The 288358-nt window shown below is 39.7% G+C and overlaps 1 protein-coding gene across 7 annotated transcripts; it reads left to right on the plus strand.

The window, feature by feature from the left end:
• The first annotated feature begins 9750 nt into the window (after positions 1-9750).
• On the plus strand, positions 9751-206894 carry SATB2 (SATB homeobox 2). 7 transcript variants are annotated; one of them, XM_074364213.1, is made up of 12 exons: positions 9751-10096; positions 26304-26385; positions 30757-30984; positions 52115-52291; positions 99853-99979; positions 101090-101213; positions 112798-112900; positions 133284-133756; positions 151874-152086; positions 156172-156327; positions 171221-171418; positions 203912-206894. In XM_074364213.1, exons 3-12 carry the CDS (start codon positions 30816-30818, stop codon positions 204371-204373), a joined length of 2202 nt encoding a protein of 733 aa, XP_074220314.1. In that variant the 5' UTR covers positions 9751-10096; positions 26304-26385; positions 30757-30815; the 3' UTR covers positions 204374-206894. The 7 variants fall into 7 exon arrangements, with proteins under 7 accessions (XP_074220314.1, XP_074220313.1, XP_074220315.1 ...); XM_074364212.1 differs by having other exon boundaries at positions 26307-26385; XM_074364210.1 differs by lacking the exons at positions 9751-10096; positions 26304-26385 and adding exons at positions 27241-29526; positions 30416-30590.
• Positions 206895-288358: the final 81464 nt, after the last annotated feature.

A 288358-nucleotide genomic window follows, 5' to 3' on the forward strand; every position in this document is an offset into this window, starting at 1 on the left:
AGATGTGTCTCTTTTCAGTCCTTTATTACACATACACACACACACACACACACCCCCCCCATATATATACACACACATACATACATACATATATACATATAGAAATAATATATGGCTTTGTATGCTATATTTGGGCTCAGATTATATTGCAAACTTTTTCACTTAAATATGTGTCTTCAAAGGTTTTCACATCAGTAAATATAAATCTGCTTCTTTCTTTTCAAACTACTGAATAGTGTTCCATGGCAGAGATGTATATATTTGTCATTTAATCATTCCCCTTCTCACGGATTCATGGGTTGCTTCCAAGTTTGCAAGATTATAAACAGCGCTACAATGAATATCTTTGTACACTCTATTTTGTGTACATTTGCAAATGTTTCTCTAATGTGGATACCTGGAAGTAGAATTGGTGGGCAGTCCTAAAGGTATTCCATTTTAATTTTGCTGGAGGCTGCCAGTTTTCCTTTTCCATCTTATTAAGTGCTTCCAGAGAAACCTTCCTGAGACTGTAATGTCAGTTATATCCTAACAGGATTCTTGCTGAGGCCGACATCAGTCCGGGGACAAGCCCAACACTCATGCTGCCAGCTGTGCAGGAGCCCAGAAGGCTAGGAACCCTGGGCCCCAGGCACCATTCTTAGGGCTTGATAGCTTTTCTGGGGCTGCCAAAAGGTTTGAGATCTGAGAAAATTGATTGCTTCAAGATATGAAAAGAAAAACAGAATATTGAGTTAAACACAGATTTACTAAATAATTATAAAATGTAGCATGTGTTGACTTCAGTGATAGCGGACTTAGTATTCATAAATGTTTCCTATCGAGCACCCTGCAATTCTCCTGAGTTCTCTCCCTGACCTAGGGGAGGGACCAGAGCCAGCCCTCTTGGCTTGTCCTTCCCACGTTGAGGGAAGAGATTCATTCAGAAATTTCCTTTTTCCCTTCCCTGGCTTTTTGGGGAGGGGGCTTTCCAAGGGGGTTCCTTTCTGCTCCTCTTCAGGAAGGAGGCAAGTTCAACTTGGACAGCACTTTGGAGAGAGAGCTCCCTTCTCCAGGAGGGGGCAGTATTAGGGAAGGGACAGCGTTTGTCAGGTGGCAAACACGGGGGAAAATTCTTCTGCCATCTGGGGGAGGAGACGAAAGGCAGTGAGGGCCTGGAGGGACCCAAGCACTCAGTGGGGCGGGGCCTCCGGGTCACAGACACCCTGCTGTGGAGATGAGGAGGCAGGCGATAGCTGGGCTTTCTCTCTGACCTCAGTTTTATTCTGAATTTCAAGCTTGTCTTCAATTAATTCATTTTCCTCTAGTGTTTGATTTCTAGTTGTGGCAATGACATTGCACCTTACTATTTTTCATCATTAAAGTATCATATTTCAGCAGCACTGTGGGCTAAACAGTCTTTGCAGGGTAGGCTGGGGGCCTAATCAGTTATACTGTTTCTATGAGAAAACACTTTGGGGTTTCCAGCAGTGGATTCACAGATGAACGTCTGGAGTACGATCCATTCTCGACTAAACGCTGTTCACGTGCACCACGTATGAGACGACCAGACGTTTCTGTTTTCCGAGGAAGTTCCAGTTTGTGATTCCCTGGGAAGTGTCCCAGGTCAGAGAGTGTTTTCTTCCAGGTCACTCTGTAGTAAGCTACATCGTTCTGTGGATGTGGGGTGCCTTCTTGATTGGCCTGGCTAAATTATGTTGTTTTGTAAGCTGGTGACTTTGTAGTTTACAAAATGACCCATGAAATTTGGCAGCTTGCAAGGATTGAAAGCTCAACGTGCATTTCTAAGAGTACAGACATTCCCGTTGGCCACTTGGGCTGTAAACCCCCCAGGTTCTCCTGCTGGGCGTTGTTGGTGGTCTTCATTTTCTCCTTTTCTCTTACTCTCCCCTGCAGCCCAGCCTGGAGCTCTGCTTGGGATCTTTAAAGATGTAGTGAACTAAGCTCTGTTGAAATTCTAGCAATTGCCTCACTACTGCCCCCTCCCACCTTCTCCCCAAGAAAATGACCTGATTGTAGAAATCTCTTTATAGGAACATTCCAGATCTGATGACCTCAGTTTGCTCCTTTGTTAGACAATGGAGGTTGAGTTGTGGTCTTCACCCTGGAATTCCCTTCCCCACACACTCAGAAGAGCTCCATATAGGCATGAAGGGTCCACTAATGGATTTCATGTTTCAGAAAGCGTCCCAAATGTTTAGTTATCTGAAATAAAGCTGCGCAGGAAAATGAAAACATCAAACATCTTTTGCTTTTGGCTGAAATTACACAAACTCACCAGTTGAGACGTTGACCATAAGGATATGAGGAAAAGATGGCCCTATTTTCAGAGATTTCACTGTCTAGCAGGATACTTGGTAAATACTTAACACATGCTTGTTGAATTAAACTGAGAGCCAAGAAACACTGGAGGTGATTATATTCCCCAACTCGGCCGTCCTGAAATGCCCAGAACCCTCAGTCCTTGTCGTGGCCACTGCACTCAAAAGAGGTTGGTGGCTGCCCATACCTTTTGTTCTAAGGAGCCCTACAAGGGCTGCCCATACTCCCAGAACATCTCGCCCCAACTTGACCTGAAAGTCTCAGCTAATACTACTTTGAGGGGTTAAGCCACTGTTCCCATTCAAATACATTACTAGGAGGGGTGGGAGGGACATGTGGTTCAAACATGTGGAGGGATGCACGTGTGTGGTGTGTGGTGGTTATTAAGGGAAAGGAAGAGTGGGGAGGCTGGGTGTCTCTAATTCCTTTTATTACCATTGAGCCACAGACTATTTCTGTCAGGTTATCTCATTAGCACTTTGGAAGCCTTGGAAACTTGGCTGTGTGGACATAAAAAAAGCAAATGGCACTGGTGGTGCACTTGAGTCCTGCACTGCCTAACCCGGTAGCCACCAGCCCTTAGAATTCCGGTAGTCCAACTTGAGATGTGCTGTAAATATAAAAAGGATACCAGTTTTCAAAGACTTAGCATGGGGGGGAAAAACATAAAATATCTCATTAGTCATTTTTTATATTGATTACATGCTGAGATGAAAGTACTTTGGCTAGATGGGCTAAATGAAATCTATTATTAAAAGTAATTCTACCTGTTTCTTTTTATTTTCTTAAAGATGGCTACTGGAAATTTTAAAATGATATACGTGGTATTGTATTGCTATGAACAGCACCACTCTAGTGGCTAGAAGGAAAGACCCACTCTAGAGGGCGCTAAAGTCCGGTGCATGGGCAGAGGAGCCAGTGGAATGAGGCCCTGCAAAGGCAGAAATGTCACTAGGGGGAAAGGGTGGCCTCAACGCAGGGGGAGGAACAAAGACTCGCGTGTATCTGGTTGACAGCCTGGCTAAGCACACAGGGACTCTCGCCATCCCTTCCCATCCCAAAGTCGTTAAATCAGTTGGCTGATTTCTCTCCTAAGTCAGGGAATGGAGTAAGGAGGAGGGGCTGATTGCTATGGTTCTAAACAGATTTGGCTTGGGACTAGCCTCTGGGGTGATTACCTTCTGATTCTGGGTTCTACATGTAGGTTACTGAAATGTTAGTTACGAGCTTGATATTTCCATCAGGCTTGGGAAAACCAATAATTCGACTGATTTAAAAATTTCAAATAATATATTTTAATCATAAGGACTTGTTTTTACTGTTTTCCTAAACTGACTTTGCAGATCAGTGCATAGACATTGATATCCAAGCAGGAGTAACTGGATTTTTCATAGTGGTTTACAGTTTTGAATGTCCTTTTCAGCAAATTATCACTTTTTATTGTCACAACATCTTGTGAAGCAGGCAAGTCATGTATAGATTTTTATCCATATGTTATAGCTAAGAAACCAAAAAAAAAAAAAAAAAAAAAAGGTTGCCTTGACCAGCATTTGAAAGCTGTTAAATGACAGAGTTAGGAATGGACTATGGGTGACCTCATTGAAAACCTTGGCTTCTGGACTTAAGTGGCTTCTCCTGGTGTACAGAGGACCACTGAGGTGGGCCAGGGCATGAGTAGTAGACAGCTTCCTGAATTCAAGCAATTCTGCCCCCTTAAAGATCAGGAAAGTAATTTACAGAGCCTGCACGTCAAGATTTGGAAAGATGCCATTTGGAATCCAGGGAAGGAGCCTAATTGGAGCGCAGCCTTCCACTCAGCAGGAATGCCTTTGAAGTCAGTGCCTCTGTTTAATTCCCTCAGGCGACCTCCCTGGTAGCACTCCAGAAGGCCTAGCTGGTTCCTCTGCAGAGAGAGGTTCTGAGCTGCAGGCAGAGCCCAGCAGAGGGTGCTGAGAGCTTACTGCTTCAGGGTGAGACAAGGCGCGAGAACTGCCCGCTTTGCAGAGGTGGATGCTGGAAGAGGAGAGAACTTAAGGAAACAATGGGTATAAGAGCTTTTCTATCCAGTAGAGCGATGGTGATAGTAGTGATGATGATGATGATGTAAGTAGTGGCCAGGATTCACCTGGGTGTGGTGTGATTTGAAAATGTTAGGGGGTCTGGAACAAGTACTCAGTTTCTACCATGTGTTCGAGTTAAAGCACTTGGTCCTAGGATGGCAGCCAACAACACCAGGAAATGTGAGGCAGAGAAGTTATGGAATCAGAAAGCTGAGGGGAATAGTAGAAATGATCCCTGTGTCAATGCCTCAGATTATTTCACTGGTCTTGACTGCACCTTTGTGATATTTTTAGAGATCACGATGAGCACTGACATGCTCCATGGTGGGCAAATAGTTTCAGCCACTTATCCAGATCCTCACAAATCATTGCACAATCAAACTTGGAACCACAGTTATTCAACAGAGTGATGGAATCAAAAGGGACCCAAGTGATGTCCATTGCCTTCATTTTATAATTAAGAAAATGAGATCCAGAGATGGGAAATAACTTGCCGAAAGTCGCATAGCTAGTAGTGACCTTGAATGAGAACTAGACACGGTGAAGTATCAACATTACGGTCAGGAATGCAGGCTGTAGAATCAGATCTGGCTTCAAATCTGGGATCTGACAATTATTTGTTCTGTAATTTGGCAAGTTATATAACTTTTCTGATCTTAGTTTCTTCATCTGAACAATAAGGATTTTAAAAAAAGTATCTACCTCAAAGGTATTAAGTGGTATAATAAACGTGAAGTATTTACATAGTATGTGCTCCTTGCAAACATTCAATAAATGGTTATGGATAATATTAATTTAATAATAATCAGTTTTAATGACTTTCAGGCCAGAATTCACTCTTTATTAGGAAGACTCCCAGAATCTTCCTCAAGTCTTTGGAGTGATTATACATGTCTGCTGTGACATCTTCGTAGAAGATTGTATGAATGATATTAAGGAAGTTATTTGACTTCACAGTTTCCTTATATACAAAATAAGAGAAAACCATACGGGCTCAGGTCAGATGATATAACAAAAAGACCCCCAAACTGAGTAGCTTAAGCAGGATAGGAGCTTGTTTCTCCTTCATGTAACACACCAGAGGTAGGCAATACAGGACTGGTAGGATGGTCTGCCATTCTCAACACTTGAATCTCATCTTTAGGTTTAAAGTGATTTCTCCAGTTCTTACATTTTCTCAGGCAAATGGGACCAGAAGGTATTTGCCTGATCCTTTCAAAATTATGACCAGGAGTAGCACCCACCACTTCTCTCATTTATTTTTTTATTGAAATGTAGTTGATTTACAATATTTTATTAGTTTCAGGTGTGCAACATAGTGATTCAGTGTTTTTAAGTTTTTACTGTGTTAAGAATTATTACAAGATAATGGCTATAATTCCCTGTGCTTATATAATACATCCTTGTTGCTTATCTATTTTATACATAGTAGTTTGTATCTGCTAATCCCCTACCCCTATCTTTCCCCTCCCCTCCCCCCTCTCCCCACTGGTAACCACTAGTTTTTTCTCTGTATCTGTGAGTCTGTTTCTGTTTTGCTATATATATTCATTTGTATTATTTTTTAGATTCCACGTATAAGTGACCTCATACAGCATTTGTATTTCTCTGTCTGATTTCACTAAGCATAATATTCTCCAGGTTCACCCATGTTGCTGCAAATAGCAGAATTTCATTCTTTTTATGGCTGAGTAATATTCCATTGTATGTATATACCACTGTTTTTTAATCTATTTGTCTGTTGATGGACATTTAGGTTGCTTCCACATCTTGGCTATTGTAAACAGTGCTGCTATGAACAGTAGGGTGTGTGTGTCTTTTTGAATTAGGGTTTTCTTTTCTTTTTTTTTTTTTTTTTTTTTTTTGATATATACTCAGGGAGTGGAAATGCTAGGTCATATGGTAGGTAGTTCTATTTTTAGTTTTTTGAGGAACTTCCATACTGTTTTCTATAGTGTTTGCCCCAAATTTCATTCCTACCAACAGTGCACAAGGGTTCCCTTTTCTCCACATCCTCCCCAACATCTCACTTCTGTCATTTAAATGCCCAAAACTCAGTCACGTGATCACACCTAATGGCAAGGGTAGCTGGGAAATAGAGGCTTCTGCTGGGCAATAATGTAATAGAGAAAAAGAACAAAATTAGGCTAAAACCTGAAGTTTGTCCCAAGGTCCTTACTGTTGTAGCCAGGGAAATTGCTGCTGAAATAAGGGCTGATATCTCTGAAGATCTATCCACCCTACTTTTCACAGCAGAGCCTAGGAAAGTCTCTTCTCTCAAAATCGTTTGATTCTTGGTTTGTGATCAAAAGGTAATTTAGAAGCAAGGCACTTGCTGGTGGTTCTAGAAAGAGTGATAAAGGATTACTAATGTAAAGGAGAGCTGGAAAAGGAGTGGAAAAGCCATGAAGCAACCAAGAAATGTGTTTTGCTGTTGGAGCAGGAGAGAACAAACAAGAAAGTGATGTGCTGTGTTATGAAATACGGATGCTGCTTTAACCGTTAGAGGATTACGTTCTATTCTGGGAAGGAGGTGCCCATCCAGTGCATGGCCGACCCAGAGCAATTCCCCTTCTACACCTGCTTAGTCTGGAGAAGGCTTCTGGAGGCCAGTCTAGGAGTCTGGATCCAGGAAAATTTTTCTGAAATGCTAGATAATAGTTTCCAATATCTCTCGCAAGCAGATGATTTCTAGAACGTAAACACCCTTTTGACCTGCTTTGGGGCCACCTAACCAGGAACAGAGCAGTTTGTGAGATGCTTGGTGATTCAGGCTCTGGAAGAAAATGATTGAGATGGGAAAATCCAGGCAAGGATTCCAGAGGCTATGCCCTGGGGCTGGGCCTCTAATAGGCTCGGGGGGACTTGCTGTGCCATTTCAGTTATCAGAAGAATGCCTGATGGTGACCTCCTCTGGAAGGTCTCTCAGATTCAGCCTTTCCTCCCCATTCCCTCTGCTGGTGCTCTAGGCTCGGCCCTCGGGATTCTGTGACAGGCTTGTTATCCTGTCTAACTTGTCTCTTTGCTGCTCAGCCTTCATTCCTCAAAGCCAACCTGCATATTGTTGCCATGATAATTCTGTAAAATCCTTTTCGTTATAAGCCTTCTGTAACTTAGAATTTACCAAGTGGAGGAGTTATTAGGGTTGTTTCATCATTCTCTGTCTCTGTTCTTTTGTTGTTGTTGTTGAGCTGGAGTTTTTTTACATGTACTTTTATAATAAACGTATAATTTTTGTAATAATGAAAAGACAAAGTCAGTTTTAAATGCCTCAAAAGTTGGGAAAAGGGGGTAGTGGGTATAGCCTAGTGGTAGAGTGCATGCTTAGCATGTATGAGGTCCTGGGTTTAATCCCCAGTATCTCCATTAAACAAACAAACAAACAAACAAATAAACCTAATTACTCCCCCCCGAAAAAAGGCCTGGGAAAAAAATTGTTTTTAAAGTTGAGAAGAGGGCAGTTGGAAGCTACTGTGGCATTCGTTTCTTATTTATCAAGTCTATATTCTTTGGGGCACCATTTGGGGCCTCCATAAGTGGTCCTACTCTAGCTACTACACATACTCTCTCCCAGTTCTTCAATATAGGCTGTTATTCTTTCCTCATGTTATACTGTCAAACTCTGTCTTCTCAGCCCACTTAAGCTCAGACCACAGAGCTAGTTAAAATCTCACCTTCCTGGACTATTTTAATTCTAAAACTTATCTATCACTTCTTTGCCATTTTATTTGTTCCTGTCCCACACTCTGTAGAAAATTGGAGATGCCCTTTTAATTGTTGCCAACTATTTTACCTGCATTTGTCTCCCATATGAATTCCAAGTTCTGTGAGGATGAGGGTGAGCTCTTGTAAACTCCTTGCTTTCCTCACACCATCTGGCATAGTTCTAAATACATAATAGGTAATCCATTGATAATTATATTTTGAGAACTTTATTCACATCTTAGCTAAATGATTTAACATGTGTCAGACCACTTCCCACAAAATATTTGAAGGAGGATTTCATAGGGACGGTAACCACAAATACAAAAGAATAAAAAGCTAATGGGGGGATTTGGGGTATCAGTAACAGCGTGACTATGTGGCCTTGGAAAACATCACCTTTGCCCTAACTTGCAATCCAATCACTCTCCACGTGACTCTTGGCTGTTCTGACCACTGCCCTGATGAGACAATCTTATGTCCTCAGCAGATTGTGAACTTCACTGTCTACAACAAGTTCCTGCCCCCACCATATGGACGAGTTGGCTCATTTTTCTCAATTCCATCAGCATCTGAAGTGCCCCTTTCTCCAAGAAGCAGGCTTTAAATGCTATCAGTGATCACACCTCCTGTAAGCCTGAATTTCTAAATAAGGTACTCCTCTGCAGTTGTCACTCAAAAGCAGGAACTTGTGTCACTGTACATTTGGCTGTAAAATCTGTTTGCTTACCCAGTTATTTTGTCCATCATCCTCGGGGTCAAGCAGGATGTGGCTCTATTAATTATTGATCTTAGATTGTCAGTTCTTAGAGAGCTCACGTGATGTATTTTTTAACACGCCTGAGGCATTTCCTGGCCTGAAAATACCCTTCCAAATGATTGTTACGTGGTACCTTTAAACAAGGTCACCTGCGTAAAAACTCATGTCTAAATTCTCACTCCTAGGCTGATGACAGAACCAAATAGAAAGTCTAAGTAGCTCAGAGCTGCAAGGTAAACCCCACTGTTAGCAGCGTGACCTTGTACCATTTATTTCACCCCTTTCTTTTGAAAGTGAAATACGGATGATAATAGTACCCATCTCACGGTATTGTTTTAAGGATTAAATGAGATAATGCACGTAAAGTGCCTAATAACATTCATAGCTACTGTTTTTGTAGTCATTTCCATAATTCCTTGAGAGAGAAGACAGCTGAGCAGTAGAATGTCCAAATCCGTAGCTTCTCAGTATATTTGTTGAATTGAAATGGTTCTGAGTCCTGTGTTTTGAAGTCAGCAGAGGCCTGAGCTTTTCAGCCAATGTAGTTTAGTGACTGTATCAAAAGACTGACAGGACTGACAAGAGAAACAATGAAGAAGCAATAAAAACAAATGGCTGTTATGCAGATGGGGAGGGAAAGAGTGAGAGTTGCTACCTCAGGCTCCATAGTTGGGCTTTGGTTTATCATAACTCAACCACTCCAAATAGCCTGAGGGTTTTCATCTTTGGACGAGGGTTCCCAGTGTGTAAGTGGTGTCTTCCTTTAAGCTGCAGTAGAGAATTGACTGGTAAAAAGCAATCCATTTGTGTTTGGTTTGTGGGAGGGATCAACGTCTGGAAGGTCATTGAAATTTTATTGTATGAATGTTTCAAACTGATGTAAATATCTAGACAGAGCTCACAAAGGACAAAACATTAAATCCAAGAGAGAACCAGCCAGAACAGCGTTATGGGTGTTTCCCTTCTGAAAGCCTCTTCCTGCGCTTCACGGCTCTGTCTCTGCATTTTAACACCTACATGCCAAGTCAGTGGTAGACCAGGTGTCTAACCAACCTGTCCTGCCGAAAGCTGACTTGGCCTAGTGTTTGGACTTCAGGAAATCTTCAAGAAAAGAGACATAAAGCCACAGGAGGAAGGAAGTAGGTCTTTGGCAGTAGCTCCTGCAACCTGCTCGGCTTTTGAGAAAGGCCAGAGAGGCAGCTCCTTTGAGGCTTCAAGCATGGTCCCCACGGTTTTGTGCTTGGTCTTTCAGGTAAGTGAGGAGAATGACTTAGCACTGCTGCTCCTGAGTACTCTGCTTTTTCACTGCCCCCTTCTGTGGCTGTCAGTGGTCTCAGCGTAGCAACCTGGAGAAGAATCTGACCACAGTGAGAACAGTATAGGAATTTATAAACTAGATGGAGAATTCTGCCCAACCCAATATGATATAACCATTTTCTTTTATAAAACAAGATGATTGTAATGGAAAGGAAAATGGCAATATTTTCTTTCTTTCTCAACACCAGACAAAACCGTTTTGGTCCCTGGGCAAATTTAATGCAGAAGGATGAAAGAGATGCTTCTCAAGTCTTCTCACCGTTTTGTATGATACCCTGTGTCCCTGTAGCAAGAATCAAAGACATGGTTTCTTGCGTTTCTTTTTCTGTCCCCTGAACCAATACAAAATGTCACATCTCTGGGGCCGTATGATGAAAAGTCCGACCTGTCAGAGCATAGTCCTCTATGGGACACTTTAAAATGACCTCTCGGCAGATGGTCCTGCTATCTCTGCCCATCTTGCCTAGCTGAGGTGCAGCTGGTGTAGCAGAAGAAAGAGTACAAAAACAGCCGAGGAAAAGGATCTAGACAGATGCTCAATAAAATTCATAAAAAACTGCATTGGTGATGAAGTGGTATAAGGTCTTCTGCATTAGTCTGTCTTTTAAAACAAATCGATCTAAGAGAACAATCTGATTCAACTTTCAACTCCTTGTTCACTCACTTTCAGTGATTTTTCAGTATGAATTGAGAGAAAAAGAGAGGGGATGAATTGGATTAGCAATTTCCATACCATAATAATATAGTGAATATTTTCAGTGTTTACCATGTTTCCAAAACAGTTTTAAACAACTTACATATAATACTTCATTTAATCCTCTCAACTTTATGAGATAGCTATTGATATCATGTCCATTTGATCGATACGAAAATGAGGCTTGGAGCTGAGGTGCAGTGGTAGACTGCATGCTTAGCATGCACTGGGTCCTGGGTTCAAACCCTAGTACCTCCATTAATAAATAAATAAATACACTTAATTACCTCTCCCCCAACAAACAAACAAAAACAAATAAAAAAAAACAAACAGTTTAAAAAGCAAGTTTATACTGTGGAGCACAGGGAACTATATTCAGTATCTTGTAGTAACCCATAATGAAAAGGAATATATGTATTATATGTATGACAGAAACATTAGCTGTACCCCAGAAATTGACACAACATTGTAAACTGACTATACTTCAATTAAAAAAAAAAAAAATTTTAAAAAATGAGGCTTGGAGAGGTAAGTTAACTTCCCCAGGTTTACATTGCTAGTTAGGTGGCAAAGACAGAATTGATGAACACTGTAGATTTAAGATTCTGAAGCATAGTGCTTCACTCCCCACTCCCAATATTTACATTAATATTAAGAATTTATAATAGTTATTAAGGTTACCATTGCAGGAAGATGGGTACTATTATTTAAGTACATTTAATCTTTTTAAAAAGAATTGCTTCTTGCACTAGCTCCTGGCACACACTGGCTTAACCTCCCTAAGAATGATCTCAGTTCTCCTTTCTTTTCCATCATACTCCCTACCCAACATCTTATTCATCTCCAGTCTTCCAGGTGAGGAGAGGAGTGCAGGAAGTGTTCCAGATCCTTCTTTATCCCCATCCAATTTCCCTTGGAGAAGGCCTAAAATCCAGCCTCAGGAAGGGAGAGAGGGGCCTGACTGGCGTGAAATGAACCACCTGTTCTGGAAGCACACCCCTCTACTAGGGGGCGGGAGAGAGAAACTCTCTTCACCATAGCTTTCTGCCCACTCCCACAGATACAGGTGGAGAAAATTGGACTCAGTGTGTAGGGATTTCCTAGATCATGGTGCTAAACCCAGAGAACTGAGCTAAATGAACAGAAAGCTCTGGAAGGCAGAGTTTCAATTCTTCTTTGCATAAAGGGAGGGAGCAGGCAAAACAAAGTAATATGCAGTTGTGATGAGAATGCATCATAGTAAATCTTCCCTGTTACTCAATGCAGCTCACCCATACGGAGTGCCAAGGGAGAGGAAGTCTGAGGTTTGTTTTTATTCATATATTTTCAGCTTTGCTGTAGATACTGTTGTGTGTGGTAATTCCTAGGCAGATGTTACAATGTAGAGTTTCTCCAGGCGGTTTAGTTGGCATTTTTAACAGGACTTGGATTAAAAGTCTTTCTCCTCAAAAACCGGTTCAGTGATTGAGGTTGAAAGAAGTCTGGCTTTGAAATCCTCTTCTACAAAACCAAAGACAATCAGAGCAGCCTTATTTTCTTTACTGCCATGAGTCTGCTGTGAACCATCAGAGGTTTAGGCCACAGGAAGCTCTCAGACCCCCCAGGTGGGAAGTTACTCCAGCCCACGGACCACGGAGACCCCTTGTGAGAGTCACAGCGAGTGTCAGTCTTCAGAGATCCGGTGGAGCTCACAGGGCCCTGGAGCAGGACTAACCAGAGCAGGGGTTGTGTGTTTGAAAGCAAACATGTCAATTCTGCTTCTTTCCTAGAGAATCTCCTGTTTTTCTCTTGCTCCCATTGTTGTATGTAGGCTGCTCGAAAACTTGGTGCTTTTGGACTTCTAAACGGTTGCCTTCGGGAGGGCAAATAAAATGGCCGGGGGGGGGGGCGGTGGGGAGAAGCAGGTTGATGAGCTTGAGTAGCCTCAATGTCATTCCATTATGAATTTCTATAAGCAATACTTCTGAATTGTCAATTTTATCAGCCAAATATAATTTTTGTGTATGTATGTGATAGAATAAGTATTGCACATCTCAGCCAACCTATGCTTTTCCTTCTTCTCCCCAATTCCCAAAGGACATTGAAGAAGGGAAATCAATAAATCAATTAGTACCTTGTCCAATACCCATTTCAATGACATCACAGCGCCATTTGCTAAAGATCCGACATTAGTTACGGAAAGAGACCGAGACATTTCCATTTGATAATGCATCTTTTTGCCTTTGTGAACCAGAGACAAAAAGGAATAGTGGCCTGTCCTTGTAAATAATAATTTTTGTAATGACCTTATCAAAAAATAATAAGAGGGTAATCATGGAAAGTGATAAAGATATCATTTATATCTCAGGGTTTATTATAAAAATAGTTGGGAGTGTTTTCTGTAGGCTTATCTGATAATATTTCATTCAAGAAATTTCCCTACTGTGGCTAAAGCAACTTAGAAATTAGATTTTTATTTTCAAATCTGATTTTAGAAATGTGTATATTCTTTCCTCTTGGTCCTTAAAAATGACACCAGAATGTAACATTTAAAAATCTATAAACAAACACTTAAATGCACTAAATTAGCTCTGATTTTTGGAGAAAAACTATACAACTTGAAAGAATGCCTTTATAATACCAACAATCCCATTTTTTTGTTGTTTTATTCATTTAGACATATATTTGAACATATCAAATATTCTTAAATTGGGATAAAACAATACAACTATTTTTGTTTAGTCTTTCCCCAAACGCTTCAAAGCTATGTGTAACTTCATTTCTAAAATTCAGCCTCCTTTTGAGCCAATTCTCTTTTCACACAGAACTTGTAGATTTTGTTACTATTATAATATTATTAAAGGAGTATGCCTTCCTAAGAACCCTAAAATATGTGGGAACATAATAATTACACGGATAATGACAACAGTAAAATGTGTATCTAGTGACTTGTGGTCAAAAGTGTACTGGACTGAGGGTCAGAAGTCACCACTGGGCATTTGGGCTTCCTCACCTGACTTCTGATCCTTTGCCTGTATTCACCAGTATACTACAGCTGTTAGAATAGACAGTCTTTAAGTTTCCTTATTAGTGTGAAATTCTTTGCTATTGTGATTCTCTGAAGAGACTTTGAGGACCTGACATTAGGAGAGCTCTTATGAGTTGTGGGTTCCTGTGGGAAGGATGGATTTTTGTGAAAGAAGAGCTTGCAGGTTTTTATCTGTGGGAGTATTGACCAGGAAGTCTGGCCCCGTAGCACTGGTGTGCAACCACACTGGGCACAGTAGGGTGGTCTGTGGGTTCACAGTCCAGCTAACTGCTTTCTGCTTGCCCCTAGATTAGGATTGTTCTCTAAATATTGGTCGTGTCTTAAAATGAAAGCTTCCAAACCCTTACTTAAGCATGTGGAGTCAGAATGAAAGAGAATCTCTTGTGATATTACTGCAGCAAAACCAGCTGGTCTCCTCTGAGTTCCTAGTTTGTGCGGGGACAGTCTAAAGCTCCTGGAAAGGACTTGGAAACAATGAGAAGGGATTAGATCACATAAAATTTCTAAAATAAGACTCAAAATTTGTGGAACTAAGGGCAGTTCTTAACCACTGGCAGGGGACAGGGGGGTAGTGGTGGTGGAATAAATATATTGGGTGTATTTCTCACCGGATATGGGCAAAGGAGGTGATCTTCTCGCTTACGAAGTTCCTTAACTCTATTTGGACCTAAAGAATATACTTCCGCCTCGCCTATGTTCTTTGCTGTGCAACAACCGGGGATTAGTGGCTCGGCCCCGTGATCCTTTCTCTGCTGGCAGCGCGCACCTGGAGGGCAGGTGAGAAGGCTGCACGCGCTCCGCGTTAGTTTTGCCACTGGCAGCAGGGCCAAGTTGAGGCCTGGACCCGGGCTGGCCTGGCGCCCGCGGCGGCTCCCTCTACCGGGAATCTGGAGCAGCGCCGGTGGCCGGGCCCAGGGTGGCATAACCGCCTCCCTGAAGCCGGCTCCTTCATGCCTTCGCGGGTGGGATCATCGAGCTGCCGCCAGCTGGGTCCGCCCGCGCAGGGCGGAAGCGTTCGGCCCGGGTAACGAGCATTTTCCTGCATCAGCAATTAGCTGCGAATAAACATCTGAAACGATGGCTCTGTAAACCAAGTGACTGCCCTGCGCCTCTCACTGGTGTGGCCGCGGTGGGCGGACGGAGGCGGGGAGGGCGTAGGCCAGCAGAGTGGAGGGAAAGACGCGAGGCCCGGGAAGGAGGTGCGTGCGTGTGTGGTGTGTGTGTGTGTGTGTGTGTGTGTGTGTGTGTGTGTTTGTGTGTGTGTGTGTACGCGTATGCAGGGAGGTACCCCAACACGCGCTCCCTGAGTTCAGAGGCACTTCTTAAATTACTAAGCCAGGGACATCCCTGGAGAGGTAACCGACTGTTCTCATTACACGGCGCCCTTTTCTCCGGCCTGGGATCCGCGAGCGCTGCAGTTAGTCAGCACCGCCCATCCCGACTCCAGATCCCCTCGGAGACCCGGACCTCGGGATCGAGGGCCTCCGCCGGGGTGCAGACACTTTGCACTCGTCGGCCCTGATACAACCGGTAGTTAACTGGGGCCTTCGAATGTCTCAAGTTCAGGTGAGCAAAGGAGTCCCCGAGCTCCGGCCCTCGCCTTCAGTACTTCTCTTTTGGGTCTTGGGTTCTAGTAGCGCCCAGAAGGCAAAGCCTTTTGGAGTGAAAGACGAGGGGGCGAACTCGTTTCAAAGAGGGAGAATGCTTGCACGTGCTCGGGAAGGCCAGCTGGTTTAGGAGCCGCGCGGTGCGGGAGCTCCGGCGAAGGTGCATTTCGGATGCACAGATTTGAGCGATGCGCCCTCGGCTGGACCAGAACAGCCATCAACTCTGCCAAAATGGGGGCTGCTCTGGGTACCCAAGGGCGAGGTGGGTGGGTAGAGAACAGAATCTAGAAGACTGGTCACCTGGGAAGCCAGATTTGCAAAGCATAGCCCAATCGTTGGGGCATTTTATGTAGGATAATGTGTAAGCCGCTGGAATATAGCAGTCACACACCTATCTAACAAAGATAGGGACATGAAAAAACAACACGAAATACAGTGGTGAAAGTGTCACTCGGCACGGGTCATTTTGCCCTTGTCCCCTCCGCTGGCCTAGCAAGGGTCTCCCTGGAGGCAGCACGAGGTGCAGTGAATGTCCCCAGGACCGCGCCCGGTGGCGCTGAGATTGCGACCCCCCGCCCACCCCACCCCCCCATCCAGGCAGGAACCCGCCAGTCTCAGGGCAGCCAAGGGTTCCTGTACCCCATCTAGGCATCCCCCTGCCGAAGCGAGGCCCTGGGTGGGTGTCGGCTGCCCGACTCAAACGACAGGCCAAGCTCCAAGGAGTCTGGGGAAAGGAAGCTCAAACTCCAGGCACTGCGGGCTGCCGCTGGGGGAATCTCAGACAGGGGCTTCAACGCGTGAGCGGTGAGTGGAGAAGTCGCCTCAACCACCTTATCTGCGTGGGGCTTCCACGGGTCAGAGGCGCCACGGGAGACTGTAAAGACCTTCTCCAGCCCCCCCGCGCTTTCTTGCCCACCTGGGGCCGAGCTGGAGCCGGGAGAGCTGACGGCCTTCCCAGGACACACTCGTTTCTCAGCCCAGGGAACCTAGGCTGAGGGCGCTGGGAGGGAGCCCGCGGGGAGGGGGAAGGGATTCGTTTCCCGCCTGTTTCTCTCTTCTCTCTTCCTTCTCAGAATAAGCCAGCGATTTGGCGGTTGGGCTGTTACTGAAGACAGACTTTCTAAACTCCCCTTCCCCTCCCAGTTTTTCTTGAAGGTGTTGCAATACATCCACCACCTCCCCAGGACACACACACACACACACACACACACACACACACACACACACACACACACACACACTTTTCTCTAACCTGCTCCTCCTCCCACTTTCGCAGAAAATGTGAGTAATACGTGCGAAAGGCAGCTCAGCCCAGTGTGTGTAGCACAGCCACAAACTTAGTGAGTGGGGAGGGGGCTTCAACGAAAGGTTAGATGGTTCTTTCTAAAGTTGCTGATACATGGCTTGCAAAGGAGTTCCGCTTGTTGGCGAGTAAAACTCGAGCCCCGGGGTGGGTGGGGTGAGGTGGCTGTGTGCACCTCTCCAGGGCACGGTCTGGCCGTCCAGTCCCCGGGCTCGAGGCCCCTAGGCTCAGCCAGGGGCCAGGATCAGGTTCCTAAGGCAGCAGATGAATCAGACAAGTAATCTCGCTTCTTTATCCTCCCCCGCCTCCCCCCGCCCCACCACTTTTCTTTTTTTCTTTTTGTAGACGGGCTGTGCAATAGGCAGGTAGCCCGAAGCTGCGACGTAGGAGTGGTGAGCGATCCCGGGGTTGGCATTGCCCTCTGGATTTAGGAATCGTCTAGGGGCGGAGGAGGGTCAAAGGAACATCCGCTTCTTTTGAACGAGGACGCGGTTTACTTCCCCCAGACGGCGCAGGGAAGAGCTCAGAGAAGAGGGCTCTCTGGGATGGCTCTTTGAGCAGGTAATTCTGCGGCGGGGTCGAGAGCAGGTGACTGACACTCTGGGTGATGGCAACCAGGCCGGGCAGCGCCCTTTCCGGTTATCAAGATGTTTAACCGCCGGGCCTTGCCTCTGGTGGGATCTCCGCTCCCCTGTCAGCTTCCCCCTCACACGGATTAGGGGGCGCTCCTTTCAAACGAGGACCCAAGGGTCGCGAACGGGCCCTTCCTTACCTCCGAGCGGCCTGTCCTCTGAGCGGGGCTGGGAGAGGAGGGGGTGGTGCGCAGGGCCGTCCCTTCTCGTCGCCCACCTCGCGAAGCAGGGTTCACCGGGCCGGTCCCCCGCGGTCCCCCGGGTCACCTCCCCCGCAACCACTTGTCTGAAACTTACCAGATTCCAAACTTTAGGCAGGAAAAAAAGTGTTTCATATACAAACCGATCAGGGTATTTGCAGATAATTGCGAATGTCAAATACTCGGGCGTGATGACAAAGTGCAGAGATTGCCAGGGCCCGAGCTCCGCCTGAGGGGCGGGGGCTGCTGGCGGGGCTCCCGGGCCACCTCACGCCTGCTCGAAGGAGAGGAGGGGGCAGACGACCACAGCTGCCCACAGCCCGTTTAATCGAGAAGGCTGTTCCTCCGACCCCTCCGCTGTGGAGCTGATTCATGAATTCATTCACTGCATTCATACTGGAGCCCCCGCGGGAAGGCGGTGAGAGGCTGGGTACCGCACCAGCCCAGCTTCTCCCCAACACCCACACCAACGCACAAACACCCCAGGCAAGATGCACATGGGAGCAGGGCTACTGGGCCTCAGTTGGACGCCGAGGCCCAATGCCCTGCCAGGCTGCGTGCTCAGAGCTACTGCCAGACTGTCACTCTTTGCTGCCTGACACGCGGGGGAGGGGCGAGTCACAGGGCGCTTTGGGGCCAAGTACTGCACCCTTATAGTTCAGGGATTAGTCCTCCACAGAAATAAAGACAGATTAAAAAAAAAGAGAGCTCCCCTAACTCTATTCTCCAACCCAACCCTCCTACCGCGGTTGCCGGAGGCCACGGAGGGGCGGGGGTGAGGTGGGGACTGGAGAGGCCCCGGAAGCCACAACGCGCACAGTCCTCCAGACCCGAAGCTGTCAGGCCAAGGTGGCTGTCCCAGCAGCTTTCAGAACAACTCCTCTGAGACCTCCTGCAGGCATGCTCAGAATTGTTCAAGCGCCTGAAATCTTAAAATAAAAGATAAGGTTACCCTTGTTAAATTTCAAATCTACTAAAAACCGAGAGAATCGACTATAGATGGTATGATGAAATTACTGGCAGATCTGCAGCTTCCGGGGGTCAGATGAGCAGGGGCGGTGGGGATATGGGCGCTGGCCTTGGGGGCTGGAAGTGGAAGTCTGAGAGGAACAGTAGAGGTGCACACACTGCAGGAGGCGTCGTAAGGAACACCTCAGGCAGCATAGCCCTGGCCCTTGAGTTCTGGGTTTCAGGACAAAGTTGGGGTAAAGGAACAGGCTGAGACACCTTGAGGCGATCAGTCTCTTTCCTCTCTGAGGGCCGAAGAAGTAGCAGGGATGCCTCTGAAGGCCCGGTAGAAGGGAAGAAAGGGTGGACAAGTGCGTGCACGGGTGCAGCTGGGCTACAGAGGGAGGAAAGTCCAGCTGAGAAGGCTGGGATGTCTGTCGTGGGCTTCCCTGTCCCAGACCCTCACCCCCACCCCCACCCCCACCCCTTCCACTGAGTGTCTGAAGTCAGCGTATCCCTGGAAGCCCTTGAAGTTTTACACTGCAGTTGTCTGAGGTTTCCCATGATGACAAATTAGAAAAACACTTCGGCTGCAGCTCAGCACTTAAGTCTGAGAGTTGGGGGGAGGGATATTACTAGATGCAGAACTGGGAGAAAAAGGAGATACTTGCCCTCTCTGGCTTCTCTATCCCTAAAACTGCAGGGTTGGGGCAAGGGAGGGCAGAGGACTAAGGCCTGGGGCTGGGGAGGCAATTCTGCAGCTGGAAAGCCAGATCCACAGAAGTCAGGCTCCTGGCTCCTTAGCCAAGGGCCACCAGGAGTGCTCTGGGTATTCAGCTTTTCACATCCTTGCCAGGAAGGCCTCAATCTTGTGGGAAAACCCAACTGGAAGTCACAGGGACAAACAGGGTAACAAGCTGTGGGGGACTCATCCAAGTCCTATGAGGCTAGTGTAGACAGACAACAACGTCTGTCTCCAGCCTGGGTGGGGCCCAACCTGGGCCCCAGGAGTGTAAGATGTGATTCTATTTGACTTTCCAAATCAAAATGCATTGATTGGGGCCCAAAGAGTTCATGGCATATAACTATCTTAATTAAACCTGCTATAAACAGACAAATCACTTCTCCTCTTGGACATAGAGCTCTAGGAGGTGGCACAGGGTCTGGCAGGAGCCAGGATTGGGGGATGCTCTTTAAAAAAAAAGAGTGTGAATGAGTCAAAGAGAAAAGAAAAAAGCAGAGTTTCCACGACCTCAGAAAACAGCATAACTGAAACCAAAACACAGGCTTGTAGGGAAGTAATGGGACTATGGTAGTTAAAAGCCTAGGGATAACCTAGGTTCACAGAGCAGCTCTGTAGGGGTACTGCAGCTCAGGGTGGGACCTGAGTGCAAGGAAAGGGAGGGTAGGGAAGGAGAGGCCCCAGGCTTTTTGGGGAGGTTGAGTTGCCCATTGCCAAGGCTCTGAGTTTTAACTACATTATTTAGCCCTGCAGTTTCCTTCCCAATCATTACATCTTTCTCTGATACTGTTTTTGACTCCCTGTCACTCAGAGGCTAGCACCAAGAGAACATGTCCTTCCCTAACATGACCAGCTTGGGGGACAATGGGCCACCTGGGTGAGTGCCTTGAAAACTTGGCCGCTGTGGCAGGAGCATCAGGAGCTTGGAGTTAGCAACTTTGGGAAGGGTGGGTGGGAACAGGAGCCTAGCCTGGAGCAGATGGTACGGAAAGTTGACTATAACCCTCTGGGAAAGCAGGAACGGGGTGTATACACCCACAGCTCAAGGTACACTCCCTTGGCAGCCAAGCGCACACTGGGGCGTAATTTGGAAAAGGGAAAAGAGGGTCGGACGCTCTGATGCCCTCAACCTATGGGTAGGGAGGAGAAGCTGGGGAAGTGGCAGCACTGAGAAGGGTCGGCAAGACACCATCTCTGCTGGGAACATGCAAAGGGCTCTATCTACAAATAACTCTGGGCCTCCGGAAGTTACCTGGCAGAAGCAATCCTCGGCTGACTTAGAGTCTCACAGACTAAAACAAGCCGAGCTAAGGAAAGTGCATCAATTTTTAAACTAAAAGTGGAAAGGAAAAGTTCTCCTCAATATGTAAACACTGAAGATATGAGTGCACAGGTTTAGGTGTGTTCCTGGGAACTTCAGGAGCTGATCCCCCCTCCCCCACCCTCTTGGTTTGCAAACTTGAATTTTCATCGCTTTTCATTGACCAGCTTCTGACCCCAACAATAATCTGATTCAGAAATACTCTTCATTTCGTTAGGCTGACATTGGCAGACACAAGCTATGTTATATCTGGTAGGGAATATAAGTTCAGGTAAATTTTAGCATAACGCTTTTCTTTAAAGTACTTTAAAATATATATGTTTTTTTACTTCCATACAACTGAGATGAAAAACTATATATCACTGTGATTGTAGAGAAACATGCTTAAATTGCCTTTAAATTTCTGAGATTTTGTATAGGTGCCAACAACTGTGGACACGAACGAATGGGCTATTTGCAATTATTCATGAAGGGTCTTTTATATTTTTTAATTGAGGCATAGTTCCCAGGTGCAAAAATTCTTTATGACTAAGAACATGCTTTCAAAAAGATTAGAAAATCAAAACAAAAAATTAGAAGGCATTATAGTATAGAAGTTTTTTTTACTGAAAACAAAAGCTATCACTACAATCTAGGAGTTGAAGTTAAAATATAGTGAGACTTAATTAAAATGCAAACTATTAAGGAAGCACTGCAAATGTCTTTGTCACATCCAAAGGGAAAAATCTTAAGGACCCCCCTTCCCTTATATTACACTTGTATTATGAGACTTGAATTGTTGTTAACATTTTTCTTCTCTGAAATAACAACAGTTCACCCTTCAAAACTCTTCACCACAGAGCGACAATGATGATTGTTCTCCAGGCGAAGGACTTTTGAAACAACTTTCACACACACACTCCCGGCACAAACGCACCGTGGCACCCGCAGTTGCTGGTTTTTTAAAACGTAGCTTCTGAATGAGAGAGAAGGGGTGGGGGAGAAAGAGAGAGAGAGAGAGAGAGAGAGAGAGAGAGAGAGAGAGAGAGAGAGAGAAAAGAGGGAGCGAGAGAGAGACTGCGAAACTCGAGCTTAGGTAACCAACAAACCCAATTACTAGGCTTTATTGATACTAAAAGGAAAAGTTCCCCTCATAAAATTTCTCTGAGCTTATTAGTTATTTAAATCAGCCCCAGGGCTGGACGAGCGACGCCGCAGGCACCCGCTGTCGGCTCCTGGAGGAGAGCAGACGGCATCCGCGCCCTGACCCGCCGCCCCTCGCTCGGTCCTTGGCACCGGGGGCAAAGGCAGGCGACGCGAGCAGAGGTGAGCCACTTGGCAGGGTTGCCGGGCCTGGCCCGCTCGGAGACAGCTCCGCGTGGCCTACGGGGATTAGAATTAAGAAATTAGAATTTAGAGCCAGGTCGCAGCCCGTGATAAGGCGTGGATGAGCAGGCCAGACTGACGCCGAGGGCCAGAACTCGGCTGCCCAGCCGCGCCGTTCCCCTCGGGAGCCGCTGGGCACCGGCCGGGCGGGAGAGCGCGAGCAGGCGCGGCTGGCCGGGCGCCCTGAGAAAGTGCGGCTGCTGGCCGCCCGCTGTGCGGCTGCTTGGGCGTTCAGGGCTCTCTCCAGTTCTGTATGGGGCTGGGAGCTTCGTAATTGGGTGGGCACCAGGTGAATTTCCACCTTTCTGCCTCATTGTCCCTTTCCATAGCTGACAGTTCCAAAATACGTGTATGTGTGTGTGCGTGTGCGCGCGACGGGGGACAGTTGAATTTGTTTAAAATAAGACCCAACCTACCCACTGAAGTCCTCTAAGCCGACATGGGGGCTCTCGAGTCCTGATGTGGAGCGGGGGCAGCGCCAGGTGATGCCCAGCTCAGCGGGGCTTGGCCGCTGGGCTCGGAGGCAAGGTACCGCGGGTGGGGAAGAACTTAGCCCCAGGACACTGTGTCAACGCCACCTGAGCCTTAGCTGGGGGTCAAGCCTGGGAGAACTGAGAGGGTGTTAGTTGGGCTTCGTGAGATCAAGAGAACAGGCGAGTCGCCAGTCCAGAAAGCCCTCCAGGTTCCACGCCACTCCGGACGGCTTTGGACCGCCGAATAGAACGACACTCGCTTGGTCCTCGGTCCCAGTAAGTGCCTGGGACCTTGGGTCCCATAGTAGGCGTTCTCGCTTTCTTGGGCGCGGTTTGAGACGGGCGCGGGCCCAGAACCTCAAAAGGCTCAGGGAGCCACTAGTACTAGGGCCGCCTCGGACCCGGCTTCCTGGGATTTCGCGCCCTTGCTACTGGTGGGCGCGGACTTCATGACGCCGGTCGGCCTGCCTGGAGTTTGGGGTGCAGGTGGGGCGCAGTGACCTGGGCTTTCCAGGTTTACTTCTCATTATAAGGGGTTGGGGCAAACTGAGAGGGCCGATGATTTGTCTGCGAGGCGCGCTTTAGTGTTGGGTGGTCCGGTTGTGCCCCGAGCCGGAGACCTGCGCCTCCCCGAAGCATCCTGAACCCCAGGACTTGGGACAACGCGGAAGACCGGCTCCCGAACGCGGCGGTTTGAAGCAGCGCCGCAGGTTCGAGCCGCAGCCCACGAGGTGGCGCTGTCGGGAGAGGACGCCTCAGCTCCGGTCTGGGACACGGGCTGTGACCCGGGCTTGAGGGTGACGGGGCCGTGATAACAAGTCGAGGCCGCGGGGTTCTTAGCAGCCACCTTGGGCCCGGGGTTTGCAGATGAAATCGCCCCCTCTCTTCCTGGTTCGATGTTTCCCAACAGAAAAAGCAGCAGGTCCGGGAGCGCGACTCTCGGCTCCAATCCCCGCCCCCCAGGGTGGGGGCTGGGAGGTAGTGGCGGCTCCTTTGGCGTTTCGTTTTCTTCCCCCTTTGCCTTGTTACCCGTGGCTGAAAGTCGATTTCTATTAAAACAAACAAACAAATAAAAATAAATAGCTTAGCAGGGCAGTCAACCTCTAGCTGCGTGGCTGTAGAAGGAGATCCAGCTATTAAGCTCTTGACTCTGAAAAAGAATGGTGGGATCTGGGAGCCCTGGGGGCGTTGTCTTGTGTCCCTAGAGTAGTGCTCAGAGCCCGCAGGCCTTCCGCCCTCCCAGGCCTCCCAGCCCGCGGCCGCGGCAAAAGCACGCCCAAACCTTTCCACCCAAAGACTTTTCTTGGCTTGGAAACCTATCTCCTCGCTTTCCTCGCTCGGGGCAGCCAGCCTCACCCCCGATGCCCTCTCCCATCCCCTACATTTGGGACCCTGGTGACTAAAGCTCCCCGTCTTCGCCTGAGGCAACTCCTGGGCCGACCTTCCTGAGTCCCCTCCCGCCCTCTGGGGCTCTGCATTGTCCGTTCCCCTGACCCCCAGCCCTCTGGCCTGCTAGGTGGGCTAGTCGCCCACCACCTTTCTCCAGTCAGCAGTCTCCCGGGGCGCATCTCTCTGTCCAGGCCGCAGGGACTCGTTCATTAGAGGGTGGGAACAGGACCTCCACTGCCCCTACCTTAGGTGGCCCGACGGCTTCCTCACCGTTCCGCCCCCGCCCAGGCCCCTGGAGCCAGGAGGAATTTATCTTTGCCTGGCGCGGGTTGGGATTTGTCCGGCTCTGATGCCAACAAGGCGGCGTGCGGATAACTAAGTAAGTGTCCCCCGCCCCTGCACTCCGGCCAGTCCCCAAACGCCCCGGGGCAGTCTGGGAAAAAGGCAGGAGCCCACCCTAGTTGATCGGTCCTTCTAGGCGCGTTCCTCAAGGGGCGTTCTGGCCCCAGGCCCTTGTCCCCTCTGCGCATCCAATTTCCAATCCAAGCCCCGGGCATTTATGCGGTCCGCGAAAATGTTTGTCGCCCAACTCTCCTCGGACAGTCAGCTGCGGAAATTGGCTTCAGAGTTGGTGTGGGCTTCATGTGAAAGGAACGATTCCCTCCCGCCTCCTCTCACCCCCAGCAGAGCAAGCCCCGGGCGGGGGGTGGGGGAGAGGCAGGCCCGCGTGGGTTCCTAGGAGCCGTCGAAGGCTTTAGACGCTGGCAATTCCCTTTGAATTTTCCCTGTGATTGCGGGAGTGGAAGGAAAACGCGGCACAACTTTCTCATGTTCTCTACGAGACAGCGCACGGCCAGGAGGGCCTCTTTGCTTGGGTGACCCGACGGACGTGAAATCCTGGGAGCCTGGCGATAGTTGCTGGGCCTTCAGAGGCCACTGAGGTCGGGCCCAGAGCCAGAATCCCACGCCCCGCACCCGACACCCCAATCCCGGGCAGTGGGGCCTAGGACATCCCGCACGGGCATTGGGGGAGGAAGGTTGGCCAGAGTAGAGACCCAGCACAGAGCAAAACTTGGTGTGAGACGCAGAAATCAAGAAATGTTGTCCTTAAAAAGTGCAGGCCATAAAGAAAGGAGAAGAAAGGCCTGACAAAAGAGAGAAAAAGGGAGAACGTGGAAATAAGAGAAAAACATGCATGTTTAAGCCCAGCGTATAAAGACTCGTTGATTTTTAAAATAACAAATCTCAGTGTGATTATGAAAGACAGGCGACCTTTGACTAAATAACATATGAAAAAAAATTGGTTGTAGGGGAGGAAGGGGGGAAAAGTCTGAGAAGATTCCCGACAAAAACGTCAATGAGAAGCAATCTGAAGGATAAAAATGTCCCCCAGTGTGAACTTTATGCTTTGACCACTGGAGCAAACTGTCACGTAATGTGCAAAAATACGTTTTGGATCAAATTATTTTGGAAAAAAGTAATTAAAACCAATTCTTTTCTTGAGTGTGATTTTGTTTTTAAAATGTTTGGAAATAAACCACTTGAGGAATACAAAATAAAACCAAACAAAACTTTCGAATCATAATTTATTTCTTTTAAAGTCGAATATCCTAGCAAAAGGTAAAAATGTTATTTAAAATTTTATTGTCAAAATTAAACATGCTGGAAATAATTGCTCACTTCAGTTGAAATAAGGTCAATACAAAAACTGCACAGTAAAAAGCTTATGTAATTTGAAACAGAAAAGGCCTTTATTAGGGACAAAACGTAAGGAAAAAAACATAACGGGTATATATCACAAAACTTCCTAGAATTCCCTTTTTTTAAATCAAAATAAATGTGTAAAATCTCTAAACACAAATCCACAAGCATTCAAAATACATTTCCGGTAATAACTCACAGATTTGACATTTTCTTCTATGTTAAATGCAATTTAAAATTTCTGCATTCTTTTGCCCAAAATGATATATTTGTTCACTATCAAATATGAACAAGAGTAAACTCCAGTAAAGAGAAAATCAACGAATTTAAAAGTGTGCAAAATCTGAAAACTAGCCATAATGTACATTTAATTGCACTTAATTCTAAACTTTATTTAAATCGCTCTTCTGAGGGGTTTAATAATTTAGAATCAATAGTTCCCTTCAAAACATAATAAAATATTTACACTTTATAAAATATTAACCGATTAACAATACGGCTGTGTTGTTTATAACAGTGTAACTGAAGTCCCGTAATCATGCTGTTGACATAAGCCTGTGAGGTTAGCGAAGTGATCCTTCGCAAAATGTAAATGAAGATCTTCAGACAGTGGTGTTTATAAAATAGCTCATTAATGACTTAAGATTGAATCGCTCCAACCATTCACATCATCAGATATAATAATAGTGACGAATCAGACAGGAAAGATCCTGGCTAAACCATTTGCATTTTTTTCCAGCAGTACTGAAGTCCTAATATCACCAATTCTTCTAAGTTCCTGGACATTGATCCGTAGGAGGATTCTGCAGTTCAACACCAAGGTAAGGAAAGAAACAGCATTATTATCGTTAAGATATTAATAAGAAATGCGCCTTTCCCCATATTGTAAACGGGCTCAAACTTGGACAGTGGTAGTAGTTGGTTTTTTGCAACACTTCCTTCTCATTCCAACTTGATATTACAGATTAAAAAAAAAAGTTTGTCGATCGAACTTACAGTTTGTTTCTTTGCAGCCCCAAACCTTTTAGCTATCACCTCGAGTTGGTTTACTTGAATCACTTTGTTCTCACAGACTTCAAGTTGTGCGTTTTCTCTAACTCTTTCATTTGGGGGAGATGGGAGAGGATGGGGTTTGTAAGGGGAGGAAAAAAAAAAAAAACAGGGAAAAGGAAATGCTACCTAAAACTCCCAGGGTGGCTCCCCGAAGGTTTTCTATCCTTCTCGCTTCCTTTCCTGGCTCCGCTTCGACCGCGTCCCGGGTCGCCTAGGGCTCCTTTGGAACTTGGTGGGCGGCGCCTGGGTGCGGGGTTCTCCGGGATCCGGGTTCTGAGATTTAGGCCGGGGACAGGTTTCGCTTCTGGGACCCTTTCTCTTCCAGAGCCTCCGTCGCCTCCCAGTCCCCTGCTTTGAGGGGATGGCCTCGCGCACGCCGCCCATCGGTTAGGTGCGGCGCGTGGATGGCGGCCTAGCCGGGGTACACTACTAGGCTGACGCGGCTTCCCACCTGGGGTGCACCAGACCAGGATTTCCATAATTGCCCCCCGAGTGCGTTTCCCGAAACTGAATTTAGTTTGGCCTTCTGGCGCCGCCGTAGAGTCAACGCTTCTTAAGGGGGACCGGCGGCTTAGGCGGCGAGTTGATGGGGAGTCTTCAGGGTCCGGAGGCTTAGGGAGGAGAACGAGGTGTGCGAGAGGGACAAGAGGTGCCGCTAGCTGAGGGGGACTTCACTGGACTCAAGAGCGGCGTGGACGCGCCTGCATTTTCCCGCCGCAGGTCAAGACCACGAATGTCAGCCCGCTCCCTAGGCGTCTCGCGGGGGCCGCGGCCCCTGCCCACGTGCTTTCTTTAAGGAGGCCCCGCGTCCCAGAGGGATCTTAGGGACAAAAGCGCGGCTAGAACCTGGCCTGCTCCGCTAGTGCCCGCGCCACCTTAAATGAGCACCGCGGCTGGAGCCGGGCTACGGGCGGCTGCAGCCGCGGCCGCGGGAGTCGGCAAAAGTTTGTGGCTCAGTTACGCCTTCGCGGGATCTGCTGGGGACGCCCCCCGCACGGCCTCCCCCGGGACGGGGAGGCCAGGTCCTCACCGCACATTTCTGCCCACGCTCGCAGTCCAGGGCCAGAGCGGCTTGGGGTCCCAGGAGTCCCAGCCACGCAACCAGAGGACAGACAGCCCTACCGCCCTCGCTGCCACCGCGTCACGGCCTGCCGGCAGCCCGGGCTGCGCTGCTCGAGATGTCGCCGGCGCTGCAAGCGCTCCAGGGACGTCGTCCAGGGATGCCCCCCGCCCCTCGCGCCCCCTGCAGTCCCCTCTCCTGTGCCACCCGCAGCCCGGCGGACAGTGCTGGTGCTCCTGCCATTCGGGACGCCCGGCCTATTGTTCTGGACCCACGGCCGTGCCGGCTCTGAGGGAGAAACGGCCTTCCCCGGACTGCTGCGGCGCGGCGGGCCCGGACGGCAGGCTCCGTGCGGAGGGGGAGCTCGCAGGCACCGGGAAAAGTTGTTCGGAGGGGCGGAGGCGGTGGGTGGTGGGCGGAGGCGGTGGGTGGGGGAGGCGATAGCCCTCCTATCTCCAAAGTCGAAAGTACTCCTCACAGTTAGCAGAACCCGGAGCCGAGGCAACCGTGGTTGCCTCCTGCGTATGGGTCTGCACCTTCGCTGGGAGATCAGGCAACCAGCGCCTGCCGTGTCGCCACCGCCACCGCGCCGAGAAGAGTGCGCCTCGGGGCTGGGCGAGGCGGCCGCGCCCTGGACCCGACACTAGGAGGAGGACGAGACCTCGGGTCCCGGCGCCCGCCTGCTCCCGGGCGCACCCATCTGCCAGCCGCAGCCACCGCCTCGCGCGGCACTCGGTTCTTTGCCATCCGTCCTCCGCCGCCCCGCGCGCGCGGTCCTCGCCACACCGATCTCCCACTGCCGACTGTCCTCTTCCTTTTCCTCCCTCCTCCCTGCTTCCCACCCTCCCCTCGCCAGTCCCTCTGCCTCCTCTGCAGCCCTGCCGCTGTTGGGTCGCCGGGCTCACAGCGATTGATTGATTGATGTTTAATTTCCTGCCAGGCGGGGCCCCCCTCCCCCCGCAACCTCCCCAGTCCTCCTCCCCGCCCCCCACTCTCCCCCTTCAATGCGGTGGACCAGTCTGGCTCGGGTTTAGATCTTTCCCCCCCAACCCCCATCCCGAAATAACCCAGAGACTTCCCCTACCCCCACCCCAAATTATTATTTTGAAGGCGCTAGATCTGGGGACAGAAAGGGGGAGGGGGAGAAATCGGAAACCGAGGACAACCCAAAAGGACTCACTTTGCCTGATGACTCAACGCAACTAATAATCATCTCCCTCTCACTGTGTCTCTCTCTGCGGCTTGTCAGTGAGTCCGGCTCGGCTGCTAGCAGCGGCGGCCGAGAGGGGAGAGGCTGGAGGTGACGGCTTGGGCGGCCGACGCTTTCATCCCGCGTGCGGTCCCAGGTCCCTGCGCCTTCTCGACTCTCGGTGGCACCGGCCCTACGGCTCCGGCCGCGCTTCCTCGCGAGCTAGCAGCCCTGCGAAGCTGCAGCCCCGACCCGCCTCTGCCGCCTCCCAGTTCTCAGCCCTTTCTCTCCAGAACCCGTCTCCTTCCCGAAGGTGTGAAAAGGCTTTTCAGCCTCCTTCTCTCTTCTCCCCTCCTCCGCCGCCTCCTCCCCCGCTCGCTCGGGTGCCCCTTTAGAGGAGCCCTCCTTTTCCTCTCCTCCTCCTCCCCCTACCCCCCCCCCCCATCATCATCATAACAACCATCTCCGCACTAAGAAGACACCCTGACCCAGGACCTTAAACGTTAGGACCTGGGGAAGAGGAAAGGGAAAGGAGTAAAGAGAAAGGAAGACTAGGAGAACACTGCAAGGCAAAGCACCAGAAACTTTCCACCCTGGATTCTCTACTTTTGCTCCATGGACAGAGCCCCAGCCAGCCAAGTTACAGAAAAACCGTGAGCAGTAAGTACGCAGGGCGAAGGCGCCCGCGCCAAGCTCGGGAGTTCGGGGAAGCCCCGGGTCCGGCTAAGTTCCCTCCCTGCAGCTCTCGCCCTCTCGGACAGCGCAGCCGAGGGAGTGCGGGCAGAACCTTCACCCGCAGCCCTCCCGCTCCGTCTTTACATCTCTCTACTCACCTCTTCTCTGCCACCCCCACCTTGTCGCCTTGGGCCGTGGCGACGCGGCTTCTCCCACAGCGAGAGCGCCCACGAGGATTCCCAGCGCACTTTGTTGTGCCGGGTTCCTGCTTCTCAGGGATGTCAGTGACAATGTGAGTGCCGTTTCATCAGGTGTTTCCCCCTCCTCTACCCCCCAAAAATCCAGGGTGCCGAGATCTGCGGGTTCCGTGAGGTGCGCGCTGTCCGCCAAACGACCCAGAGGAAAACTTTTGGAGAGATTTTAAAATTTGGGGTTGACGAAGGCTTCTCCTGCACCTAATAATTTTAAATGCTTTTGCTTTTGTGTTTTGAGATGATGAGCTTTTAAAAAAAATCACTTAAGATTGGATGAAGATAAGAACGTTCCAAAATAATAACGCTTGTAGCCCCCGCCCTTGTGGAAGGTTATTCTGGAGGTTATTCTGATGAATACTTCCAAGTGTTTCTGGATTCTATTTAATGTGGAATTAGGATTGATTTTGTGCAAAGTGTCTGTGTGTCCCAGTGTGTGCTTGGTAAAGGTAAAAAGCGGGGATTCAAGGGGTCTTCTTGCCAGGCCTTTGCCTCCTGCCCCGCGATTCACAGCGCATTTATCACGTGGTTAATTCGATTTCTTACCGAGTTGTGTACATCCCATCTCGAGTGGATGAGATGTCTTCTTACAAAGTTCTCTCTGCCGCAACCCTGACCCCTAGACAGCAAGGCCGTTGTACCCGAGAATGGTTTATGCCAACCCTGTCCCAATGAATGGACTACTTCTGGGCGCCCCGGGCGAGAGGCCGGACGTCGTCACCGAGGGCTCTCTTGGGGAGCAGCGAATGGGCAGAGTCTCAACACCCCAAGTTCTGGGCTTCCTTTGAGCCGCCCAGTGTAAGATTGGGACCGCTTCGCGGTTCGGGCCCCTCGGGCAGCGTGGGAGGAAGTTTGTGTGGCAGTGGTGTAGCGCTCTGCCACTGGCCTGAACGTCTATCACGTGTGTGAGCGGTTTTCCCTCTTTTTTTCCCTCCCCCTTCCCTCCCCCCCGCCCCCTCCCTAGGTCCCTGCGCGTTTTATTGCGACCTGCCGGTGGGAACTTTGTCTCCGAGTCGGAGCAGCATGGAGCGGCGGAGCGAGAGCCCGTGTCTGCGGGACAGCCCCGACCGGCGGAGTGGCAGCCCCGACGTCAAGGGGCCTCCCCCGGTGAAGGTGGCCCGGCTGGAGCAGAACGGCAGCCCCATGGGAGCCCGCGGGAGGCCCAACGGCGCCGTGGCCAAGGCCGTGGGAGGTAACAGCCCGGAGCAGGGAGGCGCGCGCAGCCCGCGGCCGGGTGATAAAGGCCGGGTGTCAGGGTTCAGGTTGATTAGTCGCTGTCGCGGTGTAGGATTACAGGAAGTGAATTCCAGGTTGCCAAATAATGCCCCCGTCGCCTCTCATCTGCAACTGGTAGCTTCATCCCGAGTTAAAACAAGAAAGCGGTTTACCCGGAGGGTGGCATTTTTTGGGCACTTTGCCACTGTGTGCTGAGGTGTTGGCAGGTTTATGTCACAGCCAGCTAACTGTTTTTAGATTTTCCTAGAGAGCTTTTCAGTGATTTAACTATTTTGCCTTGCCTCAGAGTATCTGTTGTAGGGATGAAGTTTAGGTGCGTTCGCTTTTGTGGACTGATGTTTAATGCTTAGCCTAGTACTGGAGCAAAAGAGTGTTGGTGTTACTTTGTAGTTGGGACAGTGCTTCGAGACAAATGATTAACAACTGAGAATATTTCCAGCCACATTTCAAGTGGGAAATTAAGAATCACCACGAATCTGTCAGGGCCTTAGAGGCTTTAAGGCTACCTTTAAAAAAAAAATAAAGCTTAAAGTCATATGCATTCGTAGCTTTGTTTTGGATTATAGCACTACAGGTAAAAGTAGTGTAGTGGTCTTACTGGCTACATGCTGATTCCCTTTCCAGGAATTTAATATTACTTAAAGAAAATCTCTTGTAGTTTTTACTACTTAAAAAATCACTTTCTTTTAAAGTGGCTAGGAAAAGTAATTTTATAAAATAAAGATATGCAAGAAATGTAAACCTTATTAAAATATTTTTGAGGTTTACATGCAATTTGCTTAGTTGTTTTGACATAAAAAATGCACAGTTCTACATGGCATGTAGTTTTTTTGTGTGCTTGAGATAAATTACTAGTTTAATTTTCTTTGACTTCTAAAGGTTTTTTTCCCTAATATTCTCACTAACAGACTATTTAATTTAATTCTTATATTAGCCTGCCTGAGATGAAACAAAGCCCTGGCAAAAGTTAGTGATCAGCTCCAATTCCAGGTTCTAAATAGCCATAGAATGTATTTTGAAGTAAAGTCTTAACTCGAAATATCCACTCCCTTGTAAAAGCATTTTATAAATAGACAGCGGACACTTTACAAAAGAACAGGTTTTTATTTTTACTTACTTTGCTATTACTATTTCTTCATGATAGACACAGAGGATGGTTTGCCTTAGTCCCTTACATTAATCATCTCCCTTGAGAAGCATTCATTCTCGTAGTATTTTAAAGCTTTAACAAAATTATTTAGCTGTAGACTGTGGCTTATATATCTTCCATTTTAGGGACTTGAAGATATACTTTAATAAAGCAAAAGAACTTGGTAGTTCTGTGACCCACTTTTTAGAAATGATGTTTATTAGTATCTTGTCTCAAGACTAAAGCAGTAACCTTGGACTTTTCATATCATTTTTTGGCATATACATATAAGAAAGAAAAATATGTGGTGAATAAGGTGGAACCAAATGTGAGATGATATGATAAGTGCTGGTAATATTGGATTGAAAAACTTTTGGAAATCCTTGGAGAGGACATGTTCTCAAACTGGCCTTATGCATTAAGAACAAAACTGGACTGAAATTTTGGTTTCTTTCTGAGGACCTCATAAAACTCACTAAATTGAAATAAGTCCCTAAATGTTTTAGGATGTAATAGTTAGCAATTGTACTTTCCTAAAACAAGGTTTTTTTCCCCCTATACCGTATAGAATTATGAAAGAAACTGCCTAATTTTCTTGACAAGGGACACTTTCAGTGTAAAACAGTTGCTTTTCATATTTTCTGAGAATATAATTAACACTTGACCACTTACTGTAAATTTGATATAGACAAATATTATTAAGTCTTGGTGAGGAATAATAAATTTGTTTCAACAAGCTGGTTTAGTCATTTTTTCTAAGTTTTAACTTAATTTAGTAATATCAAAGGTCTTATTAGCTGCTTCCCAAACTGGAAATGAAGGTGACATTATTTTGTCTCAGTAAGTACCCTTTATAATGGTTAGTAATAAAGCGGTTAAAATAGTTTACATATGGTGGACTTTTAAAGATTTTTTTTAAAGAAAGGTTTTACTCTATAGAATGTATTAGATTGTTTGGAAAGATTTTAATTTAGAAAGCTTTAAAATATAACAACTAAGAACATAAAATTTCGCTAGTACAAATTTTCATATTGAATGTTAATGATTATTTTGTGGGTTTAAGTTTATATAGTTTCCAAATGTATGTTGAGATGTTAATTTTTTTTTCTTTTAATCATGTGTATAGATTGGAGAAAGGAAAGCCTTTTAAAAATGCACATTCTAAATTTAAAGTATATTTCTATTTAGTGACCCTTTTATAATTGAAAGAAATTTTTTTGTAACATAGAGTAAATATAAAATAGATTATATTTCTATTACCCTAACTCCTTTTGTTTAAATTTTCTTTATGAAGCAATATGATATGCATAGATAACTACAAAAATATTTATAGCTCTGCATCATTTATTACCATTTTCAGATATATCACAGTATTGTCAATGTTGTAAAGATGGCTATTATAATATATATTTTAAAAACAGAGCTCAAAATTTGGGAGGATGTATTTGTCACTCTGTAGTGATTCTCTTTAAGTGCTTTCCCCCTAAAATAGGGGGAATCATTAAGTTAATTGGTTGCCCAATAAAGTGACAATTTATCTTACTGCTTTTGATAAGTAGGTGAATAAATGTTTCTAAATGCATTGGTTGCAGTAGTAATTCTGTTGCTGCCGTTCTGCTTTTTTGGGGAGAGAAAGGTTTTTTTTTTTTCATTAAAAAATATATTATTTTTAGTGTCTGGATTTAACTAGTTGAGGTTGATAGAAACACTATCACAGTCTTCAGGGTTGTGTTTTTAATAGGGGACTTAAAAGTTAGTGTGTTGTTTACAATGTGGTTAGCTTTAGACGATTATTAGAAAGTAGATCAGTTTTGCTTTGTATTTCTAACACTTTCTAGGATATTTTGCTCTTATCTAAGCAGTGTGTTTTAAAGCATGTATGTAATAAAATGTAAGTGCTCAGATGTGTATGACAGTCAGCTTTTATAGAAGGTCGTCAGGAAAAAAAAAAAGGCTAATATCTCTTTAAAAAACATATGAAGGCTGGGAGAGAGTTTAGAGCAAGCAAGAGCACCATGGTGTTGACAGCTTTATATCCCTGCTGGGTAACATTCACTTACTAGAATTGGCATCCCCTCTCAGCTAGTAATTCACTCCATAAGGATTTTGAAAAAGGATGATTAATGGTGGGGAAATTTATATTTGTGAAATTGTTGATTAAAACTTACAGATCTATTTGAAGATTAGAAGAAAAGATTATTAAGGATGATGAAAATAAGAATCAGATGATCCTTTTATCACCATTAGCATAAGTACCTAAAATGTTCTGCTGTATGTAATGCCTCAGCCACGCAACCTACAGCATAAAATGAAAGTGATGCCAATCAAGTTTCCAGAAGAAGCAAGGCGTCCTGCTTTTCTCCTGGACTGCTGAAAGGCGCTGGCCAGTTGTGCTCTAATAGCAATAAATTACTCTGCTTCATTCATTGTTAACATAAGCATTTTCATTTTTTAATGTTTGGCTTAAAGAAGAACTTTTAGACAGCTTTATTTAAACTGAATGAACAGCGCTTGAGTATACCAGATGGTGTATTTGCTGATAGGAAGCATTAAACATCAGAAATCTTTTTGATATTTTTCATTTTCCTATGAATTTTGATTTTTTTTCTTTTTGGTCTTAAATGTTCAAGAGTTCAGGGGAAAACGTTTAAACACTGGGGATGTCTTACTTTTTTTCTGAAAAAAATTTGCCCTTTTTGGAAGAAGAATTAGCCTTTAAAATAACAATTTAATTTTGTTGAAGAATTGTCTGTTGAAGTTTTCTTATAATGAGTTGACCTAAAGTAGACCTAGTCTTCCGGCCACCAGGCAGCCCTTTCAAGAACGTAACTGTCTTATTGCAAGGGGTAAAAAATCATGCAATACACACTGATGTACTCAAATAGGGAAGCAAATGTGATCATAATTGTTCAGGGCCTCATTTAGAGCAGAACATTGTCTACAACAACAGTTAGTTTAATTGTCTGCAAGTAGAACATTTAGATTAAGAGTAAAAGAAATGCAGTTCAGGTCAGGTATTGTCACCGTATTAGCAGTTGTCGAGAGACGTTTTACTTTGTGAAAGAAGTGCAGATAGGAAGGAGTATAAGTGTTGACCTATTGAAATGTATAAAATGTTTAGAAATTTGAAATATATTGTCAACTTGGGCAAAATGGAGAAAACTCATTTATTTCATTTTAGCCAAGGATGAACACCATTATGCTTGTATGGAAGATTCATTATTTCTTTAAAAGAGAAAAGATTGTATTTCCCTCTTCCACTCCACTTTTTTTTTTTTTTTTTAAGGGTTTAAGATCTTTTAAATAGAATGAACTTAGGCTTTAGGGTCATCCAACAATCTAGCGTGTCCTCTGTAGTTTTGCTGAGGTAGAAAAATAGCCCTCTCTAAAGTGTTTTTAGTCCTTGGCCTGTTATTAAAATAAAGATATACTTGGTTAAAAAAAAATATATGCAATGGAACATACACATTAAACAGAACATAGGGTATCCACCCCTCAAAGTCCTGAGCATAATTTGATGTTTTGAGTAATTTTGGAAGCCTTATATTCCATCAGCAGAAACCCACTGACCATTATATATTCAAGATCATCTGCAGTGAAATGTGTGTATGTGTGTGTATTGGAACTACATGGATGTCCCTTAAGGCATCTGTTTTTTAACCCCTGCAGGAAATATCTTTCCCAGTGGGTTGTGACTAACAGTATCTGCCTGTACATCTTCAATATCCTGTGTTAATTCTTCTCTCCTTTTGTGAATATGTGTATGTATTTTGCCCATCTATCTCTGTTGGGAGGGAAACAGACTAATCATCATTTGTTAGATATGTAAGATTATGAATGAGTTATTTTAAGAATATGGGAATCAATTTTATTCCAGGCAAGACACAGTAATTATTTGGTATATCTAGCAAGGTATATCTGATAAGCAGTCAAGTTTGTTGGTTCTACTTTGATAATTTAAAACTCTTATTTTTTTTTAAAGATTCAAATTAGAGACAGTTTATATGGTATATAAAAAAAGACAAATTGATAGGGTTGGACGAATTTCAAATTGTGTTATTTTCTTTGATCTTTTTAGAATTTTTAGCTTTCTGTTGAAATAAAAATGATCTAATTTCTCACCATTAAAAATTTTTTTTATAATTAATAATTTCCCATTAGGTACATAAAATATGCACAGTTTTATTTTAGAAAGCCGAACTTTATCTTGTGTAGCATGTAAGTAAATAAAAAGTTATTGATACTCTTTTTATCTAATAAGTAGCCTTTTTTTTTTAAACCTATATAACTAATGTGTGGCAACACAGTAGTTTTTACTATCTTCCTTACATGAATGCTGAGATACAATGGCATTTTGGAACATATTTAAGGATGGAGCTTTTGACAAAAGTTGTATGTGTAACAGTTTGTCAGTGAAAAGTGACAAGTGGGAAATGACAAATGAAATGTTGGCATCATCACTCTTTATTTTGATAAAAATGTCTCAATTTGCAGTGATATAATACTGTTTCATATTATTTCATGAGTTGTGTGAGATGCATAAGGGGAATTTAGATTTTGTGAACGGAAAATTAGCAGCCCAAACTCTTAAGAAGCTTTGGCAGCAAGTTCCTCTTCCCCACTAACTCCCCAAGAATAAGAACAGCAGTGAAATGTTGGAACTAACCCATACGTTTTAACTCATTATTTTTTTGGAAAAAAAGAAAGAAGAGAAAGAAGAAAGGAAGAAAGAAAGAAAGGGAAAGAACATAAAATGGTTTCAAGTAGGAGACCTTTATGCTTAGCTCAAAAATTGAGAGAGTTTGCCTTTTTGTTTCTATTCTTTTCTTTGTAGCAATTTTAAAATGAGTGATTTCCTTCTACTGACTTTGTATTGGGCCTCGCTCACTTCCAATCACCACTGCTCTCCAGCATTAATTTAGGGTGCCAGTGTGGAGAGACAGAATTCCTTTTCTTTTAAAGTGCAGTAGTGGTTTGGAAATGTCTGTGTGTTAAAAATGGATTTTTATATACAAAGGATTCATCATCCTATTACTTTCGGGTAACGTAATAGATATTTCAAAGTCAAAGTAGACGGTCCTAAGTGGAATTGAGGAATGAGTTAAAGCAAAAGCCAGTTTCGGACTTACAGATTTGAAAAAAAAAAAGTACAGATGAGGCCCTTACAGTGTGTTATTTTCTATATTTCTGAAGTCAGTGACCAACCAAACATTTATTTTCTTCTTTTACATGAAACAACCCCCACAAGCCCTTCATGCTACATAATGTTTATGTAAAAATGTTCTATGGTGGAGTTTTCAAATTCATGGAACTCTTATCTATACATATAATTTTTTTTGTTTTCAATTAACAGAATTGTTTGCTGTTTAATAGCAAGTGATTTAAAAATTGTGGTAGAACCAGTATAATCAAGAGGCAGTGAAAGACTGCATCAGAAATTGTCTTCTACAACTTGTGTCTTTTGCTTCTCATTTGCAAAGTTTTACTTATTCCAGATTTTTTATTAACTAGGTAAAAATAACCTATTATGGAGTAAATGTGCCTTAGATATATATTATTACGGCAGTTGGGCTTATGGTGTATATTTTTCCCATTTTTAAGTGCTGTGTATATATACCTTTAACATTTTAAAAAATAAACCAATTAATATTATAGTTACTAGTTTGACAAACACTTGAAGAAAAAAGCATTATAAGAATTTGAAACTTGCAATAAAGTTATGAGCAAATTATTATAGTAAGAATATTCTTTATTTGTGTTTACGATGCATTAGGATAGTAAAACTCTCTGGGGAATGTATATTTCAATTTTAATTGCTCCCAGTATTATTACTATTTGCTAGTGTGCGAAGCAGATTTGGTTCTAACCTTAACTAGTTGCCTTATCTTTGGAATGGAGTTTTATCTTAGCTCAGTGGACAGTTAAACTGCAGCATAATATAACAAAAAAGATCAAAAAGTTGCGGGGAAACACTGCAAGCTACCATTTATGAAAAGGGGTGCATTTCACACCAGAGTAACTATTCAGTGCCTGCTGATGGTGACATAGTTACTGAATGTGTACAGCAGCTCAGTGACTTTCTTTGTTTTGTTAAAGACTTGCACCGATATGAGCAAAATTAATAAGAGACTCTAGTTAGAGCAAATGTTTTCCAAAGAATAAGATCCGACAGGGATGATTTACATTTTTTTCGTAGTAACAATTTAAACTTCATACATTAAACACAGATATCTCTTAATTCTTTTAAAAAATATTTTTACTGTTTTTTTTCAATTTGTCTAGAAAGCAAATGCATCTGTTCTTTTATAACTGAATAAGATCGACTTTTAAATTTCCTGATTGTTCCCTGTATTTAAATTGTGTTTCTATTGCATTTATTGCAATTATTTATAAGAAAAGGAAAAATTGATAGCTTATTAGTAAAATGCACTCTTATCAAAGCTCTTCAAATAGCAGTGTTTTCAAAACATTATTTTTTTGGTTAACAGAACAAGAACTTTCTTTAGTCATAACCCAAAGATGCTAACAGAGCAGCATGATAAATGTCTGTTTAAGTGTCGTAGTAAAAGAAAATGACTTGCCTTCTGAGGCAGTGGAGAGTTTATGTTGTTTTGGACCCATTTCCCAAGCAGTGATCGAAAACAGATTACAATAACAATTATACAGTCAGAAGATGCAATATCCATTTCTGCTTTAATTGAGTGAAAGAATAATAAAAACATCATTAAGAAAAATGAGGTGGACCTGTCACACAATGTACAAATTTTTAGTCTTGGAGAAGATGCAGAATGACTGAAGTGCTTTTCACTTACTTTGTCATGTTTATTAGCTAAAATCTGTTTTGGGGAGAGACCATTTGGTTCTTGCTCCTCCCTGGGAAGTTCAAAGAGGAGCCCCTGGGAAGTGGTTGCTCAGGAGATACTAAAAGTGCTCAGTGATTTGTCTTCGTGTATACGATTTAAGAAGGGAAATCACATTTTCTTATATTCTACCTTCTCTCTCACTCTGTCTCTTTTTTTCACCTGCGTAAATGGAAGTCAAAAGTAATGAATGTTCCTCTTGTTACAAAACCCTACCCAGCAAGGGTTAGGTCTGGCCCCTGGGCCTGGTGTTCTTTCTCTTCTGGCTGAAGGGGAGGGAGAGAGTTGAGGGTGAATAATGAGCACCCTTATTTTTTCTCAGCACACGTGGGGTATGGGGGACCCTGAGGTTCCACATGGACACATCACCTGACGTTCACTTAGGTGACATAGAATGACAGCTGAGACCATAGGCTCTGGCCTCCATCTGTGATCACTGGAACCAATGAATCGATAATCCTCCACACTGCAGAGACTCCAGCCCTCAGTCCCCAGGGCAGAGCTTTCAGCAACTTGGAGCGAGCCGGTTGGCAGCAGCTGAAATCAGTGGCTAGTGTTCTTTCACTCTAGGCTGTGTTTCTTACTCTATTCACAGCATTGTGTGCCCCTGGAAACTTGGGTGATGACAGTACAGTTAGCCCAGACAGTGGAGTTAACCCCTGTTCATTGTGGGGATAGTCAGACCGTGAGTAATGTTGGCTGTCAGAGCAGCTGGAGTCCAAGGGTGGACTCAGTTGACAGAGTTAGAGAATGTTTCTTTGATCGGTAGCTAAGAGTTTTCTTGGGTTCAGTATTTAAAAACCTTTCTGAGAGTGGCAGAATGAAAAGAACAGGAGAGGCAGTAAACCCTTCCTGGCGGAGGTCTCATAATCCCAGAACTGTCCCATGCAGCATCCCTTTCAGAGTGGAATTTATGTCATACAGCTCAAAAGGCTTTTTTAAAAAGTTCAGTTTAGAGAGTCTAGTTAATGGTGCCTTCATTAAAATACTTTTGTCAGCAAAGGGTTTTTCAGTTTTAATATTTACATAACCTAACATCATTGACGAATGCCACAAGCTTTAAGGGTCTGTTAGTGGTTCCGTTTTTTCTGGGCTTTATAATTTAAATCTAAACATTAATTCTGGGTGGAACTTGGCATAATATCTTTTTGCCTCGGAGGGAATTTTTGTTGTACAATAAAAAAAAAAAAACAACTTATTTTTTTCATACAGTCACCTTCTCCATGTCTCCCCTCCCCTAAGTAAATAGCAGTTAAATGGTCAAGGTTTTAAAAGAGGTTATTTAATTCAAAAAAAGAAGTGATTATTTTAGGTGAATTTAGCAATTTTCCATTAGTTCACATTGCGAACTAGTGCTTCTGATATTGATAAAAAAAAGATCCGTGAGGCTGATAATGCAATGAAAATATTTTTCTCCTTTCTCTCTCTCATACTAAAGTCATGTGGCAACTTTTTTAAAAATAAAATCATACTTGAGGGCCCTTGAAACATATAAATCAGTTACTTTTCTCCTTTATTAGAAACTGAGAGACAAAAAATTCTTTCGTTTATGTCACCTGAAATTTTAACATTGACTAGAAGGAAAGAAGTACAAATCTCACTATTAAAATTAATAAAGGGACTAAATTTCCTGTGTTAGTTACTTTGGAAAATGCACTTAAACTGGAATTCTTAAAATGATCTTTTCTGTATATTAATGCTATGTTAAAGTTGAGCTATTATTGGAATCTGGTTACAAGGCAGCTGTGAAATTAAGAAACAAGTGAGGAAACCCTGTGACGATCAGTTGTCAAGACCTGAAAACCAGAAGGTATTCAGAACGCTAGGGAGAATGCATGCCCAGAGAGACTGCTCGTGGAGGAGATGGGGCTAAGCCAGGGTCATCCTGAGGCTTTGCCGGCTCTCAGCTTCCCAGGCTCTGTGCAGATAAGATTTTGTCCTGTAGATTTGGGCAATACGGTATTAAAGGACCAAAACCCTTCATTATGGAGAGAGTACGAGAGGAGCAAGTTGTTCACTGAAAGGGAAGTTATTATACATTTAGGACCCAAGTAAGGCATTTTACAAGGGTAAACAAGGCGATCCTGATTTTTCCCCTTCTCAAATGAATCTCCAGGTAACGTTCAGCAAAACTCACTCCGTTTACAGGCCCATTCATATAGTAAGTTTGAGCCTTCAGTACATTTTTACAGCTAACTTATAAACCACCCCCAAACTGGAGCTTACCGTGGAAAGCTAGCCAATGCTGTCACAAATGGTCGTTAGTTCCCAAGAGACTTGGAGGAGAAAAAGAACTGGAGGAAAATGCCGTGACTTTAGTAAGAACTATTTTTTTTGCCACCATGGCAAAGCTGTCTGGGGACTGACCTTCCTGTTTCAGGATTGATACCGCACGGTCTCCCGTGGAAATGTATAGAATTCCAATTAGCAAAGGGCCAGGGTATAAATGCACCTCTTTTCACACTGTTCCAAGTGGTTAGTGGAAAACAAGCTGCAAAGTAATTCCCTCAGCCCCCCAATAAAAAGATTTATAGCAAAATAATTCTCAGCCCCATAATGGGACTGTTGTAGGTTTGCGTTTGATATTTATAAGACTGAAATGAAGTCCATGTACCCAAACTAAGCATTTATTGTAAACAAGTTAACTGCCGAGAGCTTATATTCTGTCAAACATAATTATATTGAAGATTGATGTATAGCTTGAAAGCCAGTTTGAGGGAGACAGTTTTTTAACCAAGGAAAGCTTCTGAGATGCAGCTCTTTTCTTCCTCTGATATGACTCAGTGAAGTTGTCTTTCTCACAGCCAGCCTCTCAGCTATATAATAAACACAGGCTTGCTCTCTGAAAACATATCTGCTTGTCGATCCTACTTCTGTTAGCAAAATAAAGAAGTGAACTTATATTCCTGGAAACTGTTAGGTATAGTTTCTTTTATCATCTTCATCTAGATCTGGGCAGTGATGGCGTTTAGATAAAACAGCCGCTGTCAGCGTGGCAGGCAAGTACGGCCTCCTTGGCCACACTGGAGTTCATCCACAAGCCGAAAACTACACCTCTGGGTTAACCCCAAAAGGAGCCCCTTTCTCCTTTAATTCGGGCTTTGACTTGTCTTTCTGTTATCTTGTGTTGAGCTTGTGAGATTAGAACAATTTTGAAGCTGTGGCCTCTTGGGGGACGGGGAGAAACTACACTAATATGCTTCATTTTGTGGCTCAGAAATTATTCTAGAGTTAAAGAACTTAAGAATCTAGGGAGAATGAAATCTTTCTGAGGTGAGATATTTCATATCTGGGATTATCCCAAATTTAAAACGATGTGGTGCTCTTGCAGGGTTTTTGTGCTGTAAGGAAGGTAGAAACATATTTTCTTTAGGATAAAGATGTATCACTTTTTTTTTTTCTCGAGAAACAAATCACTTTGGGCTTTAGTGATACTTCTTAAAGACAGAAGTGGAATAACATTCCTCCTTTGGTTGGATGTATCCTTTGGATAATATTAAGAATGTGAATAAGAGTTTCAGTAGATTTGCAGGTCATGGCTGAAATGATCTCTTAGATTTTTTTAATATCAAATTTAATATTATCTTTTGGAAATAATATAAATTATAAAGAGGGTGTCTTAGAATCATAATGTGAAAAATAATATAGTAGTTTTCTCTGTTCTGTTTTTCTTATTTAAGTAATTGCTATAAATTACACAGGTACATATATGCTTAAAATGTCTTGTCTGGAAAGTATTCTATCAGTGGGGACCCAAGTTTCCCCAGTCTGTGTGCTGGGTTTTATTAACTTCATCTCAGTCACAATAATAATATCCTATGTATTGCAATCCAGAGATCTCAGTGTCCCCTCAGGGAACTGCAGAATGCACGGTATGATTTTGACTTTCTTGCTCTTTCCTCCTGTTCTTTTCTTTTTCTCCTCCCAGTGTTAGCCATTTCAAGGACCTGGTTGCTATTACATCTCCGTGGAGGCATTTGTTGGGTACAAGAATGAGAGTGGCTTTTGGTGGTCGGAAAGGAAATAATGGCTGCATGTCTGTTTAAGCGTGGCTTTGTGGAGTCTGCATTCATTTCACAGTGATAATTTTTACACATCTATTATATATCCATGCGTTTTGCTGTTTGAACCCTAAACATAGACAGTAGGATTTCCTCTTGTGAGGGAGAAGCCTTTTATTTTTCACTATAAAAACTTCACCTTTTCAGGTTTTTATTTGATAAAAATCTCTCCACTCTAGTATGATTTCCTTTGGGGCTTTGCACCAGTGTTTGATCTCAATTTTTAATAATTTTGGTGAGTTAAACTCCCCAAAGAAAACATGCTTGTGCTGTGAAATATTCCCACTAGAAATCTGGGTAGTCTTGTCTTATTGAGAGCCGAGTGCTTGATTCCTTTATTAATTCCTTGCTAGAGAACCTCAGTACAGTTAACCTTTCCTTAACACTACACTGGAGAAATTAATCAAGGGTTTTTATTTTAGTTGTTAAATTAGGTAAAATAACATTTAGGCAGAGCTCAAAACCTGAGATGATGAAGCAAATGTTAGTATAAAGATAATTTTCATTGACTCGTTTTTTGACTCCAGGGGCTCTGAGTTGCAAATCACTTTTCCAGAGAGGATAATGAGAATGAAGGGAATTGCAAATACATCTCTACTTAAATACTACTTTAAAAAGTATCCTCCCAGAAACCTAGAATAAAGTTTTACCTAATGGAGGACAGAAATCCTGATGTTAACGAATTAGGGTGTAGTCATTTTAGCATGCCATTGATTCTCAAGGCTTACCAGCATGTGCATTTCCAACCTACTGTGAAAAGAACCTCAAGAATTCAGTTCTGAGCTGGGGGTTACTTACACAATGTGACATATGTTTGAACTCTTCTGTGATGCACAAACTTGCACATTCTTTTCTTTTTCCTTTAAAAAAAATTTTTTTTGACTCTGGGATCAGTAAACATTTTGTCTCCCTGCAGTTGCTAAATTTGGAAAAGATGCTGCAGTCCTTTAGTGCAGGACGTGGGTAGGACTGCAGATAAGACGCCCAGGGTTCCAGGGTGTGTATAGTCACAGAGCACATCGACTGTGATGCCTTCGTGGAGATAAACCAACAATTTCTGCCAACAGTGATCGTGCAGGGCCCAGTGGTCTGGTGCACTTCCCTCAGAGAACATGGAGTGTGGGCCTGAATCCACTTCTGTGGATCCTTTCCTCGAAAGCTTTCCTTGTCTGCCGACGCTGAATGCCATGCCGTAGGGCCAAAGTGATGCGGACAAGTTAGGCAGCGGGGGAGTCACAGGACTTCCAGAGCTGACACTGCCAATTAATGGTGGTTATTAATGTTTAGGCGTAAAGAGCATTTTATTAAAATAAACGAACATTAGTTTGGGGCCTGCTCTAGGTTAGCCTGGGGGTAGAAAGGGAGTGGGAGAGTGAAAACTTACCTAAGTCCCGTCCCTGTTGGCGAAGGAAAAGACCAGCCTCTCGTTCACTCTAACTGGACATTCCTGACATCTGGGAATTTAGTTCCTTGGGTCAGGCTTGCTATGGCTAAGTTCCCAGGTGTAGCTCTGGCTTTTTTGTTTAGATAAGTAGCCACACTGTGCCTCCTATGTGCCTGTGAAATCCTGTTTTGCAAGCTGCCGGGCCGCCTGGATCCTGCCACTGCATTTCTGTGATTGAAGACTATTGAGAGACCTGGAGTTTATCCTTCAGCCTTCGGATCCAACTTCAGGTTGAATTGTGACCTCTCAGTTTGGGGACAGGCCTGGAATCAGAGGTCTGGAGGACCAGAACCCATCTCCCTTTCCTACCACTTTTAAACCCAGTTTGAGCCTTTGAGGTGATAAGTGAGAGGGGACCAGAGTTTTCCTCGGCCATCTCTACCCCTGGCCCATATTTGTCTTATCTTCCAAAGTTAAGATCTGCCCCAGGGGCTGCAAAGTAGTGTCTGGTTTTAGAATTCTGAAAATAAAACATTTCTTGATAATCTTACCCCCACACACACCCCCTACACCTCCCTAGAGAGGAAGAGGCATCAAGGAGCTATATTGTTGAAACTTTACCTGGAGGTCTCCTTCCGAGTTCTCAACAACTGGGTCATGGATGAACATGAAATCCGATGTCTGCATATGTGACTTAGTTTGTCCTTACAGTAATTATGAAGTGCATTTTGCCTTTCCCATAATTGTAGGGTTGACTGTTTCTCCACCTGTGAATGACCCAGGACTTTTCAGCTGTCCCACCTCTGTCTCAGCTCCTGCTGCCACTTCAGGAAGAGTTAAAAACAAAACCAACAACAACAACAAAAAACAAAACAAACAGATTAATCCTTTTGAGAATCTGTAGTTCACAAGCAAAGGACAGAAAAGAACTTAAGAAAGTAGAGCAGTTTAGGGGAGCCTGGAGAACCCCTGAACCACCTGTGGGCAGCTCCCTTGCCCCCCGAATCCCCAAATGTTTTTGCTCTCCCTCTGCCCCAAGACTGGTGAAAACCTTTTTTATTCTATTAATTTTTTTTTTTAATTGCAGTACCTGAAATTCTTTCCATTAGAAGTTAATGTGGGATGCAGTGTACTTCTTTTACAATGAGAATATAGCTAAGGAGATTAAGGGACTACCAAACCATTCCAACAGCAAAGTGTAGCATCTTTTTATCTATGGATCTCTTTGGAATTTTTGAGCTCAGCCCCTGGGGGCCCGGGAGGCTGGAGTGGTATGTGCAGCCTGGGGCTACCAGTGCTCCTGAGGTTGGTGCCTGGGAGTGGCCTGCAGGGGCGGAAGAGAGGAGAGTAGAAAGACACGATTGATACATTTTGAAATTTTGCCTGGGACCCCAAGAAGGAGGTGGGGGGCACCCCATCTTTTCTTTCTGTTTCTGGTTGCAATTCTTGGCACACAAACTTCCTTTTATTGTTTTAGGATGGGAGGAAGCATCAAGAGGTTAGGATCGTCTAGTTCCTTCTATTCTTGTCTCTGACTTAGGGTGTGTGTGTGACTGTGTGCTTGTGCATGTGTGAGAGATGAACACAGATGGAGAAGGAGAGAGTATGAGCTTGTAGAGCAAGCACATGGTTTTGTTTTTCTACTAAATTTTCAGTAAGAGAATTGCCACCCCTGACTTCTTTCTCTCCCAGTCCTCTGGAAGACAGTGTATTCACTCAGTTTCCACGGTAGAGTTAGTTTCAGTGTTTCCGGGGTTCTGTAATTTATTGATTGTGGTGGTTGCTTTATTCCAGGTTCAGTTTTATACAAAGAACAGATATGAGAGGCTCTGCCCTCAAGCCTTTGCAATCTTCAATTAGCCCAGGGACCTTCCCAGATAATAGAACCAGATCTACAGCCGGCCCCAGGGATGGGAGTGGACCCGTAGTTGCTTCTTCTGGAAACAGAGGCTTTGAAAGAGGGGAGGGGAAAGGCTGGCCTCCTATCATCTCAGACTGGCTCCTGTCATTCAGGGGGCAGGACCAGGAATGAGGGTGGATCCTGGAGGCAAAGGGGCTGGAAAGGAGGTTGGAGCCAGGCTCACCCACTCCAGGGAAGGACCCGTTATCGAGCCTTTCTTTGTCTGAGTGACTGGAGGGCACGACCTGTGTGTGATTCCTCCTCTGTGCCCAGCACAGTGCCTGACATGTGGTAGGCCGTCCCAAGGTGAATTCGCTGACATGCAACGCAGGACGCACATTGGGTATAGCAAGTGAAGGGCTCTTTACCAAAAGACCACGTCTTTAAGCGTTCTGTGCATGTGGGTTTTGGAGTGTTGTTTTCCTCCCCTAAGAAAGCTGCATGCTTGGGATTTCAAGTTCGCTACCGTGACCTGCTGTCTGTTGCCTCTCTTGGTTTCCTTGAACATCTTATTTTCCTATAGTTTCAGTTTCCTCATTTACTAAATGAGAATAATAACCCTCCCACAGGGTCATTGTGGGGAGAAAACAAAGGTACCCATGTGTTAGAGCACGTGCTGAGTTAGGAGGGGCTGTGCAAATGAGAGGGTTGTGTTGTGTCCCGGCTTTAACAGCAGGTGGTAGAACCCTGTCATCTAGACCCCTGCCTCTGGACCCTCCTTCATCTTTGACAGTTAGACATCCACTGCATTAAAGAGTCCTTGTTCCTTGGGTCACATTCATGCCACTGCTTTGGCATCTCCTGAACACTGTAGTTGTTCTTTAAAATGAAGGGAAAGGGAAAAAAGCCTTTCTTTTATTAAAGAAGTCAGGTTAATATAGTTAGGAATAAAACAATAGCCTACCATTTGCTCCATGATGCAGAGAAGATACCATGTTAAATATTAGAGTTTAACCAAGAGTACATCTGTCCTCAGTACATCCAGATCTCAAGATCTGGAACACAGAGGAAAGATAAGTGAGGCGCATCTGAGAAATGCTCAGGACAATCACACTATTGTCCTGGTTATCAGTTTGTGGTGTATCTATCCTGGGCCAGAAGAACCTGTGTGTATGTTGGTCTTTGGCAGATTGCTTAGAGCTGCTTTGTCTGATAGAAATGTAGTAAGAGTCACGTGTATAATTTAAAATTTTCTTATAGCTGTGTTTAAAAAAGTGAAGAAATAGATAAAATTAATTTTAATAATACATTTTGTTTAAATCAATGTATCCAAAATATTATGTCTACATGCAGTTAATTTTTTTTTCATGTTGTATTTATTTTTATTTACTATTTTTTGGTATTGTTGAAATTGAATGTGTGTGTCATACTCACAGCACATCTCAGTTCAGGACTAGTCAGCATTCAAGTGCTCGGTCACCACATGTAGCTAGTGGCTACTGTGTTGGACAGGCAATTTTATTTTTATTTATTTTTATTTTTTAAAATTAAAAAAAAAATTTTGTCATTTTCCTTTAACAGAGACACTGGGGATTGAACCCAGGACCTCATACATGCCAAAGCACGTGCTCTACCATTGAGCTAACCTTCCCCTCCTGGACAGGCAATTTTAGAATATAAAATGTGGTGCTTTTAACACTTTCACCCTTTTCCTGTGGGGCACACTGAACATTTTAAACCTTTATTATTTGCATCTTAAGTAATTAGACCATTCAATGATTATTAGTATAATTTTTATTCTGAAGTAATGCTTCCTAGTAAGTATCATGAGCATTGATTATGGACCTGTAAAAAAATTATTGGTCTCTCTTTTTTTTCCCCTGTGTAAAATGGTATTAATACTGATTTTGTAAAGAAAAAAAAAAAGAAAACCGATACAAATGGGTTTCATGTTTGAGGGCTGTCAGACAATTTAACGATTACATTGTTTAATCCTCACGACCACTCTAGGATGCAGATGTTATTATTTACATTTTAGCTAGGAGGAATTTGAGCCTCATAGAGGTCAAATAAATTATCCAAGGTCACTCGCACATGTTAGTAATGACAGTGCCAGGACTCCATCTAAGAGTTGCCTATCTCCTGACGGAGAGCTAGTCACCACCACATTTAACCATCTCCCTACACGTGTCTGTCTGCATGGCTGTGGTGGTGAAGATCAGGTTAACTCTTTATAATTATGCACACTTACTCAGAAATAATGTCATAATGAAAATGACAATTTGAGCATCGCAACTAATGACAAGTGGGAAAATGCACTTTTCTAGTAGAGAGAGTCCTATTGCTTATTTTACCTCTCTGACAATAGAATTTACCATTTATCCCAATTGTCAGAACAGCTCTTAATTTTTAGCAAATGGCTGGAGCTGTGTGCCTGTCCTCTAGATTAAACCACTTGCTTACCTCCCGCAATTGTAAAAGGCTTAGTGAGGCTTATAATCAAAAGGTTCAAAGTTCTCTACTTGATCATCTGGAGATGGGTCTGTGTGACAATAAAAGAAAAATACTACCATAAGATCTAGATATAGGGCTAAAACGAGAGTGTCTTTCTTTTTTCTTCTTTATCATTTCCAGATTTTGTTGTGAATGCATTTTAGTTTTATCTTGCTATTCGTTTATTGGAACTTATCTTTTAATTCTTCCAATTCTTAATTTACTTTTTGAGTGCTTTTCAAACACTTTCCCTATCCTTCCATCCATTTTCACTTTTTTCTTTTTCTTTTTTTTCCTCTTTTGCTTGGAGAGAATGTGGGGACCAAAAGGGTAAATATCTTTGAGGTATACCTCTATTTACCATTTTGTAGTTTTCTTTCCCAGGGTTTTGCTGTGTTTAAAGGCTTTAAACTCTGTGCTTTAATTTTCTTCCCTAGACTTGACCTCAATTTTACTAGTTTTCATTTCTCTTGTCATTGTCATTAGTAACTGCATCTATTTTTCCTGCCTTCCCCTTCTTTTGTAAAAATTGCATTTCATTGTAAAAATTTCATAATTGTTTAGATTGATCAAATTCTATTGAAAAGGTACAGTTTTCTGGTGGGTAAATGTAATCTATTTATGACAGTCTTTGGTATCTCATATATATGTTCTTCAGAACAAATTTTATTATCACACACTTCTGATTTATTACTGTTTTATTTTATAAATGACATTAAAGTCCTTTTTTCCCTCTTTTTTTTGAAAGTAGGCGATGCCTATGAGGGATGGGTGCTTGCTTTTTGATTATGAGGAGTAATTGCTGTTATATCAGATAACAATTGCTTCCTTTAATCACTGAACTAAAATGTTTAGGAAATATTTCAGCCATTGGCATTTTTCAAAACATAAATTCCTACATGATACAGACCCTTGTGCTTTAATAATGTATTTCATCTTTAATTCATTGAACTTTTAATATTGTTTTTTTAAAAAAATTACAGGGGTCTTAAGTTTTCTCAGTTAATCATAGACTTGAGGAAGATTTATGGCTCCTAAGTAATGAATACATGATAGCCTGTGGAGCAACTGGATTCATTTAAAGGTCTTATCTGTGATTCCCAGATGTGTGACACTCAGATGTTGACATTAGGAACTGCACATGGGTTTTCAGCATTGAAACTTATGTACACACAGGTATTAGTGGCGAAGGAGCTTATGGCACCACTGACTACCTGGCCCTGTGCGTGCGTACGCTGAAATCATTAAAAACAGACATCAACCTGCTTCCTCGGACAGAGATCACACACCAGTATGTAAGAGTTTAAAGGTCTAAACGGGGTCTATTCCCCACTGGTCAGGACTCTTGTGAACGAGTCTTATAAATGCCATTATGCTCGCTGAAGAAGGCTTTACAACACTTGTCAACTGTATTGCGGGCAGGAGCAACTTCAGACTTGTTTTCATCTGTATCACTGGAACCATGGGGAATACCAGGCACACAGTAGGTGTTCAGGGAATAAAAGATGGAGAAATGAATGACTACAGAGATAATTTGGAGGAAATCTAGTTTATATTTTTCATTGCATGTCTCACATGCATTTGGCAGTAAACTGGACATAAATAAATCAGGATTTGATATGCCAGTGCTGGTCATAATTTTTTTTTTTTAAAGTATTTTGTATGGTACCATGTGGCCAGGCTCAATTCTCTTCTTTGTCTAAACCAATCAGTCTGCTCCACCTGCATTTCCTATGTTTCATAAATCTCTACTATGGATAGTGTGTGTGATGGACAGTAATGCTGCTTTGTTGCTCTTAAGCGTGAACCTTGAGTTAATAGTTGTCCCGGGTACGGCACGGTGTGACTTGTTAGTCTGTTGTGCAGACTTAATAATAATTATCATGATCTTTAATGATAACAATTCTTAATGAGTATTATTATTGTTAATAATGATTATATTTAATAATTACACCCAATACTTATTATCTTTAATAATAATAATTAGCACATGGGAACCAGTTGCACCATTGTATTATCTTTAGAACAAAAATATGAATCTGTGACCTGGTAGTTTGTAGGATGTCTGCTCCCACCCTCTGCTTTCCAGATCAGAGTGAGTCAGGAGGCTTCTAGGGTCTGGGCAACAGGGAGGGGCTTGTAGAAAACCTCTGTGCAGCGTGTGTGTCAGAGGCCATACTCCCATATGTCATGTTAAACTGTGAAGTGTCATCATCGCGACCAGCTCATCTTCCACCTCCTCCATCTCTCCACCGGCCCACTCATCCTTTATAACTTTTGATTTTTCTTGCACAAAGAGAAGACCCAGAGCAGATCCTTATTCCATAACATACTAATTTGTGTGAATTACGTAGGGCAGAGTCCATGTTTATTACTTGTATGTTGGTAAAACTTTGATCTTCTTTTGCTGTGGCTATGTTTAGATTTAAATGTCTGTATGACTTTTTTAAAAAATGAAAAACAGTTAGTTTATAAAAAATCTTTGGTGAATTAAACATTTTTTAGCTTTTCACACTTTGAAACAAAGCAGAGAAATATTTCAGTGACAACAGATTTCATCAGATTCTCAACTCAACTAATTTGCTTTGTTTTTTGGGGCAGTTTACTTCTTTTCTTTGAAAACATAAGTAGAGCTACTCCTTTCCAGTGGTAACTGCTGTTAATGCATAAAGTAATAAATTTTTAAAAGACAAAGTTTTGTATTTGTATGTGTATTTTGACATAAACATAAGTTAAGACTTTCATGAGCAGGGCATTTTCAGGTTAATTGATGACCTATTTACCAGGATTTAGAGCAATGAAAGGTATAAGAGGGGCTCCTTTTAAATTCCTACTGATTTTCTTGTACATAGTCACATAATAATCAAATAGGCCTTCCTACTATGTGTCTTACAACATTTCTAGACAAAAGCAGATCTGATCTGAAAATACTAGTCCTGATTAACAGGTAATGATAAAACCATGGACACAAGGATACAAGGGTCTAGAAGGTCACTTTGATCTCACCTCTGTGCTGGCTTTGAACTTGAGGTCTCTCAGTTAGGGCATCCCTGATTGGTGCCCTAACTTTTTGATGACTGGAATCTGAGAGCTTCTGCCACTGCTTGGGGCGATTCTGCTGCAGTCTGATAGTAATCATGGAGGGGAAAAAAAATCCACAGCTTTCCCATTAGGCCCATCCGACTAAGAGGCTTGTTTTATCTAAACCACTGTCGATCACAGATGAATGACTTTTATAACTGTCTCTTCCCTTCTCATCATGGTGACTGAGATTTGCTTTATAATGTTTGTGTTTCGCTCTTGAATTTTGTCCCTCCAGGTTTGATGATTCCTGTCTTTTGTGTGGTGGAGCAGTTGGACGGTTCTCTTGAATATGACAACAGGGAAGAACATGCTGAGTTTGTCCTGGTTCGAAAAGACGTGCTTTTCAGCCAGCTGGTGGAGACCGCGCTTCTGGCCCTGGGGTACTCCCACAGCTCCGCGGCGCAAGCACAAGGTATTCATGCGTCCCCCCCTCTCCTCCCTGTGCCTCGTGAGTGTGTCATGACTTGAGGAAGAATGTGTTCCCCGAAATACTTCTCCAAACAAGGATTGGAGGAGAATGGTCAGATTTAGCATTTTTTCCAAACAGTGAGCAGCAGAATGTTTCGTGGAGAGTCTTGTTTTCTGGTTGCTTTGGGAAGCATTTGACCAGCACCTCTAGAGCCACCAAAATCAACTTACATTTCAAAGTAATCATCACAGGTTTTTTTGCGTTGATAACTCTGTTATTTAAGTCCCCAAATCAGTGTTCTCAGAGTGCTGAGACATTTGACTCCTAACTTACCCAAACTCGAGTGCATGATTCATAAGCTTTCAGTTTTCTAAATTATTTATTGCTTTGGCCCTGTAGCTTCTGCACTTTATGATCAGCTTTTAGTTAAATAGAAAAAAATGTAGACCTCTTAACATACTGTACTTTTGTATCTTTGAAAACTGCTCTGTAGTTTTGATGTAGTCCATTCATTAAAAAAAATGCTCAGTGTCTTTGTGATCAGTTCATTTTACCTGTTTAACTGAATATTAACGTTGCATCATTATTTCAGTCTGTGTGGTACGGCTCTGGGGAACCCACTGTGAGCTTGTGTTGCTTCGCTCTGAAGCACAGCTCATTGTCCTTTCACGCCAAAGAACTGAAAAACAAATAACAAAAATACCCTCAAACCTCAAAGAATGGAAAAATAGATCTTTGACCCAATGGAATGATTACTTTTGTTTTTTAGCTGAAATGACTGGATTGTATATTTTATGATAATGGTTATAACTAAAGGACAGAAAGACGTGGCTTCCAGGTCTTGTGCCATATGTTAATTTCCTATATTAGTCTCCTTGCTTAACATTTGTGTATGTGCCATGGATTTTTGCTACTTTTTTTTAATGAAGTCCTCTTCATATACTTACTAAGAACTATCAGTCAGAGCCTCTATATATTCAGATAAGGAAACTATGAGAGGTTAAGCAGTTTATACAAAGTTACAAATATGCTGATGAAGAACATGGGTATTAAATTCCCAAGCTCTTAATTCTGATCTTATAAGCGGATTATTACTTTTTAAAAGATGTTTTAATTAAGTATTTAAATTATATCTTAGCTCTACCAAGATAGCAACCCATCTGGAACCAGGGGGTCAAGAATGTTTACCCAGAGCCATGGATTATTATGAGCTGTAGTGCAGTCTGAATCAGAGCGCCCAGCCTGCCGGGTGCAGTAATACATACAGCTAAATCGCGTAGAGTCCGCTGCTTTCAAAGCAGCATGATAAAGGATGATTCATTTCCTTTCTCCTACCACTTCCCTTCTGTGCGAGGGATTCAAGATTTGGTCTCTAGCAAATTGCATACTGGGCACCATTGCTTTTATTTCATGCTATGTGCCTAAATGAAATAAAAGAATTCCTCCCCATTCCCCTCCATAAACTTTTCATGCCATTTTAGGGATATTTTCCTCTGAATGTAAAGGTCATTGTATCCCACTGCTTGCATCCTGGTGTGCCAGCTTCCTGTTTGACAGGGCTATCCATCTCAGTTAGCACTGCTGCTCAACGCGCCGTGAGCTCACATGTGGAGCCCAGAGCACTAAGTGGCCAAGATTTGATTCTTGGCACATGCTCAGAGAAGGGGCTCTCAGGAAATGTGCCCGAGGGAGCCACACTTTTCCATTCAGTTGTGTGGACTGAGAGTTCTCACCAAGGTGAGATCCACTAGCAAGAAATGTAGTCTACAGTGGTGGATTGGACAGGAGAAAAGTTGAAAGCGAATATTTTCTTCCCCTAGGTTTTCGAAGACTGTGGTTAAAAATGACTAAGCATTACACTTTTAAAAAGTTGAATCAACATTCTGAAGGTGCTCTAGATCACAGATATATTTTATTTTGTAGATAAACAAAGGTTTTATCACTAGATCCTGTACTGTAATTTCATAGAGGGAGGAAAAAATCAGTTTGTTTGTTTTGTTTTAAATTAGATTGCAGACCTGTTTTGGGTAAGTGGAAAACTTAGAATTGTTTATTTTGAAATGAATGTATTAGATCTTTGTTGTCATTCGGATCATCACACGTGTGCAATTTGCTGCATGTTTATTATAGACCAAACAGAACGCGTGATAAGACAGGTCATTCACGTGTTGGACAGACAGCAGAGCGGGAGAAAGCTAGGAAAGGAAACAGAACACAGTGTGACTGCATATTCGAGGCCTGAGGTTTTATGTGTTTAGTTTTCTTTTTAGTTTTGGTTTTGTTTGTTTGTTTAGATAATTCCCCCAAATGGGGAAATCATTGGGTGACCTCCTAGCAAATGCATTTGCAACAGAGAAACTGAGTGTTTTGGAATCTCTTCTTCCTGTGTTGGAAAAGTTGGGCCAAACTAAACTGAAAGGATAGCTGGTTTCTTGAGCCTATTTTGAAAATCGAGGCTCTTGAAATGTGATTTTTCATTTTGACATGACCAGAAAAGAGCTTCAATAATTGAATTGGAATAGCGTTCAGATTGCCTTTAAAAGAGAAAATACATGAGCAATGTCGTTATTTTGGAGTGGTACTCACGTTCCAATGACAAGGCAGCATACCCATGCTCTCGTGAGCATAGGATAGTCAATTTCCTTTTCTGAGAGGGCATTCCTTCCAGGTGAGCTGAAGAGATTTCATTAAGAAAGATGATAGAAATTCCACTAAATTGGAATTTAGGGATTTCCAATCCCCCTCTACCCCCTCCCCTGACATTTTACAGTAACCTTCTTTATTTGAAGCCAGATATTGGGAACCAAGAGAGGATAAAGTGTATAAGATAATGTCATAAATCACGAGCATTATGCTTTTAACTGACCCAAACCCTCCATTTCCCAGAACACATACCATTAACTCTCTGTGATTCTCTCAGATATGAGATGCAGCATTCATCTGACCTGCTGTTTTGCATATGCAAAAAGCCTAAAGATTACAGGCTCTTTGCTTTTCCCAGAATAGTTAGCCTAAGTCTAATGAACAACAAGCATGTTTTACTTTATGTGTTGAACTATGAGTCAGTCTCTCTGGATCACAAGTCTTCTAGTCTTTTTGGAAGAGGAGTGTTAACCTAGGGAACTGCTGTGCAGTAACAGTCCCCACCCCACCTTTACACTCATTTATTCATCTTTCTTCCTTCCTTTTCATCCTTTCAGTTTTGCCCTAGAAAACTTTTGGTAATAGCCATTGGCCCCTCCACACTGTCGAGAGCTCTTTATCCCACTGATTAGGTAGCTGGTTGTACTGGCCAAGGTTGGGGTGGACTTTGGGAGGTGGCAGTGACGGCAATGTGATTCCTCCCTGTGTACATTGGACTTAATTTGGAGGTGGACATCCTGTCTCTCTTCAGCCTCCTATAAAAAATTTATTCTATGGGGGGAGGGTATAGTTCAAGTGGTAGAGTACATGCTTAGCATGCATGAGGTCCTGGGTTCAATCCCCAGTACTTCCTCTAAGAATAAATAAATAAACCTAATTACCTCTCCCACCAAAAAAAAAAATTTTTTTTTAATTTATATTAAAATTTATTTTTGACCAGAAAATTTTATTTAAAAACAAACATGCTGAACAATAAATAAGCCAAAAGTCATTTCTGGCTGGTTATTTTGGGGGTCATGAGTATGTAGAAATTATGGGTTCAAAACGAGGTGTATTAGTCACCACTTTTTCTTATTTGTATTAGAATAATTAAATTTATGCAGTCATTTAAGATGATATTTTTAAAAGTGACACAAAATGCATTTAATAATACAGTGTTATGTGAATCAAGCAGAGTGCCAAATACAGTCTCAATTATCTAAGAATCTACACATATGCACTGAAAAAAAGACAAAAGAAATATATTAAAATGCCAACAGCCTGGGTGGTGGGATTATGTGGAATTTTCTTCTTTTTCTAATCGAAAAAAAATGTATAAGCATGAAATTCTGCCTCCCCCATGAATTCTCTGAATGAGTGGGAAGTTGTTATTTCTACCTTATTACCCAATTTTGATAAGCAGTTCACTTTGTCCCTAAGTTTATCCGTAAATATGAAATCTTGTACATGATACAGATGCATTTCTGTTGTTTTTTCAGTTTAAGATTTAAAAAAAGTTATTAGTGAGCCTCTGTGATGTATAAACCAAGGGATTTCTTAGAGTTTTAAAAAATTGAAGTATAGTTGATGTATAAGAGTTTTAATAGTGCTAGGTAGTATTAATTGAACAATTACTATCTGCCAGAAACTATTCTAAGAGATTTACATGTACTGACTCATTTAATTCTCGTAACAGCTCTCGTAACAACATGATGTTACATGTTTCCCCTTTCATAGATGAGGAAACTGAGGCAAAAAAAGAGGAGGAAGGAATCTTCCCAGGTGCACAGGGCTGGTGGGTGGAGGAGCTGGGATCTGAAGCCTTGTTTTCTGCCTCCAGATTCAGGGTCATTAAGCACAGGGCTCTTCTGTGACAGACCTCATCACCGGGAGTTTAGAGTTGGGGTAGGAGTCAATTCTTATTTAATGCTTGCTCTCTTATTTTTTGACTGAAGCTCTAAAAGGCAGGACTCTTTTGGATTTGGTGCTTACTAAATACATAATGATTTTATTTATTTGATAATGATTATATATATTCAATTCAATAATGATAAATTAGACATATTTCATTTCCATGATGAAATATATAGAGATTTTTTTTAAGTACCTGAGACAGAATTCATTAAAAACAAAAGACAAGCCTCACAGAATTGTTAATTGAAGCCAACTCCCAAAACTAAAAAGAGGGCCTATAGTAGGTTGAATAATTCAAATATACAGTTCTTGCTTATGAAGCCAAAATGATTCCTGATATGCAAATAAGGCATATTCCTTAGCAATTCTCATCTTCAAATTAATTAATTCAGTAGTATTAAATGCCTACTGTGTGTCAGTAACCGTTCTAGGTCCTGGGATGAAGAACTGGGAAAAAAAATCTTGCTTTCATGGAGTTTAAACAGAAAAGTTTAGAATGTGGATTATTAGTTGATTTTTGCACTCAGAGCTCAGAAACATCAAATATTGAGTCTCAGAGAGTAGAAATGCATACAAAATTTGTTGACAAGTTTGGTGCTGATTTATGACTAACTGTTCATTTTATTCCTGAAAAGCGCTTGAAAATTTCTCTTCCTCTTATTAGCTTTAAGCAGGAGATGACAAGATGGGAAATATGGGTTTAAATTTCTAGGATATCCTTGCTTTGCCTCATTAAAGGAAAGCTATTTATTTGCCACTTCTGTCCACTGTTGCCTCCATTTTAAAACTGGCCCTGACATTGGCTCTGATTTTTATTAGTGAAACTCCTCTGCTGTCAGAGGCCCATTTCTTCAGAACACAAGGGTGGCACTTGTGGGCGTTTAGTCAATGTTAGCAGGATGAACAAATGAACCTGAAGATATTTATTACCCTGGAGAAATATGGATAAATATTCCTAAAAATTGCCAGTTTACTGTCTTTAATGATTAGATTTAGAATCATGAGCAGGAAACTATTTGCTCCCTATAACTAAGTGGTACAACAGCGCAATGTGAATTCTACAGGAATTCAATAAATGTTGACTAAATGAAAATAGTTTTTAAGGTACATTTTTGCTAAACTTTATCCATGAAGAATTGTTTTTTCTTTGTGGAGCACTGTGACATTGGCTCCCATTCATTAATTAGCTATTTTTACCAGAAGTGAAATATAATGTGACTCCTTGTTGATCAGATATCACCATTTCCAGATTATCCCATGTCATCATTCCACAGTCAGTGATGTTTTGGCTAAGCCCATGGTGGCAAACCACTCCAATAATAACTTCTAGACTCAAAGAGGTAGTTATTCAAAGGGAACTTAGGGGATTGCTGGGATCCAAATTCTTCTGATCAAACCTTAGAGATATTGTGTCAGTGCTCATCTGTTCGAAGGCATTGTATGTAGGGAGAATAATTTCGGTCTGTGAACTAGCTACAATGATAAGGATAAATAGAGTAAGATTTAAAACTAAAGTAGTGATAATATTTATATACAAAGGAATGCAATGGCTTTATTATTTATTTATCATTGTTTTATATTCTATTCATTTATTTATTATCACATAATTTCCAGTGGACTAGCTCTATACCATACCACATATTGGGACGAATTTTACCTAGGAGCTACTTTTAAGATAAATTTCACCATTAGAAATAAATACACTTTCTTTTTAAGTAATTCAGTGCTTGAAATTCTCTGTTCTTAAATTAGTTCTCTAAAATATTTTATTATGGGAACATGTAATATATACAGAGTAGAGGGATTAGCATATTAAATACTCATGAACTCATCATGTAGGATCAGCAGTGAGCAATTCACAGTCGATCTTGTTTCAACTCTGCCTCTACCCACTTCTCACTTCTCACTCACTGGATCATTTAAAAGCATATCCTAGACCTCATATTTTATTCACAAATATTTTACTAAGTGTCTCTTAAGACTATTTTAGAAACATAACCACAATATCAGCAGGGCTCCTACAAAATATAATTCCTTAATATCATAAAATATCCAGTCAAGTTTCAAATTTTCCTAATTATTTCATATATATATATATGTGTGTGTTCATTGATTCAGATCAGGAGCCATACAAATCTATATATGGCACTTCAGTTGATATGTCTCTTATCTTTGAATTTATGGGTTTGCCACCCTCTTAAATTTAAAACAATTCTAAAACTTACATTTGTTGCTTTAATTCAGAATTATTTTTGTTTTGCTAAACTTAATGAAAATCCTCATCCTATAAAAGCCTGCAGATACTATGATTTAAAATAAACAATTAACAAGCTCAATCATAACCTTGGAAAGAAATTCAGAAAAATCACACTTTTTTTTCTTTGAGAGAGGATGATTGAACGACATATGTTGTCTGGAGCTGAAAGGTTTTTCATGCTCTGAAAGTTTGGCATTGTCCCTGTTGAAAATGTTTAAAATGATCTCTTGCCTTGTCTTGCTTTCTTAGTTTCTTTCTTTGGTTCTTTCTCTTTTTTTCCCCCACTTTTTATTCTTTAATTAAACTCTCATGTTTGAGAGACTCTCAGAAGTTTTTTCTTTATAAGGGCAATGTAAAAAAAAGGTGCATATTTAGAAATTTTAGGCCTTGGAGCAAACTTTTAACAAACAAGCTACTTTTAACGAAATTCTGTGGCTCTCAAAAGAGAGCTAAAAAAGCTACCCCAAATTGCTGTTAACCATGTTTCAACCCTCATTAGAGCTGGATGGGCCAAAATGTAAAACACTGGCTGGGCTGACACAAGTCTCTAACAAGCCCCCCATACTCTTCTCTCCTCTGCTATATAAAATTAAATGTTCATATGTGTATGTGTGCACATATATTTGTTCACTCACACACAGCAAAATCTGAAACACTGCTTTTTAACTGAATGCCAGGGGAAAAATACTGCTCATCTTATTTCTTTGTCTAATATATACTTAAAAATGAATAGCTAATAGAAATGTTTATAGTTCTGTATTCCTTATTTTTGTTTATATTGTCATAAATATGTGTTATTTAAAATATATTGGTATGTAATTATAGCTCACATGAAGGCCAACTGATGGAATTATTGTCTGTATGTAGAGGATGAAGACCCTATCCAGTTTGTTAGCAGGATGCCTAGCAGTTAAGTAGGAAGTACTTGATAAAAAGTGTTCAGGGCAGTGAATTAAAAAAAGAAAAAAATTTGATCTCACTTTGCACTTAACCTTACAATTTCTACCTGAACATCCAGTTGAAAAAAATCCTATCAGTGGAAATAATTCATTACAAAAAAACTAGCTCATTATTTTTTCTATAATGAGGGGAGTCTTTAGCGACATTTACAGTTATCTATTTTGTTTGGGGCAATTGGCTGTGGTGGCCATTAGCTTTGGTGTAGTTTTTAAACTGCTTAAAATCCTTCTTTTTGGAGTTTAGGCATTAATGCCCATGACCTGGAGGGGACTAATGAGCTGAGTTCTGCTTTTTGGCATTCGTGTAAAATGATCCAGGTTAAACAGATTGACCCACAGTGATATACAACTTTTATTTAATAATTAAAATATGTCCCATTAAAAATATATAGCTTTTGAGGAGTTATGACTAGGAAACCTACCATCTAAAATTGGTGATACTCTGATACAATTTATATTGTGATTAATTTTTTATTCTATTCCCTGCAAAAGTATAACTGTCTTTTACTAATGTATAGATTTTAAATGCAGAATAGAGTCATTTGCTGAAGACCCAGGTCTTTTTGTGCTTTAAGAAGATGCAGTAGAGATTCCATTAAAGGAACACATTGGGTAAAAAGCATCTTCATAAATGCTGCCGTGGACAGTGCTGTTACCTTTTAGGTAGATATTTTTATGCTTAAAGCTCCCCATTGATACAACTCTAAGTCTTGGTGCTGTACCAGTCATATTCCAACTCTGAATAGAGTCTATTTTGACACTCATGATAGACAGTAAATCATTCCTGGCCATAGAGCACGTTGTAATGTTAAAATGCTTTTTAAAAACTCCCTGCTTCTTCTTCTTCTTCTTTTTTTTTTTTTTCCTTTTTTTAAATGGATAAGAGCTCTGTCACTTAAATCTTATAATTTCAGTTAATTCTTTGCCAAGTTATAAAATTTCAGAATTGTAGATCTTTAACTTCTGATCTTAGTAGACGTTTTACATTTATACTTTGTCCAAATTTTCTCAGATACAATGTTACTATATTTTAAATATTTTATGAGATATCAACTCCATAATAATTCCTTCACCTGCAGAGTGTCGGTTAGTGGGCAGTTTATTTATGACTTATTGAGGTAGCTTGGCACATGAAGGGGAGCCCTGCAGTGTCAGGGACCTCTCTGTCTGTGGTGTGTCAGGGCTTAGCGTTGGTTGTGGGAGGTGGAGACTGCATGCTTGCACAGTGAGCATTCAGCTGGCTGGTCACTCGCAGGCACCTTGGTTTGGTTTCCGAGATGCCAGATAGATTTCACAGGATTGTGATGAGCAGTGCTTTGAAAAGCCATTTTTTTTTCTTGGACTGTAGCTTTGAGAGCTCCGAAGGGTCTTACGTCAAGGTTCTGCTGCTCAGAAGCAGTAACTGGCAAAATTTTTTTTATGTCAATGAGAGAAAACACAAAGGCTTTTCCCTATCTGTCTGCCCCTTTTTGGTTTGAAGAAATATCACCCAGGACAGAACAGCAAATCTGCGCTCCTGTTTTACAAGCTCATTACTCAGGTTGGAAAAGACCGCTGCAGGCTATATGCAAATAGGCAGTGCCCGAGGTTTCTCTCAGCTTCCAGCGAGCTCGGCAGAGAAATACAGCCAACATATTTTATCTGTCAGTTTTGTAAATCAAAGAATGAGATGCTGGGAACTCATAGCACAGTCAAACCTCTGTCCTCTATGATTTGGTTGTATGAGGCCTGATAATCTCCCAGGTCAAAACTGGGCCCACCATCCTGGGAGCCAAGATAAGAGCACAATCCATCTGTTCTTTATCAAAAGCTCTGACCAGGTTTACCAACTTAAGATGGTGGTTCTGGAGTCATAAATAACAATTCTAAGTGTCATGCTTTATTATTGTTATGAATACAGTGGTTCCTCACGGGAGGAGGAGGCTTCTTTGAATGGGGGTCTGCTTTAGATATGCTACAATGAAGAAGTATGAGCATTATTTGGAAAGAAAGTACTCTATTAAGATCTTTAGTCTTTTGGAGCATCAGTGGAGGAAATGTGGTTTAGTTTTACTGTCCCCTTTTTATGGAGAGGAACACTACAGAGACACTTTTAAAGATCATACCATAATTCTCTAGTTCTCTCCCACACTATGACATCATTCACTCACTTAACAACTATTTTTTGAGTGCCTGTTATGTCCCAGGCTTTGTTCTAGGTGTTGGGGACAAAGCAAAGAACCCAGCATATAATAACCCTGCCCTCCAGATACATTGCTGCAGGGGAGATGGAAAATAAATTATAATTATGTAACAGAATGTCAGGTAGGACCTGGCAATAAACTATGCTTATGTTGACCCTGTTCTCTCCAACTTGTCTAGAAGGAGGTTTTGGCAAATTTAGGGTTCTGGAAAGGAGCCATTTAACCTGAACAAAATGGAAGGTTTTGAATGGGGTTTGAGGATTAAAAATGAAATGATGTAGGTACTTTACAGGGTAAGCCTCAGTTTTCTGAAAAATTTACCTATTTGGACTATTTCATGTTTAGAATAGAATAAATGTAACGTTGTCAGAATTAGCTTAGATTAAACCAAGGTTTGGTTTTAGTGAGGGAAAAAATTTTTCATAATAAACATGTTGTGAATAAATTTAATAAAGATAATATTAATAATTAACAATATTAAGCACTAATATTTATTTTGTGCTTCTTATACACCAGGTACTGTTCTAGGTGCTTCACATGTAGTCACTCATTCACTCCTCATAGTACATGATGTAATTGTCCACATTTTACCAGTGAGGAAACAGATTCAAAGAGATAAATAGCTTGGCCGACACCAAAAACTGGCTCCAAAGAATGCAAATTTAACCAATATCCCATTCAGTCGCTTTATATATGTCTGTCAATTTAGCCTGAAATTCGAATTAATAGTAACTATATTTTACAGGCATAAACCAAAGATTGACATTTTGGAATTGGCAACTGAACATATATATATGTTTAAATTGAGTGGGGAGCTTATTTTGAGTTTAAATAACAAAATTGAACTTGCTGTCTTGGGATGGCATTTTATGAGAACTTATTTTATGAGACCCCACATTTTTGTATATCTAAGTTCCTTGTAAACTTATACATTAAAAAACAACTTTTTCCAGTAATAAGCCAATGTTTGTTAATGATAGAAAACTAAAAAACAGAGAAAAAGTAGAAAGAAGACAACCTCCCCCTCCATGGACCAACCTGCCTGGGAAGACGTGTAGAGGTGGCATTTTAAGGCATTCATTTCTCTTTAGTTACAGTGCTAGGCATTCTGTTACATAATTGAGGTTATGTATACAGTATTTTCATCTGTGGTTTTTTACTTAACATTATAATGTATAATTTACATATTCTTTATTATTATTTCTAATATTACATAATACTCAAGTTTTTGGCTTTCAAATCAAATGTGAAGGATTAGTTTTCTTTTGATGATCTAGAAGGACTTAGGAGTGGTCAGTAAATTAGGACGTGTTAAGTACAGATGCTGTGCTGACAGCCCATGACAGACAATCGGAGTGACTGACTCATGTGAGAATGTAGTTATCCTTAGAAAATAAGTTCCTTCTCATTTAGTTCATTGATGGTGAAAGGCCAGTTATTTAAAAAATAATTTTGGCATTGACCTGCTTTCTTTCTTACCTCTGCTAAAGAGTTAACTTTCTTAATGTGAGAGAAGAGTTAAAAGACATTGTGTCATTCAGGAAACTTTAATTGATTGCATATTTTGTTTTTACAATAGTCTTGTTCTTACTGCATTTTGGTCTTTCTCCTCTTTAAAAAACACACACGTAGCATTGTGTGGGTTAGTTACTGAGTGCTTACTAGTTTCACAATGACAGTTCTATGTTAAAGATGTCCCTTGGCCCAGGGATTAATAACTGATGACAGTTTGTCTGTTTTTTAGCCTCTGGTTTTTGCTGTGTGCAGTCGGATGGAGATTTTCTGAAAGAGCCATTGGAGGAAACTCTTAGGGAAGGTTTTTCCTGTGTTTGAATTGACTGATCACAGCCCACTATTAGAGGTAGGGAATTTGTCAGGCAAATTATGAAAGCTCCCAGGCTTGCAGGCGCAGTGAGTTGTAATCCCTTTTTGGTGGTTTGTTTCTCGGGGACCTCGGATCCTGCTGGGCGTGGGAAAGGGATGAACGTCTCTCCGTCTCCCTTCTGTAGTTTAAAGTAGTAAGATTGACCCAACTTCTTTTCGTAGTCCTCACTGGAGCTTAGCAAGTATGGGACGGTCCTAGTTAGAAGTCGGATGTACTTGGCCACCTACACTGCGCACAGCGCCATTGGTGCCATTCTGATCATCTCCCTTCTGTGTGCTTTTCTGGAGTCATTCAGCGCACACTGAGGTCTGTCCCCAGAGGGATCACGCTCTTTCTGTGTGATTGCGTTGGTGATCCGTGGATAGAAATATTTGCTTTTGATAAATAGTTAGGTGGGTTTTCATAATGGGTGTAGCAAGGATTGGTCAGGATTTATGTAACTCAAATTATCTGTTAAAATGTACTCACGTGACCAAAAATATCAATTCATATGAACAAAGAGTTTTAATGATAAAAACCAGTGTTTTATCATGAGATATCTTATATAACACATTAAGTTGTAATTTGCTACTATGTTCTTTTTTTACTTATAACCTGTAGTGGATATTAAAATGTGCCATTTGCAGTTTAAACTAACACAATTAATACCAATAACGGCTCTTTTGTCTCACCTATTAAAGGGACATTTCCTGTTGTGACTAATACTAACATCACAAATTTGAGTCTCTCAGCAGATACTAATTCATCCAGGTAAATCAAAAAGAATAGCCCAACTCTGTTTTAAATCAGGGGGATTAAAACAGCTGTGGGTGTGGTGCGTTCTCAAGAAATTGAGGTGTCCTTCAGTACTCGATAGGGATCTAGGCTGCATTGTCTAGAAGTTTACTAAAATAACCAATTCATCACCCCAACAAGGACACACCAGTAGGATATTTTTCTCGTGTCTTTCATTGGAATACCTCAGTATTAGTCAATAAGACATAGTCTTGTTATGTTTTCATGTATGTTTAGTCCTTAAAAAAAGTCATGTGCATATTGTTGCTCATTACAGTGCTAGCGAACACAGAGCTTACTCTGTGCCAGGCATATGGTGACTTATTTAATGCTCACAAACCATGTGTGGCCTAGGTATGATTATCTACATTTTACTGCTGAGGAAACTAAGGCACAGAAAGGTTAAGTGAGTTAACCCCAGGACACCCAGCAAGTAACTGATGGAGCCAAGATTTGAATGTTCAAACCCAGGCCTTCTGCTTCTTGAGGCAGTGGCTTCGTCCCTACACCCTGCCTCTCTATGCATGATTAGACACTGTTGTGACAGTGAATGTAAATAAAAGCCTCTCTGAGGCCTGAGCTAAGACAACTAGACTAGCTCACTAAAAATGCTGCCCACCGCCCCCCTCTTTTCCTTTATTTATTTATCTTTTCTTCTTGTAGTAGATGGGGGGAGAAGAACCTCAAAGACATTACGACTGTGTTCTACTTAATCTGAAATATTTTGATGCTTCTGGAAAAGTGAGATGATTTAATTTCATATATAATTGCATGAGGAATTATAAATTATGTTTTCTAAAATACCTATGACACTAAACCACAAAATGAACAGATAAAACTGATTTGTTCTCTGACAAATCAAGATATATAGCAGTGTTTTCATGACAAGTGCCGTTCGCGGGGCTGGAGCAGCCGGGGGTGCTGCAATGAGACAGGAGCCGTTCCCAGGCGGCACTGCTTTCACACGGGCATCCCGGTGTAATTTACAACCCATGCTAAACATTTTTTTAAAAACACATTGCCAGACAAAGCACAGGTGGAACTTCTAAAGTCATGGAATGCGGATATATCTTTCTAATTGACCTTCTTTAACATTAATTTACTCTTCAGAAATAAGTTGTTTTATCCTGTGAAGAGAAGGGACCATTTTCAGGGCACTGGGAGGGGGGTGGCATTTAGAAAATTCTCCCTTAAGTGCATTTAATAGTTTCCTGGAAGGTATGTGTTGACTTCTTCTGGAGGGTAATTTATTCATAGTAAGACTGAGTAAGAATTTTTTTTCTTCCCACTGGACTAAAAACAGAGTGTGTTGTAGGTCTCTGTGGTGGTGAAAGGCTAAAAACTCAAAATATGGATGTTATGAATTTAAGCGCTTCTCAAAGGACCTGTGTCCCCAAGCTGCCACAGTCATTTGTTTGTCCAGAATTTAAAAAAGGCTTTGAAATGTGTGGAGCCAAAATAGTTCTGTCTGTAGTACTAGGGATTCTGGGAAAATAAGAATGTTGTCTTCTGTGTGGGAGGGATCGATACGGGTTGATTGCCAGGAGCATTGGATCCTCGCATTGGTTTTGTGAGGCGGTGTTGGATTTTTCACTGAGTCTGCCAGAATCACTCACCTGGTCCCTTTTGTGATCCATGACAGCTGATTTGTGATGGGTGGGCAGGAACAGGAGGGGAGATCAGATCTTTGGGTCAAAGACAAAAATCAGAACTCTGTAAGGCAGATCTTGGTCTATTTTGTATCAGATTCCAGGTTATGGATGAATTCAGATGGACAGGAGATGTTATTCTGTATCCCTGGGATTTTATTAGATGCTTTATTTAATGTTTTCTTTTTAGATACATTTTCTATTATGTGTAACAAAAAGTTGGTTGAAAATGGTTATTCAATTTAGATGTTAGAGTTTATTAAACAAACCAAACTGAACAACAAATAGTATTGTAAAACATTGTGAGGATTTACAAGTAAACCAGGCTGTCTTGAAAGTCAAAGTCATTGATGATATTTCGCAGTTGTAATTGAGTTTAAAAAAATATTTAATTTCCAACATAAGGAACGTCAATGGTTAAAAGCATGTGGATTTGCTGGTTTCTTTTCTCTAGGACGTTGTTAGGAATGGCTCGTGGTGAGCAGTTGATCATGCTGGCTTAGCCCATCTCCTGTCAGACCAGCTGAACTCTACTTAACATGGTGGGGCAGGGCCTTGGGTCCCTTGTTCTGTCTTCCACAGCCCTGTTTTTGTTGAGGACGGGGTAATAGAGTGTGGTGGTTAGGTGTGGTGGACTCGGAAATATGACTGCTGGGCTTTTAATCTTGGTGCTACCACATCCCAGCTCTGTGACTCTGCCTCAGTGTCCCCATCTGTGGCAATAATCTCCTCCTTAATGGGGCAGGGTAGGAAGATTAAATGAAACAATCCAGATCAGGTGCTTTATGCAGTGTAAGGGCTGTACATGTTTGTTGTTGTTACAATTACAGTTGCTGCTATTATTACTTTACAAAGCAGAAGCTAGATATAATAGCATTAATTTCTTTTGTTTTCTGTGGTCTCCATTCACAAATAGTCCCTCATGCTGAGATACTGGATGTGAACTACCAATATTATTTCCTTAATCGTTTTGATTTTCTTACAGTATAGGAAGAATAAATCCTCTGATATTCATTGTATTTTGATCAACAAAATCATATTTCATGGCTCTGCAACAATTTGGAAAGAGTTGATTCCTTTTTTTGTAGACAAAGTGTTCTATACTACATTGACTCTACTTTTTTTCAAAGCATTTAATATATATTTTATATACACTGACAATGTAATAAAATCTGCTTCCCCATATCTGGTTGAAACTGTGTATTAAAAAATGAAATAGTCTTTATTAATAACAGATGAAAATTAAAAATTTCACTAACAGCTTTGTAATCAAATGAGCTAGTTTTTTAGTCAGGTGACAAACACTTTGCATCTGTTCAGTCTTCTCCTTCTATGGAGTTCTAAATAACAAGTTACCTAAATATAAGTGCAACTTGACTACAGTGAAGCCGTTTAGTTTAACACAACTTTTCCACAATTGTTTTGAGAAACAGGCTATTTTCCCTCTCATTCCTCTTCCAAAATGATTGTTCACATCTTTTCTCTTCTCCTGATGTGGTTCCACTTCTGGAACTGCCTCAAAGCAAATCTGGGGCCGTGTGGAGCGGAAGGAACGTAAATGTCTTCCCTGGGGACACATTGTCAATAGGTATTTGTGTCCCAGAAAATTTGAATGTCATGTCACCTTTGAATCACAGCTCCTTCTTCTTTTTATTCTCCTTCCTGGAGCAGCTCACAGGAGAGAGCTTCACTTTGGTACACTTTTACCTGGACTAAATGATCACAGATTAAGGGGGAAAAAAAAGTAAATAGTGATATTATGTGACTAAAGAGGAGAAATCCAACTAGATGAAGACATTAGGTCACGTTGTGTTATATTCAGTTACATTGTAGCATAATGCAGTTAGCTTGTAAACAAGGGCAATGAGAAATGATACAGCAGTGAACTCTAAAGTAGCAGTTTTAATTTATTTTAATTTATTAATTTCTTTCCTCTCACCTTTGTCGTCTTCCATTCTCACTATGTCTCTCCCTTTTCTTAGTATTTAAAATATTCCTGTCTCCCCAGTGCCCTTTTTTGAGCAATATTCTATTATTGAAAGAAAAAAATTAAGCATAAATTACCTGTGGGGAAACACAGCATTTGAAGACCTTTTTCCTGCCAGCTAGTAGATGTGTGGTCCCACTGTGTTTTGGTTTGTGTTTATTTTAATATTAGAATTACCAACTGAAAGCTAATAATACTCTAAGAAAAGTATAATTATGAAGGTAAATCTGTATCAAAAATTGCATGGTGTACCTCAAAGTCAAATATAATTATTAGGGGATAGTCTCCTATTTGATAATTATCCATTCATAGATTTATACATAAGGTAGTGTTTTTAAAATGGCATATTTTAAAAATTCATTCAATTTCCCACAAAGTATAATCCACTAGATTTGAGGCAAAATAACCCATTTTGGTATAATAGAACCACACCTATATCGAAATAACTGAAACACACTAAAATAGAAATATAATGTTTCTTCTGCCAAATATTATGATGTGACTCCTGCCAAGTCCTGGTGCCCACTCCCTTCTGGATCCAGTTGTTCTATTTTAAACTTTCCCGAGGGCTCACCCCTGCTGAGGCCTGTGTATATGACAGCTACCTCTTTACCCCGTGGCCATTTGCAGGGCAGTGGGAGAATGGTGATGCTACCAGGGGGCAGGCAGACAGGCTTGGTGACACTGGGAGCAGCCCTGCAGAGAAGGACAGCTCACAGGGAGTGGTGCTGGGCCTGGAGGCTGCCCTCAGAGGCCGTGGAGAGTAGGATGGAGCATCACGTTGGGAAGGAGACAGGCTAGACCAGGAGGGGCACAGTGCAGGTGCCATGGGACCAGCTTCTAACCATGAAGGTTTACACCTGTGTGGGGAGGCTTTAAAGAAGTAATGGGTCACTGAGCACCTAACAAGCTCAATTTCATTTGGGGAGTGAGGGATGAATTCATTTAATCAAATTTCTCAACAATGCAGGAGTCACCTTCCCCTCAAGTCAAATAACTTATGTACAGCATTTTAATGCAGTTTCAATATCAATGTTTGTTACTAATGTTCACTCAGTTATTTTTTTAACCAGCCTGCATCATTAGTATTAAATGCTTGTTAAAGCACTATCACATTTAATTATAGTGTACAGAGTCTCTATTAAGTTAAAACAATACTGTACAGCACTGTCAGTGATTCATATGGCTAATGATTAGCATCTTTTCTCAGGGATTTACAGTAATATTGACTTCGTCTCCATTCCAATTAACTGTGTATGTAGCAGTCGTTTTGTTTTAGGTTATCTTGAACGCTTCTTTATTTGCGACCTTGGCCATTGGGCGGATGGCAGACGGAAGTAGTCTGTTACTGAAGATGACAGTTTCTTTCGGGACTTGTGGTCCGGGAGCTGGTAGGAGTTATAACCCTGTACTGGGAGGGTGGACCGTGTGTTTCCCACTTCAGGCCCTGTATTTTAATATGTAAATGCTATGGCTCTCATTCTTATTTGAGCTATTTTGTTTTTTAGATTGTATTCAAACTGCACAGACTCTCATCCTGTAGATTTTTCCTCCTTTCATTGTTCCCGACAGTTTGCCACCTGAACTGAGCGCTTCCTCGGCACTGCCGCGCGGTAGCCGTGCCTGAGTCAGGACGCGCTGCTCTGCTGCTGTGGCTGGGTGCCTGCCACCGCGTCCTGCTCTTCGCCCCTCCCTTGCTGCCAGGGCTTGCTTCTGGAGGGACAGGTGTGTGCTGACGGAGCCCACCGAGTCCCGGCTCCTGCAGGAATCATCCTGTTTTATTTGTGATCCACGGGGAAAGGAGTGACCAGCCAGAGGCTTTTCTTCAGCAGAAGCCACATGGTGTTTCGAGTGGAAAGGCTTTTGCAGGCTGCGGTTTGTGACAGGCAGGAGAGGCTGGCGCAGGAGTCTTGAGTGAGCGCTTTGACACACCGAGTAACAGCCCATTATCACTTGCTCTGGTGTCAAAACAATACCGCAGTTTGAAGTGCAGCTCAGGCTCACTCCTGCTGTCACACATGCTCCCTCAGAAGTCATTAGAGTGTTGGCGTGGACCCTTTCCGGGAGCAGTCAGAGCTGCATTAGGAGAGGCAGAAGTGTTTATTAATTCAATTTAAGAGGAGCTATTAATCATCTGCTGTGTGTCAGGCTCTGGGCCGGGGTGGGGAGTCAGGGCTTCCGCACTGGAGTGACAAGGTCCTGCCCTCAAGGTGCCTCTTGCCTCGGAGAGCAAACGAGTGTGGTGGCTGTCGCAGAGTAACCTCAGCGCAGGGAAACAGAAGTACTTCCAGAGTTCAGGAGAGGGAGAATCTCTCCATGTTGGAGGGATGGAGGGATCCCGTTAGACTAATGAGGGGAGTGAAGTGTGAGAGGGGCCTTGAACAGACTGCAGGATTTTGATGGGCAGAGATGAGGTGAGAGAGACAGTTGGCAGGGAGTTCTGTTTAGCTGGTAGGCAGGATGTGTTTAGGGGAGGTATCAGGACTCAAGAATCTATCGTAAAGAGCTTTGGATGCCAGGTTAAAGAGTTAATGTTTTCCTCAGTGGTGTCCTGCTTGAGACCTCCACGGAAAGGTTTTTGAGTATGGGCAGTAATATGTTAGGATTATGTCAGTGCATGGTAAGGTTCAGGTATTAGTCAATTAGGATTGCAAGTGACTGCATGTAGCAGAAACTCTACAGTGATGGTTTAACCAGATAAGGGCTTTATTTGTCTTACACAGTAACTAAGCCAGGATAATGCAGTATTTCCCCATGCTGCCAGGGACACAGGCTCTGGTCTCTTCCTGGTTTCTCTTCTTATGGCTACAAAATGGCTGCTGTACCTCCAGACATCCAGTGCAGATTCCAGGCAGGAAGAGGGGGGAGGAAAGAAGGGCAAAAGGCCAAATGCCTCTCCTCATGAAGGTCTGTCTTTATTATTCTGGAAGGGATTTCATCCCCTAGGACTTTGTCATTTAACTCCATTTCAGGTCTAGAGAGCCTGGGAAATCAAGTTTTTTATTTGCCACAATGCTTCTCAGAAGAAAAAAAAAGGGGGATTCTTTAGGAAGAAAGAAAGGGAGAGTGGATATTGGGTAGATAAGTAGCAGTGTTGGCCGCAGCTTGTCTGTGAATCTATCGTGGGAAATCAGGGAAGACAGAGAGCAGAGGAGCAGAAAGCTAATCGTGCCAGCAAAGATTTCTGATTAGATTCAGAAAGAATAACTTCAGAGTTCAGTTTCAATTTTAGGTTTGTTTAATGACAGACTATGGGGCAATGCGTTAGGAAAACTAGGCTTTAAATCCAGCATCATTATTAATCATGTACGTGTTTAAAGAAGTCACTTTTCTGAACCTCAGTTTTTTTAATCTATAAGATTGAGGACTTCAAAACCTGTGAGCCAAAACCTATGATGCTAAGAAACGATTGCATATGTGCTTTTGAATATTATTTTCTGAGTAAACACTGAGTAAGTTATAAAAATAAACATACAGATTATAAGAAGATATAAATTTTGTTTAGAAATGTTTTCTCCTAATTTGAGGAACCAAAGAGCTAGCAAAAGTATTTCATGTATTAATTTAAAATACATTTTTTAAAACAACACTCTGTAATATTCCTTGGCACTGGTGTTTTCTGTTATCAACTATACTTGCATTTAGTTACTGTAAGGGAAGTAGGAGATAACAGATTCTCTCTCAAGCCCCTGCTCTAACAGGATTATTTATAATGTGACAATTTATTACACGGTCTTTTCCTGATAAATAGCTCAATTACATTCTCCATGTATTTTACAGTTCCATCTGGGGCAGCTCATACCATACAAAGCGGAGATGCACAGTTTCTATTTTTCATCTGTGACTTGTTCCCCTTGTTGTCTCTTTGGCTCCATCCCTGATTTCCTCCTCGACCCACCATGACAAGGCACATATGCCTGGCTCAGATGTGTCCACATTGTTTTGAGGATGGAGGGAGATACAAAGAAATAGAAAGTCTGACCCCTACCCTTGGGGAATTTATTACTTAGTTGGCAAGAGAGGACAAAGACTCACAGAGCAAACAGAACAGCACAAAAGACAAACAGATGAGGTGCTGGGGCAGGTGCTGTGGTCTCTGGAGTGTCAGTGGGGGCTGCAGCTAGAGGAGGGGTCCTCTCCTGGCTCCCTCACTTGCTGACTCTCACCTTTTTGGGGACATTGCTTCATCAATTGTCCTCAGAGTTCTTGAAGCTTCAGTTTCTCCCTTCACATCAGCTCATTCTGTTTGGTCTACAGAAATGCTCAGCCAACACCGCCCCAAACTGAAACGGAGATTCTCAGTGTTTGTTCCCTGACTCAGACCGCTACCATATTTTATCTTTTCCTTGTTAAATATATTCAAAGTGTACATCACTCCATTCTTATGTCTAGCTCCCATCCATCTCAAGTTGCTTTTTCACTCTCAGATCAACAGTGCTTTTCTAATCACCAAACTGAGGGGTCCTACAGTCTGATTTAAGCCTTCTTTTACAGACCCCTCCAATCACAGGACTACTTGCATTTTCTGCCCTCATTTGGAGCTGAATTTCTCATTGTTCCTCAGATGCACCATGTTCTTTCCTAAATCTTTGTCTTTATGCGTTGTCTGAAATGCCTGCCCTCTGTCCAGTTTACCCGCTACACTTAAGACTCATTACAAGTGTAGTTATCATCCTGGGAGGATCATCCAGATGGCACCAGTGGCTTTCTTCTCCATGTTCCTGTAGCACCAACAGCAGTTAATACAATGGATTATAGTTTATCTGTTTACTTATCTTTTCTTCCCTGATCTGTGAGAGATTCTAGTCTAGAGACCATGTCCTGTCCACACCCACTGCTTTCCGTACAGTCCATACTACACGAGAACCACTTTCATTGCTAAAACACTGGCTTTGCAGTCACACTGCCAGATTTCGTGTGTCAACTGCCGTTTGCTTGCTTTGGGACATTGAAAAATGAGAAAACCTTCGTGAACTTCAACTCGTTTATCTGTCAATAAAAATAGTATCTACTCTCGTTGTGAGGATAAGACATCCAAGTAATGTTCTTAGCATGATAGGTATTCATATTTAAAGAATATTTGTTAAAAAATATATCAATAAATAGGACGATACTGATTTGGTGGTAATACGGTCTACCTTCTCTTTCACTTTTTTGTTTGAATGTGAATATAAGCAAGGAAAAGGGGGGTTGTCACACATACATATTCCTTCGTGAGCTTCTGGGTGACCCTCTGCTCAGTAAGGATGAGATCTTTATCATAAGAAGAAAGAAACTGCACATGACTGGTAAATGCCATTTACTATCAATTACCATTTGGGCTTCTTTAATTAGAAAAAGCCTCCAGGCATGTAAGATCACTCAGAGAGCTTTAGAAGTAAGGGGCACAAAGGACTTTTATGACTTTTTAAAAAACTTTTTATTTTTGTATTTACAAAGGTGAATGTAAATGTTTTACCAGGCCCTGAGTGTTTGTTTTGATCTACTTTTACACTTATTAACTGCTTAGTTATAGTAGGAAAATTCATCATAGGTTTTAACACTTGCTTTTATGATAGCCCTATGATGTCATTCTTGTGTAGTACATTGCATTAAAAAAGTAAGTGACCACCCTGAGCAGTCGGTTAAAATAATGGAGCATTCATTCTTCTTGAACTGCAGCCTGAAATACTCCGTAGTTAAAGCCGTAGCAATGTGCGCTAGGAGGTCAGTTTTTCAGAGTTGTAATCTCCCTTCCAGATTGGAAATGGGTAAAGATTATAATTCCCAGCATCTTTTGTACAATTTTGGGGGGAAGATGATAATACTGCAAAATACTGAATTCCAATTGTTGAGGCATGAATATGGTCCTGTTCCAATTGTCAAGTTATTTGCACTGAGGAATGGGTGACCAGTGATAGCAGTTTAACTCAAATACCAAGTGGGATGGGGGTACTCTGCCCGAGGAACAATGGCTCATGTTACAAAGTGGCCACAAAATTCAGCGTGGTTGGTCCTCGCTGTCTCAAACATCATTAAACTAATCTCAGAGCCTGGGATTAGGTCTGGCTGACCAAGTGTCTTTTCAGGTCAGAGTTCAAGGAGTCCTGGTTAAGTTTCAGGGAGCAGGGAAGACAACCTGCTCTTGATACTTTTTCAAACAAAGGTTTTGTTCTACAGGGCTTTTAAAATCCCTCAAATACCCTTAACTGCTAAACTAACACGCACAGAAAGAGGCAGTTCATAATCTCTATAATAGTCTGTTTGCACAGGTTATTAATGACTCTGGCCTATAGAGTGTGTACAAACCAAAAAGAAAAGAGTCAGTGAAGGAGGGTGGCAGTGATGGAGAGGGGGAGCCGTGCTGACAAACTTCCTCTCTCCCTCATTCTTTGCACTCCTGCGCTCCCGTGATTAAATCCAGACTTAGCAGCAGTATCATTACATTGTGAAGATGAGCTGGAGACTCTTTCGAAGCTGAATTTCCTAACATTACCACCTGCAGTAGAAAGAACATTTGCACTGCAGTGGCCAGACTTTTAAAAACAAAACAATGCTGAACAGCATGCATATTCTAAGCAGAGATTCCTCCTTTATAAAACTTGACATTTGTTGCAGGTGGTGTTATGACACCATGGTATAGAAAAATCTAGTCTTGATTTTTAAAGTAAGGTATTGAAAATATAAAGTAGGCAGAGTTGTAGGGCACCGATTAATTTAGCCATAATAAATGTGTTAATTCACCATCTTGTCCATGGAAAAATCTATTCTTCAGGGAAGTGATAATAACTATGCAATGTCTTACAGCCAAATATTGCTCTGTAAAATGTTGAAAGTTTACACATGATATAAATTCCGCCTACTACCTATTATTTTATTCAATTCCTTTTGTACATCAATAAATCTACTATAAATTCTCTCCCTTCCAGTGCAGTGTAGATCCTATTAAATAACGTTGCTGAGTATTGTATAGGGCTGGCTATGGAAAGAAACAAACTGGAACGGACTATTAGGAGTGCAGCTGAGTCATAAAGCATGACTAGAGATCATCTCTTCCCACCCCTACCCCCCCGCCACATTCAGGAATCTCCTCCAGGACTTCTCTGGGGCAGCATTATCTAGCCTGTGCTTGGCTGCTTCCAGGGACCGGGAACTCACTTCTTTTCGAGGCTATCGATGTCTGTCACCAGTTCCTCTAGTTTTATCATTCTGAAGATTGTAAAAGAAAGAAGGAAATAGTCTTCAGACAGTGTACACTAATACTACTTCCTTTGTTTGTGGGAGAGCTCAGATACTTGAAAAGTAACGATCGTCCCGTCTCTAAGCCTTCTCTTTTGTAGGTTAAGCAACCACAGAAGTCTGCGCACACGTTTGGTCCCTTTTCTGTCCTTTCTCTGTATTTTCTCGTGTCTGGTTGCTCTCTAGTTGTCCATATCCCTTTGAAATGAACTCACTTCATTACTTCACGTGTGATCTTGACTTTCTATAGATGCCTTATTTTTGGCAGGTGTTCACAGTCGTGGCTCATTAAATCACCTTAACATAATCAAGGGCCAATTATTTTATATATTTTATATATATAAAGACAATAAAGACATTAATGTACTCCTTCTTGGTAAATTTCATTTTGCTTTATCTATTCAAGTGTTAATGGCCCATTGAGATAACTTTTTGTCTAAATTATGTTATCCATTGTATTGGCTTTGTGAAATCTAAACATTTGATAAGCATCTTCATCCACATCATTGGCAAAATGTTGAGTGGGCAGGGCCAGACACATAGTGCTGGGTCATAGCCCTGAAGAACACCTTCAAAGATGGCTATTTACTTGGAGACTAATTACTATTCAGCAAGGCACAGACTACCTAACTGCACTGTCTGTCAGGTCCTCTAAGGTATCATGAAAGATTTTCTCAAATATTTCTGCCATTCCTGTATGCCTGGTCAAAGGACATGATTTTAGTTTGGCTTTATACTTTCTTTGTGGGCTGAATTTTTTTTTTTTTTTAATTTTTGAACTGAACTTTTTTTTAATGTAATTTTGAATTTTGAGTTAACAATTTGACTTGTTCTGGATTTTTTATTTAATTGATGTATAGTTGATTTACAATGCTGTTAATTTTTGGTGTATAGCATAGTGATTCAGTTATACATATGTGTGTGTGTGTGCATATATATATATATATATATACACACACATATTCCTTTTCATAGTCTTTGTAATTCCTCTATTTCTTCATGATTTATGTATGTATGTATTTATTTATTTTTATGATTGGATATCACTTCTACGAATTCCTGCTATACCCTGGGATGTGAATTCTCTGGGCCAGGAAACTTACACTCATTTACAGCTGCCTGGTATTCTTTATGACTTTGTTTCCTGTATTCGCTTTCAGGGCCTTCTCAGCCATTGTTCTAGCATTTCCAGTTTGAAGCTTCCTTTGCTTTAGCAGGTGAAATGGAGTAATTGTAATTACTCCATTGGGTAATTGGGTAGTATTGCCCCCAATCTTTATATGACGTCATCTCCTTTAAACAGTTGTCCTGCCTTTTCTTAGATCATTATTTGGCCCCTGACTTCACTTAACACCTTCGTGAAAGTTAGCAGGTTTCACTTGTGTCAAGTCTTTCTGGACTGTGAGTTCCTGGTTAAGATTCTTCTAGAGATTCCCACTGATTTCTTCACTTTACTTTCCACACTTTTTTGGTAGTCTTAGAATTTTAAGCTCGTTGGAGGAGGGAAGGGTATGGCTTAAGTGGTAGAGTGCATGCTTAGTGCATGAGGTCCTGGGTTCAATCCCCAGTCCCTCCTCTAAAAATAAATAAACCTAATTACCTCCCCTGCCCCTGCCAAAATAAAATAATTAAATGATAAACATTTTAGGCTCATTGGAGAACTTCCTAAGCAGTCACACAGAAGGCTTTTTAGTATAGTGTTCAGATCCTGGTCTCATTTCTTACTAGACCTTAGGAGAGTTCTTTAAATTCTCTACATTTCATCTCTAAAATGGGTTAAAAGCCCTCCTTACTTTAGGACAGTTTTAAGAATTAAGTGAGATACTATTTTAATGACCAGTAAGTAGCATCATACTCAATGTTACTCTTATTTCTCATGCTGATTATCCACTCATATTCTTTACCATTTTTTTACAGCCTCGCATTTTTACAGCCTCACATCTTTTTTAAACCATCTCCCTCAAAACAGTGCTATGTGCAGAATCACACCCATATTTTCTTTCAACTTTTTGATGTCTGCTTTTCTAAGTATCTCTTCTAAGAATGCCATTGCTTTCTTAGTTGTAGGAGATGTGGACTTTTGTACCTGTAGACTTCTATGATGTTATATCTCTCAAGTTCATTCTTTTGATTTCAGCTCAGCATAGTTCAGCTTCATAAAGATGTTCCATATACTTTCTGTGGTGGGTACCATGAGCCACTTACTTACGGGAGCAGCCCACGGCTCTTAAGATAACTAAGCACTATGAAGACTGTGGAAACCTCTGTTCTTCAAGGGGGGCAGGTTGTTAGCCAAAGATGTTATTTCCCTGAGTTTTCTCACAAAGGACTGCACATGCTGAAAACTAAACATACTATTAGCATATAGGGCTTGGAATTTAATGGGCTTAGGGAAAAATAAGTGAGAATTGTGGAGACATAATTACGAAAATACAGGGTTTCACCGTGTTTACGTTTTAGCTTCCTACCTTGTTAGGTGTGTTAATTGTATAGACTTCTGCCTACTTTTTATCTGTAGTATGCAGAGAATAAATAATAATAGTACTTACCACAGACCATGCGATATTCATATAATTAAGCATTCCTAAATTTCTGGAATTCCTAAGTAAGAATGGATTTGAGTGTTTGGCCCTGAGAGCTTTTTTCTTCTTTTTTCCTTTTTAAGAATATATATTTATATATAGAAATAAGCATGTGGAGTTTAATTTCTTTACCATGAATAATTGTACTGAAATATTTCTAGGACATGTTCTAAGTTTGCAGTTATATGTGCGAAGGTTCAGAGAATACTTTTGAGGAAACTCCTTTCATTTTCCCTGAAAAAATGATAGTGATGGAATACTTTAAAAAAATGTGGCCCCCCTCTCCCACCTGCCATTTGCATTTTCCCTCCGCTTTTCCCTGGGGAGACACACTCTCAGCTAGTATTTCCCTGAGAGGCCTGCGTGGCTGCGAGCCACTTCTTCAAGTACAGATTCCTGGGTATCTCCCAACCTGGTGCATCCTATCCTGTGGTGGCAGACCCCAGAATCTTCCTCAATTCTTTGTTTTTGATTGGGGGGGGTCTCATGTCCTTAAGTTTTGAGAACCACCTCTCCAGTCCAATTGTCGCTGGCTTCTATTATGTCGGATGAAACCCACATTATGCAGTGTTCCTTCTGAAGTGCTTTGTTGTTGAAGAACAGGCTGCTGGTGGGCCAGAACAGATTGTCACCATGTAAATGGGGTGTCAAGGGACATAATTTTATGGGCTCACACCTATCTCTCAGCCAAAGACATTTCAGGTTAGTCGTGTGCCTGCACTGGTAAAGGAATATAGTCTCATTTGAACTGGGACAACCCTAGTTCTGGGTACATTCTGTGGTATTATATTTGCCAACTCACATTCAGCCCATGCATTTATAATCACTCAACTGTTTCCATGCATTGAGTCATTGCAGAAAAGCCGCTTCTTTGTAGAACCTCATTAAGATTTCAGCTGCTAACAGATTTTATTTTACAGTTCCAGCTTTCATGATATTAAGATATGGAGATTTGGGCTTCTGGGAGGGGTTATTTACAAGTTTAAAGCTCTGAACTATGCGAGCATCACAGTTATTTTAAGGGCATAACCAAAAAGGTGGGAAAAAAAAAAGGATAGTCCGATATTCTAGTAGATGAAATATAATACTTCAAAGGCAAAAATAAACAATGCCGGATTACTTTTTAAAAAAATACATGTTTGGGATTTGCATGATTTTATTTAAAATGTCTTTTAGCTTAAAGGAGTGTTTTTATAAATGTTATTTATTTTGGGAGGCCTAGAAAGACTCACATAGCATTAAAGCACTATTCACAGTGTTTGTATTTCTTAAATGAATATACTTTCTTTATGCTAAGTATACATGGTAAATTAATAATCTCTGGCTTAAATGACATATTTTTCTTTTGTGGTTTCACCTCAAATTATACTGAGCCACTTTATATCCTGTATTGCTGTTTGCCATGGTATTTTAAAACTTTCTTCTAAATAATGTGCACTATTTTAATTAAGGTAAGTAACCATCAACTGAGAATTATTGGTTATGTCTGTTAGAGCTGCCACTTACATTTTGTCTGCTATCTTTAACATAATAATCATTTTTTAGGCGGCGCACAAAGGGAAGTGAGCTATATCAGAGCGAGCAGGTCCACATCGGGAGTCAGGAGTTCTAGCCTTTAAGATGGTTGTTTTTGTATGAAAGTTCTGATCTCCTTCCTTGTCATGGTCTTACCATGGCCTCCACTGAGTAGGCCTTGGCTGCTTGTCCTGTTTGGCAATCCTGTTTAGTATGTCAGAAGGGAAGGTCTTACTCATCCAGCACAGCTTCTCAGCCCAGCACTCAGGGGCCGGTCTTTCCCTCACTTTGCCGTCCCTCGGCGTCTGCAGAGGGCTCATTTACTTGCTCATTTGTTCCTGGTGTCCTTGCCTTACCTGCTCTTTCTCTAGCCAGGTGATAAGAAGCCCCTTGTTGACAGAGGTGGTCTTCTGACTCCCTGTGCCCCGCTGTGGTTTGGTATCCTGCCATCCTAGAAGGCACTGCGTACATGCTGGCTGGATAGATGATGAAGGATTGGAGAGGACTTAATTCCTGCTAACTGACCAGACTGGTTTAACTTGTTGGTGTTCCTACACAGCCACTTTGACTATCAGGGCTTTCTTGCTTAGTATCTTTTTAGGCAACATCAGAGCTGTTCATGTTTCTTTCTAAAGGTTTCTAAATTGAAGGGTTTCTCATCTGAAAATAGTCAAGAATTTGTAATAGAACAGAGATTTCTGAATGCAAATAGCTTCCTTTTGTGTGTAGGTTGTTTTGCTTAATAATTTGCAAGGAAAGCACAGCATTTTTACAGTAATAAATTCACCCATTGTTAGAAAGTTTGAAAAATGTAAAACAGAATGAAAGATAAAAGTCCAATTCCCCTTTGGTGTCACCTGTGATCCAATATCCTTCTTACCTTAAAAATTTTGCTGATAAAGACTTTTCTACATCCCTCCTAGTTTGTTTTTCTTTCCCTCCTCATAGACCCTGTGCTTTATCTATATAACACTGTTTTCACTTAATATAGCGAACATTTTCCATGGCATTCATTTTTAATGACTTCCTAATGGTTGGTGGTGTTGGGTATTCCATAATTTACTTTACCATCTCATTTGTTTTAGGCATTTAGGTTGTTCAGAGTTTTTATATTTTTACAGATAACTCTTTAATAGATTCTTTTGTATTTGCTGTCATTCTATGTTTATGACTAATTGGGTTCATGGACAACAATTTTTTAAAAACCTCGACTATATTCCCAGGTGACAAATTCATGATTAATTTTCACTGATATTTAAGATGCTAAATTATCAAACTTTAGACTTTAAATTTAACAAGTTTTGTTGTTATTACAGATAACCTGGAGTTAGAAAATACTTTCAGTAGAATTTGAGCTGATGTAGTGCTTTACTGTCCTAATTTAAGGGTCAAACTGAAGAGTTTATAAAGCATGCCTGAAATGACAAGACAGCTATATCTGAGTGTCCTAAGATATGTCATTTAAAATGTGTAGCATTCGTAATCTTTAAATGTTTTCTTATGAAATATTCCATGCTTACACAAGAATATGTCATGTATATGCTCAACACCAAAGAGTAAATGATAAAACAAGCACCCTTGTACTCACCATTCTGCTTTGGAAATAGGACATTCCCGGTATGTCTGAAACTTCTTCATGTCCTCCTCAGTATAACTGGTGTTTGTGTTTATTTGTGGTAGTGGCTTTTCCCCCGTGATACTGGGTTGAGATTTCTAAACGTCTGATTTTTTTTCTATTTCCACTGCTTCCACCTGGTCCAGGCTACCCTCCCTTTTCACCTAACCTGTTGCAACAGCCGCCAAACTGGCTTCTCTGCCTTTCGTTTCTTATGCATTTCAGTTCAAGGCCTCAACACTCCCCCTAGTCGCCACCCCCTCCCCCAAGCCAGAGTGATGGCTTAAATACAAAAACTGAATAATGCCATTCATCTGCCTAAAGCCTTTCCCCTGTTTTCTGTTTAAATTAGAGTAAAATTCAAATACTTACTGTGACCTGCAAAGCTCTTTCTAATCTGTCCTGGCCTCCATCCTTAACCACTTGCTCTCCACATTTCTGCTCTCAGCCACGCGGGCCTTCTTTACGGAAGGCCACGCTAAACCTTTCCTGCTCCATGACCATCAAATATTCTTTCCCTGTCTTTTGCTCAGTACCCAGTTTTCACCACTCTTTGGTGAAAATTTTCCTTTTCATCCCTCAGCCGTTTTCCCTATCTGATAATTCTTTCTCGTAGCATCCTTTTATTTTGTGCTTGGCACTTGTAAAATTTTTGATTATGTCTTTGCTTGTTGGTTAGACCCAGTGAACTTCAAGTTTCCTGAGTATAGGCACCATGCCTATCTTGGTTACCACTCTATACTTCTACTCCATAAATGTTAAATTGAATGAAAAACTTTAATGCATTTGGAAAGAATATTAATATTAAAGAGCTTTTCATGTTCAAAAGTAGTATGTGTTATTTTGGGTTCAACAAAATACAACTAATTCAGTTCATTGAATCAGACCTACATTCCTAGACCTCCTTTTGCTTGCATAAATATATTATTTTTAATTCTGACTCACCCATTTATTAAATGTGACCAATTTAGATTTAAATATCCCATTAGAGATTTATTTTATCTCAAGTGCTTATCACAGTTATTTAAAATAGAAAGATTCAGGCAACATAATATAGCAGAAGTGATCTAGATATAATGGAAAGAATGTGGGCTTTGGAGTCATAAAAACTTGCATTTAAATAGTACTTATGCTGTTTGTTAGCTGTGTAATCTTGGGAAACTACTTAACCTTTTTGTCCCCTGGTGTTCTCATCTACAAAATGTGGTGATAACATCTACCTTATTGGTTTGTTGTGAAGATCAAAGAAGGTAATATATGTTAAATCTCCCCACTGTGCTTCCCACAAAATAGGCACTTAATTTGTGATATTATTATTATCACTATTATTATTAGAAGCCATGTGCCCCTAGCAAGTTCCTTAATCTTTTTCTGCTACTATTTCTTAATCTGTAAAATGGGAATCATTCTTACTTTGTAGGAATAATTCAAGGATTAAATTATATAATGTACGAGTGAATTGATGTAGGACACCTAGAACAATCCCACCTGGCTCATAGTTGACTCTCAATAAATGGATAAGGGTAGTTAGTAAAAATAATAGCATAAAAGAGTTGGGATCAAGTTATTAGTGGCAGTTTAGAGTCTTTAAATTCTGTTGATCCATTCAGTATAAATTTATTGGATGTCTGTTTTATGCCTGGTGCTCACTCAGCTCAGTGCTGGAGCTACAAAGGTGACTAAGATGAAGCTTCATTAAGTAGCCTATAGTCAGATGGGGAAAGGGAATTTCACATAAACTGTTTAGTAATTTACCTCATCAATAAATACAGTGCAGTCAAATTATCTTAGAGGAGGTAGAAGAAGTGCTATTCTCTCTGGAGGTATTTCAGTTGGATCTCAAAGGCTAAGCAAGAGTTCTCCAAAAGGTAAGAGGTGCCACAATTGGGGAAAAATACGGGCTTTTGAGTCAGGTACTTCCTGGCCTCCAGTCTTTGCTATTGAACATCTTTGTGATGTTAGGCAAGTTAAATAGCCTAATCTAAAAATGGAACCACTCAGGAGGAGGGTATAGCTCAAGTGGTAGAGTACATGCTTAGCATGCATGAGGTCCTGGGTTCAATCCCCAGTACTTCCTCTAAAAATACATGAATAAGTAAACCTAATTACCCCCCTCCAAAAAAAATTAATTTAGACAAACAAAAATGGAGCCACTCATATTTATGTCACAGGATTTTCATGAAAATTCATATAATGAGAAAATGTCCAGCTCATAGGGAGGACTTGTAAATATGGATTCTTGCAGTTGCTTGGAATTTTGTCCTCTTTTCTATATACAGGAAGTTGCAAAATGATCTTCACTCCCAAGAGCCCATAGTTATATGTCTTTACCTGATCAAACATGAATTTCTTTCATTTGGTTAAATCTTTTTTATATCTTTGTCTTTAAAAGTTCAAAGATTGGCTGTTCATCACCACTTCCAACTCAGTTTGTTGGCTCTTTAGGGGTTTCACTCTTACCCACTGTCAGAGAAAATACTTCCTCCTTCCTCTAGGAGTCTAAATAAGAATCAGTAATTTTAAACTCTTTGTCATTGTGTTTACTCTTTATAACACCAACAACAATGGCCGCTTACTTTGGTTAGCAGTTTAGACTTTACAGAGAACCTGAATTCATATTACCTGGTTTAGTGCTCTCAACAACCCTTGAGATGGAGGCCATTATAATCTCATTTACAGGGGGGCAGATGGAGAGGCTCCGAGAGGTAAGTGCCTTGGTCTTCTGATTCTAATCCAGTACTTTTAACTTGACACCATATCTGCTTTTCTGTTTTGCCTGTCTACAGATTCCAGTATTCCTTCTAAGGTTGCCAGCATTCATCCTCCTTTTTCCTTAGACTGCAGCCATCTTGTTTAGTTCTGTATGACCTGGGTTTTGCAGCAATTTCCTATGACCTAGATTCTGTAGCTCTAGGAAGACTTTTGCCTGCCTTTTGTTGATATTGATAGATTGGTATTTCTCCATCATTTCTTAATGCTCTACAGTGGCTTCGAATTGCCCTGTGAAGCATCTTCAAGATCCTCTTATCTTCTCCCTTGAAACCACCCATCATTCTCCATTTCTTGACCTTAATTCCACCATCTTGTTGAGATATGGAGTGTACTTAAGATGTGGCTTTTCTGCAGTGGAGCCATTTTTCTTGTAACATCTGTGGGCTCCTCAGCACCCTGCTGAGCACCTTCCATATGTCTTTCTAAAACCACAGAAATCAAATTCTTCTATGATGGCTCTCTTTTGGGGCTTCCATGTCAACATTGACTCTAGTAAAAAAAAAAAAAAATCTGATACACTTACCTTTGTGGGTTTATTCTTCTTTTCTGGATCTTGTTTGGTTTACATTACTCACCATTCATTATTGCTAGAGTCATTTTTCAGATTCACTCAGACTTGAACTGATTGACTTAGATTTTAAGTTCTTAGGCTATAAAGAACACTGTCACTTTAAATTATTCTACAAGCAGCAGAAACCAGTGTTGAGATGATAATGGTGACACTTAATATAATGTTTTTCTCTATTAGGCAGATCATAGGTTTACAAATTATTATTAGTCTTAGAATCTCTGCTAGCTGCAACTTGTTTCCCACATTCAGGGTATATTTCCATTTAGCATGTCTTTACAAAATATAAAAATGCTATATTCAAATTGAAACTGATTTAAAATTATACTATAAGGGTTGTGAAGATCTATTATAAGATATAAGACTTTTTTTTAGTGTTTGTGATCCCTACCCACTCCTTTTCCTAGCACCTTTTATTTTGTTATCTCTGTTTCAGTAAATAACCATTCAGGAAGATGGTTTGTACAAAAAGAATGAAAATACAGGCATGAAGGAAAATGTATGCAGTACCATCTCCTTGTCTCTCCCTCTGAGATTTTATGTATGCTCGGCTTCAAAAACCAGTTTAAAAATAAAAAAGATGAGGGCGGTTGCAATCTGCTCCATTTTATGCAGATTAGGTATGGCCCTCAGGCACCTGCCAAATTGCTAATATGGCCTTCCAGTTGGGTCTGATTAGTGTGAACCCAGATCTTCCTTTCCATTGAAATAGAAATGTATTTGCTGGGAATAAGTTAACAACAGAGGTGATGCTTTTACTGACAACCATGGGTCAGATTACAGTTGGACAGTTTCTCAGTGGAGATGAAGCAAACTAGCCTGGGCGTTTATAATTTCCTCCACTCTCACTTGGCTTCTACTCCTGGAGGACTTGGAGGTTTCCAGAGACTAGTGGGACCGTGACTTCCCTTAGTGCCATAGTGACTTTGTTTTTCTGTTTAATACTGTTTTTTTTTTCCAAATACTTTTGTTTTGGGGGGAGAGGGAGGTAATTAGGTAATTTATTCAACTATTTATTTTTAACAGAGGTAGTGGGGTTTGAGCCCAGGACCTCGTGCATCCTAGACACACACTGTACCATTGAGCTATACCCTCTCACCATGCTATGGTGGCTTTGAAAGGTCATTTTCTTTTGCATTCTAAATGCAAAATGTTTTTTGGTTTTTGTTTTGTTTTGTTTTGTTTTGTTTGGTAAAACACATCTGTAGGCCTTATATTTGCAAAAGCAAAATACCTTAAATTGTCCAGAATGACTGCTGAAGTATACCCACTCTGGGCAATCGAGTTTTTGGATTATTGCAACAGTTATTTCCAGTGCCTCAGGGTGAAGCATTAATTATCTTCCAAAAAGATAAGAGACAGCAAATATGGAAATCTCAAGCATCTTATGATTTTATTAGAGCAGATTTAAAAAAAACATTTTGCTATTAATGATTGCATTTTATGGAGAAAAAAAATAAAAAATTTATATGAGCCAAACAGGGGCTGGAAAGTTCAAGGATAAAAATATTGGAGCCATATCTCCAGGTCTGGGTGCATAAAGAGTCACAGAAAATAGAGTCAGCTTTGTCAGTTGTCTAAATCAAGCTCATATTAAAAATTGCTGGATATTTAATGTGAGCAATATCTCCTGTGAAGTCATTTTGCAACCCAAATTATTTTTTACCAGTGGAGGAGCAAGAAATATATTAAACAGTTGGCATATTCATCACCATGAGTAGAGCAAAGAGAGAAGTAGCTGTGGCCCAAATACCATAATAAGTTCTTTACATGGGGTTGCTTCGCATGGAATGGTTTATGGATGAATAAAAAATGTGTTTTTTAGGGCTCTTACTCTGGTTTATTATAAGCATTATTACATGTACCACCCCAACGCAATATTTTGAGTAATTAAATAATTGCCATCCAGTAATTGAGCAGCAGGGACAAGAATTACGAAGCCCTTGCTTCTGCTTTCTTTATTTTACTTGGCAAAATGCAAATTAAATGCTAAAATTAATAGTCATATAGATGTGATTGGGGAAGAAATTTGCCATCATTTTTGGCTCATAGTTTTTAGAATGTAATCATGTTTGAATATTATTGTGCCAGCATTTTTTTTTTTTTTGAGCTACTATTAAATGTCAGTCATCAGGTGAAGGCACTCAGATGAATGTGGTCATCTCTGATTACGACTGGTTCAGAGATGTTTCCAAGTGTGTAAAAACTATAAGTTAATAATTAAATGTCCATGGGCATTTTAATTTAAGTACATTTAACTAACTGTGAATCATGTGGAAAAGTGCTGTATCATAACTTAAAATATAGTCACTTATTCTTTGTTTCTGGTACTAATTAATTGTAATGTGATACTGGATAACTTGGTTAACTGCTTTCTTCTAGTATAACAACACAGCAGTACCAGGATAAACATAAAATAGACGCATTTTTTCTTGATGGGTCATTATAAACTGAATGTGATAACACACTGTTGAACAACTAAAAATGAGTATCAGGAAAATTTGGGCCCATGAAGGTACATGCTGCTCATCAGTACATAAAAGATTAGACGTGAAGAAAATCTTCATGTAATGAATACTTTCTATGCCCCACTCATATTGTAGAATATATATGTTAAAACAGCAAAATAAAATAACAAAAAGTGAAATAAACTGATTTTTTTTTAAATGTTTGACTTAGTGACCTGAGTGACTGAGTATGTTTTTAAGATTTGTGATTCTTCTTCCTTTTAGAGGTGGGAAGCTGATGGTAGCTTGATATTCAAATCAAAACCACTTAAGTTGTTTCAAGAATGATTGAATTTGAAAAAAATCCGCCTGATCTAGCCCCTGGAGGCTTCTTTCCAGACTTTTTTCTAATGGAACACAACAGAAATGTATAGTATTAGCTCTCCTCTAGTCCCAGTCTTCTTGTCTTTCTGACCAGTTTTTAATTCTTTAATACCCTGAATAAAAATAAGTCTTGTCTGCATTTTGAGGGTCTTGTATATCAATAATTCCTAGGGAATTTTTCATATTTATAATTAGATAATTTTGAGGCTTCAGTACATTACTCTTCTTAATTTTCAGAATCATACTTCCTGAATGAATTAGACTTATTTACTGATGTGGGTTATGCTAGGGGCTTAGTTCAATACAAATACATCTTTAAGGAGAGGAAATTACTTATTTGTGGGGGCATATGAACACTTTGTTTCTTCTATTTTGTGCTATGGAAATGCAAAATTGATCTGAGAGTATCTTACTTTTCTAATAATTGTGTTATTGTCTTTCATTCACATAAAAGGATCCCTGGGGAAAGCCATTCTTAGCTAATAATTTTAATGTAAAGCGGTAATGAGCACAGTTATATTTATGCAGGTAGTAAGCCATTAGTAGTCTGTAGGCAGCAGCTTTTGTTATTTTAGTAAGAAGTACCGTTGGCAGAATGATACTCAGTTAAAAAAAAAATCCTGATTGAGCCACGTTCACTTTTTTGGTTGATATGAAAGCCATTGTTGTTTTGCTCACCAACTGGCAGACCTTCAATTATCCTGAATTTAGAAGTTGTTTACTATACTTTGAAAGTTTAAAAATGAGCCCTCCTTGAGAAACAAAAAGCTGGGTGCTTGCCATTTTTTTAAATAGAAAAGTCGAATTTTAATGAAAGAAAAATCAATCCACCAATTCAATGTTGAGTTTATTTTCACAGTTTTGAAGGCTTAATGTGTTTTCTAAATGACAGGAATCAAAGCCGCCATTACTGGGCCCAGAAGTATTCGGGCAGTGTTTTGATTCAGAATATCAGAGCTGCAAGTCTCTGGAGGTGGCCAGATTCCTTGAGCAGATTTGATCTGAGGGTTTCAGCCTCTCAGGCCTTTCTCTGTGCCTTCACAGCTGTCTAGACTCTTTCTTGTGCTGGTCTTCCTGGATGTCCAGAGTGTGGGAGCTCAATTTGCTGCTTGTTGGGGGCTAACAGGATGCTGGGGATGGAGTCTGGGTAGAAAACATCAGCTGAACCTGCCAAGTGAGCTAGTGTTGCCCTCAGGCCCTGGCAGAGTGGCAGGTCCCCTCCTTCCTCCCTTCCCTTCTCTCCTTCCTCCTTTCCCCTCCTCCATTCAGCTTCCTCCCTGCCTGCTTCCTCCCCTCCTTCCTTCTTCCCTCCTGCCTCACCCATCTTCCTACCTTCCTCCGCTCTCCTTTCTTCCTTCATTCCTTCCATTCTTTCTTCCTCCTTCCTTCCTCCCTCCTTCTTTATTCCCTTCTTCCCTCCCTTTCTCCATCTCACAGCTATGTGCCTCTGCCATCTGCCAGGAACTATGCTATTGTGGGGCATTTACAGTCTAGTGAGGAATAGAGACAGTAGTAAGTATTTACAAGTGCAGAGACTCTCTGGGATGCTTTGCAGCAGAGGGTGATTGTTGAGGTGCTGTTCCTGACATTTCCTCTCAGACGTCTAAAAATGGTAAAACGGAGTCTCAAAGAAATTCAGTGACTTGCCCCAGTCACTGAGAGAACAGTTTCCAAGCCCAGGTGCTTTAAAGACTACATCAGGTGACTTGCCATGTTGGTCAGTGACATTTCAGAAGATTCAGGTTTTTGTTTAAGTAAAAACATTTCTAAAAATGTAATGCTTACCTCTTTTATGTTAACTTGCAATTCATGAATGCCAGTATATGTTTATACAGCATTTATAATTTTCAGTGCTGTTTAGCTCATATTATTTTATTATAATTACCGTTTTGTGAGTCAGGCAGGGGAGTTTTTGTTATTAGTGGTTGTATTCTGGTTTTGCTTTTAAATCCCCATTTTATGGAAGAGAAAATAGGGGCCCAGAGAGGTTAAGTGAGTTGCCCATAGGTGCAGAGCTTCAGCCAACAGGGGACAGCTCCAAGCCCAGACCTGGATATCCTGATTCCCAGTCTGCTGCACTTTCAGACAAAGTGGCTTTCTTGTTTCCTGACTGTCAGACACACACTGTATTGTAGGTGTCCTCATGTGTGTGGAGCTGTAGCTAGGGTTGCATGAAACAGTTAAACTGACATGGCCTATAATCTAAGTAACGTAAAGTTCGTGCCTATGCAGGAAACCATTTTCTTCTGCTCTATTGCCTGTTCAGCCCATGCCAAATCCCACAAACCTAAGAAGGACTGAAACTGTTACAGTGACTCCTAACCCTGTTTTCTTTCTCTCGTGCTGTAACCTTTTCCTTTCTCTTTGCTTATCTTCCTTGGCCATAGTAAGCATATCTGCTGGTGGGTTGGAAAAAAGAAATCTGAGAATCTCTTGGTTTCCTGTACCTCTTTTGAGGAGAGCCAGTGAGTTGATCTTGTCTATGCTCCACGTTCTTTTTCACTGGACACCCGGGCAGTGCGTCCCAAACCTGGCTCAGCCTCAGCGTCTCCGAGGATCCACCCCTGGAGCTTTTGTTCCACAAGCCCCGGTGGGGCTCACAGCTGCTCTAGGGATGAATTTGGTTTTGATGGATGCTCTGCCCACTGACTTAGTATGACCACTCTCAACAGCACAGTCTCTATAAACTGCAAATTCCTGGGAATGGGGAGAAAGAGAATCCATTTCTGACCATCTCCTACCCTCCAGATCATCTCTAACTGTTCATCCCAGTGACCATGGGAAAACTAGACATCCTGTAAGGAATAATTGCTAAGTCTCTACCACAGTTCAGTTGCCCTTTGATTTATATGGCATTTTTCTGACATGGCTGAATATTTTAAGGTACTCAAAGAAACCATTGTCATTATTCATCACCATGTATGTTGTAACTATAGATCTAGCTTCTATTCAATTCAAGAAACATTTATGTAATGAGAGTGCATCTCCTGTGTATTGGGCCTTTGGCTTCTTTATTATAATCATTAATATGGTAGTGCCAAATTTTAAAGTTTGGTTTGCTGACTTTAAATAAGACATTTCCAAAAAAAAAGAAATCAAGAAACCGTCAGAACTTCTTTGAATATAAAACATCTGAAACCTGCAAGCCATGTACATAATTAGGTTTAGTAGTAGAGTATATATGAAGATGTACCGAAAGTAAAAATTACTGAAACGTTCTTAAAGGAATCAAAAAAAAAAAAAAAAATTAAACAAAACAAAAAACTTCAAACTAACAGCAGTTGCCATTTTGTAATAGTCACAGTTGCTTCCATGTCTTCTAGTTTCTTAACAAATTACTGCAAAATCAGGTTAGTTGAGACATGAATAAATGTACAACATAAATAACTATACTTTGGCCTTTGTATTATATGGCAACATTTTCTTTGATAATCAACATGCCCTCATAATATTGCCCTTATGATCAGATATTATGTAACCTTAAATTATAGGAAACAGAATACGCCTGAAGGACAATTCTGTTATATGTAATTGGGGACATGCAGCTGATAAGAGTTTCCAAGGATGCTGAGCCCAGTGATGGGGTACCTGGAAAACTAGGTCCTGGGGAAACTTGTTGCAACATTTGAACTTCCATCTGAAAGGAATACATGTAATTAATTAGGATGGGAAATATGTAACTGTATTTTTAGATCTTCAGTGGATACTTCTTACCCCAGAAGATGCAGAAACACTGGCTAAACATGTTATGAAGAGCATCTGCTAGAACACAGCAAAGTGTGCTTAAAAAAGTACTTTTATCTTTAATAGTATGTTTACAAAATACTGTTTCCCTTGTGTCTTTGATTGTTGAAGATACTTTGAGGGTGGTGGTGGCAAATGTTAGCGGGAAATCTCTTCGTGCAAATGTATTTTTGAATAGAAAGAAGTTTGTTTGTGTTACCTGCCAAAAATTAATCATTTAATTTGAAACGCTTTTCAGATAATGATTAAACTGAGAACAATAATAAGAAAATATATACCAGATGAAATAGCTTTTAACCAGTGGCAGAAGCTTAGAACTGATCCCAAATAATTTCTCATAACGCTTTTCTTTCTCATTTGTCTTATTCCCGCATGTAATAGTTTTAAATGGCACTCTTATGAAATGAATAACTAAACGCCAACCATGTTTTTTTCATATCCTGACCAATATTTTGGCTGTTTTTCAGAAGAATTGGAATTTTGAAAATTAAATAAAGGTTTCTAAAATACCAGCTTCAGAAAGTTTTATTTAATTTGTGGAATAATTTTGTTCTCTCTGTCTGTTTTTTTTTTTTTTTTTTTCAATAGGGTCTTTATTAATTTAGTCTAGTTACTTAGTACTTATATTAAATAATCTAATAAAAGTCAGAGTTATAACATAACGTTTCCCAAATGTGAAGCAGCATCTATTACATGAGACAAAATCTTTATGCTGCAAAATGTAAAAACCATGTATAGAATTACAAGGCACCAAATGGTACTGTATGTGTGTGTGTGTGTATATATATATATATATATATATATATATTTAAGTAGAAAATTTTTGTAGTGTAAGGGGGGTAGTCAGCTCAAGAAAAGATTGGGAGACAGCTGTATATCACTGTAGTTTATTCAGAGAGGGCTCTAAAATTCATAGTTCAGTTTTTCAGTACTGGTAGTGTTCTTGATGACAATATCTCCTGATACAGATATGATTTAAGACAGTTAGTATTCGAAAAACCTACCTCGTTTGTGTTTGTTGATAACACTTGAATTATGAAAGCAAGTGGAGCTTTCCTTCTTTCTCTCTCTCTCTCTGTGCATGCCCGTGTGTGTGTGTGTGTGTGTGTGTATTTTTAGATAAATTCATTTAACAGTATAGCCTCAACACTTATTCCCAATTGTTGAGTTATTTATTTTTGTCTGATATTTTCTTTTGTATTGTTATAAATACAGGATGAAGTGTCTTATAAGGTTCCCAGACAAGTATGTTTTGAGGTTTCATTCATTTGTGTAAGTTACAATGGCGTTTGAATAATGTAAAATGCTGTAAGAATGCTACTGCGTTTACCATTTACTTTTACTTCAACGTAAGACAGTTGAAATACAGGCAGTGTGTAAAATCAAAGCAGAAGGTGTAGGAGAGTTTCAGTGAGCTGCACTGGGGTGCTGCTAAGTGCTGCATTGAAAAGGAAAATATGTACACTTCCAAAATTGTCTTTGTTTTGTCTTTTTTCTCTTTCCTCATTGAAAAGTCGTTCCTACCACTGGTTTAACAATAATAACTACGATTTATGCCTTTATGCTGCTACAATTTGATGATATACCACAGTCAGGCCACAGGTTAGAAACACAGGCTGAGTTATTACAGACTGCTGGGTAGTGATTTCCTGTGAACTGATTTATGGATAAATAATTCTATGTGCTTATTATATAGGACAGACAGTTTTTAATTTCTTTAACAAAGCATAAGCTGAACAACAGAAAATTATATGCTATACGGTAGGGACACGGCCACTCTGAGGAGGATAAACAGATGCGATCAGTGTCATGAGTTCTATTTTTGAAAGGGGCCTCATGGGCGGTTGGTGCATTGGAGGAATAATACCGCTAACCAGAAGCCCCAAGGCTTACTTACTCTGAGGCTGGAGTTTCCTACTGATACTCTTTTGCTGAGATCTTTTCCAGGGAGTTATGAAGTGTACAAATCCTAGCCTTTTGAAATTGAAGCTAATGTCTCATTTTTTCCCAGGCTGAGTTTTCATTTTGCTTTGAAAATTGATTGTTAAAATGTAGTTGGAATAAAAGAAAATTATTCGTTGAGCTGTGCTGCAGGAATACTGCTGATATCTGGCTGGGTTCCTCTCTGCCTCACAGCATGATTTGTGGGCTTTAGTGGACAATGCACCCAGTAGGTGCCTATTGTATCAGCATCTGTCTCTATGCCGTCACAAACGGGGAGAACTGTTCCCTTGTACTTCACAGGTGATCAGTTGCAGGCCTTTACGAAGTAATTAGTTCTCATCTGTGTGGTACAGGGGGCATTTTAAGGATGGTTTCACTTAGCTATGTGTTTAGCAGTAATAAGCTTCTCTACTCCGTTGTGAGCTCCATAATTGCAGGGATAGTGTGTACTGGATTATCTTTGCATCTTAGTGACTTATGCTGGAGATGCAAAAGTAACATTTGTTGAATGAATGAATGATTGATGCTTAATACAGACCCTTTTGATATTTTATTGATTTTATTGTATGATCAGCACATTTTATTTTATTCTCAGAAGTGATCAACCATCTAAACTTGGCTCAAATATTGATGAACTATAATGTGTATTATCACCACTCTTGTTTTCACATAGTTAGAGGGTAAATAATACTAATGATATGAACTATGCAGAGTATAGTTCATATGAAGAGTTCTGTGAAGAGTAGTTGGTTTCTTTGAGATAGGTCATAAACTGATAAAAATAACAAATACATATGAACACAAACAGCTGTTGCTGTTTCTTTTTGTGATATGTCCACTCTTTGACTCTGGCAGAATCCTGCATGGAGAGAGTAAAAAATTGGTTTCCATTATTGCATCTTTTTAATTTTAGACAAAAATTGCCTCTCTTCCCAACCTAATTTTATGTCACTAATGGGAAATTTACCTACAATTGCATTTTGTTATTTGGTCTAAAGGCATTACACAGTGTAACAGAGAGTGGATTGACTTTCTGTATTTTAGTGAACAGAGTTGTCTGGATATGAACAATTTTATTTATATTATGCTCAATTCAATCATGTTACATTTGTATGAATTTCAGCCTCCAAATAAAGGCCCATAATTTGCGACTCAGAGAGCTTGAAACTGCATCTCTAACAGTCCTCAGCACCAGGCATTTTGTAAATGTTTGCAGGTGATAAATTCTTTGGAAATAGGAAAGATGATTTGGGAAACAATGTGTATGTCCGAAGGGCCCTGTTGTAGGAGACGGTTCTTTCCAGAGAAGTCTCAAGTGCAGCGGGCTCTTCAGGACCCTCTGTTTGCTCGTTGGCCTCAGAAACTCCTTTGTTTGGTGTTCGATATCAAGCCTCTGTGCGACATGTGCCCGTGTGTTTGGGCGTTGGTACGTGGGCAGAGCTGGGTGGGAAGGGTGTGGGTCCAGTACTTAGAAAACTTGTCAGATGAAGCCCAGGGCCTCGTCCTGGCTGTCACCCACTGGTATCCTTGAAAACTCACTCTTCTCTGACCTTCAGCCTGCTTCCGGCTATAAAACTCTTTCCCTGCTTCCCTCATGAGGATGAACTGATCGGTGGGAAAAAACACTTCGTAAACTGTAAAGGAACATAAAGGGATATCGTGACAAAGTAAGTTTCTTATAAGAAATCAACCAAGAGTATTTATTGTGCAGCTGTATAAAGAAAGAAATTACTTCAGGCTGGGTTGATCAGAGTTGGAATTATTCTTGGGGCAGAATTTGAAGAATGTGTATGATTTCTCGAAGTGAATGCATGGAATCAACACTTCAGACAGAGAGAGAGTGTGATATGTATTCAGAGAGGAATTGGGAATTGCCGTTTATTGAGCATGTACTATGTGCCTGGTGGGTCTTGGGGTGTCTGTGTGGGGGTTCTATCTACTTTAATGACCATTAGTTTTTCTCATTTTTCAGATTGGGGCTATAAAACCTACTCAAAGAATGTAAGCATTAGAAATAACCTGTGTACTTATAGTTATGCTGTTTTTATTGAGATTTCTCCAACACTGAGAGACAGATGTCCCCAGTGGGCACATGGCCTGTTCTTTCTTCTTTGTCCTTCACTGCACTGCAGTGTGTGTGTGTCCCGCCATAGAGGGAACCAGAAAGAGACTCCGATGCTTGTAATTATACTCCTATATGGATTATTTCAGCTCTTTTTTTCTCCCCTCAAAATGCTTCCCTGTTTTAATCCATCTGAATTCCAGTGTAGGTTAATCATCCTGAAACCTTGCTTTGATGGTGTTACATCTGCATTCAAGAACTTTCAAGGACCTATTTTCCCCTAACATTTACTGAACACTTACATCTTGTGCCTATCCCAGTGCTGTATTCTCATTCTTATTTTAAGCTTCATGGCAACCTTGAAGGATAGGCATTGTTATGATCCCCATTTTACAAATAATGAAAACCAAGACTTGGAGAGACTAGGAAATCACCCCACGTCTCACAGCTGACAAGCAGAGGAGGCTGGATATACACTCCCTTTCGATCTGGGCCTCGTGTCTGACCTCTGACCCAACAGTGTGCTACTGAGTTGGGCATTCAAGGCTTTCCAAATGTGGAGCCAAGCTTTTTCCAGTCTTCTCTTCTGATGTGCTTCACACTTGAACCAGTGTGACTTAAGGCTATTCCAAAGGGCGAAAGCAAGGCATTTGCAGTGAATCTGGGCTCTGTTATTTCTTTTTTTTTTTTTTTTTGCAATTTTTTTAACATTTTTTAAATTGAGTTATAGTCATTTTATGGGCTTTCTTATTTCTTAGTGGAATTATGATAGCCAAAGTCTTCTGAACCCTATTTCCTCATGAAAAGAGTTGAAAATAGATATCTAGGGGTGAAGTTCTGATGGAGAAATTAGAAGTGCACTTCCAGTACATTTTGTGGTACAAAAAAATGAGACATGGAGGTGAAAAGGATTGTTGTAATGTTTTTGTTAGTTTTAAAGTAGGGAAGCTCTGAACCTGCTTACAGGTAAGAGGACAGGAGGTACTGAGGAGCAAGGATGTAAGAAATGAATGGAACAGGGGAAGAGAGTGGGGAGGGGGTGGAACAGAAGGAGGGACGTAATTAATGCCTGGTTCTCCTTTGTGATTTAATTAATGAGAGCCTTTTACAGGCACTTGCCTGAATTAAAGATCGAATGATAACGAAGTCATCCTTCAGTGAATATTTTTTGAAAAAAATTGACTTGTCTTCCTTTTTTTTTTTAACTTTTTTTATTGAGTTGTAGTCATTTTACAATGTTGTGTCAAATTCCAGCGTAGAGCACAATTTTTCAGTTATACATGAACATACATATATTCATTGTCACATTTTTTTCTCTGTGAGCTACTGACTTATTTTCCTTTTAAGAAGCATTGCAAATGTCTAAATAATTACTGTAAATGATTAATCTTTGAGATTAATTATATCCAGACTCTGTCCTAAGAGCTTTACATTTAATCTACACAATATTCCTAAGCAGTCAGTACCTTTATCGTTCCATTTTACAGGTGAGAGGATTGAGGTATGGAGAAATGAAGTCACTTGCTAGGGTTACATGCTTAGTAAGTGGAGGAGCCAGGATATGAACAGAGGCAATTTGACTTGGAAGCTGGCATTTTTAATCACTATGATAAACTGCGTCCCAATCTGATTTCCTCAAGTAACACTTGATACTAGCCCAAGGCATATTTTTGTCTGTTTTATGTCAGGGGAGGAAGACCGTATCTCAGGAAGGTATTTCCAAAGAGACAGAGACCATGTTTGGAGGAAGGCCTTGTTGAGGAGAGTTACTCTCCTCCTCCCGGCAAGAGGAGAGCAGCTTTCTGGACAGCGCTGCCCCAGCAGACCTTGCACCTGCAGACCCTGCTAGATAGCTGAGCAAAGAACATGACTTCTAGGACCATGCAGGTTAATCAATATGGTGTGGAAAAGAAAAGCACACGTGGCTTCCCATTGCCTGAAAATAGCACGTGTCAACAGCTCTCTTCCAAGATGCAGAAACCAACCTAGAGCAGCTGCTCTCTGTGGCGGCATTAAGTGTTGTGAAGACACCTGTGTGTGTCTAATTCCAGCCCAAACAAGTCTCCTTCCGGCTCATCAAAATGGGGACAGAATTTACCTAAATGGAGATAATCATTTCCAGTAGAGTGATTTGTCTATCATTCCCTGTAGAGATTCCTCCCCCACCACCCTTTTTTTAAAAATGGAGGCATAATTTACATACAGTAAAATGTATGCACATTAAGTGTTCAGTTTCACGAATTTTGACAATTTTTATACCCATGCAACCACCAGCCAAAACTAGAAAATCCCCTGTATGTCCCTTTCCAGTCATGACCCTGCCGTCTGGAGGGGACCACATTCTGACCTCTATTCCGATGCATTAGCCTTGCCTGTTCTTGTGTTTTATATCAGTGAAAGCACTCAGAGATACTCTGCTGTGTCTGCATCGTGATATATTCTTACACTCCTCGACAATAAACAAGAACGAGCAATGACACGCAACGGCACCAATGAGTCGTCTTTAGAGTTGCGCGTTGGAAGTTTGCAGGGCTCGTGTGCTTCGTGCTACCTTCGTATTCCTGGTAACCAAAGTGACCCACACAATGGGCTTCTGGCCTATCTCAGTGTGCGCTTGCTGCCTTCCTGTTTTCTCCCTCTAATCTCTTATAATAAAATCTCATCTTGAGAAGATTGTCAATTTATATTCAACTTATAGGCTATCACAATAATGATTTCTTTAAAGGAATTTAAAATTGTGGAATTAAAAAAAATTTTTTTAAGGAATTAAAAAAATTTTAATGGAATTTATAATCTCTTTTTAAAAAAAGAAATATGTTAGACATGTTACATGGTGTCTTTTTAGTACTTTCAAATGTCAGAGGAGTAAAGGGGTAATAGAAGGAAGGAAGCCGACCCAGTCTCTCCTGGTTGGCCGTCCAGTGGGCCCGGGATGTTCATTTCGTGACTATGACATGCTGTGTGCTGTGCACTTTTCATTGTCATGAGAGAACGTTAGGAAAACTATCCCCACAAGAAAACAGCTTTTCTTGGCAAGTGAAATATGACTTAAGGAGCCAGAACTGGAGACATACGGTACTATGAATGAGAGCTGTGTTACTTTATTGGATCCGAGTCCAGGCACTATTTATACTGCAGCATATTCAGCACCAGATTGTTAAATCTTAATACTGAAACAGTGCATCATTTTAATATTTTTGTTCTGTTTATTCCCTGTTTTCAAGCATTATGTCAAGCATTGCGCATTCATTTATTTCATCTTGGACAGGACGTGCCCTGACCAGAAAGTTCATTTCCTATTATTGGAATTTCGCCCCATAACTATCAAGGCAGCGTTCTGTGAAGCTTTTAAAAGTTCACTTGGGTATACAGGTGATCTCTCTCTTTGATGATAAAATATATTTTTTGAAAGAATGGCATGATTGGACTCACCTGTTATTGTCAAAAATTAAAATAAAAATACTGTTTCTCTTCTATCAGTAAAACATAGCTGTTTTTGATGTGTGACAATTTCTGACATCCTAGGGACCACTGGATTTTTCATAGCATACAAATATAATTTTTGTTAGTCTGTGTTGTTTGTAAAATTGGTTTCTCTTTGTTTTTCTTCATCAATGTTATGTGTGCCCTATGCACCAAGTAAGATGGGTCCATCTTACGAATAGCTTAGCATTTTCACCATGTGTTCCTGACGCTGTCCCACAAATCTGCCCAGGTTTGACTGGGATTTTTAATTCTCTCTTCATTGTCATCCGTGTTTACCATATGTAGCAGGAAACCCACAGGGAAAGGGGTAGCTGCTACCGTAAACTGTAAAAAGAGCTGAGGAATTAAAAAAGAAAAATAAAAGGAAGTCGAAGGCATCTCTGCTATTCTGATCTGTGGTCAATGATTGTGCCGTTGGAAAACAAACCCCTCTGCAGGCTGAAACGTGAATCTGGAAGTGAATTCTAACTGCATCATCAGCTCCAAATGCTATTCTCACTGGGGATCGCACCACAGTCAGGATGAGTCCACACACAGGAATTTTCTTGTACAATTCGAACTCCAATCTTGTATTTACTTAAGGCTTGCTTCTTCTTCTTCTTCTTCTTCTTTTTCTTTCTTTCTTTCTTTTTTTTTTTTTTTTTTTTTGTCTATGAAATCAGCAGTTTGGTATACTTAGCATCAGTCTTAAGTTAGAATGTGAAACAAGACTTTGGGGGAAGGAAGTATCCGTATGGTTTTCTAGGTAATTTAAGAAACAGGAAAACATAAAAAACTCTGATTGTCTGTGATTAAACCTCATCCTTTCATTCTCATCTTCCTGTATAGTTAACTCAGTTGTCAGCCAGAAAGAAATAGGTTATTGCACTGGGTTGTAAAATATCTCTGAGTGGGCCTTGAGTGTCGACTATTGGATGACCTTCTTAACATTGAACAAACATGGGAAGGTTTAATAAATAGCAGATATGTGTTTATTATGTTTTTCTTCCCTGTGCAGGAATAATCAAGCTGGGGCGGTGGAACCCTCTCCCCCTCAGTTATGTGACAGATGCACCCGACGCGACAGTGGCCGACATGCTGCAAGATGTCTATCACGTTGTGACGTTGAAAATCCAATTACAAAGGTGGGTGTCTCTGAACATCTGCCCTTCCTCACTCTCGGAGCTGCAGAGATCAGCTCATCCTGTCTTTGTTAATTTCTAGACATTGGATGAAATGAGGGGAAAAAAGAAGAAAAAGAGGGAAGGAGGGGCACCAGGCATCTTTATAGTCCACATTCCAACTGTTTTATGTTTTGTTTTCAGAAGCAGTGAAGTGGTAACCTAGAGGAAGCTTGATAAATCATTAAAAATCTGCAGCCCTTAAAGGGGAACTTTCCACAGCCCCTGATTTAATGAGTCCCCTGGTTGAAAGCTTAGCACATAGTATTTGAAGAATAAACACCCCTGCTGTTTCAGGCTTGTGTTGTGAGGGGCGAGTTTGGTGCCCCTGGAGCAGGCTTACCAAGAAGGCGCTGGTGCTGGACGTCTTCCGCTTTCCTCTCTGGTGGCCTGCAGAAGTTCTGGGAATGATTTCTTTTTTTCAGATACAGCATCCAGAACAAGTTGTGCCTCTAAAGAATCTAAAGTTTCTCTGCAGAGTCTTGTATTGCAAAGTGCCTGCAAGTCATGTGTTTTAAGGAAAATTGTCCTTTACTGTAAAGGTTTTGAAATTGCCCCTTTTGGAGAATTTACACTTTAAATAGGAACCCAACATTCTCGTCTTTGTCTGGGATGCTTTAATGTCTCCTCTTTAGTTATGTTTTGGTTAAGAAAGTCACATCTTTGGATTGTTCTATGAGGGTGAAAGCTAGTATGCCTTCAAATCTGATGAAGCATTTGTTTACATTTAACCGTAGGAATATTCAGTGATTTAATTTGTATTGTGGAAGTTTATAATCATACTGCCATACCATTTCCATCAGTGGATTAGAGAAATCGTATTTTTAAAAATCAGCTCTTCTTCATACCTGAAGTGACTGTTTCTCTTAGTCTAGCGTGATAACTACCTTAAAGAGACTGGAAGGGGCTCTGTCAAGGACCTAGAGAAGCAGTGTTGCTCTCCTTCCCTCATTTTGGGCCCACGTGTGACCCATTCCTTGGCAGTTCTCCTGATGCTGGCACAGGACTGGGGGAGACTGCTGCACGTGGCATTATTAAAGTTTGCACGTCGTTCATTCTTGCTTTGTTTTCCAGTTGTTCGAAGTTGGAAGACTTGCCTGCGGAGCAGTGGAACCATGCCACGGTCCGCAATGCCTTAAAGGAACTGCTCAAAGAGATGAACCAGAGCACATTAGCCAAAGAATGCCCTCTCTCCCAGGTCAGTGTCTTCCGGAGAAACGGAGAAGCCACGGGTGTGCTGTCTGGCAGGAGGGGCAGTCCTGCTCAGACAACTCTCTTATTTACAGTCACACTACATTTTAGGTGGAAAAAAATATGGAGATTGTGGTGCTTTTTGTTGTAGAGTAGAACTCATCACTTAGTGAGAGGTTGGATGTAGTAGGAGTCATATTAAAATGTTTTACACTCACAGTCTTCAGCTTCTCACATACGTCATAGGAAGTCGGTATCCGTGTCTCCATTTTATGGATCAGGAAAACAAGGTTGAGAGAAACACTCTACCTGCCTAAGCTTACTCAGCTGGTCACGTGATGGGTTGAGACCCTAATCCAGACTTCCTCTGCTAAAGCTCAGGCTCCAGTTATTACATGACTTGGCCGATGAAACGAGTCAGCCATGCCAAACCCATCTTAATTTATTTTATTTATTTACTGAGCCTTTTCTGGGTCTAGTAGAGAGGTGATCTTTGCATCATACACATTCGGAGAGATTGTGTAGTGTATTTACCATGTGAAAATGCATCATGAGAAAAGTGGTTGTCCGTTTTTACTGAGCTGATCATCAACTAAACAAGCCACAACAAGAGACTGACAGGATCAAAGGGAGGAGCGGCAGAAGAAGAAAGAGCTTCCGCTTCCGTTTGTGTTCCCGAGTGAGGGCCTCACTTTTTCAAATGGTAAGACAATATTTTGGTGGCTATAGGCAGTGGCTTAGAAGTGCAGTGAAATGAACTCAGGTTGACATTATTTAAAGCCATGGGTGAAAATTCATTTTCTGGTGTGAGTTGCTACACTTGATTTAAGATAATAGACTAATTACATGTCTATCAAGTTCAAAGGAAGGTGACAAGAACCATAGAAACTTGATGTGTTCTGAGCTATGTTCTTTGGGGGAAGCAGGGAGCTTTGTGATTGTGGAATCAGCTAGATCTGGGTTCACGTCCTGGCTCCTAAGCCTCTAGGACCTCATCTTTATATGTAAAACCAGGAGAATGATAGTTCTAAGTAATCTAATGAGGAGTAATGAGATAAATCACATAGACCCTTGGTCTGGCACCTGGCATACAGTGTTGCTCCATATGGTACCAGCCGTTGTTATCAAGACATGGTATTGTTGGTGTGAATTGGATGTTTCTTATGTGTGTCTTCGAGAGTGTTTGGAATGTAGATCCTCTGAGGGGAGGCAGAGCCTACTGTTAATATTTTTGCTTCCAAGAAATCAAGAAGTCATGCACCTGAGTGGTAGGGAGTAGACAGCAAGACACACTAGTATTTCTTGCCTATCAGTTATAACTCTGCTCTTGTGCTTACCACTTTCACACAGGCCATTTCAGTGCCTACCTGTAGGTGTGTACCTGGGGGCTAAAACTTGTTGCTAGAATTTTGATTTGCTTATGAAGTTCTAAAAATAAGTATTTTGAGTTATTTTGATGATATATGGGGACTGGATAAAGAACAATTTAGGAAAAATTCAATTTGTCTTAAATGTTACAATTAGTCACAATTAATTTTCTCTTGGATTCACATGAAAGTCAAAATGAGCTTTGCCTGGAAGTGGACGAGTCCTAACTTCACGTCACCAAATCAGAATTTTGTCCAGGGCTTTTGAGGTCTGTGGGAACTTGGTCAGAATTGATCTATCACGATTACTAGGGTTGGTTATGACTATCAGACGTGACCTAGAGAGACATCCTAGCAGAAAGAACCCACATTAGGAGCTGAGAGCCCTGAGCTCTGCTCTCAGTCCCTTCATGTGGGATGTGTGGCCCTGGGCAAGCCCATCCCCTCTCAGAGCCTCTTTAAACTTGTCTGTCAGCCCAGCGCCATTGTATCTACATATTTCACAGAATTTGCAAAGTTGCCTTGAGGTTCAAATGAGAGCATCTTTACCCTTCTGTAAAAGTCCTCTTTGCTTCCCCATTTTCTGTTCTCGTTGCTTGTCCACCTAGTTGCCCGATCTAAAAAGTTTCTTCTCTGTCACTCTCATATTTGGTCCTGTGGACTCTACCACCTCCGTATCTAAAATCTTCCTCTTTTGTGCTGTTGCCTTGTTTAGACTTTCATCACCTCTCTCATGAAATATTTTAAGTCACCCTGCATCATAATCTTTCCCCTGCCACCTGCTTCTCCATCGCTAACATCGTGCCATTTCCTCGTCTCCAAGCCTCCAGTGACTCCTTCTGCTCAGCCTGTAGGAAGTACAGACTGCCTATGGGAACCAGCAAGATGACCCTGTCCATCCTGATTTTCTATCAGTCACCTTCCTCCCTCAAGCTACAACCACTGTGTACTCCAGACACATGGAATTAATTATTTTGAAACATTTGCTGTTGCTTAAACTTCACCACAATATTCCTAATTACAACCTAACTAGTACCCTTTGCATTGCAAGCCTAACAAAGCAACTTCTTGTGTAATTTTTAAAAATCATGTGAAGTACGTATTCTATTCCATATACTTGTGTTTTGGGTACTTTTAAAAATCTGTACAAATCACTGTACCTGTTCAATTATTAACCTTCCCTGTCCATGTGAGACTGGCCCTCAAGGGAGGTGTACCATGTTAATCTCTGGCTTTGGTGGCCCCTGCACACAATGCTGCCGACCTCGGAGCCCTCCAGTTGGACACTAGTCTGCTTTTGCTGTGTGGTTTCTCCTGGCCAGCATGCATTGCTCTCTTCTACTGGATGAAATCTTCCTGCAAATTTCAGCTGGAAAGTTACTGCTGGTGACGAACCCTGACATTCTGGCAAAAGTAGTTGCTTCCCCTGCTCTTAGTAGCCTTTGTTACACATCCCTGTCACAGCACTTATCACAGCCTGTTGTGAGTGTTATCTGCCCGTTCTCATCACTTAAGGGACTGCTCACAATAGCAGAGGCCATCTCTTATCTCTTATCCTCTTGTCCTCAGCATTCAGCACGATGCATATCCTGCATGTAGTTGTTACTCTAATGCAACAGTTCTAAACTTTGGCCCTATTGCCCTTTTGGGCAAGATGTTCTTTGTGGATGGGGGTCTGTCCTCTGTGGGGTGTTTAGCAGCATCCCTGGCCTCTACCCTCTAGATGCTGGTAGCATGCCATCTCCCCATCCTCCCCATGACAACCAGAATGTCTCCAGACATTGCCAAGTGTCCTGTGAGGGGAAGAAAATCATTATTGGTTGACAAACACTGCTTTAATGTATTTAGTCAATTAAATGTAAAAAAATTTTAGAAAGTGCTATAAAATGTAAAGTTTTATTATTTTTACAGTATTCTTGGCAGCTCTAAAATGTTTTAAACTAGAAACAGTGAGTACAGTTTTGATGGTTGATGCCCAATACATTTTCAGTCAAACCGGGGTTCAGTTCTATTGCTTAGATTTGAGGAGGATTTGATTCAGGCTTTTGGTATGCTGGGTGATTATGGAAAAATCTCACTGGGTTAGTCTTTCTCAGCCAGCATGGACATGTAGTGGGGCAGCGGCCTTAATCATGTGGCTACTACCTTAAACATTCCAGATTATTCATTTACACTGCACGGCTGGATTGCATTTCAGTGTGGAGATCAGCTCACTCATCTTGGTGGTGCTTGTCATAGAACAGGTGCATACATTTTTTTTGAAGATCAACCTATGTAGTGTCAAAAAGAATGAATTTTTGTTCTAACAAGGAGAAGCTGTAACTAAAAAATGTATTTCACCAGCATTACAGAGTCCCAGTTAAGAGGCAGGTACCTTACAATGGGCTGGGGCACAGTGGTGAGGATGAGAGAGAGAGTTAAGCTTTTGGTCCAGGAAGTAGAGAATGGAGCACCCAATGCTACTCACCTCAAAGGAGAATGGTAGATTGTTGAGCTATTTAAAATAGGTTCAGTTCATGAGTAAAAGATGCCTGTTTTTAAAATAATTCTCCCTTATTACCCTGAAGCCAAACCATATTAGCTATTTCCTCACTCAAGTTTGGCAGTTGCATAAAGGAATGATTCAGTGGCTAGTGTATATTTTCTTGACCAGCCCAGTGGTCTACATTTCAAAAGAGCAGCCTTGAAGGCAGAAGAAAAGAGTGGAAAAGTCCATAAAAGGGCAACAATTGTAGGCTGAGGCGTATGTATTTAAAAGGAGGGAAGTCATGATTTAGCTGTTCTCTGTCTGGCCAGATGCTTGGAAAGTGTAGGTTGTGTTTGTGTGTCTGTGTATTTATTTTTGATTTCACCTTTCAAAATGTGTTTAAGTGCTGACAGCCTCTTCCTTTTCCTCCGATGTCCCCCTGAGTCACCACTCCCTCCTCTTCCCTTAGCCGCATAGTCTGTCCCAAGTGTCCTAATTTACCATACCTTAGGCACAGGTCTCTCTTAGTAAATGGTCTTCTCTAACTGTTCTAATTTGAAAACGTTATGAATACATCTTTCTGTGGCTTCCTTACTTTTTACTTTTTACTCGAGGAAGAGTTAAAAGACAAAACCCCAGGTCCTCATGGTTTCACTCTATTAACATAAGAGGAGCTAACAATACCAACCTTGACCACCTCCTTGGTTATTATGATGATCAAATGGAGTGATCATTTGCAAATGCAGGAATTTTCCAATGATCCCGTTTCCCCCTTCCAACATTATCTCTGTGAATGGAGACATGCTAAAAAATTTTTTTGTGTGGTAAAAATACATAACATGAAATTTATCATTTTAACAATTTTTAAGTTTACAGTTTCTGAGTTTACAATTTAGTGGCACTAATTACATTCACAATGTTGTGCAGCCATCACCTCTATCTATTTCCAAAAGTTTTTATCACCCCAAACAGAAAATCTCTAACCATTAAGCAATAATTACCCATTATTCTCTCCCCTAACAGTCCCTGGTAACCTCTATTCTGTTCCCCGTCTCTATGAATTTGCTTATTCTAGATGTCTCATAAGAGAAGAATCAGAATATTTGTCCTTTTGTGCTGGCTTAATTCACTTAGCATTTAGATATGTTTTCAAAGCAGCTCAGTCCCATACCTCTAGTCTAATATTTGAGGGATAACATGACTGATGGAAGTTATTGAACTGTGAAAATGTTACTAGATTTCCAGTATGATGGTGATGTAGAGTTCATACAGTATTTTAAAGACATTACTGTAGGATAGTGATAACTGTCACTCTAAGCAAGTCTTGCCCATTGGGGGATCATTAAAGGACCAACTTAAATGTACAGTATACTAAAATAATCAGACAGTGAAATGAAGCAGCCAGTTGGGTCAATAGGAAAAAAACAAATCAATCATGTGCTCATCTGTAGACAAGTGGCCGATCAGCTACATGGACCAGTTTTGTCTTAACCAGTTGCCAACCATCCATTTCATTTAATCTTAAATTCACATACGTATTGGGGATGTATCGTGTCTTGTGTTAACCAGGTGCCAGCTGTCTGTTTCAGTTGTTTTCATGCAAGGGTATTTTAGTTCATGGCCCAGCCTCAGGGACTCTTGTTGAAGGGGGCTCACAAGCGACAACTTCAAAATAATTCCCGACACAATGACTGTGACAACCATATGAACTGACTGCACGGAGGGGAGAGAGCTGGCATTCGCTGACTCTGCATCTTGTGTCCCAGGCGTTTTACACAGATCATCTCTCTGAATCCTGACAGCCTCTGAGGTGATGTCAATATTCCCCTTTCACAGATGAGGGTGCCCCTGTCTGACCAGCAAGTCGTGTGGCAGCCCCCTAGGGAAGGAGCTCTTGAATTGAGTCTCCCCAGACTCCACAGCCCAGAGGAAATGTTTCTTTCAACCAGAATGGCAAAAGCTTTCAATCCTGGTAGTGTAACTCTGAAATGGGGATGGAAAGGGATAGTAGAAGGCTACCAAGTAAGATTAAATAAATTTTTCATGATAAAGTAATTCCTCCAAATCATTTGTTTTTTCTTTACTGTATTCTTAATTGGAGTATCATAATCTCATGTTCAATATGTTATTTAGCATATCACAGAGCAGAATGAAAAGGCTGAAAACAAGCGAAGAATGCACATATCCTTCATTGCCTGCGTCATGCTCTGGCCTCTGTGTTACAGTGGAAGGGGCAGCCGTGAGATGTCGGCTTCCTTCCCTACTTCTTGCTCAGACAGAGCCTGCTCACTGACAGGCCGGGTAACTGTTCACTTTGGTTTTAAAATGTTCTTTCTACAGCGAGTGTATTGTGTATCTGCAACTTAGCCACTCAGTATAATGTTCCTATTCAAACAAATAAATCTCACTAAGCCAAAGAGAATGTGGTAAAAGATATTCAGTTATTTTATCACTCTTTTTTGGGAGAGGAAAGGGGATGCTCAGATCACTGTCTTTCTAAATATTTTGTACAAATCATCTTAGCCTGTGTGTTTTGCTCTTCCTAAAAAGTTTTAAATAGCTTTTGGGTTCCTTAGCCTTTTCAGACTCTAAACTCCGTAATTAACTCATATAAGATGCCACAACTTTTTGTTTTATATTTTTGTCACCTTGTTTCTTGCTCTTTCTAAAGAATTGGTTGCAGCACCCACTTTGAACTTGTACTAGCTGATGGCGGTAGTGGTGAATATTTCCTTACTTTCGTTAATTAGTTTCCCTTCTTAACAGACCCATAAATAGTGTGGCCCCATGGTAGTGTCTCTTTGTGGTGCTTCCTGCTGCAGTTAGACAAGATGCTTCTTTGTTCTGAGCTTCTGGGCCCTCAGTTTGAAAAACTGTACCACACTTATAATCACAGGTGATATCTCTCCTTTGAGCTAGTAAAAAACAAACATGTGAGTTTAACATTTGTCTCAGGAAGCTAAAAGAAAACTTACTTTTCTTAGCTGTAATTTCTATTTAGCTAAAATAAGTGTTAATAACAATACCATGATACTCTCTTACAGTTGGCTTAGAGCAAATTCAAATCAGCTAGTAAACCTCGGAGTAACTAATTCTGATATATTTTGAGTCCTCAAATACCTTATTTTAATAAAAAAAATACATTCCAATATAAATGGCAAATGTGTCAGAGTGACTGCAGATGAGGAAACTTAGATTTTTATCCCCCACCTGCAATCTTCATATTTAAAATTTCATGATTAATTACAAAGGAGTCTGAAACTGGCAAAAAGTTTTTGGTAGTTAGGAAGACATGTTAAACCTTCCTGTTTATCTTAGTACATAATATTTTTCATAAAATCGCTTTGTCTACAGTCACTGTCCAGGTGGTGTTTACGGCTGTGACTTAGCGTCTGAGGGGGCTGCCTTGGTTGCCCATCGCACACATGTCTTCCCCCTTTCATTCTCACAACCCACCACCATGTGAAATGGAGCATGCTCGGTAAATGCAGTCACTTAAATTATATTAGTCTGTTTAATTATAATATTAGTATATTAGTGTTTAATAAAACATACTTTAAGTGTTAAAAATAACAATACACATCTCTTTTGGGTTATTTGTATCAGTATTGCTTTATATTAACATGGCTACATGGAAGTTGGTTGTATTCTGAATAGAAAAAGTGACTCAGATCTCGTTCATTTATCAAAAAGATGTGGGCATTCTAAAAAGTCCAGTTGTACAGCTGCTCTAGAATGACTGGAAAACATGAAAGAGCAATGAGACTACAAAATTATACACATAGTTTTAAAAGCAGCAAATGGAAATTAGGTATTTTTTTGGCAAGGTCATAGGTGGGAGAGATTTTTAATCATTACTCATCCCATTTTGTAGCAACTGTGTCTCATCGGATCTAAGGTTCTCTTGATTGTAAGGTGCATCTCAATTTCAGTGACATTAAAATATGGTCATCCCTTGGTATCCAAAGGAGACTGATTCCAGGACCCCCGTAGATACCAAAATCGTCAGATGCTCAAGTCCTTTGTATAAAATGATGGAGTATTTGCATATAACCTATACATATGCTTTAAGTTCTCTCTAGATAAGAACTATGTAAATAGATGCTGGAGTCTCTGCAGCAAATTCAAGTTTTCCTTTGGAGCGCTCCAGAATTTTTTTTTTTCTGAGTATTTTCAATTCACAGTTTGAATCTATGGATGTGGAACAAGTGGATACAGGGGGTAGGGGGTAGGGTTTGGGTGGGGGAGGTGGTGGGAACAATTGTATTTAAAAAATGTGGCCTCAAATGGGTGAAATGTAAATATAAATTCTCTGTGCCCCAGGGCCTCTGGAGAACATTATTCCTTGTAGAGTAAAAGTCAGCATCTGCTGGCACTGTGTTAGCCCCTTTCAGTTTTGTTTGGCATGAATTAAGCTTTGATATTTTAAAAATAAATTGATACTAACATTAAGATGATCTTGTAGAATGTGTCCAGAGTAGTCCAGTGAGGTCTAGTGATTTAGACTCAGTCTGTGGGAATAAAGCAGTCTAATTTAGAGATAGAGAGAATTCGTATTTGAAACTGGAATAATAAGACATAACATGACCTTTCATCTAAAGTATTCCCAAGATGTACCTCTTCTGTTTTTAAAGCTCTCAAGTTAAATTATAAAAATTTGTATCAGTAAAGCTATTTTGAGGGTCAACTAAGTATAAAGACTTGCAGGGAATTAACATGAATAAAAGGTGTCACAGATTCAAAGAGACCTTTCTGGTGACTAAAGATGCTCATTTTTAAAGAAACTATCTTATTCGCTACCCAGTTTCTTTGCTCAGTTTATAGCTTAAACCTGTTTAGTTTTTGTTCTGTGGTTAGTGAGGTAAAAAGTCATTTATAATAATATGCGGAAGAGAACAAATCTGATTGAGTCTCTGCGTAGCCAACTCCTCCTTTTTCCCCCTATCTTTTTTATTATTTTTATTTTATGTAAGTTTCAGATGAACAACATTACTATTCAACATCTGTGTACCCTACAAAGTGACCACCATGACGAGTATAGTTACCATCCAACACCATACAGTTGACTCCCTTCACTCATTTCATCTGACCCACAACCCTCTTCCCCTCTGGCAACCACTAATCTGATCTCTGTATCTGTGAGTTTGTTTTCATTTTCTTTTGTTTGTTTTGGGTATTTTTTTTTAGATTCCACATATGAGTGAAATCATATAGCATTTGTCCTTCTCTGATTCATTTCACTTAGCATAATAGCCTCAAAATCCATCCCAGTTGTGGCAAATGGCTGCATTTAATTATTTTTATGGCTGAGTAGTATTCCACTGTGTATATTTACCACATCTACCAACTCCTATTTTTCAAATCAGTATGAACCTGACTCTAGTATAAGATCATCTGGTGATGGAGCCAATAGAAGCCCAGATATTCATTTCCTTGCCACATAGATGGACACTGGCCACTAACACAATGTTAGTGTTAATGAAGATGTATCTGGAACAAAGACAGAATAGGGAGTCCACCGAGTGAGGGAAATGTGGATTATCTGGGGCTAGAGTGATATGGGTTTGTTCCTTGTCTTATGGATCAGGAAGAGTTGAGGGACAGCTCCAGGCAGTACTTGAAACACTTCCCATTTTAATCTGCTTTCTAGACCACTTTGCAATAGAAGGTGTAGCTCTGACTCCTGCCATGGCTATATATTCTGTGTCTTTCCAGAGGCTAACATTCATACAAACAGCAGAGAGAGATGACAAGTACATTTGTAATTATTCACGTACACCAGAGTGGCGGATGCATCTGTTATTAGGCTGCTTTCATGTTAAATTTTTCATTATTATGACATTTCAGTTTGGCATTTTAAATTTTCATCTTTGTCCCTTTTCATCTGTTACATTTTAGTGACTCAGATATCCCACATCAGAACTGTGTTAGATATGAGGGAGATAAAAAAAAAAAAACCAAACAGACATAATCACTGTCCTCAAGGGTCTCACAGACTGGGACAGAGAGAAAAGCTCAGCCCTGAGACAGAAGGAACTAGCCCAGCGAGCCAAGAGCCTTCTTTACTCCTCTGTTAAGAGATAAAGCAGAACCTGCCTCAGGAAGCTTAGGGTTCCATGGATCCTCCCAGGCAGCAGGCAAGACTCTGAAAGTTCTGTGATACACTCAGGTGATACAGGTTCTTTGTGTTTCCGGGCTATGTTCAGATCCTCAGATTAAAATAGCTCTCCTTACTGTCTCCCCTTAGAGAACAGAATTGTCATTTAGAGAGCAGCAACTGGAGGGAGGAGAGCCACCTGCTATGCAGAAAGGGCCAAAGAGGTTTCTGTGAATTGAATTAGTACCCCCTCCCCCAACAGTACTGCGTAGTGACTTAAAAAGAGAGTCTGTGGGCTCACAGAGGGACCTGTCTTAAATGCGAGTCTACGCAGGACTGTCTGACTGCGTTTGAACCTCCTGGTAAATAACTTGCCAATACCTTTGATTTATTGTTATCCTTTTTATCTTGACTACTTTGTCGAAATGCCATTAGAAGTTCTAAGATTTCGCTCAACTGTTCCATATCTGGGGATTCCTTTTTTAAGAAAGATGAGATTTCCAGGCAGGATAAAAAAACCTTATGTTGGTCATCTGGAGCCTTTGACTTGTTTATGTCCATTTGTTTTTAGACAGAATTTGCAGAAAGACAACCTATGTATAAAACATACACATGTCCTAGCCCAGTCATTCAGGTGTAAGTCAACATCTGCCACGAATGTTGGTCCACACGTGCCGTATTGACTGAAAACATATCTCTGTATGAAATTTAATTTAAGTTGTGCAGTTATAATTGTTAATCTTTCTGTGTTAAGTCAGGCTATGCTCCCCTTCTCTTTCCTTTTAACTGCAATTATAAACAAATCAGCTAAGGGAGTTGAGCTCAGGCAAGAGAGGAGGATGGAGAGCAGGAAGTAGTCAGGTACATAAGCACTCATGAAGTTTTAGCATTGATTCATTTTTGGTTGAAACCCAGTACAAGTGTTATGTTTAGTTTCCCCTGCTCTAAAATAGCACTGTTAATTTTTTTTTCATTTGGTGAATTTTCACACAAGTGCTAATCACACGTTTCTATAAATTATATTAATTTAACTTATTTCCCTAAATGTTGTTCTGCAGTGTGTAGCACGGATGTTCTCAGATTCTTGGCTGTGTAAGCTTGTTGCAGTTGGAAGCGGAACAGAAACATCTGAAAGGCATTATTTGGATAACAGATGCATGAGCATCTGATCTCACCTTTTGCTCTGGTTCCTAAATCACAATTGTTCTTTCCCTTCGCATTCAGTCTGTATGCCCGGCTCCCTCCATTCTTTTTTTTTTTTTTTAATCTTTTTTTTTTTTAATTTTTTTTTTATTTATGAGGAGAGGTAATTAGGTTTATTTATTTATTTATTTAATGGAGGTACTTACTGGGAATTGAACCCAGGACCTCATGCATGCTAGGCATGCACGCTACCACCGAGCTATACCCTCCCCACCCGGCTCCCTCCATTCTTGACATTGCCCGAGGGTTGTTTTTTTTTGGAGAAAGCATTGTCATCACACAAGTATCAGTTAAAAGACTAGTAAACTTCGGTAATTGTTATTTAATAGTTTGCAGGAGGGTGACTACTTCAAATTTAAAAGACAAAGGAGATTGGTGTGGATTATAATGTGCCTTTTCTTGCCCCTAAAAAGGAATACTCATATTTATGAAAAATAACTTTTTTTTTCTTTTACAGAGTATGATTTCATCCATTGTAAATAGCACATATTATGCCAACGTGTCAGCAACCAAGTGCCAGGAGTTTGGGAGATGGTATAAGAAGTACAAGAAGATTAAAGGTAAAGCGACTTTTAATTTTGAAGCCTATTTTCAGTTCCTTAGGCCAATGAGTTGTTGATTCTTGGAAATGTATACTAATTTAGATATAATTTTTCATAAAGTTTTTGTATAATTTTTTATAAAGATAGGATTCTTTTTTAATTGGAGTTTAGCTGATTTATGTATTAGTTTCAGGTGTACATCAAAGTGACTCAGTTATACACATATACTTTTTTTAGATTATTTACCATTGCAGGCTGTTATAAGATATTGAATATAGTTCCCTGTGCTATAGAGTAAATTCTTGTTGCTTATCTATTTTATATATAGTGGTGTGTGTCTGTTAATTCCAGACTCCTAATTTATCTCCTCCCCTCTTTCTCCTTTGGTAACCATGTTTGTTTTCTGTCTGTGAGTTCTGTTTTGCAAAGAAATTCATTTATTTTATTTTTTTAGATTCCACATATAAATGATATCATATAGTATTTGTCTTTCTTTGTTCAACTTATTTCACTCAGTATGATAATCTCTAGGTTTATTCATGTTGCTGCAAATGGCAGTATTTCATTCGTTTTATGGCTGAGTAATATTCATATATATATATATATATATATATATATATATATATATATATATATATATATATATATATACAGGCCCCCTTAAAACTAAGACATTAGAACCAAAGTAAAATTCTTAGCATAATGTGTGAAGTTTATAGTTTTCACAAGAGTTGTTTGTGAAGGCTAGGATCTTTAAAGATATTTTAAAGTGGTATATTTCAGAGAGGCATATCTATTTAAAAAGCTCAATCAATAAATCATTGTCCTTAATTTATTAATGAATATTTAAAGGCAGTCATTCTAGGTTAAATCAGCACTTTACGTGCCAATTAACAAATTGAAATGACTATGTGGTATCGGGACATCTCTGGTCAGAAATGGATTCTTGTGTTTATTTGGAGACAGTTCCAGAGCAGTGGTTAAAGCAGAGGGACTCTGCAGTCAGGCCGCCTTGCATTCAAATCTTGGTCTTCCATTTGCTAGCTGTGTGAGCTTGAACAAATTATTTAACTTCATTAAGACTCAGTCTTCTCATCTGAAAATTGGAAGCAATAAGAGTAAGTCACTGGTAGCTGTGAGGACTAAATGCATTAATACTGGCACGAAGTAGTCTCTTAGTTAACAATGGCTATACTACTGTAGCAATAATTAACAGTAGTAGTTCTGCTAGCAGTGCTACATTATATACGAAATTATATTGGTCCTAAATGTATAATTCTCTTCCGTAATAAATGGCATACTATGTAGGCCATCCAGCCCTTTAAATATATCAGTGATATTTTGCCTTTGCAAATTTGCCAGTGTTGGAGAAATTCTGCTGTTGCCACCCCAATTCAAATGCTATTCAATTCAGATGCTACCAGCCCCTGAGGGGATTTGGGGAATTTTTTGTAACGTAACAGGATGTTTGAGGATCCTCCGAAGTCCATATTTTGCATGATTATGACATCATCCATCATGTTTTATTATAGGTATTTAGAGCCTTGCCAATAGTTCACTGCCCCGTCTGAGAGGGTTAAATGACAATTTATGGTGGGCAGGTAAAAGTAAAGGATGAATTTATTTGTTTTGCTGCCTGCCGGTTTCCTCTAGGGAGACAGAGTGTCTAAGTAATGCCTCTTGGCTGTTGAATATTTGAGAGTTGGTTTACGAGGTTACCTATTGAGGAAATGAGCTTTATATGCATTGGTGGCACATTTCTGGTTACAAAGGAATGAAGACATTTTATGCTAAATAGATAATTTATAAGGAAAGTCAAGGTGTTGAACTACCCAAAAGAAATTAAGTTTACTGAAAACTGAATTAAGATCCATTTCTTTTCAGCATATTCTAAAATTCTTAGGACCTCCAGTTTCTGGTTTGGATATTTGCTTTAGGATGTTACTAATATTAACTCTTGTACAGGATAAGATGGATAACTCCTTCTCACTATAAGATATGATCGTGTGATTCAGAAGTGTTTCTTTTCTGTGAGTGTTGTCTCCAAGTTTTTCTTTTAAGATTAGATTGTTAAAGTGCTTGACTAGTATCCTCTTCGGCTAAAATCAAAAGAATTTCACAGCTTCAAGGTCATCTGTTAGATCCTATTTACTTGGTGTTGTAAGAGTAAGGAAGAGAGAGTCCTTTTATAATAGGCTGGAGTATAATTCCAGATTCAGAAAAACTGGAAACCCTTCACTATTGTGTTTTCAGAATTGCCACTACAGGATGTGTGTGTGTGTGTGTGTGTGTGTGTGTGTGTGTGTATCTGTTCACACACACATTAGCACTTATGTCTTCTACTTTTCTCCTTTCTTTCTTAGAGATTCAGTTCTCCAAGCTCTATTTTTTTCTTCAAGATAGTAAATGCACAGTTAAATCTTTAAGTGCCGTAAAAGCAGACTGAGACCTTGATTTCAATCAAGGAGGTCAAGGATCCCCACCTGAAGAGGCTGCCAGACACTGTGCACACATACTGTTCAAAGAGATGGAGCTAGTCATTGCTGCTGGAAAGTGTGTGTGTGCATGTGTGTGTGTGTGTCAGTAGGAGGAGAAAAGGGAAGGTTAAGGTATGTGTGAAGTAAACACAAGCTGCCATAAAACAGTTCAAATGGTGTTGATTCATCAGCCAAGGGAGTGGGAGGAAAAACAAAGAATTCTTGACAGGTATAGTGGTGTACAGAAAATAAACACCCCAGAGAAGTGCGTTTTATTAACTTTCGACCTCAGAGAAAAGGAAATGTTGGACCGATACAGGCACGTTTCATATGATAGAAACTTTATGCTATGAATAGATGTCGCTGTGGGAGTGCGTATCTAGTAGAATCCATTTCTCATGAGAAAGCAGTGATTTTTGTTTGCAGAATTTCTATTTGTGTCCATCCATTTTCAAAATGAAAAAAAGAAGTAATGGATTTCAAATCTGGAAATGAGGAGTAGCAAAGCAGGAATCCTACCTAAGGGCTCTTCCTGAGAGCTGGGGAGCCAGTTCTGTGTCCTTTCCTGCCTCCTCACTCCCCACCTTGTTTCCATTCTGAAGTTACCAATTTATACGTATCATTGCTGATACTCAGTGTAGAAGAAATCTCAAGCTGACTTAGTGATGTTCCAAACTAAATTCGGGCTACATTGTTAAATATGTTTCTTATTATCTCCTAATGTCTGTTTTAATAAAACAGTGGGAACTAAATGGTTGCTTCTTAATCAAAACCATGATTTCCTAAACATAAGCTATGTGATTCTGTTACAAATTGCCACATATAGATCTCCTAGGTCAATTTTTTTTCTCTTTTCATAGAAATAAATAAACAGTAAAATAATTATATACTCTGAAAGATCAAAGTAAATATGACTAAAACCTGGCAAAAATAAAAGTCTACTGGAAGGATTAAAAAAAAAAGATCAGATTGCAAATTCTATAGTTAATGCTTAAACAAATATGAGAAAAATGAATAATCAATAATTTGATATCATTAGAAACAGATGGAAAAACTATATACAAATGGAATTGTCTAAGTTTTGAAGTAAACATTTTAATGTGCATTTTTTGAATTTGTTGCTATTATAGCTAAACTATTTATACTTTATTCTTTAAAAGTCCTACGTTGGTTTGGCTTAGCATGTTAACTTTATTTTCCCCAATGATCACAGCAAAGCACATTCTGTTTACCTTTTTTCTTTAATTTCAAAGACAATCATAGTTGACATAGACATATTTAAGTTAACATTAGTGTTAATTCAGGATAGATGGGGAGACAGCTTGTATACTCTGGTTTTAAAGTCCAGAACCATGAACCTGCTTCCCAGCAGTTTTTGATATTGAAGAAAATGAAGTGGTTGGATGGGGTAGTTGGCTGGTTTAGATGGCATTTTTTTAATCGCTGTTTCTCTCATACTATAATTGTGTCTGGCCTAAATTTTACAATGTAGAGCTCATAAACTCCCAGATTTAAGAAGAAAATGTACATTTTGTGGAAAAGCAAAAAACCCAAAAAAGACCAATACTAATAGTTGTTTAATATGTAGGAGTTTTTGTGTTAGACAAAAGGATAATCCACAGGAACCTAGAAATGTACAAGTTATTACAGAATTACTTGCAAGAATTTGGAGGATTATGTGGGATATTTACCCATCAATTTTTCTTTCATAAGTTCTACACATTTTAATGAAACACTTATTTTTTTAACCTAACTCTTCTTTTGTGTTAAGTCTATTTAGACATAAACTTGCCCCATTATTTTTATGAAACTAAGTGCAATTATGTGCAACACTATTAGAAATTGTACTATTACACAATCTACTTTTGTAGGAGATCTTATAAGAATAAGAAAGTACCATAACAAAGAAGGGCTTGTATATTTTAAATGTTTCTTAATTAAAAACTAATAAGTTAAAAGCAAATAATTTTACATTTAAACTGTTTTTCATTTGGCACCAAAAGCAAAATGAACTGTCGCCTTTGGTCAGGTCAGTCTCAAGCATTTAATATGTCACAAGAATTAAGGGGTCAGTGAAAGTTCACAAAAATCTAGTGGATGTCACAAAATTATTTGTGTCGTAAAATAATACCACTAGGGTGAATCGACCTAACCAAACCCCATATTTTGGCCAGAAAGCAAAATTATCTTCATCACTTTCCTTTTCTCAATCATTGCTCGAGCCCCCTGATTGCTAGTTGTCTTAATTTTATTTGTTTATTTGAGCTTATTTTGCAAAATATTAAAAAGCTGGGAGAAATGAGGATTTTAAAAACCAGTGTTACTTCCCCAAGCCTGGTTTGTTCTAGTAATCAGTACTTTATCTGACCCTGTCTGATCTAGTCTTGCAAGATCAAACGTCCAGGCCAGCAAGCAGACAGTAAACAAAGCCTGTGAAAGGGTTTCAGTAAACACAAAGATTAGATGTTGAATGAAAATTAAACTCCTTGAACTAGTCCTCTGTACTAAAGTGGTTAAGTGGGTTGTGATTAAAAGAAATAAGTAATTATGATCATTATAGCTGAAATGATATAATGTTACCACATTTAAAGCACCTCTTGTACCCAAAAATGATTGTGTCATTTACAAAGTGGTGCCTCGAAGTTGAATAGAGAAATCAGTGTCCCCTGACCTGGTTCCATAAGGCGGCCCTTGCTTAGCCTTGGTGGTCAGGACAATGCCTTTAATCAACTGCCCTTACTCTGCCCCTGCTGTTGTTTAGCTCTGATGAGGTAAAAGTAACTTAACTTATGTCTCCTGAATTCTTCCAAGTCACGAAAGAAATTTGCTTTCAGCTTTGGATCAAAATGAAGGTGTTTGGCAAGGAAGTTTGTCTGCCCTCTGCCTGTATTGTACCTTGCTTTGACAACATCAAATCCTTGAATTTTATGTAAATATTAGATTCATGGAAATAGAAACATCATTTCCACAACCAAGCACTTTCCATCTTACTGGTTTTCCAACATTTGAAAGAGCCTTGTACATTTACAGTGATGTACATTTATCAATCGATCCCCTTACGCTACCTGGCCTTCTGATCAGAAGCTTATTGGTAGTGTCAGCAAGTGAAGACTGGTGAGTGAGGAATGCCTTGGACCCTAAGCTCAGGTGTGGACTCAGTCCTTACTCGGATCTTGAGAAGCTCATTCTAGCTGTTCTGGTAGCTGCTTCATTAGCTTGAATGTGTTTATTCCTAAATGTTTACAGAATTAAAAACAATCATTTGTCAACAATGTGGTTTGTAGATTAAAAGAAACAAACTTGCAGTCTTCTCATTTATACTCTTTATAAGCCGTTTTAAATATATGTTTTTTAAAAAAGGATGGAAAAGAAAAAAGGATCTGCTCTTCGGACTCCTTCCTTTCTTTCCCCACCCATCCACCCATCCATCCATCCATCCATCCATCCGTCCACCCACCCACCCATCCGTCCATCCGTCCACCCATCCATCCATCCGTCCACCCACCCACCCACCCATCCATCCATCCATCCATCCATCCATCCATCCATCCATCTATCCATCCATTATATGTAACTACTATTTGAAAGAAGTATAAGACACAGCTTCTGGTTTCAAAAAGCCTATATTCTCTATGAAATAACTAATAATATAACATAATTTTATTATCATTCAAAAATTAAGTTGAACATCTACTGTGTATATCTGGCAAGATTTTAAGTAGGGATCATTACACAGTCCCTCCTTGTAAGAAGGTTACAGGCACAATTAAGTGAATAATTTTAATTAAATGAATGTTTAGTGAGTGTCTCTACTACAGGATAGTCAGTGCTAGAAGCAGTGAGAGACATTCAGAAACATGTAAGATCTGGTTCCCACCTCTGGTTGTGTGGCCCTCGACCTGGTAGGGAGGTGGCCCTATGAGTATATCTGGCAAATACATAGCAGTGGTATAAACTGTTGCAGTGGAAAGGTCCATAAATTCTACCTGCTGGGTGTCAGGTTTGGTGTAGATGGGGGTTAATTTGAATAGAAGTAGCACATGAGTTATATCTTAAGGACAAATAGAGTTTTCTAAATAGCAAAAGGAAAAGAAAGAATGTTTCAAGCAACTTGCAAGTTCATGAGTATAGATGCAGAGGTTCAGAAGCAGGATGTGTTTAGGAAATTTTGGGTGGTTGTTCAGTATGTCTAGAATGACTGTGTGTTTACTACGATACTATAATATAACATGCCCAGAAGGGCCAAGATTTTTCATTGGTAAAAAGGAAAAGATAGAGCATGGCTGGGTGTGGGGTTGATGGTTACATCAAATATTGGTGAATGAGCAGGAACGTTTGGGACCCGACCGTGGAGATCATTTGTGTTATAATGACAAAAAATAAGGTTGGGAAGGTAGGGATCACACCTTAGGGAACTCTGAAAGCCAGTTGAGACATTTTGAAAATCATTGAAGGCTTTTCAGCAAGGGAGTGAAATAATGAAAATGGTGTTTGGTTTTTTTTAAACATCCCCTAGAAGCCATGTAAAACTACAGATGGATGTGAGTGTGTTTATGACAGGAGAGGAGACAAGTGGGAGGGAGAAGGGGGATGTGTGTACACCCTGGAGGATGCAGGTAAGATCGAGTCTATTGCAGTGATATGTGGAAGTGAAGATGGTGAGGGAGGTGAGGCCTCGGCTTTGGTGGCAGGAATGAGAAAGAGAGAAATGATTAATGCGATATGTGTGTGGGAGGAGAAAGGAAAATCAAAGCAGAATCCAAGATTCTGAGCTTAAGTGACTCTTGATGGTTTTGACAGAAATAGGACAATATAAACTGAGAGGAATTTGCAGATGCTTCAGTGAGAGTTGGTGAACTGGGTAGAGATATCCACCAGGCCATTCAAGATGCGGAGCCAGCTGACCAAAAGACGGGACTGAAGAATAGATTGTGGAGCCAATTTTTTGGACGAAATAGTTAAAATGCTACTAAAGGAGGAGTCTCTGAAGGAGAGAGTGAGAACAGGAGGGGGCTGAAAGCTTTGAGAGGTAAGAGGGATATAGGTAAGACGACATGATTAGGTAGAAAGTGAGGTTTCATGGAAGCCAAAGGAACATGGGTTATCAGTGGAGAAATGTTATCAGGGGTGACAGGAGGAGAAGAGGTGACTGGAGGCTCTTAGCTTTGGCTAAAAGGGACCATAATGACTTGGAGGAATGAATGGAGGAATGATTGGAGGAAGCTATTTCCCTGTAGCGTGACAACTATGTCCATCTGAGATGGAAAGTGGCAAGGAAATGGGGGTAGCAGATACTGACTTAGGAGGAAAGGCTAGAAAAACCGCTGGCTGCAGCATTAAGTTAAAGTCTAACACATACATCCATCCCACCTGAAGTCTCTGCAGAGGAAGAGGGGTGATGAACAAGAGTTCACAAACTAGGAAGGGGTGGAACCTGAGGCACAGATGATGCTTTGCCCGTGAAAGAAAGAGAAATAGCTGTGTCTTCTTCAGAACCTGGAGGAAAGGAAGGGAGATGGAAAAGGAGATGGGTTTTGGAGGTGGAGTGAGTGGCAAAGAACGAGGCAACTCATGCCCCATGGTAGGGGTGGGCTGGGATGTCGTGATTATCTAGCAGTGAAGGAGAGAGTGGTTGGGATGGGGCTTGGTGAGGAAACCCCCTAAAGTGGGTTCTGGACCAACTATGTTTGGGAACCAGTGAGAGAAGCGGGGAGTTGAGCTCAGGTGACATAGTTAAGGGTTGTGGTTCAGGTCCGTAGTTCTTAGCTGTTTCTAACCATGTGCTTTAGATTTCTCTTAGTTTCAGATTTCCCTTTGTCTTGCCGAAAAACAAAATTAAGAACTCAAAACCAAAGATAGACCCCCGTGGTGCCTGATGAAGAATCTAGAGTTTCAAAATGAGAGCTTTTGTCGGTGGACCAGGGAATTTATTTAAAATCTGGTATGACTGTGGTGACACCCTCTTATTTGAGGGAAATCAGTAGGTTAAAATCAGAGAATTCTCTCGTTCCTTAATCAATTAAATAAAAGCTATTACTGGTTTTTCCTCAGAGGATTTACAAAGTTAAAAGCTGAACAGCCCTTATGTTTGTAAGGTGCTTGAAGCTCTTAAATACCAGTACTATGTAAGTTGCTAGGACTAACATGGTAATTGTCTCTGGTAGACAGTGTTTAACTAGCTGTTTGCCTGACTGGTGTGAGGCTTTCATTTCACCCTTTGCAAGAATTTGAGATTATCTGACCTTGGACTCCTAAACTCCCAAGGAAATAAACATAAATCTAGAATCAGCCGGAGCACAAGTCAAACTAGTTCCACCTTTCAGGCTGTCACCTTTTAAATTGCATATTCCATAGTAATTTTGACTCTTGAATAATCTCCCTACTAGATCAACAATTCCTTGAAAGAGCTTCTGTGGGACTCGTCTATTTTGTGCCCTCCTTCATCCACTTTAGGGCCCTATGAACAAAGGACTTCAAATATTGTAGATACTTAGTAAATGTTAATAAAATTGAATTTAATATACATGAACTTATTTGAACATATGTACTTAGAACAGTTTTATTTTTGCTCATATTATATTGTGACTAATCTTATCTTCTTATCTGCTATTGGATGTCTCAACTGAGAGAAAAAAGAAAATCTTTGCTTGTTTAATTCATATTACAAATGTCCTTAGCAAATTTAGTAATCGGTTAAAATTATTCTGTTAATTAGTTATTGAACTAAAGATTTAGCAATTGTTAGTCAATTCCACTAAAAGAGACAGTAACAGCTTCCTTAAGTAAAAATTAGAGACCATTTATGTAGCCTAAGAAAAACATCTCTTTGAAGTTTTTCCAGCTAGTTTATTGAGTATTTTCCTTGAAATAATGACCCCAAATATTTAAGTCCTATGAAATCAGAAAGAATGGCCAACGAAAAAGAATGATTTATGAGTGGTTTCCTTGATTCACTTTTCTTTAATAGGTTGAATTAAAGAACTAATACACATAGCATGCTCTTGAACAATAATATTAAGTTTCTGAAATGTGATTTTTTTAATCATGTCTGAATTCACCCCTGAAATTATAGTTTTAGATTAAAACACAGAATAAAAAGTAAGATATTATTAGATATAAGTAGTTTTAACCTATATAGAAAATTATAGGAATATTTGAAATGATCAGTGTTATCAAAATTATGATAAGGCATTGTTTGAAACCAAAAGAGACAATAATGTTCAGATGCAGTAAAGGTGGATAACGCTCACGTTTTCTGTGGAAAATAATGGGTCCTATGAGCTTTCATTGTCAAAAAACAAAGGTGTCCAGATTCAAGTTGCTTTATGATAGATATATATGCTTTTGTGGATCTTGATATGATGGAAAAAGGAAGTTGATAATAAGGGAAAATATACCTAAAAAAAAAAAACAAACATCGTATGGTATTATCACAGTGCCTGCTGCTATACTTCGCTTATGGGGCTGGAAGCATTTTCCTTCCAAGCCTTGTTTTATTAGGAGTTAACAAGTTGGCTCTGAATATCTTGCTCTAGGCAGAGGCTTTGCAAGCAAGTTCTCAACCCAGAGACAGATTCTCTTTAACAAATTTAGAGGAAAAAAAAAATCTTTAGGTTTCATAGTCCTAAAAGACTTCGCTTAGCTTTTTTTCCCCCTTTTGCCCTTCAGCCCTTTCAGACTCCTAATATTTTCTTTAATTATACTTAGTGAACTCTTCTGGTTATAGTTTTGTTTTTAATTTCCAATGGTGTGGGATTTATATCTGGTATATATGGAATATTGGCTTTAGCTCTTAAAATCATGTCTGTCTATATTTGTGTTAACAGAAAAATGATTTTTATATAACAAACTGACTTTGGAAAACTACAGTTATTGACCAGGAGAGAATAAATCAGAAGTATTTTCAGTGATTGGGCATGCTCAGTATTGGCAGACAGGATGCTGTTCTGGTTTGTCAGGAAAATTAGTGTTATGTTTACATTGTAAAAAGAAGTTAGCTCAGTGAAAGACTTTGGGTGAACAGTAGGGTGTTTAGTGTTAATATGTAGCCCAGTTCAGAGAGAGGAGTCAAAATAAATATCAGGTTGAATCATATGAAATTGCCACTTTGGTGGGTCAAAATTGTGTGTTGCCAATATCATATGGTAGTTCAGTCTTATATGATTTACCGTGATTGCCTGAGAGTTTCAGGTTATTAGTGTTATGTGAGTGTGCACACACCATTTTATTTTTTGTTGGTTACCTGTTTCAAAGAAACACTTCATATTTTAAAGCGTTTATAAAGGGTACTTACAAAAGCTCTCAGTTGTGTGATTCGTGTCTTCCATCAGTTGGGTGGGAATCCACGCTGATGACACTCATTTGGGGACAAAGCTTTTTGGCTGCAAGAAAAATAAAAGAATGGGAGGATTCATAAAAATATAGTGAGTGTGAATTTGTGTTCCAGATGACTGGAATGAACTGCTAATACACAACAAAATAGGGATTAAAGGGAGCTACGTTTTATCATCAAGTAGAAATGCATTGAAAATCATAGGTGGATGTTACAGGCCCATCTGTGTATATCAAACAGTTAAATTGTCTGAAGCAAAACTATAGGTGGAGTTCTTTCAAGCTAGTATTATTCAGTACAGTCTCTGTAGGGCTGGCCTCATTCCTGGTACGTGATAGGTGATTAATAAATATTTAGCATACAAATTAAAACAATAAAAACAGCCAAAGTGAATAATCTGTTTCAGAGATTAACTCGTTCAATTGTTGAGGAATCAGTCATTTCTTCACTTTTAAGAACTGACCAGCTTCTGCAGTCTGTCACATCAGGAAGGTTGACAGGGCCTTGACTGGAGGAACCAGGTTGAGCTGTCACTGCTCAGATAACTCCTCCACACAGCACATCACCTGTGCACGTCCGTACCACATGTGCACACATGTGCACACAGCACATCACCTGTGCACATCCGTACCACATGTGCACACACACATAAAATAGAAACCAGGACTCACCTGTGGGAAAGCTGATTCGTTCTGGCTCTAAACACTAAAATCATTAACAACCACATTCCCCAAGCTGCGCAGTTCAGCATAAGCAGTGGAACAAAGGTTTTAAGGCCCTAAAGACAGGTTTGAATTCTGTTACTTCCATTAATAGGTTTGTGACATTGATTTTTTGGGTTTTTTTCCTGAGCTTCAGCTTCTTCAATAAAGTGAGCATGCTAATACCTATGCCACACAATCGTTGTGTGAGAATTGAATGGCAGTGATATATACACGGTTTGGCCCAGTGCCTCAGCTACTACATAAATGGTAGAAGGCTTGTTGTTACCTGCAACGCTAACACATTTTAAGAGATGTATTAGCAAGAAAAGTATGAAAATTTCTACGCTTAAAATAAAAACACTTTTCTCTAAAGTAAATATAGTAGAAGTTCTTGTGAAACATTTAAGTCCTGAGAACTTAGCTTTGAGTTACACAGAAGAGAAAAAAATGCTCATTTTCACTGGCCCTGTGATTTGTTTATTATGCTTATGAGGCTAGAGCCAGTAGCCCTAATCAGTTTGAATTTTCCTAAATATTTGTCTACCTTTGGACTGCTATTCCACCTCGATCAAGTCATCTGACTTCTCTGGTATTAGAAAGGGTCATTATCCTTAAAATTGGGACCCAAGATTTTGGGGTTAGGGTTGGAGGAGCAAGGACCTTGGGGTGGAGCTTTGGAAGTTCAAAGCAATTAAATGCTCAAGAATATCTTCTTCCTATGCTCAAAGGTTTGGGTACCCATTCAAAATGATCTGTTTCATTGGGAACTTTTCTACCAAGAGTGCCAAATGGACAGCCTACGTCTTACCTTTGTAGAATGAATCACTTCCAGAGTATTTTCTGAGGCTGAAGGAGTCACAGAGAAATGCACTATCTTTTTATTTTATTTTATTTTTTATTTGGCTTATATTCTACTATCCAGGGTTTCCGGGATTAGTTCTGGGGAATACTAGAGTGGTATCTTATTAAAGAATCCATTAACACTCATTCATGCTAATCTGTTTACATTTGCATAAGCATCTTAATGGTTTAAGGAAAAAATCCATAGGCCAAAAATTCCAGAAATTTTTAAGCACAATGCCTTTTACCTAGTTCATTGCTTTCCACTCATTATAACTATGGGTAAACCTCAGGGCTTATTTCACAAGGGCAGTTGTGTTAAGGTTTACATTGAAACGCTAAGTTCATAATTCTGGAAAAAATGATCAGTCTTTTAAGCAGTATTGACAGACCAACGTGCAAGAACCACACTACAACTGCTGCCATTGCCACTGTATAAACTACCATTATTCTTGTTGCAATAGGGGTTCCACAAGGAGAGATGTCTTAGGAAAGTCTTAAATTTTTGCCAAAGAGTCAAAAAGCAGAAGCAGGTATTCTGAGAAAGGGAATTGTTTTTAAAATCCTAGCAACACAACTCTTTAAAATGCGATTAGGTAAGTAACTTGGAAGGTTGCTTTAAAACCAGTTGACAGGTGATTGTCCTCATTTTACAGATAATCTCAAGATCTCCCAGGTAGTTAGTTGGCACTCAGGCTTTAAAAGTCCCAGTTTGCTCTTCTTTCCACCTATCCTTTACCATCTTGCTTTGATTGGCAGACATCTCTACCAATCAGATGCTTCACCTCTTGCTCATAAATTCTCTTTAGAAAGTATACTTTGGGGCACTTAGTCACTGGAGTATATTAGTTGGAATATTGAAATTTTACTGGGTTTAATTTACGCAGCATATATAGCAAATAGATGTAATAAAAATAATGAAATCTAACAGAGAAGCACTAAGCTAAAGAAGAAAAACGTGTGTTTCTTTTAGTTAGAACGTTTTTGATGCCTACTCACTCCCTGGGAAATAAAAACAGCCATTAAACATTTGCTTTTTAAAAATACTGTGGGATAAACAACAAGGATTTACTATATAGCTCAGGGAACTATATCAATATCTTATAAAAACTATAATGAAAAAGAATCAGAAAAAAAAAGAATGTAGATATATACATATATATGTGTAACTGAATCAATTTGCTGTACACCTGAAACTAACACAATATTGTAAATCAACTATTTTAATTAAAAAAATACTATAGGAGGACACTTTTCTTCTTTCTTTTGGTTAATGTAAATGTAACATGTATACATTTAAAGCATATTTTATTCCTTAAGTTTTCTTTCTATATTTTAAATTCATAATAATTTTTGAAACTTAAAGCTATATTTGTGTAGCATTCCTATAAATTTAAAGAGTTGTGAGATTATGTCATTTTATTTCTCATCTGTTCTCTGTCTCCTGATTCGAGGGTCAAAATATTGAGAAGCTGAATACAACATATGCCTGCGTATACCATGAAGCATGTGATTTTAAATTAACAATGAATTCTTTTAAACTGTAGGGATTTATTTTAAGAAGTAATATGTTGCAATATGGCATAGTTACTTGAACCAAAGGAAGGGTTGCAATTCTTTAGATGACCTTTGGAAAATAGCAGACACTGGTCAGAATGTCCCAATCAGGAAATTTTGAAATGGCAAGCTTAATCTGTTAATCATAATTACACAGTCATTTTCTGAAATTTCCAGTAGCACTTTAACAAAGATCTTTCACGTAACTACTGATCATTTTATTTACTCTTGCAATTCTAAGATAATAATATTTTCCCTATGGCAAGACTGAGACCCAGAGAATTTACAGCTTGCTCAAGGAGGCCCTGCAGCTAGTTGGAGTTAGAATATGGATTTAAATACAGTTTTCTAATACCAAGTCCAATCGATGCTTCTTCAATATAACATAATCAACAACAGAAACTAAAGATATATCATAGAGAAAAAAATTTATAAATGCTTAGATATATTTATAACATAGTGAACATTCAGTAAGATTGATTCCTTAATGTCATTAGGGATTAGAAAAAAAAAGGAATAAGACAGTTATAAATGTCTGGTATAATCTCAAAAGACAAGAATATAAAAGTGAAGACAATATAGAACAGTGATTCTCCAACTTTAACATGCATAAAAAATCACCTGGCAGCCGTAAGTATCTGGTATAGTCTCAAAAGACAATAAATAAAAGCAAAAAGGATACAGGCATTCATTCTCAAACTTGTGTACATGAGAATCTTTGAAACTTCAGTATACATTAGAACTTGAAGAGATCCCAAATTTGTATTTCTAACAGCCTTCTAGGCAATACGGATATTGATGGTTCAAGGGACCATACTTTGAGTATCTCTGACACAGCACAGACCTGTGTACATCCATCCCTCCATGTCAGCACACACACACACACACACGAGGTGCATATACTAGTAATGTTAAACGTTGCATAGTGCCAAGTACTGTTTTAAGTGTTAACATAGATTAACTCATTTAATCCGCACAATAATCCTTCAGAGTAGGCATAATTATTAACCCACATTAAATATACGAGGAAAGTTAAGGAACCTTAAAGGTCACACATCTACCAAGTGGTGGAGCTGGGATTTAAACTCTGGCAGTCTGGCTTAGAAGTCTCTGCTTTTTAACTATTACACCATACATCTTTCCCAACAGCTGAAAAGATACTTACCCAAAATTGCAATAAAGAAATTACAATAAAAAATTACGTGCCAGATAGGAACATAAGACAAGATTTTTATGTATATATACACACATATATATTTTATACATATATATTACATACATATAATATTTTGAGTATTGAAAATGTTCTTGCAACCACCTTAAATAATATATGTCTATATCAGGGATTTGTGATTATTAAAATAAATACTTACTGGATGTACTATACAGTTGCATGAAATAAAATGAGATTTTTGAACCAAATATCTTTTCACTGTAATGCAGATAAATCCCTGGAGAGGAGTGTAACTCTCTTGTCTGTGAACACCCTGCCAGCAGTTTGGGGCATTGAATAACTGAAGTCACAGGGTGCTGTTGGTTAGAACATCAACTCTGGGAACTTGGGAAGGCTTCAGGAGCCCCTAGGATTTAATACAGGGCTCCAAAGTCCTCTTCTACTTTGGAGTTACTTAGAACCCCAGAAGCTCAGTGGTGGGGGGTGTAGTTAGAGAATGGTTTTCCATTCTTTGCAATTTTCACTCAATCTCAGAAAGCTCAGAAGAATTGGCAAGATCCTTCTGAATCTGTGAGTTTCTCAGAAACCTGAGCAGACTCCAGATGTGAACTGTTCACCCACAAGGCCCCAGGACTGGGACCCTTCTCCAGAGGCTGAAATAGCAAAGAAAGCTGCTCAGCTACTAGACGTAGAAATGCTTCAGTCTCGTTTGCCTCAGCCACCTTCTGTTAGGGGCCTTGTACTTGAAGCTGGGGACAGCATTCTTTCTCAGGCACTTCCCACTCCCCAGATTACCGGTAGGACTTTGGCAGCAGTAGAATCAAATCCATTGTGAGTTAAATTGCAGCTTTGATATAAAGCCCTGGAAGCTGTTTTGTTGTTGTTGTTGTTGTTGTTGTTGTTGTTGTTGAGGTTAATTTTTGCTTTTATTTGCCAGTGTAACTTAACTACAGTGGCTAACAAATTTTTTTTACCTAAAAAAGTACATTTTACATCATCACAATCCAACAAACACACACATATATGTATATAACCGAAACCAAAGTTTTGCCAAAAATGTCTACCCTGAGTTTTCCTGTTTTTAAGACTTTTTTTTTTTGAGCAGTTTCAGATTTACAAAATAAAAATGACAGGAAGGTACAGAATTTTCCCATATACCCCCTCTCCACACATATGCATAGTCATTATTTTTATTTACCAGAGTGGTACTTTTTTTTTTTAGCTGAGGATGAACATACACAAGCAGATGTATTTTTAATGTCTCTTTACTAAGTAAGCACTTTGGCTTTATTGAGCATATTTTCTGTTGTGAATGTGAACCTTGCTTTCATCAGAGGCCTACTGCCTTTTATCCTTCAGGTTTCTTAGGATTTCTGATCTGTGGCTGAGTATTGCAGAGATAAGATGGGCCCTCAGAGCCAGGGTGTTACCTTTGGTTTTGGTTTAGTTTAGGATAGACTTAACGTGATATTTTCTATTAGAGTGAAGAAGCAAAACACAAAATCACACACTACTGTTAGCTCTGCATTTCAGTCCCTGTGATTGTTTTCAAGTAATTTAAAAAGAAAGAAAAAGGGAGGAAGGGGGAGGGGAGGAAGAAGGAAGGCAAGCCGGAAAGAAAAGGAAAAAGAAAGAATGAACGCCCAAGCTCAGTTTTCATATTGAGTCTGGTACATTGTGGTGCCCCTCTGAGTTTTGTTTTTGTTTGTTTGTTTGTTTTGAGCATGTGTATTTCACCTGCTGTGACAAAAGAGGCTAAAATATTATTCTGATATTTTTTGTATATGAATGGCAGCAGAAAAAAATTGAAGAAGTTTTTCACATTTGGCAAAATCTGTGCAAACCATTCCTGAAACCATGCATTGCCTTGGTCAGTAGAGATTCATTCTGTTGATAAGCATTTGATTTTTAGGCACTCTTGAAGTTGGGATGATGATTTTTTTTTTCTATATTACTGGAAGTAAAAAACTTGGCTTCTATTGATGGAGCTGTCCAGGACTGGAAAACATTGACAAAGATTCTTTGCTTGACCAAACTTTAGGCAGGCTCCTGAACCTTCTCCTAAGCCCATCTGTGCACGTCTTTGTAAAGTCCAGTTTTACAAGGGCCCTGCTAAGTCAGTTTAACCAGAACCCCTCAGCCTTGATATCTGATCACCCTCGCTATCTCATTCTCATCAATTCCTCATTCTCCACCGTCCCCCAGGTGATGTCTGATCACCCTGGCCTGTATTCAGCAAAGAATCCTGCTGGGTCGGTTTCGCTAGAATCCCCCTTACTGCTGAAGTTTCCTCTTAGTAATTTTCCACCCCCTGACCTCCACCCTGCTCCTTGACTATAAATTCCCGCTTGCCCATGCTGTCTTTGGAGTTGGGTCCATTTTCTCTCCCTCACTGTGAAATCCTTGTATCTATTGCAATGGTCCTGAATAAGATCTGCCTTACCATCTTTAACAAAGATCATTGATTTTTTTTTTTCTTTAACAACATAGGAGGTGTCTTTAGTCTTATAGGCAAAATTTTAACATCGGTAGCCCATGAATGGGCAGGATCTAGTTTTCATAAATGTTTCGTTTGGCTTTAGTTGTGTTTTGAAAATGGAATTAGGTTAAAAATTAGGGGCTATATTGTAAAAATCCAGATTTTTCATTTTTTTGGAAAAAAAATCTAAAGAAATGACAATGTGAGAAAGACAGCTGGCAGAGTCATGGGAGTGGCTGCTTTCTTTGGACTGGGCAGGCCTTCTCTGCCTTCCCCTGGTATCTCTGTGGCTGGCCTCTCTGGCTGTTGTTCTCTGCCTGGGTGTGTAGACATTTGTGTTTGCAATTCCCTCATCACGGCTGACTGATGAGTGAGCACTGTGGTGTTACTATACGTCTCTAAGGATGCTTCCTCACTCACTGTTCTGTATGGAATTATAAGGATATGGAAACTCATAAGAAAAGGGAGAATTATTATGTATAATCTTAAAGGAATATAGATTGACTTTATTCCAGTTCTTATTGCAACAATTTCATGTAGGTTTCATGGAGCTCTGACATTTGTTTGCTTGTGTTTTTTTTTTAATTAATGATGTGATTTAGATATATCTTAAGAAAGTAACTCACTCAAATGTAATTAAATCACTGAAAAATGAAAATAATGACCTTTGGGAAAATTAACTTTTGGTCAAAGAATGCAAGCTTTCAGAGGATGTTTCTCTGTTTTTTGAGTAGAAGAAGAAATGAATAAAACATCTGCTTCTTAAGTACCTGAAAACATAATTTGATATTTGAATGTGCCTTTATTTTGGCTGGAAAAAAGCAAACAAACAAACAAACAAAAGTGAGTCAAATGTATACCTGAGTGCAAATATTTCTTCCTATAAAGTACACCTTTACTCTGGAAGGAGTCTGTGGTCTCTACCTCTTTTTTCAGTAAGGAAATTATCATAGTAACATCTGTTCTGTGGAAACTGTGTTAGATTGCCTTGTTCGAAGACTCTTAACCATTTACTTGGTTTGGTTTTAAGATTGTGTACTGTGAAGTTTAATTATTACAATGACTGAAAAATGTTTGCCTTTAGAGGATAAGGTGAAAATAATTTGTTCACCTTGACCCTTATGAAGGAAAGGTGAATATAAACTGTATGAATTACACTGAAAGGATTAAGTTAGAAACTGAGCTCTTAAAAAGTTTGAGGTAAACTTTTGACTTAGTTAAGGGTTCATAGGAAAGTTAAGCAATCATTTAGTTTTTTTAAAAATCAATAAAAAAATACTGTCTATGTCTGAATATATGGTGATTCCAAGATATGGATGTTGATCTATTTTTACAATGAGAAGTTTTAAATATATAAAACCTTCAGACATACAGATAAAACAATTAGATATCTATTTACATTGTTAATATATTCATTTCCTTCACATGTGTATTAATCACATATTACATAAACTATTTAGAAATATCACTTCCCCATCTTTACAGTTCATTGACTGATTTTATTAAAATTCTTCATGTGTGATTTGGTACTAAGGACTTTGTCATCACTAAATCCCCTGTTTTGAATTATCTTACCCAGTTTTTCAGAACACATCATTTCTGCCTAAATTTTTTTGAGACTCAGTACTTTTTTGATCAAATATGATTCTGTTACTGTAAACCATATGCCAATTTACAAGCATTATTAGTGTATGGTGGGGGAGGGGAGCGGTTATTTTACAAAATTGTCTTATAGGTGGATACTTTTTTGTTCCCCATCATGTAATCACCCAGAGAAGTGTTCTTTAAAGTTATATTAATAGGCTTTTGCATAATCATATTCAACATTTGCAACTGTTAGAAAAAAATGACTAAATCTGTCTGAAGTTTTTGCTTTAAAAAATGATTTTTATATCTACAAGCATTTAAAGCTAGTAAGAGTCGAGGTTGTTTCAGCCTAATGTGTTTTCCCCAGACAAACTTGTTTTACATAATAAAGTAATACAGGAATTAGGTAAGGATTTGACTGTGACGTGACTCATTCCTGAGAAATAATCTTGAAGAAAGAAAAAAATCTGCTTCATATTTGAACATAAATGATACTTTTTTCCCCCTCCCTTTCAATTATTTCTTAAATTTTTACTAAAGTGCAGCAAAGCATAATAAGGTAGACACTGGAGAAGGGGAGAATCTTATTTAATGGCAAATCAAGGTGAGGTTGTTCATTTTGTGAGACTTTTTTCTTACCCTAATCCGTGTCACAATCATTAAAATATCCATTTCTTAAAGAAATATTTCTATAAAAAAGATAGCGAATGAGAAGATAAAAGAATATACTCTGTGGTAGTCGTTTTCCATAAATGTTTCCATAGTCGAGTAATAGTATTTATGTGGAATTTTTATTAGGAGGTAGCTGGTACTTTGGCAGGAGATATTGTCCTTGTCATTTCCTGATAACCATGAACTACACCATTAACCACAAACTGTAGAAGATGAAAACAGCTGGTGTTTTTATCACAGAGGGTGATGAGGGAGATGATTGAGCTTGGGAATATGAGAAGATTTGGAATTTGTAATGGTTAGTGGTTTCTGTCTTGGCTATTCAATAAAATGCCTAATCTTAGAAATTTAAGAAGATTGAAGTGGTAAATATTTTTACATTTGTATTACCTATGGAAAAATCTATTATTGTAACATTTTACAGAGTAAAGTAACTCACGCTTGCTCTGGGACTTCCAGCTTTGTATGAAAAAAGTCTATGTCGTTAAAATACCAAAAATATAATTTGGTGCTACATATATCGGCAATAAATTATACAGGTGATAATAATGATGAATTCTTGTTTTCATCTCTTAACAGTGGAAAGAGTGGAACGAGAAAACCTTTCAGACTATTGTGTTCTGGGCCAGCGTCCAATGCATTTACCAAATATGAACCAGCTGGCATCCCTGGGGAAATCCAACGAACAATCTCCTCATAGCCAAATCCACCACAGTACTCCAATCCGAAACCAAGTGCCCGCGTTACAGCCCATCATGAGCCCTGGTCTTCTTTCTCCCCAACTCAGTCCGCAGCTTGTCAGGCAACAAATAGCCATGGCCCATCTGATAAACCAACAGATTGCCGTTAGCCGGCTCCTGGCCCACCAGCATCCTCAAGCCATCAACCAGCAGTTCCTGAACCATCCACCCATTCCCAGAGCAGTCAAGCCGGAGCCCACCAACTCCTCTGTGGAAGTGTCTCCAGATATCTACCAGCAAGTCAGAGATGAGCTGAAGAGGGCTAGTGTGTCCCAAGCTGTCTTTGCAAGAGTGGCTTTCAACCGCACACAGGTACAGTTAACGTTGAACATCCTAACTAGTGGTTAAGAATAATACTAGGGACAGATTTGTGACAGATCTTAGTTCTTTTTTATCTCTTTAAACACATTTTATGGATCTCAGAACACATTTTATTAGATTAATTAATAACCCTTAGTTCATGAAATACTGTCACCATTGATCATGCTTGGCTGTAATTAATCAGTTTCAGTACTGTAATGAACGTCTGTGAACCCACCACCCAACACAGGACCCAAAATGTTACCAATAACTTGGGTCTGTTTATATGTTCTTCCTCTCAGCATCTTCTCCATCTGCTTTCCCCCAGATGTAACCCTGATCTTGAATTTTGTGGTTATCATTCTTGTTTTCCTTTTTAAGTAGCACTAAAACTATTCATGCCCAATTTATCATTTACCTTGTTTTTTAACTTTATGAAAAGAGTAGCACTATACATCATTTCTGTAATTTTTAATAAACCCTTCAAAATATACAAGTTAGATTTAAGATATTGATAGTGGTAATACATAGTTTACTCATTGTTACACTCAAGAGAATTATATGTCAGTATAATATTAAATGATAAAAAGGTAAACAGTTTATTTATGTATGTCTTAATCTATTGAAGGCTGCTTATAAATAAGAAGTTCTTTGCTACCAGTGCTTAAACATCAGTGTGCATCAGAATTACCTGGAAGGCTGTTAAAACACAGATTGCTGGGCCTAGTCCCAGAGCTTCTGATTCACTAGGTCTAGAATGGGACACAGAAACTTGCATGTCTGACCAGATCCCAGGTGATTTGGTGCTGCTGGTCTAGGGCCAGACTCTGAGAACCACTAATCTAGCTCTTACACAGTCATCCCTTGGTATCCACGAGAGATTGGTTCCAGGACCCCGCTAATACCAAAATCCACAGGTGCAAATACCAAAATCCACGTGCAGGTGTCCAAATCCCTTACACAAAATGGCACAGTACAGTGAATCCTCTCTATCTGTGGATGCAGAATCCACAGATACAGAGGGCCGACTGTATGAGTGATAAACAAGTAAAAGTACCTAAACTTAAGGAGCTAACAATGTAGTAGTGAGAAAAAATGTGTACCCAGATAACTAAGTAAAATGTGAAGTAAGGTGAATAACGTAGGATGAAGTAAGCAATGATTGTAGTGGGCATTCATGAGGATTTGGGGGTCAGGAATACCTACAGAAGAATGAGTATGGTAAGTCTTCAGAGGACAGTGGGTTTAAGTTTAGCCATCCTACTAAATGTAAGGCAAGAAGCCAAGCTCTGTGCAGATGCAAAGATGAGAAGGATCATGGGTGAGTCCATATGTAAACCACTGACTTGAATATGAGGTTACTGGGCAGTTATACTTTGAAGGATAAATAAAACTAAACAGGCAGAGATGGAGAAGAAGGGAATTTTAGGTTGAAAAAATCATAAGAAAAGTTGAGTCAGAAAAATACAGAAATAGTTGGTAGTTGAGAGCAAAGCTAGTGATAAAACTTGAAGGTGGAGTGGGAACAGATCAGAATAGGTCTTAGGGCCATGCCAAGAACTTAAGAACTCTATTTAATAGGCACTGGAATCCACTGAAGTTTTTTTGCAGGGATATGCTATGATCCAATAATCAGAATTGGATCTTAGGAAGATTTTCCTCCCCTTGATGATAGCAAGAGGGTAGGAATAACATTTAGGAGGCTGCCTTAAGTGTCCAGCTGAAATGTGTAGAGGTTTTGAACAAGACTGGTGGCAATGGAGTGGAGATTACGGTCAAAAAGCCTCATGAGAGTACAGTCGACAGAAAGTGCAACCACCTCGAGTAAAGATAACTCGATGGTTGGAGGAAGCTTAAAGTGATTATTTTGGATCGGGCTATTTTGACTTTGAAGAACTAGCAGACTTCTTAAGTGAAGATGTGCAGCAGTCATTGAAAGTAAGAGTTAATGCTAAGAAGAGTTGTCACGGTTGGGGAAGAGATCAGGCATTTATTCACAGAGCCTGGGATTTAAAGAGACAGGGGAATGAGGGGCGAAACCACCACGACTACTCTCACCGGGAAAAGAGACAGAGGAGTCCCAGGAGAGATGGGGGCAGGTGGAGGTAGAAGAAGAGGGCGATGCTGGCCAGAGGATAGAGGACAGGGTGGAGAGTTTCCGGAGGAGACTTGTCCATGTGTGGGAGGCTAAGACATCTGGGAAGGGGAAGCATAGAACCATGTTATGAAATTTGGCGATTGTTGGGAGAGACCTTTGGCAAACTTCAGGGTATAATTTCATTAGAGTGGTGAAGGCAGGAGCCCGAATTTAGGAGTTAAGGAGTGATTAACTGATGAGAATACAGGAACAGTGGCTGCAAATTACTCTTTCTAAAACTTGGTGTTGAAAGGAGGGTCAGAAGTGGGTTGACAGTTTGAAAGTGATAGGGAGTCAGTTTGAGACAGAAGAATTTGTGAGGCAGTTTGGGGCCTCAGCTAAAGTCAAATAGCATGAACTAGTGATGGAACCAACCACTGTGGTTTGGTAACTGTCTTCGGCCACACTGGAGCTGCCGGAGTAGGAGCAGGGAAGAAACACAGCGGGGTTGTCTGAGGTTTGGTGCTGACAGATCAGGTATGGCAGGAGACCAAGAGGGATGGAATCTCTTGCTCCCTTGACTCTTAACTAATTTATGCATTCTATTATTGACAGGGTCTATTTACATCATTTGGAAATGAGTTTGGAGGTTCGCAGAGGTCTGCACATGTTCCAAACATCACTCCACCACTTTTTCTTGTGACTCAGAGTCCTCAGGCAGCCTTTTTGTGTCCACAGTTATCTGGACTAGGGTTATGAAAAGCTCCGGTCCTTTGGAGCAAGTCTGTTACATACTATCGTAAAACAAAGTGGAAGGATGCATCTTTTAGTCTGTTTTGCAGTTGTGTGTGTGTGTGTGTGTGTGTGTGTGTGTGTTCTTTCATCTCTCATTCATGTGCATGAACAGGCATTTCAAGGCTGGCCAACATTTTATTGCTGGTTATTTATACAGCTCCTTTGGATAAGGATAAAATTGAAAGTATGGTTGTATTACTTCGGATTTTAGACTCAAGTAAAGCATACATTTTATCCAAGTAGCATGAAGCATGAGATAAGACTCACAATGAGGCTGGACAAGAGGCAGGCCGTGTTGGTGTGAGGAAATGCTCTGCCAGGGCCTTAGACTCCTGGAGGTCTGTCTTCTTCTGCACAATCCTTTTTGTCTATTTTTTTGGATTAATGATTTTTCTTTGGCATTGCCATCTTTCAAGTGCCAAGTTATAAAAGGTCTAATTGAAACATGGAACACATTTTACTATTTTCCTCTTGCCATTAAATTTGTAAGATGGCTACACCCAGAAAGAAACATTCACTTTCAATCAACATGAACTTGAGTTCATGGGCCAGCCTTGAGGATATCAAATGGAAACTGCGTAGGAATGTATGAGTATTTCCTTTTAAATTTCTGCTTTTAATTTGGGAAAGCTTTTCATCCCTCTGGGATCATAACCTGTTGTGTATAAAGCCCAACCTAATCAAGGTAGATGGTATTGACGGAATGACATAGTTTGAACTTAAGCTGGAGGTCAACAGTCAGATTGTTTCTGCTGTGTATACTGTAGTCACTGATGGTAAGGTTGGACAGCTGGGTTTCACCAGCAGCATTAAGTGGAAAATATGGAGTACTCTGCCCCATGAAACCAACCATGTCTATTCCAAATGTTAGGCTTTTTTTGAGTGGAATCAGAAATGTATGGGTGATACAATAATTTGCCAGCCATAGCAAACAAATAAAAATTAACCTTACAGATAATATGTAAATGAGTTGTTAATCTTTAGATAGAAAAGAATCTCAACATTTGTCTTTCCTTAAAGCAAACAGAATCAGAACCATTTATTTAGATGGACACCTAAGTCTTGTTCCCAGTTGCTTTACGGATACATAGCATATCCTCAGTCCACTGAATATTTTCCAGAAATAGTTCATGATCTGTGTTATTCACTTACTGTCAAATTCAATACTAAGCAGTTTGATTTGTCACGCTGTAGTATGTATTCCTGGATTTGTGCTTGATGATTGGACAAGGAACAAACCTAACAGTTAGTTACTGTGTGTGTCTGTGTGTGCTGCAGAACCAAAATCGCATGTACAACAGTCATAAACAAATCTAGAACTGTAAAAAAAAAAAAGCCTCATTTTTCATGTTTAAGACTTCCAGATGAAAAACTCAAATTCATAATAAATAGCATTTGAAAATAACAGTTCTTCAAAAAGAAAATTACTTTCTATGTCTTATCCATTGCCACTGTAAGTATATAGGAGTTCAGGATTTGCAGGTACAAACTACTATACATAAAATAGAGAAACAACAAGATCCTACTGTACAGCACAGGGAATTATACTTAATATCTTGTAATACCTATTTTGCGAAAAGAATATAAAAAATAATATATATCTATATGTATAATTGAATCACTATGCTGTACACCAGAAACTAACACAACATCGTAAATCAACTATACTTCGATTAAAAAAAAAAAGTTACACTTGGGGAAAAAAAGTGTATAAGTTGGTGATGTAAAATAACATAATTGAGGGAATAGAGCTGTATTTCCAAGAACTTACTTTTTAATGAATTTTTATTTTGATTAATATGTCTTTTAAAGACATAAAATACATTTGTTTGATACAGTGATCACCCACCCACACTTCACGACAAAGTCATAACTTCCACCGGAGTCAGAGATAGACAGCCTTTGGCCTATCTGATTTATTAATTTTTCCTTTTACATTTTTCTGTTGGTTTGCCAATACAAACACATACTGTCCAAGCTAAGAACAGAAGTGAAGTCATTTGTTGGACAAGGGAAACAGCGCATCTGAGATCATGCCATGTCGGAATACTGAATCTTCAGCAGGGGCCTGAGGCCGATGTAGTTCCAGATGCAGGGAGGGCTGCAGAGCGTCACATCCTGCCGGCGCCCTCAGCAGGGGAGGAGCCTATTATTGTCATTATGACCTTATATAAAATATTCTCTGAGCACCATCACTTTCTTCCTTGCTATTCTTCGGAAAGAAATGGTTAGCCCTACTTTTCATGTCTCTGAAGACTTTTATGACAAAGGGGACCTTATCAGAATAAAAAGATAAAAGTGGTATTTTCTGACCTGGTCATTAGTATTCAGGCAATCCTATGATACATTTCTAAGCATTGCCATTACCTAGGGTCACAAAGAGTTTTGGAATGGTCAATACACCAGAGGGGGCTGAGGCAGTTAGGAAGTATGCTCTGTTTTCCAAGCCCCGCTCCTCCCCCAGGACCCTCCCCTCCCCTCCCCACCCACTGCCTCATGACTTCTAAAAGCCGGCGGGTCTGCTGGTTGGCTCTCCGTTCGCCTCAGGCTACTGGGTTTTGCTTGGCTCGCACTGGCAGAGAGCTGGAAATGCTCAGTTGATGTCCGATAGGTGCAGGCGGGTGGAAGCCCAGCCTCCTGCCTTCTGTAGCAGGGCCAGCGCTGAAGTGTGACTTCCACTCCAGAGCTCCCTGCAGGATCATGCTGAGGCTGGGACTTTGCTTGGATTTCTTCCCTCCTCTGGCCTGCTTCTCCCACTCCCTCATGGTTCCCTCAGAAGCACTTCCTGGATAAATCACTTGCACGGGAATCTTTATCTCAGGATGTGCTTTTTATGACAGATCACAGACCAAGGTCATTGCTAGTCTAACTGGCATTTGATTATGTCACAGGACAGTAGCTTGGATAAAACGTGTCTTCAGTTTTTGCCTACTACCTTCACAAATCTAAAGCAAGATGTTATTATGGGAATAGTGTAGAAGTTTTTATTGTACTACTTTGTTTTGAAAATATTATCAGTATTGTTCATAAATCATTAGCAAGATATTATTAGGGAAACAGTATAGAATTTTTTACTGTAGTACTTTCTCTTGAAAATATTGTCACTACTGTTACTTTAAACTGAGTCCCCTGAGTTCAACGGGCTGAGACTGGTATTAGCCAGATTTAGTTATGGACATTGAATATGGGGTCAGAGGGTTTAAAGGGATGAGGGAGAGAGACAGAGAGACAGAGAGATGGAAACAGACATCGGATATGAGGCCCTATGAGATCTTTCAGACTTGATTCAAGTGAAAGCCATCCTTACTGAGTCCCAAAGGTGAATTATGTGATTTATGTGAATTTCAGGGTAGCTCTGCTTCTAGGCTCTGCCCCATCTCCAGTGCTCTGTCAGTGCTGCACGTGGGTCTGTTAGACTGATAATTTCTGGAAGTAATAGGACCAGTGCTCTGTCAGGATTTTTTTTTTTTTTGCATAGTTATTTTCCCTTGCTTCTATCGTGAATTTATTTTCGTGTTAGCACACTTTCACTTATCAGTCCTATAGACATGAAATAAGTTGCTTGGCTGTTTACTGTGTTTACATCTTTGCATTTTGACAGCTTGGTTATAAATCCTGACCCTAAGCATTCTTTTACCCCTTGTCACTTTATGGACTTAAAAAATTAATCGGAGGCTTATGACAGTATGAAAAGGTTTATGACAGTATTTTACAAGACTTAATATTACCAAGGGAGGGTTGTGGGATGTCCACTGACCTATAATAAGAATGGTTTCATGAAATATGTACAGTGAATCTTCCTTAATAGATAAACTATTCTCTAATTTATTTAAAAATCCAATGACCTACATATTCATATGTTCAGAAATCCCCCACTTACTAACATTGTTTCTCCTTTGAGACCTTCCATCTGAGCAAATCTGTTAAATGAAGTAGAGGAAGCTTTGATCCAAACTAGGCTAAATCCCTGCCGCATGTGAACGGGAGCATTAGAATGCCAGAAAAGGGAATTCAGGTGTGATTCTTGCCCCGTCTCTGCACCGCTAGCCCCCTTACCTTGAAGGTGGGGTTCAGGAAGCATCCTTACACAAGGAATTGGCAATAAGAAGTGTGTATCATTTGAAAACGAGACCTTTGCCACATTCATTATTTACATAGTATAGTTGTTTTTCTTTTCCCTCTGGCAGGTTATGCCATAACTCAGGAAGTTCAGCCTCATTTTGTCTCTCAGGTAGCTCTCCTGAGCCAATTCTTCAAATCGTGTTTTCAGCAGAAGCCGTATGTATTTTTCAAAATGTGCTTTTCTTCTGTAACAGTAAGATCTCTAATTTGGTATCTTGCTCCTTCTTCAGTTCGGTGAAAAAATCAGAGGTACACAATTTGCAACCTTTTGTCAAAGACCTTTTTTGAGCAAGCTGTTTATCCTGGTCGTATCTGATAGAGGAGAGGGTTTTTTTTAATCCTTGGGAAACTCATTTGGGTGACCTGTCCTTATTTGACTACTTTTTATTTCTTAAGCGACTTTGCTGTTTACTTATCAAAGTTACATCATTTGAAGAAACTTTAAAGCCAGGGTCATAAATACAATTTATGAAGCCACTCAGCAACTGGAGAATGTTTTCAACAGATTGGAAAATTAAATTGAATGATGTATCAGAAAAATTGGCAGTAAGGTCAACAGCTAGTAATGTAAATGTCTTTGTGTGAAATGAACATGGATTTTGCTTTTATGCTTTATTGGCATTGTGTTTATAGTATATGCCCACCCATGTTATTAAGGTTAAAAATGTCTAAGGACTTGCTAAACATTGTATTTCGAAGTGGCACAGTTAGGAAGAGATGTGTAACGATAAAATGAAAATTTTAGCAACCAAAATATTTGGAAGTCTGGCTTTAGTGTGTTACCAGTTATTTGGGGGGGGGGGCTGGGGAGGAGAAACTTTTAACTTAGTGTTTGATTTATACATATTGTTAGCCAAAGGTAGGCATGATTTAATTACATGTACAGTTTACATTTGTAGAAATCTTGACCTCCAAGATACTCAGAATTCTTTCTCAGCTGACCTCTGGTCTCAGTCATTATTTCTAGGCACTCAGCAGTTCTTGCAGGAATAGGAGACAATGTAAATCCAGGGGGCTTGACTCCATGGTCCAGTGAACTGGTTATAAAATGACAAGGAAACCTGTGAGAAAAAGGAAGTCCACCCACCGAAAGATGGGCTGTAAATATGAAATGCTGCAGATCAGGCATGAACATGTTATTGGGTTTTGAAGCAAATAATATACCCTCTTTTGATTTCAACATTAAATTAATAAAGTAGGAAAAGATGGCCCAGCTTGCTTCATAAAATAGGCACTCTTTCATTTCAGAATCACTGGCTTGAATTCATAGATTTAAAGATTATAATAATATTAATATGTCCCAGGATGGCAGTGTCTCAAAGTTACTCAATGACTTCAGGAGGGCCCTCTAGATAGTGGTCTCAATTTAGTCCCTCCTGTGCGTGTAAAGACTATTGTTAATTAGCACCTTTTAGGCAATTTCAGCCAAAAGGTGTGGGGGAGATGCTGGCTCTGTTTGTGTTCTGGGTAAAGAGTAGGTTGACTCGGTAGCTGTCGAGCGTGTATAACCCTATTCCCGTTCCTAAATCTAACAGAAACAGAAAATTTTATGTAAAAAATACAAAGACTCCCTTTGTCCCCTTCACGGTACTTGTACCAAAGAATCAGAGGAAGCAAACATCATTCTGTCTGTTCCTTTCATCCCTGGCCCGTGTGCAAAAGTCCTTAAATATTAGTTATTGGACTATCATAGAAAATTCAAGTTTTTCCATTTTTACTGAAAAAGACTGCCTTTTGATGAAGGTTTTTCCAAGCTTTTGTCACTGCTCTAACAACAGTGGTTGACTCATTTCACACAGACAAGAAGTCTCTGTCTTAAATAAGGTATTTCACCTCCAGTGAGCGTCTCAGCAGAGACCTCCACTTTTAGTGGGGAAACCTACTGTTTCACGACTTAACTAGTTTCTCCAAGTCCTGAGTGTTATTTATACTTAAGGTAGAATTTTTATGGAAGAAATATAAGGAAACACTAGCTTTAGATCCCGTTATTTACATACATTTCACCGTTGCTTATGCAAAATAATAATAAAAAAATACATAGAGGAGTCCCTTCACGGCCATTGATTGAAGTGATGACCATTTGGCGTGGGATTAAGTGCATGTTTGTTCCAATAAAGTGAATTAAGTTTAAAGGCCATATATTCTGTGAGAAAAATAAAACTGAATCAGTTTGAAGCCAAATGGAAATGACAAGGTTGTTTAAATTCTACCTGCAAGTTTTGTGCCTAAAATTATTCCTGTAGACATCAGTAGTGACTTTTAAACTTCTCTAACTGCAACACTCAGTAAGAAATAATTTTTACATCATGACTGGTACACACTCACACATTTGTGCATATATGTATGTATTTTGTCTTGAGCTCTATCTCATTTCCAACTATAGCTTTATCTATCTGTGTATTTCTTTCTTTTTTTTTTTTTTAATTGAAGTACCGTCAGTTACAGTGTATCGATTTCTGGTGTACAGCACAATGTCCCAGTCATGCATTATCTGTATATTCTTCATGAAAGAAAAAAAAACCTTCATGAAGCAATACAAGTATGAAGCACTGTGGTAATTTCTAATCTATTTAATTGCATTGTGTTATAAAAAACTAGTTATAATGTGCTAAATTGATTTTATCATCCAGTAATAATTATGACCCATGTTTAAACAATGATACAGATTAAGGCTGATTCTTAAAGTTATTTATGGAAGGAAAATGGTTTTACTTTCATGAAGTGTAAATGAATATCTTAGTTTACTGCTATCCTGAATATCCATATGGTCATTTCACTTTATATAAGTTATTAAATTTTTCTTTGCCGTCTCCGCTATCTCAAATAACTTTAATTATTCTACTTCCTACAATTTATTTATTCGTTTTTTTTTTTTTTTGCCTTCTGTAGGGGAAGACATTTAGCAAAATACAAGCAGAAGACCTTGAGTATTTGAAGTTGCAAATTTAAAATAAGAATTATACTTTGATGTTAGTTCTGTATTTATCTGTTCACTTAACAAATATTTATTAAGAATTCAGAGACTATGCTAGGCTTATAATGAGGGCTAACATTTATTGAACAATTAACATATATCAGGTACAGTGACGAGCTCTCTAGGGAACCCTCTGCGGGAAGTGCAATTAATTATCTTAATTTTATAGGTGAGGAAACTGTGCCATAGGGAGATTAATTAATCCTTGTCCTACTGAAGCCCAAGTTTGAACCCAGCAATTCTGACTTCAGAACTCTTACTCATAAACACTTGATTCTCAATCATTTCTGCCATCACTGAGCAGAAGATGAAAGACATAACCCCTCCTTCAAGGAGGTACAAGGAGTGAACAGACTTTTAAACTGGTAATCCCACTGTGGTATAATAAGTACTGTGATGTATCACATGTGCTGTGTGAGAACAGATGCTTTTGACCTTGGACGTGATTGACGTTAATGCAGAAAATGTTCAGCAAGAAAAAATAATGTTTTATAATTGTTTTAAGACAGAGTCAACTCATATGTTAATAGATTACTTTTCTTATATCTGAATACATTTGATACATTTGTAATATAAATAGGCAATAAATGTATGTTTTTGTTTTGTTTTGTTTTTTGAAAGCACTATTTTTGCCAATGTTTTGACAAAGTAGCCAAAGCTAGTAAATTTTTGGGGAAGTTTGCCAACAGTTGTTTCACAGAATACTCATGGAAACTAGGAGTAGCCAGGGCCCAGCACTTTGCGAATGCAGCAATCATGGTGCCAGGTTCCTGAGGTGTTAGTAGAAACCATCTATGTGCCCAGAGCTGAGAACACCACTGGTAAATGCTTCCAAAAGGAACCTGTTCGATTATGTATTTGCTTTTGCTTTTCGTTGCTAGTGTGTTTAGAAAACTTTGACTTAAATTGTGCACAGCATCCCCATTCCAGTACCTGAGACTTCCTAAAGACAAGGAAGGAGGGATAAGAAGGAAAATGAGATGGGACTGTTCATCTCATTGCATCTCTCATTGCATAGATTAGGTAGGTGAAAAAAGTAACGTTGCCAGGAATCTGGTTTGGGCTGAGTGCCCCCACTGTGCATGCTCACATGTGGTTTGGACAGGGGGACTGCAGTTACGAAAGCACAGACTGCTTTGGTTTCAGGAATGTTCTGTTGCACCTACTCACTTTGTGCTGCATGCTTGCTGTGTTCTGATGTGTCAGGTGGCACACGGGAAGTTTTATTATATATACTAGAAAGAAAGTAGTCTGTGAGGGAGGTGTTTCATTTAATAAATTGCAAATTTGGGGTATGTAGAATATTTGTTCTAAAGTAGAGTTTACATGGCCCCAGATTTCAGTATTGTAACCTATTGTTTTCAATAGGTTGAATGAGAAGATGTTGAGTATAATGTGAGTCAGGCTTTTAATATGTGGTCTGTCAGGGCCTGCTCATGGCTGTTGAGCAAAGATAGGGCTCCCACTTCCCAGAAAAATGAAACATATGCCTTTGGTGCTTTTTTAGAGTCCTGTGTTCCTGTATATCCACAACTAACCACTTAGCACCAAATGTGCAGATTCTGCTCCCAAGGAGTTTGCTACATGATGGGAGGAAGGGGTTTTATAGTCACACAAAGTAAAAGATGGTAAGCGTCATAGATATGAGCTAGAACTAGTGTCATCTCTGTTCAAAGGAGGGAGAAACTATTGCCGGCTGCAGTGTGTATATATGTACACATATATACACAGTCTCATAGTGCATTGCAGAATACATCTCTACAGCAACAGCATTTGTCTGCAAATGTTACTTTTGTATATGCGTTTATATTTGCAGAGGACATTAATTCCCTTAAGATGCTCAGTTCCATCCACCCCCATTCTACAAAGGTGCTATATAGATAGGCTGTCTTTCCTAATAAAGAAATATTGTAATAAAAGAGAGGTTTTTATTAAACTAATGCAATAACGACATTTTCTTTGAGGATTTAACACATCATTTTTAATAATAAAAATCAAATTGTCATTGTTGTGCCCTGTATACCTTTTATTCAAATCAGACTAAGTACTCTGGCTTCGTGGCTAAGCAGTGCTGTGGGGGGTGACGGGGGGAAAGGGTATTTTTAGCATAGCACAAATGAATTTCAGCAGTCAGCTTCATAGTGGGGTTGTACATTATGAATAGGGGACCCAGGGAAACCTCTTTATATTCGTGAGCAGGGGGGAAAATGCCTCTCAGGAGTGCCTAGAAGGAAATGAGATTGGAGATTAGAAGAGAACCGATTCTGTTAGGACAGCTTTCAGTGGTAGGATGTCAATAGTCTGTTCAGCCAAGCAGCTGAATTCACAGCTTCAACTTACTGTGCATTCACCACTGAAATCAGAGAGTTCACTTTGTATGATTAGTTTAAGAATTTGGCATCACCTGGTTTTCTTAAGAGGATACCAATTTTTGGCTCTCAGGTCAGCAGGAACCAGACATTTCAGAATTGTGTAGAAGTTTAGGTTGACCGATAAGCCTGCAAAAGGGATGCTGAAACGTGGAGAGTGCTTTTAGAGGGAACTGTGTGATAGACAGGTCATGCTCTGTGGCCCATATGGATGCCAAAGTCCCTTCCACCTCTGACCCCCTGTGATTTTAATCTGTAAAATGAGGGTATATGTGCCTTTTAACCTTGCTGATTGATTATGACATCACTTGCTTAAAGCAGTATATAATTATGAACTAAAGTATATTTTCAGACTACTACAAAGTAAGTATGTTTCAACTCACACATCCTTAAAGAGATGTAACTTTATTTCTAATATCCACTTTTGTTCAGATTGGAACCTAACACTTTCAAACTATAATATGCTATGAGATATATATCTATATCTATATATATATATATATATATACATATAAATGATAAATGAGTATTTTAGGGGTAAGTTACTTCAGAGATATATGTTACAATAAATATGTGAACAGACATTACAAAATGAAAACAGTCTCTGGCTAGTTTGAGGCTTTTTCCAAAAAGAAACACTGGGTTTGCTGGGCCATTTTTTTCCATACACACCTGGTGTATATCACTTTAAAAAATAAATTATGCCTCATTAAATTACAATTAAATGGAATCATGATCATTTGTTTTTCTGGAAGGAAGATGTTTTGCATATTGAAAGCCTAATTTGTTGCAGGTGACAAAAAGGCTGAACAGATTATCTAGTATCACTTCATTTGGGAGGTAATGTTTGTTGGTTAGTTTGTGTATACTCCAGTAGTTCAGAATTATATTAATGTGGACTGTATTATTTTCACTTCAAAAAGTCTTCTACCACTTTATCGGTTTTTACACTCTTTTTCTTTTTTTTTTTTTAAGCTCTTAAGGAAGCAGAAGCTTCTCTTGGTATTCTGGATTAGTCATGCTCTTTCTTTTTGTTCCAGTGTTCCAGTACTGTCCGATCACTCGTTCGCCCTTCCCCTTTGCCTGGTCGCACCACTATCCCTATATCCATGTACTATGTATATTTTGAATCTCAGCCAGGTTAAGTCCCACTTCTTCCAAAACGTTTTCCCTGAGTCCTATAGTTAGCAATAATTTCACCCTCTCTTAAACTGAGATGGCACTGGTTTTATCTGAAATTTATGACACTTGTCATCTTTTACATTGTGCTTCTATGAACCATCATATAGTAAACTCCTTGGCAGCAGAATCTATGTCTTAGTAATCTTCCTATTCCTTTCTGAGCTTTGTACCAAGTTGTAAATAAGAAATGAATTAATAGACTGATCTGTCATTCTTTGGTAATAGGTATATTGCATTTGGGGGCCCTCTAGATAATCAGTGGGAGATATAGCCTAATCTTAGAGAATTACAAATATCTGAGAGCTGTGAAGAGCAGATACCTGTTAAATCTAGACAGTAATCACTTTATGAGTTGTTCTCAGCCCCAAAGAGGCCTGGGAGGTCTGATGGGCTCAGGCTCAGTGTTCCTAAAACCTGGCCAAGGCTTTGGTTCTCTTCTTGCTCTCTTAAAGGATTAAGAGCCCATCAAAAGCAGTTTCTCACCCATCTCAGATGAGGCCTCAAGGGCTAGTGCAGAAACTTGGAAGTCAGTTTTATAGAGCCAGTCACATTGTTTCCCAAACTTGTCTGAGAGTATCAGTGTGTATTTTGCACATTAACAATTTGGAACAAACGATATGAATTGTTGTCTACAGCCATACCACCCTGAACGCGCCCGATCTTATCTGATCTTGGAAGCTAAGCAAGGTCAGGCCTGGTTAGTACTTAGATGGGAGAATGATGTGAATTATTAAAAAAAATGTGGGAATGATAATAACGTAAATAAGAAAGCTCATCAACAGAAATTGCAGGTTCAGAAACTCTAAGGTCATTTAAGTTGTTGCAAATAAATATTATGAAAGTATTAGAAATAATAAGCATGTGAATTTTTTATTTAAAAAATTAGCCCAAATTCTTAATTTTGTCTATAGAGGTAGCCTGTATTAGCAACCAAGCTAGATGGCTTTATATTCTCTCTTGTGCTTTGAATTATTTTGCTTTTATTGAATTTTCAGCCAACCTTGTATGTCCTTTGCTGATGTTGGAAATAACATGGAGCTTACAAAATCTTCCATTAAGAGGCTAGGGAGAAGGCCAGTTCGAGGCTCATTTTGCCCGAGCCTCTTCTCTTTTCAGTAACCTGTAAGCCAAGAGCTATTGCGGAAGGTGTCTTTCTGTCCTGTGCAGAGGTTCCGTCTACTCCTTTCCAGTCAACACGTTTCCTGGTCGTATATAACCCCAGCTAACGCCACGAGGGAAACTGGTGTGAGCTCTCCCTTGGGAAGGCTCTGTTGCCTATGATGAGGAAAATGCTTAATGACCACTTTACTCTATACTTGCAATATGTTTTAATAAGATTACTGATATGAAATTTTAATAAGCCGTCTCCTAGTTAATTTATTAATTTCCCTCAGTTTTCACACTCTCAATATTCATGACCTTTCTATTCATAAAAGTACATCTTTTCTCGGTGCCCAGGTGCCATGCCACGTTCTCTCTATCTCAGGCTGCATAATGGGAGTGTCCAAGTGACACCTCCTGCCTGGCTGGTTGATATTTAAAATGCCAGACAAGAGTGGCAAGGGCTTTAGAAATATTTATGTAAGATAAATGATTAATTTATGTTCTATTCAAGACAGCTTCAATATGATAAACATTTCCTTATCTTGATAATTAGATGGGGTGATTTGTGGCATATTAAAGTTATGCCATACATTTTCGTCTGTTTTTCTGTTCCCCTAGAGTGATTTTAAACTAACTAAATAAACTTGCTTTACATTTATGAGCCTGCAGAATTTTGACTATATTTTTCAAAATCCCAGTTTAAACAGTTAAAAGGACATAAATAACCGAAATGAAAAAAAGACTCAACAAAACAACTAAAACTCTTCTTGGGCCCACCAGTTAGCCACTTGTTATTGAAAATGTCTGAGGTAGAAAGAATCTGCTTTGGGACCATGGCTACACAGATGAGACTTTAAGTAAATAATTTAGAACAGTGTTCTCATTCTCTGGGGCAATACATGGAGGCGGCACTGGCCACCTTGTTGGTTTGAGACTTTATCTTCAATTAGGCGAATGAAACAGAGGCAACAGTATGTTCCACCGGCCCCTTAAAATACAAATATTGTGTGTCATTCACTTCAGAAATGATGCTGATGAGCAGCCGTTTACAAGGATGTTTTGTCTTGATTTTTCTTAGCAATGGATTCATTTCCCTGTAAGGTTGTCCAACACGTAAAAAATGCAGGAGAAGGAACTCCACAATTTCAATGTAGGGGAAAAAAAGGTAAACCAAGCCAAACAAAAAACAGAAATACTCTATCCTTCGAAGTGATTTTTAAAAATTGATTAGAAATAAACAGACTTACAATTTTGAGCCTGGTCCATTAGAACAATACTTTTTGTGGTTTCACTATTTTGTATGCAAGAGCTTTGCTATGATGTACTCCACAATTAGTGAAAATAATTTCAGGGAAGGGGAAGTTTACAGACTTTACCTTTGAGGGATCTTATGTATAATTGTAATGACCAGGATAAGAATATATCCATGTAGACTCTAAAACTTCTCCAAACTTGGTAATTTGAGATTTATTAAAATGCTAAAGTTACTTATGAAAGAGAGAGAGAGAGAGGAGGGCAGGTACCAACTCATCCTTTCTGTGCAGAGTTCATCATCAAAGAAGGCTCAGAAAATATCAATCTTAGATGTGCCTTATGAGAATTGGAAATTGGTATTGATTTTAAATCCACATCCCTCTTCCTTCTCCACATATTATTTTTGGAGATTTTTATCTTAGAAACAAATTCACAATTAATCTGTCAGTTTGCTTAATGCAAGTGGAAAGTAGGGTAACTTAAGGCAGAAATGACTTTTAATTTCAGAAAAAGAATCAGTACCTAGATTGTATAACATTTTCTGGAAGACAAGTATCTCATTTGTTGCTTATAAAGCGTGACAGGAAAGCAGGATTTTCTTAGAATCATTTTACAAGTAGGATATTTTTACATACACGTCCTACCTTGGCCGTTCTTTGGGCACGCACGCACGCACACACAGACACGCTTGTGAACAGTTTTTCGTAGCTTCATTTCCTGGCCTATTTTATTCTCATTTGTAAAGACGTCTCTAATCAAAGTAACGACACCCAAACTGGCTGAACTATCAGATGGCTTACCTCTTGCAGGTTACTTGTAAGATTGTCTTACATGATGTTTCGAGTTGTGATTACTCCTGGAGTGCTGACAACTGTGTGATGCACAGTCCTGGGGGTGACATATGCTTCACTGTATTATAATGCGTTGCTTTATTTTTAAAAATTGCCTACCTTACCTGGAAGATGTTTGGCCAACTAGAGATGGTGTATTTCTCTTGTATCCAACACCCTTTTGGCCTATTTATGCCATATATTACAAATCTGATAGTGTTTCTTTGCATTAATATTCCCCTAAGTGGAAATGTCTTTGGCATCTACTTTTCACGATTCAGGGTTACCCTCATCTGTTCTAAAATACACGGTTAACAGCTTTTTCTGGGGGATAACCCTAGGCCCTGATCTCATACCGCCGTGGGGAGGGGTGTTCGCTGGGAGTGTAAGGTGATGCCTCTGTGTGATGCTCTAACAAGCCTGCAGCATGGAAGTGCACCTGCTTTTGCCTCAAGTTCTGCAGTGTCCCAGCTCAGGTCTCCAGCCTTTTTCTTGAGTCCATACTACTTTTCTCTAGACTCGTCAGCATTTTTCTTACCTTTGTGAATTCTCTGTCTGCAGAGCAAATGAAAACACTAATGTCCTATTTAAAGCATTCTATTTGGATGAATCACACATTTAAGGAAATATCTGAGCCTACTGTGACATTCTCTGAGGTGTGCTGTGATCCCTCACCAGATGTGACTATACTTCCATTCCTTGACTGGGGGGATTGGAGCAGCCCCAGTGAAGGCATCTCATAAAAAGATTTGGGTGCCCCCTGGTACATAGGCAAGGAAATCTATTATGTGTATGGTTGGGAAGCTATCAGAGGGTTAACACAAGTTACAGCCACTCACTTTGTGTGTCCCCCCACTTTTTTTTTTTTTGCCATAAGAAACATCTATATTGAAAACAGTGGCCGGTCACACAGAAATGCAGCCAAACTTTTTTTTTTTAAGTCGATGTAAATCTCCCATGCTGTTTAAATGTCGGAACTAAATTTACCAAACTTGGCAGATTTGTAAGGCTGAGCAGGACTGCCAAGTGTTCCCAGTTTCAAGCAGAGAGAGTTCTAACAGTTCCTGAAATACTTGTAGGAGGCACCTGGTGGTAATTGCAGCTTCACAATTCTTCTCGAGCGCCTACCTTGCTAGTTGGCATCTCTGTACACTGATGATTATTGCAGTGATGATAAAGTGTCAGAATAGAATGGTCCAAAATAAGGCACAGCCCTCCCTGTCTCCCCACCCCTCTTCGAAGGCAAGCACATTCCCACAAAATCTTCCTGCTGGAGAACCCTCAGGAATTTGACTGAGGCTTTTGACATCGCAGCCAGCTGGTTACACCAAACAAATAAAGGGGGAGAGGGGTGCAAGACGGAAACCACACACCCATACCTGGAGATATAACTTGACCTAGTTTTTTTTTCCATTTAATCAGGGATTGTTGTCTGAGATTCTGCGTAAGGAAGAAGACCCTCGGACAGCGTCTCAGTCTCTTTTAGTAAACCTGCGGGCCATGCAGAATTTCCTCAATCTGCCCGAAGTGGAGCGGGATCGCATATACCAGGACGAGCGAGAGCGGAGCATGAACCCCAATGTGAGCATGGTCTCGTCGGCCTCCAGCAGCCCCAGCTCCTCCCGAACCCCTCAGGTGAGGTGTTCGCTCCACTGACTGCACTCTGCCTTGGAGATATCTTGCCTCACTGATACTGGGTTTTCCCTCAAAAATTAAGAGAAAACACAATGCAAGAATTTCTTAATCCACTGAACATGTCGGTCAGAGGACAGGAGCCTCTGGAGCGGGCTCATATGCCATTCCTGTCCCTTTGGGAAAGAACTGTTCTTCCACTTGGGGCAGGAGGGCAGGAGAGGGTGGACAGTGAGCTCTGAAGGTCTCCATACAGCTAGGGGCCTTGTGTTGAAGCTGAATTTCCATGGCAAGCACACTGCTTTCCTTCAAGTGTGTATTTATTTAGATAGGGGTAAGGTGGTTGGGGGCAGGGGACAGATAGAGTAGTCCAAGTCCTGCTTGATGCAGTATGAATAAGACATAACCCGGGAGAAACCTGTGTGTGACGGAAGTGTGCATCTGCAGCGGCTAGGTCAGAACAACTGGGAGAGCATTCCCTGACCCCTTAGAACATGGTAGTAGGAAGGGCGGCCTCAATTACTTTCCTTCCCAGGGTGGTGTCCCCACAGCACGCGGTGACTCAGCTTTCAATCCCTCCTTTCTCCACACTTTAAAAGCACTCTGTTCTCAGATCCTCCTGCAGATGCACACATCTATTAATGTCGTGTGCTTCAGAGATCCTAACCGAAGGGAATTTCCAATTCAGATCTGAGCCCATTCATTTTCATCCTACTCCCTACTTCCCCTAAACTTTTACTGATCAGCAGATTTATGATAAAGCCATCTCATTCACTGTTGCTAGCGTGTCTGCAAGTTCCATCTTGAGTGATAGTTTTCAAAACAAATATTTAATGGGTGCACATCCATACAAATCAGAAAAATGGGTGCTTTGAAACCAGAGAGGTGTTTTGTTTTTTGTTTGTTTGTTTTGTTTTGTTTTGTTTTTGCTTAGATATTATAGTTTTGGGTTTAGGAATTTGTTTTCTGGTAAGTTCTAAGGAACTGATTAAGCATAGAAGCAGAATTTTATTCTAGTAGAAATATTTGAGCTTTTTCAAATACATCCATTTTTTCCACATATCTTAACTCTTTATATTTTTGCACTCTGCAATAGACTTTTAATTGAAGACCATTTTCTGTCGTGCACGTCCAAATTCTGATACTTAGACTTTAGACTTCAGTGAATTATGAGTTTTAGTACTGTTAAGCCAAAAATAAGTCTCTTGACTGCTTACTTTGGACAAGTGTAACCAAGCTTTTTTATTTTTATTTTTAATTTTGGGGAATACCCATTGAGCTATTGAGTTGTGCGAGTTGTTAATTTGCACTAATATTTACTTCTTTTAAAATCACCAACATTTTTCCCACTTTTGAAGCCCATTAAACTATTACAGGAGAGTCCAACCACACTGCATCGCTGTTTAACCAGGTGACTCTTCTCCAAAAGTCACTCCTACTTGTTAGAAAAATCACACAGGTGTGTTTTATTTTCTGCTCCTTCTTCCTATTTTTCTAACAAGATTGTATCTGAGGCATCTTTTCCAAGACTTGGTAGCTTTCAGAGCCTGACCAGCTTACAAGGCCACATAAGTTAAGGTCAATATTTTGCTGTTTGAACAGCAGAAAATCCCATCTAGAGAATTCCTAGATAAACGTGTCATGTAAGGACAAGTATGACAGGGAGATTGGTCATTTAATTTCACACTTTTGAGATTTCTGATAATAAAATATTTTTCTCTTTTGAGAATACAATCATAGCACTGATACTTGTAAATGTCTGGAACATTTTCCTTTTTCTGTTGGTTACACACTGAGAAAGTTATTGAAGTCTTTTAAAATTTTCATGATTACCTACTTACTCAGAATTCCTTGCAGAACTGTCTCAATAGTGAAGATCTACAGGCAGTAAGGCTTTCAGTGTGAGAACAAATGTCAGAGGGTCCACACTCACTCAGCCTTCAAGCTGGAGCCAGCACTGCAGGGCGTGCACGCAGCCTTGCGTAGGTGCATGGAGATGATTTGCCAGACCCCATCAGAACTTTATTATTGGTTTGAAACAAATTGAAGACATTTAAAATTTCAAATTAAACCCCCAGAGTCTCATCCCAGTCCTTCACTTGTCCAGTATTCCTGGATATACTTAATAATAACAGGATGATACAAGGATAAGAAGGATCATTTATTGAGCACTTACTGTATCAGGTACTGTGGGCATTTTGCATTTTTTGCATTGTTGTTCCCATTTTGTAGATGAGGAAACTGAGGTTTAGTTGGGTTAAATACCTTGTGTAAGGTTACATGGCTGACTGGTAGCTAGAATTTGAACTCTGGCCATTCTGATTCCAAAGCGTGGGCTCCCAACCATATATCTCAGTGCCTTGAGAATTTTCACTTTAGCCATCAGGGTTCTGGAGAAGATTTGGCCAGCCAAGTAAGATGGGTAGTCAGTGAGGTTAGGAAGAAACCTGAGTTGAGAAAGGCAGAAATGGTATGCTAAAACATACTTAAAAGGAAAAGCACTGTGGCTTAACTAAAATTTTTGAGAAGAGAAAGAGGTTTCTAGAAAAAGGTGACAGAGGATTGGATTATTATGGGAAGACCCCAGACTGGAGGGCAAGAAGAAGCATGTGAAACAGCGCCGGTATCGGCTGGAGGTTTTGGAGGCAGAATCACACAGTGGTTCCTGAGTCTGTGCTTTGGAGTCTCAGAGACTTGAGTTTAAATCATGGTTGTTTCACTTGCTGCTGCGTGTCCTCCCCACAACTTAAGTATCCTCTTTTATTTTCAGTTGTCCTCATCTGTAAAGTGAAAAGAATAATGTCTGACTCGTGTTCTTAGAAGAATTAAATGAGATAAAGGAAGTAAAACATTTCTGGAGTGCCTGGCACATCAAAAGTACAGCATCAATTCTCCTTTTTGTTACTTGGTAGTAGTTAGAAAATAGTATGGGACAAGGAGGTCAGAGGAGAGTGGCAGAAGTCACTGAGTGCTCGCAGAACTCAAAGTCCTCTTGGAAACTTAGGACATTAGCTCTGGCTTCAAGAATGATCCCACGATGTCCACACTGCGTGCCCTTCTTTCTCCAAACCTGCATACGGCTCAGTCCAGTGGGAGAACAGCTCAGGGCATCCATAGAGGGAAAGTAGTGATTTAGGATTCTAGGGGGGGTGGGGACAAAAAGAAAAAAAAAAAAAACCAAGTCAGCTGGCCGTGCTCGGGAATCCAAGGGTTGGAGCAGAGTTTTCGCGGAGTCCTGTGGCCCCGGGTTCCTAGAAGCCTGCCCAGCGCCTTAATTCCACAGCAGAGCAAATACGTTGACAGTCTTTCGATCAAGTAGATTCAAATGTTTTAGGGTTATCTTAACCCCAAGATGTACAGACACCTTCCATGTTGTCCTTCATTTGTCTCTGAAGCTGAAGGGAAATCATTCAATTAAAACGAGCACGGCAGAATACATAAAACCACAATATGAGTTTAAGAAAATGAAAACGGTGCATCAAAGGCATTCTGAAGCCTAGTTTTATGAAATGAAATTTTGTTTCATTTCCACTGATTTCCTAGGTGAAATTAGGTGACTGTCTGGGTAGCATAATGATGATAATGATGGGAAACCATACATACTCGAATGACACACATAAAGCTTTAATAAAGAATGAGAGCGACTCAGGGGAGCGCATTAAATTGAGTAATAATTTATTATTTAGAGACCTCTACCCATTTACTCATTTTTTCTGGAAGAATTGGCTCTTCCTCCAAGGTGTGCCATTTTCAGAAAGAAAAAGGTAACTGTGTGTGTGTTCTGCATGTTCGTTTTGCAGCTAGGTGATGGCTTACAGTTTGGTGCCCAGAGAAGCTATCCTACCTGTGAACTGTCTCGGCTACTGTGAGGGAAAGAACAGGGCTGACAGGACTCTGCATGTCCTATAGGAATGCACTGCAATTATTTCCAATCACAATTAACCTGATTAGAATAATGGACAGGAAGTGTCCCTCTGTAGCTAATGCAGTTTGGCATCAGCTGACTGAAATCCTTTGATAATTTCTGCACAGATGGCTGGGCTGAATGCAGCACTTTTTAAATTATTATTTTCATGGTCTCTTGGTAGGCCAAAACCTCGACACCGACAACAGACCTCCCCATTAAGGTGGACGGCGCCAACGTCAACATCACAGCTGCCATTTATGACGAGATCCAACAGGAGATGAAAAGGGCCAAGGTGTCTCAAGCCCTGTTTGCCAAAGTGGCTGCAAATAAAAGTCAGGTGAGTGGTTTTTAAAAGAGCAAGAACGAGGGCTGGAATTAGACCCTTCTCCTCCTCCCACCAATAAAAATACATCTGTTCCTATAACAATAATAACAATAGTCCCTAGGGAACCTGTCACGTTCTGCCATTGGCTCTGCGGTGTGCTTTTACTCCCCTCAGAGTTCAAAATAGAGACTAAGTCAAAACCCAGATTTTTTTCTTGTAAAGAAAAATTTTTTTTTCAGAAAGAATCAGCCTTGAATGCTTTCTCTCCTAATTCTGAATCCTGCTATGTACCTTTTTTTTTTTTTTTTTTTTTTTTTGATATTTGGGCACAACTTAGCGTGTACAAAACAGCATCTTCCTGAGACCAGGTTTTCACCAGGTCTCATCGCCTCTCCTTCCCACCAGGGGAGCGGGTGACTTTGTTATGATAACTGCTTTTCCCCGGCCCCAGAGACACCTTGCCATGTCAGGTGTTTCTTTCACATACAGAATACAGTTGTTTTTCCAGGAGAAAACACACATCGGGGAGGGCAGAATGAGTGCTAAAATCTTTCACAGGAAAACATAGACGCTTACCCAGTGCAGTTTTTCAGAGTGCTGGGATTGTGGGGAATGGAATGCTCCGGGGAAAAGGGTAGACAGATGCTGGGGTTTTTTATTTCTGAAAGCAGCAACAGTTGATGGGATCTACTATCTGTTTCAGTTCATTTAAAGGGACAACTACCTCCCTGGCCTAGAATGAGTTAGGATGAGGTGCTCACTTACTCATCCCTGGGTTGAACAATTACCCAATGCAGAGTAGAGGAAACAAAAGTTAGTTGAAGCTTAATTCTGAGAGTCCTTTGATTCTGAGCTTGATTTCCTCTGTGGCCTGGCATGACAAATGTTTTCATCCCTACATATGTAAATGGTAAAATGGTCCATCATCTCCCTGACAGATCTTCTGTTGTGTGCGATAGAGGAAGTTCCTGAATACTGTATTAAGCAAGATGGTTTTTAAGAAAAATTAAGGTTTTTAAATAGTATAGTTAAATGCTGTATTTAAACTGATCATACGGTTTGGGGAATAGCCTTTCTTACCTGTAGTTTTGCAGTAACCTGCCTTAAGTTATTTTTCAGATGTTAATAAAGGGAGAGGAGTAGAATATCAAGCAGCTTCGAAGAGGATTGAAATATTTCTCTTTTCAATTTCCGTGTAGTTGTTTTTCCAGATTATTCTCTCTCTCATCAATGAAATCATTGAAGTACAGTTTGCTAAGATATGATGTCCAACCATAGTATGAAATACATGAAAAGAAAATGCCATAGAGCCTTCTTAAACTGTTAAATGCATAAAATCCCATGTACCACATGGCAAAATATAATGAGAGTTGGAACTGTTAAACGAATAAAGCTGTTAAATGCATAATGCCACTTGGCAAAACTACTGTGCATTTAATGGTTTTCCACTGTGTAATAAAGGACATATGTGGTAAATGTGCAGTAAGTATAAAGCTACACAATTGATTTTGCAAACCTGCCCCTGAGTCGTGACTTGATGTAAATATCAAAGTTTCACTCAGTCCCCCTTTTATAAGCAGCTTTCAAGAAAAACTAAAGACCACAGTCTGAGAACTTGATTCAAAACGCTTGTAATCTTCCTGTTGACTTGGCACTATGGCTGCTGGAAATAGTGATGCCTCTAGCCTCCCCAAATAATTCAGGTGGCTGATTGAAAACTGTGTTTGCCAGTCGGCCCAAACTTAGCTCTCTGAATTTGTGTTGCCTCCTGAAGAACTCAGTAGCCCTGTCTTTGTAGAATCCGGAGGAAAACCTAGTTCTGGGAATCAATGTGCTAAAGGGTAAGATTGAGCCTAAATGAGGATCAGATACTTTGCACTTTTTCTTTTTTCCTTTGGGACAATGATTTCATCCTCGTTTATGAATAGGGGACCTTATTTGTAAATAGCTGACTAGATTCGCAAATCGGGTGTTAAGTTTTTTTAAAATGGTGCCGCCAAACAAAGTGAACTTAGCTGATAGTTTCAAGGGCAATTTAACATAAGATATTCACTGTATTTTGTAAGTACTACCAGAGTTTGCTTGATAAAAAGCATATTTAGTGAAATCAATTGCATGAAGTGGTACCTCGCACATGCATTTGGTGCGTATCTGTAAGGGGTGTGTGTGTATAGAATGGGACATTGGCCGAAGTACCTCTCCAAGCTGCAGTGGGATGTGGCCACACCCTCTCCGCTGGATTGGGAGGCTAGAAGAACAAAAGTTTTCTTCTCTCCTGCATTCCCTTTCCTCTTCCCTCTGTTATGTTCCTTTGGAGAGATCAGAAGTTCTTGGAGTGACTGAGGAGGCCAATAAATAGCAAGAGTGCTTCATTGTCTTGGAGGTGAAATTAGGAGAACCTTGAGTAGAAACTCTTGTGAACCGGAGTGGGTTTGGAGTCTGGAAGGCCCAGTTCAGCCATGCAGGGTAACCTCTCCCTTTCCATTTTAAATATCTTTTAAAATGGAAAGGAACCCTCCATTAAGTCTCATTCACTCCTTCGTGTGAGTTGCTGTCACCGTATTGAGAATAATGTTTAACACTGCCTGAGTATTAAGCAAGCTTTGAATGAGGAGTAGGAGAACTTTGGAGATTAAGGGCAGTGGGCCAGAGTGGTCCTTGCGGGCTGTTTAAGTGTTTAGGGAACAGGCACAATTGGAGGAGGGTTCAGAAAAGGAACTGAAAGAGTGACAGACCTTTGCAGTTGTACCTATGGTCCTATTGGTGAAAATACGTGGCTGAAAAGTGTGTGTTTCCTTGGTGTGTGGGTTACATCAGGGTGCATTTGTCGGGTGCTGGAACATCTGTTCCTTTAGTTCGGCTCCAGCTCCTTTGTCATGGCCAGCCCAGTCCATCACCTGATTTCACTGAGTGCCTCCTATCTGACTTTTGCCCCTTTCTTCATGGGAGAGGAGTCAAAGACGGAAAAGTAGGCAGGTGGTAGGGTAGGGGTAGAGGAAAAGGTATGCTTCTATACATTTCATCTTTTACTTTCCATTCATTTTGAGTTTGGGATATGATGTACTATGGTCAGTGATTGTTCTCTGTGAAATAGGAGTGTGGGGTGCTTAGTAGGAGCCATAGTGCAAAGGTATGTGGGACATTTTCTGCACACCTTCAGGGTGGTCCTTACATACAAAGGACCACCAGGGAATGAGTGCCCCAGCATGCCATCTGAATGGCCACAGGAACTCCTTGTTCCTTGATAGCTTCTTGTAATCTCCCTTACCCCTCTTACTCAAATTCTGTAGGGTTACTGTCCCCTTTCCTCCTCAACTGCAGCTTATGATGTGTGACCTGGGAAATGGAAATCTAGGGGGGAAAGGAGCAAACACAGTGACCTGTGGGCACCCCTCTGCAGTCCTCCAGGGCTGGCCACGTGCTTTGTCACAGCATCATCAGCCACGTTTCTTACCCTTGACATCAGTTGCCCCTTTCCCCAAGCGTTAATGCGCCATTTCTCTCGTATCCTGCCCTCTTCTCTTTTTTTGTTGCTTATTCAGCTCATGGAATACTGAGAATGATCTGAGGTTGGTTTTCCTTTGCAAGGAGAGTGAATCTTTATTATTTGTATGCCCAAAGACCCAACTCTACACGTGACTGTCTTTTCCTACTAGGTTTGGGTGAAAATAGAGTAGGTGGAGGGATGGGAAGGGGCTGTTCTATCTTGCCCCTATTAAAAAAAAGTAAAAACAGATGAATGAACAAAAATGTTAGAAGGTCACTGGGTTTGCTTTCTTTTTTCTTTTCGTTTTTTGGGTGGGTGAGGGGGGTGGAGGGGAATCTTGCTTTCTATATTAGGAAGGTAGAGAAAAGCTGAGACACTGCCAAAAGGAGAAACAGACAACGTGGTTGTAAGCCTCAGATGCTGGTAATGAAAGGGCCAACCCCAGAGCCTGCTGGGGTAAAAGAGAAGGAGTGATCTGGGAATGATTGGACCCAGAAGGGTCTCTGATGAGACCCTCATCTCACCAAGATTTAAAGACCCCTGCCAACCCTTGAGTGCCCCTCCCCAACACACACACCTTCCCAGGCCCACAAGCCGCAGGAGCTCCCACTTGGATCAGGAGTGGGAGAGCCCTTACTGCCACTGCACAAGAAAGAGGGAGGTATATTCGTGATCCCACTGCACCTGCGGAAGATGAGTTTTTGGTCTCCAGCACACACTTCTGAAATCATTTCCTCCATAGGAGCTGGCTTCTTCGTGGGATTGGGTTTCAGTATGTTCTGTGCTTTATGCACATTAGGATGAAGCAGAGCTTGCATACTGACTGGCCCTTATTCCTTATCACTGTTTCACCAAAAAAATGTATTCCATGTCCGCACCTACTGACTTAAATTGTATTGCTAAATAGAAGGTGACTTAAGCTTTAGATGTAGGTTACAAGCTCAGATTATATGGACATTCTCCTTTATTGTCAAATATCCCCTTATAGATGATCTAATTTGCTTAACAGGCTAAATGATTTAAGACATCCACAGCAGATTCTTTTAAAAGCAAAAATAAAGACAGTCAACTTTATGTAAAATAATCGGTATATTGTTTGGTTTGCTTCCTTCCTTTTATTGCTTTTTGCTGTCGAAGTTTATATCATATTCAGTATATATGCTAACATATTTTCTTCATTCCGTCATGAGTTACCATATTGCTTTTGTGTCTCCTCTGAAAAATGTCCCAGGTACAAGTTAATTGTACATATTTCTTTTTTAAAGAAATAACTTCTATTTTTGATGACTTTAAGTAATAGCATCCTCATTTTAGAAAATTCAGAAAATGAAGAAAAGTATAAAGGCAAAACCATGAATCACACATAACTCCACAATCCAAAGACAGTTACTAATAACATTTTAGAGTTTGTCCTTCTAATGTGTATGTGTGTATATGAGTTTCACATGTGTGTTTGCATCCTAATTGGGATCATACTGTATAACACAGAACTATAAGACAAGTTAAAACTACAGTTATTTCAAGGCCAACTTTGCATGTAGGAGAGTACATTTAAAAATCATGAAGTGTCTTTAGTCTTCTTATCTAGTTTCTTAGCCTTTGGAAAATATTGTGCAAGGATCAAAGTTTTGCCACTTTGCCCAAAAAGTGGTTTGACACTTGCCTTATTTATTAAGTTCCCTTTATGAGGATGGCCTTATTGGGACTGGGATAGCTCAGGCTACTGGAAGTAAATGTTTGGCTACCCTGATCTCTCTGGTAACAAGTGTGATGGGAAAAACTGGTCATGTGATGGATGCCCCATGTAAAATGAGTTGGTGGTCTCAGTCTCACTCCAAATGCTTTTGCTTTTACCATCTTGAATCCAGTGTGGAAGCCAGGCTGAAATGAGGCATGTGGCCTCGCCCGAGAGGCTGCTGCTTCGTGATGGGCAGGTTTCTTTGGAACACAATCATTTTGACAGCCTATCAAAAAGCAGTTTCTATTCATGTCAACTGTCCACCCAATTCAAATGAAAAAAAAAATCAATGCATTTCTACTACAATTACCATTTGAAAAAAAAAGTTACTGTGCTAAGTAGTGAGAAAATTAGATTTCTCAATATTCGCACATGCCAAACTAAGAGGGCGGTCAACACAAGGATGCCAAAGGGTCAAGTTAAGCCCTTCATCTTCTCTTTTCTCTCAGCATAACTCAAGGGATTGAATTCTGTTGAGGGATTATCAACAGAAATTCCCTCAAGATCTCGGTTTTTACATCAATCTTATAGTGAGGAATTGGGTTCTTTTTACCACTCCCATAATTAATTATGTTAAACTTTTGTGCCCTCAAACTAGCCTTTATGGAAACCCTTAATTAGATACCAGTGAAATTCAGAGTCCATTTGCACTTCTTAAATGTTAGATACCTTCATCCATCGCTGAGGTTTCTGTACTGGTTGTGAGCACACCTTTATCTACTGCAGAAACCTTTGAGTTGCATTATTTTGCCTGTTTGTGACCTGGCACCTGTAGACACTTGCTTATGACTTTGAAGCAAATCAGGTTGACATATTAAAGCCATCTGTCTGAACTCTCCCAGACCTCTTGCGAAGAGGATACGGAGTTAAACCATGGTTCTTACTGATGGAGAATGTTGGTGCCTATGAATGCTTCCTACCTCTTTGCTTTAAAGGCTGTTGAATCTCTTCCTTTCATAAGCCAAGACAAAGGTGAGGCAAGCTAGGACTTAGGGTACAAAATTTAAGGAGGCACACACTTTCAGAGCTGCACTCCTTAAATTGTGCACATTGGTTGCCTGCTTGCCTCACTCTGGCCCCAGCCCTGGTCTTCCAAACAAGTCTCATTTCTGGTTTTCTGCTGTACTTTTAAGTTCTTGAGGCAGTGTGCATATTATAATCTCTTATGTCATAGGTGTACTGGAGCTTGGACCTGAAGTCAGGGACTAGAAATATTTTGGTTGTTTTCTCTTTGATATTTTAGCCTAGTACATTTTGTTGTCAATATCTTTCTGGTGTTTAAGTGGAGAAGATTGCAGATTCATTCTTCTTTTTGACAAACATGGATAGCTTTTTCAGGTGCATGTTTCCATATATGACTATATGTATATGTGTGCATATTTATATAAAGTCACACCAAATCTCTGTACTATCATATAGCTCTGGTGTAGCCCTTATTTCTGTGTAAGGAAGGCAAAAAGATTTTATGAAATCCCCTCTTGACTTGAGCCTTTTATGACAGAGCTTAAGGAGTTGTTCTGAAATAAAATTTTCATTACTCTCAATTACAGATTCAATCTTTACAAACACATCCATAGAAATGTGAGACACAAGCCCAGAGACAGCTGAAAATTGGTCCCCATGAAAATACAGTTTGGAATTTAGAGTAAAATTTTGAAAAATAAAAAAAGAAGCAGATCATTTTTACTTACCACATTCAAGGTATAAAATAATTAACCTTGAACTGTAACCAAATGCTCAGCACAGATCTTTTTTCAGGTTTAGATGACCTCCTCATCAGGGGCTCATTGAAGCCCTTGACAAGTCTCCCTTGCAGTTTAGCCTTTTATCCATTTCAGCTTTCTTGATTAGGTTATCTTGAATCATTAGGGGGTTTATTTATTTTAATAGACACTTATTGGATTCATGAAAAGAGAATTCGGTGACTAAGAAACAAGAGCTGAATATTATCTGGCTCATTTCACACTTCAGAAGAGTCTCAACCAGCTGAAGAGAAATTCTTTCACAGTTACAAAAGTTTGTTTGGGGACTTCATGTGCTTCCATTTAGAAAGTGAACTGTCTGTGGTTAATAATATGAATTTTCTTTGGAGACACTCAGAAAACATTTCCTTTTGGTTACATATGCTGACATTTCTGTATTGAAGATGTGGGTGAGTAAATGGCCTTTTACATTTCTGTTGCAAGAAGCCTTGAGTCATTCTCCTGAAGAACTGTTCATTTGCTGATTTATTCATTCACTGGAGTTCCTAGATGGGCAAAGAGGGTGGGGCTTCTCACTATTTGTAGATTGAATTCACTCTTCAGCTCTGTGTTAGGCACATCGAGGGAACAGTAAAGACTGTGTCAAGGCCTTGCCTTCAAGGCGAGTACAACCTTACTTAACAGAAACAAAGTTTTTACTCTTTTGCTCTTGTTGATCAGACCAGGCTGTGAACTTGCATTTGTTTCTTAGAGAGTGCTGGTTTGTATTTGTTCTAAAATATTATAAAAATGAGGAAATTTGTCACCAACAAAGAACATTTTATTTTGTTTAATTTAATTTTATTTAATTTTATTTAATTTAATTTTATTTTATTTCATTTTTATTTTATTTTATTTTATTTTATTTTATTTTATTTTATTTTATTTTATTTTATTTTATTTTATTTTATTTTATTTTATTTTTAGGAAAAAATATGGGAGCTGAGAGAAGTTGGAGTATATTACCAGTGTCCCTCGGCAGGAAAAGAAGTAACTTAATACACAATGATGTTTCAGTACCACGGACAGGAACCCCACTCTTCCCATCTCCTTCCCCTCCCCCATCACTTAAACAGGATTCAAACTCATAGCCAATGGGCTGCAAACTCAAACACTGGGCTGTATTGTTGGTTTCTGAAAGCCCTCCCTGGTCATTTGAATAGTCTCAAGAGCTTTTAGTGTGTAGTTTGGAGAATATGACACTCATCTATTGTCTACTTGAAATTTTTAAACCTTTAAAATTTTTTATAAGTGAAATAGATACGGCCCTTCCTCATTCGTTTTCAACCTGGGAAAGCTTTAAATCTCCTCGTCTGAGCAACAACAATGACACATGTGCACACAAACACATGCAAGAAAAGAAAATGGTTAAAATGACAAGAAAGGATTTTTTGAATGATTGATACAGTTTGGTGCTTATGACAAAAGTCATTGTTTTAAGAATTAAAACTCTTGGATGATGAAGGTTATGACGTATGGATTTTACCACTGCAGGCCATTGTGGGCCCTGATTAATACCCAGCAACATGATTTTATTATGGAAAAAAAAAAGATGTCAAGGCTAGGTTAAGTGGTGTTCTTGACTTTATCATAGTCTTTTCTTCAAGAATTGCTCATTAAAAAGGAGGAAAGAAAGGAAGGGAAAGGAGAGAAGAAAGAAAAGAATTCTTTGTCATAGCAATTAGGAAGCCTTCAATGACTCCTGTGGACCATAGGATCAGGATGAAAATCCTTTATAACATGACTCCCACCTCCATTTCTAGCCTGTGCTTTGCCTCCATAAAGTTGCTTCTGATTCCTTGAATGTGATAATTTTATAAATCCATGCATTTGCTGATAATGTTACCTATGCTTGGAATGTGAATCTAATCACTTCCTCTTCCCATCTGGTGCAATCCATCTTTATCTTTCAAGGTCCACCTTATAAGTCCTGTTCTCTGTGAGGACACTTCCCCTGAGCTTCATGATCAGAATTGCTTACTTCCTTGTTCTCAATCAATCAGCCTTTTAAGTAATAAGTAATAATGAAAATTAATACCTTGTAATAGCCTACAATGAAAAAGACTATGAAAAGAAATATATACATAATATGTTTTCTCTTATTTCATTTATTTTTAAGGAAAAATATAAATGAATCACTATGCTGTGCACCAGAAATTAACACAATATTGTAAATCAATTATCCTCCAACTTTTAAAAATTGGGGGAAAAAAAAGAAAGCTAAATGATATATGCAATGTGCCAGCACATTGCATGGCACATAGTAGGTGAATGTTCAGTACAAGATTAGAAACTAAATTAATGTTCTGAGAGACCTCTGTCACTATTTGTACTTATATAATGGGGTACCTTGGATCACTCCATGTTCTTTATCATATTCATGTGTTGGAGATGGGGGAAAAACCCTCAGAACATTGACAGTGTTGTTTCTAAAAATTTGTGCTCCTCTCCAACTGTGACTCTGAATTTGAGGTGGTAAAACATTCTTCTGGGCTCATTTCTGTGCACTCTAATAATTCCAATTCAATTGAGCATTTATTGATCATCTGTTATGTGCAAGGAACTATACCTTGCTCTGAAAAGGCTAACATGAGTAAGAAATCCACCTTTTCCCTCCACCCCAATCAAGAAGCCGACTGTTCTGACAGGGGTGCAGGCATGCCCACCAGTAGCAGTAATAATCATCAAATTGTGAAAGGGTTATAAGCACAGTGCTGTGGAATCATGCAGAAGTGAGCGACTAGTTCTTACAAGAGATCAGGTGAGACCATGTCAGCTGAGCCTTGAAGTAACAGCTTGCATGGAGGGGGCAGAGGGTTGAGTATGAGATTTTCCAGCAAAGGGAGTAACATGAGCAAAAGCATGAAGATACACCAAACCTATTCGGGACTGAGTAATTCACAGTGGCCGGAGCACAAGGTCTTTGGGGGAACTGATGGGAGATGAAACCATGAAGGAAAAACGGGGGCAAATTGTGGTTCTTACTGTTGCCTTTTCTAATGCTCTTGAATTTTGAACTTAAAGGTGTCTCATTTAAGTAAATTCTCAACAAAACCATCAATTTACTGAGAGATAAACTATGGGGTTATTATTCATCTTTCAAAAAGAAATAAAAGTACATTTTTTCAAGTAGTAAGGATTCCTAATACATTTAAAACATTATTTGCTTTGTAAATTTAGATTGACGTGCAACTTTTCAGGAACCCGTGGATTGTAAACAAACTATATATTTACTGGTGTGAGTGTCACCTCACCTGCATAGTTGGGAAAGGGAGGCCAGAGGTGTTTTTTCTACTGAGGGAAATATATTTGTTTAAGAGGCTGATGAGATGGCTAAAATGAGATGTTAATAGATCTTATTTGCTTATGTGCTGAGTGCTTGGGAACTCTTTAACTACTGATTGCAAGGATGCAGGCTTTGAACTTATATTCCTTCTCTGGGTTCAGAATTTGAAGGTAAAAGAGTTTTAATTACAAATTCCTTGGCATCATTACACTTTGGCTCCATGTACATTTTCCTATGTAAGTTCCAGGTATTCTCTGTATTTTTTTAACTTTTAATTTTGAACACATTTTAGACTCGCAGATATGTTGCAAAACAGTACAGTTTCCATGTATTTCTCACCTCGCTTCCCCTAATACTAACGCCTGCATCAGCATAGTGTGGTCAAAGCCAGGAAATTAGCATTGTTTTCATACTATTAACTAAACTAAAAACTTTATTCTAATTTTACTAATATTTATTTATTAATATATACTAAATATTAGTAGTATTTCCACTAATGTCCATTTTTTGTGCCAGAATCCCAGCCAGGAACCACACTGCATTTAGTTATTGATCATTAGTTTCTGGCACTCTTTGACCATTCCTCTGTCTTTTCTCTTTCTTGTCTGCTTTTTTTTTTTTTTTTTTTTTTTTGTCTTTGTAATGACCTTACCACTTTTGAAGAGGACTGATTGGTTATGTTGTTGAACATCTCTCATTTAGAGTTCGTCATGATTGGACCTGAGGTTATGCATTTTTGGCAAGACTACCTCACATACTATCTCGTGTCCTTTGCTGGAAATCATATCACACGGTTTATGGTTGTGAACATGTCATCGCTGGTGATGTTGACCTTGATCACTTGGCCAAGGTGGTTTTTCCTTTGTACTTTGACCCCAATAGCTAATCATTATCTCTCGTTTCTGACAAATAACAAGGTAACAGAGCATGAAATGGGGAGCTGGAAGGTAACTTAGAGACCATCTTTTGTGAACCCCTCCTTTTATAGTTAAGCTTCCAGAAGATCCAAGAGGGTAACCACTTATCCACAGGTCACCAGATTACTTAATATCAGAGCAGTAGCATAGCAGTTCAGTTTCAGGCCCCCAAAATGACTATTCTGTGCTCCCTAACTGTGCACAGCACATGAAATTCACTTAGCCTCAGTTTTACTGTATAAAAAAGCTAAACTGACTATATGAATATTCAGCGAACTTTTGGTCAAAACTTAGAACCAGACTAAAAGCAACCACAGCTAGGTACGTACTCCACAGTTCCTGGTGCCCGCTCACAAGGCTGGCCGCAGCTGGAAATCAGATGTACCTCTGTATCAACACCTCTGAAATGAAAATAATTCTCCTGGAATGCTCCACATAACACATAGGGAGCAACAACAAAAAACCTACTTGAGATTTTTAACAGAAAAAGGAGATTTGTTTATTAATAATTCATGAGTTCCCATTGAACATGCACGACAGAAACAGTGCTATTCAATAGAGAATACTGTCATCTGTCACTGTTTTATTTGACATTTACACTTTTTTTTTTTGCCTGATACTGCAAAACTTTCTTGGATGGCATGCAAAAATTATATAAATGAAAAAAATCCCAGTGTGGGGACTCTATCTCTTCTGTGATGGGTTCACTCCCAATTCCTTGCATGTGTGTTCATGCAACAGCGTGGCACTTTTTCACACAATCATTAGCCACCAAACAAGCTAGTAAGAGACCCTATTGAGAAAACAGAGATAAGCATCCCAAATGGGCTGGGGGAAGGATCATGTGAAGAAAAAGATGGAGGGCGAGATGGCAAGTGAGGTGGAAGAATAGATTTCCGCAAGATAAGCACACAAATGTGCGGAGTGAGCAAGTGAGTCTGAGAGAATGGAAAGCAAATCATGGCTGCCGTGAAGCAAACTGACAAAAATACATTGCCGTTTCAGATGCAAAATAAATATTTATAAATGACATCATGGGAGCTCCACTAGTAGGGAATATCGGCATTTAGTAGAAGAGCAAGTCAGAGTCAGGAGCACCTCGCAGCTTTGTGCTACTGTAAGGCTCTCGACAATATTTCTGCTCTGTAGGTTAGTTATTATTTATAAAAATCACAGAACCAGCTGATACATTCATAAGCTAATTATTGAAGCAGCTGGGTACACATGGTGCAATATGTCCAAGGCTGTGAAGTATCACAGATTTCTTGGGGCCTGCTGTGGTGGGGGTGCACTGTTGAAGGCTCCATCCCTTAATCTGATCAGCCAAGCAAACACTTTGTGGGGAAACTAGATTAATAACCCTCTAAATACCATGAATGTGCTTCAGCTTCAAAACTGGGTTCCCTTAAACATGCTATTAGCTCAGCTCCATCAGGGATTTGAGGAAGTTCTCTGGTGCCCTAAGAACAGGGTCTTGTTGGCTACCTCCCTGTGCCAGAAATTAATTTGGTTTGCTTATGTCTGCACACATGATCACACTTGTGTCTAATCCGCTCCCTAATAGCTTCAAGGTCAGGACCCTGCATGTCAGTGGGCAAATTGAGCACTAGACTGCTTAAAGACTGATGGCAGACAGCACACAGTCCATAACGAGGCCTGTAGTTTGTTCTAAGTGATTGTAATGAGTGCAGATTATAACAGCGCATATAAATCAAATGCGGCAATGCATGTTGTGCGAGACATTCCGAGTTTCATACGTGGAGATCCTACTCAGCTGTCACCTGTCTCCTTTCAAGCTGCGGCTTCCCACAATGCAGTTCACTCCTCATGCGGAACAGCAGGTGCTGTCCTCCTTAAGGTCTGAGTAGCTCAGAACGTCATCTTTTAACAGATGTAGGTTTTTGTTTTTATTTTCTGTTAAATGATTGGCCGCCGTGCTGTAGCCTCCCCTGGGAGATGTTAAACATACCTGTTTGAAACATCTGAAAGAGTTCAGTTGGAGACTTATTCAGATCTGCGAAAAGACAGAGAAATAGGAGCTTATTTTTTCCACAGATGGTTTATTTTCCATTTCAAGAATTCTTTGCTCTGTACAAAGAAACCCTTGAGGGAACACTTGGGGACTAGGAGTTTTTTGTTTTGTTTTGTTTTTAATATTATTTGCTATCTGATAGGGATAAAAAAAATCAATCATCTTCAGTTTTCATATAGCTTGCACCTTGAAAAATCAACCATTACCTGTCTCTCAGTTGAACTGGAAAAAAAAAGCTATGAAAATACTTAGAAAAACATTTCCAAGCAAATGATGAGATATCTTGTTTTCATTCTTCCTAACCCTCTAACTCTCCCCAGCTCCCAGTTTATTGCAAGAAAAGATCAGGTCTGCGCAAATGTGGCCTCTCACTTGTAAAAACAAGGCAGTGTTGTGTTACAGATTAGTTTATAAATCCCCAGTGGCTTCACAGTTCAGTGCCTACAGCTGCTGCAGATGGGCCTGGGTTTTTGTCTCTTCGCGGTGCTGCAGCCGGCAGTTGAAGGAGAAAATGGAATGATCAGGTTATTAACATGGAGGCCGCGAGGAAGAGGCTGCACAATGAGAACAGCTGGTGTTGCTGTCTTGGCTGATGCAGCGGAGATAATCAAATCTTGCCTTTTTTGGGGGAAAGGCAGAAGACACAGTGGAGAGTTAGACAAACAACAGCTTCTGATATTATAAGGGGATTTTATAATGCATGTCAGGAACTTCCGTTGGCTTACAAGTTATGATACGGAATTTGTTGAGGTTCGGGATTTATTTTTTACAAAGTCATTTGTGTTTACTTATGCACCTTTTCTAGAAAAATTCTTACTCGTTTTTGCAGGAGGCGTGATGTGGGACAGTTCTTGTTTTTAAAATTAACGTAGCTTGGAAATGATGGGTTAGAAAGCTACTGGGTAAAATATTTTGACATGAGTCAGTGAGCGATGTTGACAGCATCCTCTGTATTATTTTCATATAATCCATCATTATTTGCATTACATTTTCTTTCTCGTGCAGTCGCGAGCGAGAGAACATCCGGATGCCAGAGTTGGGAGGCACACATTTGCAGGTGTGACCCGTCCAAGTGCCTACCTTCCTGCAGGTGTGGCTGTGGCGGGAAGGTGATGGTTTAGGAGGGCCCAGAGCCCGAGGCATTCAGAGATTGAGCAGATCGACACTTATCCTCATTCTAGCTAAGGTTGTTCTGGAGGGGTTATTGATAACTGTGAGGCTGTTTCCTCCCTGGAGAATTCAGTGCTGTTTATACATAGGCATTTTTCTTCTTCTTTAGAATTGACCACTTTGTAATACCTGTTTGTCCATCTTCACCTCTGTCTTGGAATAGACTGCTATCCAATTGGGTAATTTTTAAAAATTGTAGCTGACCAACATGAATTAATTTTTCTGAGGATTGGACAGCTACCATCTTCCTTGAGTATCTTTTACAAAGGAACTGTAAATTAATTGAGAGTATGTTCAATAGGAAGGGTGACAAGATAACCACTAGACTGACGACTCTCAGGCGTTGGTGTACCTACCTGCATGGCCATTGGTTTGTTTTCACAGTTGTCAGGCTGCCTCAGTATCTCCCCAGTTTGGTGGGAATAATTTTGACATAAAAATATGATAAACTGGGATGGTACCTGACTGCACTGAAGCCCCTGCTGCTGCTCTGCACTCAGCAGTTTGACTCAAGTGACCGTGTCTGTTTCCAGGGCTGGTTGTGTGAACTGCTCCGCTGGAAGGAGAACCCCAGCCCAGAAAACCGCACCCTCTGGGAGAACCTCTGTACCATCCGTCGCTTCCTGAACCTTCCCCAGCACGAGAGGGATGTGATTTACGAGGAGGAATCAAGGCATCATCACAGCGAGCGCATGCAACATGTGGTCCAGCTTCCCCCTGAGCCGGTGCAGGTAAGCATCCCCTTGTCCTCCGAAACTGAGCAGGGCTGTTGGTGCCAGCAACTGTTGAGGGTCAGAGGGGCACACCACACCGTCTCCCCTCAGAAGATATCTCATGCCATGTCCCCAGGGACAGAGGGCCCCGTTTTCACAGTGGGCATATTGTGTGTGTGTGTGTGTGTTTATGTGTGTATATGTATGCATGTGTGCACGTGCACACACACACACATACACACACAAATGACTGAGGCATCGATTCTGAAGGCAGCTGCTTTCCTGAGAGCATTTTACTTGTGGGGCTGTGAAGCCAGAGACTTCATGGAGAATTAAATCTACCAATTAGAAAATCTAGTTCATAGTTCCCATCAGTTCATTTTCTGAAGGAAAAACTCTGAAGTAGCCAATGAATTGATACAATATTCCTCAAGGAATATTTCACTAGGCTGAGGAAAAAGAAATATCCACATGAACTAGGGAATACCATTGAATCTCAGTTGAACCTTTGAGAGAAAGTGTGATGGAGTCTTAGAATTTTAAGATGAGCTCTTGCTGTTTTGGATTCTCTCTCTTTTAGAAATCTGTCTTCATTTGGGTTGTGTAGATTCTGCTTAGATTTGATATCATTGAGAGAAATAATATTTCTTTCTAAGAGTGACTGAGCCTAACTACTGACTCTTGCTGTAAAATCAGTTACTTTAGGGAAGAAGTATTAAGGAGGGTTTCTAAGGTTATGCCCCTTTGAGCTGTGCTGCAAATTGTTTCGGTAGGCCACGAAATTTGTCCTACTGCCCAACATCACCAATCCCAACTGCCACCGAGGGCGATCCTTTAGGGCCCTGTCTGAATCTCCTTTTGTGTAGCAAGAAGAGGAAAGGTGAGGCAGGAGTGCAGGTCTGTGTGCGTGTGAGGGTGAAGAAGGGAGATGAGAATGAGGGAAGGATGGGGCCGTGGTTTCTTGATCAGATATCAGGAGAGGTGGTGAAGGACGGGTGAAATCCTCTCTTTGAGCTGTCCTGTCTCCTGGCCCCTTGCTCTACCCTCACATGCCTTGGTGGAAAAGTCAGAAGTCAGTGGGTCCATTATATCACTTTTTATCCAGATATTGACATCTCAGTCAATGCTCTCGTTGGGTACTTTCCAAAGTCACAGAGTGAATCACCCAGATCAGACTCATGAGTTGGTAGAGCTATAAGCACCTCCAGGAGTCTCTTATAATATACACAGTGAACTCAGAGTGTGGGGGTGACAAAGAGTACTTGGTTAATAAGTGGCAGAGCCCGCTCTCCTGGCTCTGGGCTAGTGCTTGGGTGACTCATTTCCCAGAGGTGAGCCCAAGTCTTACGCTTTAGGATCAGCCTCTCTCTTCCGTCTCTTGTCCTTTCCTGGCTAGGGCCACATCCAAACACCAGGGCACCTCTCTACAGACAATTAGGTCAGCATATGCTGAGTCATATGGATTTTGAGATTTAGTAAAAATTAAAATTACAAAGGGGGCCCATTATAGGTTCACCAACCTTTTATTTTAGAAAATAAATTTATTCAAAAAATTCAAGGGAGGCTCCCATTTATTATTCATGTTTCATATGATAAAATATTCTTTAATAACAAACAGATTAATGAAAAGGAAAACCTAGACAAAAAAACGTCTTGCAAACATATACATTCAGTCCTATGAAAAAACTCACTATCACCCCTGTTTTTCTCATTTTGATGTGAATTGGTCAGAACTTCTGTGTTGAACCAACACAGGGCCAACAACTAGCTTCAGGGAACCACTGACTCTGTGTGGACTTTTCATTCAGGGTCCATCTTAGTCAATCCAGGCAAGGTAGAAACAGAGCAGAAGTGAAACGCTGATTTATTATAGACATTAATAGCATTTCTTTTTCATTATAGGATGATGACAGAGTTGACAATTTAGAGAAGTTTGAGATAAGAATACTAATACCTAATTCTTCATTAAAATGAGGACCTCCCTTCATCTGGATGATGACTCCTGTATATTTGTGTCTCCACTCTTTGTCCAGAAATTCTCATCTCTGTGAGGTCCCTGCGTTTAGGGAGCTAGAAGGATGTTCAACATAGTATTTTGAGTATTTTGCCTTTCAACTGACCAGTCTGAGTAAAGTAAATCTTAGAAGCAGACAGCCAGTTTATTTATGATTTTTATTATCTTTTATGTTAGTATGTCAGAACTAGAGTGTGCTAACAATATTTAATGGCTAAGAAAGAGTCAGTCTGTAATTTTCCTTTTCAGTTTTAAGCACTTTGTGGCTATTAACATTAACTTCTGACATCACTAAGAGAATTCACTTGTTTTATAAAAGGTTACTTCTATCACTCAGCTCTTAGCTAAAGAGTTTACAAATAAGGTAATTTTCTCTTCATTGACTTTGTCTTAGCCATTGACCTTGATCCCACAACTACTGTGAAACTCTTCAGTACATTCCCTTTTTTTTTTCTTTTTATAAACATTGTGCCTATCTCTCAGTGATACCCCTTTGAATGCTGCATTTATGTTTCTTGGTAAAATACAAAGCTTTGGGTTAATTCTTTATTACAATTGTGATACGAAAAATGAAGAGAACTTGAACTAGCCATCAGACTGGAGTAGAGCTGTCACGGCCTCTGTGACTTGGGAAGGACTGTATTTAGAAAAATCCCAGACTACTAAAATACGTCTGCAGCTGTCCAAAAGTTAAGGCTCTGGACTCAGGGTTGGGATTCACTGTGCACTCACATCCACTAAAATTTTAGGAAGATGTAATTGCTTATGTGTTTTAAGAATTTAAAAATTTGCATGTTGGTAATGTTAGTTTGGTGATGTTACATTTTGTCTAATTAGGCAGAAAATGCGGCATTATTAAACTGTTAAGTATAGGTGAAATCAGTGGTTATTAAGAATCTCTGGTATATGCACAGAAGTCCATCCCATTTGTGGTCATAGAAGAGTGCCACTTAAATTTCTTTAAGTAGTTAGGGTACACTATTCCCCAATGTTTCTTAAAGTATAAAGATATGAAGCAGTGACCTTTGCACATAATTACCCACCACGTCGGTCTGTCAAATTACAGCTCCACTGGACAAAAGGAGCTTGGAATCACCCCCTCACCATTTGGTGCTTTCTGTGATGTCAAGATGCCGCTTAGAGTCAGAACCTCTTTCCTCACCCAAGGAAGGAAATTATTCTTGCCTTCTCTTTGCAAATAGTTTATTAATTGGTAGTCTTATATTGCATGCAGATGTTTCTTTTTTTAAGTCCATGAAAGTTTTGAAAAATTTAAGCCCACATTTAGAAATTAGAAGATTTTGCTTAAAATCCAGATTTCAGGTAACAATCCAGAAAATCAGAAGATGTGACCCGCTGGGCCACACGGCGGGGCTGACACTCTCTGTGCAAGGCACACACTCGCCATCCTCTGCAAGAGCCCCACGTGCTGTTTCTGCACCCATCCACTTAGTTCACTTAGGCCACTCCTGTCACATCATTCTGTCCTGGTGAGGCCAGCTGGCCCCGAGACTCCTGCATCCGAAGCTCTATACACCAAAAGCCATACATGCCTTTGCCCTGTGGTTCTGATTTCTTCCATGGTAGCCACTGTGTGCCATCTATTTTTATAATTCTAACACCTGACAGAATCCTTCCCATGCTTACCAAGAAGTGCACACGTGAAGGCATTTCCCTTCAGAGGTGAAGCTAGGTTATAGTTGGGTTTGGGGCCCCTAAGAGGTATTGTCAGCCGCAGAGACTTGGGGGTCCTGGAAGAAAGACACATTTTTTTCCTTATGAATTCAAATCTCTCCAGCTGATATAGATTTGATGCCATATTGAATTATCCGGTTTCTCCAGTTTTCTTTCTGGTATTCTCAGCTTCTTCAGAAACCCCCATTTAAGTCCCTGCTGTCTGGGAGGTGACTTTGCAGGCTCTGAACGCACCTTGTAAACTAGATCCGCCTACACTGTGGATTCTCAGTGGGGCCATACTGCCCCAGGGAGTAAAAACTGATTCTTGGGGAGCATAATAATCATCAGTTTCCAGTTGTTTATGGGCTTCCAAAGGGACATAGTACATAAAGGGATATTCTGTATATCCGATATTAAAATTGCATGACGTGGGGGAAATGAATAAGAAAAAATGCCTAAAAAGGCTCCTTTGGGGAATAATAATGAAAAAAATGTTGCAAAATGCTAATATACATAGTTTCCAGTGCATGTCTACATAATACAAAGAAGACCATCATAAGTGAGATGAGATGGTATGATAGACTAAAACATTCCATGAAAAAGATGAAATGAATTCCAGTTTTCACACCAAAAGGTTGGAGACAAAATTGTTTCTTGTGGTTGCAGCGATTTTCCCCCTAGTGGTTATTACGACCCGAGGCCCTGAAGTGAGTGGATAGCCTCAACTTAGAATCAAAAACTAGTTAGGTTAGGGTATTCATTATTACCAGCTCCATTTTACAATTGGAAAAACTGGAGCAGAAGTGTAGAGCTTTGCCTGAAGCCAGGATTGCCAGCTGAATGAAAACACAGGCGTTTTTGGCATCCAGTCTTTCCTCTGACCACACTTCTCTCTTAATGCAGCAAAGGAGAAAGGACATTGCTCATGCTATGACTAGGTCACTGAGAGGGGCTGATTGGGGAGCATTTGCCAAATTGTTCATGTCTGTGTAGTTTGTGCTTTATTGCTTTATTATATTTCCACCACAGTGTTTCCATGGGTTATTTTGTAAGTTCAGGAATTCTGAGCTTGCTGCTATGTGGTTTCCTGACAAGTACTTGTTTTAAAATTCCATGCCGTATGCTGAGTAAGAATGTGAGACCCGGTGGATGACAGCCGACACCAGCATTAGACCTTGGCTCGTTTGGGTTGATGCCCACTCAGGGGATTCTCAGCATTTTCTAAGCTACTGAATCCTTGTCATTGATATCAACCAGTGGTCCTCAACCAAGGGTGACTTTGCCCCCCCATGGGATCTTTGGCTGTGTCTGGAGACGTTTTTGCTTGTAACTTGAAGGTGCTGCTGGTATCTGCTCGGTGGAGGCCAGGGATGCTGTCAAATATCCCATAACATGTGTACATGGCAGGATCCCAACAAACACTTACCTGTTCTACAATGTCAGTAGTGCTGGGGCTGAGAAAGCTGCCACAGACACACTACTGGTTGCCTAACAGTATAAGATACAGAATCTTCAGTATCTCTGAGACTGACTCGGAGTTTTTCCTGTTCAAAATCCAGTGATGATAACAGCAGTAACAATGGTGATGGTTCTTCTTCTTCCCTGGAAGCAGCTGGCCTTTTGGGGAGCCAGGGTTTCAAACTGTGAGATTTTTCCATCTCTTGTCTTCCTCAAACCTTATGAAAAACCAAGGTGGGGCGGTGATTTTTATCCACTTTCACATATGAGAAACTGAAGCTTAGACAAGTTAAGTAACCTGTTCAGAATGAGCCTATAACTCCATGTTTGTCTACCTTCAGTGTCTGACTTTTTTCTCTGTGCTAGAAAGAACCACTAAACATGCAGAGCCAGCCTTCCCTGGATACTTGCTGTTAGCTGTCTGATACTATGTGAAGCTGTTTATGTATGTTATTTAATTTTTACTCATTCTACTGAATAGATCTAGTTTTGTGAGTTCTGGGCTTTTTTTTACAAGATTTTCAGTACAGTGAACCTGTAACTCACTGGTGTGATGTCAAAGAACTGATATGACTGAATTTTTCACTTTTTGTTGAGCTGCTTTGGCATTTTGAGATAGCCTTGGACTGTGACTCTCACTGCTGATGTTTAAGGGTATTTGAAATCTATGAGTAAGCACTGAGAATTCAAGCATGGCTTTCTGCTCCGGCTGTGGGTATATTTTGATTTGTGAATTTGCTTCCATAAGGACAACGTCTAGGATAAATAAGCTAATTAATTAATCAATTAAGGATGTTTGCAAATTCTCTTACCAGGTGACTAGAATTTCTTCCACTTTGGATTCATTCCAAGTTCCCATTCAAAGATGGCTGTCTGAATGTGGCTCCAGAGTTCTGAAAGCCTACCCTAGTCGTGAGGGCGTGTGCAGATGGACATTTGCCATTTTGAATGAAATACTATAGCAGTTGCGTATAAAGAGGTCCTCACTCGGGAAACCTTTGGGAGTCCCTGCCCGTCAATGAGGAGCCACACTAGCTTTTTTTCATATTAATATTATGTTATCCCACATGTATTTATTCAATTTGAAGAGCATTCCTCATTTCTTTGTTAGCAGTTAGCTTTTCAGCACGTCCAAACTTTTTAATTTATCATTGGGAATATAGAAAGATGTGGAGGTCATTTACAATTAATTCCTTTTACTCTAAGAAATGGACATTTCCACTTTGGGTTCCCCTTTTTCCAAAGTGCAGTGAACAGATTTCTCTTGGTGGTGATGTCAGAAAGCTGAAGAAATTCCTTAGAATTGGTAGTGATAGATTAACTATGGCTTTGTTTTCTCCGGAGATTTAGGCAAGTTGCTTGCCTACTTTTTAAATTTAAAGTTTCTTAAGGTTTTTTTTTTTTTCTTTTGCAAGGCATGGAAACTCTGGCTTAATTATTGGAGATATGTTAAAAGAAGTTGAGGGTGATAGAACTTCATGAAAATCCAAGTGTAGGCCTGTGAATATAGTTCGGTTTCTCTGAACCTGGAACTGGGAATTCAGCAGGTGCAGTTCATGGATTCACCCGCTCATAACTTTTCTGTATGCCTGTATCAAATCCAGCTTCTGCTTCCCACCCCTTACTCACTGCTTTAAATTTGTAGAAGAGAGAGATTGGTCCACCTTATCCCCAAGAAGGCAAACTTTCTTGACACAATTTCCAACCAATAATGTGAATGCTTAATTTGGAAGGCACTGCATTTTAGAGGAAGAGCTTTCTTGGGCACCAGGTTAGAATAATCTCAAGGAGAATGGGAAATAGAAATCTAACTGACTGCAGACATGTATGAAGGTAACCTGTGAATAGCCTGTCCTTGGGCTGGAAAGTTAGGGCCATTTAGTAGAACATGGCTCCTAGGACCCTGCATTTATCAGGGCAGATGGTAGCAGGTGTGATTAACAAGTCTGATATAAAGTTTTCATATCAAGGGAGATTTACATGGCTTTTCAATATAAAGTGCTGTGGACAGGTAAGCAATAGGAAATGAATGCCTAAGAGTGATTTTAAGTTTGTGTGTATCCAAAGTATTATGCCTTTTTATTTTATTGTAACTTTTCTAACATTTATCTTGAATGTCCATGTGTTCTGGCACTGTGCTCTAGATCCTGACAGAAATTAAACTCAAAATTTTACAGGAATCTGTTCTAGGTCTGCCTATTTATTGCTTTAAAGTGGGTTCGACATTTTACTAGGCTTATCATTTTAATAATTGGAGTTAGCTTTCTATGTCTCGTCCTTCATGGGGTTGTTCCAGTGTTTTTGCCAAGCAGAGCTTGCCTGTGAGTAACTAAACCTGCACAACACACCATCTTCCAAATTAAACATCCAGGATTAGCTATTGGTTGGAAGTGAAATGTCAAGCAGCTGGGTCCCACCTCTCCCAGTCTTTCCTGTCCTGGGCAACAGAGAGAGCTTTGGTTTCTTGAGTAGCTTGCTCTTCCATAATTGCTATGCTCTTTAAGTAATGGTCTGATTTTGATATTTTGCATTTTTTGAGAAGCAGCACGATCCCTTCAGCTCATGCTGTGGGTTACTGATAACACTCTATGTTTTTTAGATCCTGAAACTTCATGGAAGGCACTTTGCCCAACACCACTTTATAGGTAAAGGGAAGACACAGAGTTAGCTATCATTTACATCGGTACAAATACTCCTCACTGGTACAAGTTTCTGTACTGCTTAGTGCTCGGGAACCACTAAAGTCATTAACGTAAATTATGTTCCTTTATGTCTACTTTTACAAGTTTTGGGACAGCAGGGTACTCCTCATTGTCATATTCTTTTCCTTCTGGTGATATTAAATGAAAGTAGGTATGTTATAAAACCTTTAGTACCTTGGACTTTTCTTGCTGTTATGATAGGAAAATGAGATTAAACATAATACTTCTGAACATAAAGCTGGGTTGTCTTTAAAATATATATATATATATATATATATATGGCTATGGAATTGTTAGGGAATATTCTTGCTTCTTGTTCTATTGGCCAACTCAGTGTGGCTGTTTTCTATGTACCTGCTTCCTTCCTTCCACTCTCCTTTCTTTCTTTTCAATAATTTGAAACACTCTTTTAAGCTGAAAGAACAGAGGGCAGTGGCTAATAAGTTTTGTGGAGAGGCAAACTGATTAAATCTGAGCATTATGGAGCAAACAGAGAGAGGCAAAATAGACTAAGAATGCGTCCAATGCACCTGCCTTCTCCTCCACCCACAAAAACAACAACAATACATTTAAACTTAAATTAAGGCCCTTGTAGACACTGATGTATGATTGTTCTAAAGAAGGGTCTCATCACACTTCATCTGTGAGAAGGAAAATACATTCCTTTATAGTTTCATAGATACCTAGCAAAGTCTGGCTTTTGGGAAAGATGATTAAAATTGATTGATAAAAATGTTTTCAAGCCCCAAGTTACAAACAAGATTGAGAGAGTTGACCGTTTTTATTCTCACATTTTTGCTTGCTTGTTCAACAAATGTTGGTTGAGCTCCTTTAGTGGGCTAGGTACTACTCTAGGCACCACGTATATATAGTAAATAAAACAGAACTTCACACATATATTGAGCAGTTTTCCCCTTTACTCACGTAGAATGGCAATTTTAAGCAGACTTCATTCTCCCTCTGGCTGCCTTGCCTTCACCTAGAATTCAGGCTAAGATTTAGTGGGATCCATAGGTGGCATTTGGTTCTCCGATCCTGGCCTTGGGTGCCATCTCTTTGCTTCAGTCTTTCTAGCTATTTCCAGAATGTACTGGATAGTATCTTTAAAACATGTTGAGCCTCTCAGAGATGATATTACCTTACCAAAATGGCTATTTGAAGGTTCCAAAGTGATTTACATAGTTCTACAAAGAGTTGCATATGTAGATTAGTGACCTGAGTGACACTTTTAAAGACAGTTTTGATGGAAAACAGATGGATAATAAGGATGCCCACTCCACACCTAATTTCACCCTCACCACACAGACAGACACTTCTTTTTCTGTCCTGGTCGTGTTCTTTCTCTCCACCCAAGGTGATTTCTCTAAGCACCAGCCTTATTACCTGGCACTGGGGTTTGGGCTAATTCATTGTTAGTACTTGAATGGACCACCTGGCTCATTGGGCATGTGTTGATAAGCTGGGGCCTTTGGAGGGTCAGTTGTGTGAACTAGTCCTTCTTAATAATGAGCTGTTGTGGCAGAAAAACACGTGTTGTTCTAGGACCATGGGAGACTGCTTCTCATTTTCTCCTTACATTTCCTACTGGAATGCTTCTCATTCGTAGGTAATTGTTGATTTGAAAGGTATTCATTGTCTTTGCAGAAAAAACAGAAATGCACCTCTGCAGAGAAGGGCTCCCCCACATAGGTGACATTCTCATTGTTCAACTGGTCGATCAGAGCAGGGATACTGATTTCACATACTTTGATATAGGCCTTATCACTCAACCAAGTTCATAAATCTGGGAGATGATTGCAGCTGAAAAAGAGTATGAGGGTAGCTTGGGAAGCCAGGTCCTGGCTGCCTTTCTGAGACTTAATGAGATTACATGTTGGGAACCTGATTGAACTGACAATCCACAAATACTTATTAATACAGCTATTTTTATAAAATTTTGGACTGCCTGATTGAAAAATATTTCAATAGAAAGTAAAATATTTAAATGAAAATTAGATTTCTTTTAACCTTGCATCTTTCCTTTTTAAATGTAAGTGATATAAATTGTCAAAGAGCTATTCTAGGAGATGGAGACAGTAGCTCTGCCAGAAGCAGGAGGAAGAGCAGGACTAGAGAAGAACAAGAACTGGACCTTCAGGAGACTTGGGTTGGAATTCCAGGGCCACCCCTGCAATCAAAGCTCTCTGGTCTTGCAGAGGCCACTTAAATTTTCTGGAAATAATGATAATCTCAAATCTATACAGAAGCTTACATAAGAAGGTGATTGCATGGAAGGCACCTGAAAAATTATAAGTAGTATCTGAATATTTTTAGTATTAATGTTAGAGATAAAGTGAATAATTCTCAGAGTCAAACCAAGGGTGGTATCAGCGTATAATTGTATAACTGGCAAGTTATGAGCATGTGTCTTGCCTCTTTGTGTATGTGTTGTACAATTTTTTTGAGATTGAGAAACTCAGAGCTATCTGGTTTCATCTGATCTTTCTACATTTCCAAGCTCTCTGAAAAGTCATTACAAGTTACTGTAAGTTATTTAAAAGTCAGTGAGAACTTCTCAGCTCTGAATAAAATCCCTGTGGGGCATAATAAAATGCCATTGGATATGACAAAAGTGGGTTACTATTTTTTTTTTTTTGATGGTTTTAGCTTCAAAAAGGCAAAAAGACCACTCAGCTTCTGGATAATCTCTGGGACTTCTGCTGTCTTCACAACTCATTAGAGTCCAAAGTTGTCAAGATGCCATGCAGTGATGATGTTTGAGTCTCTCTGGTCCAGAGTTAGATAAGCATCTACAGTATCAGCAGTACTGACCTCTTGATGGACTCAAACAAGAGGAATGAAATTTTCTCTGGTCTTAAGTTGCTTGGAGGCTATCAGGGAAATAAATTCAGATTTTTGCAGAATAGGCAATGTATTTGTAGGTTGAGCAAAGATGCAGAATTTGCTAAGATTTTAGTCTTTAATGGGTCCTGAAAACGATGATGGGTGAGTTTCATGTAAGCGACTCAATTCTGGGTGTCACCACCTGGAATTCTACCTCTTTCCCTCCTAGCTATGCAGGTAAGGGGAGTGAAATAGTGTCATCGTGGAAGGAATAGAATCAGTTCTAATTTAGCAAAAACAGGAGGAAAAAAGTAAAACATTTGCAAATTTTGCTATTGATGGTACCAAATTATTTAAAATGCAGTTCACAATAAATGTTTAAGTCGTGGCTCCATGATTGAATGACACAAAGCTAAGAACTTGGTAAATGTAACTATTTGATTTTAATTTTGAAAAATTGTGATGTCTCATTTACATGATAGTAGAAGCAAACATAAATGCTTCTTTAGAAGGCAAGGCCATCAGATTATGTTTTTTTAAATCACATTTAAAGTAGATGGCTAGAATTTGCCTAAATCTGAGTATAGTTAAAAAGTTGAAAAGTTCTCAAATATTAACAATTTTTCTGTATGTGTTTGTTAACCCCTATGCCTTTCTAGTCAGTGTTTCAGGAACTAGCGCATCTTGTAAAGAAAGAAAGAAACTACTTTCTGTTTCTATTTTCAATGAACCTTTGACCAAATGGGAGAAAAGATGATGGGGTTAAGAAAAGGGACCTGTTGGTGACACTGACTCTGGTCACCGGGCGTGTGACCGTGGACAAGGGGTTTTATCCCTTAGAGTTTCCCTCTGCTGTTTTGTAACTGTTATAACATGGGTTAGGTGATCTCAGAGACTCTTTTTATCTGAAACACTCATTCTATGAGTTGATTTATCTATTTCTGATCCCCATTTGAGATTTTAATGAAAATGTAAAAAACAAAAAAATAAATAAATAAATAAATAAATAAAACACATTGCCCCTGGGAGGTTTAAGTGCATTTTGGAAAAACAAATTGGCAATAGAATATCAGATTATGAACACCTTAGATGGGCTCAGAGAGATCCAGTTGATTTTCTTATGATTGATAGTTATGACAATTACAAGAGAAAGCCAGCCACTGAGTTTTAGACTATTGCAGCCAAACCTACCTACTGTGGCTTCTCAGCTGTTTCTGTTTAGTGTGGAAATCTAATGTAGCTGAAAACTACTGCTGATTTTTATTAAGTTGAAGTCTGGAACTTCCCCTTGTAATGATAGAAAAGCACACTTTCAATTAAAGGAAAACTGCCAAAGTTCTGAAATTCATTTATTTTATTATTACTCGGTTTAACCCTAGAAATGGGAGATCAAGCAAACTAGATAGATTTGACAGTTCTAAGGTCACAAGTTCAATTTCCTCACAAGTTGTTTCTAGATCTAATTCACTGCGAATCATATAACCCTTCACCTTTAGATATGGAATCTCTTATGGAATTGTATATCACATCAGGGTCATCCTTCATCCCTTTGGGGCTAGGAAAATGACAGGTAAGTTGCGCCAGGCAAAGGAATTCCAGTGGCCAAGTCTGGAAAGCTTAGGAGGGATGTATCACTTTCTGTAGCAGATCAGGGTATGCTGGAGTAAGCTTACGCCAGCTAGCAGGAACTGATGGTTAAGGTTTCAGGAATTTTGGAAGCCAGTTAACACCGTTAGTAGAATGGAACTGGCCATGGTGGAATTACCCACACTACAAGAATTGGCAAATGATTCAATTGGGGCTTTTTTCTCTAGAGAGCCGGTTGTTAAACATTTACCAGCACAACACTGAATAGACTCCAATTAGCTTTTTTTTTTAAAGCTCTGTGGATATCCATGAATTTATTTTTCATAATCAAGACGTGCCAAAAACCAATGTATGAAAGAAAGGTTAGTTGCTTCCAGAACTGAATGGCTAATAGGTATTGCTTGATCACCCCAGTATCAAAATTAGTTATATGTTTAAACAGTAGTTGTTTCCACTCTTTCCCCTTCATACTTTACTTTAGTTTAAATTTATTTCTTCATGTTCGTGACATTTGTTTTTGTATTTCGTTCTGTATGTAATATACAAGGCTAACTTAAATGTATCTGGTTAAATTTATTTTGCAGAATCAGAACCGTGTAGCATAATGAGTCCATAGTCTGTGATTTCCCAGTGCCAATGACCCAACAGATTCGTGTAGAAAACAGGGGAAGTTATTTTAACAGAGTTTTTTCTTAGATAAGATAAAATGAACCCAGACAGTGCACTTCAAAATGAGGAGTCTATTGTTTTTTAAGAAGTACTCTAAACTTAGGGAGCTAAAATCTATGATGATGTGAATGCTTAAAGATAAGTATATGTGGATATGGAAAGGTCTTCCTATTTCTATTATGATCTGAATGAACAGAATGTGCTAAAGTGAACATATACTGTTTAAGTGCAGTATATGCATGCAAATGATTTCTTAAATATAGTTTTTCTCATTTCAGTTTTTTGACAATCCATGTCAACAGTGAACTCAAAAGTGTGGTACTCAAAGAGCAAAAAGGGAATTGTGGTCGACAAATGTCAAATATTTCCACGTAGATGTAATTTAGGAGTATACTTTTGAGAGAAATCCTTATTTGAGTCTGTGCTTCATGTGAAATGAAAGCCTCCCAGAGAGACAGAGCTAAAATAGTCAAAAGGTGTGTGTAGTGAGTTAATACAGTCATGTCCTTAGTAATGAAAGGAGAGAAGCAAATGGACTGATTCTTTCCTTGTAAAACATAATCTGGATCAAGTACATCAGTATGTTCTATCAGTTGATGATTCTTTGATATATCTTCATTTTAGAACTACTGTTGTACCAGGGGAGTTTTCTTGTCACATTATTTGTAAGAAATCAACCAATTTATTTTGAGCTCCTAGAACAGACATGCTAGAGATGGCATGCTGTCCTTCGATGATTGCTTCATATTTGCATAGGTGAAGCAGAGTTGTACAGTACACTCTGTGAACGTCATGTCGTCTGTGTTCTGTGTTGCCATTACTCACATATAGAATGTGTACGTAATCAGTTCCTATTTTATGTCACAGTCATCTGCATTTACAGCATTTCAAAGACTAGTCTGAAACATCTTGGCACAGATGGGGAGAGCAGAGTTGCTTGTAAGTTCCAGAACTACAAAGACACAGATCAAACATATGATATTAATAAATAGCTCGGATGGGAAGAGGGGGAGAATTAAAAATTAGGTTATTTATTTGGAAGGTTGAATGTCTCCATTTGTGATTGCTGTCTCTGTTCTTGCTAGGAAATAGGTGCTGGATTTTCTGTTTTGTTTTTTTTTTCTCCCATCCTCACATTTCTCTCCTCCCCCTTTCTCATGTTTTGAATTAAAATCTAAAGACAGACGCAAAGAGTGTATATATAACTGCAAAAAGCATGTGGTAAATCATGGTGGAGGTTTGTGATCTCACAGGCATGGTGGTGTCAGGGACTGAAGACCAAAGGCGAATCCTTAGCTTCCAGTGGATTTACTTGAAATCCCTCACCCTTGTAGCGTATCATGGATAATAGCATATCATGGATAATTACATTTTTACAAACGGTAGAGAAAATCATTTTGACACACACATAGTAGTTTCCAGCCAGACCAGCTTTTCAATCTTTTACAGCTTTCATGCATTAAGGCTCATATTTTCTTTGTTTATTTTTAAAATATTATCACTAATAATAGGTTTGTTCTGTGGCCAGCCTCTGAGTAGAAGATAGTGAGGAAGACCCCCTTTTCCCCTATTTGCCCCAAGTCAGACATTTGATACCTTTTCCTTTGTAGAAGTCAGTGCTACTCATGTTTTTCATTAAAAAAGTTATGGCAAGCAAATTTTCATGGAGATTTTTAGAAGCTTTGGTCATTTTTCAGCTTATTGCTATGTGTAATAGAATGAATTATGTCTAGTGGCAAATCACTGGGGGAAAAAAAAAGAGAAGAAAAAGTCATAGAAGAAATACTGTTATCGATCTCTTTGCCACTGCTATGTGATGATGTGAATTCTGACTGGGTGGACCTAGGAAAGGTCGTCCCCGTTAACCACTCAGCTGCATCAGAATTCCAGGGCCCAGAAAGCATTGGGGGACAATATTCTCTGTCCTTAACCCTTTCTGATCAGATGTGGTATTTCATTTTGAAAATGAAATTAACTCCCCTGAGGCCTTTGAAACTTGAATAATACACAATAAATAAAATCATATCTAATAACTCAGCTGTTCCATTTGGCACCATCATCGTCTTCTGGATGGACTGCGGCTGCGGAAACATAAATACTCACAGGCTTCGAAAGCCCCGTTTCTATTTGCTAAATAAACTTGGCTGGCTTTAAATTCCTCTGTGTACAGTCATTAATACAATCCACTTTGACAGCATTTAATTAAAGTGCTTTTCTCTATTAAATTCATTAAAAGTACCCCCCACTCCACCCCACAACTTGTATAACTGCTTTCCAGATACTGAGTGGCAGCGACCTATGAGGCTCACTTTAAGTAACTTCTCATTTTTCTTTGTAAAATGTTTATTACATTCAATTTAGAAACTGTTAAATATGACTTAGAAAGAAAGTCAAATTCCAGGACATGTTCCCCATCCCTTTAGAAATTTCTTAAAAAAACACAAATGTTAGTTTAATTCATCTGAATAAGCATTTATTATCTGCATGTTTTTCTTATACTATGTCAACACTCCTAGGCACTTAAGCCGGGAGTTGATAAAGATGTGATTTCCATATCAGGGTTGGGGAATTTGCATTAGTTCCAAGCAAGTACTTGGCTTGAATACCTTTGCCTCCAGATTCAAGGAGAGTGAGTGGACCCATCCAGTATTAATAGATTATTGACAGTTTAATGTCTTGGCACCTACTTAGCCCGTGAAGTATAATAACCAGGAAGCTGTCTGATATGAAAGCAGTCAATAACATTTTCAATCAAAACCTTTCAGTTAATTACTGGTTGACCTTAGAGATTTCCTTTAGGAAATGCCATCTTTCGTTTAGACCAAAAGGATCATATTGATTTGTAGAGTTTATTCAGAGATGATTATTTAATACCCATTGCTCCAGTATATATGGTAAAATTTCCCTTTTCTGTGTCTACTAAATGCATTGTCTTTTTGGCAGTGCTTTTCACAAATATTCCCTTTACTAGCTCTACTCTGAAAATATCTCATTAAATCTGTTCTCTTCTCAGAAACAGAAAGTTAGGAATCTTGAGGGAACACACGATCAAGTGTTTTAATATGATAGTAGAGTTTGGAAAGAATTCTTTGCTCAGTCTGGAATGATATATCCAACAGAGAACCTGACAAAGCTAAAAACTATACTCTCAGTAAGGGTAACTATGTAATACCTTAAAAGTACTGCACCTTTGAACAAAAATGTTCTTTAGTGCCGAAATGCTTTTTGGTCTCCATAAGGATAAATGAGTTGGCTTATATTTGGTTTCTAGATTTTTTTCATGGACTTTTTCCCCCATGATTTATTTAATTTTAGTTAAATATTTTTTTAAAAGATTAATAAAATCTAAATAAGCTACCAAGGCATGCAGGAAGCAGCAAAGGCAGTTTCTGGCTTGAACTTTAAACCATTAGCTTTACCCTCTTTGGACTGGGTGGTGTTGGAACTACAGTGATTGAATCAAAGTGGGGGCAAAAATACATATTCTGAATTAATTTTGTAACTTTCTTTCTTTGTTGATTCCTCACACGTGAGTTAATGTCATTTATTCTACTTGAAGGATGATCACTTAGCATTTAATATTTGTTTTGGAAAAGACCTCCAGTGCTTTCCATATTCGTTCACATTTTACTCCGATGAGAGACATACCTGTCTCAGGCTTTTACTGTGTTACCTGTGATCCATTTTTAAGCAAGTACGTCTAGTGTTTATAATTTTTTAAAGATTCCCTTCCTTTGTGTTACATGGATTCTCTCACTGTTATTTGTTTTGCTTTTTTGCCTCCAGCAGCTTTTCGTGTCATAGAAACTGTCTGCTGCAGACCTTTTGAATTCTGTTGATAGGAGAAATACTTCTGCAGATCGGGGAGGGGGAGAGTGAAACAAACTGATGAACATGTCGGTTTCTATCCCTGAGAACAGGGACACCCTAAACCTATGTCTCTGGATGTCAGTAACTTTTGGTCAGATAATTTAGGGGAGAATTAAAGAACTGCATGAGGTGCTGTGTGGTGTTGTTAGCCTATGTAGAGTGTGTGTGTGTGTGTGTGTGTGTGTGTGTGTGTATGTGTGTGTGTGAATCTAATAAGTCAGTGTAATTTAGCTCTTTTCGGTACGAGGTATCCTTTTTAAAGAGTGCCTAAGTGAACTTGCTTTTTCCCTCTTACAGCTATTATTAGACATGTTTTAATTTTTAAGAAGACTGTTGGTCTATATAATATGGTTATTACCAATACAGAAGTACTCTGGAAATTTTTGGATAAATTTAAATTTCAACTACTCACTCGAAATGCAGTGCTGGACCCTGTGCTAAGTGCTGAGTGTGTGGAGAAGAAGGTAGCAAAGAATCTATCCCTGAGGAGCTCACAGATTCATGGAGAGACAGGTGTGCAGACAGATGACTATAATACGGCATGTAAGTTAAGTACAGAGAAAGAAAAGCACAAAAGAAGGGCGCATGTGCCCAAAAGCTAGTGGGATGGAGGGCCCAGAAGCCTTCCAGGAAATTGTGCTGCTCAGGGTCCCTCACAGAATTCCTTAGGAGGGGAGCTTTCTGGGTAGAGGGGACAGAGTGGGCAGAGGCACTGAGATCAGGGGACAAAATGGCATGAGGGTAGGGATCACAACTTTAGAGTGCTGGAGCACAGTCTGAAAGGCAGAGTTGAGGAGCAGCAACCAGGACAGGGGCACACGCTGCAGTCAGGTCGCAGAGCTCCCTCGGACATGCGAGAGGCCTTGACCCATCTCAAGACCGCTGAAGGCCTTTGCAAAATGCTCTGCTGGCCGTGGAAGAGAGGCCTGCTGGGAAGTATACTAATTCAGGCAAGAGATTATACAGGTCTGAGTATCAGCAGTGGAAGTACAGTGGAGAGGGGAAAATTAATCCAAGAACTATTTAAGAGGAATAATCAGCAGCACATGGGACTGGCTAGCTGGTGAGGTTCAGATGAGGGGAGGGAGTCAGTGAGAGCTCTCAGATCCTAGCAGGGGCGATCTGGGGGTCCTGGAACAGCAATTGAGAGCATTAATGATTAATCCCATGCTAATGTCATTTGTAAGTATATTTGTTTTGTACTGAGTTTTCAGCTATTAAATTAAATCCACCCCTAAGCAAATGCACATTTGGAAGGATAATGACTTGACAGTTCTAGTTTCTGAAGACGACCTACACAGGATAAGCAAATGTGCTTAGAAAAGCCAAGGCAGCGTGGCGCAGAGACAAAATTGGACTTGCTCTGTGAATCTGAGTAGATAAGGATGCTGCCTGACTGGCCTCATGAGAATATAATGGTTCATCTGCAGCTGGGAGACTGAAATCTTTCTTGTGGGAAAAGGAATCGTCAGTACAGTTACTTCGCCTCGGGGAATAAGGAACTGAGATTTCTCTTCCCAGTGACCACCGTTGGTACCCTGGGAGAAAAAGATTTCTTTTCTTAAGGAAACCACTGTCTGAATAAGAGTGCCTGGCCCTGTCTGCTTTCCGTCCCTCGCCTGGTGTACTTACTACAAAGTTTAGAAGCAAAAGTTTCTCCATGCCTGGTTTCAGTTAGTAACATCATTAATGTGGAGAATGTAAAAACCAGTACTCTCCTAATGAATTAAAAGTAGTTTTAAATGGAAAAGAATACTCTAGAATTAACCTTTGAGAAGTTTTACTTCATAAGATTAATTTCTTTTCTCTTGAAAGAAAATAATACCAAGGAAGCCAGTCTCTGATAAAATTAAATGAAGTTGAAAACTAACGTCTATGTTTGATAAGCTCTCATGTGACACCTTTTCATTGCTAGACCACAAGGAACCTTTGCTGGCACTTCCTAGAGATGGAGGACTTCTGCCTCACAGTCTGGGGGGAGACCCTTCTTTGATCATTTGACTTTGTTTACCCAGTTTGGACTCTCGGGTATAATAAACCATCATATGTCCGTGATGTGGTAATGCTAGATATTTTGTCATTTACCAGAATGGTTGATTATAATGTCCTGCCTACAACTTGCTTTCTATAAAAGGAATATTTCTACTTTTATGTGTTTGATTCACACAGTGCCGTTTTCTCAAGTCCTGTTATTAAGTGGTTACATCCAGAAAGCGAAAAATATGCTGAAGTAGTATTTTATTGGTGAACATCTAATATTTTCACTAACCATAACTGTCAGATTGTTCTGACTTCTGAGGGCCCCAGCTGTAAAAATTATACAGAAAATGTGGCCTATCATGGGATTCTAAACAGCCCCATGTGAGACCTCAAACACATGGGCTACCTTCTTTCTTCTTTCTCCCCCCTAGCAAAGACTCAAATCCAAACGCCCTTTCTCCTCAAATAATTTAAACCCTCTTCCTGAAGACGCTGGACTGCAGCATAACTACCGTGTCACTAGTGCCATCACAACGAGGGGGTGTTTCCTCTTAAACTGAGTCCTGGCTGAGTCTTTGTCAGAAAGCATCTCTTTTTTGTGTGGGCAAATTTTTGATTAAATTGGACATATTATCTTTTTAATGGTATCCAAAGATAGAAAAAGTTAAAATCCCTTTATAACCCACTCCAAATTAACATTTGAGAGAGGAACTTGCTCCATAATGTATTATAATTTTTCCTAACATGTTTGTCTTCACTTTTAACCATAAATTTGAAATACTGAATAGTATCCTCTGTCATTTTTAGTGTTATTTTTATGTTTTAATTGGAAGATGTTTATTCCCACTAAAATGGATTTTTTTTTTTGCCCAAGACTTTTAAACAGAACAATTTTTGTATTTTTCTCAATAAACAGCAGTAAGGGGATGTTTGTTACATGTTAGACTCAGCGGTTTGTGATTTGGGGATCAGAGCTTGATGTCATGTATTCATTTCCCCATCTGCAGAATAAATACACAGGACCCATGGCCATTATGAGGTTAGTTTGTTATTATTTTTAAGAAAGAAATCCAAAGGATGAATGACAAAGCTCTTCAAATATATGCTAGTTAATAAGATTTGAATAATTAAATTTCACATATGACCCCCAAGTCACATCCTATAATCGTTGTGTAAATCACGAAGAATGGTGCTTTAGTTCAATGAAACTTGCATAATTTATTGAGAACCTATGACTTAAATTGTACATATTCTTTTTCTGCATATCACCTTTGTTTCTAAGTCATTTTTTTTTTTTTCACTTAAGAGGTCTTTTCAAAATACTATTTTTGTCACTGGATTTCTAAATAGTAAGAGACTTGGAAGTGGTTTGAATTTTGACTCTAGTGCTTTACCTTAGGGATTATCATTTAAGTCTTCACTGACACAGTTCTTGGCTGGCTACGTCTATTCTTGTAAAATGTATCTATATTCCCTACCTCTATTTAACTTAACATGTTTTCACTTAAAAGGAATTGAAACTCTGCTCCGGTTAAACTTGTTGGATGAAATTTATCTGAAGCAGTCTCTGTACAAGCATAACTTGGGGACGTTGCAGGTTCAGTTGCAAACCACCACAATAAAGCGAATATAGCAATAAAGCAAGTCACACAACTTTTTCTGGTTTTTCAGTGCATAGGAAAGTTATGTTTTTACACTATACTGTAGTCTATTTAAAGTGTGCAATAGCATTATGTCTAAAAATACAGTGTACATACCTTAATTAAAAAATACTTCTAAAAATGCTGCCATAATCTGGCAATGCAGTTGCCACAAAACTTCAATTTGTTAAAAAAAAAAAAAGGTAATATCTGAGAAGCGCAGTAAAGTGAAGCTCAATAAAGCAAGGTGTGCCCATATTCTGTTCTTTTAAATTTACCTTGGATCTGTTTTGAAAAATCAAATTTCAGAACTTACTGGGTCATGTATCACTGGCATTTGAAGTTGTTTTCGCTTGGTTCACAGTTTACTTGAGAGTTAGTCAACTGGATTAACTGTTTAAGAATTCTAATGGAGCATTCTTATCCTGAATCCTTTGCACATCTTTCTTACCCTTTTGCCATTGATGACATAATTTACTGATTGGTTCTTTTAATACCATCATGAATTCCTGGTACTCAAATCATCCTACCCTTTTGTGCTCTTCTTTATCTTTAACTTTACTTGACTTAAAAGCTCTTCTTTCACCCATGCTTGTGCAAAAGCCACGCTTTTCTCAACTACATCAGTGAAACAAGTCATGCAGTCACTTAGAAATCAGAATCCCAGAGGTAACTGTCAGCTCCAGTCATGTCCATGTTACTCTTTACTCATTTTAACTCAAATATAAGGTCTTTAAAGACTTTAATATTATCTGTACCTTGAATCTGATCTTCAAAAGATAGGCCTTCTCTGTGAATTTTTAGGCAGTTTTGTGTTTTGAGATGACACCTTGTCGAGAGGTGGAGGTTTATGGGAACAGGGAGGCAGTGAACGCTCATGGGTGTCAGGCAAGTGGGATTGGGGCGGATGGGCTGGGAGATGGTTTCTTCTAGGCAGAAGGACGCACAGGCATGGCCTGGACCATCCTGAAGGGTCTCCTCTTCCTGAATCTTCTCCTGGATTCTGTCTGTTCTGTTTGTGGAATGATTTTGGTCATGTTAGGTCCTAAATGATCAAATAAACCTGATAAAGAGAAAGATATAATTGCCACTAGATTCACTATATGACCATGTTTTACCCCCTGACATTCTAACAGGAGAGACGATTTTTTCTTAAGTGTCATGGAGTCTGTTTGGTTGAAATACAGTTACTCGTCTTGACACAGCTTAATTTACTATTGGCTCCTCTCCTTACATTGGAAAAGCAGCTCACCCAGCTTATGTCTTCAGAGTTTGCAGATTCTGGCCCCTCCTCATCGTCAAATTAATGACTACAACATTTTTTTTTTTTTACCCAAACCATACCAAAGTTGTTGGTATAGTTGTTCTCAATTTGTTACCAAAGAGGAAATGATATAAGCCAAAGGCTGTTTTAAGAACTATGCTTCCTCCAAACCCCCAAGTTTATTTTAACAGATTATTGTGTCACAGTGTTTTTATGCTTTTATCTTTGACCAAAGTGTTTATTTTGAGAAACAATTATTAAACTGCATTAAAAACATACACGATGTTCCAATACCATCTTGGTTACAGTATTAGAGGAAACTCAGACTAAGGCTGGATGAAATTGAACACATATTTCCATGTCAGACTTCCTACCATTTTGCTTGTTTGTATTGATTTCTTCTGACATGGTCTTCTTTTATTGAACACTACTCTTTTTTGTTCTTATTCTCTCTCTCTTTTCCCCTTTTAAATCCCCTTCCCATAGCTGTATGTGCTAAGAGCAATTGTAAAAGGAAACCAACTTATATTAAACCTGCCTGGAGTCAAAATGTAATCTAACACCTGTAGTCTGCAATTTGTCATCACTTCATGGATACTTTTTTTTATTTTTAATAACAGATTTCCTGAGTTTTGACCTTAGGATACTGTGTAATCCAAAAACAGCTACAAAACTAAACCATGGTTTTTAATAAGTCTTATAATGTTAGGATGTGAAATTACAACCATAAGAGCCAACTCAAGTAACATCATTTGAAGTTAGAAATAGTGCTGAGTTGTCTGTCTAGGCGAATATGTTGTGCCTGTGAAAATGTCTACAAGAGATAAAGTCAAGAGGTGAATCATGACACATGTGAGGTTTCTCCTGCCCTTCTTTGAGACCTTCCTAGGTGACGTGATCAAGTGAAGATGTCTCTAATTGTAAGGTCCATTTTGAATTTTATAGTAAAGCTCTTGGTTTTCATCAGGGGAAAGGCAGGGCTGTATACTGAATGTGACTCAGGTGGTATAGACTTTTCAAACTTTTTTGTGTCGGGATCCCCCTTCACTTTTACTATTAAAGACTCCAAGGAAGTGTATATCTGTCAGTATCTACCTTATTGGGAACTAATCCTGAGAAATTTTTAAAACGTTTATTAGTTGGAAAATAATTATGAATAATATATGTACATATGTGTAAATGACATACTTTGGTGAAAATAACTATGTCTTCAAAATAAAAAAATGAGGAGAGTACCCTTTTTTTCATGTATTTTTGCAAATATTTTAAATGGCTTACTGGAAGACAACTGGATTCTCATAATTGCTTCTGCATTCATTCTGATACTCTATGTGGTTTTGGTTGAAATAAAGGAAGAAAATCGAATTAGAAAAGGAAGAATATTTTAATTGTCTTTACAGGTAATTGTGATACTCTTCTTTGATACTAGAGCAAAGCTCTCCAAGTGGTAGTTTCTTAAAGGTTAGTTGCAAAGTGGAATCTAAAATCATATCAATGAACTTTTCGTACTTTCATACATTATAATTCATTGGTCTGCCTGGCACTTTGAATGGATCTTTTACCTACTCATAATTTTTTAATACTGTACATTGGTCATTTGGAAAATATTGCTATATTAAGTTATACAGATCTTCCAAATCTTGACACATTTCATTGTATGTCATATTTTTTTAAAATTTCTTAAATCACCACCAATATCATCAGGAAAGTCTTTGAGTACTGGGGAGCTATTAAGCATTTAGTGGAAACTACAAGTTTTCCAAAATTCCAGTTTTCCCTGAAAGGTAAAATTTAATCATTTGCAACAAATACTATCAGATTTTTTTTTTTTCAGTGACAGGTTTACTTCATTTTTAAGAAAATGCCTGCCACATACCCAAGTCTGAATAACCATAGTTTGCCTATTGGTTGTTCTTAGAAGTAAAAATGATATTTATCCCATGACAAAGGTGCTAGCTCCCCCCGGCTCTCAACTCAAACAGCGGCACAAGGGCTCTTTCCCACGACACCCGTCTTACGTGTATGCCGCAGGAGTGCAATGTGTGTATTTCCTCACACAGAATGTTAGAAGGAGGTATACCCCGTGGGCTGAGATTTCATGTCATTAACACTGCGTGACTGCTTCTGCAAGGACATTCTTAAGTGAAAGTGGCGTTTTTACTGTGTGTATGTGGCAGTGAAGAACACAACAGCTAGTGAACTTTGGTGCCCCTGACTTAATTTATATTAACAGGCCAGCAGGTCCCCCCCACCACTGCTTCTGTACCATCAGTACAAATTTTAGCACAGTTGAAAAGGCAGCTCATGCCTTAGTTTTGCTGTGAAAATAGTTTTGATTCATGGACCTCTTTACAGGGCAACAGGATTCCCCCGAGGGTCCCTGATCCACATTTCTAGAACCATTGATAAAGGGTGTCCCCATAAGAGGCTCCCAGGCTGTGCATTTAGAAGGTGTCACCTGGAACGGGGTTATGAATGACTATAAGGCATCATTCCACGTGACAGATGCTTTAGAGGCGACTTCCATGTGCTCGGTGCCATGTGAAAGAACAAAGATGTGTGCAGTATACAAGTCAAAGAAACAGGACACCTTACTGGTGGGCGTGCTCTTTGTAGACCTGCAGATCTTTAGAGTGAAAAGGACAGACAGATCTCTGAATTTGTTGCTGATTTTTATAGTAAGTATAGTTGATAGAAAACTACATGAGGCATTATACTACTGATTTTTAAATCCTCTCATTTTTTAATGATAGAAACTACTTATGGAAACTTTACTTATGACAAGAACTCTGCTGAGTACTTAGCATGCATTATCTCACTTAATCCTCATAAAACTGCAAGGAAGATTTTACAGATTAACAAACACTTTGGCTCTGAGAAAGTAACTTGCCCAGAGTTGCAAGGCTAGGAAGCAGAGCTGCTTTGGCGGATAAGGACTAGATTCAAAATCAGAACTTTGTGACCCCAAAACTCCTGCTAACAACTTCTATGTAAAATCAAACTTAAGGATTAGGCAATGCCCCGGAATTGTTTTTAACACAAGAAACAGTCATAAAAAAATTCTGTTTACTCTCAGATACCTACTAGATGTAAGTTCCTATAACGAGTGACAGCTTTTTTACTTTTAAAACCTAGTTTTGCTAAAAATGAGTAGCAGCAAGAATAAACAAGTTGCACAGAACAAGAATAGTTACTGATCTGAAATTAAAGGCAGAGAGAATATGAAATTAATCCAGTGCAGCAGAACAAAGATGTACTGAGTACTTGCTGTGTGCCAATATGTAGCTCACAGTCCAATAGGTGAGATAGAGATATAATAGTTACATTGGTATTTACATTACTTATTAACCACTAATGCCAAGTTCTCCCCCGCTGAGGTTTTGAGCTGAAATTAGCAGTCTTAAATGCTGATTTTGAAAAAAACAGGTGGGATTTACCATTAGAGGGGAGAGCTAGGTTTATTGAAACTTAAGACAAATATCTCAGTTACATGATATTTTATACATAGTATATGTTTAAAATAGTGGCACTTATGCATTCATGTAACAAATTCTAATTGAGTTATGCACAGGGGCTTTCCCATTGTTCTAACCAATTGTGCTTATTGACGGTTACGTATATTTGGTCAGAATTCTTAGTGGAAGAATGCTTTCCTTCTTCGGATCAACTATTTTACATTCTGTTGTCATAGATGAGGCAAAATTAAATAAGTCAAAATAATTCTGACATTAACTCAAAATAAATGCAGACAAACGTCATCTCCTATCGCTGTGCAGCACCACGTAGGACCTGAAGCTCTGGTGGGGCTTGCTCCTCGGGTGAGGCTCGTCAGAGAGAGGGGGTGCGGCCACCGGGGAGATGCTTTTAACCTATTACCTATGCCCACGCTGGATCAGCCACCGTCTACAGTCACCTCCTTAATAATTTCTCATTTTCTCTATATAAAAAAGACCACAAAGTCTTGGCATATTATAAGTAATCCAGTTCACCCCATAATGATACAGTGAATTATATACTTTCCTAAACGTAATCATTCAAGATCTCACTTCCTTCCCTGCAGGCAAAAGCCATTATATTTTACACATGGCTCCCAGCTGGTTTTCATTGAAGCCTTCAAAATCTATCTGAACACTGAGCAGTTTAAGAAGAGTTGCTTTATCTTTCTGGCTCAACTTTTGTCATGGTACCATTTTGTCCTTGTGTTTTCAAAATGTTCAGTTTTGAAGGCAGAGAAAGAACATGTATCCATATTATGACTGTGCTTTGTCACTGAGCACAGAGGTGTTGGGTTTTATTTGGAAGTTGATGTCTCTTTTGAATATATTTACTTTTGTTTTCTGTATCTCCATCTTCGTGTTCATTTATACACATGTATGTCATAGTTCAGCCCAAAGAGATTTCAGCAAATAAAGAAGACACTTAACAAACTTCTAAGTTTCTATTTAATTATGTCCTACGCATAACTTATTCATCAACACCTAACTGTTGGAAACAGGACTCCTTTTTAGAAAGCTTTGTAAATTAATGGGTCCGATTACTATAAACACTCTATAAATCTTTGATAAATGGAATTTGTCTTCTCTTTACTCTTTTAACCCAAGGTCAACTGTTTTAAACATAATTTCTTTTAGACATGATAAGCACTTCTGAGAAAGAGGGCAGACATCAGTTAAATGTACATTAACCATTCTCTTGAGGACGGGAGTGTGGATGCATCCTTCTGGATGCTTTTATGATAGTGTTGCTGTTTGTGATGCTACCTTGAAAGTCCAGTAATACATTACAAGCTGAGTTTTCCTTACTTGGTATGTGGATACATGAATGTTTCTCTTCTCTCTAGTGATTGTAGCGGTTTCAAGCCCTGCAGGGTTTGGGCTAGATCAGATTATATGGTTGCAGGTCCTTGTGCAGGTTGCCCCCACCCTGAGAGTAGAATGCCAAGGCCCTGCTGCTCTGGCCTGGTCACCCCTCAGTTGTCATCTCTGTCTGGCGGAGGGCTGTCCCACACTACTTGCTGTGATGATGATGGTGGTGGAAACGTGCTGTATCTGTGCCGTCTGACATGGTCTTGCACAGTGAGGTTATCCCACGTTGCAGATGTGGCTCATGTGATGGAGGGAACTGAGTTTTTTCTTTTTTCAGCTTTAATTAATTTAAATGTGAATAGCCATATGTGGCTAGTAGCTGCAATATTGGGTGGCTTGGCCCTTACCGTGCTGCCTTCCTTGATGGTCTTCAGAAACACGGCGTGTTCTCCTGCTTCCTGGCCTTTGTGCTTGCTCTTTTCCCTTTTCTGGAATGCTCTCCCCCATGGCTTGGTCCTCCCTTCCTTCAGGCCTCTGCTTGAGTGCTGCCTCCTTAGGGTCATCAAGTCTGAAACAACTTCCTCTGCCCCCACTTCTCCTCCTTGCGCTTTGCTCCATTTTTCCTTATAGGATTTATTACTACCTGATACTTATGGTCCGTTTCCTCTGCTCTAGCTAGAGCCTTTGCCCCATTTTCCTATGTGGTCTTCTCCTAGAAGATGGGAGAACATAATGTTTAAGGGCATGGGATTTAAAATCAGACAGATATGTTTTAGATTCCCAGTCTTGCTATTTAGAAGCTATGTGGCTTCAAACAAATTACCTACACTCTCTGAACCCCAGTTTTCTCATAAAAAATTGGATAAAAATGCCTACTCTAGGATTACTGTGAAAATAAAATAAAATAAAATATATAGCATTTAGGTCAATGTTAGGCTTATAATAAACTTTACACAAATACCACCACCTATTATTAATATTAATACCATTATTATTATTATTATTGAAGCTACTTAGATATTTCGCGGCTGTGAACCCTAATTGTCATACTGAAAAATCAACAATAGAAGCTACAAAAAGAAAGAGGCTCTTAAATAAACCTTTTAAAACTCTCTTTGTAGAAATTATCAGAAATGAATTGCTGACCAGATTAATTTCAGCTCAGTTGTGATGGAGGAAAATCCAAACCAAGACAGAGCTAGGATGAATTGTCAGGCTTCAGTTTACAAAGGTCAAGAGGAAATGGATGGATGGCTGTCTTTGCAGAATGATACATCCTGTTATTTGGGAAAATCATGTGAAGAGAGATGATGGACCTTCTGAACAGAAAGGTCAACTGCTGGGCCTGTTTAGAAAAAGAGGGGAAAGGATGAGGCTGAAAATCTGAGGACCTGGGCAGATTTACATAAATATCTGGGTAGTTGCTCCATTACACTTTTAAAAAATATCAGAAAACAGTCATCTGGGTGTGGGAAGAACTTGGTAGGAAAGCACGTATCTCTGTTCAGTTGGCAGGACGTTCTCTGTGTTGGTTGAAGTCATTGTAAATTTCGCGGTTTAAAAAAAATCAATCAGCCAGAAATCTATGCCGGAACTGTCAGATGGTCTGAGGAACAGGAGGGCGTGTTGTCCATCCAGCAGAAATCAGTGACTTGGCCTCATACTGGAGTTACTAGGGGCACTTGCTTGGAATAGGGACCATACTTGAGTCATTCTAGTTAAGTAACAAGGAACTTCAAGAAAAACTAAAATTCAGTTCAGTGGGACTTCAGAAACCTATGCTGTGAAGAAGAGGCTAAGAGAGTTGACATTATGCAGTCAAGATGTGCGGAAGTGAGAAAAGACGGCTTGATCCTGCCGTTAGGCGGAGGATTTTAGGAGAGGGTTTGGATGGGTCTCTCTGCCTCCGAAATAGTGTCTTAGAAGCAGCAGAATCTGCTCTGCCTCTGTTCAGAGTACTCACACTGCCAGGAGAAGCGCTGCACTGCAGAGGAGTTCCTTGATTGTCATAATAGTAAGCTAGTACAGTAGGCTAGTGAGGAAATGTATGCAGTTCTTTTTGCTAAAAATTACCTAGAAACAATAAACTCTCTGCTGGGAGTAATCAGAACATTTCAGGGGATTGAAGATAGTTGGGACAGATAACCTGGGGACTCTTTTCATCTCAGATATTATGCATATTGTGATTGAAAGGTTGTGATTGAAAGGGCATTATAGCCAAAGAAAAGCGGTAGGGTAGCCGAAAAACCTCGAGCAGACCTTGTAGGTAACTTGTGAGACAGTTTTACTTACGAGCTGTTGGTTTTTAATGGAGGTACTGGGGATTGAACCCAGGACCTCGTGCATGCTAAGCATGCGCTCTACCCTCCCCCTGGAGCGGCCCCTTTTGTTATTCTCTGTTTGCACTGCTCTTTCTTCACCTGCTCAAGATGCAAGCAATAGTGTTTAACCTTCCTCATGCAAATATCGTCATGCCTCCCAACTCACTATAGAACTTTGACCTGAAACAAGATGTTTCACTTTGTTGATCATTTCTATTGCTGTTACTTCTCTGAGAAACATTTTCCTCTCCTATGATGGCAGCGACATTGTTGTTGATCCTTGGAAACTACTCTCTCAGACTGACAGCTCCCTCTGTTTATGATTTCTGATTTTGAGAGTTCTCCTGAGATGCTCTATGTTTCCAGGCTGTTCTTAGTCCAGATAGCACCTTCCCGAGGAACTGTGAGAATTAAATGAGTTAATGTATGTAAAGGTCCTAGGCCGGCCTGGCACAGAGTGAGTGTTCTGTTGTCTCTTTTCCACGTGTGGCTCCTCTGTATGCATGAGTTGCTAGTGCTGCGTTCTAAGTAAGAAGGGGAGGTGAAGTAGGCCCATTGGTGGGACCTCAGGAAAAGAACAGACCTGATCAAGCAGAAAGATTGTAGTAACTTCAAAGTATAGTTTTGGAAAATCTCTTTAAATCTAACCAACGCACAATGGAAAACCCCTTAAGAACCAATCTAATTATTTAATTAAATGGAACCGTTCTGCTGACTTTTACTACAGAAGGCAAGCATAATTTAGAAAATGGGGCATTTTAATTCTCTTTTGTTTTCCAATTAACACAATTGCTCTAAAAGGGGGTCCTGGAGCTTAAAGATACATGTTCTGTGAGTACATATTCCATACATAATTTCTCTCTCTCTCATCAAAAAAAAAAAAAAAAAAAAAAAAAAAAACCACCTCACCTGTTGACGTAGAGTTTCATTTATTACAGTGCTCAGGCTGCCCAGATTACAAACTCAGAGCAAATGTCCTCCTGCCATCAAAGCTGCCCTGGGCAGGGCAGACCCATGTGCAGCCTCCTTTCCCCGCCGGCTATAATTAGGACGTTGAAGTAATGGAGCTCTCACTGTTTTGCTGATGCCAGCTTACCGTGGCAGACCACATGAGTTTACTCGTAGTCGAAAGTGGTAAAGAAAATGCCAGGAACATTCATTTTAATTGGTCAACATGATATGGACCTCAGTGCCACTGTTTTACCATCCTCTGTTTCAGATTTCTTTCTGCCACCAGCCGTCAGCGTATTATGGTGGATTTTCTTATCAGCATTTGATTATCCTTTTATTGTTATTTTGATTGTTACTCCATTATGAATTATTATTTAGAAAGTTTCATCCTCTTCTGTTTCCTTACCTAAGTAACAGTTTCATCTGCCCTAATGTTTATTAAATTCTACAGGAAAGACTGACACTTCCACATCGATGAGAAATTAGTTTTTCATTAGAGAGTCCCTGAGACTAAGATAGATGGCAAAGAGATTTTTTCCTTAAATGCCTGCTTTGATGCTGATGTTTTGTAGTTAAAAAGAAAAAAAAAGGGGTCATATGGGTAGTGTGTGGGGGTAGTAGTGGTGGTACCAGTGATTCTTTAGTGTAACTGGACATGTTTTCTTCTGCATTGATGGACTGATTGCCCCCTGAACTCTGGAAAACGTTTAATTTGTTACTCTAACATGGAAAAAGCCACATAAAATAGGAGAGAATGGTTAAAGAGAAATGTGTGATCTTTAAAAAGTGAACTCACTATTCTTAAACGTCTTGGTAGGATCCAGGAAGTTAGACACTGGTCTGAATGTAGGAAATGTGGGCTTTGCCTTCAGAGTTGACGTAACACTTGTAAATGGGACCCTTCAGAGTAGTCTTTTAGTTACACAGAACTGCCGCCGAGGGTGTAAGGCATGAGCAGTGGCTGAGTTCCTCTCTGGGGTCCCTGCTCCCTCTCCCTCTCCCCCTCCAGAAGCCCTTCGCACAGAGGCCTCAGAGGAGGACAGGGGCAAGTTGTTCTGACAATCTCCTCTGCATTGCTTTCTTCCTTTAGTCAGATTGAGGATGTTCATAAATAAATATTAAAATGGGAAACTATTTCATGCAGAGATGATGTGGAAGAGACAGTTAGGAAGATCAAGAATAAGCATGCCTAACTCGTGTCAGATGACAAAACTGAAAGAGGGCAGCAATGAGTCTAATGTCCTTTATTCAAAGGAAACAATCCATGGATTGAGAGGGTGCTCGCCACTAGGGTTTTGGGCAGGTTTTCTAGAGCATTAGAAGTGGCAGCATGGAAACAGCATGATTGGTTGTGACTGCATATCTGCCCTTATTTAGAAAAATCAAAGAACGAGGAAATGAGTATAGAGCCCAGAGCTGGCTTTGCATTTGGGGACTGGCTGACTGGATGCTGTGTTTCTGGTCAAGCTAGAGCATTTACAGCAACACGAAAGTTCAGTCTGCTGATGGGGCTCTCCAGGCAGGGGTGGCTCCATCGTGGGTCCAGAAATTTATTTAAATACTGGAGGGTTTTTTTTTTAATGAGTGAGAAATAGATAAAATGAGAGAGAAATTTAAATTAATTGCAACAACCAGAAGACTTTGACATGAAGGATAACAAAAAAAAAATAGGAAGTGTTTTACAAAACAAAGGATTTATAGTTTGTAGTGATATTGAGGAACTCCATTTATTTACATATAAACTGGTCATTTAAAGTTCATAATTTAAGAAGAAGGTGTATCTTTAAATTAACTTGAAGTTTTTGTATTTTTTTAAAAAATAGTTTTTAAGGATCAAGAACGAGGCTTGAAAGAAAATAAAAGTTGCTCCGATTTTTATGGAGAATTGATTTTCTGACCAAATATACTCTGAGTAATTATGAGGCTGACATAATAATGACTCTCATTTATTGGATGTTCACCCTAAGCCAGAGGTGAATCAACTATAAACCATGGGCCAAAGCCAGTTGGTCACAGTTTTTGTAAATAAAGTTTATTGGAACATGGCCGTGCCTTTTTGTTTATATTCACACTACAAAGGCAGAGTTGAGGCATTGTAACAGAGATGGTATGGCCCTGCTAAGGCTGAAATATTTCCTATCTGGACCTTTGCTGAAAAGTTTTGTCAACCTCTGATTTAAGGTAAGCACTGTTTTCTACATGCATTATGTCATTTCATCCTTAGAGCATCTCTGAGAAATCAGTGTCCTACCCTTCTTTCACAGGTGATGACACTGAGGCTTAAAGACGTTTCGTGTCCTGCCCAAGGACACCCAGCTAAGTGGAAGAGTCTGGACTTGAATCCATGAGATCTCTTTTGTAGGGCCTGCACACTCCCTCTGGGTCCAGTTTCTTTGTCACTGGGCTTCAGAGACGTGGCGCATCATGCTGGTTAACTGCAAGGGAGACTCTGGAGCCAGATCCTTTGAATTCGAATGACTTTGGGCAACAAATGACTTAATTTCTTCACCTTTCAGAATGGAAACATTAGCAAACATTACTATTATTAACCTCTTGTTTTGTAGATGGGATTCTGAGCCTCCAGAAATTCTTTTAAGTTTTCTGAAGACCTGAGTTTGCAATGAGTACAGCGTTACTCCAGTGCTAGACAGATACCACGTGTTTCAGGGGGATGATGGCTTTTGAAAGGTGAACTAATGAATCAACTGTTAATGTGTGTGTGTGTTGTTTTTTTTAATTTTAATTCTCAGGTCCTTCATCGGCAGCAGTCTCAGCCAGCCAAGGAGAGCTCCCCTCCCAGAGAAGAAGCGCCTCCCCCGCCTCCGCCGACTGAAGACAGCTGTGCCAAAAAGCCCCGGTCTCGCACAAAGATCTCTTTGGAAGCTCTCGGGATCCTCCAAAGCTTCATTCATGATGTGGGCCTGTACCCCGACCAGGAAGCGATCCACACGCTTTCTGCTCAGCTGGATCTCCCCAAACACACCATCATCAAGTTCTTCCAGAACCAGCGGTACCACGTGAAGCACCATGGGAAGCTCAAGGAGCACCTGGGCTCGGCGGTGGACGTGGCCGAGTATAAGGACGAGGAGCTGCTGACGGAGTCTGAGGAGAATGACAGTGAGGAAGGCTCGGAGGAGATGTACAAAGTGGAGGCTGAGGAGGAAAATGCTGAGAAGAGCAAGGCCGCGCCTGCCGAGATCGACCAGAGATAATGTGAACTCCTACCAGGCAAAGCAATACATCGGTCCAAGGATTTTCTGTTTTAGTTTCTTTAAAAACTTTTTTTTTTGCTTTATTTTATTTTTGTCTTTTTTTTTTTTTTTTTTTTGGTCTGTTTTGTTTTTCTTACCTTTTTTGATATTTCTTTGTTGCACAGGATACACCTGTAGACTGAATGAGTTCAGTATTTCCGAATCAGACATCGCCTTGGCAAAGACACTAAAGTGTTACGCTTTTACAACTGACTGGATCATAGTAATTAAAATCACGGGAGACTCTGCCTTCATTTTCCTCGCACTCATGGAAGAGACACCGGGCAAGTTCCAGGATGAGAAGACCTACAAAGTAAATGAAGGAAGCTACAAGTGTGTGTGTATATGTATATGTATATATCTATATATTTACATATATATATTAAATTGCATGGGACAGAGAACTTTACAATCCGAAAGAATAGACTGTGAAATGAGTTCTTAAAGAAGAGACTTGTTTATGTATTAAAAAAAAAAACCACTTCACAGTGAGTCGCTTTGGCTTTTTGATAAACTGCGGCCTGCTCTCAGGGTGGGGTGACTATTTTTGAATTCCTATTTATTTTCTGTATTTGTCCCTGATTTTTTTTTAATTCTATGGCTTCCTATCTGGCAGCTTGATGGGTAATTTTTGAGGTATGTATTTAACAAAATAAATCAACACTGCCAAAAAAAAATGAATGAAAGAAAGAAGAAAGTAAAGTGAAAAAAAAATCAGGGCACCTTAAAATGATACAAGTCAAATTAATCTTAAAGACACAATGCACACTTAAAATGATTCAATGTGTCCGTTATTCAACTTGTCATTACTGTAGTGAACAGATGAATTTCTGTGGAATTCCAAATGAGTCAAACTGAAATTCAGTACAGAGAAAACTTGTCCATTAGTGCAGTCTCGCTAAAATGACATTTTGACATTGGACGTATGGAATTCATAGTGTGAGCCACATTTTATTGTGAAATTTATTTACCTGCTCGTGGCTTCAAATCTTGAAATTAATAAGCCTGCTCATTTTAAAGTTGTTTATTGTTGCTGTTTTCTTTTTCTTTTTTTTTTTAATAGAAAATAGTTCAATGTAATGTTAAGTTAGAGAAGAAGTTGCTGCCCAGTTAATGGGGCTCCCTCTCAAATCAATCTCATTCCCTCCGTCTCCCGAAAGACGTTTCTCATGTCTGTTTCACTCTGGGCTTCCTCTTCTCCGCACACCTCCCATCCACCTAACCAGACATTTTTGGTCCCTGCTCTCATGAGCCTCACCCCTTCCCTGGTCTAGGGGCAGCCCTAACAGGAACCTGGTTTTGAATCATTGTGCAGCTCTGGGCAATAGAGTAAGCGAAGCAGTTTCAGTGGAATCACCTACTCATCATAAACGGAAACATTTTCCCAGTTACCTACATAGCAATTACCTTACGTAAAGCAGAACTAATGCCGTCTGGCTGTTGAGTGGAATGAGCATTAAAGCTGCACATCTACTATAGTCCTCCCAGCCACCCCTGGCTTCCCAGCAGGAGCACCAGTAGCCTCCCTTCCCACGTCCACTCCTAGTCATTGCAAGAGGAGACCTCACCTCCAGGACTGGCCGAGAGAACCGAATCCATGCTTCAAGGTGGCTGCCAAACACTCCACGCAGTTGGATCTTTGTTTTGTTTTGTTTTGTTTTGAGTTGTGCTCTCATGCAACCTTGTCAAAGACCTCATGCAATATCACTTTGAAAGTTATTTTCTGTTTACTACACAAACATTGTAATATAACTGTTAATACTATTTATATATTTGAAAGGTATAAAAGGTCGGAGTTAAAAAAAAAACCTCTATGTGTAGATAATAACTCAGAACTTACCATTTACAGGGAGAAGACATGTTGCAATACAAGCTAATTCTAGCTGCTCAGTAACCTCTGGAGTTTTTAAAGGGACATTTTCCTGTACTTTTTCAAATAACGATGTTTAAAAAATTATCTTGACATGAGCGTCATATACCTTTGCAAAAGGATGGTGGTTTGCAGTGAAGCCCTGGGCCCATCCTTCCTATTTCTGTAGTATGCTGCAGCTTTAATCAGAAAGTCCATGGTTGCTGCTTCCTGATCTCCGAGTTACTCTTTCCAAATTGTCTTCTTACACTGTTGCTGAAGGTCACTCTGTACACGTAATGGAAACTGATTTTGCCAAGCTCTTACAAGGTGGTTCATCGATCGATGGCATCCGCATTTGGTATCTTTTACACTTCAACCAAAAATTTATTAGGTATTTTTCAATGCTAAGTCTTGCCTTTTATTTTTTAATTTCACTGCCGAGTTTGCAGTGGTTCTAAGTGAATCTGTGGGCATTTTAGCCTGTGGTCTTGCCAGATCTTTGCGAATTACAATGCATATATGTCTATTTATTCAATATCTGTCATATAATATCTATTTGGAAGAAGAAACTTTCTCTTGTAGTGCCTCTTGACAAAGCACAATTTCCCGCCTTTTTTTTTTTTTTTTGTGTGTGAAATGAAAAAACAAATTGTGTTTTATTGCGGTATCAACAATGTGAATAAGGATTAACATATTGTAAATGTTCTTTTTTCCATGTAAATCAACTATCTTTGTTATCACTAAGTGATAATTAATTTTTAACTTATGTGCATTGTTAGGCTGTTAGAATTTTTTGGTTGTTAAAATAAAAAGCATTCAAAAAAAGTGACTGTGTTTGTCAGGTGTTTTACTGGGCATTGCCATCTTTCCCATTTAATTTTTCACGTGGAGTGAGACCTGGTGAGTGTAAGGAAAGTCCATTCCCTGATTTACAAAGTAAGACAGCAGTAGCTGCAGTTACAGACGTTTGAGTCCTGTCCAGTGCAAGAATTTCACTGGACATGTGAATGCATGTGCATCTCTGTGTGTCTGTAAACATATGCAAGCTCACATCCTGGAGCTTGGAACTGGGGGAGTCATTTATCTAAATGTTTTGTTGTATACAAACAAAACTCAATGTATTAAGATATGTTTATGGGCTTGCTTATTTTTCTAGTGAGTATTTTCTGTTTATAATTAAAAAACCACAAATGACTGCGTGTCAGGAAACTTTTGGAGCACATATGTCCATGGTTAATGGACATAATAAAAGTCTTTTATATTTAGAGCTGGGTACCATAATGTGTGCATAGAGGAATGCCGGAAGGATTGATGTATCTGAGAAATGTGTGAAAATGAGTTTTTAGAAAATGCTTACAATGGAAAAAATTGCTCAAAAGACTGAAGTTAATAAGGAAAATACAAGTGCTTAGTTTCAGAACCAGCAAAGAGAAAGTCAATTAAAAAGTGATTTAATTTTCTTTTGATATTATAAATTGTCTTTCCTGGTTTTGTTTTTTGTTTTTTGGTTTTTTTGCATTTGGTAGACATATAAATGTAACTTTTCTTTTCTTTCTTCCTCAGTTTCACTTGCTTTTTTTTTCCCCTCATGATAGTTAACAGCCCACGGACTGTATAGATATGTTTTAAGGGCAGTCTGTGGAAACTGGGTGTTTGCAGAAAGACAGTCCCAAAACACAGAGTGCTGAAGGTTTTTAAAGAAAAATTAGAGATTCAATAGAGGGTTATGCAAATGTAAAGGAATTCTGCATTGGGATAAAGACATGGAAGTAAAGTGTGTGTGAGGTAATCTGACTTTTAGCACAAGTGCTTTCCACCTGCATGAGGTTGTGTTTTGGGGAGGTCATATGTTACCGGAGGTGACAAACTCACGGAGGCTCTGCCCACGGATGGATTGGAGGCCTAGAAGGTGGTCTCTGTGCTAGCAACTTTTATTTCTAAGAAAGCAAAGCCAGAGATGTCTTGACCATACATTAAGTCATGACATCTCAGAACCATCATTGTCTTTTTCTTCCTTAGAGGAGATATTTTTCTTTGTACTGTTATTTCCCTTTCTGAAAGCTTTTTGAAAAAGATTTGAAAGTCCCCACATTTTTTTCTAAAGGGCAATCATTGCATAATCAGACAGTAAACATTTAGTAAACATGTACTATATGCCAGATAATTTGCTAAGAACTGAGGTGACAAGGAAAAAGCGTGACCTGATACTCTGCCCTCAAGAGCTAATAACTTGTTGAAAAGTTATAATGTAAATCTAGAAAAAGTGAAATTGTCACACAATGGTTGTTTCCAGGCAGATATTTATTTGTTTAGTGAGTGGTAAAAATACGTGCTATAATTTAGAGAAGGAAATTATCATTATTTGTGAGCTAGAATGGTCTTTAAAAGTGTATCACTTAGGACTGGCTGCATATAATTTAAAAAAATAATACAAAGTAGTAATGACCCAGACAAGGGAAGAGTTTACCTTTTTCTTACATAGTAGAAATTGTAGAGATAATCTGACTTCACATGGTTGTCAGGGACTCAAACTCCTTCTATTTCCCAGCTCCAATTCTTCCTGTGTGCCTGTGTTCTCTCTTCCTCGTGGTCTAAAATGATTGCCAGATTTCTCATCATCACACCCACCTTTCAGACACCAGGATGGAAAAAGAGTAAAGAATGGCATACTCCATCTCTTTTATGGAAATGTACTCAAGTCCTACACCTGAATGCAAGTGGATATTTGGTAGGCAACTCACAGCCTCTGCAAGAGAAGGTATCAAGAAGGATGTTGAGGATAGTAGACAGAAGATAAGTGAAACGGCACATTTGCCCTGCTGTTACTCCCTGTGTCTTGCAACTCTTCCTCCTCCACCCTGAGTCCTTTTTCTGGCTAACTTTAAGAATCAGGCCAAACATCATTTCTTCTGGGAAACCCCACTGATCTGCCCCGCCAGTGTGGGTACAAATCCTTCTCTGCTCACATAGCAACCAGAGTATTCTACCATCACAGGGCTGTCCCAATGTTCAAGGCAGGCATATTGTGGTTGCTGTGTTTGCTCAGTGGGAAAGTGTGAAATCTATCTTTGCATCTATCCATGCAGAGAATAACAGGGTAGGCAGGTGGGAGTGGCACAGGCCTGGTAGAGGTAGGTGTGACGATGTTTCCCCTGAAGGAGCATGTCCAGGACTGGCATATTGAGTCAGAGACAGAAATGAAGAACGAGAAATGCCACAAGGTCCAGGTGACTTAGAATCCTGCCAACTCTATTGCAGGGAGATAGTAGAGCCAGCCTCTAAAGCCAAGTCTGCATGACTCCAAAGCTTACATTTTCCCCCAGTATCACACCACCTCTTTTTTTTATGTCCTAGAATGTCCTAGAAAGACTGTATGAACTGAACATCAATTTATTGGCCAATATATTTTATATGAAACGACCTTTTGACTTCTCTTAATCTTTTCCATAATCTTGTCTGAGTATGACATTTCTAGTGGAGTTTTGTTCTGAAGGAAAAACCTATTTTAAAAAACACCATGGTCTGCTAGCAAAACCATCCCAGAAGAATGAATCTAGAAGTAGCTTCTTTGGTGACATTTTAAGAGGTTTAAAGTGTTACCTTCACATATGGAGAAATAATTACAAAAATATTCCATTAGCACTGGATAGTGCAGAGAAATGATTAATTAAAGAGAGATCTATAATTTATTCACTACCCATTAGCAGGCATAATCCCATTTTAACACAAAACAGCACACACTAAGGGGGTCCTGGGAGGCTCAGTAGCAATTTTGCACCGTACAGTCCTAGGAACCCTTGCCCACCTTAATTAAAAGCTAAGGAGAAAGTTCTTTCTAGCTTGAATCTCTCTCAAGTTGACTGTGAGAAGGCAGTGAGCTATCCTACTATCTATTTTGTATCAGTTTTGCAGCTTAAGTTATTTTCAGATCCTCAGTTTCTTTATTCATAAAATGGGGTGAATAATTCATATATCTCAGAACTGTTGCTATGATTAAATCAACTAGGTAGAAGCGCCTAGAACAAATCCTTTCTTCCTTCCTTTCAAGAGAGAAAGAGAAGCAGGATATAATAAAATGTTATAAAGGACTTCAAATGCTTCAATAAATTTTAGAGCAGGATTATGTCTGATGTTTTTGAAAGTTGTTTTACATGATTGAAAGCACTTGAGTCTGAAGGGCTGCTGTGCTGTTGTTTCCTGCCTTTGTCCCTCTTTGTCCCTCTTTGTCCCTCTCTTTCTTCCACTCTTCTTACAATCTCTTTCTGTCCCTCCCTCCCTTCCTCTCTTTCCTTCTTCCTGTCTAGAGGTATAATATGGTTTTCCTTCTAAATTAGAAAGAAAGGAAAAAAAGAGATGATTTACTAAAACAGCCTTCTGAAGTCTGCAATATTAGACATTTCAACACGAATGCCCTCCACTCTCTGCTTTTCCTCCTTTTTCATTCCTGCTCATTTCTGGTGTGTTTTGGATCCCCTCTTTTCTCTCCTGCAGGCTGAATGCTCAGCGCTGCGGGGACTTCTCTGGTCCTCCTCTTGCCCGACCAACACTCCTTCCTCATCCACTATCGTGATACTAAGTGGACCTGTGTGCTAACGACAACACTCCAGTTTCTACCTGCAGCCCAGACCTTTTCCAGATCTCCAAACCTTTTCCAGATCTCCAAACCGTTCAGCTCTACTGCCTACTCACCACCTCCACTGAACGTGTCGCTAGATGATCTTTTTTTTCTTCCCCAGATTTGGTCCACCCAGCTGATGGCAACTCTAAACTTCCAGGGGCTTGGACCTAAAACCTTGAATTTATCCTTTATTCTTTTTCTGTCAGCAAAGTTCTTTTGTCTCAACCTTCAAAATACATTCTAAGGAAAAAAAAATACATTCGCTATCTTACAGCCTCTCCCTTTCAATCCTGCTGCCAGCTTGGTCAGAGCCGCCCGTGTCTCTTACTTGACCTGACCCCTCTGACCTCCTTCCCTTCCGCTGTCGCCCGCCTGCTGGGCTCCGCCACACCGGCCTCCTTGCTGTCCCCGGAAGTGCACAGGCTCCCTCTTGCCCGAGGGCCTTCCCTCGCCTCCCGCCTCACCCCGCCGGGAGGGCGCTGCCCGCGGGGAGCCGCACGCTCACCCCCGTTCCCTCCTGTCTGCTCGGACGGTGCCTCCTCAGGGACAACTACTCTGACCTTCAGATTCCTTTTCTCCTCCCCTACTTCAATATAATTTTTTCCCGTAGCTTCTAACATCTGTAATTTACTTATTTTTCATGTTTTTATTTGTCAGCTCTCTCACACCAGGAGGTCACAAAGGCTAATTTTTTTTAATCAATAAATATTTAAGAGGCCTTCATTTCATAGCAGTTTTCATCTCATTGGATTTTCCAGTTTTCCCACCTTCAGCCAGGATTAGGGATTTACCTTACTTTATAGAGATGAACTTCATCTGAATATTTCTTTAGTGCAGGACCAAGGTACCTGAGGCCTCACCAAGGCACCTGAGGCCTCACCAAGGCTGGCATCTGTAAGCCCACACTGGGGTAATTTGTAGTCTGGGATTCTGTGCCGTCTTGGGAGACAGAAGCCCTGAACCACGGATTTGGTTGTCTAGCACATCCTCTTATTCAATGCAGAAATCCCTTTTCAGGTCGGAGGCCTCCTTGGCTGGAGGCCATGCAGCTTTTGTCATGCAGCTTATGACTTTGGAACTCTGCCCGATCCACCTTGGGTCGGCTCTGCTGTCCCTAAGCTGGCACTGATGCCATCCAGGACTGCGCTGGCTCGTCTGGTAACTCACACATTTGAATTGGTATTGGATTTTGACCACTAAACCCCTGAAGTTCTTAGGTTGCTTTTATTAATTACAGGATGTAGTTACAAAGAGGGCTTATGCCGTTCAGGCTGCGTGCAGAGAGACAGCCTAGGTCAAGGGAAGCCATCATCCTACCCGCTTCAAACTAATCAGGCTGCATTGCGGCATTGTTGTCAGTTCCGATGACGCGTTGTGAAAATGCACTGAGGTATATTCAGAAGACGGAGGGTGATCAGGATGGTGAAAGGCCTTGAAACTTTATTTTCTATTAACTAATTCTTTTCAATCGTTTTCTTACTCATCAGCCAACAAACCAAATTCATGAAATGTCTATTGTATAGACGTCACTGTGAGGGAAACAAAGTGAAGATCTTTAGTTGACAACAACAGAACTAACTCTGGCCAGTTAAGCAGAAAAAGGGATTTTCTGGGAGGGTCAGAAAATCACGTTTACGGTTTGGATCAAGGCCTAAGACTCCTCTAGTGGAGGCCACACTGTGCCCACGAGCCACAGGCATCAGGACTCGGCCCCCTGACCCCGCCACGGATAACACAGGAGAACCTCCACCCACGCTGCCCCTGAAGGCCGGTGGCTCTGCTGCTGCCCTTGACAGGCTGGGATCCATCCACACGGCACATTTCCCTACATCCCACCTCCTTCCCAGTCAACGTCCCGTGTAGCTGCGACTGATAGAAGTAGCCTAAGTCATACACAAGGAGGGCTGGGAAAGGGAACTTCTGTCTCTGGCTTGGGGGAATACGGATTCATAGGGAGGAAATTCTCTAAACATAGGAGAAATAGTCAGAGGTACTCAGGGCCCAAAAACATGCCAGATGCCAACAGCAACGGGATTGCTAGACTGTGAGCCCTTTGAGGAAAGACACTGTCTTATTCAGACAACACGGTGTTTGGTTTGAAATCAGAAAGATCTAGTGCGAAGCTTGACTCTTCCACTGTTTAGCTTTCTGTGACTTTGGGCTATTGTTTAACCTGGATCTCAGTTTTCACTTTTATAAAAAGAGGAAAATAATACCTACCTCTCACTGTTTTCATGTTTAAGGATCAGGGTTAAAACACCTAAAGCACAGAGCCTGTCTATAAATGATAGTTTTCCCTCAGTATCTTTATATCCCCATTACCAAGGATGGAGCCTGGTACACAGTGGTCAATTTTTTAAAATGTGGGAATGTTTGTGGAAGGCATGGTATTTGGCTTCACGAAAAATATGTCAGTGGGTAGGTAACATGTAAACCCCAAAAATACTAAAACCCAAGGTGGAACAACTTAGATCTACTGTGGATGGAAAGGTCAGTGTCCTCCAGGGTACTGATGCCTGCTTTAATTAGCAGAATCTCGGAGTGGCCTGAAATCATGCTCAGTCCTGCTATCTTACTCCTATAAGTGTGACTCCGTGTGAATTTGGTCAGAGGTGCAATTACCTCCATTAATCATTCTTCACTTTTCTGTATTTAGTAGGATCTAGTAAATATTTCCTGATGGCAGGCCAACTCATTAGATTATCTGGGAACACATTTTGTAACTAATTCCAAGGTGGGCAAACATCACGTTGGGGTGCTTGTCATCAGAAGGAGGGTCAAAACATAAGAGAAGCTTCTCTACATCCAAGACAGGCCACAGATAACGCAGCACTGAAAGCCTCCAGACTCCGATTGGAACAACGCGGTTTCAATCATTTTGTGCCAATATGCTTGCACACAGCTAACGTAGCTTCCTGCAGGTAGTCTTGAGGCCCTGATGGCAGGGAGGAGGCCTAGCACTGGGAACAGCAGGGAGACTTTGCAAGGGGAGCAGTGAAAACTGTCACAGCCCAGACGTTAACTGCTGGTGGACATTTGAGAACCACTGGTCTGAGAATCAGGCTGGGTATTTACTTCCTCAGATATCATAAGCCCTATCTTTTGATTAAGTCATACATCAAAAAGCACCACACTTAAGCCAAATTTAGCTCAGCCTTCTCAGAACTGACTCCACCACACTCCGCTGGTGTCAAGGTTTGTTACAGGAACACTCATATGGACCTTGCTATTGTATTTGCTCCTAAGTTTTTGATGTAGCTGTTGCCTTTCATGTCTTTCAGGGGCTCCCAAGCAAAACTCCACTTGAGAAAGTTCTTTTCGAGTTGCAAGTAAAAAAGATCGTTGTCTCTCCAAGACAACGGGTATGCTATTTACTTTTTCTGATGAGAACAATTGGCCTTCTTGAGTTGCCTTTTTTTTTTTTTTTTTGCCCTGGCCACTAGGAAGCTCAGTTGACTCTAATGTGTATTCATAGCTGCTGAATTAACCCTGTACTCCTAAACAGGAAAAAGGTGGCACTTCAAATTACCCATAAAGCTGAGTTTAGAAAGTACAGGGTGTTTAGTAGCAAGTCATTAAAAATTAAACGTAATAAAATGTCTTCACACAGACAAATCCATCCTTCTGAAGAAACTAAAGGCCTATCCCAAGTTCATCTTTGAGGCCACCTCATATGACTGTGCCATTCTTCACAGCACAGGTGTGCAGGGAATGGGTCAAGTGGAGGCTACCAAATCATGTGCTCTGGTGTGAGGTCTGCTTCTGACCTGAACAGGGTCCTTCTTTCTAATTAACACCAAGGTGCAGAATGGGCCAGGAGTGTCTCTGCCCACACTCATGCACAATTCATCTGCATACATGTAGTCCATGTCAGTATTTGCTCCTCTGATGTCAGAACGCCTCACGTAAAGATCTCACGATCTGTGAACACGGAGCTCTCCTAGGCTGCCTTGGGCTTTGCGCAGTGTGAGGCCAAGCTACATCTCTGTTTCAGTGGACTCTGGGCAAACAACAGTTTTGCCTAAGTGAAATCTCCAACTTTTTTCCCCCCATCTAGGCCTTAGTAAAGAGGCCAAGACAAGAAACAAGAGAGCTACCGAAAGCAATGAAAAATTGTTAGTCAGAACTTTTGACTGATTGGTGCCTCCAATTTCCCCCAGCATGCCAGCTGTACAGCTTCTTACTGTATGCAGTTACATATGTGTCCTTTGCATAAAGCCTCGCTGGCTAAACCTCAATCCCTGACTGTTATATATTCTGAATAAAAGCGAAACATCTCAGCATTTGCAAAAACTCAAGATTTATCAACATATTGAGCTTTTACTAAGTCATGAATTCTTGATTTGTATTCACAGTGCTTTTGCATATTCATAGCCCTCTTTAGCCAAAGATCTTCAATATTCATTTACTATGGAGTGGTAAGTATATATTATTCAACTCCACTTACCAGTGGGTAAACTGATGCCCAATGAAAGGCCTGATCAGAGACGCTGCATAAAGAGCAAGATGCTCTTAGCCCCTCAGAGAGAGCTTGCTCCAGCTGTCTCCCTCCAGAAATAAAGGCCCACGGCCTGCTTGAGATTCTCACTTCTGAAGCATCAGGGCAATCGGGACTTTTCCTTCTGGATCTGTTGGAATGTCTTGGATAGAGTTTTCTCTTAAAGTGTGTGGGACAAAAGGAGAGCCCAGGCAAATGAAAAATAGCTTTCCTCCAAATTGCTTCAAATCCGTGATGCCAAAGGGTAATTGCCCAGATTATTTCCCCCTAAACCGGCAGGAGGACAGGTAAAGAGACTCATTCATTTGCTCCAATAACCAATTAATGGCATTGATTGGGCTGTAAGGATCCTGTCTCTCCCACTTTTATTAGAGAAACAGAGGTCAATTTTCTTAATACCTTCCTTTAATGTCATCTAGTCCTTTATTTTCTAAGTATTTATTGAGGATTATAACTACAAATTTACCAGGTGCTGATTGAAGAGGCATTTACAACATTAAAAAAAAATATTTCTGGCCAAATTCAGAAGATTAGAAGGGAAGAAATTGAAATGATCTCGTGAAAGTTACCCACTTCTAACATACAACAAAGGGATGTCAAGACTTACGGTTGTTTTTGAAACAGTACACATGTGTATTAAACATTTCTGTATGGAGATCGCATTTGGCATTAAATTTTTTTTTAAAACAATGCTTTGTACGATATTGAAAAGGAGTTCAATCTCAAAGGGTTCATTATCTGCAAAAATGACCATCCAGCTCCCTGAAATGTTAACTTGAGAGCTCATGTCAGGAGGCTCAGTCTGTCACCTCGGAAACAAATAAATGTAACGGTTCAGGATTTCAACTACACAAACGTCTGTTTTTATCAAAATGTGTTGCCCTTCAGGTAGCAAGAGCATGCTGAGTTGCGTTATTGTTGGTTTTCATTACTAATCAGCACATACTGTAAACTGAGCTCGTAATAACCTAAAAAAAACGCCATTAGAATTTTCTGCAGTGATCGAAATGTTCTACATCTGTGTCCTCTAATCGCCCCTCACACGTGTAGCTGCCAGATTTAGCAGAAACAAACCCCCCCAAAATTTAAAAATCAAGATACAGTTAAATTGGAATTTCAGATAAACAGCTGACAATTTTAGTATACATATGCCCCGTGCAACCTTTGGCTCAATTACATGTTAGCTAGTACTATTGTTATTAAAATTGTTATTAATTCATTTCATTTGTGTTTGACTGGAAAAGACTCTATAGTATGAATTACAGAAGGTAACAAAATTAAGATTTTGGAGGTGATAAAAGAAACTGAAATCAAAGCCCAGCAACTTGGAATAGAACGGATCTTATTTTCTTCTGGACTTTGTTGGATTTCACTATTTAGTAGCCAAAAATCACGGCTAGACACGCAAGGGTATCCTCAAACGTTTCTTTCCTTCTGCATCAAACGACAATTGCCAGGATACCTCGATTTCTACAACAGATGTATCTCCTGAAAAGTTGCTTTAAGTCACTTTTACCTGAATCAAATAGTTCAGGACTTACTCTGTTTGAAAGAACATTGAGGGGGGAAATATATACATATGTATGTATGTCAAGTTATCATATGTAACAAACAGTCAGCCTCATCATCTAAAACATATCCATATTTAATTTCTTTTAAGTGTGGTGTTTCCATGAATGTCTGAGCAGGAAACAGGTGGCAGGTGGAAAGTGTTTACCAAAACGAGGCTGATGAAGGGCCTGTCTGTGGAGGCGTGGCTAGTGGTAAAGGACCCAAGAAGAGATGCCGGGCACCGAAAGATTTAGCAACGGTGGAAGCTGTTACCACACGTAGGATGGAAGGCACCAGGAGGCGGAAAGGTAAGGGGGGCTGCTTGACACGATCTGTGGCCTCAGAATACCAAAGTCCTTCAGAACCACAGCGGGATAGGGGCATAAAACCATCTCTTCTCTCCACATTGTAATCTCCTGCCAGCTCTGTTCCTCCCATTAGCCCTAAACAACCTGAAGCCAGAGGGCAAAGGGGGATGGGTGATGAAAACAAAAGAGATCAGCCTCCTGGACACAGAGCAGAGAATGGAGGGAGAGATTCCAGGGCCACCCAGACAATAACCAGCACACTCAGTACACGTTATCTTCTTGAAAACTCAGATCACATGTTCGTGGGAAAAGACAAACTAACTCCCTATTCTTTTTGTGTATGACTTTTTGTCACTGAGTTAGTTTGGAAAATTTTATGCAAAATTCAATCAGTCTTAGAATGTCTGGTCAGTTTTGCACATATAAGGAGAGTTGAATGTGGGAGTCAAATTATTTATATGGAACACAGACAAGAATTTTGCCCTAATGTTGTACTGTACGTTGTGTGTGATATGAGTATTAACCACACTGAAAGCAATTATTTTCACATGTTGCAATACACCAAGATAACAGCAGTTCTCTATCTTGATCTCAGGCTCATGTGCATACACTCTCTCTATTCAGAAGAACCAGATGGTTAAAATGAAGATAATTCTCACAGTAATTGGTGGTTTCTTATAAGATTTTATTGGGGGGTAAGGGAGTATCTAATTTGTTTATGGAAGTTTGTGTTACTGAATGCTGCCATCTTTCTCATTACACGGGGAGCGACTATTTTTAAAAGTTAATGAAGAACTCTTTCCTTTGTCAGGAACTATTATCACTATTAGATTTAAAAAGGAAGGGGCCATGCATCATTGTAATAAACTTTTCAAAATTTGAGCCATTAAAAAATTTTACCCTGGAAAAATTTCTTTTGCATATCTGCTTCCAAAGACACACTTCTCATTTTATCAGGTTTTCCTTCAGAAACCATAATTCCAAATAGTCCTAAAAATGGCCCCTCTATAATGGAAATGTATGGTTTCTATACTCAGAGTGCAATGATTAAATGCAAAGGGACCAAAGTGTGAGACTGTCAGCAACTATTTAACCTTTCTGTGCACTCACTCACACACCTTTGAAATGGCAATGATCAGAGTATCAATTTCATTGAGTTGTGAGAATTTAATAAGTTAATATATTCCAGGCAGGTGGTATGTGCTCAATAAGTGTTAGCTGTTATTATTGGAAAATTATCCACTTATTTCACTTGTGTTTGGGTAGAAAGGAATCTACAAGTGTAAATTGCAAGGGGCAACAGAGTAGAATTCTTGGAGGTGGCAATGGAAATAATAATAAATCAGAGCCCTGCAGCTCGAATAGGGTGTATCTTAAGGATGACCTACTCTAGCGTCTGAAGCCGGAAAAGTGCAATAGGTCACCTACAGTCTCAACGAAAATCCCTCTATCTTGGGTGCAGTGCTCGTTCCATTTCCCCACCAGGCTGCCTTTCCACAGCCTACTGGAGCCCGCCCCAGCCAGCTTGCTGATTGTTACATTTCCGGGAATGTTGTGAGCTAATTTTTAAACATTAAATCATATAAACTTAGAATTAAGTGAATTATATTAAAATAAAGATTGTAAATACTCAAAACTTATCACTACGTAATTATTTTCCAACAACTTACTATCGTTTATGCTCTTGAAGCAATTCGCACCCGTGTGTGATGCAAATACTGCATAATGACGTGCTACCCTGCATCTCTGCCCAGCTCTGCGTTTGGTGATGCCAAGCCGGTGGCTCAAAACTGGCCATGGTGGCAGTACACGTAGCCTACGAACTGGCAAATGCTATAAATCAGCACCCTCGCCTTTATGTATGTATGTATGTATGTATGTATGTATGTATGTATTTAAGAGCTGGTTGTCAAACACTTACCAGTACACCACTGATTGGATGCTGATCCTTTTTGTTAGTGCAAAAGTGGGATAGTAGCTATTAAATTGAACCAAACATGTTAAAAATCTATGCTGGACAGATGATTTCAGGGCAGTAAAATGCACAGAATGGGAAATTGATTTTAGCTGTTAATGAATTCTAATGAACAGCAATGGTAGAATACTGATCTTCTGATGTAAATTGATCCCTCAACAGGGCTGTTTAGATCAATGGGTGAGGTACTAATGGGAAATCAAGATTTGTGTTTGTTTTTGTGTTTGTGTTTCCCAGGGTTCTTCCTAAAAACAGCATGTACCAGGGAGAGGTGACAGGGAAGGTTTGGAGTGACCACAAACAGAGTTCCTCCACACCATTCACTGCCTTAGTTCCCAGGAAAGAAACATTCAGAGAAATCACGTGCTTTCCACCCAGACAGAAGCAAGAAAATGGCTGAAACCATTAGATCTGTGCAGCTGGTCTCAGGGGGCAGCTTGTGGTCTCTCACCCTCACCTGGGGCCTCTCCCTGAACCAGAGTGTCTTCCCTCTCACTGCGGAAAGGAGAGCTGGCTTTTACTAGCCAGGAACACTAAGACTCTTAATTTAACGCTCTGTCAAATTAATTACCTTTTTGTCTTTATTCCCATTCTATCATTTCTGGTCCCAGGAAAGCTGTGATTGAACAGTGTTTTCAAATCTCTGATCATCTCCCTTCATTAGGATGGGATCTCTGAGAACCATTCACAGACTTTGTTAAGTGAGTGTGCGTGGGCGTGTATCCTTTTGTTAAACAATTTGTTGTTGTTGTTAATCCACAACTCATCGTTTTTTTAATTCTTTTTTTCATTGAAGTATAGTTGATTTACAATGTTAATCATGAAGCGATTCCACAATTCATCTTTTCAATATCTTTCTTCAAATTTTCTGTCTGTAACTTGAGTGAGGTCGGGATGGGAACTCTAAAACATCACTCAGGGGTGTGAGACAGACTAGGCGGCGACAGATGTGCCTGATGGGCAGATCCAGAAAGACTAGCGAATTAAAATAGCTGAATGGCTCCAAATCCATCAGCTGAGAAGCTGCCCAGAGTTGAGGAGATCTGGCTTCAGTGGCAGGACTTCAGCCATGAGAGGGTGCAGAGGCCTGAGTCCAGTCCCTGGGACAGCAGGTCAGGACAAGGCGGGGTCTGGTGAAGGTGGGACGGGATTGGGGGCTTGATAGGCACAAGCCAGCCTGTGTCCTGGAGCTTGACTTTTCAGGTTCAAATCCTCAGTGGGGTATAAAAGCTCTATGTACCTCAGTTTCCACAAGTGTAAAATGGGAATAATAATTTTGCTTACATTATAGGATTGTTGTGAGAATTAATACATGTAAAGTACTTCTGCAAATGATTAGCTACTATCATAATTATTATTATTTGCTACTTGATAGGCATCATGGTAGGCATTTTATATACACATGCCATCTAGTTTTCTCAATAAACTTATGAATTAAATGTCAAGTTCAGCTCCAATATGTAAAGAACTTGGAAGTCATCAGGCTAATCTTCACAATAATAAAAAAAAAAGCCAAACAAACTAAAAATCAATGACTTTTCTGATTCCTCAGGAAATTGAGGTCACAGGAGAAACTGCCACACTAAAAAACTAGAAAGAGAGGAAAAACCAGAAAATCACAGATCAGAAGAGCTTACTAGGAACAGAAGCAACTAGAGCCAGTAACTGATGGGAACACTTTAATGGTTCTTGATGAACTGCTGGACACTGCGTGTGGACCAGCTTATTATTTCAAAACTCCTGGAGACCCAGACTTGGGAGAGAGAGCACACACTTTTATGAATTTTACATCCAAGAGCTCCACCAGGTTCTCATGGTAAAGATAGTGGAAAAATCCCCTTAAACACTCATCAGAAGGGGGGGACAAGTAGTCATATCGAAATATGCCCAGAGCAGTCTCCGTAACAGAGACCGGCCCCTCAAGAGAAACTACATTTCTAGAGTCTTACCTGACCGGGAGGAAGAGTAATTAGACAACATAAGGTCCTCTCTCACATGATGGGAGAAAAATAAGCCAAGAAATGCTTCTGAATGTTACAGCCTCAGGGACTCGCAGATTTAATCATAAAATCATAGAATGTATTCCCTCTCTCACACCTGACCACCATATCTTTATCTCAAAAATACATCTTTTCTATGCTCATTGTGGCATTATTTACAACAGCCAAGATGTGGAAGCAGCCTAAATGTCCATCAGTGAATGAGTGAATGAAGGAAATATAAACATACAATGGAATATTATTCAGCCTTAAAAATGAAAGAAATCCTGCCATTTGCAGCAACATGAATGAACCCAGAGGGCATAATGCTGAGCGAAATAAACCAGACACAGAAGGACAAATACTATAAATATTTATATGATGAACCTAAAATAGTCAAAGAATGGAATGATTGTTGCCAGGAGGTGGGAAAGGGGAAAGCAGGAGGTAATAGCCAAAGGGCACAAAAATCTCAATTACACAACATGAATAAGCCCTAGACGTCTACCGTACAGCACAGTGCCTATGGTTAACAATACTGTATTGTATACCTAAAATTTTGTTGAGGGTTCATCTTATGCTAGGTGTTCTTATCATAAATAATATGAAAAACTTTTGGAGAAAACTTTTGGAAGTGATGGATAGATTTTTGCCATAGATTGTGGTGATGGTTTCACAGGTGTATACACATCTCTAAACTCACCCTGTTGTACACATTAAATAGGTACAGTTTCCCGGATGTCAGTCATATCTCAATAAAGCATTTTTAATAAAGACAAAAGATCTCAATAAATGGAAAAATGGTCCATGTTCATGGCAAGGAAGGTTCAATATTGTCAAGACGTCAGTTCTTCTCAACCTGATCTATAGATTCAACGCAGTCCCAGTCAAAATTCTAGAAAGTTATTTTGTAGATGTTGACAAACTGATTTTGAAGTCTTTATGGAAAGGAGAAAGACCCAGAATAGCAAAAACAATGCTGAAGGAGGAGAACAAAGCGGGAGCAACTGCAGTGGAAGTAGGCTATCCTGACAAGAACTCAGGACCACAGGCTCAAAACCAGGACCCAGTTTTCCTAATGCAAGTGCAAATTCAGGGCTTAGTTAAAGAAACTAAGCAGAGGCACTTTCATTACACAGGTATATTCTGTTGTGGATGTGGAGTCCCAGAAACTGTAATTTAACAAGACTTCCAGGTGATGCTCGATTTGCACTAATGCTCAAGCGACTGTCTGGGGCTACTGATGGGGAGTGAAGGAATAGAGCCAGAGTTGGAGCCAGGCTCGCCCTGACAGTGTGAGTGAGGAACAAGCCGGAGCTCTTCATGGGTGCCTGTCTGCTCCGAGACCCCTCTGAGACGTTAGAGTGGTTGAGCTTGCCTGGCCTGGGGAGGATGCCTGCAGAAGGTATTCAGAGGATAGAATGTGTGCCCTTACAGATGCAAAAACTTGTCTATGGAGTTTAAAAGTAAAACACTCATTTTAATCCCATTTCTTTGCATTGAGACTAAGAAGGAAATACATTATACTTTTCTTCACCTTCATGATTTGGTGTTTGAAGGAAGAATCTTTCATTCATTTAACAGGTGTTTATTGAGTGTCTACTATACGCCAGGCATTATTTAGGCTCAGGAATACAATGTGAATGGGCTATACTGTCTCATGGAGACTTCATTCTCAAGGGGGCAGACAAGCAAATAATAAACAGATTTTCTTTTTTCATAAATAAGGTATTTCTAGGTTCCTTGCCTCTCATAAAGCTTATATTTTTGCATCTCTCTTGAGGTGTACGTGAAGAGCCTCAAAGGAGACTTCCTCCCTCAGTGACTCCATGTGAATGCACCACATTGTTCTGTAGGTCTGGGGTGAGCAGATGTCCGGCATCTTCCATGCAGAGAAGAATTATGTGCTTGAGTTGTTGCTGAATTCATTCTCTATGTGATGAAGAATGTACATTTCACATCATTTTGAATATTACATGACAAAAAGGGAAAGAAAATGGACTCTACAAAAATAAACTGCATGATATTAGGCTAAGGATTTAAATTCACTAAAACAAGGAAATTCCAAATTAAGGCCAAATATTTAGGACCACACTGCCTTTTTAGCCACACTGACGTGTTACCAACCAGGATTCTTTCTTCACCTGGTGTTTTCTTGGCTTGTCACTTTGACACTCAGCAACTTAGTCTCTGCTCAGGGAGAAATGATCTCCACTCCCTCAGGTTGTCCTCTCTGTTTACTTTGCTGGGATTGGTATTTAGAATTTTGACTAAGCAACTTCAAACAGAAAGGTTTGTTTGTTTCAACTCTGTCTGAAAGTTGATCTCCTTTATTAAAAGTTGTGGCATTGCAAAAGAAAGATCATAATCGATTTCAGTCATGTTTTAAAAAATACCTCTACTCTAAATAAAAATCAAAGAAAGCTAAGGAGTAAACTCCAAAAGAAAGAGGTTACTAAGGAAATTCTAGAGGGAGTGTAAACCCTTGAGCTTTGTACTAGTGTGTACTGGAGTGTATCAGGGATCGCCAGTTGCAAGTCTGCTTCACCAAAGAGAAATCAAGATATCTTTATCCCTATTATTATAATTTTCTCCCCCTGACTGGCTAAATCTATTCAAACTAGCCTTCCCAAAGCTCTAAATCAGTAGCTTTCAAACTTGACTGCATTTAGAACCCCACAGGGAGCTTTAAAAAATCCCAGCGTTCAGGCCACACTCCAGATGAATTATATCAGAATTTCTGAGGATGGGATCTGGGCATTAGCATTTTTAAAGCTCTCCAAGTGATGCCAATGGGCAGCCAAGCTTGAGAACTGGTGTTCTAAGGAACTGGTTAATAAGCCTCATATTTGGCAGCCAGTTGCCAATACCAAAATAATTGCTTGGGGTAAAGAAGGATGAGTGAAAGGGTGAAACTGATCTAGCTTTTCTTACTTTTCCATCTGAGAGACAGGGGAAAAAAGTAAAAGTAGGCTCAAAAGGGATTTGACCCTATCAGTGAAAAAAACCCTGTAATGCATTTAATACATGTTGAGCAGAAAGTGAGCCAACTGGTTTTCCTTCTCACTAATAATGTCCATCAGTCGTGTTAAATGGAAGAAATAGGGAGGCTGTGAAGAGCAATTAAAATTCAGCCATATAACATTGTTTAGCAAGCCCCAAATGGCCCTGTGTGAACACATCCTGTGTCCATGGCAGGTAGGACGTATTACCAGGTAGACCAGCTAGAGAGAGGAGTAAGGCTAGAACATTGCTAATGGATGATGCTGTGCTGGCTGCTAACAAGTTCAGGGTGAGGGTCCAGGACAATAAATCGATCCCTGAGTTTTTCTAATTGAGGTACTACTCATGGAAGTAAATGAGAGAATATCCGGGTAGATGGTAACTGTCCTAGTCTTTGGTGGTGGACGACCGGGGACATGTTGCTATTGACTCTAATAAAAGGAGAAGGAAGTGCTGGTGGTCTTAGCGCGTCATCGTGTGCACTGCTTGGTGCTCCTGACAGGCAGATACTCTTCTCACTGTATCACCCTTTGGTAGACTGGGTACGGAGACACTCAGGTCTTTTCCAGAGTAACAGCTGACAGGAGAATAACTGAGTCTGACTCTGAGTTCAGTGGTGCGCACAACATGACTGGTGAGCACGCAGTATGTGATTACAGCACCAAAGACCACCTTGGAGCAAGTATGTTTGCTTTTGACTCATCAAAGTACTACTTCTGTTACCCCCTTCTAAGGGATGGGCTCCCGGACTCCCTCAAAGTCCATCTCCACTATGTGTTTACAGCAGATGATGAAGGAGAAGTAAGTGACATTCTGGTCTTTTGGGTAATCTGGATTTAAAACTCACAAGTTCTCTGGAGGCAGGGTTACTTAATCAGAATAGCTAAATTTGATAGTAACTCTTCTCTTCATTTTGTCTCTAGAAAAAAAAAAAATGTCTCCAGGCAAAAAAAGCGATTTAAATGGAATCAGAGGCAGGACTCCAGACTCTGCCCAAGTCACTAGACTGTTCTTCTTTTGTGCCTTCCAGGTCAACACCCTGACAAAGTGCCTAGAGAATCAGGGTAGTGAAACAGTTAAGAGTTAGACTGTTCTCTGCTGGAATCCTGGTGCTTCTTTTTCCTGGCTGTGGGGCCACCAGCAAGTACTGACATCACCTCAGGATCGAGTTCTTCATCCATTCAATGAGGAACTCGTGATCAGCTTTGTATACAGAGCGTCCAGTACTGGGTCTGGCACACTGGCCGAGTGTCTGTTCAACCAATGTCAGGTGTCCCTGCTGTTTTGTTGAATTGTTTCTTCCTATTTAAAGAATCTTTTATCAAGCTGTACTGCCAACAGACGTAGTATTTGTGTGACAGAGTTAAACAGACCCAGATTTGACCTGATGTCTTGAATCACCAGGGACCTGGAACCGTAAGATATTTGTTGTGCAAATGTGCTTTTGTTCTAAGTTTCATTTTGAGCCCTTTATCGTAAGGAGAATAGTAGTCTGACTAGTAACTATAGCTGGCCTGAAGTCAAAATCTGGGTCCTTTTAAGAATATATAAATTATCAAATGATGTTGAAAATAACTTCTGACTGGCTCACTAAGAGTTTAAAAATGAAGTACTTCAAATCAAGGCAGAGAATATGAACACCACCAAATGACGACCAAGATTTTTATTGGTATTTGTGTGTGTGGACTGACTAGTCACCCCACAGAGCTCAAGGCTGACTTGAGAACGAGAGCTGTCAGTCTAATCAGGAGGTATCCAGGCATCTTTGTCACAGCATTCAGCCTTATCCAAAATTAAACCAGAGGTGGAAACATCTAGCAGAGAGGGAATGGTGCAGTGCTGAAGAACATGGGGCCTTGGGGTCTGCAAACCAGGGCCCAAGCTCTGTTCCTCTTTCTCACCCTCTTATCTTGAGCAACTTATTTATATCTTTTGATTTTGTTTATTCCTCTCCCAAAATAAGAGTACCTGCTTTAACAGACCCGGATGAGGCTTAAATGAAGTGAAGTACATTAAAGGTCTGGCACGATGGGTGGCAGAGGATACATGTTAGCTATTATCATTGTTGTTACAATCATTATTATGATTAGATCCAGGGACTCTTTCTAGAGCAGAGGACGTTCAGGGAAAAGGAAACGTAAACATTATTCAAAAAGAAGAAAACTGAGCTGAACATATACTAAAATATACTCCAACCCGCTTAGCATATTAGTTTGGTACAGGTTGTGACGTGGATGTGTGCCTTTGTACTTTTGACCACACTCTCCATTTGCCATTTTTTTCCCCAGCAACTACTGTCACCTTAGAAAACTATGTTAAGTTTCATCATCACAGAAAGCTGGAAGACTTATAACCCTGTAACTAAAATGACCATGCAACAGATTGTTGCCTTTCCTTGCTTTCCTTTTGGAACTTTACCTTGTGACGTGCAAAAATGCGCTCATGAGAGTCTTTCTACTTAGGTGCACAGCACATCTGAAGAAACCATTATAACACTGCAGACAAATTCCAGTCTAGTTGCTGAAGTCAGGCTGGCTATTGCCTGGAATTCTTACATGCTACTTCACGTGTCTAAGGGGCGGAATCCTGAGGTCAGTAATGAAGCAGGGGCGGGAGACCATGCCAGCCGCCAGGAACACCTCCTACTCCTTATTGTATTCGTTTTCAAGGGCTGCGTAACAAGTACCACAAACTGAGTGGCTTAAGACAGCAGAGTGTGTTGTCTTACAGTTCTGGAGGTCAGGGCTCTGAACCCAAGGGGTCAGCAGGGCCATTCTCCCTCTGAAACTTGCCTCCGCCTAGGCTTTGGTGGTTTGCCAGCAATCTTTGGTGTCCCTTGTCTTGTAGATATATCGTCTAACTCTCTGTCTTCACAGAACGTTCTCCCTGTGTCTTTTCATATTGTCTCCCTTCTGTGTGTATCTAGGTCCAAATTTGCCCCTTTTACAAGGACACCGTCATACTGGGTTGGGGCCCACAAATGAGACTTCGTTTTAACCTGATTATCTCTGGAAAGGCCCTGTTTCTAAATAAGGCCACATTCTGAGGGCTTCAACATCTCTCACTGTCTCTCTCTCTCTTTTTTTTTTAAGTTCATGAATCTTTTTAATTTCTTTTTTTTAAGTGCAGTATAGTCAGTTTACAATGTTATGCCAGTTTCTGGTGTGCATGTTGGAGAGGGTGTGGAGAAAAGGAAACTTGCCTACACTGTTGATGGGAATGTAGTTTGGTGCAGCCATTATTGAAAGCAGTAGGAGATTCCTTAAAAAAGTAAAAATAGACTTCGCATATGATCCAGCAATCCCACTCCTGGGCATATAAGCAGAGGGAACTCTAGTCCAAAAAGATACATGCCCCCAGTGTTCATAGCAGCATTATTTACAATAGACAAGACATGGAAACATCTCTTTGGTAAAATAATTTTTATGAGGGGACATCATTTACCCCATAACACCAGGGATCCTCTTTATTTAGACTAGATGGGTCTCTGAGGAACACATCAAATTATGGCAAGTGAGGGAGGACAACAGTTATCAGGCAAATTTAAATCTCTCTCCAACCATAGGGCCATACATTTCAATTTTTTAAAAGTAAATCTTGTCATTATGTTCTGAATGGCACACTGCATTGTTTGTGTGTGTGTGTGTGTGTGTGTGTATTAAAAATGTAAATTTGCAGAAGGTAAATACTTAGAATTCACTGTAAGTTTTGTAATCTGGTTGTAGCATTTCTATTTCATTGGTAACCTCAACAAATAAAAGTAGAGAAGGCCTTTGAGCATGAGTCAACTGTATCTTGATGATGTCACATGATTTGAATCTCTTTTTCTAGGATTTAGCCCAAGGAGGCAACTATCTTCCTTTAATATTTGCTTTCCACTGAAGAGACATTCAGAACAGGAAGATCTGGGACCTACTCTATTGTTAAGATCAATTTCAGGAAAAGGGAAGAATAGTTAATAATAATTACAAGTTCTTACGTGTGCCAGGCACTGTGCTAAGTGTTCTTAAAAAGCTCTCTACTGAGAGTTGTTAAATTTAATGGAATCTAATAACATTTAGTGGTGGAAAACGTGTAACTCATAACTTTATTGACTGTGTAACTCTGAGAATAAATATGGAGAGATCTCCCTTTTTAAATTCTTGTTTACTTAAAAACTTATTTTGATTTCCCCCCCCCCTTTGCTGCTTTCTTCAAAATTCCTTTGTCTGATGTATTTTTTGTATAGTTTCTTTACTTCTTGTTTTAAGAATCCAAAAACAGCATTGAAAAGGAAGTCAGTTTCTGCCCTCATGACACCTGACATGCATTGAATAATGGCCAATTGGCTGTCTTTAAACAATGAACACATTATTTGTGCACTTGATTGAAACATATACATATTTAAACACTGTGTGAAAATGTCCTCGTGTATCTTATTTTTACATTTACTTTGAAACTTCCTAGTCCTTGAGGTATTTTTATGGTCAGGCACATATGCATGCAATGATTGTATGACCACCCTTAGATTATGTATTGCGTCTAATGAAATTAGCTTTTTTGCTCACCCCTGGGCAACCTTTGGAAATAAGACAATAGTCTCAGTTGTTTGTTTCCTGGAGAAATGTTAATGATTAACTTGAAAAAGGAAGAATTTCTTTTCCTCCACTGCCTAATTTTTCATAATTCCATACAATTGCTATATACCTTATCTTTGTTTAATATAACCCATGCAAGATATTAACTTCTACAACACTGGTGACATGTATTTTTGGCTAAGAAGGAAGCACTGCCATACCTAAAGACTTCAGTTCTTGCCAGTTGGGGTAATTATTTTTTTATATTAAGCCTTGTCCGCAGCCAGAACATGTTGCACTCAGGCTTTGCTTTAATGGTGGTTAGATAAAACATCAATCTGATTTATTTGGATACTAACTACCTTTTGCCTGAATCCACATAATAACTAATGTTTTCCACATGTGCCCAGCAAATCTTTATTGGTGTACTCTAACACAATGTGAAATATAAAGAAATAATGTGAATTACTGCAACTGGGCTAAGAGTTTGCAGCATCTGAGGACTGTTCTTCGGGCTATGCTGAGGTGGACAACCCAACATAAATTGTGGGAGGTGACTTATTACCCTGTGGTGGATGAAGCATCAGCAGGGTGTTTAGTGGGGGGGGGGGGTCCTCTGTTAGGCTCAGGAGAGTGGTGTCTGGGCTAACTCAGAAGTCCCGCCTAACAGGCTGGGCTGAAGACAGAAGCCAGTTTGCTTGCCTGCTGGCTCGATGTTTGAGAGTCTGGATTGGGCATGATGGTCAAGGCACAGTCCTGAGCCTTCTATGGTGCCACCTCTTTTCATTTGCCTCATAGCGCTACTAGGTGGATACTAGTATTTGCTCCCATTTTATTCTGAGGAAAGTGAGGTTAAATGCCTTCTCCTTCTTGGTCACAGAGATAGCAAGTGATGGAGCAGAGATCTGAACCCTGGCATTTTGATTCCAGGTACCCCTTTGTTTGGAGTTAGCTCTTTATGATTCACTAAGCAGGCTGTAAGATAGAACGCAAAGGCATGGGCCTTGTGTGTCCTGGGTTCAAATCCCAATTCTGCTCTTAATAGGCAGGTGTCTTTGGGACCATCATTTAACCTTTCTGGGATTTAGTTTCATCATCTGTAAAATGGGGTTGCTGTGATGACTGAATGAGATCATCTATATTAATACCCAGCCTGACAGTTATTAAGTGTTCAGAAATGCCAGCTCATTTCCTTTCAAGCTACTGGCTCTACTGGCTCCAGCACCTTAAATGGGTCTCACAATGTGGTCCTTACTTGTTGTGCTGGGAATGACACCATAGTCACGCTGCTAACCGGCCATCACTCCAATAGATGTTTCTCAGATTTAGGGCCTTGGCCAAAGTTCCAGGAGTTTTGTTTCCCTTCAAGCAGAGGTAAATCCATCCAGACATCCTCCTTTTAAGTACCAAGGGCTGCATCTATTTTAGACCAAAAATAATACCTTGTGATTGGAAACGTTTCAGTAACATTATTTGTGTGTTTTATTGAAGCAGAGGTTACAATTATTAGCGACACCAGGAATTTCAGACATTTAAACACAGTCTTGACTTCTCCAGAGCAAACCACATCCCTGTGCAATTATTAGTTTATCTAAATACCTTCCATTCAAACTCTAAACTGGAGCCGGCCTCTGTGGGAGGTGGTCCCTCTGAGGGCAGACTCTCCACCATGCATCCATGGCAGGCAGACAAACTTGGAGCTCAGCTGGGGGTCGCAATAAAGGTGACTTGGTTCTATTAGCCAGTAATTTGCTACCTGGCTTGGGTCACTTCCTAGTCACTGCCAATTTGGCTAGGTTATCCCGAATCCCTATTTGAAGCTGACCTTAAGGATTTAAAAGAATTGAAAACAGGGTTTCCTTCCCTTGGAGTCCACTCCTTCTGTCACGTGATCTCTTTCTAGCATCCATTTCAGCCAATCTCTCACAACCCAACATCTGTACAAGAGAGGGAAACACAAACAAATTAAAAAAAAAAAAAAAACTCAGCCTATCCTTCAAAGACTCAGAATCTTCCCTCCAGTTGTGGGCTGAACATTTTTGTTGTTATTTTTGCTTATTTGTTTCATTTTAACAATAGTTTTTAATAGAAAGAAACTAGAATTCCTTTTAAATTTGCAGTAAGCAAGCAGAACATGTGGGCATATTGAATTACTAAATAAGATGAGGTAGGTCTCTTTTGAAAAGGGAATACCTAACACTCATCCTCACAATTACCATGATACGGGAATTATGATCTCCACCTACAGACGAGCAGCCACGACTCACAAAGAGGAAGGCACTTGTACGTGATCTCACGTAGGTGGGGCCAGGATTTGAACCAAGGTCCATACCATTGAAAGCCTATAGTTTTCTAGCTGTCTCCTGCTGTTCACAGTTGGGAGAGGCAAAGAAGCAAGGCTTGCGACCTTAACCACAGGTTCCAAACACCCAGCAGCAGAGTGATGGCCTCTGACAGGCTGATGTTTGCTGATGTTCACTGTTTGTTTCAAGCCTGTCTGTTCTTCCTTGAACATTAAACATTTGGTTGGACCAGTCTGAAAATGGCTGGTATACTTACTTACATTCAACAGGAGGTTGTAGAGTGTGCCATGTATCACCCTGGGAAAGGATGTGGAAGACATTCTCAGGAACCAGCTAGAAGCTTAGGAGCTGCTAATATCCCATTAAGCAGGGGTGTGATGTGAACTTATCTGAGGTTTGGGAAGATGGTTGACAGCAGTATGGAGAGTGGATTAGGAGAAGGAGTGAAGGGAAGACATTTCAAAGGCATTTTGCTGGTCCAAACAAGAAGTCATGAGGGTCTGACAGATACTTTCTCACAGAAAAATTTTAGGAGAATAACTTAGACCTTCTGTGAATTAGTGTACCAGACGGGGTTTCTTAGTAAGTGGTCCCAATTCTGGCCAAGTTTCTCTTTTAGGACCTCTCCTATCCCAACACCTTAGGGGAGGAGATGATTTAGTTCTGGGGTGCCACCTTCCCTTTACAAAGCCTAACTCGTTTGGTGTTGGGGGCAGAGGTGGAATTTTGGATTACAGTGAGATGCATCCGGGAGCACCGAGGCCCCATGGATGAAACAGCTCCACCCACTGAGAAACTCTGTCGCTCAAATGGCTGAAGGGGAGGGAGCAATGTTCTCGCTGAGAAGTAGGACCATGTCTAGATCATGAAAGCTCCATACTACAGAGGCTCAGTCATATCTCCTGAGACAATGGGGAGGTTAGAAGCCAAGCTGTGTGGAGAGGCGGAGTAATGTGCATATTGTCATTTTTTAAAGCGCACCCAGGCAAAACGGGAGGCAGGGAAACGAGTGAGAGAGTATTGCAGTAATCCTAGTGAAGATAATGAAAGCATGAAGTGAGTGAGTGGTTGTAGCAAAGGAGAGGAGAGAATGGAAGTGGGAGAGGTTAAGGGTTTAGAATCTACTGGGCTTGGTGGCTGACTGGATATGGTGTGGGAGGTGGAGTCTGAGAGCGATCCTGGATACCTCTGGATTTCTGGAGTGGCTGATGTTGGTGCTTCTTCATTGAGACAGAAGACAGGGGAGGAAGAGCTTGTGTGGGAGGGCGGTCAGGAGTTCAGTTTGGGATAGTTGCATCTGAGGGTCTGTGGGACCCCCATATGGAGCTAGTGGTCCAGGAAGCAGTTAGCTAGAAGAGCCCTCTCTCACAAGACAGCCCCAGGATGGAGATCCTCTGAGCACAGGTGTCAGGTGAAGAAAGAGGAATAGATGGTGAGACTGGCAGGAAGAGAGTGAGGAAAAAGAACCTGGTGATTAATGGCTGGTTTTAGAAAAAAGGGTATAAATTCTTACCTACCTGCCTTCTTCAAACTGCTCCTTTGTTGGATGGGGCATGCACAACCAGACTTATGTTCAACAGCAGAGAATTTCACCTAACCCTCAGGTGATTGGTTCATTTATTCCTTATTACGGCAATTTTTATAAAAAATTGGGGGGGTAGTTAGGTTTTATTTATTTATTTATTTTAATAGAGGTACTAGGTGTTGAACTCAAGACCTTGTACACACTAAGCATGGACTCTACCACTGAACTATACCCTCCCCCAGCAATTTTTTAAAAAAAATTTAAATCTTCAACCAAAATGTACCAAACTAATTAAAAATTTTCAAAAAATCTTAATTACTCTCATCACTCAACTCGATCTCTTCTATCACAACCCCTCACAACCCCTGCAAAACATTTGGGAAGCCATGTTATAAGACATTTGGTGCTTTCTCCAGATGCCATTCATTCATTCACTCATTCATTCTGTTTTGCATTTATTTGTCCATTTTTCCAGTAAATATAATTGAGCATCTCCCGTGTGTGAAGTGCTGTTCAGGCCCTGGAGTTTTAGTGGTATATAAGACTGGCAAGGTCCTCTAATCTCGTGGAGTGTACATGTTAGTGAAGGGAGATCATCAGAAAACACAGAAACAAATAAGGAAGAAAATTTTAGCATGCCCATTGAAACATTGCCATTATTATCTCATGAATCTAATTTAAAAGAGAAAAAATATTGGTAGAATTTTGACATGTAAGTAGTAATGGATTTCTGAGTCCCTTAATGGTGTATTTCTATGGTTATATTTTCTAGAATCTGTTGATTCCCTAAGATGAACACTCAGGTACATTTCATTTTCTGTTATTGTTTCTGAACAGATTCCCCCCACCCCCCAATCTCTCCTCCACTATGAACTGTCTGCCTCTGGATCTGGAGAGTGAGGAAACCAGGTATGACATTATAAGACTTCTCAGACCCTCCTTCTGTGAGCGGGGAGGGGGGCTCCTGGGCTGTCTTTGGAATCCCAGGGTGTGAAAGCACTCTTGCTCTCCAGGAATGCCCTCCTCGGAGCACTGGGAATAGACTTGACTTGCTCACCCAGGTGTATTTAAACAATCCCTTCCTTAGAGGATTTAAATAATTCTCTTCCTTCACCCAAATGAAGTTCCATGAAAATAGTTTTTCAAGTCACACAATTAGGTGATCATACAGTGAAGCAGTTGGGCCAGTCAAAACTGTACTTGATGAAAAAAAAAAAACAAAAAAAAACTGTACTTGATGAATGAATAATTCGAGAGCTTCTTTATAAAAGTGACGGGTTTTTAAATGGCCACCATATGGGGGCAGGCAGGTGGCTGGCAAAGGTTTCTGTCCTGCTTTTGCTAGACAGGCTGCCCTCCAGCGTGCTGTCAATGAAGGGCACTGATACAAAATGATTCCTGAAGCCTCTTGCCAGGCAGTGTCTTGACAGAGGACACTCCTGCCTGAGCAGGCGGCAGGTGCTGGACCGGGCTGAGCCCCGAGCTCGCCCGCAGTTATGCTGTCATCCTCTTTCAGCTCTAATGCTTCATGACAACTGCCTACCTGGACTATGATAATGGCAGAAAACCTCTGCAAAATTGATGGGGGATTTCACACAGAAGAGTGGCTTCTCATGTTACATGAGGCAGAACACTCTGGGTTTTGCCAGTGGGAGACAGAAGGTTAGGGTCAAGACCTGGGCAATGGTGTAGATTTGAAAATCCAAATTTGCGGTTGACTCGACCTCCTCCCTGGCTCTGCGTGTCACATACATTTGTTTTCTCTCGAATGCATAAGCCTCAGCTGTTCTTAGAAAAATGTTACCAAAAGACTATCTTTGAACTGGGTTCCATATGACATTAAGTAACATAGAAGGCTGACAATAAATGTCGTGAGTCAGTGCTTCCACCCTGGCTCAAGGAGAATAAATCCCACATTGTCCTTGGTTGTCTGGAGCAAGCTGAATATTTTGCGTGAATTACACAGCTGATTGAAGCTTATTCAGTGGTTCATAGTCGATCATTTATGCCGTGCCATTTAACATCCCATCTCTGCACAGATCAAAATCACATTTTTATCCCAAAACTTTGTTGTTATTTAGGTCATCAAAATTATTAAAACTAAATTAATTTGATTTAGTTGTTTTGTTTCCTGGCTTTTAGGAATGGAAAAGATACAGATACCCTGAGACAATAAAGAGCCGAGCAATAATCAGAGAAGTAAAATGTTAAACCCCAACTAATAGAAAATCAAGGGAAATAACACATGTAACATGCTTAATCAAGATGCCTTGACAAATCTAAGCTTTTATTATTTATTATTAGATGAAGACTTAATCACCAGGACCTTTGGTGTTTTGGTCAGTGTTCTGACATTTTCCTCTAATCCTGGTGGCTATATAAGCAGGAAGGGGACAGCGGATGGTTCATTTGCATACACATTTCTGTTAGAATTTAACAGGCAACTGAATGGATGTGTGGAGCGTGCTTAAAAATGGGTACCCTGAGAGATACACCGCGTCTCAAGAGTGATCTTTAAAACTGTGAAACTTAAGGCCATTTCTAATGTTACCTAAATAATAGAGATACTGTTATTCTACCATAAAGCTGAAAATGGACAGTAATCAGAACATACGCCTTGAGGAAACACTGTAAAATAAAAATTTCCACTTCTTTCCTCTCACTGGAGACTCGGCATTTCAGGACTGTCTGTGCCATAGTCCTTACTGTATCTATCAGAGGATCATTTTTGAATAGGCAGCAGCGAACCCAGTTTGGTGGCAAAGATATTTTTAAAAGACCAAAAAAAATTAATGACATCCTGGGTACCAAACATTTCCTACAGTGTTCACAGCTTTAAATACTAATCTTGTACTTATTATATTTTATCTTATTTTGCTTTATTTTATGTAACAGACACTTTGGGAGCATTTATTATATGCCAGTACTATTCTAAGCACTTTTCAAATAGTGACCTCACATTACTATATGGGGCAATTACTATCTTAAGCCCCTTACAGATCATGAAACTGAGGCGATGAGGATAAGGAACATACCCTGAGTTTATGTTCTTAATCACCACGCTGCCACTCTATCAGTGCTTCGGGGACAGCCATGCTGTATTTCAAAGGGTACATCAAGCTTTGAGGTTAATTTTTCCCATATGAACAGGGGTGTCCTACAGGATATCTTACTAAACTTCAGAGAAGTTTTAATTTTGTAGTTTTCTCTCAAAAATTGGAAATTGCTACTAATTGGTTGTTTTATCTTTGAGCATTTCAACTTTTTTGAGTGTAAATTTTTTTCTTTACTATAAAATGCTTTGTCATAGCCTTCCACTACCCTCATCCCCTGAGATAATTTTAAAATGAAAACTGGGAAATGGTTGCCTGATCACATGCCCATGACTGCCTTCTACCTCTGGGGACCCTGCAGGATATACTCAAGTTGAAAGAAACTCCATCTCCCCAGATTTGGGATCTCTAAGAAGGTCAGGACCTCAGGGAGGGCAGAGAGAGGCTGCAGGTGCAGAGCGCTGATGTCTCCCGTGCCACTGGCGCGTAGGGGGTGAGGGGCACGTTGCTGCTGGAGGCTGGGGAGAGGAGAAAGGGTCCTGCAGCTGCTGGGCTGGGTCCCTGCTCTGGGTGCAGAGGCCCTAGCTGGCTGCTGGCACTTCATGACCAATCCCTGAACCCCTACCTTTTCACTCACAGCCGGCCAGTCAAGCACTGCCCCAGACTCGAGAAGTCTGAGCTGCGCGGTACTCATGGACCCACTCCATGACATTAGCATGACAGGAGAAAGCAAAGGGATCTCAATTACTTGAAGAAGAGATTTCTCTATGGAGGAAGAGATAAAGAAAGAAGTGGAAGAGAACTTGAAAAACAAACAAAGAATTGAGAATGCTTTAGCAATGCTTTAGGAAATGATGAGAACAGTAAAATCATACTTTTAAAAAAAATAATTCATTAGTGGAAGAAAAAAGAGAATCCATACCACTGAAAATAAAATTAGTGACCGATAAGATCAAATGGAAGAACGATTTCAAACACATAGCAAAGAAATGAAGTGAAAGAAATGAAAATCTCAAGTGAAAAGACGGGATAAGAAACAAGGAAGACAATTCCAGGAGATCTAATAAACAAATAATAACCATTCACAAAGTAGAGAAAGGAAGAAACAGAAGTGAAGCAGAAACGGTAGTGTGTGCATGTACATGACCATACATGTGTGTATGTGTATGAATGAATCCCTGAGCCGAAGAACACTTGAATTTTCAGATTGAAAGGGCTCAGCAAATCTCAAGATAGGTTAAAATTTAAAAATGCTGTCAAGTAAGCATATCATTCTCCCCTACCTGCTCTGCATTATTATCTATTTTACACGAGAACACTGAAGGAAGATTTTTTTGTTTGTTTTGCGAAGAAAAAAATCCAGTTAATTCCAGGGCAAAGTATTTTTTTCACAAGGTGAGATTGCAACAATGAACAAGACAGATTCAGTCCCTGCCTCAGACCTTAGAGTCCAGTCGGGGTAGACCAGTGAATATGAAAATGGTATGTTATTCACCCTGTAACAGGAAACCCAGGGAGCTGTGGGCAAACAGGTGAGGACCCTGTGACTCAGACTGGAGGGAGTGCTGTCTGCACTAGACCTGGAGGAAGAGCATTAGTGAGCTAGAAGAGGAGGAAATGTTCCCAGAGTGGTAAAGGAGCTCATGTTGGAAGAATTGGAAGAAATCTTGCTGGCAAGATTCAGGGAAAAGAGTTGGGGCTGGGAAGGCAGAGAGGGAGATGAAGCAGAGAGTTAAGCTGGGGCCAGATCAATTATCAAGCACTTTCTATGTTTTGGGTACCATTCTGGATGTTTTTATTTTCATGATGGCCATATGATGTAGGCACATCCCCACTTCTCAGATGAGGAAACTGAGGCAAGGAGAGGTTAACTAACTTGCCCAATATCATCTAGCTAGTTAAATGGTGGAGCCAGGCAGTCTGGCTCCAGAGCCCACATCCTAAGAATGCTGACAAAGAAAGGATTTTATTTTTTAGCACTGGTTGACCTTAGGAACCGTATCTAGTGGTTTCAGACATAAGAGGATAGTCTTGGGTAAGCCACCCTCATGTAGCCCCACTGCAGTAGCTGACATACATGCCCGCCTGTCGCATCTGTGGACTTATCTGAGTGCTCTTAAACCGTGGGTAAATGATCCCCAGGCTGTCTTTAAGATAATTAGAAACAAATGGAAAATAGTTCTCCTATATTATCAACAGCATATCAGCAAAACTTGTGTCTTAAAATGTGCATTCAATTTCTAATATTAAAAAAAACGTAGTTAAAGCCATATGTTGGATATTATCACGCATCTTTGTGAAATTAGTCGGAGACCCATTTGAATAACCATTTTGTTTAGATCAAACTTACTGGCAGTTTTCTTTTTTTTTTTCCAAGGCTTTCCTCCCCTTTGCCTTGGACCCTTCTGCAAATCCAAATATGAAAGAAAAAGTCTGTGTGTGTGTGTGTGTGTGTGTGTGTGTGTGTGTGTGTGTGTGTGAGAGAGAGAGAGAGAGAGAGAGAGAGAGAGAGAGAGAGAGAGAGAGAGAGAATGTGTGTCCATATGTGAGTGCCTACAATGGAGATGAATTATCAAACCCCAGAGTCTTAGGTTTGGAAGACTGTTATTTGGAGAGATGGATGAAAGGTGGGGAAGTCAGCAATTGTTCAAGAAGAACATAGTTGCTGATAATTAATATAGAATGGGTCCAAAAGGGCTCTTTCTTTTTCTCCCTTTTTTTCGCCGAGGACTTTGGCGGGGGTGGGGAGTGGTGGGGTAGTGCTGGTCTGCTTTGTCTAATCTTCTAGTTATTCCCCCAAATGCCTAATGACCATATCATGTAGCTCTAGGAGAAAGCCTTTTGAAACCTCTGCCCAATCAATGCTTGGGAAACTTTAATCATTGTTGTTTTGCTAATTTCCCCATTTAAGGTCATCATAAGTAAGTAAACACTGGGTTGTCTGGATTTTCTGAAATAAGCAGTCCCTTGAAAGATATGCTTTCAATGTTATCTTCTATTTCTAGAGAACGAGAATCACAAAAGGAGTTACACTGGTATATTTGGGAATGCAAAATGTTAAACAACCATTTTGTACCCAATAGTGAATCACCTTGATCTACATGTTGTGCAGACATGAATTCACAATGGGCCCTAATGAATGCTGGAAGAAAGTCCATCAGTATCCTCAACCAGGACATTGGAAGTCAAGGGTCCTGTAGATTTCTACAAATTAAAAAAAAAACTCACATTTTGTAGCAAGTTAGTTGGCTTTCCCTAGAAGACACAAGCAAAGAAGTAAATGGTTTAAAAAAAATAAAAAGGATAAAAGGATATTTCTGATCACTGAAACTGAAAGGGCCTTGTAAAACACAGAGTTTAGCCAAGGTAAGAAAAACAAAAAATCAGGAATAAACATGAAATCAGTTGATTTAGTCTGCCTTAAGTAAAACTGAACAACAACAAAATCTCTTGATTGTAGGAGCTGAATCAGCAAATAGAAGAAAAGTCTCCCCAAGAATCAACCCTATATTTACAACCCACTTGAGGTTTTTCACTCTGACAGACTAGTCACTAAGTATAGATGGTCCTCCCACTGTTGGTTTGTACAACTTTAAATTTGTCTCTTTCTTTGGTCTGGGCCTCAGGATATATTCTAGGTTCAGACTGTGTCACTTTGTGCTTTTTAACTGATGCTTCATCTATAACAAAGAGGCTAAGATTTTCCATGAGAAGTTTTCTCATGCAAAAACCTTGTGGACAACTCATCTCAATGCCTACTAGGGGCAAAAATAAGGAAGGCCATTGGGAATAAATGCCATTTGCTTTGGTAAATATGTATGGAGTATCTACCTTGTGTGAGATAATTGGTTAGATGTATCAAGAAAGCAAACCTAGGTCCTTATCTTCAGGGCTGTGTGCATTCTAGTAAGAAGGTAAGACAGATGAATATTCCAGTTTGAGACAAGGAGGATTAGAAAAGAAACAGGGTTAAAAAGATATTTTTTTAAAAGAATTGTTTGTGTTCAAAGGAAGGAACAAGAGCACTTCCAGATGAGGGAATCAGAAAGTGGCACTTTCCGTTAGACTCTGAGGAACAGAGAGGATTCTGAGAGGCGGGAGGTAGGCAGCTTCAGAGGGAGAAGAGCATGGTTGAACACATGTGGAGAAAGAAGCTATTGGAGGTGCCCATTGAGGGGGCCTGGGAGGCAGAGGGCAGCCACGAATGATGGGCTGGAGCCACTGTTTCAGAGCCGCTGTCAGACAGAAGTAGGGTTAATAGCCATTTGAGAACTAAATTGTACAGAAGATAGTGCTGGAAAAGATATCCACCTGGGTTCAGAGAAGACAGCTATGCCAGTGAAGCAGTGATAACAGTCAAAGTGTAATTTAAAAAGAATGCCAAACTCTGGGAGAGGAATTTTTGAGGCAAGATGATGATTCCAGTCTCAGTAGTTGACATACCAAGTCTGGGGTCAGTTTAGATGAACATCACAGACAGAATTTTAAGGAGGGAAAACATTTTTCTAAATGAAAGGCTCAGATAAAAGGTTAACAGATACATTTTTCACAAAGAGATGGGGCATTTAGGATGGGTGAGATTTTAACACGTAGCATGAGTCAAGATACTGTGAAATGCCAATTTATGATAGTTTGTCTTTATCCTACAGGCAATGAGAAATCGCAGAAAAGTTTTTGAGCTGAGGAGTGACTTTTAGACAATTTTTATGTTTTTAGATGAGATGAAAAAGGTTGGAAGGGGAGAGAGGAGTTGGGGAGAAATGCCAGGAGATTTTTGCAATAATAAAAGAGCAAGGGATTAGGAAATCTAGGTTGGTAACAGTGGGAATGGAAAGGAGGAAACAAAACTGGGATGTTTTGAAGGAAGGAGCGTGTCAGGGAAGACTGTGGTTTAGGGCTCAGGAAGATCTGGTTCTACTCCCTTCTCTGACACTTCATCACTATTTGTCCTCGAGCAAATATAGTCATTCGGTACCTCTCTGAGCCTCAATTTCCTGACCTGTAAAATGAATATGAATAGCATGCCATCCCATTGCACTGTTATAAATATTAAAAAGCAAAACCATGTAAAGTTCTTAGTATAACATCATAAAACTAGTGAAGAATGCTTTTTGTTACTAAAAGTACAAAAACGTACCTTAGCCACAGCAATGATTGTGAAGAGTGGGAGAATCAACAGAACCAGGTCTTAATTAAATATGAGTAAAAGGAAAGGAGTCACTGATGACACATTTTGAACTTGGGTTACTGGAAGTGAGACCATAGAAACAGAGAAACCAGGAGTGGGGAGCTGAGAATGACAGTGAGGCCGTGCTGAATGGAAGAGGTGGCCCTGCCCTCCAGAACTGAGGACGAGACAGCCCTCCCCCCGAGCCTGTCCTCTGGGCCTATGGTGGCAATGGCCACTAGCATCTGAACAGTCTTTGCAGTCATTCTTCTTTTTCTTGAACATTAACCCACATTTGCAGCCACATAACCCTATCAGCCCGATTCCTGCCTGTAGAGTCCCAGAAGTTTGATAGCCTTCCTTTATTTTGTCATGGCTCTGTCCCCTTCAGCCCAGATTGGCAGTTTCTGCTGAGATGTTGACTAGATCCACAAGTCACATGCCTAATTGCTTTAGCAAATGGTTGTCCAGCTACACCTTTGGAGTTTTCTCTAGAGTGTGCTCTCATTTTTTGCAACATGGATGGACTGAGTGTTTTCCAAATCTTCAAGTCGTGGTTTCTTCTGCCTCTTTAATTTCTCTCTCTCCTCTCGCATTTTACTAAGAGCAGTAAGGAGAAACCAGGCTGGGCTGGAAACCTCTGACTAAATATCCAAGTGCATCGCTTCTAAGTTCTACTTTCCATTACACAGAATACAATTCAGCCAAGTCTGCTACTGCTTTATAACAAGGGCCATCTTTCCTCCAGTTTCCAATAACATGTTCTTCATTTCCACCTGAGATTTCACCAAAGGCACTCTTAAAAATCACATTTCTAGCAACATTCTCTTCAAGGCATTTTTGGCTTTTTCTATCATGTACCTCAGAAGTCTTCTAGCTTCCATCCACACCCAATTCCAAAGCACTTCCACATTTTAAGGTATTTGTTATAGCAGCACCCCATTTCCCAATACCAACATCTGTATTAATTTGTTAGGGTTGTCATATCAAAGTACCACAAACTAGGCGGCTTACACAATAGAAATTTATTTTCTTACTGTTCTGAAGGTCAGAAACCTGAAACTGAGGTGTCTGGCAGTATTGATTCTTCAGGGCTGTGAGGGAAAGAGGTCTCCTAAGCCTGTCTCCTTGGTGTACTCTCTGTCTCTATACGGCATCTTCTCTATGTGACTCCTCTCTCTGTGCCCCAGTTTCTCCTTTTTATAAGGATGCCAGTCATGCCAGATTAGGACCCACCCTGAGGACCTCGTTTTGATTACTTTTGTGAAAACCCTATCTCCAAATAAGGTTACATTCTAAGGTACTGGGGGTTGAGATGCCAACTTCTTCTTCTTTTTTTTTTTTTTTTTAGGAACACAACTCAACCCATAAAAGTTGAATTCTGAGGGTTGAATCAAGAGGGTTTTACAACCAAATTTTTCACATGTGGATTTTCTAACTCAGTCTTGTGTTTTCAGAAGATTATAGTTTTTGACATTTCTCAACTGCTGTTTTTTGGTTTTTTTTTAATTGTAGTCAGTTTACAATGTGTCAGTTTCTGAGGTTTTGGTGAGAACTTCAGGTCCAGGAGAAAGAAGCAGATGAAGACATAAATATTTGCTTTTTGCTGAATGATAGGAGCTTCATGGCAGGGGGTGGGGAGAGCAATGAAATGGTAAAATTGATTCATTTTCCAGCCTTGCCATATATGGGTCTCTTGGCTCCCAACAAAATGAGCTTCCTTTGATGAACTGCTTTTCCATCTTAGTCTTTCTCTGCCAGAGTAGAAACCTCTCCTGCAAAAACCTCTTAATAAGGACAATGGGATTCATCTCTCTTAATAGAATTTAATCACAAGACTGTCTAGTGACCTGCTTCAGATTCTTCCACGTACAAAAATTATCATTTTTATGGCTATTTTGGAGTTTACTTATGTTGGAGACAACCTTAAAGAAACTGCAAAATAGGCCTCTTTGCCGCGGAACAGCAACTGAATGCTGTGTGATTTAACGAAGGTTCTAACCTATAGAAAATCCTAGAATTCCAGTGTATTTGCACTCTAGTAATGATATTAGAAACATTAACTTGTGAAGCGTTTTCCCCTCGCAGCATTATATTATACTCCATGGACTCAGAATTCTCAGGGTTTCTGCACTACTGACTCGGTTGTTCGCGTTTCCTTTATTTTTGATCCCCCTTCTTGCCTTCTTTCATTTTATTTTTCACTGTGATGTACTTCCTGTTCTATGCAAAAATGAAACGCTTGACCAGAAATATTCAAATCTATGCGCATGAACACGGGAAAGAGCCTGCTTATTATCTATGAAATCTGGATCAGACACTTTCTGATTGTCTGCAACATTTTGTCAGACTCTCCGTGAGTCCTGTCATCTGGCACAGACTCCTTCCCTCGTGGAAGGCCTTCCCAAGCCTGGGTCTGGTTTGTCAGTTCCCATCTTCTGACTGACAGAGCCAGCTTACTCTGCGTTGATCGTCACCCCCGTCACCATGCCAAGGAGACAGATGGAATGAAAGAAATAGGAATCAATAAGATGAAAAAAGTTTAATTTCCTTGGTCTTCCCACAGTATGCCACCTTCATTCCAAAGCTAGAGTTTTCAGAGAAATGAATATAGCTCCTTTAAAGAAAACGAGGGGTTTAGAAGCCCCTCGATTGCCTCGGAGTTTGCTTTGCCACGGCCTGACTGTCTTCTTCTTTTTCTTTCTCCTTTCTTTATAAATACAATATTTATTCTGGGTATAATTTTCCCACATGTTTATTTTTGTTTTGACTACATGTCGTTATTAAAAATGAGAAATATGAAAGAAATCCATATAGGACTATATATGCTTAAGTTGTAAAGTGTGTTAGAAAGAAGACTTTGAAGTCAAACAGTCTATGGTTCAAATCATGGCTCCACTATTTACAGGCTCTGTGATCTTTGGTACTTTGTTGGACCTCTTTGAGTCTCGGTTTCCTCACCTGTAAGAATGTCAGCCTTGTGCTGTGGGTAGGTCTTGAGGGGAAGCCCGCAGGGTATCTGGAGCAGGGCCTCATGCTCCATCAGCACCCACTGATGGTGGCCATTATTACACTTTACTCGTGGACTGCTGAAACACAGAGGCAGATGTAGAAAACAATAAACATTTATAATACGGAAAACCTTAAAAAAATGTGGTCATGAGATTTGGTACTTTTTCAGTTGGAACAGACAATACATTTTGGGGCACAAACCAAAAGACTGATAGTAAAGTTTTAAGCACATGCTAAAAGATTTTTGTAGCTTTTAATGGCCTATGGAATTTTGTGCTTGGAAATAGTTGTCTAACATTTTATTCAGATTATAATCATATATAAGCCCAATGCTTCTGGTAGGATGGAAGCAAAAAAAAAAAGTGTCTAACCACACAGAAAATGCCAGTTGATTAGTACCACTGTCATAAAACTCCCTGCAGAAACATGTTGCAACTAATTTTCTTAGAATATTTGGTTCACTAATATTAGCTCAAATGGTAGAGAAGACAAAGATAAGCTTCCTTCAAAGATAAGTGAAGCTGGACACTAGTTAAATTGGTAAGAACAGATTTTAATCAGTTATATACTATCACAACAGGCAGGAGGGTCCAGATGGAACTGAACTCGATCTGTACAGAGGTGACTGGGTATTTTAGAGAGAGAATGATGGAGCAGGGAGAGGGGTGAGTGGGAGCCCTGCAGAGCAGGGGAAGTGAAAAGTTACAGAGGGTTGGCCAATGTCAATGCTGACTGGGCCAGTTGTGTATTAGCTGGCAACTACTAAAGCTAGGAGTCCATCCTGTCACAGAGGCTGCGACACACAGGCCCTGTCCTTCCTGATGATCACATTTTACAGGAATGGCTTTCAGATCCTTGAGAAAGACACTCCTGAGTTACAGGAGAAACGTACACATCTGAAAGTGACAGAGGAAGAATTAAGAATTATAAGCCCCTTTTTGGAAAATGTTCTAAGAAAAAGTGGCTAGAGGCCCACCATAAGGTGTTGGCTGGAACAAACTAAATTCTGTTGGCAGCCTTGCACTTTCTGAGGCAGGTACTTTGTGGGGTCGGGGGTGGGATCGTTCTAGGGACGCAGCCTTGAACTGTTAGAAACTATTTTAGTGTTGTTTAAGTCACTTGATGTCAGTGGAGAGGGATGGATGAAATAATTTGTGTTGAGAGTCCCAATTCTCAAAGTTGAGGCCTAGTCAAGAAGAGGGCTCAGAGGAGCCCAACTGGAGTCCGGTCAAGGAGTGAAGCTTCATCATTTCAAGTCAAGCAAAAATGCTGATGTACAAAAGTGGCTGTAAATAAAAATATAATCATTCACGCATCTAAAGGACCATTTTGACCACCAATTATGTACCAGGCCCTGTGCTAAGCTCCAACAGGCTTGATGGCCTGCCCATATAGAATTGAGAGTCTACAGGAGAAAACAGACCACAAAACCAAAATGAAACAAAACAAAATGAAAAACCTCATCATAAATTAATTACAAATATCATTTACTTTTCACATCTGTTAAATTTTTAACTGATAAGCCAAAGAGAACAACAAGCTATTTTGTTGTTGTTGTTGTTGTTGTGTTTTGTTTTGGCTCCTTGTCTCGGCAGAAATTTTAAAAACTGGTAAGACTGAGGAAGCTATGAAGTTGAATATGCTCATAATCTACTGATGAAAGCGTACGTTGATACCATTATTTCTTGGCAACTGTTTCAGCAATATATTGGGAGAGACTTAAACATATTCATAGCTTTCAGTCTCCCATTTCCACTTCTAGAAATTACTCCTAAAGAAATAATCAGAGACAGGTATATAGTTAGATGTATAGTATGTGTTTATCCCAGTATTATCTAAGTAGCAAATAATTGAGTCTAAATTCTCACTATTACGGATTACTAGGTAATCGAAGTATATACTGTATGTTTTATAATACATATATCTTATTTATATTATAAGAACATCTGAAAAGAAATTTAGCAAGCGGCTTTGTCAGTCTGCATGTGTGGTATTAAAGCGCTTTTAATTATCTTATTTAAATTTATCCATGTTCTTTTTTTTTTTTACAAAGTGTTTTTATCGTCAGAGGTAATCATTGTAAGATTTTGTGAAATTTCTTCAAATATTGTGGCTTAAATGAAACTCAAAGTGCTTTTTAAATTGTAAAATATAACAAAAATTAAAGAGATTCCTATTATTGTCACTGGGACTATTAGTTGTGTGTTCAGTGGACTGCATGCCAAGTCGTAAACATTTAGGTCTGTGCTTGACTTAGACTCAGGTTTTGTGTAACATGCACATTTTTTGAAGGATGAGTGTAATTCTAATACTATTATCATTAAACTACTTTGTATCCCTCCAAAACAAAATATTACCTGGTATTCAATATAGGAACAGACTAGATGTGGTAAAATACGACCTAAATACACTTCAGCTGCCTCTGAGTGAATGCAAACAGCCAGAAAGTCAGTCTCTGACGAACTGTCAGGGTTTTCTTTCTTTTTTTCTTTTTTTTTTTTTAAAGTTGCTTCTCTAGTTGGATACTCCAAGGTTTTCAGGATGCTTAAGAGATGTATCTGAATATTACCTGCCCTTTGTGATGTCCTCAATCATAAATTCTTCCTGCCAAGACACTAATTAAAGGACGCTGTGCTCTGGGTAGGTAAGCAGGGTCACTTGTCTCAACCCCTTGTGAAAGTGCCGTCTCCAAGTTTCCTTCTCTCTCAAGAGCCTCTCTGCCTCACTCCAACATTCTGTTCTTTGAGTCTTCATTCTTTTGATGCCCTTTGGTTTTCACGTTGTATCTTGAGCTGTACCGTGAATAGCTATTCTCTGAACCTTTCCCTTAGCTGCTGATGGCTCAGCTGTGCATAATTTAGGGTTGTGCAGGATATTAAAGGGTGGACAGCATCTTCAGAATGGTTCATGGACCTTGTCGTAAGTAACAACAGGCATGTGAGGAGGAAGCTGGGAGCAGGGTTCCACAGGAATCTTCACTGGGTGGCAGGTGTTAAGAGGCCTGTAGAGGTGGATGAGGATTTTTATTCTTATCTTTCTAGGCTTTATGTTGGGTAGTTGAGCTTCCATAGAAATGCTCACAATGCTCTTATTGCTTGAATCAAGGTTAAATAGACAAATGCATAGTAATGTCCCTGGCCCCTTAGTTAAAGCTCTCTTTCTAACAACCTGCACATAGAACAATATGATTGTCCTGGATTTATAATGGTCAATGGCTATTGAATTCATGTAAGAATTCTGATTGGGATATTGTCTGCCAAATATTTACAATATATGCTGAAAAGAAAGATTTGCATACTGCTTCCAATCTTTAAATATTCATATATATACCTAGACATACATCTGTATCTTTGGTAAATATATGTATATATTTGGTAAAAATGAAAACATAGAGTCCTCACTAAAATAGAACAACATAAAAGCACCAGTAAAAAAACCCAAAGATTTGACTTGTGTGTAAAAAAAAAGAAAAAAGTTTTAAAATTTCGTCAGACTTTGCAAAATATGGATACTACTTTGTCAATACAGGATATAAAAGAAGGAGCTCAAATTAACAATTACAATGTGGTAAAACTGAAGATTTTTTTAAATTAAAAGACAAAACATCTGGAAGAGGAAGATACAATAATTATTAGGTTTTACTGAGCCTGTCAAATTAAAAGCATCCAAGACAAGTGTAAATCTATTTATTTAACATAAATTTGTTTGCCACAGCTGTATGCTGGGCACCATGTGAGGTATATGGGGAATGCAAAGTTGACTCACACACCTAACCTGTCTTAAAGATGCACAGAGGAAAGATCACATGAAGACACAAGACGGCGACCATCGACAAGCAACTAGACCTTTGGACCTTCTAGACAGCCAGTTATGTAAGATCACTGAGGTCATTTTATTTATCTGATAATAGTTACATTTTATATGACTGTTATGTCATTGTGGAGTTTTGCTGGAAAACTTGAATTAAAAGAATTAATGAATCAGGATGCAGAAGATCAAAATATTTGAAGTTCACCATCTTCTCTAGTTGAGATGGTCACAAGAGAGAATATGATGCTTAAGAATTCTCAGGCAGGCAATCTTAAGACACACAAAAGAAGAAAAAAATGAATTAAAAAATCTAAACAAAATTAAGTAGAAGATGAAAAGTTAAAAAGAATAATAAGAAAAAAGAAAAGTAGGCATTATATGACTAGAGATGGGAAAGGCAATTTAAGCTTATACTACCTCAAATAGCACTGGGTTTTGTGGTCAGATTATTTCAAGACTAAAGAAGTCGTAGTTTCAGTAAGGTTTCCTTTTTTCTAGATTTCTCAGATCTTTCAAAACATCCCTCTATAAGTCACCGCAGCACATTAACCATAGAATGCATTGTTCCATGGTTGTTGCAGTATTTGGCTTTCAATCACCTTTAAGTGTAGAAGACATTTAAAATTAAATAATCCATGAAGTCACCTAGAAAATAAGAAAACATGCGATTACCATGCGTTTATTAGTGAGCCACAGATTCCTTGCTGTCTCAAGCCAGTATGACTACATGAAAAGAAGCCTTTCGTAATAATTCAGCTGTAATAACATGCCTCATTTAGAATGTATTAGAAATTGACTTCTCTTACTGCTGATTTAGAAAGAAAGAATATATCAGGAAATTACCTCTTCAGTTGAGTTTATTAGGAAATTGTGTATCAGTTATGTTCAATTGCAATTCAGTTCCTTGAATTTATTGTAGTATACCTTGCATGAGTTGTCAAAGAGGACATGGTGTAAAATTTATACATAGGATATATAAGGATAGTTTGAGTGATATGGTGGTATACCTATATCACAAGATCTGGAAGACCTTGGAATTATAGTCAAATTTTAATGATTTGCGCAGTTAGGAGACCTTGTGGTGTAACGCACAGTATAATCTCTTCTCCTGCATTGTGTGTTAGAAATTGTGAGAGAATTCTTTAATTTTGTAGCTTCCTTTATCTAGGCTCCACGCAGAGCTTCTATACAGTATGATCTTTCACTTTGTTTATCTTGTGCAGCTGTTTGCTATAGAAACATAAGGAGGGGTTTTGAAAACAATTGATTTTTAAAAGAGATTGGGGGTTAGAAATGCTTTGGAGATGTTCGGTAGTCTTCCCATTTGAATTTAAAGCAGCTCTGAACAGCCAGTTCATTGTTAGGTGTTGTGATTATGAATGGGGCACCTCTGTGTGAAACTATCAAGTTCTTCTTACAAGACCTTCCAAGCAGAAAATAACCTTTCATTTCCTGGCCTTTACCTCCCAGAAGGAGGGGAGGAGGGTTGCAAATAAACCCAGCTTTATGCAAACCCAAGAAAATATGGTGTAATTGGTTCTTTGGATTGTCCAGATATGACTACAGGCAGAGTGATCTCTTGGCCAAATCATCTAGAGTTCATTAGCAAACTGCTCTTCTAGAAATTTAAATGATCTAGTCATATCATTTTAATCTTCTTACAGTATTAATACAGAAAGCATGATATACTATAAATAAATGATAACAGAATTGATGGACAGATTAGAAATGCCATTGTTTAACTGATGCACTCATCTCAGTCTTTTTTTTTCTGAATATACATTTAGTTCTATTGAAGTTATTTATTGGAAGTACTTTCTCATAATGATCTTGAAGTCCTGTTGCTTCTGTTTAGTTAAAGTTTATATTCTACCATCTATTAATTTTCTCTGTTGAAACTGTAGAGGAAAGTCTGAATAGGTTCAGTAAATTCTAGACTTTTTTTTTGTAAATCTGATAGATTTAGCAAAAGTTACCAGAACTTATTATAAACATGGCTAAAATGGCCCAGTTTAGTGGTGACTTAAAGAGATGTTAGTTGTTTATGATTTTTATAACTTACCGTACAGTAAAATGTACAGATACTAATTACAGAGTTTGAAGACTTTGACAAATGTATACTCATAAAAAAAAACCCTATTATGATTTAGAACATTTCCATCACCACGACCTTTTCCCATCATTCTCCATTCTCCTTTCCAACCACCCCATGCAACCGTTATTCTGAATTCTATCACCAGACTTTTGTACTACCTCTTCTAGAACTTTAGATAAATGGAATTACTTTGTGTTTGACTTTTTTCTTTCAACATAATTTTGAGAGTCATCTATGTTGCACACATCAGTGACTTGTTTCTTTTTATTGCTGAGTGGTATTCTATTGCATGAATTTTATTAATTTGTTTAACCATTTACTTGCTGATGGACATTTGGGTTGTTTCTAGTTTGGGTTATTATAAATAAAGTTGCTGTAAACATTCTATTACAATCTTTGTAGAAATAAGTTTTTATTTCCTTTGGGTAAATACCTAGAAGTGATATTGCTGGGTCATAGAGTTGTAGATGTTTGACATTATAAGAAAATACTAAAGAGTTTTGCAAAGTGGCTGTACCATTTCACACTCCTACCTACAATACATGAGTATCGAGTGTCCCACATCATCACCAACACTTGATGGATGAACTCTTTTTTAATTTTAGACATTGTAGCATGTGAGTAGTAGTATCTTTTTATAGTTTTAATTTGCATTTCCCTGAAAACTAATAATATTGAGCATTCTTTATGTATATTGGTCATTTTTATATTTTTTACATGAAGTGTCTTTTTCCTACTATTTTTATTTGGTTGTCCATTTTATCACTGAGTTATAGAAGTTCTTTAAATATTCTGGATATGGTCTTTTATACACATATATGTTGTGAATGTCTTCTGTGGTTGGCCTCTTTATATTATGAGTGGTGTTTTTTGATGAGCAGGTTTGAGTTTTGATGATGTCTTATTTATCAGTTTTCTGTTTTATGATTCATAGTTTCTGAATCCTGGGCAAAATTTGTCTGCCTTAAGTTTGTGAAGATATACTGCAATTTCCTTTCTAGAAGTACTATGGTTTTACCTTTTATGTTAGGTCAGTGATTCATCTCAACTTAATTTGTGTGTATAATTTGGGGTAAGAGTTAAGGTTCAATTATTTTTCCCATCTGATATCCAGTTGTTTCAGCACTATTTATAGGGAAGACTTTCCTGTGTTTGACCAATAGATTGCTTTGGTACATTTGTAAAAAGCAATTTACTGTATAATTGTGAGACTATTTTTGGACTTCGTTTTCTGTTCCATTATGTATTCTTATGTATTTGTCTACTATCTATTATGTTTCATTATGTATTCTTATTTTTATGCCACACTTACTTGATATTATAGTTTTATAGTCAGTCTTGAAATCAGGAAGTATAAGCTCTCCAATTTTATTCTACTTTTTCAAGACTGTTTTGCCTATTCTAGTCATTTTCATATAAATTTAAAAAATCAGCTTGTCAATTTCTATAAAAACCTCATAAGATTTTTTAAAAAGCAAGAAGAGTGGTTTAAAATTCACAGCAAAAATTGAGGGATTTCCCAATAACTCCTGTCTTCACACATGCAGGCTCCTCCATTATCAACATCCCCTAACAGAATGGTCACACATGCACAGACTGCCCCATTATCAATACCCCCTATCAGAGTGGTACATTTATTACAGTTGATGAACCTACATTGACACATTATATTCACCCCAAATCATAATTTACGTTGGAGTTCACTCTTGGTGTACATTACATGGTTTGGACAAATGTATGGCTGTATCCATCACTATGGAATCACAGAGAGTATTTCCTCTGCCTTTAAAATCCTGTGCTGTGCATATTCATCTCTTCCTCCTCTCCAATCCCTGGCAACCATATTTTACTGTCTCTATAGTTCTGTCTTTTCCAGAATGTCATATAGTTGGAATCATACAGTGTGCGGCCTTTTCAGACTAGCTTCTTCTATTTAGCAACATGCATTTAAGGTTCCTCCATGTCTTTTCATGGCTTGATAGCCACCTACCCCAACTTTTTTCTGTGCCAAATATTCAAAGATGTCCTTCAGCAAATTTTGGCAATTATAATTAAAGCTGCTATAAACATCTGTGTGCACATTTTTGTGTAGATATACGTTTTCAGGTCCTTAAATACCAAGGAGCACAATTGCTGGATTATATTTTAAGTGTATATTTAGTTTTGTAAGAAACCGCCAAACTGTCTTCCAAAGTGGCTATTTGTATTCCCACCAGCAATGAACGAGGCTTTCTGTAATCCACATCCGCCAGAATTTGATGTTGTTGGTGTTCTGAATTTTGGCCATTCTAATAGGTATGTAGCGGTACCTCGTTTAAATATACATTTCTCTGATGACATGATGTGGAGCATCTTTTAATATGTTGATTTGCCATCTGTCTGTCTTCTTTGGTGAGGTGTCTGTTAAGGCTCTTCCTCCATTTTTTAATCAGGTAGTTTATTTTCTTATTGTTGAGTTTCAAGTGTTCTTTGTATGTTTTGGATAGCAGCCCTTAATTGATGTGTCTTTTGTAGGTATTTTCTCCCAATCTGTGGCTTGTGTTCTCATTCTCTTGACATTGTTTCTCAAAGAGCAGAAGTTTTTAAACTTTAAGTCCAGATTATTGATTATTTCTTTCATTGGATTCTTTCATTGGATCATAAAATAAATATCCACAGTCACATAAATTTTTCTCTATGTTTTCTTCTAGGAGTTTTATAGCTATGTGTTTTGCATTTAGATCTTTGATTCATTTTGAGTTAATTTTTTTGTCAGGTATAAGGTCTGTGTTTAGATTTTTTTTTTTTTTTTTTTTTGCATATAGATGGTCAGTTGTCCTAGCATCATTTGTTCAAAAGACTGTCTTTGCTCCTTCATCAAAACTCAGTTGACTATATTTATATGAGTCTATTTCTGGGCTCTCTATTCTATTTCATTGATCTATTTGTCTGTTGCTTCACTAATACTGCACTGTCTTGATTACTGTAACTTTATAGTAAATCTTGAAGTCAGGTACTGTTGGTCCTCCAACTTGGTTCTTGTCAATATTGCATTGGCAGTTCTGGGTCTTTGCCTTCCATATAAACTTTAGAATCAGTTTGTTAATATCCACAAAATAACCTTCTGGAATTCTGAGTGGGATTGCATTGGATCTATAGATCATCTTGAGAAGAACTGACATCTTGTCAATACTGAGTATTCTTCTTCTCCATGAACGAGGAATGTCTCTCCATTTATTTAGTTCTTATTTGATTTCATTTGTCAGTTTTGCAGTTTTCCTCAAATAGATCTTGAACCTGTTTTGTTAGATTTATACCTAAATATTTCAATTATTGGGGTGCGTTTAATGAATGGTATTGTGTTTTTAATTTCAAATTCCACTTGTTTATTGCTGGTATGTAGGAAAGCAATGGACTTTTGTATATTGATTTTGTATCCTGAAAACTTGCTATAATTGCTTATTAGTTCCAGGAATTTTTGTTGTTGGTTCTTTCAGATTTTTTATATAGATGATCATGCCATCTGCAAATAAGACAGTTTTATTTTTCCCTTAAATTAGGTAACTTTTATTTCCTTTTCTTATCTTACTGTATTAGCTAGAGCTTCCAGTGTGATGTTGAAAAAGGAATGATGAGGTCTGTTAGGATTTTGATTGGAACTGTATGAATCTAAAGATCAATTTGGTGAGAAATTACATCTTAATAATACTGTTTATACCTACTGAAATGGCTCCTCTCTCCACTTATTTATTTTCTCTCATAATTGTTTGGTAGTTTTCAATGTAAATGTCATAGACAGCTGTCATTCAATTTATCTCTAAGTGTTTTACATTTTGTGTTTTATGTTATTTTGGTTTTTTGATGCTATCGTAGCATCAAGTAAATATTTTTTATTAATTTGTGGTTAGTATATAGAAATACAATAGATTTTTATATATTGCTTTTATATCCTGAAAATAAACGTTTTCTTAGTATATTTCTAGCTTTCTTTAGATTATTATTAGAAACTCTTATATGCACAATTATGTTGCCTACAAAATAAGGATAATTTTACCTTTTCCATTCCAGTGTTTATGCATTTTATTTGTTTCTCTTGCCCTATTGTATTATCAATGACCTCCAGTGCAATGTTGAATAGAAATAGTGAAAGCGAACATTCTTACTTTGTTTCTGATCTTAGAAGGGGAAAAGTATTCAGTCTTTAATCATCAAGTATAGGGTTAGCTGTACGTTTTTCACAGACACCCATTATCAGATTAAGGAAATTCCTTTTATAACTAGTTAGCTGAGAGTTTTAATAACAAAAGGGCATTAACATTGGGGTTAGTTTTCTTTTATCTATTGAGATGATTAATTATTTTGAATTTTGCATCAACCTTGCACTCAGATTAAATTACTCAGTTATTATGTATTATCATATATCTACTTAATAAATATTATCTAGTACATTATATATAAATATAACATACATGCATATAAGTGTTTTAAAATATTCTACCAATACACATGTATATTTTATGTATTTAATTTTATAATATTTAAAATAATTTTTGCATCAATTTTCATGAGAGATATTGGTCTGTAATTTCTTTTCTAGTAATGTCCTTGTCCAGTTTTGATACAAGGATTATGGCAGCTTTATAAAATGAGTTTAGAACTGGTCGCTTATTCTCTCATTTTTGAAAGAGTTTGTGTGACGTTGGTATTATTTCTTCCTTAATCATTAGAATTCATGAGTGAGGCCATATGAGCCTTTAGTTTTCTCTGTTAAAAACTTTTTAGTTATATATTTGATATCTTTATTCATTATAAAATGAATAAATATTTTGAATTTTCTTGTATCAGTTTTGATAATTTTTGTCTTTTTGGGAAATATTCCATTCATCTAGATTACTGAGTTTATTGGCAAAAATTGTTTATAGTATTTATTCAGTATCTTTTTACTACCTGGTGGATCTTTATTATTGCTGATATTGATATGTCTTTTTTTTTTTTTTTTTTTTTTTTGAGCACTCAAGCTAGAGGTTTACCACTTAGAATTTCTTGAGCTTTTTGAATCTGTATGTTGATATTTTGCATGAATCAAATGTGGACAAATTTTTTGCCATTATTTCCTTTTTTTTTTTTTCTTCCCCAGACTCTCTCTCACCTCTCCTTTTCTGGCTCCAATAACATGTATAAGACTCCCTGAAACTTTCTCATTGGCTTTCGATACAATATTTTTTTTTCTAATTTGTTTTTCTCTGTGCTTTGTCTTCAAGTTCATTAATGCATTCTTTTATCCTGTTCAGCTGTTAATCCCACTTAAAATTATTTTATTTCAGATACTGTACTTTTGGGTTAGAATCCTATGTTTTACTTTCAAATCACTCCTGAAAATGTCCACAGTTTCACCCATTATATAATACTCTGTGCATTCTTTAACATATTAATCATAATTATTTTAACTTCCTTGTGCATTTATTGGTAAATTTCTTTTGACTGACTTTTCCCTGGACTACATTCACATCATCCTGCTTAACAATTTTTCTTTTGGTTATTCGAGGTGATGGGTTATTCAGATTTTGTTTGCTGCTATCGTTCTCTGAAGAGTGTTAAGGTGTAGTATGCAGTAAAATTATTGGCAGCTTACCTTGGAGGTTAGGTTTTTCTTTTTTTAAAGTGGGTCTGTTTTTGGTATTTTTTAGTCTTACAATGAATCTTAGTTTGGGAAGTAGTTTTTATTCCAAGACATGGTCCTTCTGGGGTTTCCATAGAAAGACTGAAATGTTTACCAAGCCCCTCTCACTTAGAATGATGTGAATCTAAGCCTTGTCTCCCCTGTGTTGGGCAGCACGTGAAAATCCTGCTCGTATCTTTCAGTCTTCCAGATATTGTTTCCCTCTTGGACTCCTCAGAGTTTTAACTGAGCATGCATAGATTAGGGGTCAGCCAAGATTGGAGGAAAATTTATAGGCAGATTTGTATATTTCCCCTTTCTGTTTATCTCTTATTTATATGATTTCCTGTATCTTTTACAGCTGCTCTTAAAGCACCAACCATTCACCTTTTCTTGACTTCTTCATATTTAAAAAACTGAATATCTCTGCTTTATTTCTAGCCCTCATGTAGCATAAACTGAGGAGTGCCCTGAGATGATAAATCTAATAAGTATATATTCCCCTCAGTGTGGTTCCACTTTTTTCAAGGGTCAAGCTCTTTCCAATTTATGTTTTCTTTTGGCCACTCTCCACTACCTTCAAAAAAGTTTTAAGATCTTGTTCAGAGGTCATTGTTATCTGCAGAGGGTTAGTTCTATACAAGCTACCAGAACTGGAACGTAAAAGAAGTATTTTGTTTGTGTCTTCAGTTTACCCTTGGAAATTAAAATATATATATATATTCATAACTAAATGTGCTTTAAATTTGGAGGGGCCCTTTACCATTATACCATAACAGGACTTCCTTAATTTATTCCTGCAGTTAGATTTCTTTCTAAGATTGTGATAAATATGTTTCTCTTTGTTTTGTCTACAGCTGAATTCACTATTTTTCTCCAAAACGCTTCCTCTAATGTTTTTATTTCAGTAAATAGTACCCAGTTGTTTAACCCAGAAATCGAGAATTTATCCTTGTGTCCTCTCTTTTCTTTAATCTTATCATCCAAGATGCAGCAACAACAAAGACATAGAAAACAGCCCCTGTCTGGCTTTTAAACCCTGTTCTTTCTCTTAGTAGTTGCATGATCCTGTGTTAAGTCTCTTAAAATGCTTAGACTAGTTCCTGGCAGGCACATAGTAAGCGCTAAATAATTGTGTTATTTACTACCAGCAAGAAAAAAATTCATCAATCAATAGATCGGTTCTAAATCGTTCATTACTTATCATTTAGTCTTTCCACTTCTCTGCCATCTTCCAGTCTAAGCCCTCACTGCCACCTGAACTGCTGTAATAACCACCTAGTTGTTCTCTTGATTCGACTCCCTGACCCAGTTTATTCTCCATACTACAGCCAGATGGAGTTTTTCAGAACAAATTGACCACGTCACTCTGTGATGAAACAGCCTCCAGCGGCTTCCATTTGCTTTTAGCTTAAGTCCTCGTATAAATTCTTCCTATGACTATTTGGCTTTGTGTTGTTCAGCCTGTTTTTCTCTCAGACTTCATATTGCAGCAGGCTCCTCCTCTCTGTTTTCCACACTCCAACCACACTGTTTTGTTTTTTTTAATTGTTATTCCTAGAACTCACCTATGTCCTGTTTACATTCGGACACTTGTACTCACTGTCTCTTTCAAGTCTCACCTTCATTGTTATTTCTTCAGGGTCGACTTTCTTTTCCACCCTCCCTTCTAACACATCCTGGTTCAGTAAATCTAAAACCTGGGTTTTGAGAAGATTAATAAAAGCAGTAAGACAGACCATGAATAAAGAGAAACAAATCAAATTATCAATACCAGAAATGAAAGAACACTACAGCTCTTGAAGATGTTAAAGAAGAAAAAGAAATTTTATGAGGAACTTTATGGACATAAATTGGACAAAATAGATGCAATGCACAAATTTGTTGATAGATAAACATTACCAAAGCTCACTCAAGAAGAAATAGGTAACGTGAATAGTCCTATGTATTTTTAAAAAATAGAGTTCATAGTTAAAAACCTTAAAAAAAATCTTAATTTGATGGGAGGCTTGTTTTTGTTTGTTTATTTGTTTGTTTTTAATGGAGGTCCTGAGGATTGAACCCAGGACTTCGCATGTGCTCCACCACTGAGTTGTAACCACTCACTGAAAGCCTTTTATCTAAAGATCCTCCTGGCCCAGATGGCTTCACTGGTGAATTCTGTCAAACATTTAAAACAGTAATACCAATCCTACACGAACCTTTCCACAACATACAAGAGGTGGGAATGCTTTCCAACTCATTCTATGAAGCTTGCATAGTTTCTGCCAGGAAATATTTTGTAATTATTATCTTTATTTTGTATGTAGTGTATCTTTTTTTTTTTCTGACTGATTTCAAGATTTTCTCTTTGTCTTTTTTTTTTGAGCTGTCTGAATATGATTTATCCAGGTGTGTGCCGTTGTTTTAGGATTGCAGGTGGTGTATATCATACTTAGTGTATTCTCTGAGCTTGGCTCTGTGATTTGATGTTTTTCATTATTCTGGGAAAATTCTTGGCCATTATTTATTAAATGTTTCTCATACCCCATTCTTTTTGCTTACACTGGGATTCCAATTGCATATGCGTTAGACCTCTCAACATTGTCCTGCAGGTCTTAGGTTCTTTGCTCTGTGTTTTCATTATTTTTTTGCTTGAATGTTTCAGGTTGGGTAATTTCTATTAATCTAAGGGCAGTCACTTTTTTCCTGTGCTCAGCGGTTGGGAATCTGCCTCTGAAGAGCTGACGGAAGGTATTCTTTTTCTCTTACCGTGACTTTTATTTGTAGCACTTTCATTTATGTTTTTCTTTCAGTTTCCATCTCTCTGCTAAAATTTCCCATCTGTTTATGCATGTTGTCAACATTTTCTACTAAAGCCTTTAACGTAATAATAGTTATTTAAAATTCCTTGTCTGATTGTTCCAACAAGTGAGTCATATCTGAGTCTTGTTCTGTTGTTTCTTTGTCCCTTAACAGTGATTTTTTAAAAATGTATCTTATAATGTTTGGTGGATTGAAAAAAGACATTATATATAGAACAGTAGAGAGTCTGGTGAATCATATTTATGCCTGAGAAATGGTCATACTTCCTCTTTTATTAGGTTTTTATTGCTGGAGTGCGGTGGGTTAAGTCAGCCTGGTCAGAAATTGAGCGGAGTTTGGCTTTTGCTTTTTGTTGGGGTGTTCTCACTGCACTACAGTCTTCAGATTCCTCCAGGGCTATCTTGTAGGAGCTCAAAGGCTTTACTCAATGATCATGTTCTACCTCGATTTTTGGCTTTCCCTAGGAGCGCACATCTTAAATAGATTTCTATGTTCTTGCCCTCTCCTCCAGTGACACAATGCTTTTCTTTGATCCCTGATGTTTGCTAGCCTGGTATTGGGGGCTGAGGTAAGAAGAGAATTTGCTGTTGTCCTTTTTCAGTCCCACTCTCGGACAGGCCCTGTGTCCCTGGGTCTCAGGAGCGGTGCTTTCCCAGTGGCCCTATCGCTCCTTCATGTGGCATTCTCGCTCTGCCTGCCTTTGGCAGGGCTTGTGGGAAAGTGTCCTGCCGCTCCCTTGGTTGCAGGGCCTTCTAGTGCTCTGGGCCCAGGACGTTCTCTTCTTCCCTCCCCAGGGCTTAGGAGGATTTTCCCCCGTTTCCTTCTCCTGGCTGTAATGGGCCTTACCTAAGTTCTGATGGTGCCAGGGATTTCTGTTTCTCCCCCAGGGTCTTAGGCTTTTATTTCATACGTGAGGAAGGGAAGAGGATCTGGACTCAGCTCTTTGCCTTTTCTGCATTAGAGGCTACTCCTCCCTCCCCGGCATACACCCTGAGGGAAGTTCTCTGGTCCTGCCCCTTTCTCTCTCATTGGCACATAGTGATGTTTGTGGAGACGACCCTATGAAACTCCCCTTGTGTACGTGGCTCCCAGGGGTTCTGTACCTATACCTCCCTGTTAGTTTACACTGGACCTTTAGTGATTCATCAAAAACTTTAAGCTGGTATCTTCTTATCCCCTTCTATGGCACCCTGTTTTCCTCCCACACTCAACTCCAGGCAGCCAGTGCTATGTCTTGGCTCTACTCAGGGGCACCTGTCTTTCCTGAATTTTCAGCCTGATTTGTCACCTTGAGACCACAGCTCTCTTACAGTTCAAGACAAGTTATGGTTTGTTTAGATTACGCAACTTTTTCTTGTTGTTAAAATGGGAGTGACACTCTTTCTAGCTTTCTATATCCTAAGCGGCAGCTAGAAGCCTTCCTCATCAGTCTATTTTTGTAGGTATTATATAATAAAAAGAACATGTTTTTAGGTTCATAGAACTTCCAAGTTTTTACATTTTCCCAAATTATTTCCATGTTCTCTTATTATTCCTTTTGATTTTTTTCATTGCTTTTCACATTTTTCCTGCATGAAATGCCTCTTTTGACTTGTGCTTTTAGTTCCTAGCCCTTTCATTCTTGTAGTTTTCTTAATACCAACGGCTCTTTCCTTTGAGTCAATGCCTTTGTCATTATTCTTTTCCAATTTTCTTTACATACTCCTTGTGTTTTTTATTTTTCTCCACATTTTGTGGCCCTCTTATAAAGAGGAAGTCACTTATATTAGTGGGTTAGCAAGAGAACTTAATATGATTACTTTAGTAGACATTTATGGGCCCATTTCTTATGTTTAATTTAAAATATCTAATTATTGAGTGTCTACTATATCTCTAGTATAATAATTTATAATTATTTGTAATAATTTCATGAACTTGGATGTTTCCAAATACCAAACATCTATTTTCAGCCTTGCATGTTTCCTGAATTCTGGGCCTGTATTTCCAGAAGGCTGCTAAATCTCTCCACTTGGAATTTCAATTGACCTCAAGTCTACTATGTCCAAAACAACATTGATCGGTTTTTCTCTAAGTCTCTGCCTGTACCCTCACTCCAGTCACACATTAGAATGTTTATTATCATTATTATCTCTTCACTCACAGCCCTTATCATATCAGTTCTATCTTGTAAGTTTCCCTTGAGTCTTCTGACACCACCACTGCCTCAGTTCCCAAACCAATCATCACCTCTTGTTAATATTTTTATTCCTACCATGCTGCTAAGGCTGCCACATTAGAGAAAACGTCACCAGAGCTTCTGCAGTGCCAGATCTTCTGGTCCTCTATCTTCATCCTGATTAAGCATTTTTGAGCCTCTGGCATTATTCTTAATAGGGACTTTCAACAGTTGAATAATATTACATGGAAATGATTTACCATGAGTTCAATTTTCTTCTGATTTTAATAATTATAGAGATTACAAAAAATTATTATTGCCTTTTGTACATTTTGGATTATATTTTAAGCATAAATCCTCAGGAAACTCATTAATAGGTTAAAAAGTATTAAGGCTTTTGATATAAATTACAGTGTTCTCCAAAAGGGTGTTGCAATTTATGCTGCCATCAACAATGGTTGAGTCTCCTAGATCCCTGCTTTCTCATCAGAATTTTGTTATTATCATTAAAAGGAAACTTAAAACAGCATTTCTTTTTTATTAGCAATGGCTTCTTAACTGATGCCTCTGGCTCCAATATGTACAATATATTCTCCATACTGCTGCTAGAGTTGTTTTTAAAAACTAAAACCCATGTTTGATTGTGTTCAAAATCGTATTCCAAAACCCATATTGCTTCCTGTTGCCTATTGAGTTAATCATGGCATTTAAGACCTTTTATTATCTGGGGCATCTATCTTTCCAATCTTAACTCACACTCAATAATCCTACTCAAAGACCTTAGGTGGTTCCTCTTATCTACAGAAAAATAAATAAATTCCTTATTATGGTATTTAATACACTTCATCACACACTGAGCATCAGTTTGTGTGTTACAGTAAATGATTGTTTTCAACTGAACATGGAATTACCATGTTCTTATTGTTAATACTATTGATTTGTTATTTGCTTCTTTAATGTCTCATATTATTATTTAGCCTTTCATGTGTGGCTGTCTTCACATTCCTTGAACACAGTCTCCCCTCCTGCCACAGGATCTTACCACTTACCGTCCCCTAAGCCTACAATGTTCCTTCCTCGCCCTTCCCCTCCACAATCCCCAACTATCCTCCTTTTCTGAATCCTCAGGAATTAGCAGAGCTCTCTGCACAGAGTAAATGTTTCATACATTTTTATTAAATGAATAAATAAATAATTCTCCGGTCAAACGGGAGCAGTTTAAAAATTTTCTATTTAGAAGCAAAAATATCCTTATGAAGGAAATCTTACTTGGAACCCCAATGCATAAACAAGGGAAAACAGGGCTCTAGCTGCAGCTTGGAGGGAAGGTGCTGGCAGGGAAGGGTAGGTACACAGAAAGCTTGGAGCTCAGTATGCCTGCTGAATCCTTAGTTTAACTCTCCTGGGCCCTCAGGCAGCTTAGAAGAATCAGCAGGCTCCAGGAAATGCAGCTGGAACACCTCTGCTGCAGGCAGTCGTTCTGGGGGGAAAAAAAAGGGAGGAGGTTGTGTGATACTTCCCTGATGACCTAATAGTGAATTCAGGAAGCTTTCTCTACATTAATCAAAGCGAGGGTAGTTACCATTTTTAGGCATATTTCTACCCTGGCTTTTTAATCATAAAATGGTTATATAAAAGTCAAGACAGAAGACCCTTTCCCTCTTGCCAACTCTTGTTTTATCTCTCCTTGGTCAGAAGCACTTAAGGGGCAAATTCATAAAGTGATTATTGAGAGTAATTTCCTATTCTGCATTCAAAACAAGGCAAATACCTTGTGAAATGATGTTGTTCGGGGGCAGTAATATACATACTGTAGCATTTCATTAAATCCTTCTCATTTATGCTCTTCACTCTGTGAAGGTTACTGACAGTTGATTTAAAATATGTATTACTTTAGTGGGTGAGAGTACATAAAATCACTAAATCAAATTTGCCATGAACATCAGCTCAGAAAAGTTACACATGTGGACAGTCACCAAGGACAAAAGGCCAGCACACATCCCATATATTTTCTCTTCTTGAGTTTGTGTTAAGTGACTAATTCTTCTTGCTTTAAGCATGACTATGAAGTTTCCATTGGAATCATCCCTCAGTTTTAGTGGCTGCCACTTTGTGCATCAGAAGGATCAGAGTGAATGTTTTGGGGAAAAAAAGGTGTTTAAAACCTCTTTTTAAAAAGTACAGGGAGATCAAAAGTGTATTTTACAACAAAAATAATCAACGGACTTCTTGTGTCTTTTGTGTATCTTGCCTGAGCCAGCACATTCTACTTCTGACAAGAGTTTCTGGCAGTGCTTTGTTCTGCCAAAAAGGGGGATGCCAATATTCGCGAATTGACAAATTGTGAAATATCCTTTTCAGCCCCACTTTCTTCCTATGCCACTTCCTCTCTTTTAACCTTTATAATGTCTGACCTTTCAATGCACAGAATGCCAGGTGTAGGTGGTTGAATTTGCTTGTGAAAATCAACAACAACAAAGCTTATTTCTCCTCCATGCTTCTTCACTTTGTAGTGGCCCAGGTATAAAAAGGGTTTAAAGTATACAAGGGCTTGTAGACTTTCCCTTAACAAATGAACCAGCTGAGATGACAATGTTAACTAAATTTGAATGGTTATGGATCAACATCACTCTGTTAAAAAGGTACGGGCACACTTTTTTGTAGTACAGTGCAAGCTTAATTTTGAGAACTTCCCATGCTCTAGACACCATGCTAGGGACAGGGGTTACAGATGAGCCTCTGCCTCCAGGGTCCTCATAATCAGCTGCGGGGGGAGGGTGGGGGAGGGGGAGGCGCGGGCCGATGAACCATTGAAGTGACTGAGGTGTGTGCTATGACAGTGACTCTGCACAGGGCACACCTGGTTAGGATCACTCCAGGATGTCCAGGGCCCCACGGACATATTTGTTCAGGGAACCCAGTCCACAGAAACAATTCGACTAAAAAATGTAGTACAGTGTGATCATTTTGTAATGTATAGAAACATCAACTCGCTATGTTGTACACCTGGAACTAACATGATTTTGCAGATCAATTATAATTTAATTAAAATTATATTACAAAATCATGGGCCCATATGAGGTATATGACTTACGGTGAAGATCTAGAATAACAGAAAGAGAAGTACTTAGGTGTTTGTTTTGTGTCCAGTCGGCGCACTTGAGGATTCCTGTAGTGTCCAGGCACCATTTCTTGATGTTTTTTTAATCGTCAAAGGTGCCATTTCTGACTAATTTGATAGTCCCACAATGAGGAAAGATAGATAGCTACATTGTTATTACTCACAATGCCATGGCTGTTAGGGGCTGTTTGTATTAAAACAATATAGATTTTTTTTGGCTTCTCCTCTTTTGTAAAATTATTTAACGCTGGTTACAACAGTAACCATGATGCTCTGTCAACTACCATGTCATCCATGAAGACTTACTTCCCAAAAGCTGTTACTGTGACTCACTGCTGATAACAGCAAGTTCAAGTATTACCAAGAGTTTGCAGAAAAATGTGAATAATAATTCATTTTCTGATCATCTTAAATTTATTGTTCAGGATTTTCATAGTATAAACATAGTGGAATAAAAGGAGCAAGGGGCCCATAGGTAAGAGAAAAGAATGATCCTATTGGCACAAGGAATATCTGTTTCTCATGTTCCCCATTCAGCAACTTTAAGAAGACCCAAAACACCATGACATCAACACACTGATCAGAGGCAAGAGTGAACATTGATGAGGAGGACATGTTTATATTGCGAAGCAAGGAAAGCCCACAGAGGAGCTAGGTCTTGGAGGACTATCTGACACATGGTATAAAGTTTTGGGGGTGAGGTGACTCCTTAGGTGCCTGTAGCTGGGAAGTGGCACATGGAATAAAGGATGCCTACTGCCACCTCTACCACCCTCAGGTGCTACAGACCAGGGGCACCACCATGGTTATAATACAGATAAGTGCCAACAGAAACAAGAGCCTACACAGAGGGCTAAAGCACATGGGTTGGTGGTGGATCGTCAAAATTCCAGACCCCTGAAATTGTCGTAGCTTCCATATGCGTGAGAGTCACCCCAAATCATTATGTCAGCATTCTGGCTGCTAAATTGCATGGTATCTTGAGAAAGAAATAGTGCACTGGTCAACAGGAGCATTCTGCACTAGTCCTCCTTCCTGCCCCAGCCAAGGGGCACTCCAGAGTTCTTTAGGGCATGTGGTCAACTCCATCTGTGGGACAGTGGGTGGGAGAGTGACTTGGAGAGAAAAAAATGGGGACAAAGGACTTTGTACACCCAACTCGAGCCTCAGGGCATCACATCTAGATGATGTTACTGGCCCTAGCTCATTCCAGGTGCTGGAAGGTGATTTGGAAAATTTTAAGGAAGGCACTACAAAGTTCAAGCCCCTAGAGGCACAGGGCCTGGGATGTGAGCCTGCTTGTCTGAATGTAAAGGTGGTGCTGATTGATACAAGGACAAAGATGTAGGTATGCAATTAGCCTGGGGGAAAGGAAGATGAGGCAGGCTTTCTGTTTTAGTTGTGTTTTGAAGCATAATGTGACACTAGGTAGCTTGGAAAGGGAGGAAGAGCATTACAAGCAGAGAGGACCACAGGCTTAAAGCAGAGAGATTGTGAAGCCACAGCTCAGGCTGAGAAGCTGTAAGTAAATGATTGCAGCTGAAGGGAAGAGGGCGTGGAGGGCCTTGTTATTCCAAGTGTGGTCTGCACTGGCCCACCAGCAGCGTTAGTATCACCTGGGAGCTTGTTAGAGTGCAGAATTTGGGGTCCCACCCTAGACCTACCGCCAGAAATCTCTATTTTAACAAGATCCCTTTACTCTTCATTCATATGAAATTCGATGTTTGAGAAGCTTCTAGGTGCCCCAAAATGGGAGTATAATGGTCAGATACTAGAGTTTGGGTTTTACTCTATATATAAAGAGGACCCCATTGCACTTCAAGCAAAGGATTAAAGTTATCATATTCAGGTTTTAGAAGAGTTGGCAGCTGCCGTGTAAAGGAACTGCAGATGGATAGGCTGTGGAAATGAACTGGTTGAAAAGTCCGCTGCCATATCCTAGGCAGGACAGGAGCAGAGGCTGAATTATGGCAGTGGAATACAGAGGTGGGAAGTAGAATTGTAAAATATGCTGGTTTGAGAGTGGGGCAGATTGAGGAGACTAGGATGACACGCAGAAATCGTACCTGAGTGACAGAGAGCCATGAAAAGGGGGATGTAAATGATGAACTTGAGGTGTGTGAGGGATATCTAAGAAGAACTGTCCAGAAGACTTACGGATATGGGGCCAGAACTCAGAGGAGAATGTGAATTAAAGTTTCAGACTGAGAGTCATCAGCACAGAGGTGGTAATTAATGTTAAGGAAGAGGGTGAAATCACCAGGAAGAAGAGAGTGGTGGTTTAGAAGAAAGCATTGGGAAATACCAACATTTAGTGGAGGATAAAGAAAAATCTGCAAGAAAGAGTTCATAAAAGTAGGGGCAAAACTAGGAAAGCCTGAACGCAGGAACTAGGGGAAAGGTTTCAAAGAGGTTTCATATGGTCAAATGCTATATAGGGAGGTCAATGGGGGAAAAACTGAAAAGGGTTGTTGAAACTGGCTCATGGGTACATGGAGAAGACAGTTTCAGTAGTGTTTTGAGAATGGAAGATGGTATGTATGGATCAAGGGGAATGAGAAAGTGGTGAGAGCCAGGGTAGATGAACTTGAAAACAGTAGCTCTCACATGTGGCCCCCTTACCAGCAGCATCACTATCTTCCAGGAGATGCTGACAGCAGAACAGCAAAGCAAAAGACTTTTGAATTTCAAAATCTAGGGCTCTTCATTTGCAGAAGCCTGGACTTCTTTTTATATAGAATTTCATTGAAAATATATATACAGACACACACATATATATGTACAAATCATAAATTTTTCATAAAGGAAACACACCATCGTAAGTAGCACCGAGATCAGGAAGTAGAATACCCCTAGCTCCTCAGAAGCCGCCTTCATCCCCCACCTTCCCAAGGGTACTCGTTATAATGACTTCTAACACCACAGATTAGTTTTGCATATTAGTTTATGTCAGTAAAAACATATATAATGTACCTTTTGTAACCAGTTCGATATTAACACTGGTTAGAATTACCCATGTTGGGTTTGGTTTCAGTTTGCTCATTCTCATGGCTGTGGAGCATGCCATGGTACATATATGCTATAACATCCATTCCCCTGCAAATGGATGTTTGGGTCGTTTTCAGTTTGGGGCTATTATAAATAGTGCTGCTGTTAATATTCCTGTACATGTTTTTTGGTAAACATACATCTGTGGTCTAGGAAGATTTATACCTGGAATTTTGGGTCATAGGGTGATAATATAGGTTCAGCTTAATAGGTATCATCAATTTTCCAAGTGGTTGTACCAATTTATACGACTATCAACAGAATATAGGAGTTCAAGTTTTTATATGTTCTCATCAACACTTAGTACTATTTTTCTCCAATGGCCATGCTAGTGAGGATGCAATAGCTTTGCATTTCCCTGATGACTTGTGAAGTCGATCAACTTTTTCTATATTTATTGACCACTTGAATAATATCCTCTTTGAAGATTCTGTTCAAGTCTTTTGCCCACTGTTCTATTGGGTTGTTTGCCTTTTATTTTTATTTTTTTTTTATCAGGGCCTTGGCTTTTGAATTTTAAAAGTCTTAGCCTTCTACAACTCAGGGCATGTATTTTTAGCTAAACAAAATGTGTTCAATATAGAAGAATAGACAAGCTACCTGGCTGAGGTCCAGTCCTCTGAAACAAAGGACTATTTATTGGTAATCTTAAATATAACAAAGACAATAACAACAATAATAGGACTAAAACATGGTAGAAGCTACAACTTAACATGTACCTACTCTATATAAAACACTTCTATTTTCTGAGAAAAACATCCTAACATGATGAAAAGATGTAGGGGTGGGGAAAGTTGATGGTTAGGAGAAATGAAAACAATCACATTTATTCCTAGATGAACTAAGGGCTACATATGGACATGCACAGAAAGAGAATATGTGGTTATTTAAATCTCAATGTTAATTTTTAAAATGCCACTGTTATAGGAAAACAGATAAACAGCATTATTTAAGTTTTAAAGTAATGAATGAACCCATGTTGTCCCCAATTTACTAATTATCTTCTTGCATCATAGCTTAATTGTTCCCTAATGAATGCCTTGCCATTTTCAAATACTGATTAATTACATTTAAAAATTCATAATTTTCTGACTTCTTTGTGTAGACTGGTTTAGATACACAGACTCCAGTTACACATTCTGGGTGGGGCATCCCAAAAATCTAATAAGGACATTGTTAATGAAACTGTTACCCAATCCATGCTAATTTTATGAAGAGATGCAGGAAAGAATTACAAACCCAGTGAATGAAAAACAAATCTCCCACATTGACATGTTTATCCTAGTATTTTTTTTATGTTAAAGGCTAATAAAAAAGAGACAAAACCCAATCTTGTTTGATAACTTCTTCCAGTTTCCATAATACTTGATATGTTCAGCTCACTGTGCTGGGATGTCAGCAACTGCTGAAGGGCCACATTTTTGGGGTAGTATTTACAGGTATGTTTTGCCCTAGATGTATATAAGTTTTTTTTTTAATGAAAAAAAATTATTTCAGAAGCCTAGATTCCTGTCCTCTAATCTGAGTTGACTAGGTTTGCGTGGAACCCACTTACACTTGTCCTTATGCATTTCGTGGGTACCTGAAGTTAGGGTACCAGCACTTTGGAGGGTAGGGACCACGCAACCCACATTCTCCCTGACCCTGAAATTGGGCTCAGTACAGGCTCTGACTCTGTGGGCTCTGCACACCTTCTGACCTTGGCTTTGACCTCGTTAACACATTGTACAAATTACTGAATTCCATTACTGATGGACTACTTGATTGGCTAATGAGTGATTCACCTAGTATTGTTCTTTGGTGGCCTCAGGCTAGAACTTGTTAGCCCTCTGGAGAGAAACATAATTATTGAAACTAGACAATCTCTTTCTTTTTTTTTGATATCATCATCTATCCTTCCCAGACAGCACTACTCAGTATCAGCTTTGGAGTTCAGCAGACACTGGTTTAAATCATTTCTCTGCCATCCACTTAGCAGCAGTGTGACCTGGGATAGGCCATTCAAAGAGACTCGGCCTCGAGGAGGCTCTGCATATTAGAGACTGTAAATTGGTTAATAGGTGCAGAACACTTGGTATAGTGTGTGTCATGCAGTAAACACTGAAAAAATGGTAAATGGTGGATTATTATTATTATTACCACTATTATTATTACTATACTCATAATAATCTTGGAGTGGAATTATAGCCCCTTAAGGGTGGAAGGAAGCAAAAAGATCAGGTGGAGAAAGAGTCTGAGGCCCAGAGACATGAAGTGAATTTTTCAAGGTCACACAGTTTGTGAACAGCAGAACCGGGGCTAGGACCAAAATTTCCTGATTCCTGTACTAAAGCCCTTTCCACCTTAGAAGGTGGCTTTCCATTGTAACATGACTGTCTTCCATAGTGAGAAGAAACATGCTATTAAGTAAAGAAGATACATCAGAAAAGTTCACTGCTAAAAACACAGCTTTCTGCAAAGTGACAGAGAGATGAGGTGAGATTAGATGAAAGCTCACATAGGTTATGTGCCTTGTGGGGGTCCCAAACACAAGGGAGCCCAATAAGAGAGATGGGATGATTTAAATAGCTCCCTACAGAGGTAATTAATTCATTTCATGGAAATGTCCGTCTCACTGCCAATGGCCACCACCTGATCATACCTAATTATCTTTCTGCTGTGTTTCTGATTTTTTTTTTTTAATTGCTGGGGACATGCCACTGTACTCATTTCTATATTGGTTTGTTTCCTGGGAGCAACTGAGTTGCAACCCCTCTCCCTGGCAAAACCAAGCTGACATTTTCTCCCAGTTTCTAATACCCCAGCACGATACTACATACAGACTTTTACATTTAGCCTGGGCTTAAATCCCAAAAGCCTCTAGCTAGCACTACAAGTTAGGAAATTGTCTATTATGGATGCTGACTGGCAAAAGGTCAGAGTGTAAGACCGTGAAGAGTTCCTTATTTAAGAGTAATGTGAAGCATATAATACTTGACTCTTACTTCTTAGATAACCAATATAAATGTTTTAGGCAATTGATGCTTGTGAATCTATGTACATGCTGAGTATACAATTAATCTCCATGAATTAGCCTCTATTATTGGCACACATATTCTTTAGCATTAAATATAGATTAAAATACCCATTAAATATAGATTAAAATACAATCTTCCCCTTTCCTCAATAAATTTCAAATGATCACAAGAGCTCCTTGACCTCTTCTACCCTCACAAACTCATGTACTAATCAATTTCCAAATAGAGTAGATTGGGACTGAAATAATATCAACCAAAGCTGCTTATTTTACTTATGTACCAATAACTTTAAATGGTATTTTCTATGTACTAGGTATTGTTGTAAACACTGTATAAACACAAACGTGTGTAATCTGCATCACACAGTTAGGAGAGGGTACCATCGTCATGCCCACTGCAAAGGTCGGGGATCACAGGTGCAGAGAGGATAAATCACACACCAAAGTCACATGGCTCAAACGTGGGAGAAGCCATGTTGAGATTCAGCAGTCTGGCTCCAGCGTCTCTGCTCTTAAAGATGAGGACCTGAGACAGGAAGAGGTGAAGCCAGGAATAAGAACCAGCACTTCATATGAGCACCAGTACGTACAATGGACCACCACTGCGGGTTTTCACTACCTAATCATTGTGCTATGATTAGAAATATACTTCTGCTAAACTTAAAGACAAGTTATGTTCCTCATTCAACCAACATTTATTTTTTGCCTTGGGAATTGAAAGATGAGTAAGATTTGGCCCTTCCTTCTGAGAGTTCCTGGACTACAGAAGATAAAAGAACAAATGAGTTTAGCAGGGAGCATGATGGATAAGAGCCACAAAAGGGACAGAATAAAGAAGCAGGGATAATTTTGATTGGAAGGAAAAAAGGGAGAAGCCTTCAGAGGTGGTGCTATCTCTGTCTGACTTTAAAGGATGAGGAGTAATATTTGAACAATATTAATTGATTTTCCTTCCTGATGTTTTCTAACCTAGTCTCTCACCTCCCCATCCTTAATCTAGGGCACTCTGTGCTGATGTTTCATGGAAAGGTTGTATTAACAGAAAGAAGAAAAAAGGAATCTCCTCCTGGTTTCTGATTTTCAGAATCTGGCTCTTAAAAACAAAACACTCCAAGAATGAGAGGTTTCCAAAATTACCTCCTCTTCCTAACCCTAACACCTCTCTGCCACCTCAAACATACTTGCCAGAAAAATTCCCATGGGCCTTGGGCAGGGTAGGGGGAGAGGTGGGGAAAGAGAAGGTTGCGGGGAGAGTCGGGATCGGGGGGTGAGGGGAGAAGAGAGACTTGAGACCTGAGCCCCAGGGCTCTCAGTCTGAGTGCCGGGAAGGTCAGACTATTCTGTAGAATCTAAGAGCAGAAGCACCTTTCATTTTTTGGTTTAAGCTCCTTGGTATCAAAGGCTTGGGGGGGAAATGTCAGGTGTGTGTCAGATGGGGCCTAACACAGTTTCATCAAGAAAATGTCCTGACCTCAGTGTAGCATGGGAAGAGCGCTGCCATGTCCTCACTCCGGAGAAAGGCCTGGGAGTGGTGAGGAACCCCATAAGAGAGGAATATGGAGTGCAGATGAGAACATTGCTGGAGCAGATATATATAAAGATTGAGCACAAGGACCACGAATGAGGAATATGCCAGCAAATGCTGGGGAGACAGACAGCATGAGCACTGCCTCTCTCCCCTCTCCCATCGATGCTCTGCCGGAACTTAGCATGACCTCAGGAAGAGGAGAGCCCCAAACCAAAATAGCATTCAGTTTTCAAAAACCCAGTGGAATGAGGGGCTTGAAACAGAGATTAAGATATATAGACAGATAAGGACAGTTTATTTCTTGTACAACTAAATTCATGGATTGACATATCTGCTATAGGCAGATTTTCTCCCTCTTTATTGCTGTCGGATCATCTATTCATTTACTGAACTGTTGTTTATGAAGGACCTCTAGATGCCAGTCTCTGGCACAGGATGGATGTGAGAACGTAATCTTGGATGTAAGACAGTCCGAAAATAAGAATTTAATACAGACACTACAAAAAAAAAAATTTGTATTATACTCTTAATCCAAAAAAAAAAAAAAAAAATTCAAAAGATTAATACAAAAAATACAAAGTTTTTTTTTTTTTGTAGTGTCTGTATTAAACTCTTACTCTGGTACTTTAAAGGTAAACCTTTGGCATTTTTGAGCATTCTGGGAGAAAACCACAAGTTAACAGAACTTGTTAAAAGAAAGCAAAGTTTCCTTCCTTGTACTATTTCACTGTTATTTATTAATCTGTTCTTATTAAGTGTTAACTCACAAAATTAACAATCCAGTGTATTAATGGGGAAAGGAACAAAAAAGTTGAAAACCAAGTGCTTAAGCTGCTAGTGGAAATTTTTAAATTGGATCATTAACTGGATTGTAATTAACACTGATATTGTACTAGCCACCTTTACTTTTATGCAATTTACTGCTGACAAGTCTTTCATTGTGGGCTACTTTAGAAAACTGATTTGTGTTGAGTTTAGATTCTGTAACTCTAAGCAATATTTAATCAGGCTCTCTCTCCGTACACCTCAGTTTCTGCACTCACAAAGAGAACCACCCTCTCCTGCGTCCCACTATGCTAACTCCTGAAAGTTTAGCCATCTTTAAGCACAGAAGCCACTTCCTGGGCTCCGGCTATGCATATATTTTTGTTTCAACAACCACATTGAGGCTTAGAAAGTTAACATCTCAAGTTGGGTTCCCCATAAGCAGATCTTATGATGAGGGTCCATGTAAAAGTTATTTGTTAGGAACTGTTTCCAGGAAAACCTGGTAGGGGAGTGGAGGAGATGGGACCAGGAAAGAAAGGAGGATGAAGGAGGGTATAACATCTTTCTAACGTCCCACAGAAAATAACTTTGGCTCAGTTACTCAGGGGAGGTCTGAAATCAGTGAAGGGCACACCTCAGACAAACTTTATCAACAATTTTGAGAGAGAAGTCCTAATTTCCACTGAATTTAATGAATTAATTTTTCTCCCTTGATCTAGGATGGTATCCATTGCGTTCTACCTTTGGAAGAATTGAGAAAATAGTCGCTCAAATTATGTTTGTGTTCTGTGGTTCAGATGAGGAGCCCTGGTTGAGAAAGACTGCGGGGGTATCCCCATCAGGGGGCTGAGGAGCTGATATGTTTTGTACTCCGTTTCCATCAGTCTTTGGTTAAAGGCTGCCACCCAGGGGAGACAGAAATTCCTAGGCCATTCAGGCTCTTAGCCAGCAGACTAAGTGGGTTTTCACAGCCTGAGGGCAGCAGCCAGGCAAAGAGACGTGGATGCTAGCTGTTGGGGTGGGAGCACACTGGGAGTCATTATGCATGAAAGTGATGAAGGCATGCTAAGGAATACGGATGGAGCACTCATGGCATATGTTTCAGTCTATTCGTCTGCCATACAGATTTACCCATGCTTCACATTAATCTTACTCCATAGATTCTTCAGGATAGGGTTGATCATAGTTCCTAAGGAAAATTAAAAAAAAGAGGCATTCAAGAGGAAGTTTAGTGGGATGAGCTAAAGCCTCTCCTGATGTAGATGGAGATTAATGACCCACTTCCTATCCCAACCATTCTAGCTTACCCTACCCTTGGCTACACTGCTGCAGCTCTGGTGGCTAGCCTCGTGGGTGATCTAGATATGCATCCCCATGGGGAATGGGACGCAATTACTCTGCCTTTGCTCCTGTTGTCTGTTTGTGGTTGACACTGTGCAAACGACCATCAGGGAATGCCCAGGAGGATTCTCCGAGTTCCAGATGATCTTCCTGCCTCTTCAGGTAGCAGCAACTCTACCTTCCTTTTATAATCAGGATCATGACCCCGGAACAACTCCTTACTTTATCTGTCAGCTGGCAGTAGGGGGTCCAAAATGACCTAAAAGTTGTAGCTTTAGGTTTAGGGGAGCCCTTGTTGTTTCCCTGATGGAAATGTTCTCCCCCTAACCCTCAACCCAGTATCCATGGCCTCTAGACACACTAAACCTAACATCGCAAGGATGGAAGCAGAAATTTCCCGAGTGCACTGAACATGATGGTAAGAGGGGTCTACTCCTATTTTGACACTTGGTTCCTGGATCCATGTGTTCTACTTCTTGGGGGCACACCACTACATGATGTCTACTGGTTCACAGAAAAGTACATACATTAACCTGAAGAATGGAGCACTGTCCCCACAGACCATCATTTCTAATCTGTGCCTTAACAGTATCTTTAAGAAGCCATTCTAAAGTCCTATAAAGTAAGCAGTTTTGAGGCGATATGGTGTATGGTAGGACAAGTGGATCTTGGTAATCAAGTGTCTCCTCTTGTATCTTCTTTGCTGTAAAATAGGTCCTTTGGTCTGAAGCAATGTCATAAAGGACTTTGGGTATATAAACAAGACATTCTGGGATCCCTCAGACAGTGGCACCAGCCAAGGTTCTTCTGGTAGGAAATGCAAATCCATACCCAGAATATGTCTATCCTGCTCCAGATAAGTTATTGTATTGTTGTTTTCTACAGTAGAAGTGATCTGATGTAATAAATTTGCAATAGAAAAATGTAATAGAATAGCCATCTCTATGGCTATTCTATAAATGGCTGGTCCATTCTTGGGGTCACTATTGAAAGCCTGACATGGCAGGGCAGAGTTGGCTGGCATCTTCCAGAGGAGTTTTCCTGCCTCCTTCATTGTATGGTGGCTACCCCCACAGTGGATATCTATGGTGGGCATGTATATTTGAAACAAAGATCTACACATTTAGTGTCTATTCCCACAGGTATATGGGTATATCCACCTGACCTTTTTCTTCTTCCAATCTTGTTCCTTCAAATTTCTGGTCAACCTATTTGCCACTTCCCAGGAGCTCATGCTTATTTTTACCTTAAGCTTTCTCCCCACAGAGTAGATGACCATGTGTACTGCTTAAAGTTCTGTCCAGTGTAAGGTTTTCTTTCCCCTTATCACAGTCTTTCAATGTCACCCATGAGTTGTTGAGAAAGTCAAGATAGTCCCAGGATAAGACCAGGGATGTAATTATGTGTACTACTGTCTATTCTAAGTGAATGAGAACCGCTTCTAATATTTCTTATAGATGGGTGTTATAAATAATTCATTAATCAGATTCATAGCTGCATATCAATTATCTGAAATAGTGTTAATTTGTTGTAGTAAACATTTCATAGTCATTGCAGCCTGGTTAATTTACAGTGGTTCCCAATCATCTACAATGATTCATGTGATTTTTTTGGGGGGGAGGAGAAAATTAGGTTTTTCTTTATTTATTTTAAATGGAGCTATTGGGGATTGACCCCAGGACCTTGTGCATGCTAGGCGTACACTCTAACACTGAGCTATACCTCCCTACCTTGATTCATTTGATTTTTGTGGATACCAGGTTGATGAATTAAGAGGGAATGTATTGGAAAACACCTTGCCAGCATTCATCGTCTTTGAGGGTGGTACCAATCTGCCATTCCACCTGAATATGATACTGCTTTTGATTTTCAATCTTGGCTGGATTTGGGGTGTAGGGAGCAGTTTTAGAATATTTCACGTGGCCTTTTCTCCTATGATGGTCTTTACTCCACAGGTCGATGAATGGATGTAAGGGCTTTTCAAACTGCTAAATATTCTAATTCTGTCTAAATATACTGTGTAGTTCTGACATTTCCATTTCATTTAATGTGGAACATAGTTTTTATAACCTTCCAGGAACCATTCTATCAGTGTATCAGGATTAGCTCTAGGTGCCTTTTCAAGGATGAAGAATCCTGAATCATGGGAGGGTGACTCCGTATCAACAAGCCCTCCCTTACAGAGCCTTGCGTTCTGCCCACCACCACCTCTTCCGTCCAGGGCCCTCAAGATCCTCCTTGAGTTTTGTCCTCCTGGCTCCTATTAATATATATTACTTGGGTTCTACAGTACTTTTGGTGAACAATTCATTCCCTTCTTAAGAAGGACCTGCACTTTGACAGATGGCCCATGTTAAGACTAGCCCTTAATTATGGGTTTAGCAGCCAACAGGGAAGTGGTGGTGGATTCTGAAGCTATCAAGTGTCTAGTCCCATTTTATAGATGAAGATTTTATTGACTGTCACAGCATGCTAAGGGTTATCATTATTTGATTTACCTCCAGCAGAGGGATTCCCATTGCAACATGGTCAGCAAATAACTCAACTCCAGAACCTTATCCTCAGAGTCTAGTATGTAGGATTAAATCTAGTACCAAGTGACTTAGACTGGATTCTCCAGAAGCAGAACCTGAGGCAGAACCATTTGGAAATAATTTTTAGGAAATGTTTCTAGGAAAAACTGGTAAGGGAGTGTGGTCATATGACCAGGGAGGGAGGCCAGAGGAGGGTGCTTTATCAAGAAAATTTCTAAAGAGGGTAACTGGATCGTACCCCCAGAGGACCTCAGAAAACAGTATGGGTCATATCTCAGAGTGGCTTGTTAGGGGCAAGGGAGTTGGAGTATTATCATGCCACCATCAGCCAATGTTTAGGAGCTGCACCTGAGGTGATGTGACTCCTAGCACTTCAGGCTCTCTGTGCAAGCAAAGAGAGTTCTGGCAACCAGAGCAGCCTGCCCCTCTGCTTCCCACAGAGATGCAGGTTCTGGCTATTGGCCGGAAAAGCACATTGGGAGCTGTTGTTCATAAGCATTCTAAAGATATCAGATGGGATATGGGTGGAGCACTGCCAGCATCTGCCACTGTCATTTATTTACAAGCATTTATTAGAAGGTTCACATACAACTAGGGTAGCATTCCTGTGAAGAGAGAGAGTACATTTTTCTGCTTCTTATGTATTTTCCTCCACACCATTTATATTATTTTTTAGAGTTGAATACCTTTACAATAAATTTAAATAGGTATCACTTTGTTTCTTAATCAAATTTTGTTGCAATGAGTAGTCTACATAAAAGCATAGCATAACATGAAATCATAGTGAAGTGACTAAGAACAGAACTGACCCTCATGTGTTCCCCAGTGAACTGCTGAGTGAAAATAACTCTCCAAGAAAGCTAGGAGAGAACGGCCAGGAACACATCTTCAAGCCCGTTTCTTCCAGCTCTTGTCTCCTCTGAGTAGCTGGTTGGTATCTCCCCTAAATGACTGATCTTTGGTAGAGTTTGACAGTTCAGGTATGGCATTTCATTGGGATAAAAAAATTATGTTGTAAATATGGCATTCAAATGATCTGCTTTGTTACATGAAAATCATGTTTATAATACGAAAACATTACCTCTTATATTTTGATATTTTTAGTTTAAATAGCATGTTTCCTTAAAAGAGAGACAAACCAATATTCTTCTGAAATTATAAAAAGGAAGAGATTCAGCCTATTAGTTTGAATGAGACTTTGGGTGTAAATGCCCCATTATATCTAATGAGAAGTATGCTCACACTATATATACGTTACTGTTTCTCTGGATTGTGTATTTCTCATTGCTCCTGGTCTGGGGCAAGCACAAATGAAATGGACAGTCACTGGGATAATGATGATTGGATGTCAATTTGCACCTATCTACTTTTCTCATCATCTTCTATTTTGATATTTAAATAGGCATTGGGGTAGGAATTTCAACTAACGTATCTTCATCCTGGATAAAGGAAGTTTTCATTTTGAGCTGGCTTAGTAAGTGGTCTCTTGGGTTGAAGCAAAACCATTTTCTACTTCTCTTTTGATTTTTAGTCGAATGTACACCTTGTTACATAAATATAATCTATGCATATATTCTTAATAAAATAACACACTATTTATTTAATGGAAATTCAGAAAGTGGCAGATAAATGGCCAGCCACATGATCAAAAATATGCTTTTCATTTGGTTTAAAGATCTTTTTTCATGTCTAGAACTTAGCTTTTTAATTTATTTATAAAGAAATGTAGTGAAATAGTTTTTGTTTTCCTTTTTGCTAATCAAGAAGTAGAAAATGGAAGGTATCAATGATTAGGTTTCAAAAAGTAGTTGCCTCACACTCTTTCAGTTACTTTTACTTCCTAGTAGGTATTTAAGAACTCCACAAAGATGCACTCACACCAATGAACTACAGAAGAAAAACCATGTGAAAATACATTCTGTTGGAAAGCATACCTTTCCTTATCAGACTAAAAGTTCTGCCAGTGTTTTGTAGGCAGTAAACATATTATTGGCAACAAATTTTTAAAATAATTACACAGTTTTTCACTTAAGATAACGATTTGAAATTATGACTTTATCCATGTGGTAATTTGATAAATTATTTTAATGTATGAGATTATATACTTAACTAATAGATTCTCTTAGATTATTTCTATGCTAGATGACTAAATTTTGATCACTTATCATAAATGATCAGGATACTTCAATTTGAACTTCTTTTCTCTCTCCTCAAATCTTCTAGTTCCAATGGCATTATTTAGATCTTTAGTTTAACTCTCCATGGGAAAACTAGCCATTGCAAAAATAATTTCTTCACTCTATTCTTGGGTTTTTCTAGCCCTTCCCAGTGGCTCTTTCTGATATTTCTCAGAAATTCTCATGTACCAAGTAAACATGAGGTTATTCTTAGTATATTAGCAGTTATTATCATGGGAGAAGAATGATTTTAATATTAATAAAAATAATTTCCACTCACTGCTGGAATAAATTAGTTTATTTTAAAAAGTTGATTCAATGATAGATATTTTTAGAGTATTAATTTAAAAAAAAGGCAACTGTGTGTGGAGTCAGGCAGTTTTTGGCATCTTTGCCGCCTACCCTTCACAATAAGAACCCAGAAATCACTCTGCACATCAAATGGAAACCCAATCTCATAAACCTAAATAATAACCCCCAGTACTGATGGTCTATTATTCTTTTCTGAGTCAAAGCACTTAAAAAGAATTAACAAATAAAGTCTTCAAAAGACTCCCCTGAGGTAGGTAAATGTTTTCTTGCTTATTTCTTTAGAGACCACATTTCAGGTTACTTGCCAAAGCTAAAAGGTCATTGTTACTGATGCCAGGAGTGCCAAGAATCTTCTGGTTGCTAATTCAGTTCATAGATGATTATAATTAGAGCTTGATATAAACTATGCCTAGTTCTGCATTTGGTTCAAATTAACATTGAAGTTTCTTGACCCATTTAAGTTATTTTATAGTTAATAGAATTGTAAAGTTGGAAAGGTCCTTGGCAATGATCTAGTCCAAATCTTTTATTTTATAAATGCTGAAAGCTGAAGCTCAGGGATGTAAAACCCTGCTCAGGTCTCAGTCTTCCCACCAGTGAATTGGTGTGCAAAGATCTGATGGCCGTGGCTTGATATAGAAGCCTCCCAATAGTTCAACAGACTGTCCAAGAAATGGCATGGATCTGTGGAGGAAAGGGTGATGAAAAAAAAAAAAAAAGCCTGGGGGTAGGAGGATGTTCTAGAGAAAGAAAGGATTTGGGGGGTTTTGTTTTGTTCTGTTTTATTTCTGAACAAGTTTCTTTCTGTGCTGAATGACACCATGTCCAAGGAAGCCCATGTTCTATTTCCTAGAAAAATGCCTCGGCTAAGAGCCATCACCACAGGCCTTCTTAGACACCCAAAATGGGCAAAGAATAGTTGCTTGAAGGAATATTTGTAATATTTCCCTTGAAAAGACAAGGGTGGTATGAGGTGAGGGAAAAGGGAGAGGTTGTAAGGGGAAAAACATGAGTGCAGATGTAGCAAATAAGGGGCAGACGCCACAAGATGAGTTCTGGCTTCCCAAATATGGCAAGCTGTGCTGTCTGAGAGAGACACACCCTCTGGGAACCCAAGCTGCACTCTGAAAATCTCCCTATATTTCTATAATGGCATATTAAGCAACTTACACACTTCTTCTGAACTCCAGTTGCCTACCTGAAAGATCTATTTTGATATCTACCAGGTATCCTGAGAGTAACATGGTCAAAACTTGACTTCTGATCTTCTCTGAAACTTACTTCTCTCAATATCTTACCCAACCCAGGAAATGACAACTCCATTCTTTTAGATACTTATGCCAGAACTCTTGCAGTTATCCTTAAATCCTCTTTTCATACTTCACATACAATTAATCACTGAATCCTATTAATTCATATTCTCATCTCTGAGGGATTATGAGTACCTGGTTACCTTGCTCTTCTTAGACTATGGCTGCTGTTTTATTTTTTCATTTACTATGAAAACTGAGAAGAGGAGTACCAAGAGTGGTCCTAGTGAATTGTTTATTTGCCAAGAAAATTATTCCCTGCCTACACTGTATAAAGAGCAGTCTTGCCTCCTCTTGATAATCATGGCCAATTACCACCACCAGGATGATACTGACCTTCCTTAAATAATGGTTGCTGCACACAAGGAGCCCAAAGTAACAGGATGGGAGCCACAGCTTAAATTTTTAAAAGATTTTTGCAATGTACCCTGATAGAAATAGTCTGTATCTCTATACCTCCAGGACCCAGAGTTATGGGGATAGGAAGCAAAATTCCCCAAATGGGTCACTAGGACTGATGTTAAGCAAAGTTACTCCTACTTCTATCCTTGGTTCCTAAACCCATTTATTATATTTATTGAGGATAAAGCACCATATGATGACTATTGATTTTGTATGTATGCTATATCCAAAAGGATGGTACTTTAAATTTATAGGATATTATCTTCAAGCTTGAGCTTCAGTCATGCCTTCAAAAAGTTGTTCCAGTTTCTGCTTCTGGCAAGATAGAGTAAAAAGGACCATATTTACCTTCCCTTATGAAACAAACAAAAACTATTTGACAAAATACATGAAACCACAGTTTTTAAGGCACCAACATCAAGTGACAAAGGACAAAGTGATCCTTGAGAGACAGGAAACAAATATGGAGAGCAATATGATTTCTCCAGCTTACTTCCTTGAGAGAGTTTCCAGATCATGGCAAAGGGATGGGGAATTGAGGGACAGGTCTGAAAACTCTGAGTTGAAGCAGTGGAGCTGAGAGTCCAGACAGACCAAGGCAGCTAGAATTGGTAGTCAGAAGACCCAAGAGGAGAGAGCTTCACAGAGAGTGAACTGGGGAGAACTTCAGAGGGTCCCCTTTGAGTATTTAGCTGAGTATCAAGCAGTACACTCATATGGCAGAAAAAGAACCATCTCAAAGTATTAGAGAGAACAATGTCTGGTGCTCATGTGGGGCCAGGATTAGTGCTTGCTTACCCTAGTCAAACTGAAAAGCTCACAGTTAACAGGGAATTAAGTAGAATACTTGAGAAGGTATTGCTTTAGTGGTGGAGAATAAGAAGTCTTAGACTGAGCACGGCTCTGGACCTGCTAATGAGTCATAATATACTCGAAAGGATCAAGCTGTTTCCAAGGAATTGCAGCCCAGACCAAAGCTCAAGATAACTTACAGGAATTCAAAATTATCCAATACCCAACTAGGTAAAATTCATGCCTGACATCCAAAATAAGATTATCAGGCATAAAAAGAGGCAAGAAAATACAACCCATAAGGAGAAAAGTCAATCACTCAAACCCAAGTCAGAACAGACACAGATGCTAGAATTAGCAGAGGAGGGTATTAAAACAAGTTACTGTAACTATATTCCTACAGATATGGAACATAGTAAAAACTTCATGTCAGGCTTGTGGAGATGAAAACTACAATGTGTGAGAAGAATAATCTGGATGAGAGTAACCTTGCAGAAAAAAGTTGATAAACCTGAAGGCAGAGCAATAGAAACTATCCCAAATATATAAAACAATTTTTTAAAAATGATGAGATAAGTGAGCTGTGGAATAAATTCAAGTGGCCTAATATATAAATAATGGGAGTTCCCAAATGAAGGAAGGGCATAAAAATATTTGAAGGAAAAATAGCCAAAAACTATCCAAACTTGGTGAGGACTGTAAATCTAAAGATCCAAGAAACTCAGTGAACTTGGAAAGATCCAAGTAAAACAAATATAAAAAAAATGATATGAAGTCACATTGTAATCAAATTGCTCAAAACCAGTGAAAAGAAAATCTTAAAAAGCAGCTAGAGGAAAAACAAATGTTACACAGACATAAGGATGGCATCAGATTTCTCACTGGAGACAATGCAAGCAACAAGACAGTGAAGCAGCACCTTTAAATTATTGAAAGAAAACAAAAACCGTCAATTTAGAATTCTACACCTGGAAAAAATATTGTTCAAAAACAAAGGCAAAATAAGAGATTTACAGGCACGCACAAGTTAAAAGAATTCATTACCAGCAGACCTACACTACAAGAAATGTTAAAGTCTTTCAGCCGAAAGTAAAGTTACACCAGATAAAAATCCGGATCTACATAAAAGAATGAAGGACACTAGAAATGGCAACCACGTGGTAAATACATGACTTTAAAATCTTTATATCTCCCTAAAAGATCATGGACTATTTGTGGGTTTATAACATATGCAAAAAGAAAAATGCATGATGACTATAGCATAAAGGCCAGAAAGGCAGAAATGGATATACATTATTGTAAGATAATCTTATGACATCTATGAAGTCGCACAATATCACTTGAAAATAGACTATAAGTTAAACGTGTATATGATAAACCTGAAAGCAATCACTGCAATAACTAAGTGTTCTGCCTCATAAACCAACAAAATGAAACCGTAAAAATTATTAATACAAAAGAAGCAAAGACAAAGGGGAAAAGGGAAATAAGAACAAATTGGGACAAATAAAAAAAAAAGGAACTCAATCCTAAACATATCAATAATCACATTAAATATAAATGCTAGGTTTATGCACGAGTAGGGTCAAGGTTTTTAAGAAAGTTGCATGGCCAGGTAGATCAGACTTGCTTGTCATCCACCATTGTTGTATCACTGACTCTTCTTTAGTTCAAACCAATGGCCAAATGTAAATATCCCTTCTGAGCAGCTAAGCTAATAGAGGATGAAACAATATGCACTAAATATTCCAGGGTAAGCTCCTTAACGGAGTGCTTCAGCATGACATCCCCATGCAGAAGTGGCTGTGAATTCTATTACTAAGGGAAGAATTTCCCAGTTAAACCTTCAGATGGTACATCTGATCTTTCACTTTGTGTAAAAGAAAAGTAGCTAAAGAGTACTTATGAGTGGAAGCCAATGGCCTGGCTGGTTTACCAGAGGCTGGGAAGGACAGCTATCAGAGAGATCAAGGATCAGGCCGACTGAGTAAGAGGCATGTGAATGCATTTAAAAAATCAAGCATGAAGGATGAAAACGCTCTAAACAATGACACAGGCAAAATAACTCAGTTGATTGACTTTGGCCAGCCTCTGTCATTGGCCACCCAAGTGCTGGCAGAATGGGCATATGAATGGCGTTTGGAGGCAGAGGTGGAAGCTGTGCATGGGCTCAGCAGCATGGACTCCTGCTCATCAAGGCTGACCTAGCTAATACCGCTGGCAAATGTCTAACCTGATAGCAACAGAGACCAATGCTAAATCTCTGACATACAACCAGTTCTCCATGAGACCAGCCAAATACTTGGTTATTTGATTACATTTGATTACATTTGATAGTTGGATATTTGATTACATTGGATCCTTCCACCCTAGAAAGGAGAGTGATTTATTTTTTCACCAGACTGACACATATTTTAGGTATGGATTTGCCTTTCTTGCCTGCCTCAGCCAGTGCCACTATCAGGTGGCTTTCAGAGTGTTTTAAAAACAAACACAGGACCCTGGATAACATTCCATTAGACCAAGGAACCTACTTTACAACAAAGAAGGTGCAGTTTTGGTCACATAACCATGGGATCCACTATTCTTATCACATATCATATTATCAGGAAGCTGCCGACTATTAGAGCTATGGGACAATCTTTTTGTTTTCTTTCTTTTCCTTTGCCTCCCTCCAACCCCTCCTTTCTTTCTTCTTTCTTTCTTATGTTTTCTTGAAGTTCAATTGACATATAATAAATTGCACATGTTTAAAGTATACAATTTGATGTTCAGATGTATGTACATAATCATGACACTATTTTCATGATTAAGATAATCATAAATCAAAATAATAAGAGAATCAAATCCGAAAGTTTTTTCATGCCACTTCATTATTCTTCCCTCCTCCTTCTCTCTGCCCTCAAATAACCACTGATCTGCTGTTACTATAGATTAGTTTGTATTCCCTAGAGTTTTATATAAATGGAATCATATAGTGTGCATTCTTTTTTGTCTGGCTTCCTCACAGACTAATTATTTTGAGATGTATCTGTGTTATTTCTTGAATCAAAAGTTCATTCTTTTCATTGCTGAGTAGTATTACACTGCATAGATATACCACAATCTATCTATTCACCTGTTGATGGCCATTTTGGTTGTTTCCAGTTCTGTTTACTTTGGCTTTTGTTTGCTAGTTTCTTAAGGTAGAAGCTGAGGTGATTGGTTTGAGACCTATCTTCTCTTCTAATATAGGATAAATTTTACTCCAAATACTTGTCTAGTGGCAACCCGTTAATTATGATATATTTTTTTCATTTTAATTCAGTTCAGTTTCTAATCTCCCTTTTGACTTCATCTTTGGCCATGAATTATTTAGAAATACCTTATCTAATTTCCAAATATTTGTTTACTGCCCAAGTATTTTGCCTCTGGTGCTCTATTAACCAACTCTATAGCTCTCTCTCTCTCTCTTTTTTAAGACCCTGTCGATGTTACTCCAACTTTGCCACTCATTATGATGATTGGGCCAACTCTGCCTCTCGTATTATGTGGTACCACCACCTGGCCTCTACTTCAGGATCCTTTTATTTCTATCGCTATCAGTAAGCTAAGTTCTGTAACACTATCTCTAATTTCTAGTGCTCAACTGCAGAGAAGAGCCATCTCTGATTTTGTCAAAAATGTGGCTGCTCTGACCAGTGCATTCATTATTGTTTTGATAAACAGAAAATTCTTTAGGCTTTCCCATGCAACTGAGTGGACCTTGGTGTTCTGGTCTTGACTAGTATTTCCTTTCTAGGATTCTCATTTCCCTCAGTGTTTCCATCCCTTCACTTACTGTGAGCCATCTATTCTTCCATTCTTTCATGATCCATCCTAAAAATGCTCTTTGCATTGTCTACCAGGGTGTTTGCCAGGATGTTAAATCCTATATAATAGAGGATTCCTCCATATTGATACACTCTCCTCTTTCATCTTTCTCATCTGTTAATCCACAGCCTTAGGACCAAGTTCTATAATCTTATATACCTTACTATGTTGGCAGCTCCTTTGGTGTACTGTCTCTTTGCTCCCTTAGCAGGCCCAACACATTCCTAATCTGGTTGTATTGTGAATTAACACAGTTGTTAGACTGGGGCCAGAAGGGTAAGAGTGGGGCATATCATGAAGAAGGTGAATGCAGAGGCCTCTGCATTGTCTTAATCAGGGAAGGAACACTAGCCTTTCACATGAAAGTATGAGCTAGCATGTGATCTGGAGTGCTCAGGGGAACACGGTAAATCAAGATTTGAGAGCATTAACTCTGACGTCCTCATCAAATCTCAGAATCCCACTCCTTCCTAACTAGGGCACTGGTCTTGGCATAGCTGATTTTCCAGGGTTGAGTATTCAACCTTCTCTGCAGCCCTGCTACCTTTATAAATCTTGAGCCTGATCCTCAGTTTTTTCTGTCCTCCTGCTGCAGGAGACGGGAGTCTTTTTGTGTGTTTCCAGAGAGGTCTTTTGGCTTTCATGCTTTGCCTTAATTGTAAATCCCACTCAATCTTTTTATCATCTATCTTGAATGCCTCTATAGCTCTCAGCAATAGCCATCAAATGCCATAGCCCTTATAATTATTTCCTCCAAACTCTCAAATGCCTGATGTATTCCACCACCAGCAACTGAATAGCTATAGCACATTGAGGGCTTTCAGTACTTCACCTACCATTAGTGATGGGTCTTTATGGCCAGCTGTTTAGCAAGTGATTCATGTCTAAAACCCCATTTTAGAATCTACTGGAGCCAAATCTCCCCTTTCACCTTTGATAACCATAAGTTTGTTTTCTATGTCTATGAGTCTGTTTCTGTTTTGTAAGTAAGTTCATCTGTGTCATTTTTTTAGATTCCACATATGATGATATCATATGGTATTTTTCTTTCTCCTTCTGGCTTACCTCACTTAGAATGACAATCTCTAGGTCCATCCATGTTATACCAAATGGTGTTATTTCATTCTTTTCTATGGCTGAGTAATATTCTATTGTGTGTGTGTGTGTGTGTGTGTGTGTGTGTGTGTGTGTGTGTGTGTGTGTGTGTATGACATTTTCTTTATCCATTCATCTGTCAATGGACATTTAGGCTGCTGCCATGTATTGGCTATTGTAAATAGTGCTGCTATGAACACTGGGGGGCATGTGTCTATTTAAAAAATATTTTATTTGTTTACTTATTTTTGTTTTTTTTGTTTTGTTTTTGTTTTGGGGGGAGGTAGTTAGGTTTATTTATTTTAATGGAGGTTTTGGGGATTGAACCCAGGACCTTGTGCATGCTAAGTGCTCACTCTACCACTAAGCTACATCATCCTCACTGTGTGTATCTTTTGAATTGGAGTTTTCATCTTTTCTGGACATATGCCCAGGAGTGGGACTGCTGGATCATATGATAATTCTGTTTTTAGTTTTTTTAAGGAACCTCTTATGGAACCTGCTATGCTCTCCATAGCAGCTGTACTAATTTACATTCCTATTAACAATGTAGGAGGGTTCCCTTGTCTCCATACCCTCTCCAGCATTTATTATTTGTAGACTTCTTGATAGGTATTCTGACCAGTGTGAGGTGATATCTCCTTGTTTCAGTTTGCATTTCTCTAATAATTAGCCTTGTTGAGCAGGACATGCATACCCCTTGTGAAGTGTTAACCAGCTATAAATTCAAATATCACTCATCCCACTTGTCTTATACCTCAAGGATATAAGGGAAGACTAAAAATCATAAATCTGGAGGCCAAATGCTCTGGTGGAATAAAGATGGAATATGTCTGCCATTTCTTCAACGTCCCTGTGTATAATCTATACTGAGCAACGAAGTGACATTATGCATTGAGTTATCATAACTCAAACACTCTGGATCCTCCTAACTGCTTCATGAACTACTGAATAACTTATTTTATTCAACTGTTCATTAAGTTTTGCTTTTCCATGGATTAGTCTTAAGTTTGCTGATTCCCAGTTTCCAGAATCCTATCTCATCCTGGGTCTAAGTGGAGTGTTACTTTATTTCACTTCAAGTATTTTGTTACTTTTTCTTCTCTAAAATTCCTTGTAGATCATTTATAATAATCATATTTAAATCAACAAATTCTTTTGATGTCTTAATACCAGTACCAAGACTTTTCTCCCTCTCTCTCCTTTTGCTCAGCTCAGTCAAGCGTCCTCTATTAAAAGAGCTTCCCACCATCATTTACTTAGGCCAAGCTTCTCTCACTGTCCAACCTGATTTTCAATAGTGGGATTCTTATCATTCCTTCTTAACATTTGGAAAAATAAAAGGAACGAGGTTATCACTTATTGGGATATTGAAAATGATGCATCTTAATCCTGTTAGTAAATAAACAATTTATATTTTGTTATATTAGGATGAACACACTCAGTAAAGCACCAGTTATTCCCAGGATATCCAGAAATACCAATGGTAAGCTCAGAACTCTTAAGAGGACTCATCCTTGAAAGGTAAAGAAAGTCACAAACATACAACTAAGCAATGGTCATGAGAAATCCTTCCAAATGAGCACATTAAGAGTTTATGTGGGTTATATTTTTGTTTGGATTTAAAAATTATTATCAACATTGATCCTTGAATTATGGCATGATCATGAGAGTGATTACATTTCTGAAAAGTTTAGATAATACTTTGAGAAATTAAGCAGCTAATTAACTAGAACATTTGATATGAAAAAGCTCAGCAGGCCACACAGTTTATAAAGTGGGACTATTAAAAAATAATTATTTATCAAATTCTGAAAAATGCACTGTTTAACCTATCATTTCTTCTCATTCTATTTTGTACACCAAATTGGTCTAATAGAACATTCAGTTTAGCACAATAACATCTATTTCCAAATATACTTATCAGCTAAAAATCAGAGTTACAAATTATGAGCGTTGTACTCTTATAATTATTTTTTTCCATCTTTAATTTTTGGCTTTTGCAGGAACCCTATAGATGTTTTAAGTACCTGATTTTCTAGCTACAGCCAGGAAGACTATGGAGTTCCCAGTCTTGTTCAAACAGAGTAGGGAAATCTGAGTTTCTTTCTTCCTCTGTTCTGACTTCAGTCCTACAGGGACTAAAAAACCTCTTCAGTAAGATGAATGTGTCTTGCATACAGCTGTGAATATTTTTACACATCAGGAGAAATCAGCAATATGTACTGCTGAAAGGGGAAAAAAAAGGTTACTGCTAAGTGAAGCTTAAAGGAAACACACCCCAATGTTTGGATAGGCAAATGAGTAAACACAGATCCTTGGGTCGCTAACATACCGTTTTGGTGGGTTATTATGCATAATTTGTCCATACTGACAAAATGATTAACCATTTTGCATCTGTAAATTTGTGACCCCAAACAGATGAAAGGTAAATATGGCTATGTTGACAAATGGCTGGATTGTAAAATTCTGGTACAAACAAAGGCATTATAAGATAAAAAAAATCTGTGTGGAATAGACTCATGTTAATTTCCTTATCAGCCACCAGAACAATTTTGTTATTCTTTGAAAAACTGATCCTATGATATTATCTGTGAATGTAAGTGGAGAAGATATTTAGGGGTAGAATTTTAGGGCAAAAGAAATGGATAGTTAGAGGGGCTCAGCCTCATGAAATAAAAGCTTTAGTTAAAGCCCACCTAATTACCTACAAAGTGGGGAAGCAGGGAAATGATTCTTGACTCAAC

The sequence above is a fragment of the Camelus bactrianus genome, chromosome 5 (genome assembly GCF_048773025.1).
Source record: "Camelus bactrianus isolate YW-2024 breed Bactrian camel chromosome 5, ASM4877302v1, whole genome shotgun sequence".
Classification (NCBI taxonomy): domain Eukaryota; kingdom Metazoa; phylum Chordata; class Mammalia; order Artiodactyla; family Camelidae; genus Camelus; species Camelus bactrianus.

What these genes read in the sequence shown, in the direction of transcription:
- SATB2 (XM_074364213.1), top strand. Translation starts at nt 30,816, where the DNA reads ATGGAGCGGCGGAGCGAGAGCCCGTGTCTGCGGGACAGCCCCGACCGG. An exon ending in GAAGTACAAGAAGATTAAAG is followed by an intron (nt 112,901 to 133,283) that starts GTAAAGCGACTT and finishes ATCTCTTAACAG; the next exon opens with TGGAAAGAGTGGAACGAGAA. An exon ending in GCTCCTCCCGAACCCCTCAG is followed by an intron (nt 152,087 to 156,171) that starts GTGAGGTGTTCG and finishes GTCTCTTGGTAG; the next exon opens with GCCAAAACCTCGACACCGAC.